This window comes from Siniperca chuatsi, linkage group LG3 (assembly GCF_020085105.1).
Source record: "Siniperca chuatsi isolate FFG_IHB_CAS linkage group LG3, ASM2008510v1, whole genome shotgun sequence".
In the NCBI taxonomy this organism is placed as follows: domain Eukaryota; kingdom Metazoa; phylum Chordata; class Actinopteri; order Centrarchiformes; family Sinipercidae; genus Siniperca; species Siniperca chuatsi.
The window spans coordinates 28523549-28767341 of NC_058044.1; the positions used below are offsets into that span (position 1 = coordinate 28523549).

Genomic DNA, 243793 nt, shown 5'->3' on the forward strand with positions numbered 1-243793 from the left:
TAGCGTTGCCTCAGGCCAGTTTGATCCAGACCTGTGCTTACTCTCTGCTCACTTCACTGATCGTTCTACCTGCTACACACACCACACACACACACACACGCACACACATACAGATACAATCTCTGTTCGATTCAAGGACTCATGAGACAAGGAATACTCTGTCTTTGATGGTTTGGTGTGTGACAAAATACAACACAGGTGGTGTACTGTACACCACCTGTATGCCTTTCCACAACTGTTTTCATGTATTTTTCTGTTATATAAAGGTTTGTGTTATTGTTATTGGTAATCCATCCCATATTTTGACTTTAATATTTTTATTCTATGGGTCTCACTTTTTAATTTCAATTTCCAATGCTGCAGTGCTCTAATCAGCTGTGCTTTTGCACATCTCTGATGTAAACTTGACATCTGGTTAGCCCTTCCGGCCTGATTATTGCTTTTTGCTGTCAAACCTGTAATTACATATTTTAAAATAAGGTCACTGCCAAACTAGGATCGTTTTTACATTCATGTTTTTACATAAAGTTGCTAGCAAAAAAATGGTGTCTCCTATATTTGAGTCATTGTCTTTTTGCTTCTATTAAAAATCAGACAAGAGAAATATAGATTGCCAGTGAATTCATTTGGGTTTAAGAGTGATTTTGTCTTCTTGACTTTGACGGTTTCTGCATCAAAGATGTCAAGAGACGCTTCCAACTCTTTTTGGCTCAGGAATTTATTTCCACCGTGGCAGCAACATGTCCTAAATGTCAGAAACTCCTGTGGGTTAAAGTGGATTTCCTAAACACTTTTAGGGCTTACTAATTCTAAGAGACACACTGTAAACGGACACGAAGAACATCCTCTGGATGTAACAGGTTCACTCTTTAACTCAGGGATTGGTACTCGCTCCACTCAAAGAGAAACGACCACAACTTTTTCAAACATAAAAATGGCATCTCATATTCAGGCTAATGTAGTATGTTACTTTTTAAACATACTATACTGATACGCATTTCAGATTTTCTACTTGAATGATGATAATATCCATCATTTGCAGCAAGCATCAGTGAAAATTATGGGAAAGTGTATTAGCATCAGTTTCATAACAGGAAGCAGCTGAAAGCTCAGCTGTTTTGGAGGTGTTTATGTGATTGTATATTTGTATTTGTCTGGAGTTTTTTTTTTTGTTTGTTGTTTTTGTTTTATTAATAAACTCCAGTCAAAATCAATATTAGTTCCATCTTTTGAAAGACAGAGGGTTGCTGAAGATTTAGTTGTCCATTCACAGGTGGAGGTAAAAGGCATTGAGGGGAAGTATATGTCTTCAGGACAAAGTGTCCCAAGGTCAGGGACAGTTTAGTCACATCTTCCCATAAGTGTTCATTAAATGGGACAAACAGCATAAGCCATGGAGAACATGTTCAGTGTGTGTGTGAGTGTGTGTGCGCATGTGACTGTGTACTTAGTGATATTGGATAAGTAGTTGGAGACGGTGACACACTTTGTCCGTTTAGCTTTGTTAACAGAACAAACATTATGTGTTTCGGTCTGCCTCAGTGTGTGTGTGTGTGTGTGTGTGTGTGTGTGTATGGGATGTGTGCTGTCATTACTAAAGTGCCATTGGCAGAAATGACGCAACACCTGCTGATGGTGACATATATGACACGGCACTCACTGGAGGATGTAGGAATATATTTTTTACAAGCTCTCTGTTATAATTTCCTGTCTGCTAGCAGGTTTCCAGGCAGTGGCAGTTCGAGCCACATTCCAACAATAACACCACTGCTGAAAAACAATATGTAAGGAATTCTTGCATATATGTGAACCATTTCAGCTGCTGGATATTTTTACACTTGTCAGGCTGATATTCATGCATAGCAAAGCTGGATTATCAACCGGGCCAAGCAGGCTGCAGCAGCAAACGCAATTGGCATGAGCGTATAAGAGCAAATTGTGATAAGTGTCATATTGTATAAATATATATATATATATATATATATATATATATATAATTGGATGTTCCTAGTCATCTGGTAGTCACACAGTGACTGTAAAGCATGAAGGAAACAGCTGATGTCAGTTAGCTAATACAAGTGCAACTGTGCTCTGCCTGAACTAATGCTGTGCTCCATATATTCAATGTGCAATAATTCAAAACAGAGAAAAGAACAGCAAATCCTCACATTTGAGAAAATGGAACCTGTGTATGTTTGGGTTGTGTTTTGTTTTTTGTCTGCTGTCACTCAAATTGTCTTTTGTTTGCTGTCAATCAACTAATAGATTAATTAACTAATTGTTTTTAGAATGGCATATAACTAAATAAAGGGAGGGCTGGAGGGGTCCCAGGGGCCCACAGCTCATTTTTGCCCCAGGGGGCCCCAAAGCAGGTTAATTAATAACATTTTGGGAAGTATATATTTAGTTTCCTTTTTGAAAATGAAAGAAGATCAATATCAATAAGGAGCTGGGCTGTAATTAGCTTAGCTTAGCATAAAGTCTGGAAGCAAGGGGAAACAGCTTGCCTGGCTCTATCCAGAGTTCAAAATTCACCTTTAAAGCTCACTAATTAACACATTGTGTTTTGTTTGTTTAATCTGTACACAAACAGAAAAATTTTAAATGACAATTTGTGGTTTTGGGGGAGTTGGGTGCTGTAACTATTTCTTTCTTTGGACAGAGTTTTCCCCTGCATCCAGTCTTTATGTTAAAGGTACCTGTGGAGTGAAGAAGAAGACTGCTAGAAAGTAAACATGGATGTAAACAATGCAGGATTTAAAATACTTAAAAAGTGTATTTGCAAATGTTTTCTAAGAAAGGAAATGTATTTGAGACGTTTGTTAGAACTCAAGGTTAGACACAATGCATTTTGGTGAGTAACACTGAACATAACTTTTGTTTGATTGCAAGAAAACTCCGCAGGGCACCTTGAAGCTAAGCTAACCTCATACCATGTCCAGCTCTGTACTGCGAATAAGCATATTTCCCAAAATGCTGAACCGTTCCTTTACAGTTTTTTTTTACAATTGCTAAGTCACATTTATTTGCAAGAGTTCACTTCTTCAAAACTTCACACAGTTATCTTTAGCAACATGCAGCTCAGCACAACAGTTAATCTCACATCCACAATGCATATCTCAGAATCAACTCATGTACCCGAACACTGACAACACTTGTCTGCCAATAGTAACACTTTGTCATTCATTATACATTGACCATAAAAATCACTAACAACAGACAGCATTACAATTCGTGTCACTAGTGTCTTTGTAAAAGTATCTTATATTTCTTTCTTTCTTTCTTTATCATAAACCAAGATTCCATTACAACAAAAATAGGGTCACTTCTTTATTGCATGGATTGTGCTACCTTACATCAATAGGCCTTTTTTTTGTATTTCCAAGTGCACAAAATGAAACAAATGTAATTCTAGTAATGCTATACAAAACTATACATATTCACTATACATACTTTCAATACAATTCAATTTTATTTATATAGCGTCAATTCATAACAGAGGTTATCTCATTGCACTTTTCCTATAGAGCAGGTCTAGACCGTACTCTTTATAATATTATTTATAGAGACCCAACAAATCCCACCATGAGCAAGCACTTGGCGACAGTGGCAAGGAAAAACTTCCTTTTAACAGGCAGAAACCTCGAGTAGAACCAGACTCAAAGGTGGGCGGCCATCCGTCGCTTCCGGTTGGGTTCCACATCCATAAGGACAAGATTTCCTCTGTGGGGTTGAGGAATGGAGAGTAAAGTGGAAGGAAAAGTGACGCCATCTTGGGATGGGCTGTAAACCTTTCTGTGACTGGGAGAGATGGTGAAACGCCACATTGTCCCGTACAATTACAAAACCTTCTGGGTTCTGCCTCATTTGCCGCCTTTCCTCATCTGGCACAAGTCTTTCACAGAAGTCCTCAAGGAATGAAAAAAAATGGGCTTAGTGTCCCAATTTTTTTTTTTTTAGTTATGTTTTGAACGTAAATGTAACAGTTGACAATAGTATGTAAATATGCAAAATGGAGTATAAATACACAGAGGTTTGGTGGTGGTTAAGTTTGAGTGAGAAAACAATTCATGAAATTTTAAAAATGTGGTCATTGAATGCATTTTGTGTAAAATCAATGAAAAGTGATCCACAGTTTAGTCCAAAGTGACTGCTGCTGTGCTGACTGTGTGAAGAGTTTTGAAAAGTGAACTCCTATAAGGAAATGAGACTTATAGGAAAACTGTAAGCAAAGTCTTGCCAGTAAACTGCATTCCTGTTCCTGTTCTTAGGGTTTTACGAGAAATGCTGCTGTAGTTTAGACACTTCAAGTATGCAAATACGATTGATGGCTTAGCCCTCATCCACCTTCATTTTGTCCTGATCTGTCATTTCACTTTTTGCTAGAAATTCGTATCAAAAAACAAAATATTTAATTTACCTGTCCCATAGAAGACATGGGCTGCGGCCTTCAGCAGGGACAGTTACTAAAATATGCAGAAACCCTGCAGACAGCTGTTAAGGACATAAAGAATCCACAGGGGCTCTGTGTGTGTGTGTGTGTGTGTGTGTGTGTGTGTGTGTGTGTGTGTGTGTGTGTGTGTGTGTGTGTGTGTGTGTCTAAGGGATGACCTGCTGGGATCGAGCAGCAGTGACACCCTGATGTATTGCAAGGCCTTGAGTGTAACTGTAAGGAGAGAACTGTGTGTGTGTGTGGGTGTGTGTGTGTGTGTGGGTGTGTGTGTGTGTGCGTGTACTTGTGTTTGCTACATAGTGAGGACTGGAACACATATCTTACCTACAGAGTGAGGACATTTTTGGAAATTGAGGACATTTTAGCAAGTCCTTACAACTTCAAAGGGCTGTCTGAAGGTTAAGACTTGGTTGGTTTTAAGGGTTAGTGTTAGGGTTGGGGTTAGGCATTTAGTTGTGATGGTTAAGGTTAGGGTAAGGGGCTAGGGAATGCATTATGTCAATGACAGTCCTCACAAGGATAGAAGTACAAGGATCTGTGTGTGTATTTGTGTGTGTGTTGGCAAGCATTGAGAGGTGCTGTTGCAGAAAAGTTGAAAATAATAAAGAAAAGTGATGGAGATGAGAACAACAGAGAAGAGTGGAATGTGTTTAGATTGGCAGTTAACATATGGCACTAAATCTTATCTGTAACCGGTAACACCTCAGATGTGTGTGTGTGTGTGTGTGTGTGTGTGTGTGTGTGTGTGTGTGTGCAGCAGACTTGCGTGGAGGTTATCAGCTGTGCAGAATTTTACTGCCTGTGTTAAAGCGCTTCCATCAGAAAAATGTTTTGATCTGCTGCCACACATGGTTAAGCATTCACCACCTGACTCTGCTTCGTTTCACACAGCGGCCTGAGGGAAACAGACAGAGAGAGGCGGCGCAAGAGAAAGTCCAAGTTGTGGAAAAAGAGGTGTTGAACTGGTCAGGCATGCCTGCCCTCTCCTCCCTGCTCGCTCTTACCTGCCCCCAGAGCTCCCTAAAGCAAATATACAGGATCACTTTTTTTCCCTTCCAGGTTTTTTCAACCTGCGTGGGCATTTGCTTTCTTTCCATTTCCCCACTGTCTGTCTTTCTCTTTCTTTTCTCGTTTTCTTCCCTCATTATCTGGCTTAATCTCTCTCTCTCTCTCTCTCTCTCTCAGTATATCCACACTCCTGCAGCAATGGGAAATCCTTCAAAATCCATAATTTACGCTTCACGGCTCCTCTCCCTCTCTCGTCTCCTACCATTTCTCCCTCTGCAGGCCTCTGTGAGTGTGTGTGTGTGTGTGTGTGTGCGCACGTGTGTGTGTGTGAGAGAGAGAGACCTGAATGTAGATGCAAACCCCTTGTGGAAAAATACTACTAAACATATGGTTCTGCACACACACAAACACACACATACATGATCTCACGCAGATTTACAAACACACATCTTATTTTCATGTGCACACCACACATTACACTCTTGTGCAAATAGTTGTTCATTTTAATGATTCTGTATGCAAAGCAGGAAAACTATTTTAATGATACTGTATGCAAATTAGAGAAAGATTTCCACTGACACATGCTGCACATGAGAAATAGTAGTATATCAAAGAGAAATCCCTGGCACACAAATTAAAATGCATGTAAAGTACGGCCAAACCCTTCTGGGCGTGCAGGTCATTTGGGATAGATTCAGTACACTAAAAAAATCAACCAAAGCTCATTCAAAGTAGAATATTTGCCAAAATGTGTTTTTCTGTAATGCAGAGTAAAGGGCTAGTTTGCTGTTTAAAGTCTTTTTATTTAATGTATGAAAAATGAATTCCCAGCTGATTGAAGGAACTGGAGTGTTATTTTAAAATAGGACCGTTTCTGACAGAATAGTTCACTTGTATGATAATAAATCTCATTGTTTACTGAATTTAGGTTCCAAAGTGTCTTAAACCTTTTACTCATGAGATATTAACGATAGGCCTTTTTCACAGCAGACATTTCGACTTGTCATAGTAGGAAAAGAACCGGCCTAAGCGATGATGAATATCAGCCTTTTCTCAGTACATACATGGCGTTCTGTAACAAAGCCTCTTTTACCTGTCTCTCTCTTAAAGGATAATTCCGCTTTATTACAATTTGGGTCTTATTTTTGTCTTATTTATTCCAAAGTGGAATAAGAACATTGTTCTGACCAAGTTAATTGCTGAGATGAGCAGCTGACAAAAATTATATCACTACAAGGTCCATTTAGTAGCTGTTCTAGAGCTTTTGATCGCATCGCATGGTCGTCATTAGCAGATGGAGTTGCCTAGTCATGAGTAAATGGTAGATATTCAAACGTCCATTTTTTTCTGAGCACTTTAATGACTTTTAATCCATGTTGGCTTAAAAACTGAGATCCATCTGCTGAGGAAGAGCATGTGATGCAGTCAAAAGCTCCAGAACAGCTATTGCGTGGTAAGATTGTTTTTTGTCAAAGACCCAAGTTGTAATAAAGTGGAATTATCCTTTAAGACAGGTTGGTCTAAAAGACAAATGTGGAAATAATCAACACTCTCTCTCTCTCTCTCTCTCTCTCTCTCTCTCTCTCTACATGTATAAAGTATATACTGTACATTCGCCCCTTTTGCATTATGCAGTATATTCGTCTCATACACTTTCTTTTCCTCAAACAACCTGAAACACACACATACACACACACACACACACACACACACAGTGATCTGTGTCATAAATCAGCAGGCTCTCTGAGAGGGCCGGAAACCCAAGGACAGCTCAGACACGTGGAGCAGACACAGCCAAGACCTCCTGGTCCCACGCCACCCTCTCTCCCTGAGTGTGTGTGTGCGTGCGCACGCAAGTGTGTCTGTCCATATTTATGGCTGCCTCTGAATGCTCATTCCCGTGTGTGCTCTCACAAGCACGTGCACGTTTATCTGTGTCGGTTACGCGTGTGCACATTTATGTGTGTGTGTGTGTGTGTGTCTAGTGAATGTGTGCTGCCAGATTGGCCTCTTCTCTCTCTCTCTCTCTCTCTCTCTCTCTCTCTCTCTCTCTCTCTCTCTCTCTCTCTCTCTTGCTGGGCTGTGTGGACTTGCACAAGGCCTCTAAGTTATGAATCTGCAGACAGCCCTCCCTCTCTGGCCCCTCAGCAACTCTTCGCTCTGCCACGGCTTTTGTACAGGCAGAGCATTCAGTCGTGTGTGTGTGTGTGTGTGTGTGTGTGTGTGCCGGTGTGTATGCATGTGTGCATTTGTTTGTGTACGTCCATATTAGTCTTTTGTGCACTTGTGTCTCTACTCAGAGGTTTATTGCTGTCATTTTCTCCACGCCCGTGCCGTTTTTATGTTCCGCAATGACACATACACACTAAACTTGCACTTAACAAGCTTTTGATCCCCAAATGAGCCTGACCCCCATTAATGGCCACCTGTTCTGGGCCTATGGGGAACGTGCTGTAGCCAAACACCGTGCTGTTTAACATGATTAACATACAACAATGTGGGGGGCGGAGGATGGAGTGCACGTCAAAAGGAAGCTATTGGTTTTTAATGATGTTTTTCAGCCTCTAACTGACTCCAAACAGCAGCACAGACTGGAGAGCATTGAAATGAAACAGCAGCAGGAGAGCGTCCTGTTGTCTTTTGTGTGTCTGGATGGGACTGTGAGTTATTTATGGGGTCTTTAACACACTGAGGGGACAGGGAGGAGGGCTGGAGAGGTGAGCGGAGCGTTGGATGGAGAGGACGGCTCAGTCAACAGAGTCGGTGCCAAAGCAGAACAGCTTTTCTCCGTCTCCCTTTATAAAATTCCTTCTCATTCTTACAGCCCGCACCACCACCCCACCACCCTCCTTTTTTTTTTCTTTCCCTTTTCCATCTCTCGCTCTTCCATACTTTCCACAGATCTGAGGGATAATTCCAATTTTTCCTCCCTCAGCCTCTGAATCAAATCTAATTTCTCTCAGGTCCACTCCTGCTAATTTGGTATTAATGCTTCAATCCTGTTTCCTTCCTCTCCACTTCTCTTATCTCTCTGCAGCCCTTTTACTCAGAATGAAATTCAAGCGTAATTTTAAAATCTCTCACTGAATCAAATCTAATTTTTCTAACCATCTCTCACACTAATGTGTATTTAAAAAGATCTAATGCTTTATTTGCTCTGGTGATCTCTCTCCGTTTCTGGTTATCCATCCCTCTCTTATCTATTTATCCCTGTTTCTCCAGCAAATGGTGAGAGCAATGCTTAAAGTGGAATTTTCAATATTATCTGATGAAAGATGGAGACTCTTGAGGAAGGGAAATTTGTAGGTCTTTGCAGAAACATTGCATTAGATGAATATGATTTTAATTGAATTTATTATTTTATTGATTATCTTAATTTCAGTTTTAGACTAAAACCTAATATATAAATATACACATACATACATACATACACATAAATACCATCATTTCTAAAAAAGACCAGTTTAAATTCAGGCTAACATCGCTGACACTAATTTGTCTTTAAACAAATTTTTTTTTTTCACTCTGTCCATTTCTTTCTTCTTCTCCCTTGTTTCCCGTCTCACTCTCTCTTTTTTGCCTCTCTCACACTTGAACCCCCCCCACCACCACCACCACCACCACCACCTTTCTACTTTCTCCCCCCATCCTCTCTCCTCACCTCCAGTGTGTAACCAAGGGTGCAAGATGTCTGGTCAGAGAAAATGTTCCCACATATCAAAAGGCTCCTGGGTTCTGAGTGGAAGCGGCCAAGAGAAGGAAAAGGTCAAGTTGAATACAGTGGGTGAGAATAGTGGGATGAGGGCAGAGCTGTGAAGAACGGTGATTAATACCAGCAGCAGAGAGGCGGCAGCGCTGAAAGGGCACTGAGAGCAGGAACTAATACTGCACTGCTTTGTCCATTATTTCCTCTTTGAAATATCCATTCATTGCACTTCTCTACTGTCTATCAATGTTTTATAATCAACTTCATCTTTGTTAGATCTATGCTTTTGATGCTGTAGCCCTGACAACCATCACAGAAATTTAAACAGGTTGTGATTTTGTATTTTGATCAATGCATTAGGTGTACATGCTTTAAATTTGTGGTTTTTAATCCGTATCATCACATACTATCAAAACATTGCAAGATGTTTCTATTGATTAGCAAAAGAAACTACTATATGTTAAAGTATACAACTGGCATTATTTAAAAATTAACTTCTTGTCGATAAATCCCAGGAAAAGACCAAAACCAAGTGTATTTGAATTTCCCTACCCTGCCTGTTCCTTCAAACTGAAGACGTGAAATTTTAACAATGGTTCACAAATATATAGTTAAAAAAAATTGAATTCTCAGTAATTTCCTAAAACAGCTGGGCACTGTAGTTTTCAGCAAACATTACTCAAACAGGAGAAAATTGTGCATTAGTTGGGGACTATTTTCAGAGGTGGATTAATACAGATTTGCTCATTACTGAGTATTTACAGCAGGACTGACTAAAAATAAACTACAGTGCCCATAATGAACATGTCACCCAGTGCAGTGGTCATTTTTAATAGTTTTTGGTATATGGTGTATCAGGGTCTGGATACACAGATAGGCAGTAGGATCAATTCATTGTGGTCTTTTAATAAGATGTATTTACAGTAAGAAAAATATACATTCTCTCCAGACTTATCCTTCAAATTTACTATTTCTTTAAGAAAAAAAAATCAATTCTAAGTATTTCACCTTTTGCACTGAAAAAAATCTTTTTTTCCTGAAAACCAGTAAAAAACTAGTTTGGCAATAACCCTTCTCCATAAAATGGCTCTCAAAATCCCTCTCAGCATGGCAGCCATTTTCATTCTTTCATTCAGATTCCTTGTGTCATTTCTCTCCTTGTTCTCTTCCTTCAGTCTCATTTCCCCACCCTAAAAAAAACAACATTAAAATTCAATCACAATAAGCAAATTTGCTCCCCCACAGGACATCATTGAGTGGCACGCAGCAGCAGTGCAAGGTACTCCAATCAATGGCCTTGTTCCCTCAACACAGGCCCGGAGCTCGTAATTTGCATGACATTGGATGTGTTAGCAGATAGCCTCTCTCTCTCTCTCTCTCTCTCTCTCTCTCTCTCTCTCATACACATCCACAAACACAATTGCATGCATATTACGATCATACACTTATTGCACTCCATAACACACAAAAGACAAGGATATCCACACAGGAACGATGCAGGCACACGTGGGCTCACACACACACATACACACACACACAAAGTGAGACAGAAAAAGTACAATAAAAACAGAAGCGGGTCGACCTTATGACACATAGATGTAAAGTTTCCACTGAACATTAATCCAACTTACTGCAGCCCTCATGTGCTCTGGTTCCTGTCTGCTGCTGCTGCTGCTGCTGCTGGTGGGCGGATAATAGACTTGCACTCGAGTGTTTGTGTTTTTATGTGTGTTGTCCATACCATCAGTTTGTCTATGAGTGCCGTGTAATTTACTGTTTGCTAAACTTCTCCCCCTAATAGCAATTGTCCAATCAACCAGCTTAGTGACCGTAACTAGGCACACAGGTCTGTCAAGTGATAAAGTGGTGTGTATGGAGCTGTAGTAAGAGCGATATTTATTATGCAAAGAGTTTGGAGGTTGGCGTATTTTTTTGCCTTTCATAAACCAAAAACACAGAGCAGAACTGTAAGGAAATGCATTCAACTGTGTGTTTATCTGCGTAAGCCTATCAGGCTAAGTAGCTTACTAATGACAGAAACAACCTAGTGTTACTTCCAAAGCAAAGGGACACAGTATCATTATTTTGCGGGGTTAAGTGCAACACACACTTACTGCGTAATGGTGCGTCATGGAGCATCGTTTCATGCGTGCCATTTAATGCTCGTAGCACACACCCGACGCGTCATTCAGACATAAGAGGTAGTCATGGCATGTGCTTATCAGGAAAGCTAATGTAATAAAATGTGTGAAAAAAGTGTGTGGGATAACAATGGGTGCAGGTGTTTTGACGTGCGTCATACGCCACCGGTGCATGCGTGTTGCCCTTTACAGGTTAAATATAAAAAGCCTGATTCGGAACAGGGACATCCACTGCGTTGGAGCCAGTCTACTATATCAGAGTTTATGGTAGGATAACATTAGCGGCTCTGTCCTGCACTTTATTGCATTTTGGGGAATTTACCCAACTCATTGCTGAGTCCACATCCTTAAAGCCTTTTCTTTTGGAAAAATAAACCATGTTGTTTGAAAATACTAACAATGAAGCATACATGTAATCTTTGTGTTAGGGTTTTTTCTATAGCATCAAAACATATCAGAAATAAATGCAACCAACTCATGCAGTTAACCATAATAGTTAGCTACAGTTGATCAAATCTGCCAGCAACAGTTGTCATTTCAAAATCAACAGTTGCCGGCTACAAATGCGAAGTTTGCCTTTAGCTACCTCTGTCTGAAATCAGGGAGCCACTGTTCCACAAGTTACTATGAATTTCGAGTGATAAATCTGCCACTGTCATCATTGTAAGCTGCATATGTGCCATGCTTGGAAAGGAAAGCTTGACAGGCATAGCAACAGTAACTAAGGGAGGTGGGGCCTAGTAAACATTAAAGATACACAACACACACACACACACACACTCCTGTCTTTCTCCTCTGTGTAGCAGGTGAAGGGCGGAGAAAGGGTTTGTGCATATGGCAGCTAAGTGGCTCAATACGCTATCGACTGGCTCACCGTGGCAACCTGCAGAATTCCTCCGCCTCCCCACGAGCCTAGCAGACTATTTGTTCCTTCCCTACCTCCCTTCCTCCCTTCCTCCCTCCTCCCTCTCTCCCATCCCCCACTCCAGCAGCTCCAGGGAGGCGGTGACGTGGGAGCTCCCTGCTCTGACAACAGAGAGAGAAAGAGGCATGGAAAGAAAGCCTTGCAGAGAGCGAGGGTGAGGGTGAGGGAGAAAAGACAGAGCTGCCGCACCACAGAGGGAGAGAGAGGGAGCAGGAGAGAAAAAAGATAAAGATCCTCCCTCTCCCAGCACTCGTTGACAATGACACTGGGAGAGTCATTTCGAAGCAATGAGCCAGAAAACGCAGAGCCGCCGCTGCCATTCATCCTCCTAAGCACGACACTCAGTCACCACCACGCCACATTCACATTCATCTCCGACAGAAAAGCACTGGCTTAATAAAATGTATGGAAGAACGCTCGTATTATAAAAACAGCCCATTGAATGCTGTGGCTCATATTCATAAAAAAGAATAGAAAAGTGTGCGAGGCAGTGGAGCTTTCTCCTGCTCGATTTATACTGAAATTGATTTAAAAGAATAATTTGTGCATTTGTAAAAATGTTTCTTGCTCATACTATGATTTAATAAAAAGATAATAAATCATATGTGGTGCATATTTGATTGATGGATCACCACATGGTGCCCAGCCTGTGTGGGCTTATAAGACACTAGACAACAAAAACCACAACCATATTGATCACAAAATCATGAAGGAGAGTATCAAACATTAAAAAAGTTGACATTTCAAATTGTTCAACTTACATGACAGAGATGTCCTGTTATGAAGAATGCAAGGTGCTCTTTCTTGGCCGCCATGCATTTTCATCAAAGAGTCAACTCAACAAAAACAACCAAAAGCAATCAGGATTCTTTAATTGTATTTTTTAAATATTGGACGCCTGAGGTTGCTGTACGTAGTGAAAAATACAAAAAGAAAGACATTATAAGTAAATCAGTTATACTCATAAACTAATCATTCAAGATATTGTATATAAAATGAACCAAAAAAATACTGCATTTACGGAAGTAAAGTGTCACATCACTTATCCTTTTCCAAGTAGGACATCTTGTAATTGCCTGAATTGAATATTCATGTCCCAGCTACCAGCCCACTTTCTCCTTCTCTCAACAAATATACAAAAATACCATTTCATTTCCCCCCAATCAGCCCCAGGTCATGTGCTGACGATGAGATGGAAAACACAGCGTGTCGTTAAGCTGCCAGCTAATCAGCGTTGGCTAGTAATCCCCCCCCCTTTCCATCATGTCTTCCAAACAGGCCCCTTCTCTCCCTCCACCACCACCACCACCGCCGCCGCTGCTGCTGCACTGCTGCTGTAGTCGGCCTGTGAGATGGATGGCACAGCCCTAATCACCCCCTGCAGTGCACAGTCAGCATGGCTGCAGGCCGCTCTTAACATTTACACCACATGATCACACACGCACACATAATAAACACAAGCCAATAAGTGAGAAAAGCTACTCTCACTCCTCTTTCTCTCTTTTCTCATCCTTCAGCACCCCCTCCCCTCCCCCTCTCCCCCCCGCCCAAGGCCCACCACACACCACCACTTCTCTCGCTGTCACCTTGGATGGATTCAGTGGGATGCGGCTGTGTCCTGAGGGCTGAGGGAGCTAGTCCTCCTCCTTCTCCTCCCCCTATTCTTCCTCCACCTCCTCACGCTGCGCCTTCCTGCCGTTATCTCCGGGCTGGCGTCTCATCAGCCTGCACAGTAGCTCTGGCTTCCAGCTGTCTCACCACCAGCTCCGACAGGGGAGAAGGCTGCCAGAGGAGCCGGGAGGGAGGCCGCTCCTATATCAGCATCCTCTCATGTGGCCAGCTTCAAGGTTCCTCTCAGGCAAGCTTTCAGTCAAGTCTACATTGAGGCACACACACACAAACACACACACACACAAATGGTTGGCATTCATTTTAAGCATGTCAGAAGTGCAGATTTTTGCAGTTTTAACTATTTTGAAGGATTTCATCGTTGTTTGATAGTATATTCTTCTTACTGCTGTGGAGGACTGGTCAAATGTAAGTCAAGTCAGTTTTATTTATATAGCCCGATATCACAAATCACAAATTTGCCTCAGGGGGTTTTACAATTTGTACAGCATACAACACCCTCTGTCCTTAGACCCTCGATTTGGATAAGGAAAAAGTCCCCCGAAAAAACCTTTTAACCGGAAAAAAATGGAAGAAACCTCAGGAAGAGCAACAGAGGAGGGATCCCTCTCCCAGGACGGAGAAGACATGCAATAGATGTCGTGTGCACAGAATAGACTGACATAGTGAAACTACACAATCATGATGACAAAATTATAAATAGATTGTAACATATATGAAGAATGGATCCAGGAGGACGTTGAGCATCTTCAGGTGTCGTCAGACAGACCTGAGCGACACGACCACCTCTCCACCAAGGACCCTGGAGGACAGACTGCACAAACACACAAGAGGCAAAACTCAAGCACACCATTCACGCAGTAAGTGTGAAAGATAAAAGTAAAAATCCTTCCTGGAGATCTCTGCTGGAACACTTCAAATCAGTGAAAGGACAAGGACCCTGGCCAAGAAACTGAACAAACTCTGTCTACTGTGAAAGAGTGTGAGATGCGGTTCAAAGCTGTATAATGGCTTCTGTAGCTCTGAGTGATCTCTGTAGTGTGAGAAAATAACCGCTGGTGATGCCAAGGGACCACAGAAGTCCAGTTTCACTGCATCTCAAGTGGTTTTGGTAATTTGGTAAATTGGAAATTGTTAGGGAATTTGCCCCACTTAAGTATGATATCAACTCCGGTGGGTCCTGCGTTGTTTACTTATTTTGTGGCCCTGTCTTATAGAGGAGCCCTGTGTCAAAGTCCTGTTTTAAGGGCTTTATGATTTTAGTTTATATTGTACTCACATGGGGCACATTCCTTAATAAAGTTTAGATAAATTAAATAACACAAACTAACACAGATTACTCCAGCATTCCAGCATAGGAGTACTGGTTGTACTGGTTTTAATGGGAACTTGGAGGCGACAGGGCACATACACATTGCACAGAGGGTGGCGGGGTCAGTAAGGGCCAAACAGGACATTTTTGCCCTGAGGCCCCCTAGCAGGTTAATCTAGCCATTATATTAGCGTGGGTGTAGACTAAAAATATTTGTGTTACAAACTGGGGGTGTGGAGTTTGAAAGACAAGGGAATTTACCAGGGAGGGGAAGTCTAAAGAAAGGTGCTCTCAAGTTGCATTTTGGGAAGTGTAGGATCCAGCATTTTCAGAGCTTGACACATATTAGGATATATCAGCCTCTGTTGCTTCCATTTTGACAGGCCACGCAACTTTAAATCACTGGAGTACCCCGTTAATCCAAACCCAACTCGTTCTCCATCTATGTCACATTACAACACTTAGAGTGGACTCTACTGTGCTCATTAAAAACTGTGTTTTCCTGCTCTGCATCCCTAAAGCTGTGGTTAAAAAAAAAACACAGCTACCATCTGTGCGACTGTCTCTAGTTTTATCCACTTTTATCCATCACATCAAACTCACCAACTCATACAAGCTAGGGTTTACCATCCTACTGCAGTGTGGTGTTACATGACGACACGTTTCCATTCAAGATGTTTTTGCAGAAGACTTTGATGATATTGTTCTTCTTCTATCTACACCCAAAACATCAGGGATCATGCAGGGCAGTTCTTTAGGTCTGCAGATGTGAAGGGCAGTGCCTGCATCTTGAGCTATTCCTATAGGCTGACCTGCCAACAGGAGATGGGTTGGCTGTATCACCTGCAGGCAAACTGTTAGATGCAGTACATTTCTTGCTGTTAAAAGTGTAGCCCAATCTTTCAACCACTAATAAATAAGTAAAACTGTAATAAATGAACCACTGTTTTTCTGGAAAATATTGTGAATTTCAGTCTCTCGTTTGAAGCAAAGTAAAGGACCAAAGGGCTTGGGTCCTGGCAGAAAGCCTGCAGAGAGGTACATATACAGTATATGCTTCTCATATTTATTCCAATGAGCTATTTATAGTAATTACAAGACAGGAAGGGTTGATGGTGGGTGTAGCAGGGGGTGGGAGTATGACGGAGTAGGTGTGTGTGGAGGATGTCAGGGAGAAGAGTCTACTGCTGTCCATCCTGAGCCAGTTATTCTTGTTCTTACAATACCTGAAACCCTTCTTCTGCTCCTCAGTGAATCCCTGATCTTGGCCAGCCAGCTCCTCTCTGAAGTGCTTCTCAGCAGATAGTCCTCCTGCTTATCACTCAGCTTGTTTTTGGAGCTCCTCTCCTTTTCTGAAGGCCTCCACTCCATGCAGCTGCTCCTCAAGGTGGCTCACCTGATTCTGAGCCTGTCCTGCAGCTTTGTGGCCTCTTTCCAACTTTTCCAGTTATGGCTTTCAGTCTACTGTTGTAGTTTCTCAAATTCTTCAATCCAAATATTTTTGGTCCGAATAGCCTGGTCCCCGTGAGAGTGAAGATTTTGCTGAAGGGTGGAGATATTTCAGAATCAGTTTTCTCAGAATCAGGCTTTCTTACACTCCTGTTAAAATAATAAAGAATTCATATCATGGATCATGAAAAGTGCTGGCCCCATTTCATTTAGCTGGGTTAGTGACAGGAAAAGAATAATCTGTTTAGAATCCTGAGAGAAAATAAGATGCACAGCATGTCGGGCAAAAAGCATCTTATTTCAGGATGACTAAATGTTTTTTTCTTTCATATTTTGTCTAAAGCTTCAACAAATGGAATTCGCCGTTTGTGCCTACAAACTATTTCGAAGTAACTGGTTGGAATATGATTATACCATTTATTTAGTTCTTACTTTACTTAGTTAAAAACTTGACCTGTAAAAAATAAAAAAAATGGCAATCAATCTCACCAGGGAAGAATGAAATAAAATACAAATCTGCAATGAAAAAATCAGAAGAAATGCTTTCCCAAAACATTTAGACTGCACGACCCTCCCCCTTTTCTGACCCCCTTAATCAAATCAGTCCACTGTCCGTTCCAGTGGCAAAGCAGCTGTGAAGGCCGTTTTAAGGCAATGTGTTTTAACAATGATGGGAGAAGGCATCAATGTAAAAAGGCTAGGCTCTCCTCCAGCGCAACATTCAAATATTTCGAGGCTGCTCGGCTTTAAATCAGTTGGCCATCTGGTTATGACATGTTACAGCTCTGTTTTGCTTGGCACTTCTCTGTGTGACTTCCTCACATGCCTTTATTTTCCCAGGATTCCTGCAAGTCAGATGAACTCCCTGCCTGTTCTACCTATGCATGTGTGTCTCTGTGTGTGTATGTCTGTCTGTATGGTGCCTGTACATGTCTGCCCCCGTCTTGACCTGTTGACCTGACCATCAAACGAAACCATGTGTCCACTCTGAAGCCCAGACTCCAGTCAGCTGCTGTCTCTGTGTCTCCTCCAGCCTCCCCACCAACGACACACATGCCGCCTGCACCGCTTCCTGCCGGACACACAATTACGCCGCTTTCCATTGGCACCACTGGCATCGAAGGTGCAGCGGACAAAGAACCAGGTGGCCAGAAGCTGCTGCACACAACTACATCTCCCAGGAGTCATTTGGTGGAATAAAAACAGGCCAGGAAGCGTCAGTTTCTGGTTTGACCTGTTGTCGTCCACTTGGCTTCTTGTTTTCATTCGCTGTGCCAGGAACAGATCTGGTAATGGAAACTGCAGCTGATTGGTTTCATAAACCAAACACTGAAGTCAATATTCACATTTATGAACTCAACATCATCCTGCACAGCTGATTGTGAGTGAGTCAGGCAGGGTAGGGGAGGCACTGTTGACTGCCGATTGACCACAAATAGTTGGAAAATTCATATATATGATAAATAGTCCCAATGTGTGTGCGCGCGTGTGTGTGTGTGTGCGCGCGTGCGTGTTGTATGAGGAAGGCTTAACCCACGTCACCATCAACACCAGATCCATTATGTTGACTTTTCTGCCGTGAGTCACCGAGCACACCAGTCACTTATCAGACAGTCATGACTGCTACCTGCCTCTGACGTTCACAAACACGCATCTTCATCAATTACACGTCTAGATAGGAGTCTGAGTCACCGTGATGCCAGGGCACATCTTTCCCCCTCTCTGTCTAAATGCACGGGAGACGCAAACAGCTCAGGTCGTGAGCAAGAGCGCTGTTGTTGACGTAAGCAGGAGGACTCTTTAGAAAGCTCGAGCAAAACCTCCCCTGAGACTCATTTCACCCATGAGTCATGTGCACCTATTAAACTTCTACGTCACTGCATTCAGACAGAAATAACTTCAGTAATATTGCGTCTTGACTCTCTAATTTCATGCTGGTGACTCATGTGTAGCTCTCGCTTTGTGCATCTCTAGAACCTTTTTGAATTACACTCAAAGGAGGAGATAATGAGTGTGACTTCATGAATCCCGACGAATTGACCGTGTCACCTCGGCAGGTTAAAAACATTTGCCACACGCCAACACACGGTGGGAAATCAGACTCTTTAGGGGCAGCGCTGGAGATTACACTTTCCTTTTATGGCCGCTACAAAGACAAATCTCTGAACAAGTGCGATGTTAGAGGTGTGTGTTCATTAAACACACCGCTGCTTTTCATAATCAGCCTAAAATACATCATGTCAATTTCAACACACGCTTGGAAGTATACACATTTGTGTTACTTTTTAAACACATAACAGCGCATAAAGATCTGGCCCAGAAGACATCCACTAAATATAAAATGCTGACAAATTGAGTGATCAAAATTGTCTCATTGTCAGACATTTCATGTTTTATTTAAAAAGTCACATGATTAAGTTTTGTGCCATCAGTCATTTTACAAAAAGACGTGTCGCTTCAAACGGTGAAAGTATCTTTAATGAGGAAATCTACGACACGTGCTGTGTTAGAAAGATTAAGAGACTTGGTGTGCCTTTTCTTTACAATTTCAAGTATCTCTTTGTTTTACAACATTATTAATCCAGTTCTCCGTTTCTCTCTCTTTACTGTTACCAAAACCAATAAAATGAGCTGTAGTTAAAGGTGCATTAAGACCTGCCGGCAGAGCAGCGGTGACTCACTTGTTTGATCTTTGTAAAAAAAAGCTGAAGCAGTGGTTGTGAGTCCCCGCTGAAAATAAACTTTACAGTGAGATGGGGTGATGACAGTTTGGGCTGCTCAGGTGTGACCATGACGAACCACAACTGGAACCTCTGCACCGTTCTAATGCTTTAACATTAAGGCCACTCCACTCGGTGTATTATCATCTTAAACTGCCAAATGTTCAGGAGCTGCTCGAGAAACACTCTCGCTCCCAGGTGAGAGTTTATCGAACAGGTTTTGAAAAGGTTTCATTAAAAGAAACATGGCAAGTCAGATTTTCCAAAGCCACAGAGGAATATGCAGTCTTTCAGCTGATGTCAAAATATGAACATTTGGAAATTTTGAAAAGGCTGGAATGATTTGGTTTACATAACAGACTCCATTATCCTTTCATTTACAGCAGGTACTCCGTCAGGATGTCTGTGGTCAGCTGCTTTCCTGCCAGAAACCTTTCAGTTGATTCAATTATATGAAAGCCTTTAGTACCAAGAAAGAGTTTCCTTTACCAACACTTAGTTGGCAGTGCTTTGAACCCACTTGTTTGCAGTAAAAACTGTCGTGTAGGGGACTATAACAGATGTTTGATAACAGAAAATCTTTTCATTTAGAATTATTAAATGCCACCTCAGTAAATTCCGTTCTTAATGAATCACAACAGTCAGAAGACTCTAAGAAGCTTCATGCTTCAGACAAAGTGAGTCTCCTCTCCAGTTCTTTCTTCTGAGGTTAAACATTCTTGCTGATTTGGAACTACATGTCTATATTTCTGCTTTCCTTATGAGGAAATATGTACTGTTATTAATCACATCCTTTCCACTGGACATTGTTTCGTGACACCTTGTCTCCCCTCCGTCCTCCTGTTTTTCCTCTGCTGTCATTCGATCTGCACTCCGGCGCTGTGACGCAGACAGAGCGTCATTATTTCCTACGTGGAAATGTCATCTTAATCAGATGTCCTCACTTACAGGGAGAGCAGTGGCGTCATCGGATCCATGGATCCAAGTATTTTTGTCCATAAACATCAGCTCTCGTGTTCACCAGCTGCTGCTCCTCCCTGTATGTGCAGCAAAAAGCCCATTTAACAGCCCTTCACTAACGCTAACGCTCTTCAGTTCCTCTTTGTGTCTTGGCTGAAACAACGTGCTTTTGTGTTTCTTTCCAGCACAACACATGTAGTGTAAACGATGCTCTGTGTCAGTATGTGATGCGTTTAACGCAGCTGTCTCAAACCCTCCTCTGACAGAGAGAGAGAGAGAAAATCAATTTCTTTTATCTTTGTGTTTCACTCCTCCTTACAGTAATGTCATCCTTATCTTCTTTCCTCCCTTCACAATGTCGCTGTTGAAAAATAATCAGAATCATTTTTCCCTTAATGACAAAACGACTTGCATGGCAATCTTGTGCTTTTGATTGGTTAGTTGGTAGAGGTGAGACACTGTAAGTCATTGTCTTATCTAACTTGTAAAAGGTGTAGAGTGACGTTTGCATATTTAAGACTGAACAAATGACTCTGCAAACAATTATGGAAGAGTTACAGAAGAAAAAGTATTGTGCTAAATAATGATTTATTTTCCAATTATACCTTCCTAACCTTAATAGTTTTGACAGAGTTTTAATGCCATGGTGTAGTCTAATGTTAAAGGGTTTACGGTTAAATTCCTCCCATTCAAACGAATCTTTAAAATAAGCTGTTTTTTTTCTCTGTATTTTCTTGAGAAATTGGCAGCAACCTTACCGCACCCATTAACTTCTAATCTTACTCACCTGAGGAGGAGATCAGGTGTAGATAAAGACGAATGCGCTCAGAATTTTTTAGTAGTGTAATCAAAATACACCAGACCTGTTTGTTCGCTTCTGTGCGTCACGTTTTGGTTTAAATAATTTCCCTGTACACGGTGCTTCATTTTACATCGACATATCATGAAGTGAATCGTGCTTTGAACAGCTGCCCAAACACCGGCTGCTTTGGAGCTGAACATCTCTGTTTGAGCTGATTTTTCGTTTATCCCGTTCTTAAAAGTGTCGTGCCTAATGCCCTGCGGACTGTGAGCGGGGTTGTGCGTGCTGCTCAGGTGAAGTTTCTGTGAGCACGGTGCCATTACTAACACACGCACGTGCTACATCACATTCCATCCTCCCCGGGAGCACGTGCCATGTTCCAAAGCTCTTAACATTTAGACAAAACTGTCGCGTGCGCGCTCTGTATGTCAACTTTTGGCACCGTAAGCCATTGTCCCACCGCTTAGATGTAATATCTGATCACCCTAAACAACATATCTGAACAGTGTGTGAAAGCATCATGTTGTGCGGTGGGGTGAGCAGCAGACAGGTGACATTACGGCCGCCTGATGAAAGCTTCCCGGCTAGTTTTTCTTGAGAGTTATATCTTCCACCAAGCCCTTAGCTTCTAATTGAGCACCGTGTTTCTTTTGCTCGTCGTTAATTTAGGAATGACGCAGCTGAATTAGCAGACCCTACGCATGGCGCTGCGCAGGGGGGCTGCTTCTGCGCGCGAGCCCCAGAGAGCGAGCCAGTGAGGAAGAATAATGGATGCGTTGACAGTCCGCGTGCTTCTGAAAGTGAGGACTTGGAGCAAATAGAAGTGTGAATGTGCAATGGTCGTTCATTTCGTGTGATATTTCACCGCCGATTTGCACTCATTGCCTTATAAGGAAAGACAGTCGTGCCCGTCTGCAATAGGCCGAGCGCCGCAGCCTGCGGAAACCCTGCACTTTAACCCTTTCACTGCTGAATTTTATTTGGTCCAACCGCATGAAACAATGCAATGAGGGCTTCATAGACAATTTAACGTTTTTATTTTGCTAGCAATACATCGAAAATGTGCCCGTGCTGTAGATATAAGTGTAATGAATAACAATTAGCAACTGGATATATGAGTCAATGGCCGTAAACAGCATAATGTGATTTGTAACCCTCTCTTTGTCCCAATATATTAGCATTTTTTAATCTTCACTAAAGTGCACTGCCATTTCCAGACGAAACTTTAGGTTTGGAGGTGTGTGTGTGTGTGTGTGTGTGTGTGTGTGTGTGTGTGTGTGTGTGTGTGTGTGTGTGTGTGTGTGTCCCTTCAACGTCAGGCCTAAGCTGGTTCATACCGTGAGTCATGTCTGCACGCTCTCCGTGCCAAGTGATAACGGAACCGGCTGGTGCCTGTCCTGTCGGGGCTCCGCAGTCAGGAATAACCCCGTTGGAGTTAAAGCCGGCGGGGTTAGAGGATGCTGACCTACATTGGCTGCCACACAACCAGGGGCTGCCTTTTAACACCGCGAAAATCCACCAGAAAATCCCCGCGACACGGTGCCATCTGAGATGTCATCTCTTTGTGTGACCTTGACTCAGAGAGGATATGGAAATCTATTCATTGTAATGCGCATAACAGCGGCCGGGCTCTGCCCGCAATTTAACTTTACACAGGCAATTATTCATGCCGCATTATCCTCCTACAGAGGGCCTCTATCCGGTACTATCGGAGATGGGAATTTGTTTTCCTATTTCACCACAATTTCCCGTAAAAGACGAGGCCTTGTCATGGTGGCGGTGATACATCAGTGTGAACAAGCTCTGGCCTTGACGTTGGCTGGGCCTGTCGTGGGTTTTGAGGTGGAAGAATTCGTTTTGTGATATCGCTTGTCTTCTCATTACAAGTCAACCCGTCAACAGTATCACGCGCCTCAGCTCACAAAGGGGCATTTTGGATAGCTCTGTGTGTGGTGCGGGCCTACCGACAGACAGATCCGCTTAGGGATGTGTTGTGACTGAAAATACATAATTACGCAAAAGGCCTTGCCAAGCTGCATCATCTGAGGTGGGGAGCAGCACATTCAGGCCGTCACGGGTTAGGATCTCTCTCTTCTTTCACAGCACCCTCTTGCAGTTAGATCCCGCTTCACAAGCAGCGGCACAGGAGGGAGATATGTTGCGTTCAGTGTCTCATCTCAGCCCGTACTTTAGAGAACCGCAGTCACACATTCGGTTGTCGCTTATTTAGGCTACTTGCTTTTGGATGGACATTAGAAAATATTCTGTATGATTATTACCTGTGTGCGGTAATCCCGTGCCATTTGAAGTAGGCCTATATGTAGGTATTCTTTTCAACCAAACCCAACAGCAGCTGATTTTTATTTTTTTCTGAGAAGCACACCCTCTCAGAAAGAGAGGGAAGACCCAGTGAAATCCGCAAAACTTCACATTCGTCCACTGTACAAGTCTGGACCCCCTATCTTGAGGAAATACTGCCTGTAACAATTGTGTTTTCTTATGGTTTTGTGCTCCAGCAGCATAGCGAAGAAGAAGTGTGCGCAGTGTGTGTTAATTGGTGCCTCAATGCGCTTTGTATCAACACAAATTTCTTATTTATGCAGATACTGTCTAAAGGCTAAATAAGGAGTTAAAATACATAGACACACCAAAAGGCTAATTTATTAGTCTACAAAGGTCAAACAACAGCTGAAATAACCTACAGTAATATAATTCACTCATGTAAACCAGTTGCTGCTAAATGTCACACCATCGTGGATCATTTTTCAGAAAAAGGATCAGACTTTTCCTACATCGTAACTGTTTACAGCTTAGTCACATGTTCATACTTCAGCGAAGTCGTGATAACACTTTTTCCGGTAGCACCTGAAAGCAGCAAGGGATCCAACCCCCGCCCCTATTACCTCCCCCTCGCCTGACGTCACGACAACGGCTATTTGCATGAAGTGTTTTCTAGCTGCAGCTTCAGCTCGCCTGCAGAACGAGTCTGTCCGAGGGGGAAAGCGAGGGAAGAGACGCAGTCAAAAATACGAGGAGGAGGAGGAGGGCTCTTGTGTTTCACATCAGAGGAGCAGCAGGGGGGAAAAAAAAAAAAAAAAGCCCCGAAAGCGAGGATAAGGTGTCGGATACCAAAAGCAGAGGAGGAAAAAACAGAAGAGACGCTTCTCTTGTATCGGAAAATGGAGCTGCCCGCCGCGGGAGAGCACGTCTTTGCGGTGGAGAGCATCGAGAAGAAGCGCAGCAGAAAGGTTTGTCACAAGAGCACTGAAGGACATTTTTACACACATGCACATGGAAAAGAGGATCATTTCTCTTTGGTTTTCCTTTTGGCTTCTTACGGACTACACGTTTTTCTTTTTTTTTTTCTCATTAAATCATTTCTAAGATGACGGCGCTATGCAAAGTGCGATTTTGCTGCGTAAAGTAACGTTAGGCTGATTCTCCCGTTTCTCTCCATTCACAGGGGAGGGTTGAGTATCTGGTCAAGTGGCGAGGATGGTCTCCGAAGTAAGTCCCATTTTAAAGCACATCAATAACACACGTAATCATAACGCAACATTCAAAACAAGTGTGTGTGCGTGCGTGAGTGAATGTGTGCATCCGTGCGAGCGTGGGCGCGCAAATGGGCGGTTGCGCGTTCTTGCTTAGGGCGCTCGACGCGTTGGCCTCGATGATGGATGTGGTTTTACAATGTATGCAGTCCCCAGTGTGCCAATTAAAGGAGGACATGTCTATAATTGAACCCTATGCTTAAGAAATGCCTCTATATCTACAGTTGAGTGGAGGCTGGGCCATTGTAACCCCACCCCCCCACCCCCCAACAGCAGTGCGTAAAAGTTACTCATGATTTATTACACGTGCATCCACAGGGAGTGCAAGTGTTGTTTACACACGTACATGTCTACAGATATGAACTATGGGAGGCTTTATAAGTCAAGCTTTGGGTTAGGGCCAGTTGAGGGTCGTTTTGGTGCAGAAATGACCTTCTGTCCTCAGCCAGTGCCTCTTAATGTCTGCCGCTGTTTGGCAGGCCAGTGTGTCCTCACTGCTCACTGTCTCCTCTCTGAATAGATACAACACGTGGGAACCAGAGGAAAATATCCTGGACCCAAGACTGCTTGATGCTTTCCAAGACAGGTAAGTTTAGAGTTGGATGAACCGGCCTCACGAGTGGTGAGGTCCCCAATATGAATCGCACAATAACGCGAACCGGTTTAAATGCACAGATTCCTACATTTCCAGTTCTTCGCGCAATACATGGATCGTCTGTCACTCATCCACTTGTTTAAAGTAGGAACTCTCTGTATGTTTGTAGTCAGGAACTATGCTGCCTGGTCACACTGTCTGGATAATCCCATGTTGATAATAAACTATCCACATAATGCGTCAGTTAAAGGTGCAGAAATTGAGCGCCTGGGGGGTTTGGATTAAGATTAACACTGGTGTCATCAGAGGGTCAGGTTAGGGTCAGTCTCAGGCCAGGGTTACCAGAGTAAACTGTGACACCTGATAGTTATTTCAGTGTCAGCATCAGGTTATCATGCTAAAGTGCTACCTGCTGTCCCACCACCCAGTCACCAGGTGCACCTGTGGTGTCTTCCACAGGGCATGGCCAGCTATTGTATTACCCAATAAACCAATTGTTATTGATTATGCAAAATGCTAAATTTACAAAAACAAAAGTTCTGCTTGGCTAATTGCTATTTTTTACCACTACTCATGTGCACCATTATTTAAGTAGATACAAACTTCAAACCCACTCCACAAATGTTTGAAGACATAAAATATGCTCTGCTTTGAAAAATAATGTGTGTCTGACATGTTTTTTCCACACAAAAAGTTCAATTACCTAGTTAGAAAGATTCAAATTACACCTACTTCTTCTCCCTCATTGAAAAATCTAGAATCTACGCATATGCAAATATTGTTCATTTCAAAAGTTTAACTACGAGACACACTGTCTCCTAGTTGACTGAAAAGTGTCAAGCGTCCACATCACCCTTGTGTAAGTTGGATATTGGACCATGATTGGCTTCTAAATCAGTTGTGATGTCACAAAATCCTGCCCGTACGTCCACGTTTTAAACTTAGGCTTAAGGTGAGCACAGAGACAGCACCCCCACCCCAGCCCCCACCCAGCAGATGCATGAAAACAGCCTTCGAGTGTCAAACTCTGCAGATACATCATTCTGTACAGTGAAGTCAAACAACCAAGTGATGTAACAATAAGCAAAACACATCTTTGGGTGGAGGGGGACTTTAAATTATGGTGCACATCTTTTCTAAACCTGCTCATAATGGAGCAGAAAGGCAAAAGGAAATGAAGATTAAAGTGAGCAGGGAACTAAATAGTAGCTTAGAAATTGTTATAAATCAGTGGTGCATGTACAATCTCAAAATTTAACTTCCTCATTTTCAAAGTAGGCTAACATGGTGAAATTAGCTGCTTGGCTAATTGCTAAATAGTCTGTTGAGTGCCTGACCAGACAGCTCCACATGAAGGACAGTGTAACTGAATTTCTTAAATGCGTGGCGTGTTAAACTGTCCCTGGCTTTTCTCCTAGTCTCCCTCCGGTTTTGCTTACAGCAACCTTTTCAGGTGCAGGTCACACGTTAAAGCAAAACGTCGACCTCACTCTGCGTCTGTTTTTGCAATTACCTCTCTCTGTAAAGAGGAGAGATTTTATTGAAACTAATTGCGTGTCTCTCCGGGGAGCCAAATCGTCTGAATGCCAGGCTATGAAAATACACTGAGTCGTCATTGTAATTAGATGTGAGGGAGGAGGGTGGGGGAGGGGACTGACATCACTCCTGTCTGCGGTATTGAGTTACTGCCTTGGAGAGACTTGCATTGAGACTAAGGAAAGTCAGAGAGGGGCTGGCCTTTATCTTCTGCTGTGGATACAGACATTGCATGGGAGTGTTATTTACTGTAGGGTGGAAGAAGCCTCATTTGAAGCCACTGTTTAGCTTTTAGTTGCAGTTAAGGAAAGGTGCAATGAGGAATTATACATGAAGAAAGGTTAGGATACTGTCAAAAGGTATATACCAAATAGGACTGCATGATATGGTAAAAAAAAAAAAAAAAATCATATTGCGATTATTGTTTTCTAATTGAGCGTGAGGAAGACGCACGTGACGTTGCGTTGCCATGCAACGGCGATTCATCTCTGTGAGATGGTTTCACTGATTGGCTGCTCTTGTCCTCTCCCACAGGGAACGTCAAGAGCAGCTGATGGGATATCGCAAGAGAGGACCCAAGCCCAAGCACCTTCTGGTTCAGGTGAGAAAATAATGTTACTTAATACTTCTCTTGACTGTCAGTAATGTAAATGATGAATTACAGCTATACTTATGATTCATTTTCATGCATAATTCCCTCTCAAATCCCAGGAAGCAATATAGAAAAACTGTTGAATTTCTGATATAAGGCTAAAAGGGCACACTCCAGGGATTTAATATTGCACTTCCATAAAGTTGAGGGACTTTTTAAAGAGATTAAAAAATGATCTGCAAAACTAAAGCAGCAGAAGGCCGAGAAATCCTGACTTTTAGTTCCTAGACTGGGTCACGCTCTGGAAATGCTGGATCCTACATTTCCCACAATGCAACTCAAAATGCTTATTCAAGCATTTTCTCAGGCTTTAAAAAGCTCATCCAGAGCCACGGAAGATGAGATAACTGATCTTCGCGTGTAAAATCAGTGGAGTGGCCCTTTAACCTCTGTGTTGGAATATGCGAGGAGATATTATCTCTGTTAAATTTTATAGGGACCAGTTCCCTGACCTAACAGTTGTAGCTAAATGACTGTGAATAGTACATTTAGTGCATCAATCACCGGTCCAAAAGGCCAGGAGAACCCCTCAGAGGAGCGTTTTTGTTCCTCTCAGGAGGGTGTTGGTGGTAACACATGGGATAAAGTCAATGACGGGACACAAAGCAGCCAATGACATTCCTCCGAGCTGAGGTCACAGCCACAGGAGACACTTTGAAATGTCACTCTGATGGCCAGGCAGGTGGCTGAAAGGGCTGCGCAAGAACTGTAGGAGGGCTGTGTGAACATGGACGAAGGCCCCTGAAATAAACTGTGTGCTCGTTGGGGCCTCAGAAGAGCCCCTTTGCACATTCCAAGCACCGTTTCTTTAGTGCAACTCATGGGCCCCAATGAACCATGGCTTTTTGTTGTAGCCTGACACAGACACATGTATAGATACTGGAGACAGTTTAGCCATTAATCAAATGCCCTTTACTTTAAAAGCTTACGGGAAAACACCAGAAATGTCCTAACTCTTCATGTAATATGGATGGAGTTATATGCTATTGTGTCTGTTCTCACAGGTTCCTTCTTTCGCCCGGAGATCCAGTATTCTGGCTGACCTTCACGAGGCGTCCCTGGACGAGGACAGCTGTCAGAAGACCAACCCCATCCAGATGCTCCGTCCCCAGAGCCAGCAGTACCAGCTGAACAGCAAGAAGCACCACCCGTACCAGCCGCTGTGCAGGGAGCGTGAGGCCGAGCAGCAGGCCAACGGCAAGAAGTTCTACTATCAGCTCAACAGCAAGAAGCACCACCACTACCAGCCGGACCTCAAGGTGCACGAGCCCATATTTGCTAAACCCCGAGAGGTAAGCGCTCCGGAGCTGGCTAACAAGGGGTACAACCTTCCCCCAGTGCTGCAGCAAAAGTGGGTCAGGGACAAGAACTCAGGCTGCCTGACCAAAGTCAAGGATATCACCATGGAGCTGAAGAAGCTTCCAGCAGACCTCAATGGCCACAAAGAGCCAGAGAAGGTAAAAGTGGATGTTTTACCACAGTCGAATGGTGTCAGCAACAGCAAGCTAAAGATCGTGAAGAACAAAAACAAGAACGGGCGGATTGTTATTGTCATGAGCAAGTACATGGAAAACGGAATGCAAGCAGCTAAGATCAAAAACGGCGATTCTGAACCTGCTGAACAGCCGCCGCGAGGAACTGACAACAGCACGGAGAACCACCTCGAGAAGATGAAACTTGTCAAAAAGCTCGGCCTCATGAATGGATTTGCAAAAACCCCCAAAGACAAACCAACTGTTCCCAGTTCTGGATTTAACGGAGACTGCCCCAAAGAAAAGGAACAGTCCCCTAAAATGGAGCCAACTGTGACGGAACAGGATAAACATGTTGAGGTCAAGGTTCAGGGGCAGCTTCCAGCAGATCAGCCTTTACAATTGACAACCAAGCCTAATCTGCTCTCCCTGCCTTTGGATAGAGGAGTTCCCTCCCCACTGGACAAAAGAGGAAGCCAAGGTGGATTTCAAGGACTAAAGCGACACTTCTCTGACACAGACAGGGAGGAGCATGGGAGTAGCAAGAGGTTTTTGAGCTCCAGGAGTATCAGCGCTCCTAACACGGTATCTTCACCCACCCAAAGCATCAGCATCGACCAAAACGGACACCAGAGTCTCGTTGGACTGCAGGACTGTGGGTATGCAGACCAAGAGGAACCTATTGACTTGAGCATTGTCAAGTTCAGGCCTAAAGCTACCCAGGCTGAAACACACACACAAGCTGAAATTGTAACACAAGCTGAAACACACACACAAACGGACGCGCATACAGAAACTCAGCCCCAGACTGAAACACAAAAAACTACAGAGGAGGAGAAAGTCGATTCATTGTCGGCTTCTAACCAGGAAAAGGGAAAAGAGGAGACGTTTCCCTCTATCCAGCCTTTCCTTGGGAATATAGTGATCACAGACATTACTACAAACTGCCTCACAGTCACGTTTAAGGAATACATAACAGTGTAACCGAACTGTGTACCAACTGTATAAATGTACATTAGATATATTTGTATGTATGCTTGAATGTACAATGTATATTTGTATACTTGAATGTACAAATGGACCCTTGATGTTGTTTTCATTTTGTATAGTTCCGATACAAAAAGATCCTTTATTGCGTTATTTGCATATTTCTTCTTATAAGCTCTACCTGTTGTTATTTCTGGAGATTTTATCACATGCAGTATCTAATTTCAGCTATTTCAAACTTAGTTTCAAAAGAAAAATGAGGTCAAATAAATAAATGTCGGAGTTTTAATTGAAGATGCACTTAATTCTTGTAAATACTCTTCACTTTTCTATGGGTGTAATTTGCTTATACACTCAACTGTCTGCATCTCAGATAATGCTCCACAAATGTCGGCTATATGGAGAATTTTGTAAGAAAGAAAAAATTATATTGAAACATGGTAAATTACACTGTGTGTGTGCGTGTGTGTGTGTGTGTGTGAACAGACTGACAGATTTAAACAAGGAAACATGCTGCTTGGACAGATTACGCCATTAGCCATGTTTAAATAAGCAGATAAAGAAAAACGAAGCGCCTTTCAGTCAGTAAGTGTGATTTGCGTTGTCGAAAGGGAAATTGGGATGTTTTTTTTTTTTCAATGAAAGATAGATTATTAATGGTTAATGTTCAATATATGCTCCTTTTTATTTGGTCTCTGTTCAAAGGTAAAGTGTTTTTTGAGTCATGCGTCTGGAGAGCTGATGCTGAGCACAAGTCACTTCCGTTAAGACAGTCGATATACAACCCTGTGACTGTATTTAGTTTGGGTTTTGCAGCCGTACATTGACTAAAAATGGCTCTTTTTTTTCACTTAAATTATATCAGTCACAAATCTGTGTTAACACTGCCAGTTGAGATGTGTAATCCAACAGATTAGTACCACCAGCTGGGTGCTCTATGGTTCAGTTTTTCATGTTTCCTGTCTCTGGCACCCTAGGCTGCACAGTTGTGTATGGGGATTGAATGGGCTTGTCTTGGTGTCATATTTTTGAGTAACTTTTGCAACAAAGCGGTAATTTAAAAAGTATGTAAAAGCACACATTCTTGTCAGAATCAGATATTTTCCCCTTGTGACATACATGCCCTTCCAGCACTCAGTGACCTGAGGTGCATTGACCTGCTCTGTGAGAACGTTAATCGGATGCACTTTTGATGTTATGTGTGCAGACTAAAAAAAAGAAAAAAAGAAATGAAGGCTTCCAATGATACATTTTGCAATAATAAAATTGTTTTCAAGTGGCATATGGACTTGTGTGCAATGTGTTTCTTTTTATACTTAGCCTCCTGTACCAGCCTCCTAAAAAGACTCCTCAGGGCTGGTGTCCTACATCACATGTGACCCCGAGAATCAAAGAGTTTAACCAGAAAGGGCGGCAGCTATAATGCTCTTAAATGGCTAACCTTACCTCAGAAGTTTCTAAATCTGTACATGGCTCTATTTCTGGCTGTGTGTGTGTGTGTGTGTGTGTGTGTGTGTGAGTGTAGGCTGCGGGCCGTGAGGATTATTACAGAGCCTGTGAGTTTATTTTCAGATGGGGCTGCCCGGACCAGCTTACTGCCTTGAAGCCTATGCGTGCTGTAGCTGCAGGTCCGGATGGTGAAAGCAATGCCTATTCATTCATTTTAAACATTCATAACGAATTCAGCTCAAAGCGACTGAAAAGGCAGTTTGCAGTTTCATCCCGGCCTATTTAAGCAACTGACGGTGTGGTCAAAATGAACGTTGCAGGTCTGGTTTTTATATGAAATGCAAGTGCAGGCCTAAAGGTGTCCAAGACAAACTTGAAAGATCTCGAGATGACTGGGGGTGTAATTGATCTTAACTGCAGTTCATTAATCAGACACCGACAAAACCGCTTTGTCTTCAGCCAACACTGCGCGTGTCTGTGGAGAGGATATCAGTCGTTTACAGCTCATCATTTTTGACCCGAGCAGCTGTTCACGTCAGATGTTTGATGAAGAAATCGCCCTGACGTGCTCAGAGAGACACAACAGGAGGCGACCGATTTATTCGCCTACAGGTGACATAACGTTGGCTTTTATTTCCATGTTTCCTGGTTCTTACGTTTCAGCCATTCATCTAATGAGGCGGGCAGTTGCTCTGAATAACTGGAGGGCGCGTTAAAGGGAAGATGTGCAGCGGAGCTCCGTCCTCTGCTCCTGGGTGCTGTCACTTGAACGCAACCCCCGCCTGTTGTCTCTTCCCGGGGGCGAATGATTGATCTCCGCCTGTTCCGACGCCGTAAACAAATGACTTGTTGTAATTCGACGGCCGAAATGATCGAGGCGGCAGCTCTCGACCGCTTCCTCGGCTGCAGCCCGCCAATAAAAGTGCTTTCTGTGCACGTTAACGTGAGCAACGGCAGAGAAAATGGCTGTCCTCTCTCTCTCTCCTCCATCCACTTTCTTTTCTCGCGCGTCTCTCTGAAACGCCTCGCAGCTGCTGCAGCCGACTAACAAGCGCGACGATGTTTCAGCTCGGAAGCCACAGCGGGAGATTCCCCGCAGGATTTAAGATGACAGGATTTCCTTTAAGCATCATACGGCTTGTTTGCTTGTAGGCTACGTGGGCAAATACCTGCAAAAAAAAAAAAAAAAAACCCTGGGCAAGTTGGTCATGTTATCCGATAAATAAAAGAAGAAGTGCAATAACACGTCTTCTTCATGATTTCCCCCTCTTCCTCCTACCTGCCAGCTCATGCAGAATGCGCGCATGCATGGCTGAGTGAGGCCTGTGGATGCTCTCTGACAGACCGGCCTTAGAAGCAACAGTGCTGTTTCCAAACTCACAGATATATTCAGGGAATCTTTTGAGGTTGTGTCAGTTCTGAGCCGGAGCCCCCCTCAGCAGGCCTGCAGCGCGGTTCACGGAAATGCAAAGTGCTCGCAGATTTCGAAATGAAGTCACACCAGTTGAATAAGGACGGAGGCTTAAATTCAACAGCTGCGACAAACGCAATCTTTTAGACATGCTTTATTTAATTATGAGCATTGCTCCAGGACAGTCTTTTTAAACTGCCGGACACTGAACACAAAATAGGCTCCACTTCTGCTGAAGAATGACAACTAAATAGCCGGAATTGTTTACATCTTGAGCCACACAACTCCTTTATTTTGTAAAAAAAAAAAAATCATTAATTTTATTTTATTTTTTTAAAAACATCACATAGGTAAGTCCACTATCAGGGCGATACAAATTATTCATATCAAATTCATCTATTTACTATAATGTCACAAGGCTTTGCAAAAACCGATCCAAAGCCGAAGCAGGGCCTCTTCCCCTCTGCATCTCCAGCCTCGTTAATAACTCGGTGAGAAGTTGCTGGAGAGGAAAACAGATGTAGCAAACAGCCGGAGCGCACAGAGTCCAGTTCGGTGCCCGAACCCGCGCCTCGCGCACCCCGCGCTGACCTCAGGCCGCGTGGAGCGAAGACACGGGTCTGTGCGGGTGATCCGCTCCTCAAACGGGGTTTTCCGCGTGGAGTTCAGTGGAGATTTGAGCGTGGCACGCGGAGGAAATAAACCAGCCAGTGCGGCGCGCGCGCCGGTATTCATTACGTGTCCACTGATGTTTGTTAACAGCAACCATTACGTGTCTGGCGCTTTTGGAACAGGTTAACAGCGAGGACGTGTGTCCTGCATGGAAATATACATATATATTTTTTTTTCTTGAGGCGGGGTTCTGGGTATAGAAGCCATTGCATGGCTGTGGCCTGTGTATGACAAGACGACCCTAACTGATACAACGACCCTGCCTCACCTTTCCATTAGTTGCTTTTCACCTATAAATGGTAAATAAATGAAAGTTAAAGTGTGGTCCGGCACGGATGGTTGCAGAGGAAGAGAAAGAAGAAGAAAAAAAGAGGAATAGCCTTTGATGTTGGTAGGCTGTTGGTTGTTTCTTATCATGTTGATGACCGCACCTTATCTGTTTTAGAGTTATCCCACCTCTCACAACAAATGGGCTTAATGGGGGCTAAAAGAAAATGCTCTAACCCCTCTCTGTCTTTCACTTTCCATGTTACTGCATTTTCCATATCACTGCCTCTGCGGTGTGGCAGGGGTTTCCCGTTCGTGCGCGCACTAGGAAGCCGCGTCTTGCCCGGATACAAGCCAACCAATGGTGTTTTAACGGTGGCAGCACTGCTGCACTGCAGGCGCGCCGAGACCAATCGCATCCAGAGTCTGAGGTGCGCCCATCTTCGCTTTCTGTCTGTGCTGGAAACTCCGACGGACGAAGGGGAGGAGGAGGAGGAGGAGGAGGAGGAGGGGGCTTCAATCAAAGGCTGCATCCTAATATCATGCCATCATGAGACAAGGGATAAAAAAAAAAGCTGCAGGCTTCCCTCAAAACATTCCGATGTAGGGTTTACCACGACGTTACAGTTTCACAGCCAATCTTTCTAAAATGTGGATATCTAACAAAAATCGAATGTTTGCTGAGATGGGTTCACATGGATCCCCCCTGCGCCCTTTCATTCTGGGCTTCAGCTCTGATTGAGGAGAATAGTCTGGTTTATCTGGCAAATAGTCCCAGTTACTGTGCACGCATGAAACTAATTAGCAAAGAATGTGACGCTCGGAGCCCCAGCCGGTGCTGCCCGTCTGCTGACCGGGATTTCGCCCCGTTAGGCCGCCGCTCTGCTGTAAACACCACATGTGGCTCCGGTGTATTCGCGTCTAAATGAAGACGTTACGTGTGCAGTCTGCAGACAGAGCGACGCGTTAATCGTTTGCACCTGGCGAACTTATAACGAAAAAAAAAAGAGTGTGATGACAAATGAATTAGATCAGTGGTCAGTGGAATAAATCATTGGCCCTTGATTATCCCACAGTGTGAACTGGCCTTTAAATGCAGGGGGGGGGGGGTGTCTCTTTGTTCTTGTCTTGAAGCCACATAAAAGCCGCTTATGACTTCATGATTCGTTAAAAGGACAGATGTCGCCGGTTCTCTGTGAAATGCACGTTAACATGTTTCATCTTCTTGACAAACGGCAGCAAAGACGATTTAAAATGATTAAGCTGTTCGATTTAGAAGCTTCGCAGTTACTTTGGTTTTAAGACCTTTAAGCCAAACCATGCAAGGATGTTGCAGTGTCTAATTCAGAAAGTCAGCTGATTCTTGCACACACAGGTGTGTGTGTGTGTGTGTGGGGCAAATAAATGTTATTCAAATAGACAGCTTTTTATTTCCATTGTATTTAAATCCGGCTTTGAGAAAGTCTCTTGCATTTTTATGCATTTAAAAATTTTTTTGCAGTGAAAATGTTATTTTCTGTCTCCGGACATTCCGCATCGACTCAAGCCGTTTTAAACCCGACCTGACCGTCGCTTTGGAAAATAAAGGCATTCTGTGGAAATGTGATCTGTTGGCCTCACCGTTGGTTGAGAAATCAGGCTGGAAAAAGTCTTGAGTCCAGAGGACCGAACAATTTAATGTTCAAAGATCAGCTATCAGCCGTCGGGTCATCGATTCGGGCTGCACGCCTTGCAGCCTGAGGCTCGGACGTTTCATTTTTCTGTTTATTTAAATAAAATCAAAATAAATAATAGTTCATGAATGGATCAATAATGAATAATGTAAAGGTTTAAGAGAAGTATACATTTCTTTTTACTCCCCTCAGACAATTAAACTATCTAGTATTGTGAATACTTTCTTATTTTATAGCCTGATTATTTTTGATTATTGACAAATAGGCCTACTCTATTGAATTCTATTGAGAATTCTATTATATTTTATAAAACTGATAGTTATGTTGCCTAGCTATTCAAATTATTATTATTATTATTAGGCTTTATTCTTATAAATTAGCCTACAATTAATTATTTGATTTATTAATACTTTTGTCTGCCTTTGTTAGGTCTTAAACTTTTTTTTTTTTTTGTCTTTATTTCTTAGCGTAAAAAGACATCGGCCTGTGGACTGCAGCCTGAGCAAAACAGTGATCCTGTACATGAGACATAGCCACGTCATTGTGACTGAGTGTTTTATTTATTTTTTTAATTTTTACATTCACATTCATAGGATTGGAACAGGCCTCTGGGATTTTTTTTTTTTTTTTTTAGTTTAAGATAAACTAATAGCCTAATATTTATATTTCTCTGGTGTTTACTGTTCTTCTTTTATGGCTCTCTCATTGCGCTGGCTGGTGCACTAAAACAATAGGCCTAATGGAAGCCTGCAGATTATTTCCGCATTTGCAGATAATTTGGGTTGAGTAATCTCTTTACGACATGAAAGCTGTTACTGGTTTAGAAATCACACAAGAGATGCGCAACCTGTTTTCATCTGCTTTTATTCAACAGATCATTCAGAGAGTGACTATTTAGAGGGAGGTGACAGGTACATTTTTGTCGGAGCCTTTGCCAGAATGCGGATAAATACTGTGAAAAGCTTTCCTGAGCGTTGCTAAATGTCTGCATACACCATCTGATCTTTTCTTGCTTAATTTGGGGTCATGACAACAGATTCGTTTTCCTAACCTTTTATAAATTAAAGTCACTAAACGTCTTGCATGACGGTCAGTGACAGAAATCCCACGGACTGTCATTTCACCCGACTCAAGTTTTTTTTTTTTTTACTCAATTAACCACCTCTGTACGACGTGGGTGACAGATATTTGATTTAAATGTATATCCCAATGCGGATATATTTTAAACTACAAAGCACCATGGGTATTGGCAACAAATTCGATACCCGTGTCTTAAAGCTCTGCCTTCAAAGTTAACCTACAAGGGCTGCTTAAATGAAAGCATTTGAATACAAATAGCCCATAATTTTGCCTGACGCAAACAGTGCAGTGACCCTCTGTCCTGAGACAGCGAGGGCAAACGAAATTAATGCGGGCAGGCGATACATTTGTAACGAGTTCACACAGACTATCACCGTTTGTGTGCTAATGGACTAATGGGACTATAATAACCTCTGCCAAGCGATTTTACTACAGCAGCTGATAGATACATTGCTGGATAGACTAAATGAAAATGAGGGATGTCTCATGCAGGCTACTGTTTCTCGCGCTGTCGCTTAAATCAAACAGCATTCTTATTTCCTGGTTTTTCTATTTGCTTGACCGCGCTGTCGCGTGTACATTACTAGACCACTTTTGATAGCACGTGCATTTTGAATGTCTCACATAACTTGCGCGAAATGATTCACTCGCCGCGCGGGGAAAAAGCCACCATCCCCCCGAAAGAATTCACACTGGCGCACGCTCCTCCCCTCACTTAGCAACCCGAGCACGTAGCAACGGCTGGACCAATGGGCGTTCTTCTGGAGGTTCCACCGACTGTGGTTCCTTAGCAACGGTGTAAAAAATTGCGCTGACGTCCTTTCTGTTCGGGAGTATTATGGTCTGTCGGGAATTCAGAGTGGCTGGGACTGGAGAAAAATATCTGCTCTGCTAACGTTAGCGTCCACCAAGCTAACGGTAGGTAGCACTGGAGTAAACATGGAGCTGTCTGCCGTCGGGGAGAGGGTGTTCGCTGCCGAGTCTATCATCAAACGGAGAATAAGAAAGGTAGGCGTGAGATGTAACGTGCCGTTTTTCTCCCAGAGCGTTGAATGTAATGCACCAACACCGCACTCTAATACTACTGTTGCCCTTCAAGCTAATGAAGTAATTTGTGTTTGTTTCTGATGGCATGCAGGGTCGGATTGAATACCTTGTGAAATGGAAGGGCTGGTCTCCCAAGTAAGTCCTGCTACATTGTGTCTCTTGCATGTGTTCAACCCGCGGTTGTTGTGTCTACTGTCTCGGCTGTGGCTGTCGTTAGCTCGCCAAAGCTAGCGAGACAGCCGGATTAAAACTGAGGTGAATAGCACGATGGAGATTTTAGCTCGCGAGCTAACGCTATGGCCATCTATATAGTGTGTATGTAAGCGCTCGCTTCCTCAATTTAACTTAATGTTTTAATTCACAGATACAGCACTTGGGAACCAGAGGAGAATATTTTGGACTCCCGCCTGTTTGCCGCTTTTGAGCAGAGGTAAGATGTCTGGGGCTGGCCTTTATGGGCAGAGCCAGTGAATGTTAACACGTCCGATAAATATATGGTGTCCTCGGTGCACTTTGCTCCCGTGACACTTAAAATGGGTGTCTGTCACTGTATTTTCCACAGGGAGCGTGAAAGGGAGCTCTATGGGCCCAAAAAGAGAGGACCAAAACCCAAGACATTTCTGCTCAAGGTAAATTTAGCAGCATATGTCAGCATTGTTTCTTAACTGTTTACTTAAAGCGCTTGCAAATTCATTTCGGCCTCGTTGTATTTCACCTAAATTCGCGAGGCTCCTTAATGATGCTACTTATGCACAGTCAAAATTGTGAATCGATTAATGGGTGTGTGTTCAGCTTGTGTTTAGCTAATGGGGAACTGCTGACAGGAATACCTTAACAAACAGCCACTCTTGTTGCCGTTGAAGCGACTTGATCAAAGTCCTTAATCTCTGAGTAAAATCCGTTTTTATTACTATTTCATAGTGTGACGCAGACAGCAAGAGGTTTCAGCTTTTCGGGACAACGAGCCGTGAAAATTGCCTAATGACCGACAGTTTATCTTGAACTAAATACCAGAATCTCCGTTGACAGGGATGTTGTTAAAAATGGGGTAGTGGAATTTCACTACTAAATATTGTGGCTTGACAGGAAACTGATGCTGTTGTAGTTGTTAACGCAGTAGCCTATTTGCAACTCCATGTCACCAATTTTTTAAATTGGTCTAGTTGAGTGTAATAGCTGTGCCCGTGTCAGGCATGGGCAGCAATTGAAACTATCAATAGGCCTTTTTCACAGAAGACATTTTGGCATGTCACAATAGGAAAAGCACAAGTGTGAATAATAGAATTAATTATGTCTGAATTCCATTTAGCTGCTTCAGTTTCATGGTCCTTATTGTGCATGCTGCCACATTGTCATGGCTGTCCTACTATGACTAGTCAAAATGCCTGCTGTGAAAAAGGCCTGTTAAGTCGACTAAGACATAAAAAAAATGTAAAAAACAGAATGGAATAGTGTCATTTATTAGTATAATTTTGAATAATGAGTTCCCTCTCATTTTCTTACCATCTAATAGGCCCAGGCCAAAGTTAAAGCCAAGTCCTATGAGTTCAGGAGCGAGGCAGTCCGAGGGATGCACATCACCTACCCAACCCCAGAGCCGGTTGTCACCTCCAGGGCCAGAGAGGGCCTGAGAGCCGTTGTTCCCACCATCTTCCCTCCCAGTACTGTCAACCGTGGAGAAAGCGTACGTGTCCGACCGCCAGAACTGAACAGCCGTGAGCACCAGCTGCCTTCCCTTCAGCAAACCAGTCCAGACGGACTCATCCACGTACCCAAAAAAAGAGGCCCGAAGCCTAAGCCCCGCTTCAAGGACAGCAGCTGCAGCCCTGCGGTATCTGAGCCCCACAAGAGGAGAGCAGAGGAGCAGGTGAGCCACAGCCCTCACAAACTGGCTAAGTTCCAGGGTGGTGAAGAGATGAGACTGGTCAAAGTGGCCCACAGACATCCAGAGAACCACGGTCACAGTCATAAACACCACCACCACCACCACCACCATCACCACGCACACATCCGGGGAATCTCCGGTGGAAGCTCCTACAAGCAGCTCTACTCAGACCGCGGCCTGCATCCACACAGAACAGACATGGACACACACAGGACTAAGGACAGCTCCAGCTACCTGGCGCCGCCACACTTCAAGCACCAGTCCAAAATGAGCGAGAGCCGGAGTCGCCCCGCTGAGCTTCCACAGATGGAAAGGCCTTACTTCTTGGACAGGCCGTCCCCGACCAGGCTCGACGACGACTTGGATGAAGTGACGTGGAGGCCCTCTCTCGGCAACGTGGAAAAGGTCCTGGTGACAGATGTGACCACCAACTTCCTGACCGTCACCATCAAAGAGAGCAGCACTTCTAAAGGCTTCTTCAAAGACAAAAGATGATTGCTTGACTGATTTCTTTATGCCACGCTTTGTTTTCTCTGACTTGTTTATAGGACATAGTGTGTTTTATTAAGCAGTTTTGTATGTAATGTATAAAAGCAAATTACATAATGTGCATATGTGTATATATTATAAAGTTGGACGTCTGTTTAATGTATCGACCAAATCAAATGAAGTCCATTTCACATCTTGCATTGGTTAAACGTGAATGAGTTACATGTTTCCTTTGCAGCAGCCGGCTACTTTCTGTACAGAGCTTGTGAATTTTACTATTTTGCAACTGTAACTAACGAGAATGTATTTTTTCACTCTTATATCTTCCAGCCTGAGCTCATGCTAGCAAATTGTGTGAGACGTGGAGAGGCTTAGATATAATATTCCATCTGTGGATGGAATATTTCTCTAATTTGAACCAATTAGACTGAATATACCCTGTTCAATTCAATAGGGTTAATATTTAAAAATGTACTCAAGCACTTTGAATTCAAAAGTATTAAGAAATAATCAGTTTGTGTTGCGGTCAAAGACCGAGTCAGTCTCGGAGTTTGTAATGTCTCTAACATTTCTAATTGTACGATAAATTAATAAATTAAACACGGACACTCTTCGAGTTTTCCCAATGTGCGTATAACTACATTTCCCATTAACATAGTAGGCCTATATTTTACATTTTCGTAGAAAACTTTCATGAAGCTTTAATGTAATAATATAATTACAGAGTTGGTGTCAAATTGCTTTTAGACGCTTTTCAATAAATCCTTGGAATCTTCTCATTTCGTTGTGTTGAACTGTGTGTCGTGTTTTATTGTCAGTTTTTTTTACAGCGCCGTCGGCCTTGGCCCGTTTAAATCAGCTTTGAAGGAAACGCCTAAACCCATTAATGAAATAATACATTTTTACCAAACCAATTAGGCCTTTAGGCCACCGTCTAAATCATTAGGGTTATTTTCTTGTTTCTTATACATGTTTTAATGGCCTTGATTTCTGTTATAGGTCATTGGGGAATCTATGAAAAAATGCGTTATTTAAAATTCCTGGCTACGAGCTAAATGGAGAGTCACTCGTGTTCTGATCACAGTGGGAGTTAAAGGATCCAGGCCTGGACGGAAACTCGTAACCTAATTTAGCCCAAAAAACAGCAGAACTACATTCGTTTCTGCTCAAAATTAGGTTAGCGAAAAACTGGGTTCTTCCTTCTGCAGGCAGAAGTCCGTCCGCCCGTGGGTTTGCTCTGAATGTTTCATTTTAATGTTCAGCTCTGCTTTTTTCTAAAAAAATGACACAAACAAAAATGCAGCTATTATTTCTCATCGGCCCCAACTGCTAGATTCTGTTCTGCTTTGTTCTATTTGTTTAATTCAGTTTCTGTGAATCTTCATAATAATTGGCAATTTTATTTATATATAATGTTTATTTCTATGGGGACAATATGTAGCAAGAACCAATGCCACACATCACATCACGCACAGCCTACGATGGGCTTTTTAAAAATAGATTTCAACGGGCCTACATATTTCAGAGTACGTTTAATAACCAGGTCTTGTGTGAATAGGCCTGTGTGGCGTGCAGCTCTTTGCAGGGGCGACACATCAGGTCTACCTGCGTGCGTCCGATGAGCTTCAAAGCCGAGCCATCTGCATCCGGCATCCCAGGACCTGCACAGGACTGCCTGTTAACACCTCAAGAAACAAACTGTTTACTGTGCTTGAACCCTTTAGATTACACACCTGATCCCGGGCTCTGGTCATCTCTAAAAGGCAATTCTATCAAAAAGTGATTCTGGCACAAACATGGGAAACATTGTTTGTTTTTTTGTTTTTGTTTTTTTGTTTTTTCGCTAAGCTGATTGCCAAGGGCTTCACTAAACGCATAACGCCATTCTATGCAAATAAGCTCCTCGTTCAGATTTGATGCTGGAAATCCCTTCTGTCACCACCTAAAACCGGGATCCATATAGGTTCTCTCCGTGAGGGAAATACATAACAAGAGTGGACTAAAAGTGAAGGTCTGCAGCCCCACCACCCCTCCTCCTCCTCCTCCTCTTACATAAGAATAATAATAATAACTACACAACCTTTGTTCCCCAGAATAGACACTCATGCATTTTGATTTATTTGTGATTGAATTTACTATTAATACATTTCACTCTGTGATGATACATGACACACAATAAAGAAAATAAATGTAGAAACTACTGATAACAGTAAACTATACAGAGAGAGAGAGAGAGAGAGAGAGAGAGCTTCCATCTTTTTATTTTTCAAGAGTTTTCATTGTTGCCATTGTCGAGTCCATGTTGTCGTGTCTGGTCTTTTACTGCGAAGAGAAAAAAAAGTAAAGAACAGTTCAAACATTGGAAAATGATCAGTCAAACATGATCTTACCAGAAGTGGTGGAAACGGACAAGACCAAACATGTGACACAGAGTGTGATGGTCTGATGAGACCAATGTGTGATTAGCAATATTTATCAGGGGGGTGTCTGAAAAGATTCATCTTAAATGCATTTACTGTACAATAAGGCATGGCCGAGTAATATTCCCAAACCTAATAATCAAAGTTTTGAAACAACCCCCAGGGCGTCACTTTGCCTTCCCAGTATCTTTTCTTTCTTTTACTGTGTAAACAGAAAGCTCAGACATTTGGAATAAGTGTTGATTGTTTTGGTGACGTTCCAATGCTAACAGCTGATGTGGCTCTATTCAAAACCACGCCAAAGTTTTGATCTTCACTGTGCTACTGTGGGCGTCTGTTAACAATGAAATACCGTTGATTTTAAACCAGTTTGAGATTGAAATGATTTTTTCAGAAGCTAACTGACTGTGTTAAAATATGACATGATGTGAGCCTGACTCGGAAACTGTCTCTGAGGTTTCCTGCTGTGCCAAACAGGCGTGATAAAATCAAAAAAAAAAAAAAAAAAACAGGAAGAGACAACAGCAGTGAGACATTACCAACACAGAAAAAGGCTAACACCGTCAGGGACTGCAGAGATTCAGCTGCAGTGTGTGAAATGTGAACAAGTGCCATTCCATTCCAAAGGGGTGGAAAGGGATTTCGCCCTGTTGGTGCCTTGCTAGTGAAATCTGAGTGAAACTAAAATGGATGATTCTGTTCACACTCATGCACAGCGGGGGTTTGGGGTTTGAAGTGAAAGTGGACGTGTGGTGACGTCATCACCATCATCATCAGACGGGGTATCCGTAGTTCCTGTCGCAGCGAGGGTAGCAGTGGGGGTTCAGCCAGTGTTCCAGGTTGGTCTCCTGGGCCCTCTGATCCAGAGCCTGCATGTGGAGCAGATGCTCCTGGGGGGGGGGGGTAAGGTGAATAAGGTGACAGATGAAAATAAAGTGAAAGAAACAACACAGGAAAGCTGATGAATACAGATCTGCGCCTGTCAGCCTCGTAGAGACGGGTTAGACGCGGCCTGCTCCGGGCCCGGGTTCAGAGGCCGTTAGCATCTGTTCACATGGGCTAATTTCTTTAGTTACTGAGGCTAGCTCCCGGTGGACCGCAGGCGGCGGAGATCATTTCCATTGGATGGAACAGGTAAAAATGGCGTGACGGCACGTGACTGCCAAGTTTCTTTCCGTGAAAACAACCAAAAAAAAAATGGCGGACATTCCTTTTATTCTCAGTGCAAAATGCAATATTTTAAGATAGTTTCGGCATTAAAATGCGTTTTTAGAACATTTCTAGATCTGTGCATTTTATTGTCCTAATATTCGTGCACTGAATGCCTATGATCCTTACGAAGATTCTTTCAGGCCAGATCGTTGCTATTGTGGTTGCTATGGACGCTGCTACGCATGTGGAGAACGCTGTGTTGTGGGCGGCCTTGGCGCGTTCGACTCCCGTTTGGGCTTCATTCCGTTTCAAATAGCTGCCGGTCGGCCGTAACCTGAGTCCAAACGCCACTGTCTCTGTGACGGAAGGGCGTTTTATATCCTGTGATTGTAAAATGTAAAGTTGCTCATTTAATTTTGTATTTCCAAGAATATGTGGCTGAGGATATTTAATATGAAATCCCCTTTCTTAAGTCTTCCTTCCAACGTTGTGTGCTTGTGTGTGTGTGTGTGTGCGTCTGACTTAGGCTACCTTCAGGGACACTTTTCAGACTGAAGACCAGTGAATTGGGGGGTGGCTTGACCAATTGGGGCCAAAACCCTTGTCCCAAATTGGGAAAAAGCTGATTTTTGGGTCAGTGGTTAAGGTTTAGGGGTTAGAGGTTAGAGTGAGGGTAAGTCTCCAGGAAATGGATGTAAGTCTATGTAATGTCCCCAAAAGTGAACTTCTGTCCTTGGCACAATCCATATTTCTTTTGTACAGTCAGTATTTAATTACAACTTTTATATCCCATTTCAAAACTATCACTATTCCATTCTGTAAATAGATTTTTTTTTAAATTTCAATTTAATTTTAATATTACTTTGTTTATTTCATTATTCATATTATTGCCTAACCTTCGTCTATTTTTATTCTTCTGTGTTGCGTTTTTTGGGAGACAACACATAACATATGTCAGCATGAAGATTCTTCATGGCTCCTGCTTTGAAATACTGACATTTGAACCTTGACCTCGGTGCATGTTTGAAGGCTTGTAATCCAGCAACAAAAGGGGCTACATACATGGGACCAACTGTTACAGAGAGCTTTGACCTCAGCCATCATGTGAGTATAGTCAACAACTGGGGGCACTGTCAGATCTGAAATATGGTTAAAATACATTTTCACCCATTTAACAATTAGATATTTAAAATCGGATTACACAAATGGGTTAATCACCCCCTTAAACTCCCCAGTGTACTCTAAATTCAGTATTATAAAAACTACAATTCCCTAGAGCCGCGCCATGCAGCTTGATACAAATCAGCACCACAGTTGTAGTTCTTCCAGTTTGCAAAGTAAGGTTGTAAATACGGTTGTAAAAAGATATATCTACTGAATATATCAAATATCTAGTACAGCCGAACTACTGGTTACACTGCATCTAGATGATCTATGTTAAGAAAAAGTAAAGATGTTGGTTTATTTAAGATATTTTAGCCAAACCAGGAGTCGAACATCCCGAGGGTTTACACCGAAAGCAGCCAATGGGAAGAGGGAAAAAAAAACCTATGGCTGATTATGACTGTAAAATCACTGTATAATAAGTAATCTATTAAGTAATTTACTTTTTTATTAATTTCTCACGTGTGCTGTGAACAACTGCCGTGACAATGGCTGAAATCGTGGCTATAACTCATCGTGGGAAAGCTGTCAATACACCTGTCTGTTCCTTTTCATTTCCCGAACTGAAATTGAGTGTATTGTAGCAGTAACCTTCATTTACACATTGAAAACATACTGAGGGCAAGCCCTCTTTCACAAATGTGTCCTTTTTACAAAAACATGGTGTGCTGATGTGGTTAGTGTTAATTGTAAGGTTATTCATAATAGCAATGCTGGTTATACCTTGAGCACTACAAGGCTTTAGAAAGTCACTGAGTCAACAACTTCTACAAAAACAGTGTTTATTGTCCAAAAAGAGCAAGTTTAAACCAAGTGTTTTGAAAAAAACAAACATGGACTTTGTTGCTGTTAGACTAATCAAGTGATCAGCAACACAGCATAAATTAAGACTGACCAGTTACAATGAAAACACGCACAGAACCTAAACTGTCTGAGTTAGATTTATTTTGGTTTGCACTGAATCAAGGAGGATGATAAATAACAAAACATACAAGCTGGCTCAAATTATTCATTAAAAATCCCGAATGAGTGCTTACAGTCCTAGCTGCTATCATTGTCATCCTCATCATCGTGATCATGATGATGATCACCATCATCATTGTATACCAGCGTCTGTATGCTTGACATGAGGAGGGCCTGAGACAGTCTGGGGTGATGTAACCATGCGTTGGTGAACCATCACAGCGCCGTGATGTAGCTTTCTTTCCAGAGGTTTGAGACTTTGGATGAGCTGTGCTGTGTCATTGATGACACAGCACAGAAAGGCATGCTGCTGATGGAGGTGGTCAGTAATAATTCTCATTTCCTGGTAAAGCATGAGCTTTTCCTCAGCTGTCGGAGTCTTCATATGGAAGGCATCAATCAGACTCCTCGAAACTTCATCTTCTTCAATCTGGAAGAGGACAAAAGAAAAGAGAGTGCTATGTCATGTTACCAGGTGGTTTCTAAAATGATTGGCAGGTAGTTGCCAGGTGGTTACTTGGGTAAGTTAACTATACTTACAGTCTCATCAAAGCAGAAGTAGACAGGTCAAGAGGGATCACATGCTTCCTGAAAATCGATGGAACCTGGTGACAAATTTATCACCTTATTTATTATATATTATATTTTCTTTTGACAAAAACAATGAAACGCTATTACACCAATTACATTGAATTTTAACAACTTTTTAACATTTTGTAATTTGTACCAGCATTACAGCAGAATGATGTATTTGTTTGACATGTAAAGTAAACCTTACTTCTATGACACAGGTTTCCAAACCAGTAGCTGATGCAGCTTTTGATATTAAGGGTGGCCCAACACGTGTCATTCCCTCCTTAAAAAAGGATTTTAAAGTTTCCCTTTGCTCCTCATGAATCTCTGTTCTCTCTTGTTGAGTAACAACAAACAAAGAAAAAGCTAGTCAGTAATAAAAAAAGACAGAGGGCCAGGAAAACTGTTAAAAATGGAGTGTAATCTGTCAGCCTGTGGCAGCAACCACATAACTGTCAGCTGACAAAACAAAGAACAATGTCGGCCTACAGGGTTAAAGCCATGGTAGCCTTCCTAGTTGACAAATAATTGCCAGCATGGCCGGCAATGTTCACAATATGATTTTATTTAAGCCTGAATGACATTCATCAGTTCTCTGTTTTATCAATCTCCCATGAGTGTTTGCGTTTGTATGGGTCATGTGGCGTACACGCTGCTGTTACCGCTTGAATTGAGCGGGGCATCCGGCATATGAGCAGGCTGAGACGCCTTTTAAATGGTGTACAGACTCCGCCTACTCGGCGCACCGCAGGTCCTCGCCGGCGTGGTAATGGTGCGGACCCACTAAATTGTGTCCTATTTAATTTTTTTAATTCTGTTTATGACTTTTCAGGTTTTGTTTTAAACCTATTTCTTTGAATGGAGCAAAAAGAAATAGAATTATTTATTTCCTCAACATTTTAATGGTGTTTTTATTATGCCACTAACACCTAACCACTATACAGTAGATGATACTAACAAAGTAAAGAAACAACATTTTGATTTTGGGACGGTTTACATTCACTTCGGGACGGTTAAAATTGTTTTTCGGGACGGTGGTGAAAAAAGTTAGTCTGGAGCTCTGATCATGTCTGTCTCTCTAGCGCCTTGCCGATGCTGCCGGCTGACCCCCACGAGTCCTGCTTCCTCTGTCTGGGTCAGCGACATCAAGCTGAGGCTGACTATCTCGTGCTCCTCCTGGGTGAGGCAGCTGCAGTTTGCCGAGTCCGTTAGCTCCCTCCACGCTAGCCCGGTGCCAGCGGCGGAGGGTGTGACAGCTCTTTCCATGCCGTGGGCTGATTACGACAAGGAGGATGAACGTCATGTCTATAAGGAGGAAGACCCCGCTTCCCTTTTCAAAGACGATGAGGCACCAGTAGCCCACCACTACCCCCTCGATGACCTGCCCTGCCTGTTCGACTCGGCCGCTGACAGGATGGTGACCCCACTGCCCCCCCAACCACCCTCCCAGGCTCCCGCCGAGGACTTAACCGCAGGCCTCCTTGCTCAGCCAGGTGGGAAACCTCGCCCTTGTGTAGTAGATCCCAAGATCCCAAGATGGCGCCAATCTTGTCCTTTGCACAGTGTGAGTGGGCGGCTCTGCTGACCACTAGGCGCCCAGCCATGGCTTATGGATCCTATTCCACCGTCGAGGGCTGGGAGTGGGGGTAGCGCTCGCTGCCGATCCCATTGCCCTGCTGCTCACGGATCATTACCCGGCGTGGGTGTGGCTCTGCGGCCCTCTCTCCACCTGGCTAGACAGGACGTTGTGAAGGGACTACACGTTACAATTCTGCTGCCAGCCCCCTCCTTTCAGCAGCATAATTCAGATCTCTTTCTCCATGCCCGCCGCGAGGGCGGCCTTGGAGGAGGTAATAGCCGCGCTCCTCTGGAAAGGAGCCCTACCGCTCGGAGGCACGGTAGGGTTTTTACTCCCCGTATTTACTGGGGTGTGAGACTCATTTTAGATCTGCATGTCCTGCACGGCTACGTTGAGGCCCTTTCGCATGCTGGCAGTCAGACAGCTTCTTGAGTGCATCCAGCCGGGCGACTGGATGACATCCATACCCTGACCGATGCGTACTTCCACATCCCCATTCTGCCGCGCCACAGGAAGTACCTGCGCTTTGGGGGCACAGGTCTATCAGTACTGCCGCCTCCCGTTTGGTTACTCTCTGGCCCCGTGCACGTTCTCCAAAAGTGTGAAGATGGCGCTGGCACAGCCACCTTCTGCCTGGACGTGGTGAGATGATCATCGATTCTCACCACGTCCAGGCAGTAGGTGGAAGCCCACTCAGCGTTGGTCATTCAGCATATCACACAGTTGGGCTTCGCCACCAAAACCTTGAATTCTCATAAATGTTTTGTTTTTGTTTTTGCTGACTTGTTGTATTGACACTCCCATTGGGCCATCCCCCTGTTAAAAATGATCGCCTAATAATCGCCTACTGCTAATTAGTAATGCTAACCACTTAGCTGCAATACAAGCTAACATTTTTGCAGTAACTTCAAGCTAGCAAATCAGTAAAGCATGTAACAATATCTAGTAAATGCAATTACAAAACGGTTATCTCATGTCAACGCGCTTTGAGAAGTCAGAAAGACTAGAAAGGCGCTATATAAGTACAGTCCATTTACGATTTACCTTACAACTATTTTCTGTATTGTTTTCACTAATTGACTAAATAATCATAGTTTAAATGCTCTCATTTTAAATCATCTTACCTGAAAATACCACGTTATCCACCAGACTTCAGGTTTAGCGGTGAGCTGGATTCCTCTTGGACTGGATCTGGAGTCTTCTTGTATTCGTATCGTGATCAAACACGTGAACAGATGATAACGGCCTTCTGAACCTACCAGTAGGTGTAGCAGGCCCCTTCTAACCCATATCTATGAGGCTGATAACCACTGATAACGTCCATTCAATCGAGTGATACATTCAAAACAGGTTTGCTAACCACATTTGTACAAATTAGTGTTTAGGAGGGAAATCACTAAGCCACAGTACTGACTTAGAACTATTTGTTCTTCTGCTTTGAATTATTTTTGCACGACACCCCAACAGTACAATAAACAGCACAACAGCGTAAAGTGAAATTACAAAGATGAGTAGCGCTAAACAGAGGGAAACATGCTTGGACTTGTACAATGATGAACGGAATCCTTCAAAGTATTACAACATGGAGAGAGACGACTTTATAGATCGGCTACTGCTGCTGCAGTTAGATTTTCCTTAGGTCAGAATAATTGGTGAAGAAATTACACAAGTACAGTGACAAAAGCTGAAGGTAGCCTACATGTCTTACTCTGCGAAATGATATTAGGTGATTCAGAATGTGATCGCAGACGGATTTGTAATATAGCTAAGCATGTATGTAATAAATAAGCTGGTTTCTTCTAATCATTTGAAGGACATTCTCAAGTTTCGGGGTGAATATTATCTATAGCAAGTCAACAAGGCTCTACTGTAAAATAGGAAGTAATGTCCAGATGACATCATTAAGTGCAAATGTACTCCTACAAAGTGCCGCCCCCAGAACGTTTTCATGAACTATTATGAAAAATATACATTCTTGATTTAAATGAATAGTACCTAATGTAAATTATCAGATAGAAGCATATATGCATACAGTACTCATTACTCAGAAGCATATTATGCATATGTGACTCACGAGGGGGGGCAAGCAATTGTATCAGGGGGGCCATGCCCCCCCCCCCTTAGCGGCGCTCCAGCTCCTACAATATGTAAAAAAACTAAATGTGCTCAGCTAAAATTCCCACCCATTCCACAATGACTGTGCTACATAAATAGACTTCTAACTGATTTCAAATTAGCATTTAAATTATAAATGATTTTGAGTTATATCTGTCATAGAACTTTTCTGCACACGATCTCTGGACTTAGCTTTTTGTGTTTATTTATTAATTAATTTTTTATTTAATTTGATTTTTGTTTTGTCACATTGCTTGACCCTCTGTTGACTTAATGTTGATTTTGACAGCTGTAACTGTTGACATGCAAAATGCAAAGTTAAAAAATGTAAAAAAGCTAATGAATGAATAATATAATTAAAAACCCACCTGCATGTGTATAAACACTTAATAAATGCTTTCTAACACACGGTATGAATGTTTGTGTGTAGTGTTACCAAGCATTCATTAACTGTTAATACAGCAGTAATGGATTCTTCATATGAGGAATTATTATTGTTGACAAAAACATTAATGAACACTTTAAATGTCTTTATAATTGCTTACAGCTACATTACAGTGTGTTATAATTTATTGTTTATTTAGTGCTTATAAATGTTAAATAGGTTCAAATAAAGTGTTACCCACAAAGATACAGAACTCAATATGATCAATAGTCAAGTCAGTCTCCACCTTGTATAATGTATCTATCCTCTTGCTCTGAATGAACCTTACCCTCATTGGCTCATCAGGGTGGCCGGGCTTCATTGGCCGTTCCTGCCTCTTGCTTCGGAGCAGCTGCTTAGCGAAGCTCTCTTTGATGATAGGGTTGGCATCTGAGGGAGAGAGAAAAATAAGAGTTTGACTGCAAAGAGATCAAATGTTTACTCTTATGTCTCGTGATACACACATCCAATTCTTCTACTGGTGCTGGGAAAGAAAAGATTCAATAAAGTTGACATATTGATCATATGTTTGTTCTAGTCTTGTAGATGTGAGTGTGCGTGTAAGCAGTTTCCTCTACTTTTAATTTCTCTTCACAAGAGACTCGGGAACTAAGACTGTCTGCTCTGAGTTTAACCTCTGCCTGAGTTATTTTGTTTTTTCTATCATATTCTATCAACACAACAGCTGTTTGCTTGCTGGCTGGGTATTGGCTCATCGGGATAACATTCCTCTCACTGAAAGCTGTGTTCAGACCCATGAATAAACCTCTCACCACTATCTGCTGCTGGTGAGCTGTGGCTGACCTGATCTGTTTAGTTAGTCCATGTGAGGTTGTTTATTCCCCAACGCAAGCCCCAAGGGAGTTGCTCAAACACACACACACACACACACACACACACACACAGACATACACACACACACCCGCCTCTTTAGAGCGAGGGCTCTCTGTCTCCCTCTCTCTAACCCAGGCCTGTATTGGGAGGGTATCTGGTGGAAGGTAACAAAGTGCCCATTCATCCTCCTCACTCCCCAGGGAGCCGGGCCCCTGCAGCACGTGACCCCAGCAGGCAGCCAGACTGGCTCTCTCTTCCTCTCCTGCCAGAGGGAGGTGCTGTGAATGAACCCAGCTCTGTCAACACAAGGCCAGAGCTGCTGCTGCTGCCCGGGCCCTCACAGCAACGTGGCAAAACACTCACATACATTCTACAGCTATCTCATTCAAAAAAAAAAACAAAAAAAAAAGATCAACTGTGAAGATTTGTGCAATTTCATTTTGTGTTCAAAGCAAGAATGCATGCTGAAATTAAATCAGTTGTACATGGAAATGCAGTGGCTGTAAAATGCAATACTGGTGCAAAAGAATAGCTGTAAAATGCAGCCAAAATAATATTGAAACACCATTTCCCTTTCTTGAACAAAAGAAAGATGCACTAAATTCATGCAAAACTATCCTAAAAGAGATCATTATTCTGATATGTCCTTATCTGACGTAACTGACCTAAATCCACTGACTTACTCACTGCTGTAAATTCACTCTGATCTCCTCAGGTAAATCCCTGAGAGTTTCCTACCTGTGTAGATGGTCAGCAGGACCAGGCAGAGCAAAATCACCACCAGCTTATTCATCTTCTTCACCTTTTTCCTGCCTGAGCCTTCTCTGCTCTGAGGTCCCAACCAGAGTCCAGAGGGGGTGAAGGGGGAAGTTCTCCTCCTCCTTTTCCTCCTTCACGTCACCCACAAATACCTGCTCATGTTACTGAGAAGATATTTAACATGAATCCCCATTAGTGATGATACGTTTATTTACATAGAAATATAATCTATAGCTCCTCATATTATACCTCTAAAGTTGCAAAATTACTGTGGAGGAACAATTAAAAGCACCTACTGTATGAAGTCTATTAAGGCAAGTAGGAGGCTGTCCACTAGATGGCGATGCAAACACAGTCATTTAGAGTTTAAGGCTGTTTTAACCACTCCAATAAATGGAGTCCTGAGCTCTTTGTGAAATGGTCTGGTATTATATGTAATGTTTCAGTGCATCTGTTTTAGCAGGGAAATGTTTATATTATCTACTTTTTGAGAATATTTTCACGTGTAAATGAAGGATGTCTATCTATCTATCTATCTATCTGATCATGTAATATTTAATATATCATGCTTTATTACATAATGTGCTACATAATATTTCTATATTAATACTGAGGAACACTAAGTATAATTACTTAACATATTATAAACTATTCTGGTGTACACTGTTACGGTAGGCTAGATGGTATCATATTACTCTTACATATACTATACTTTGCTGCTGCAAACTCACTATGTCACTTTGCTTAGAGACCGTGCTGCGCAGTTAGTTATTAGTTAATACAGCACTGGTCGTGGGTACTGTATGTATACTGCTTGCCTTGTAATTTGGAGTTTAATTGCTTTTGTATAGTTTCTATTTTTATTTCTCTTCTTGTTTTTGATTTATATACTTCTAATTATTTATGTTTTACTTTTCTCTGTTTATCTGTACTTATATCTGTCCGCATGCGGCTGAAACGCCTGAATTTCCCCTCTGGAGATCACTAAAGGCTTAACTTATCTTATCTTAAACTAGCTCTTCCTATCTTACTGACCAGGTAACTGTCAGCTGTAGATGTGGGGGTCAGTAGGGGCCCAACAGCAGATTTTTGCCCCTGGCCCCACAGTTTTAATGTGGCCATGGTTCCTGTTTGTGACGTGAACAGATTAAACAGTTCACAACAAGTTCCTTCGCATTGTCCAGTGCTGTTAGAATAAACTCTTTTCGGAACAAGGATCCTGAAGGTTTCATCTCATCTTAAAATGTCAACACATTTATTTGAATTTGAAATCACATTTATTTACTTGTTACTGTGTTTAAGCACTTACTTGCCTAAGTATCGGCCTACGCTGTTTTTATGTTTTATTTATTTATTTCAATGCTGGATTAGAGCACTACCAGTGGCGTCCGAAGAAAGACGTCATTGCGCGTCATTGTTTCCGTTTCAGCTTCTTGCTGCCCCCTGTGCGTTACGCATGCGTCTCCAGTGCCGTGTGCACTTTAATGATCATGTTGCTTTGATTCATTCCTGTGGCATATAAAGCTTTTGTTCCCTCAACGTGATTATCTAACACGCTATGAGCTCACGATGCAGCGCAAAGCGCATGCGTGCCGTGGAGCAGCAGTATGCACGGCAGGCGTTCAGAATCAGAGATGAATACGTGAGAAGTAACCGCTGTTATTTTCCGTGTTCGCTGAAACGTCATCAAGCAAACGGGAAGTAACTGAGATTTTTGGTCCAGAGTATTTTCTCTTTAGAGAGAGATGTTTTAAATTAAGTAGAAAGAAAATAACGACTTTGAGTTTTTTAAGCCTTAATTTTGTTACTACAAGTCTACAGTAGTCTATGTATTGTGGCTGTGCCTGATAACACATAAAAGCTTACTTACGAAACATTTACAATGGCCATGTTAATTAAATGCACTTGGCCACTGGTGGAAAGTAAGTACATTTAGAAAGTACTGTACTTAAGTACAATTTTGACATTTCACATTATAATTTTACATTAACAAACATTAGATAAGCTTATAGAATACAATACAGAACCCCTTAAACTCTCTAAACTCGTATGTTTTAATTTAGATAATTGTTGAGGTCCAATATTTCATAAAGATTATAGCTTTCCGATTTGTGTTGCAGAACTTTATCATCTCAAGACCCCTCAGGTTTATCTTGCGACCCTTTGGAAGGGCCCAACCCCTGGGCTGGGAACCACTGGACTAAACCACCGAACTTGTATAAAGTAGTTCAAACTAGCTCCACCAGTAAAATGCTGCTTACACACAGCTGCATCAGTATTTGCAGTCAAATCTAATAGTCATATACAATAATATATCATACACAGGGACATTTTTCTGCAGAACGAGTACCTTTATATGTTGCTGATAATACTTTTGTACTTTTACTGAAGTAGGATTTTTATTTTCGAGTATTCTGACATTGTTGTATTGCTAGCTACTTTTACTTAGGCTAAGTAAAAGTTCTGAATACTTCTTCCACCACTGACGGGGGCAATTCTGCAAAACATACTTATGATACATTTTGTTGCTAATACTTAATTTTATTTAGGTCATATTTTGAATGCAGGACTTCGTATTATTTTTATTTCGTGGTGTGGCTATATAAGGATAGGAATTCCTCTTCCCGCCACTGTTTGGACGCTGTACTGCGCATGTGTGTTTTCCCTGTTGGTGAACTGACTTATCTTGACATGTAAACACTCTCTGATGAAGCTATGGTAGCGAGGTAGCTCATTGGTCCAACGTCACATCGCAGTCTTCTTGTTTATAGCTAGTTAGACGGGGAAATGTTCCTATTTAAGATGAAATTGGTGTCAGCATCCGGCGGCTGTCCGTGAACATGAGTGTCGGAGGGAAAACGTGGCGTGCGTCCTGTCTCCACTCAGTGTTGTTTACATAGATCCTCTCTTTACTGATTTCCGCTCATTAGCATCACCCGTCGCTCGCGCCACCGTCCAGCAGCGATGTACAAGGAGGGGGACGAAGTGCATGACGACTGCGGCTCCCGGGAGGAGTGGACGCTCCTGTTCTGGACCTCTCTGGCCGTCATCGTCCCGGTCATCATCACACTGTGGTGCAGCGCCCAGCGCTCCAAGCGGAAAACGCACATGAAGGATTTCTTTCGCAAGAGCAAGCACGGCTGGCACTACACAGACCTGTTCAACAAGCCCACCTACTGCTGCGTGTGCTCCCAGCACATCCTCCAAGGGGCTTTCTGCGACTGCTGCGGCGTGTGCGCCGACGAGCAGTGCCTGCGCCGGGCCGACCGGAGCCTGTCGTGCAAGGAGATCCTGGCCCCCTCTAGCCCTGACGGAGCCATGGGGCACCGCTGGGTCCGCGGAAATGTCCCCCTCGCCAGCTACTGTGCAGTATGCAAACAGCAGTGTGGGACCCAGCCGAAGCTCTGCGACTTCAGGTAGCGTGGGTGGTGCTACAGGTGCAGCCGCATGCGTATGAGACCCACTTCAGTGTGTATACTGCACATCTGCAGCTGCGCTTGTGCGTTAGAGACGTGTTTTTGTTTTTTGTTGCTGTTTTTGCACCCATGAAGAGCTCCAAGGCACAGTCTGACAAATAGATGGTTACCTACACATTGTCATTTCATTTTAATCTGTCTTTAATTTGCTCTAATGGACTGCTGCTGCTCTCTGGGATAGCAGGGCACTAGCTGGCCTAATCTCATATTGTCAGATAAATTACTCTGCAAAATCCTAATAACTACAGCGCCAGAGGTCAGAGACAGACCAGCAGCTAGTAAAGATTCAGGGTCTTGCTCCGTTCAGCAGCATTCGCTTTTGTGTGTTTTCCTGCTTTTCTAATAGGTTTGTGTCCCTCTGTCCCTGTCTCAGGTGTGTGTGGTGTCAGGCCATAGTGCACGATGACTGCATGGACAGCCTGGCAGATGCAGACCAGTGTGACCTGGGCGAGTTCCACAGCCTCATCATCCCTCCTCACTACCTGTACCGTGTCAACAAGCTCCGCCGCAGGCACCCCGACGAGTACAGCAAGGTGCTGAACATATCACTGATGATGAGTTGTTGGGGGGCCACAGTGGACTCATACTGTGGGTTTTATGTGGTGTCCCAGAGCTGTCATTTAAGAAATGTTGGTGTTGTGTGTGTGTGTGTGTTTCTGTAGCTGGCGTCTTCCTTTGGCAGTGGCTGGACTCCAGTGTTGGTCTTGGCTAACACACGCAGTGGTAACAACATGGGGGAGGCTCTGCTGGGAGAATTTCGCACCCTTCTGAATCCTGTGCAGGTCAGTCTGGAGCTTCTCTTACTTTGTCCCAGTTCCACTAAGTCATCCTTCAACGCTCCCTTTAGTTGTCTTCTGTTTTTTTTAAAAGCCTGGGGATGAGTCAGGATTTAAATTTCTGCACAAAACATGACCTGAACCTGTCATTTCTCTCGTCTTTCCTCCAGGTGTTTGACCTGTCTGAGTTGACTCCCTCCAAAGCCCTCCAGCTGTGCACCCTGCTGCCCCCCGGCAGTGTTCGGGTGCTGGTGTGTGGGGGTGACGGCACAGTGGGCTGGGTGCTGGATGCCATCGATACTATGAAGCTGAAGGTGAGATGGGACGGTCTCTGAGCTATGAGAAGGATTTTTATTACATTTTATAATCGTTTGTTTTAAGCGCTGCAATGTGACATTGCGTCTTTCTTTATTGTGTCCACCTACGTACCACCACTTCTCTGTGCCCAGTTATTAACACACCTGCTGATCTTCTATTTTCCTGCGTCAGGGCCAAGACCAGTTTATGCCAAGGGTGACCATCCTGCCCCTGGGGACAGGAAATGACCTTTCCAACACTTTAGGCTGGGGTGCCGGGTATGCCGGAGAGATCCCTGTGGAACAGGTTCTCCGTAACATCCTTGATGCCGAGGTGGTCAAAATGGACAGGTGGGGCAGTAACAGTGTTTCACAGTATGATATCGTTTCATCAGCTTATAAATTGTTCTGTTTTATTAGTCTTACATATGTGTTTTGTATGCAGTGTTCTTCAGTCTAGAAGCTATGGAAGATCTTGATATGTCAGCAGCTTTAGAGGTTTTTTGTGATGAAATTGTTTTCTGGGAATTTGAGTTTTTTTTTTAAAGACTAGCGGGAAGTTCAAGAGTTCAAATTTGGACATTGTGGGTATTTTACAAGCTGGTTCCAGTATTTTCAGACTCTAGTATATGAAAATGTTAGCCAACAGTACATAATTAAATAAAGGATTCAGTATTTCTCCGCCAGAATTGGCTTTAAATTAGCATTGAGACCTAGGGAAATAGAATTTATAGAAAATATAATTGAACTGCTAACCGAATGAATAAAATGAAAATGTCTTTTTGCTGTTTGGTCACAGTTTTCTGAGGGGGAAGGGTTGCATTTGGGCGGTCTTGGACTTATGACCTCTGCATTTCTAACAATCGCCTTGTTAGTGTTTCTTTTGTTCCTGCTAATTACCTGCATAATGATTTTCAGATGGAAAGTGCAGGTGGCTTCAAAAGGTCTCTACTTTCGTAAACCAAAGGTGAGTTTGATCTCTAGTTTTGAATTATTTTTTATCAAGCAAGACGCGGCCTATCTATACTTGCAGACATGTTGTTATTCAGGCTTTGTGTGTTGGGGTTTGCTGTGCAACTGATGCCAGCCGGCCCACTGACACACTTAGCAGTACATCTAAAGCATATTCTGCTCGTCCTCCGCAGGTTCTGTCTATGAACAACTACTTCTCCGTGGGGCCTGATGCTCTGATGGCGCTCAGCTTCCACACGCACCGCGAGAAAACACCCTCCTTCTTCTCCAGCCGCATCATCAACAAGGTCAGGGAGTTTGAACCGCTTCATTTGAATACTTAAATCATGTGGAAATATTTACTGAATTTGAATATTAATACAAAGGCGTTTACTCTGAATATGCTGGCTGTCTGTTTCCTCTTTGTCAGAAACATCAGAGAAACCAAGTGCCAAGTATTAATGCTTCTCTTTCTGTTCCCCAGGCGGTATATTTCCTGTATGGCACCAAAGATTGTTTAGTACAGGAATGTAAGGATCTGGATAAGAGGATTGAGGTACAGTAGCCTTGTTCGAGTGATAAAGCTTCATGCTAATTCTGTCTTCACCTATGCAGTTCATGAAGAGAAACAAACAGAATTAGCCAATGTTTTCACTATTTTCACTCAAATCAGGAGGCTCTCTGCCTTTTACCAAGCTGTCGCTATAGGTGTGAGGTACTTCTTGTTTGACTTGCTTGCTTAAACATGGCTAAAAAAACCCACAGTAATAGAAATAGTACACTCTTTTTAGTTTTAGTTTAGTTTCTATTCTGTCTGGGCTTGCTTGTGAAAATGACTTCTTTTCTTTTCTTTTTCTGGTCGACGAAAATAATAATTTTTCTGGATTTTACTTTGAGTTTCTGGAACGGACATTCACTGATAAACCCTCAACCTGTATGTTTGTAATTTGTTTAATCTGTATTTTGTTGGCCATTTCTCCACAATGCCCAGGGCATATAGTAAGGGCAAATATTATCATAAAGACTGGAAAGCCTAGCTCGTGCTAAAGTTTAAAAAGTACACCTACCACTCCCCATAAAACTACAACATGTCACTTATGTGTCTTTGTTTGTGTAAGGATTAAACATATAACATGTTAATTAGCGAGCTTTAGCGGTGCAGGTAGAAGTATTTTTGAACTTTAGTGAGAGCCAGGCTAGCTATTTCCTCTCGCTTCCAGTCTTGATGCTAAGCTAAGCTAACTGAGTGCTGACTCCAACTCCATATTTACTGCACAGAAGAAGAGTGGTATCAGTCTTCTCCTCTAACTCTCAGCAAGAAAGCAAATAAGCATATTTCCCAAAATGTCAAACTATTCTTGTAATACATAAAGATGAACTGTCACTTTAACAATCAAAAATTCATTTAATGTTCTGAATACAGGCTTACCCACACCCCATCCTGCTCCCCTGAATGTTTATTATAGTTCAATCATAGTATAGTTATAGTTTTTCTTGTCCTTATTTTTCTTATTTCAACTTTAATACATTTGTGTTGTTTATAATTTGTATTGTTACTAATTAAATTTCTAGTGAAGCTTACTTCGAAAATGTACCGTTTAGTGTATTTTTCAGTTCTAGCTTTCAACTCAAAATGTCCTGCTCACTACATACCTTGGTCACTGTTTATTAGCCAAATATAAGGGATCTGTGTCCATTTACATCCAACATTGAATGACCAAGTTGAAATATTAGGGCTATGTGTGATTTCTGTGAGAATATTGCTAGGGCAGAGTAAGACAGACTGTCAATACTGTGTGTGTGTGTGTGTGTGTGTGTGTGTGTGTGTGTGTGTGTGTGTGTTCCTACCACAGCTGGAGTTGGATGGGGAGAGGGTGGCTCTGCCCAGTCTGGAGGGCATCATAGTTTGTAACATTGGCTACTGGGGTGGAGGCTGCAGACTCTGGGAGGGTATGGGGGATGAACCCTGCCCCCCCACACGGTAAGACATGCACTGGCATACGGGGCAGTTAGAGATAATTATTGCTGTGAGCATCAATTAATCGGTTGTTAGTCATCAAGTGCTCCAGGTTGCCATGGCAACTAACAGCGAGCAGCTGTGTTGTTTCCTGTCTCACCCTGCAGGCTGGATGATGGTCTGCTGGAGGTGGTGGGTGTGTTTGGTTCCTTCCACTGTGCTCAGATCCAGGTCAAGATGGCCAATCCTGTACGGCTGGGACAGGCCCACACTGTCAGGGTGAGGCAATAACACACACACACACACACACACACACACACACGCACGAACACGGTTCTGCCGCAGCGCTTCCTGTTTACCACAGTGAGTGGGTATGGACAAAGACAATGAGGGAGTCAGATTAGTTTTCACTGCCATTTGCCTCGTCAGTGAGAATCTAATCTTAACTAAGATAATTACACGCGACGCCACTCAGCTCCTGCATGTGCTCAAGTCCTTTGCTTGTTTTCACACCACCTCATTCTGTTCTTTACATGGTAATCTTAAACCCTTCAGGAAAACATCCACCATTAACCACTCTCTTAAAAACACTAGAAAACAGCGACTGGTGGTGTACGTCTATGATGTATTTCCAGGTCAAAAACAAAAAAAAGTAGCCTTACAGAGACAAGTGTTTTCAAACAGTGAAGGTTCCAGCTGCCACCTCCATTGTTTTCACTGTAAACATGATGACAGTCTCAGTGCGGCCATGACCGCCACAGGGGGCACAACAAGGAAAAATATGGAGGAACTAAATTTCCTGGTATTTGAATACCTTATATAGTCATGTACAAGGTTATCAAAACATTCCTAACCATTCCTTTAATGTTAGGATTTAAAGCGATTTAAAATCTTACCTGAGGAGAGAGATTCAGGTGGATAGCAGCAACCTGTAGCATAAAGGAAAACGATGGGTAACCTCAGATGTAGTTGTAGCCACAGCTACAGAGTTGTGACCTTCGGTCACCAAATAAACAAAAAAATATAGAACAGAAACATCAGTGAGCACGAGTATTGACAAGATACAGATATCCCCTGCTCAGTATACGGTATCCTATCCAAGTGTCGGGTGTTATCTTTCCCTCTCCAGCTGGTTCTTAAGAGCTCCAAGATGCCCATGCAGGTGGACGGGGAGCCGTGGGCCCAGGGTCCCTGCACCATCACCATCACCCATAAGACCCAGGCCCTCATGCTGTACCACAGCGGCGAGCAGACGGACGATGATGACGACGAATCCAGCGCCTCTGAGGCGGAGAGCCCCACCCCTCACGACTCGCCCAGGCCCCCGGGGCAGGCCGCCACTCATGCGTGACCCGCTCCAAACATCACGTGAACATCTTATCTCAGTCTTCTTTCTGCAGCCCAGTTTCTGTTAATCCCTCACCTGCATTTGCAATGGCACTTACTCGCCCTCCTCTAACACACTTCATCCTCAAATCACGTTGATGAGAATAGAAGTTACAATTTTCCTGTGTAATCATTTCATATCTTTTCAGAGAGCTCACAGGGGTTAGAAAGGTTAGTTTGGAATTGGGCTGGTGTGATTTGTTTTTTGGTCTTTTCTCTCCACACTCCCGGTATATTGTAAACCAGAGCTCAGGCAGTTCCCCCTCCACAGGCGGGACAGTCCGGAGGAGGTGAATGTTATGGAGAAAGATTGCGGTTTATTTGCACTGATCCCTTGTGCCATAGATATCTATAGTCGACTATACTGTATTTACAATTGAATGCATAGTGCAGCCCTGCAGGTATCAGAGCCATTTTTAACATTACCCAGTAATGTTGCCCAGGTTCAACTGACCAAACCCCCACCAAGCCATGTCTAAATCAACAGCAGGTGATGAAGTAGTAAAACAGGAAAGAACAGTACTGTCACAATGAATGTGAAGTGGAGGTTTGGCTGAAGGTACATACAAAGCTTTATTGCCCATTAGTCATTTTTTATTCCAGAAAGAGCACAAACAAACAGCTAGTAGACTCTAGTTGATGGTGTGTGAAATGTTAAACTGTACAGAATATCTGTTTTAAAGTCCCCTTTCAGGCTCCTCGTCACAACGTTGATAGTTTTTAAGTGTCTCCTGCATTTGTCACCTAAGATAAGGCTTTGAAATGTGTGTGTGTGTGTGTGTGTAGGCCAAAAGGTCTCTGAATCGCGTCGAGCAAGGGCTCTGTTACAACTGCAATGCGTTTTTAATCACTGGACATTGATGTTGGTTTGTTTACTTCGTCATTCACTGTCTTCAAGTAGCTCGCAAAACTTTTAGATTTTACTAAGATGCTAAGATACAGTCTTGAAACTATGTTTAACTTTCCTGTTAAGAGCTATAGGAAATGACTACACTTTTTTATTTTGGTTTATTTTGAAAGTACCGCCAAGTAACTTGTTCAGAGGAATAATGTTGTCTCGTGTAAAACCTTTTGTTTGTCCTCTTCTTTACGTAGTTCCTCCTGTTTACATATTTTGTGCTGCACTGTTTTGGCACTTACGCTGATAAATATTGTACACTGCTTAGGACATAGGACACACATGAAACCATAATGTTGACCTTTGATGTTGCTGCCAATAGTGATAACTGCTGATGAGATTAAGCTGTCCCATGTTGTTACTTTACCTTATTCAAGTAATCCTCGTGCATTACATCATTTGTGTTTTACCAAATAGTCACCATAAGGTGGCAGACTAAAGACAGTATTTTCTGTAGAGTTCTGTTGAGTCTTCTACTCAAATCTCTACAGTTTAATATTAATACCATCAGAGTTACTTGCATGTACTTTTCTGTGTAGTGTTCAGGTGATATGGATCTAACTGTTGAGTTTTATTGTTGCATCTTTCCTGCACTCTACATAATGTGTGCGTTTGTGTTTGACTGTCAGATAGCCTACTTGTAGGGAAATTAATTTTACCCTTTGAGGTGGTCCTGTTTAGTGCAGAATGGTTGCCTGTTGCTCACAGCCATATCAGAGAAGTCTGTAGAATGTTAGTTTGTGCTTTCTTAGGAACCCAGAGCCAACTTGCTGCTCTTAAGGCTGAACAGGGATCCGTTTTTAGCCGCGTGATGCCTATGCTTTTGGAATATGCACCTCCTTGGCAGGTAACCAAGCCTCACGGTTTCATCACCCTCTGTTTTGTTTGGTGAATGTCTTCTTGCTCAAGGACACCTGTTTAATCTTTTACCTTAACATCCATGTTTACCAGAGGTGTGTGTGTGTGTTGTGTTGCACTGAATTTGCTTAAATGTAACAGGGTTTATTGGCAGGTTTTTAGCCACGCTAGCAGCATGCCTCTAGTGAAATATCTTGATAACTGTTTGATGAATTGTGATGCAATTTGGTACAGAGAATGAATCCTAATGATTTGTTGATTCTGAGCATTTATTTAGCTTCACCAGCAGGTCACAGTTGTGCTTGTCAAACACTTGATCATTGTGTCAGAACTACTGACGGTATTTCTCTCCGCCTTAGCTGTAGTTTGATACTAATTCTAGTTAGCATGCTAACATGCTAAATATTAGCATAATACAGCCCTACTGTACGCATGACAGCACATGCTAACATGCTAGCTATCTGCTTAAATCAGAGTTGGACCTAAATACAGATGTTGTTTTGCGAAACAGCTTAAAGCTGCACTTGTTTTTATATTAACAATGGATAATGTGAAATGGGTCCCTCATCGTGTCAAACCCAGAGGCAATTATCCCCAACTCTGCAGGTCCCTTCAGATTTCCAGAATGTTCTTCTTCTGTTGAGTTTTATGGCGGTTGGCATCCACAAGTGTTCACAGTGTAAACCGCCAGTGTCCACCCAAAGTGATCCCACTCACTACATTGTCCATTCTATTACCCAGACTCAATTGTCTGAGTTGGTGCAACATCTAGATCCTCTCCAGATATGTCCACATTGTTCAAGAATCTCCTTGCAGCGTCCAGCACCATCTTAATCCTTTCCGACTTCCCCTTTTATTTCAGCAGCACAATTTATACCCATGGCAGTGAATGCCAGAAATCATTTTTTGTCCATGCAGATGTTCTGATCAGCTCCATTCCCTTTCTGCTCCTTTTCCTTTTGCACGGCCACCATTTCACTGTTTCTCTCCATTCTCTTAGCAGCTTCAGCGTATGATGTTGCCTTTTCTGCTCTGCTCTTTTACTTCCCTAATTCTTTTTGGACACTGTGCCGATCCCGTATGGTGATTTCCCTCGCAGTGCAGGCACATAACTTGCTCTTTTTCCACTTTGCACTTCTCCACATTACAGTTGTCCTTCCCACATCTCCTGACTCCTCTACATACTGCAGCAACGACCATATTCCTGACAGCAGCATCATCTGAGAGGAGCTCTGTCATCTGGCCTCACCCTGGAACACACATAATCAAGATACGCTCTTTCCGGCAACTCCCCCTCAAAAGTTAAACACACTGAATTACTGTGGTCCTTCTTCTTTACGTCTGTGTGGGAAGCAAGTCACACTGCTGTGATCTCCAAATACATGAATCTCGCCGGGCTCTGTCTCTCTGATGCTTTGATGCACAATCAATGATAACCATCCCACTTCTTGTTATCCTGACCGATCGTACATCTCCAAGCTTTCCTCCTACAACCTTTCCGACCTCATGTGGATCCTTGAAAATCCCGTCTGTTTGTGTCACAGCTAACAAGATACGTCTCCTCTTTCCTCATTGTCTGACTGGAATCACTCGAATTACTCTTACGTTTCTTTTTATCTTCAAATCCTCTTGTGTCCTCGTTGCTAATTCCGCGCTGTGATTCCTCCTCTGACCTTCCAGAGTGCTTTAGCATCTTCCAGTTCATAGTTTTGGTTTTACGGCTCGCAACTTCTGCTTGAACTTTTCGTTTAATCTCACCACTCTCATCAACCAAGTTAGCAGCAGCAGCAACAGGAAGCTGTTTTTAAGCAAAAAAAGTTCTGCTAAACCCACCGTATGCTATGTGCCCAGCACAAACAGCACACAGACATAATAGCAATTGGCTAGTTGCCAAAGACCTTGGGAGATGTTAGAAACCAAAACAGAGCTAAAGAGAATGAATAATGTACTTAACAGTTGTCAGGTTGCCAGAAACATGACTTCAAATTAATGATAATGTTGCTCCGTGTCTGCTGGATGCTTAAGTAGGCTTCTGTTTGCTAACATATTTGGCATAGCAACTTTATAAGGCCAGAATATGTCAAACGTGTGGGACGCTCAGCTTGTTGTGTAGTTATTATGCAATGTACAGCTGAGCCTATGTCCAAAAACGGCCGTTGCACTGAGGATAACACTTGATTTAAGTAACAGCATGGCCTTTTTTTCTGGCACCACCATGGAAATGTTTTGCCCCACTAGTGCTGGATTTAATATTAAAGTGGTCTCATTTTTAAACCATCCAACAAATCTGTTTCCTGGTGTGCAATGACTGTTACACGTCACAGGGTTGCTAGCATGGCTAAAGACTTTTACTTGTTTTACTGTTGGGTTGGAGGGACATGACTGTGATGTTAGTGTTTTGAATGCTCCCAATTCAAAGCATTCAGTTTTATTATTTGTTAAGTCTTGGCAGATATAGAACAGTATTTACAGTGGCTTCATAAAGTATTCAGACCCCTTCACTTTTTGCACACTATTGTGTTGTAGATTTCATTTGAAATTGATAAAATTGCCATGTTTCCCCATCAAGCTACACTCAATTACCCATAATGACAAAGTCAAAGGATGTTTTTAGAAATGTCTGCAAATGTGTTACAAATCAAAAACTGAAATCTCATCTCATTTATATAAGTATTCAGACCCTTTGCTGTGGCACTCCAGATTGTGGTCAGGTGCATCCTGTTTGCTTGAATTATCCTTGAGATGTGTCTAGAACTTGATTGGAGTCCAACTGTGGCAAAGTGAATTGATTGGACGTAGTTTAGAAAGGCACACAGCTGTGTATATAAGGTCCCACAATTCACACTGCATGTCACGACAAAAACCAAGCCATGAAGTCCAAGGAACGTCTTTAGCCCTCCGCAATAAAATTGTGGCAAGGCTCACATCAGGGCAAGGGTATAAAACCATTTCTAAAGCTTTGAGTGTTCTCAGGAGCACAGTGACCTCAAAAACTGAAATGGAAGAAGTTTGGAACCACCAGGACTCTTTTGGCCAAACTGAGTAACTGGGCAAGAAGAGCCTTGGTCAAGGAGGTGACCAAGAACCCAACGGTCACTCCAAGAGAGCTTCGGAAGTCCTCTGCAGAGATGAGAGAACCTGCCGGAAGGACGACTATCTCAGCAGCACTCAATTAGGCCTTTATGGTAGAGTGGCTAGACGGAAGCCACTTTTAGTAAAACGCATATGCCAGACAGCATTTCAAGGACTCTGAGAGCTTGAGGAAAAAAACTTAGACTTCTGGTCTAATGAGACAAAAATGTAACTATCTGGACAGAAGTCCAAGCACTATGTCTGGTGAACACCAGGCACTGCTCATCACCTGGCTAAAACCATCCCTACTGGTGGCACCGTCATGCTATAGGGGTGCTTCTCAGCGACAGGGACAGGGAGACTGCTCAGAATTGAGGGATGGATGAATGCAGCCAAATACAGAGAGGTCTTTGAAGAAAACCTGCTCAAGAGCGAACGCACCCTCAGACTAGAGCGACGGTTCACCTTTGAGCACAACAATGACCCGAAGCATACAGCCAAGACAATGCTGGAGTGGCTTCGGGACAGGTCTGTGACTGTCCTTGAGTGGCCCAGCCAAAGCCCAAACTTAAACATAGAACCATAGAACATCTGCGGAGAGACCTGAAGAAGGCATTTCACGGACGCTTCCCATCCAATCTGACGGAGCTTGACTGGATCTGCCAGGAAAAATGGGATAAATTCCCAAATCCAGGTGTGCAAAGCTTGTAGAGACTTACCCAAGAAGACTCTGCTACCCAAGGGGCAAATCTGCAAAAACTTCTAAAAACATGTTTTCACTTTGTCATTATGGGTGTAGTATGAGTATGTATGAGTGTAGACTGATGGGCAAACATTGCAATTTTATTCATTTAAAATTACATCTATAACACAAAGTGTGCAAAAAGTGAAGGGGTCTGAATACTTTCTGAAGCCACAGAGACTCAATTTGGCAAGGCCAAGGCCAAGGCCACTGTTGTGTGTGTGTCTGTGTGTGTACAAAAAATATTTCATTATTAATGAGTATATATTTGAATATGCTTACTTTTTTGCTGTCATATCTGTAAAAGTAAAGGCTGATAAGAATGTGCCGAAAACATGATAATTAATTTCATTTTGACTACGATATGGTCAAAATAAGAGGCCTCTGCTAAACGGGAATGAAAATACAAAGAAACTGTCTGCGTGAAAATAAGCTTTTATTGGTAACAATCATGGAAAACATAGCTGTTAATGAAAGAGGTTATAGGTGAAATTGTTACTGCAGGTGACAAACTGATTTTGATTGAACTGAATGTATTGAAGCGATCTTTTGAATTTTAAGACATTCCCATAAATATTTTCATATATAAACCATGTGTCTCTGTGTTTTAATTAAGTTCTATCATAAATTACTTAAATAATGGGGGGGCTGCTGTTATGATTCACATTGACATTATTATATTGGGATGTGTTAGCATTTGTTAAATTGGTAAATGATTGAGCTCAAGTTGCTTGGTGATCACTTCCAAGCAACTGCTACCACACTTGCACATAAATATGTCATCATATAAACAATCATACAGTACATATCTATAGTGACTATTATGTAAAGTAATGCTACTAAGTGCCAAAGGCTGGCTTTGTGTATGTATGTGGATACTTTTTATTTAAACACTTATAAAGCAATAGAATAGGGCCATTACCTATCATGTGATTAACAATGAGTCTCAGTGCCTCATTGTATTAGGACTGCAGATGCAAATACATATGTTGCTGCATCTACTTATTTTTTTTTGATTTCTCTGATGAAGGATGGCTTCTGGGATTGTCTTTCTTGGAGAAATCAGATCCTTTCGCACTTGGATTATTTTCTCCTGGAGCATTGGGGGGCTTTCTGTCTTGTTCTGAAGGATAATACACAAGAAGGTTTTTTAGTAGTTCGCCCATAGTGTGAGGGTTTTGCCACTTGCCATACTGATCCGATATCGTATGTGCTCAAATTTAATTGAATTCTGTCAAGCTGAAGTACAACAATGTGAACACCTGAATGTGTAGTTATTACTGAAAATGTATGTTTTCTGAAGTTGCTCTTGAAGCTACAATTACAAATGTAACTGGTCAAAAGCCTTCAGAGTTTGCCAACATCTTGGCACACAGGTAATTCAGGTAGTGCAGGTGTTTTTATTAGAACGTTCAGTACTACTTCTACTGTTGTCCTGGGAAAGGCTGCAGACAGGCAGGTGCTACACCTGTGACACATGGTAAGCAAGCTAAACTGACATGATTTCTTAATCTGAGGAAGTTGGAACATTTCCAGTAAAACAACCGCACCTCAAACTAGCCCTGAGCACACACCTGGAGCAAAAGCTCAGGTACAAACCCACAGGATTCAATTTCATAAATGCAGAGCACGGTTCCGATTCAGAACAAATAATTTGTGTGGCCAGTGGTACAACATTTTTCATCAACTAAGAAGTGAAAATTCAGAGAAGCTGTTCAGTGTTGTGTGACAGATAATTTTACAAAGTTTAATGCTGGCACCAAACAAAAACTGAAAGTAGCAAAACTGTAAACAAAGATCTTTGATTCTTAGCCACAAAGCCACTCAATTTCTTATTTGTCTTATTTTAATATGTCAATGTTGAATCCATATCTGGTTAAGATGTTATATCACTGAAGTCTGAGAAATACATACACGTAGCCTGGTAATAGTGTGCATGGCCAGCAAAAAACACATTCATGAAATAATATTTCAGTGTGTAAAAGAATATTTGATTGTTTATTTGTTAGCATCTCCATTTGCTGTGCCATAAAGCACAGCTAGTCTTCCTGGGGACCACATTTAAAAACATACATTAAACATTACAGTCAACACAAATGGTAAACATAATACATATATTAGAGAACAACATTAATATGTATGAGTAAAAACGAACACTGTATGTATGAGTATATGTGTATGTATGAATTAAAAGCTTTTAGAGTTCCCAGCAAAAACTACAAGTCCCCATATGCATAGCATCATACAAATATGATGTTCCAAGGTGTTTCCTTATTTGCTTTTTAATTTTCTGTGTTAGTCAATAACAGTGGTAAAGAATTCTGTGTTTTCATTGCTTTATATACTAATGTGCGTTTAAGGAAATTAGTGTTTGCCTTGGGGAGTGAAACCGACCTTCTGTTGCCGGTCTGGTGGAATATGTATATGACTCTAAATTGTGTTTTAATTGACTCTACTGATATGATGGAGTTTCCATGATTGAATGGAGAAGAGCAGCGATCATCCTGTCTTCAACTTTAAAGCCATTTCAGGCGTAAGTAAATGCTACTGATGTTAGTACTGCACGGACACTGGAGAGCAAGGTGTGTCGTTAATTTAGCGTTCTTTAATACGAGAGGTAAATCGTTGGTAAAAATGGAATACATAAGTGGGCCTAGGCAGCTCCCTTGAGGAACCCCACATTCCACAGACACGCTATCTGAGTAACTTCCATTAAAGAAGACTCTCTGCGATCTATTTACCAGATAGCTTTCTATCCAGGCAGCTGCAGATGGTCTAAATCCATAACGAGCTTTTCAAGAAGCTTGTGGTTAGTACCGTCAAATGCTGCCGTAAAATCTAATAGGACTGCTCCACAGATCATTTTGTTGTCCATATCTCTGTACCAGCCATCTTGTTATTTGCAGTAGTGTGCCTGTAGAGTGCCCCTTTCCATAAACAAGCTGGAAGTTTGTTATCAGATTATTTACTGAGAGGTATTCTTGTATTTGATCAAATACTGCCTTCTCAAAGATTTTACTTAGTGCTGGTAACAAGCTAATGGGACAACTAATAGGGCCACTAAATGTTTTCCTATCTTTGGGCAGTGGAATAACTTTTGATTCTTTCCAAGCCCATGAAAAGATCGATTGTTTCAGGCTGGTATTTAGTATGTGACAAATTGGGCGTGCAATATAGTCTATAGCCATTCGAATCAGTTTGTCATCTATATTATCAATCCCTGGTTGTTTGTCATTACATGTTAACTTTATGAATGTATCGCCTTTTTCCACTTTTAATTCACTGAACTCAAAATGGCAGGGTTTATCCCTCATAAAAATTTGTATGTTAAAAATGGATAAGCTATTGTGTGTCCCATGTAATAATTCTTTCCTTAGTTTATACTGTATACCTTGCTTCTGAAGTGATCATTCGTGTAATTTGCTTTCTTTGGGTTTTGTGATAAAGGTACCTCCACACTCAATAAATAGTAGGTTGTATTTCTTCCCAATATATTATTTTGTGTACTCCAGAACTGTTCCCATCATTCTTTGTTCTGCTTAACTGTAGAACATAATATTGTTTCTTTTTCTTTTGATTAAGTTTCATGACATAATTCCTGAGTTTACAGTATTTTTGTCTGTCAGTTATGCAACCACTTTTTTGTGCTGTTTCCTTTGTCCCTAAGCACACAGCTAAAATAACAAAGGAGTGGCTTCAGAACAACTCTGTAACCATTCTTGACTGGCACAGCCAGAGCCCTGACCTAAACCCAATTGAGCATCTCTGGAGAGACCTGAAAATGGCTGTCCACCAACGTTCACCATCCAACCTGATGGAACTGGAAAGGATCTGCAAGGTCTGCTACACTGTCTTTCTGAATTTGTTAATCACATTGTCATGAACAATATGACATTTTAATATTGTGTGTTTGATTGTACGTTTATGTCTTACTCACGTGCCATAAATGGAGGACCCCTATAAAAGCCTGGTGACTGGCCCTGTGCATGCTGGGATCGATTCCAGCCTCCATGTGGTCCCATATAGCGATGAACTATAGGAACTGGGTGGAAGTATGGCCTGATGGGTGGACGACCTGGACTGTGGGACATGGGCTGTCTTTCCTGCTCTGGTAGTTCTGAAACAGAGAAGGTGAAAACAGAAGACATTTTGTACACCCATAAGTGTTTTATCACATTGTAAAGAGTCGTGTGTTACAAAATGCTTGTCAAATTATTTTACAGTTTTTTTACTCCTATCAAAGCACATATGTGCTTGACTGAGATGTATGAGGGTATTTTATCAAAACTTCTGAGCTTTAGTATGCACACTACTCACACTTAGTTTTTTTCTGTCACTGTTCAAAGCTACGCAGGTACGTGTGTGAATGTTTATCATACACAAGAGCAGATATTTTATTATAGGTACATGTTGTACTGAATTTAGATTTTTTGCTACGATGATACCTTCATAGAGATGAACATACCAGATTTCAGCTGAGATCCAGTATTTCCAGTATTTGCAGGTCCTGAGACAGGAACTGCTTTTTCATCTGTGAATGGTAAATAGACTGCATTTATATAGCGCTTTACAATTTGCCACTCATTCACACACACACACACACACACACACACACATTGATGGCAGCAAGCTACAATACTACCATCAGGAGCAATTTGGGTTTCAGTGTCTTGCTCAAGGACACAGGAGGACAGGAAGAGCTCGAGATCGAACCACCAACCCTGCATTTACTGGACGACCTGTTTTACCTGCTGAGCCACAGCCCCTGAAGATCCCAGGTACTCAGAATTTCAAACAGTTAGCCCACCACCAAAGAACACAGCATCGATAAAGTCAACATTTGATTTAATTTCCAGTATTTCCCACATGACACAGACTCATGCAACAGTGTTAAGTTCTGCGACAAAAGTGGACATGATTGGCTTCATTATTCTTTCATAATACATCTGCAAATGTAAAATCCTGCACTGTAAATGTACCTGCACATTCACCTGGTTTAAGTATCGGTAGTCTGGCCTCAACAGGCTGTTTAAGGATCTCTGTCAGATTCTCCTTCAGGGCAGCAGCAAAGCCCTGTGTTGCTGTCACCTTCTTGGAGTCCAGGCTGATTCGAGGGGTGTAAAGGTCAAACTTTATAGCCTTAGGCAAGTTAAATGAAGCCTGTGAGGAACAAGGGAAAGAAAATTAATGGGATGTGTTTTTTCCCCAAGTCGTGCAAGACCTGGCTGTAATAAGTGTAGGGTCTCTTTTTAAGTATCACTGGGGGGTGCCAAAGTCAGAAATGTCCAAATTAGAGCTGTAACTAACGATTATTTTCATTATCGATTAATTATTTTCTCAATTAATCGATTTGTTAATAATTCAAAATAAAAAATTGACAAAGATATTTAATTCACTATCATATATCACAGAAAATTCTCACATTTCAGATGATGGAACCAGCAGCAAATGATTGATCAATTATATAAATAATAGGCAATTACTTTTCTGTTGATCGACTAACAGACAAATCGTTGCAGATCTAGTCAAAATTATACACATTTGCTTTCATTCGTGGCTTAAACATAGCATGCACCCAAATAACATACAGGCCAATTCCCCTGTCTCGCCTCAGCCATGCTGTCTCAAGAATGCATGAAGAGGGGCCCTTTAAAATACATACGAATATTCCAAGTGCATACAATATTGAGACCACTTTCCTCATTTTAATTGTGATGTCTCTCTCTACAGTCTATTCTGTCTCATTTCTCTTTAGGCTAAACATTAATTTCCCTCCCTTCTCCCCTCCCCTACTTTATCTTTCTGTGACAATGTTCATCCCACCTGTAGAAAGGCCAGGGTATGGGATTGACTCAGCAGACTGTCTAGATCTTCTCTGGCTTTTCTCATCTTCTCAGAATTCTCAGTTAACCTCTTTATGAGATCCTGCAGTTTCGTCTGGCCAGTCTCCAGCTCGCAGTCCACCTCATGTTGGGCCTTGAGTTCCTCTTGGGCCAACATATCCCGCATCTGCTGATACACAGCTGCCAATGCTGTCTTCTTTTTGGTTGCTGTGTCCTAGGCAAGGACCATGAGAGGAGCCATAGATGAATACGGGGAAAAGACAAACGGACATTATGTAATTGCCATCACATTTTCCTTTCTATATGAATCATTATTTAATTTGTTCCCAATTCTTGTGAAAAACAGGAAATGTAATAGGTAAAAATACCTTCAGCTTGCTCTGCGTGTCATTCATTTGCAACATAACAGTCTTTGTCTTCTCAATCTTCCCGTCCAGCAAACCCAACTTGTCTCTGAGGTCGTACTAAAAGACAGATATAGAACATAGCTTCAGTACACAGAGAATTATGTTTTTGTACAGACTCTGCTCACCACAGTCTCAATGGAAGGCCTACAGCACAATGCAAACAATGCTTTTTATATTGCATTTACACCATCTGCATTATTCCTACTCTTTAAATTGCAGCACAAGTGTCACCTTCTTAGGACTAAAATATTGCTAAAATGTATTATAACAACAGTCTAGTGTAACAGTCTTGAATGACTAAGTTTTTTACGTTTTAATGATCAAATTGTAAATTACTCGTTTCCTTGATAGCTGGATTAGGTTGGGTTAGCGAGTAGGTTGATAACCGCCTTAAAGGAACAGTTCGACTTTTTGAGAAAAACACTTATTCACGAATAAGCATACTTCTCAAAATGTCAAATTATTCGTTTCATAAAACCGATTAGGCCAGTCTGATATCCGGACTGTAGTGAGACTGGTGTTATATACTGAATACTGAGACCCACAAACCTCTTTCAGGTTCCTCTGCTCCTCAGGAGCCACGAAGGAGCAGCCTTTGTGGACTTGCTGGAGGCAGAAGCTGCAGATTGGGCGGCCATGTTGGGTGCAGAAGAGCTCCATCAGCTTGTGGTGGTCCGGGCAGATACGCTCCGAAAGGTCGCCTACAGGCTCACTCAGCTGGTGGAGACTAAAGTTTGGGTTTTCCCGGTGAGGCCGCAGGTGCTCCTCACAGAAAGAGGCCATGCAGGTGAGGCAGGTCTGGGACGCCTCTGCTTCCATACATGTATCGCAGCGTATGACATCCTCTTTCTCGGCTTTGCTCTCCTCTGCTGTCAGGCGGGCCTCGCTCTTGGTCGACCTCAAGTTGAAGGTCTCCACGACGGTGCTGAGGACCGTGTTTTTCTTCAGCTCCGGTTTGGTGGCGAAGTGGGTCCGACACTGAGGACAGCTGTAGGAGTCCTTCCAGGTGGCCAGGAGGCAGTCCTGGCAGAAGTTGTGTCCGCAGGGGATGGTCACCGGACAGTCAAAGGTACTCAGACAGATGCTGCAGGTCAGCTCATCCTCCAGACTCATGAGAGAAAACTGACTCTCGTCCACTTCGGCCATGATGAAACGTCAGGTGAGGCTACGAGGGAGAAACGAAACTCAACTTCACAAGTACCAAAACCAAGTAAAAAACGTTCCATGCCACTATTGTGTTTTTATTGAATGTCTGGTGTTAAAATACTGTTAGCAAAAAATAATAATAATTCAAACACAAACTCGATTCTTATCGCATTAAATGTAGGCTGTAAGCCACTACACGCACACAGTCTGTCTATACAATTAATAATTCATTTTAAACCCACGTACCTTTTGTGCTAGTGCAGCTAACTCCAGCTCACTGGCATAAATTCAGACAGTAACTGTGTTGTCTCTGGCTACATAACTCATGACCACTGTCAAAGCCACATCTCTCTCTCTCTCTCTCTCTCTCTCTCTCTCTCTCTCTCTCTCTCTCTCTCTCTCTCAGTGATGTGTTGGTCGCGAACGAGTCGGCTCTTTGGCTCCTTTAAGTGAACGATCGGAGCCGGCTCCCGGCTGCCTCTCCCTGAAATATTAGTGAATGCACAATTGAGCCTGTTCAGTTGCTTCATGAACCAACTCGGTTTTACGTGTGCTTTGTTTTGCTATTACAGTAAAATCTATATTGCATTGGACTCTATTTGACTCAAGTGTTTTATTGAAGAAGAATTAAACAGCGTGAATAAGTCACGAGTTATGAGGATATAGATATCTTTTATGAGTAAAGACCTGTGGATACCACTCACTCAAAGAGGCAGAAGAAACTGCAGGGTGAGGTCTGAAGGGACAGGTAGTTTAAGGGTTTGCTGAGGAGCCAAACCATAAATAGTCACTAAGAGGTCTACGGGGCAGTGACTACTGGCCAGAAGTGAGAAATTGTGCATGAATGTAAGCTGCAGCAAGAGTGTGGATGAGTAATAAATTTTGTGTGTTGAGTGAATGTGTGACAGGCCATATATGTTGAAGTTAAGTGTAAAGTGCTAGCAATTGTGTGCATGAATGGAGAAGGAATTGTATGTGTTACATCAGATGGAGTGGATCTTTGAAAAATGTTGAAACGGCAGTTTGCGCTTTGAATTAGTTCTGTCTCTGTCCTGATCATGTGCCATTTTTAGCTGCAATCTTGTGTGTGTGTAAGAGTGAGGGAAAAGAGTGAGAGAGTGAGAGAGAGAGAGAGACTGAGTGAGGGAGGGAGCACTCCATGTGATGATAGTGTGAGATAGCAAAAATATCTGAAAGAATACTTGATTGGCTCATAAATGTGCCTGCACAATATCAGAAAATTGTCTCTGATCAAATTCAAGTCACAACTTATTCAAGTCTCAACTCTGTGTAATTTATCTGTTCTCAGAGTCGACTCACTTAAACTATATTTTTTTTTAAAAAGAGTCAAAACAAGACCTACATATAAACTCCTGCTTTTCACAGCTGTTTTTATAGCTATTCTCAAACTGTGCAGGAGAATTTGTCTTAGAATTGATTCATTCTTTTGCTCCTCATTTCTCCTAAAGGGGAGATTGGGAGAAACAGATCAGAATTCAGTGATCTTCAAATGAGAGGATGATTTATTTCTGATGAGACAGAGAAAAGGCTATTGTGGGCAGCAATTTTTTCCTCTGGGTACTGTTGAATTGAAAAAAGGATAAAGCAAATTAAAGAAACAAATAGGGGAGTAGCAACAGAAAATATATGTATAGAGAAGATTGGGTGCATTTTTGTAGAAAAATACTTAAGTGACTCCAATGGAAGAGACATATAATTCATTAGAGGAAATATATGAAAGAGGAAAAACTGTGTAAATTCGGACAAATCCTTTCCAGGCAAATTTCCAAGTCCACTTTCGACAAAATTAATCAGAGCGATAAGAAAAATTGGAAACATACAAATTTGTAGTTGGAATTGGAAGATTTGCTGGCACTTGGCAAAGTGCATTGGGGAAATCTACTGGCAGACTACAAAGATTATGTCTGCCGGTATGGGGGGTGTACAGTTACAGTGGAAACTGAACTTTACACACCAGAGCATGTGACAATAACTCAGTTATTGCAGAAAGAACTCTGTAGGTCAGCTTTCCACGCACTAGGACAGCTAAAAAATCTCAGGGGTCAGGGGTCATTTTTCTCAGCCTTTGCACATATATTTTTAGGGCCCTCTAACGTCATCACTGTCCAGTGTTCAAAACTCCACAGAGTCCCCAGTCTGGATCTTGACCCAGCCCTGCCGAGACACTGTCCACCACCACCAGACCCAGCGACTCAGCCAAACCAGACGTAGTAGGGGCCGTGGGGCTGGACATGAAGGGAGAGGATGAAGGAAAAAGAGACAAGATGGTTGTTTCAACTGCAGCAGCGATCAGCATTGGGCCAGGGACTGTCCTAAGAGTCAGAAGGGCCAGGGCGGCCAGGAGGAACCAAAGGGGGACCAACGTGGTGCGGGGCTTGGGGATGGATCTGGAGCAAGACAATGGCACTAGGGACAGTAGGAACACTGACACCAACACATAACACCTGAAATTGACACACTACAATTAGTGCAAGATACTGATTTAGCATTAAAAAATAAATGTGAACTACACAATCAATGCTTGCTATGTACACACACATAGCTTTCAAAAGTATGCCCCAGGTCTCAAGCCAAGCTGTCACATTTCGACTTAGGAGCAGCAGTCAGCAATTAAGACCACTGACCAAAGCCCTCCTCCAAAATTAAGTGGGAGGATGTATGATGTTCTTTCTTGTGCGTAGCTTTAATATGAGATATCAAGGGAATCACTGTGTCAAGGCAGTCCATGTTGCCTGCACAAATGGTTAAATATGACCCCCATTCTTTGTTATATGTGTACAAGTGGCACATAATAAAAAGAGCAACCAGTCACACTCTGCTCGAGCAAGCACAGACACATACATGAGCAAGGGAGGAGACCCCAGATTCCAGTAAATATACCCCCAACAGTAGATTGTCAAGTTATGAAGTATTGCTGACAAAACCTAATCCTAATATCATCCACTGTTCTTTTGTAAACCCTGCCCAATTTATGATGACGCCTGGTGAAGGAACGACTCACGACTCACAAAAAATGCGCACTGATGATTGTCCGATCGTTCCGACCTGTGAGCAGACCCTCTGCCACAGGCTGAATTGTTTGTTGATGGTCCTTTATACACAAACCTACATAGACTAATCTTACAGGTGCAGCAGTAATCAGCTGGAACCCTTCCACAAATTAGTTTGATACTGTGTTGGCCATTTCTCTGCTTAAACTGCAGAACTCTATGCTCTAACTGAAGCCTGTGAATACGCCGCTGGAAAAAACACAACTGTATATTCTGATTCTGCTTATGCTTGTGGAACTGCACATTCCTTTGCTAGAATTTGGGCCCAAAGAGTTTTTCTTTATGCAGATGGCACACCAATTGAACATAAATCTCAATTATAGGACCTTTTGTCCACCATTCAGTGGCCTGCTAGCCTGGCTATTGTGAAATGTGCTGCTCACACACAAGGCTCTGGTTTGACCTCTAGAGGTAACAATATATGACATTGACTAAATGGCTAAAACTGCTGCAATCTCCACTGATCCCGCTATCTCTGTCATGAACATGTCTGCTGAAGCTATTGCTGTTACAGAATGTAATCTCACTTACTTGTTGACTCTACAGAAAACATCACACAGTCTAAGAAAGATACATGCTTAGCATCGGGATGTATTGCTTGCCCAGACACAGGTTAGGAACTGGCAAGGTTGTGGCTGCTGTTTAATTTTTACCTGCATTGTGCAGGCATTGGCATACGCTAAACTAAAGCATGCAGGGAAACAGGTGGCACATGGGTGGAGTGCCTACCACTGGCTTTAATGTCCATGAGATCACAAGGTGACCAATGGCGATGCCTTACAAAAGACCAGATTGGCTAGCACTAAATCTAGAGGTACTGGATTCTGAGCTGCACAAACATCTAACTGCAGCTGTGTATTTTCAGGTACATCCCCAAGAAGCAGAGGACTTAACCAAAGACCCGGTGACTCAGACTGAACAACTGGTAGAACCAGGCGAGGGAGTCTTTGTTAAGATCCACAAATGAAAGTGGAAGGAGCCCAGACGAAAAGGACCATTCCAAGTCATCCTGAGCATGCCTACAACGGTAAAGATCAGCAGAGTGACAGGCTGGATTCACCTAAACCACTGCACCAGAACATCGGACCCACCGGATAGTGAACGCTGTGCTCCCGAGGGAGGTGCCAGGCATCATGGCCTCAAACACAGACACTGAGCTCGCTCTAAAATGCTTATTGCCAAAGAGCTCCTCGAGTAGATAGGGGAGTGTCCAGCTAGGCTCTCTTTCCATCGGCACTCTGTTGTTATTTTGCTTTTTGTTTTCGGAGTAACTCTGGGCTGGGATTAAATCCCAGGTGGGGGTAGGCATGTCAGGGCTCTGGCCGCTGAAGTTTAGCCTTTAAAGTCGGTCCTTTTAATTCTTTAACATGTTGCCATATATACTAGTGATATTTATCTGATAATTATAATCTTTTGAAGAATAGTGCACTAGTTGATTTTATAGGCTTGCTCACAAATAAGTTAACGCCAGAACAGCGTTTGGCAACATGTGTTGATGATATGTGGATAAGGAAATAGAGTGTGAACCAATACTGGAGGATTTTTTTCCTCTGATATCTTTGGAGGTTTTTTCCCACTGTATTGGGCCAGGGAGCTAGGTACAATTTGGTTTTTACTCGCTCCCCGCCAAACGGAGGAGAGGTTTATCAGTTTGTACGCCTGTGATCACAGACCTCCCTCAGGATGAGAAGCCATAATTTGATGGTCATCCACAAGACTTGGGGTCACAAGACACTGAGGTAAGCTGCTCAGGCCAAGATGGACTCTGTCATCACAGGCTAGAGAAGAGATTGAGTATGTGTGACTTGAAAGTCACAAAGGGGAGATATGTGGAAAATATTTTCCTTGATATAGACACATATAGACAATCAAGTTCAATAATCATTCAGGTTGTGTTGCTCAGTGAAAGCACCGGCCTGCTTGTACTGCACCTACATTCCTGTGGAAAGGTGCCCTTTGTATGAAGAAACTCTCTGCCTCTCCCGTGCAGTGGCACTCCTAATTGCGTATACATTCTAGAACACACAGGGCAGAGTGACCTTCCCCTCCCTGTATTCCTAGTGCATGAATTAGCTCACTCTTTGGTCACAAGTAATATGTTTCCTGATTAATACATATAGTGTTGTAACAAAGCCTTTATTTTTATATATTTTAGAATGTAATATAGATTATAATAAGTGTCTGCCGTTGATGGACATACATGAGAGCTGAGAGAAGAAAATGTGTATGCTCTCTATACACTTGTAATACCAACTGCTGCGGGTATTGATGTGTTTTACCAAAGGTTGGAGAGTGCTCATTTATTGCAGCGTTATGATGTGCTATTTGACTGTTGAAGTGTTTTATTGAAGAAGAATTAAACAGTGTGTGAGAGGACCTGAACACATTTGGCCTAGCTGAAGGTTTTTTCTCCCACACTATCAGTTTAGATTATTTCTCCTTCAATTCTGAGAAATAAAGTTTTGGCGCGTTCTACTCCTATTGGGCTTCATTCCGTTTCAAATAGCTGCCGGTCGGCCGGTCGGAGTCCAAACGCCAATGTCTCTGTTACGTAAGGGCGTTTTATAGCCTATGATTGTAAAATGTGAAGTTGCTCATTTAATTTTATATTTCCAAGAATATGTGGTTGGGGATATTTAATATGAAATCACCTTTCTTAAGAAAGGGTTACATCTCTCATTGAATCCCTGCACTTGTCACGTTATTAATATCATCAAACTGGACTTTTTATTGTGCATTGCATTCAACCTCCACGGTTACATAATGTAATTATTTATGCACATGTCACATTTAAAGGCGCTATCGATAACATCCAGCCACTAGATGACGCACTCCCCCTCCCCCCTTCCATTCCATTCCAGTGGTTACCAGTTCTTGCACAACCTGCATATTTCATGGTCGAGTGGAGTGAGACTCAGACAGACTCACTCATGTCAAGATGAATCTTTTGTGATAGCGTTATGAATTCTTTTTGCAACATGTAGCTATACATTAGTTATAGATTTAGGTTTTTTTGTGCGTTGGTGTTTCATGTATCTATGGTAATCTTAGGATATGGCTAGCTAGCTTTATTCACTTAATAATTACAGGGGCCCTATATTGCGACACTTACTGTAAAAGGACATTTCAGTCATCCTTACACTATAAGACATTAGGTAAATATTTACATTTTAATCCAATCAAAGAGTACAGTACATTGTAGGGATGCTACTAAAACCCACTTTTCTTGTTGAAAACAAATCTCATAGCGGATTATAAAAAACAGCTGAGCACCAAACAGCAACAATGGCTACAGGGAGAAAGGACGACTGCATGATCATGTAAGTATTTTCAGATTTTTATATTAACTTGAGTACCGTAGCTCAAAGCAGCTGGCTACATGGCTAGCTAGCCACAAGTACCCGTTAGACTGCTATATCATGTTTATCAATATTATAAAGGAGTATGGTCTAGACCTGCTCTATAGGAAAAGTGCAATGAGATAACTTCTGTTATGAACTGGCGCTATATAAATAAAATTGAATTGAATATACAGTGGTGTGCAAAAGTGTTTGCCCCCTTCCTGATTTCTTATTTTTTTGCATGTTTGTCACACTTAAATGTTTCTGATCATCAAAAAAATATCAGTGAAAGATAACACAAGAAAACACAAAATGCAGTTTTTAAATGAACGTTGTTATTATTAAGGGAAAACAAAATCCAAACCTACATGGCCCTGTGTGAAATAGTGATTGCCCCCTAAACCTTAATAACTGGTTGGGCCACCCTTAGCAGCAACAACTGCAATCAAGCCTTTTACAGAGCTGTGTAGGAATTTTAGCCCACTCATCTTTGCAGAATTGTTGTAATTCAGCCACATTGGAGGGTTTTCGAGCATGAACTGCCTTTTTAAGGTCATGCCACAGCATCTCAATAGGATTCATGTCAGGACTTTGACTAGGCCACTCCAAAGTCTTCATTTTGTTCTTCTTCAGCCATTCAGAGGTGGACTTGCTGGTGTGCTTTGGATCATTGTCCTGCTGCAGAATCCAAGTTCGCTTCAGCTTGAGGTCACGAAGAGATGGCCAGACATTCTCCTTCAGGAGTTTTTGGTAGACAGCAGAATTCATGGTTCCATTTATCACAGCAAGTCTTCCGGGTCCTGAAGCAGCAAAACAGCCCCAGACCATCACACTACCACCACCATATTTTACTGTTGGTATGATGTTCTTTTTCGGAAATGCGGTGTTACTTTTACGCCAGATGTAATGGGACACACACCTTCCAAAAACTTTTGTCTCGTCAGTCCACAGAGTATTTTCCCAAAAGTCTTGGGGATCATCAAGATGTTTTCTGGCAAAAATGAGACAAGCCTTAATGTTCTTTTTGCTCAGCAGTGGTTTTCGTCTTGGAACTCTGCCATGCAGGCCATTTTTGCCCAGTCTCTTTCTTATGGTGGAGTCATGAACACTGACCTTAACATGGGCAAGTGAGGCCTGCAGCTCTTTGGATGTTGTTGTGGGGTCTCTGAATGGCTGAAGAAGAACAAAATGAAATCTTTGGAGTGGCCTAGTGGAGATAAGTTGAGCAAACTGTTTGCGAATGTTGGTGTTCCAGCACCAGTCTCTCCAGGGTCTTCATTATGTGGGAGGTCAGTGCCACCGGTCTGTAGTCCTTGGAGCCACTGGGTCTTCAGCACAGGAACGAGGCAAGATGTCTTCCACAGAACAGGGACCATTTGAAGGCTCAGGTTGAAGACATGGTGAAGGACTCTCTCTTCCACTCCACCCCTCCCTACCATAGACCCATTTTTGTCTTTTTTAGGGGGGGACAGGGGATATTTAGGAGGAGATAGCAGGTCAACAGTATATGCCACATAGAAGTGGTATACATCACCTGAAAGCTGGGAACCTGAAGATTCATTTGAGATGCTCAGCAGGTCAGCGCTGTGTGTCAAGTTTCTAGTCGTAATAAACATTGTGTTTTGGTTATTGTAAAAGTTTTGAGTGTATAAGGGCTTAGAACATTATGATGGAAGTATATGATGGCCATTCACATGCTCAATTATGTCTCATAAGTTGTTGCAGCAGTTTTTGGGTTGATACCATTTATATGGTGCAAAATTGAATCATTTTTGACCACTCGAAAATTGATAAAAAATGTCAAAAATCCCTCCAAAATACCACAAAAAGACACGAAGACCAAAATCCATGATGTGATTTGATATAAAAAAAGTTCAACATTTGGAGATTTCTGTAAGAATTGCATTTTTCGGTGTTTGGATGGCAAGTACTTCTGTTCTGGAAATTGCTCAGAAACCCCCTCATTGTCAATATACATAGGGATGCCATACATCCTCTGAATGCCCTAGGTCTGCAGCTTGTGGTAGTAAAGTTTCATGAGGCTGTGATTATCCTAGGGGTCACAATAGGTCATTTTTTACAGTGAGGTCAAGTTTAAAAAAATGGTCTCACCACAATGAAATGGCTAACATCATCACACATGAATACAATTGAGCTCATTGAATCTACACAAATCTCAGCTTTCCAGTCAAACCCAATTTATGCAATTCCAACACTGTTCAGGGACCCCAGTATGCAGAAATATTCAAATACACAATAGACATAGGTGTCCTAGTGGAGTTTAAGAGGTTAAAAACAAATAACTGTTCTGAGCATAAAATAAATTTACAATGTGATGATTTTATATACCATAAATTTCCAAAAGTTTTTAACCTATTTGTATATACAGTGTTTAGTTTAATTTGTGGACCTTTTGTTAAAGAACCACTACCTGCTCATTACCACTAGCCATGACTGTGGCCCATAAGATGAGAGCATAATGGACTCAGCAGGTCCTGGATGGCTCTCAGTTCGCTGTGGGCAGGTCCTGCTGCTCCTCTGACCACCTCGGAATAGGACAGTCGGCCTGGCTGGATCTGTTCCTGCTGCTGCAGCTGCTGTGGAGGTGGTGGTGGTGGTGGTGCGAAAGGTCTGGGAGGTGGTGAGGTCCTGTGTCTGGGGTTGGATTGTGCAAACTGGGTATGGCTGATGCTCTCCTGAGGTCTGTGCTGTGATGGTGGTTGTAGGTGCTGCTGCTTGGGCCTGGGTTGGTAGGCTCTCCTCAGCATGCTGTTGGCAGGTCCTGGGAGGTGCCTCTCTGTTGTTGGAGTGTTTCGGTGCTCGTTACTTCGGTTTAGTGTGACGTCTTTCACTGTCTTAGTGAAAAGTGGAACTGCTTCCTTGATGAGATGTACATGATCGTAAAGATCATGGACAACGCAAACATTTGGCCATAGTTCACAGTCTGAAGATGCTGACGTTCAATTTCTGTATTGTGTGTGGGTGGAAATCCTTCCTGGGCAACAGAGTGGACATCACTATCTTAGAGTTAGGGAAGGTACGACATGCCTTCTCAGTGACAGCTCTAAGAGACAGGGCCACTCTCTCCTGTTGTGCCCTCAGGTCATTGATACCTGTGTGGATTAGGATGTGGCTTGGGGAGCCAAGGTGAGACTATGTGTTGGGACACCAAAGTTTTGCCACCTTGTGCCTGGGGAAAATCAATGAATTTTCCATTTGAGTCAATCAGTAACACAGTATCTGCTTTTGCAGTGGGACTATCTGGTCTAATGGGACCATCTGAGCGTGTGGTGTGGCTGCTGGACTCTGGCTGCTCTGGTTGAGAGAGGGGATCATCCTGCTGGGTGTTCAGTGGGGGGCTCACTGCTGTGTGTTGACCGTCAGTCCTGGCTCAGACTCAGTGAGGGAGGCCATAGCAACCAAAGGCAGAGTTTGTTGCCAATTTCTCAAAATGGTTGTCAATGGCAACCATTACTGTCGAGCCCTGTGTGAATTTTTGTATTATATTTTGTTATAATTTTGTATCACATGACCATTGTCAATTTGATCATTTTAGTTTGAACTACTTTTTCTAAGTAGCTAACCAAACTAGATTTCTCTAGGGTAGCTTTTCTGTAGTTCAACTTCTTCCAGTGTCAAGTAATTGGTAGCTTGCAAAGCTATGCTTTCAGAGTAGCTTCCCCAACACTGAAGGCACATCTGCCAGCCAACTATAAATGAGTTTATTCAGTGGCCATAGTATTAAGTAATAATATGACTTTGCAAGCCAAAGACACACACTCACACACACACACACACACTGGCCAGGCTTTGAAAAACATGAAAAATGTGAACACATGGAATAAAGAGTAACTAGTAAAGACACTCTAAAATTAACTGGTATATGCAACATGATAGGAATATGATGTCTATAAATATAACAGGATTAAATATATAACACGTATTACACCCAGTATTCTGCAGTGCATTTTTTAATTTGCGTCTGGTGGAATGTAAACAGCAGATAGAGATAGTGATGATGGTTTTCATCTTCACATAAAACGCTCAACATTTGGGATCAGCAGAATAAAGGAATATTGACATTTTGAGAAATAAATATAGTTTGCAAGGGTCACTGAGAATAACATGCAAAGATCAGTGTCATCTCTGTGCTTCTGGACCCACATCTGAATGAGACACACAGAGATGGGGGTTGATATCAATGTTGTCATCTGTAGGTAAGAGAGCAAAAGAGGGAATTTCCCAAAATGTTGGACTGCTCCTTAAACCACTTGTGGCTTCTTAAAAAGAAAAAAAGAAGAGTGTCTGAGAGAGAAAAACATATTTTATTAATAACAATCACTGGTTTAATTTATGATTCAAATGTAATAGAAAAAATATATTTTTTAATTTTAAGACAATCACATAAATATATTCATATTTAGTCCATGCATCTCCTGTTGGGTACACTGAATAAAACCACCACAGATATGGCATCCATCCAGATGCATGTCATCCTTTTCTCTCTCTCCCCATTATTTCCTGGCTCAACGTCCACCAGTAAAAGGCAAAATGCCATAAAAAATAATCAAAAGGAAAAAAGAGAGACTGTCAGAACAGAGCCTGTATGACTTCTGTTCTCATCAGCCGAATCCATCAAAGAGTTTAGGAAGTGTCCATATGGGGCTGGGTGATACAAACGATATATTCACTTATCTCGATAAAAAAAAATTCCCATGATATGAAAATGAGAAGCTTCAATCCACTGTCTGTAGGATACACTGCTTGTGTACAATGAAAAGCCAATCACATCTACAAATCTATTTAAAGCCAATCACATGGCAATCTTCTAGGAATGGACAACCCATTTCAACAGCATTGGTTGAGTTAGCTAAACACACTGCATGCTATTGTTTTGGTATCAAAAGTTGGATGGATAAATGGAATACATGAGCACTCCTTCAGAGGAAACTTTTGAGTGTCAGTAAAGAAAGTGACATCTCAACAGTGACAAGGACTTTACATGTGGAATTTATACTGACAAGAATTTAAACTGTTTTTCTGTTTGCAGCCCAAACAGTTCTTAGTCATTTGTACAATCTGAATCTACTATTAGAGACTATTTAAGCTTAAGGGAATCTTTAAGGTCACCAGAAATTATTCATATCATGACTTAACGACTGATATGAAAAAATATCTTGATAACATTTTTGCCATATCGCCCAGCCCCATAACCTTAACGGCAAACACTGTACTGACATACTGTTAGCTGTTAGCTGGGGGGTATAACTGGTCAGCCTCTTGATGTGAAACATTTTTTTTAGCCAATGTTGGGTATATTAAATATTTTTAAACTTTTGCTGTCACAAATATTCAAGACTGGCTTTATAAATACAACTAGCATAGTATTCTTTTCCATTATTAATGACAATAATTAGAACAAAGGGCTGACTGTGTGTAGGTGTGTGCCTGCATATGCCATTTATATGCATATGCTCCTCATGCCTGCAGCTTGCACAAAGAAATGGACGAGCCACTTGAGAAAATCCAGAAAGCTGGATACACAGCTTCAGCAAAAGGGAACACAAAGGAGTGGAAGGGATATACCCGGTCTGCCACGTTATAGAACGTAGCAGTGCCCTCCTCGCAATCCAACAGCACACCTATGCGCTTTGGATTGAGATTGACCAGCACGGTCTCACTGCTATTATACCAAGCCGACAGCTTAATGTTAAACCACTCGACACACCAGGACTGGGCGTTGCGGCCCAGTCGACTGGTGGGACCTTTGCGGTCAATGCTGCTGTAAGCCAAGCCAATGCCAATGAAGTTGCTGCTGCTCAGTCGGACTTCCCAGTAGTGGCGCCCTCTAGAGAAACCCTTGGAGGCGAGCACCTGGGAGCAGACAGCGAAGCGTTCAGGGCAGTCGGGGTAGTTTGTGTGTTCATCTGAAATAGAGGCTTTAGTGAAGCCCTCACTCAGTGCGATGCGTTTGTGGGCCGTCTTTGGATCCAAAGTGAGTACCGTGCCATCTGGTAGGGACAGAAAAAAAAGACCATTTAAATAACAAAGGCGGTTGCTATTACCATATGAGGGGAAGATACCTGCTACGCTCATACACTTACATTTCAGAAGTTCGGTTCTTTTTTCAGCAGATGTTATGTTTGGGGGAATGTCCGAAGTTTCTACAACAGAAGACAAAAAAGTTATTTGTCATCAGGCTCAGGGATGACAAATGAAAGCTTAAAAAAAATTTAAAATAAGGGGAACTCCACTGATTTTACACATCAAAGTCTGTTTACAGGTCTTGGGGAGTACCACTGCATATGTGAAAAAAGTTATATGAAGCCTTTTGTGGCTCCAGAGGGAGCTACGCAAAGTCTGATAAATTACCTCAAGTGACGTCACTTGAGTCAGCGTCGGTTGGGGCTGAAGACTACAAGTTTGAAAATGAAAAAAATCCAGGGGTGTGGAGTTGGAAAAAAGTGAGTTTACCAGACCTCTGAAGCCCGCTCCTCATCTCTGCTTGAGGCTAGCAGCTCCAGGCTACATTAGCCGCAACTAGCATAACCCACCAAATATCTGACTGAACTGTCAGCAATCGAGTTGCATTGTGGGTTATGTAGGCTCCCGTTAAATTTTTTTTTTTTAAAAGATTATTTTTTGGGCTTTTTGTCTTTATTCAATAGGAACAGTTGAAGAGAGACAGGAAACGTGGGAGAGAGACAGGGGATGACATGCAGCAAAGGGCCGCGGGTGGAATTCAAACCCGGACAGGTGCAGTAAGGACTCAGCCTTGATACATGGGGCGCACACTCTACCAGGTGAGCTACCAGGCTCCCGGTTTTTACAAGGAAGAACAATGTGTGGAATAAAAAAGATGAAATATCTGGCTCTGCTACTTCGATTTTGATGTATATATTTTTTTAAACTCTCCATCATGAGTCCAACAAAGTTGCAATGTTAAATCGGTGGAGTACTCTTTTTAATGGATGGTGTCTACCTGGTTCAGCTGCAGGAGTACGGCCTCTGGGTTCGTCTTTTCCACCGAACTCCAACAGGTTTTCCATTGAACGGGCTTGACTCATATTTCCCGTATTGTCTTCTTTGGATTGAGGAGCTTATTTTTTTCTACGCTACACTGCTTTCCTGGCCACTGCTTTACCTATATGTTTTAACTTGGAAAAACTTTTCAGTCATCAGACGCGTGGATCTTAAGTGATTTTAAGCTGGCTGCAACTCGACGTGGTTTACCAGACCATCCCTTCTCACTCCCCTGACTGCTCCACTCCAACACTGGACAATGATCCCACTCTTCCATGGCTCGGCTCCATCATCACTGGCACACCGGAGCATGAGGCCGTTTCAGCTAAGCCTGAAGATCCGTGGCTCCTCATGGGTGCAAAACCCAAAGCCATGGCCATTTCTACTCCGTGCCGAGCCCCAGTGGATGCACAGTCACTCGCCGGCGGGGGTGGTGAGAAGGCTCCAGTGAGTTCGAGTCCACAACAACCGGAGCACTGGACCGTAGCCTGTAAGGACAGACATGGTGCAAAGCGCCTGCCTCCTCCACCTTCACATCGGGACCTCCCGCTGGCCAACAGGTTTGACATCCTGGATACGCAGGACTTTCCTCCACTGGAGGGACGCCCGGATCCCTCTAGTGCCACGTTTTACATTTCTGTGGTAATTTCGGATAGATCCTTAGTGCGAAACAGACACAGCCGACACAGCAATAATAATAACTTAATAAAGATCCGGGTCAGAACCCTACCTCCAGTCTCAACCTCAAATCTGAAGCAGCACAGACTTTTTAAGATGGCTCTTCTCAATGTAAGATCCCTCTCTAACAAAATGTTTATTTTAAATGATTTTATCTCTTTTCCTCATATTTGCTATTATTTATCACCCCCCTAAACCAGCTGGCTCCTTCTTGTTGGAACTCCCTGAGTTTTTATCCAGTCTTGTTTTAAATTATGTTAGAATTCTTCTTTGTGGTGATTTTAATATTCATGTTGATGACTCCTCTAATGCCCTTGCTGCTGATTTTTTAAATATCACTAACTCTTTTAACTTTCAACAACATGTGTCTGGCCAAACTCATTCCCGTGGCCACACCTTAGACCTAGTCTTTAGTCTGGACCTGAAAACTCCATCTGTGGAAATCAGGGACATGTTTGTATCCGATCACCTATGTATTGTTTTTAACTGTGAATTACAGGCTGCTAGTACATTCTTATCCCGCCCTAAGTACACACGCATCCTTAATGAGCATAGTGCCTTAAAATTCTGTACACTGTTCAATTCTCCTGGCAGTGTGTTTCCCAGTCCCTCCAACACCAACGATTTGGTTGATTATTTTAACTACCTGTGTTCTTCAACCTTAGATCTCATAGCTCCTCTGGAAAATAGACCAAACTCAAAGACTAGAAAACAGCCATGGTTAAATGACAGTATTCGAAGCTGTAAAAAGAAATGCAGAAGAGCAGAACGCAGATGGAAGAAATCAGGTCTCCAGGTCCACTTTGTGGCCATGAAAGAGTTATTACGCCTTTATAATAGGATGGTGAAGGATGCAAGAACATGTCATTTCTCTGCACTTATTTCTGCCCATCAGCACAACCCCAGATTCCTATTTAAGACTGTGGATCAGTTAGTTAACCCTGCCTCTCCTTGTGCCCCTGCTGAGTGTGATGCTGATTGTGAAAAGTTTCTTTTGCACTTTGCTGGAAAGGTGGAGTTAATAAGATCTGATATCACCCCCAATCCTGCCTTTTTAGTAGGGCTGTCAACTTTAGTCGTTTAGTCGACTAATCGGTTGATGCCGTTTTGGTCGACTGACATTCTCATTGGTCGACCAGTTTTTTTTTTTTTTTTTTTTTTACCAATAAAGAAATTTTCATTGATTTACTCCTTGATATTTATTCCTTTATTAGCAGTTATATATTACTGTATTCTAAATATAATTAGCCTATGTTTTATACCAAACTTTAAATGCTTTAATTTAGGCTATTTTATAACGGCGCCACAGTTTAGCGCACCACATGAACACTCGGGAACCGCACCTGTGGCTGGCTGCACTGCTGCTTCGTGCTCAGTACGGAATATAGGTAGTTTTGCTGTATTCATTCAGTTAGAACGCTACTTGTTTTGGGCTTTAGTCGAAAAAATGTCCAAGAAATCTAAATCTTTTGTTTGGCTGCATTTTACAAAAAAAGACGACAAGACTGTGGAGTGCAAGCTATGCGGCCTAAAGCTAACTTACCATAGCTCAACGACCAATATGACCAATCAACTAAAAGCGGTTAGCGAGATATAAATGTGTCAGACAGCTTTGGACATGACAACAGAGCAGTGGAATATGGCTGAAGACATCACAGACGTTCTTAAGCCCTTTATTACACTGACCGAGCTGTTGTCGGAGGAGGCTAACACATCCCTGTCAGCGGCCTTCCCAATGCTTGAGAATCTAAAAAAAAAGTCATCTTGCCATCACAGATAACGATAGTCCAACAAAGAAGAAGTTGAAACTTAAGCTTGCGCAGGAAATAGATAGTCGATGGAAAGTTGTGATGACAAGCTGCCTGTACATTTTAACTGCAGTACTGGACCCGCGCTTCAAACAGCTACCTTTTCTTAATGATGAGAAACGGGATGAGGCCTATTCTGAAGTCGTAAAACTAGCACAAAGGCTAAGCCTCTCGGGAGACAGCGCAGAGCAGACAGGGGATGATGAGGACCCGTTGGCAAAAAAACAGAAAACGGCAAAAGAGAAGATAGCGATGCTTCTTTGTGGACATGGTGCAGAGGATGATCCTGATGAGCCAAGCGCACAAAGATCCTCTTGCGACGAAATGAAAGATTATCTTCAGGACAGAAGTAAAGTGGACACTGCTGGGCCACTTGCGTGGTGGAAAAATAATGAGGAGAGATATCCACGACTTGCTCGGGCAGCCAAACGCCTGCTCTGCATCCCTGCAACCTCCACTCCTGCAGAGCGCATATTTTCCAAAGCAGGATTTATTGTTAACAAGTCGAGGAGCTGTCTTTTACCCAAGAATGTGGACATTTTAGTGTTTTTGGCCCACAACATAAAAAAGGTGGACTAGGCCTGCAGATCTGTAAGTAGCCTTAACGGCTTTATTATGCTGACTCAATAGATTTTGACTCAATTTATTTGTACAGTTGACGCGTTTGAAAATAGCCTATATAATGTAACAAAACGAAAATAAATCTATAGGCCTTCCTACTATACAGCCTATTATTATTAGTGTTTTTTTAGGCTATTTTGGGTTTGTTTGTGTTTGTTTTAAAACGCCTAGATCGGTTGGACAAAAGTTAACCCATAGCTTTGAAAGTAAAGAATATACAGCCTGCATAATCGAGAGCTTTTGTTAGGATTTTTCATTATTTGGCAGTTTTAGCAGTTATATTTTTTGTAGCGTGTGGTGTGGTCTGGTCAGGTGCACGATTGTGACGGTCACTATAGACCTAGGACAGAACTCCTCACTTTGCAGTTTAAAAAATAACCCAATTTTCAAAGAATTGTATTATTATAGTTTTATGTATTATTGATGTTTTTCGTTGTTGTTTTATAAATGCTCTATTATAATTGTTTAATAAATGTTCAATCAAAAAAGACATTGCGTCTTTTTTTTTTTCTTTTTTTTTTTTAGTCGACTGATCGTTGCGCAGGACAGGACTTTGGTCGACTAAGCATTTCTTTGGTTGACTACAGCCCTACTTTTTAGATGTGGATCACCCGCTCAGGGATTCTTTGAGCAATTTTTCTGCTGTTACTCTGCCTGAACTCGTGGACATCATGTCTCTTATGAGAGTGTCCTCCAGCCCTCTGGACAAAATCCCAACTAGGTTTTTATTGGAAGTTATGAATTGTATTGCGCCCCTTTTACAAATTATTTTTAACAGCTCGCTTTCTACTGGCTGCGTCCCTGATTTCTTTAAAACAGCTTGTGTCCAGCCAGTCCTAAAAAAACCTGGGCTTGATCCCACCCTCCTGGATAACTATCGCCCAATCTCCAAATTGCCTTTTATTTCGAAGATTCTCGAAAAACTTGTATCTAAGCAGCTTCTTGCTACTGTGCAAAACAATAATACCTTTAAAAAGTTCCAATCTGGCTTTCGTCAACACCACAGCACTGAGACAGCCCTTCTCAAAGTCACCAATGACCTTTTAATGAATGCAGACGCAGGTATGTGTTCAATTCTTGTGCTGTTGGACTTAAGTGCTGCTTTTGATACAATTGATCATGACATTCTTTTAGATAGACTGAGGCACTGGGTGGGCATATCTGGCACTGCACTAGACTGGTTCTCATCTTATCTGTCCAATAGGAAATTCTGTGTCAGCATTACAGTTTTTTCTGAATGCTTAAACCCTAACCCTGATTCTTATAGCACAACTTCTAAAACTATTAATACTTATTAAACCACTCAATGAGTTTGCGAAACTAAAAGCACAAACACTGCTTTGCACTCAGTTTGCAATTTTGTAACACACACTTTGCAAAACTGTAGGTACAATCCACTGCACAGCACTCTTTTTGCGGAAGTGTAAACACAACTCACTGCTTTACACTCAATTTCCAAATGATTAACACACTCCTAGCAAAACTATACACATGTATGGCTATTATTTACACTATTTTGCCAACTGTCTGGCACACTGTCACATGTGAAAACTGTTTTAGATAATTAGTTCACTTTGCAATCAGCCTAAGCAATATAAATAAGCCACGGGTAAGCTGTCCATGTGGAGTACCATGGAGGGAGCAGGAAGAGTGAGAAGAGTGAGAATTAGAGGAGGCCGAGGAAGAGGACATGGAGGTGAAGAAGTAGGAGGAAGAGGACGCGAAGGTGAAGAAGCAAGAGGGAGAGGACGACAAGGACAAGGAGGTGAAGTTAGAGGAAGAGGACAAGGAAGAGCAAGAGGAGGACGAGGAGAGGGAAGAGGAAGGGTAAGAAGAGTAAGAAATAGAATTACTGATGACATCAGAGCTACAATAGTGGCCCATGTAATCAACCATGGAATGACCCTGAGGGTAGCTGGCCAACGGGTTCAGCCTAACTTGAGCCGCTACACTGTAGCAAGCATCATAAGGACATTTCGAAATGAAAATCGGTTAGTACAGTCACTTTGCACTAAGTTTTGTAGCACTGCCATACTCTAATGCGAAACAATACCATACATGTAAAAATACTGAAATTTTTACTTTACAGAATTGCAAGACGTCCAGATGCTGGGGGCAGAGGAAGAATGTTCACTGCAGAACAAGAGACCCATATAGTCAATATGGTGATTGCAAATAATTCCATGAGGCTACGAGAAATTCAGCAGCGCATAATTGAGGATGACACCACCTTCCAAAACATACACAATGTGAGCATTTCTGTATTAAGTTGTGTACTTGCCCGCAACAGAATCCGAATGAAACAAATCTACAGAATCCCTTTTGAAAGAAACATTGAACGTGTAAAACAACTGCGATTTGACTATGTGCAGGTAAGCTATAGTATCATTGGTACTGAATCTGGAAGTGCATACTGTAGTACTGTGCATGAGCCTACTGTGCTGCATTTGTTTTGTCTTGTCCAGAGAGTGATGGAGCTAGAGGCAGATGCCATGGGTCATGAGCAGCTTTTTGTGGATGAGGCAGGTTTTAACCTCACTAAAACAAGGAGACATGGCAGGAACATTATTAGACACCGTGCCATAATCAATGTCCCAGGATAACATGGTGGTAACATAACTTTGTGTGCAGCTATTAGTCAAAATGGTGATGTTCACCATCATTCAACCCTAGGCCCATATAACACTGCACACATTATTACATTCCTGGACACGTAGAAAAGGTTTCAGTCGTAGTCATCTGGACACTGTTTTCAGAATCAAGACGTTTCGGCTCCCATCCGGAAGTCATTCTCAATTGTGAAAAAATTGGACGGGAACTGGAAATTTAAGCTAATCTGAGTTACATAAACCCTGCCCTCAGGAGGGAATCTGCCTGAGTATCTGTTAATAGCTAGTTTCACCTGAAACTGACCTAATAGTTTCAAGATGGCCCAGTGATCAGTAATCAGGCCTATTGTTCTCTGGCTGCATCTACTTCATCACTGTTAAGTGCCTGATTAGCATGTGATAGGCGTGACCAAGGTGATAATACACTCTGATAGACTTTGGGCAGATTAAATCTCAGACCACCATTTCTGTTCAAAGAGGGTTCTCTTTCTTCACAAAAATGGCTTCCTTGACACCCGTTCAAACCAACTCTTCTCTCTACTAAGAATCTTCACCTCGTTGTCTTCAAATGTGTGGTTTGTAGCTTTTAAATGCAAATGCACGGCGCTCTGTAATCCTGAGTTAGCGTGTCGTCTGTGCTGATAAAGTCTTTTGTGAAGTGGCTGTTTGGTTTCGCCTATGTACCGTTCTTTGCAGTTTTCCTCACTGCACTGAATGGAGTAGACAACATTGCTCTGTTTTTGTGTGGGTAACTTGTCCTTAGGGTGAACGAGTTTCTGTCTTAAAGTGTTGCCTGGTTTAAAGAAGACAGGAACATCATGCTGTCTAAAGATCCTTTGTAGTTTTTCAGACAGTCCAGATACATAAGGAATGGAGACACCGTTCCTTCTCGGTTCAGTTACACTTTTGTCCTGTTTTTTGGCTCTTTTAACTTTGTTGATAGCCCAAGTAGGATAACCACAGGCTGAGAGTGCATTCTGGACATGCCTTTCCTCTTTCTTCTTCCCCGCTGAGCCTGTGGGCACTTCTTTGGCTCTGTGTTGTAATGTCCGGATTACACCCAGCTTGTGCTGTAGTGGATGATGTGAGTTCCGGATTGGAGCCGAAACGTCTTGATTCTGAAAACAGTGTCCAGATGACTACGACTGAAACCTTTTCTACGATAGAACACTCCTGGACGAATGAGGGACTACACCGTCTTATTCCTGGACACCTTACATGACATGCTCACTAATGTTCAGAGACCAGAGCAGACCAGATATGTCATCATATGGGACAATGTTAGTTTCCATAGGGCTGCTTTGGTCCGCAACTGGTTTACAGATCACCCGCTCTTCACTGTACTCAACCTCCCCCCCATACTCTCCATTCTTGAATCCAATTGAAGAGTTCTTCTCTGCCTGGCGCTGGAAGGTCTATGACCGTCATCCCCATCAACGCATAGCCCTTTTACAGGCAATGGAGGAGGCATGTAGGGATATTGACCAGGCATCATGTCAGGCCTGGATACGGCATTCCAGAAGATATTTTCCCCGGTGCCTTGGACTAGAGGACATTGCATGTGATGTAGACGAAATTTTGTGGCCGGACCCAGAGAGACGACACGATGTAAACTGATTTTTTTTTTCTCAGTGAAATTACTATTTTGTGTTTTGTCTTGGAAAAAAACACTTGTTGTTTTGTTTTGATATGTGTAAATAAACACCAGTACTTGAAGTTTGGATCCCTGTATGTTTACAGAACTATGACAAAAGTATGACCTCAAACTGACATAGCTTGTGCACAGAGAAAGCAAAAGCCAGATGTGTTTTTTATTCATACCATCAGTGTGTAGTTGGCGCATTGTGTGCTTATTTATGTGATGGCTTGTGTTAACTGTTTGATACGAAAATACCATTTTTACGAAGTTTTGAAGAGTTAAGCAAGGTTTATTAGCTTTTGCAAAAGAGCTAAAATGTTTTGCTGATTTGGTGAAGGGTTTTCTTATTTATGTGTAGAGTTTTGCAAAAATAGCCAATAGTAACAAAAAATGTGCTCAAGCCATTAGAAAAAAAACTGTAATAACTTCATGTCATCCTTTTCCCATATCAAGTACGGTGTGCCTCAAGGTTCAAGTCTGGGACCAATACTGTTCTCCTTGTACATGCTTCCTTTGGGTGATGTAATCCACAGACATGGTATTTCTTTTCATTGTTATGCGGATAACACGCGGTTGTACCTCCCCGTCAAGCCCACTGACCTTAGTACGCTGAGTTCTCTGCAGGACTGCCTGTCTGACATAAAAAATTGGATGTCTATAAATTTTCTTCAGCTCAACTCAAGTAAAACTGAAATCCTTGTTATTGGGCCCCAACACATCACTAAACAAATACTGCCATCTACTGGTAACCTGTCACAACATATCAAACCTGTTGCAAGAAATCTTGGTGTCCTGTTTGATAGCAATTTATGTTTTGAGCAACATATCACTAAGCTTGTCCAATCATGTTTTTATCACTTCAGAAATATTGCAAAAATACGATCTATTTTAAATCTTAGTGATGCAGAAACTGGTATACATGCTTTTATCTCCTCACGCCTTGATTATTGTAACAGCCTGTTCACTTGTCTTAATCAAAAAACTTTGACCCGACTGCAGACTGTACAAAACTCAGCTGCTAGGCTGTTAACCGAGACCAAGAAGTACGACCACATAACACCTGTTTTAGCCTCTTTACATTGGCTCCCTGTTTGTTTTAGGATTGATTTTAAGATCTTGTTGATTACTTTTAAGGCTCTTCATGGCCAGGCCACTTAAACCTTGTAATCCCTTATGAACCTTCACGTAGTTTGAGATCTTCGGGCAGGGGTCTCCTGTCTGTTCCTGAGTCCAGGATGAAAACTAAGAGGGACAGAGCTTTTGCTATCAGGGCCCCGAGGCTCTGGAACAACTTGCCCGAAGAAATTAGGTTGTCTGAGTCAGTGTCTTCGTTTAAGTCTCGTCTCAAAACACATTTTTATCTGAAAGCATATCCTGATTTTACCTGAACTGGCTGTTTATTTTACTGTTTATTTTATTGCTTTTGTGTATTTGATGTATTTTATTTCTTTATATTTCGTCATTCACTGTGGTATTTTATTTCTCTTGTTGTGAAGCACTTTGTACTTTGTTTTGATAAGTGCTTTATAAATAAAGTTTTATTATTATTATTTTGTTTTGTTCTAAAAAAACAACAACAATAAGTTTGTTTTTTAACTGCAGAGAAGATGAAGAACTGTTAAGTGTTATGTGACAGGTAACTGCAATCAACATGCATTAACTAAAAGACTCTCAGTATAACGCAATACAATTCAACAGCACCACAACTACAGCCTCCAAAATGACCATTACGTTGAATCAACAACTCTCTCAAAAACTGAACATTATAACCTTCATGACGGTAGAATTTATTACATTAGAATGCATTAGTTTCAGCTATAGATTGTTATGATTAGTTTATTAAAAAAGTGACAGTTTCTTACTTTGAGCTCTCTTCTTTGGGCCTTTGGGTTGAGAACCTGAACCTGGATCGTGGGGACTGGGAAATAGATTCCCTGGCAGCCACTGCGGCTCTGAAATAGGAATAGGCAACATGTAAATGTATTTTATTCTTAAACTGTCAAATGTGATATATAATGCTTGTCAGGTGTTTTTTTTTTACACATATCATAAAGCATGAGTTTGACAGATGAGTTCCAGGGCTCAAAGGTGTAAATCTTGAGGCAGAAGCTGCTCTTTTACCTGAGAACATGCCAGTGTCATTTCAATAGTCTTTCAATTCACATGACTTTAAACAGTCACCCCAATACTAGGGGTGGGAATCTCTAGGCACCTCACAATTCAATTCAGTTTTGATTCAGAGGGCTACGATACAATGATAAAACAATTGTAATTGGTGTACATGCAAAAAATGTTGGGGGGGGTTTTCTGAAAACTGTAAACATTCAACAGTGGCTCATTGGCCATAATTCTTACTGTAAGAGGTAAGGCACTCAAATACTGGCATATTGTCAGTAAGAACAAATACATTTGTGGGGGGTTGTTCAATTTCCAATTATTGACTTTTCTGCATCGAGACATAATTTTTCAAGAGAGAATCGCAATGCATCTAAGAATTGATTTTTTTCCCCACCCAACGCAGCACCAATTTGAGGAATATTTTAAAGTTTTTGTTTTGATTTGATTTCTGTTTCCACCAGTTCCTACTTGAACTGAATCATCAGTTCCAAAAATGCCAGTGTTATTGTCTGCAACAAAATTGGACATGATTGGCTTAACTATACTTTCTTAATGCATCTTCGACTGTAAAGACTTGATTCATCAAATCAAATCAATTTATTGTGATGACATACTGTAAGTTTTAGTAGAAAAGTGGTACAATCACAGTGAAGATTGGTGTAGTCTACTGTATGTGTTGCTGTCAGCCCATTGTTTCATCTCAGTGTCCCAGGGTCGCATCATTGTCTTTCTGAATTTGTTAATCACACTGTCATGCACAGTGTGACAATTTAATATTGTGTGTTTGATTGTACGTTTATGTCTTACTCATGTGCTATAAATGGAGGACCCCTATAAAAGCCTGGTGACCTACCCTGTGGATGCTGGGATAGATTCCAGCCTCCATGTGGTCCCATATAGGGATTACGTACAGGAACTGCTTGGAAGTATGGCTGGATGGGTGGACGACCTGGACTGTGGGACCTGCGCGTTTTTTTCTGCTTTTGGGGCTCTGATAGTTCTGAAACAGAAAAGGTGAAAACAGAAGACATTTTGTACACCCATAAGTGTTTTATCACATTGTAAAGAGTTGTGTGTTACAAAATGCTTGTCAAATTATTTTACTTTTTTTTTTTTTACTCCTATCAAAGCACATATGTGCTTGACTGAGATGTATGAAGGCATTTTATCAAAACTTCTGAGCTTTAGTATGCACACTACTCACACTTAGTTTTTTTCGTGTGTGAATGTTTATCATAAACATGAGCAGATATTTTATTATAGGTACATGTTGTACTGTATTTAGATTTTTTGCTACGATGATACCTTCATAGAGATGAACATACCAGATTTCGGCTGAGATCCAGTATTTCCAGTATTTGCAGGTCCTGAGACAGGAACTGCTTTTTCATCTGTGAATAGTAAATAGACTGCATTTATATAGCGCTTTACAATTTGCCACTCATTCACACACACACACACACACACACACACACACACACACACACACACATTGATGGCAGCAAGCTACAATGCACACACACACATTGATGGCAGCAAGCTACAATGCTACCATCAGGAGCCATTTGGGTTTCAGTGTCTTGCTCAAGGACACAGGAGGACAGGAAGAGCTCGAGATCAAACCACCAACCCTGCATTTACTGGACGACCTGTTTTATCTGCTGAGCCACAGCCCCTGAAGATCCCAGGTACTCAGAATTTCAAACAGTTAGCCCACCACCAAAGAACACAGCATCGATAAAGTCAACATTTGATTTAATTTCCAGTATTTCTCACATGACACAAACTCACCAGATGCAACAATGCCAGTGTTAAGTTCTGTGACAAAAGTGGACATGATTGGCTTCATTATTCTTTCATAATACATCTGCAAATGTAAAATCCTGCACTGTAAATGTACCTGCACATTCACCTGGTTTAAGTATCGGTAGTCTGGCCTCAACAGGCTGTTTAAGGATCTCTGTCAGATGCTCCTTCAGGGCAGCAGCAAAGCCCTGTGTTGCTGTCACCTTCTTGGAGTCCAGGCTGATTCGAGGGGTGTAAGGGTCAAACTTTATAGCCTTAGGCAAGTTAAATGAAGCCTGTGAGGAACAAGGGAAAGAAAATTAATGGGATGTGTTTTTTCCCCAAGTCGTGCAAGACCTGGCTGTAATAAGTGTAGGGTCTCTTTTTAAGTATCACTGGGGGGTGCCAAAGTCAGAAATGTCCAAATTAGAGCTGTAACTAACGATTATTTTCATTATCGATTAATTATTTTCTCAATGAATCCATTTGTTAATAATTCAAAATTAAATATTGACAAAGATATTTAATTCACTATCATATATCACAGAAAATTCTCACATTTCAGATGATGGAACCAGCAGCAAATGATTGATCAATTATAAAAATAGTAGGCAATTACTTTTCTGTTGATCGACTAATAGTTATACACAAAATTATCCACATTTGCTTTCATTCGTGGCTTAAACATAGCATGCACCCAAATAACATACAGGCCAATTCCCCTGTCTCGCCTCAGCCATGCTGCCTCAAGAATGCATGAAGAGGGGCCCTTTAAAAAACATACGAATATTCCAAGTGCATACAATATTGAGACCACTTTCCTCATTTTAATTGTGATGTCTCTCTCTACAGTCTATTCTGTCTCATTTCTCTTTAGGCTAAACATCAATTTCCCTCCCTTCTCCCCTCCCCTACTTTATCTTTCTGTGACAATGTTCATCCCACCTGTAGAAAGGCCAGGGTATGGGATTGACTCAGCAGACTGTCTAGATCTTCTCTGGCTTTTCTCATCTTCTCAGAATTCTCAATTAACTTCTTCATGAGGTCCTGCAGTTTCGTCTGGCCAGTCTCCAGCTCGCAGTCCACCTCATGTTGGGCCTTGAGTTCCTCTTGGGCCAACATATCCCGCATCTGCTGATACACAGCTGCCAATGCTGTCTTCTTTTTGGTTGCTGTGTCCTAGGCAAGGACCATGAGAGGAGCCATAGATGAATGAGGGGAAAAGTAAATAGACAAACGGACATTATGTAATTGCCATCACATTTTCCTTTCTATATGAATCATTATTTAATTTGTTCCCAATTCTTGTGAAAAACAGGAAATGTAATAGGTAAAAATACCTTCAGCTTGCTCTGCGTGTCATTCATTTGCAACATAACAGTCTTTGTCTTCTCAATCTTCCCGTCCAGCAAACCCAACTTGTCTCTGAGGTCGTACTAAAAGACAGATATAGAACATAGCTTCAGTACACAGAGAATTATGTTTTTGTACAGACCCTGCTCACCACAGTCTCAATGGAAGGCCTACAGCACAATGCAAACAATGCTTTTTATATTGCATTTACACCATCTGCATTATTCCTACTCTTTAAATTGCAGCACAAGTGTCACCTTCTTAGGACTAAAATATTGCTAAAATGTATTATAACAACAGTCTAGTGAAGTTTTTTACGTTTTAATGATCAAATTGTAAATTACTTCCTTGATAGCTGGATTAGGTTGGGTTAGCGAGTAGGTTGATAACCGCCTTAAAGGAACAGTTCGACTTTTTGAGAAAAACACTTATTCACGAATAAGCATACTTCTCAAAATGTCAAATTATTCGTTTCATAAAACCGATTAGGCCAGTCTGATATCCGGACTGTAGTGAGACTGGTGTTATATACTGAATACTGAGACCCACAAACCTCTTTCAGGTTCCTCTGCTCCTCAGGAGCCACGAAGGGGCAGCCTTTGTGGACTTGCTGGAGGCAGAAGCTGCAGATTGGGCGGCCATGTTGGGTGCAGAAGAGCTCCATCAGCTTGTGGTGGTCCGAGCAGATACGCTCCGAAAGGTCGCCTACAGGCTCACTCAGCTGGTGGAGACTAAAGTTTGGGTTTTCCCGGTGAGGCCGCAGGTGCTCCTCACAGAAAGAGGCCATGCAGGTGAGGCAGGTCTGGGACGCCTCTGCTTCCATACATGTATCGCAGCGTATGACATCCTCTTTCTCGGCTTTGCTCTCCTCTGCTGTCAGGCGGGCCTCGCTCTTGGTCGACCTCAAGTTGAAGGTCTCCACGACGGTGCTGAGGACCGTGTTTTCTTCAGCTCCGGTTTGGTGGCGAAGTGGGTCCGACACTGAGGACAGCTGTAGGAGTCCTTCCAGGTGGCCAGGAGGCAGTCCTGACAGAAGTTGTGTCCGCAGGGGATGGTCACCGGACAGTCAAAGGTACTCAGACAGATGCTGCAGGTCAGCTCATCCTCCAGACTCATGAGAGAAAACTGACTCTCGTCCACTTCGGCCATGATGAAACGTCAGGTGAGGCTACGAGGGAGAAACGAAACTCAACTTCACAAGTACCAAAACCAAGTAAAAAACGTTCCATGCCACTATTGTGTTTTTATTGAATGTCAATGCCCCTCTGGTGTTAAAATAATGTTAGCAAAAAAAAATAAAAAATATTCAAACATAAACTTTCCTGAGTGGCAGTTTAACTATCAACTAGATTCTTATCGCATTAAATGTAAGCTGTAAGCCACTACACGCACACAGTCTGTCTATACAATTAATAATTCATTTTAAACCCACGTACCTTTTGTGCTAGTGCAGCTAACTCCAGCTCACTGGCATAAATTCAGACAGTAACTGTGTTGTCTCTGGCTACATAACTCATGACCACTGTCAAAGCCACATCTCTCTCTCTCTCTCTCTCTCTCTCTCTCTCTCTCTTAGTGATGTTCCGGCTCCCGGCTGCCTCTCCCTGAAATATTAGTGAATGCACAATTGAGCCTGCTCAGTTGCTTCATGAACCAACTCGGTTTTACGTGTACTTTGTTTTAATATTACAGTAAAATCTATATTGCATTGGACTCTATTTGACTCAAGTGTTTTATTGAAGAAGAATTAAACAGTGTGTGAGAGGACCTGGACACATTTGGCCTAGCTGAAGGTTTTTTCTCCCACATTATACAGTTTAGATTATTTCTCCTTTAATTCTGAGAAATAAAGTTTTGGCGCGTTCAACTCCTGTTTGGGCTTCATTCCATTTCAAATAGCTGCTGGTCTGCCGGTCAGAGTCCAAAAGCCAATATCTCTGTTACGTAAGGGCGTTTTATAGCCTGTGATTGTAAAATGTGAAGTTGCTCATTTAATTTTATATTTCCAAGAATATGTGGTTGGGGATATTTAATATGAAATCACCTTTCTTAAGAAAGGGTTACATCTCTCATTGAATCCCTGCACTTGTCACGTCATATATATCATCAAACTGGACTTTTTATTGTGCATTGCATTCAACCTCCACTGTTACATAATTTAATTATTTATGCACATGTCACATTTAAAGGCGCTATCGATAACATCCAGCCACTAGATGACGCACTCCCCCTCCCCCCTTCCATTCCATTCCAGTGGTTACCAGTTCTTGCACAACCTGCTGTTATGGTCAGCCACCCTGCCTTTTGTCGCTGCAGTTTCTCTTTCCCTGTGTGTCTTGTCTGTCCTCCGTTTGTCTGTGTGTATGTGCTCCGGCTTCCCTGGCTCTCACCTGCTGCCGATCACCGGCGCACCTGTCATCAATTATCATCAGTCTCTACAGCTTAAAGACTGGGCTCTTCCTCATCTCCAGTGCCAGATCGTCTCTCTGTATACCTGTACGAGCATACGTAACGGCCCCTCGTGCCTCACAGTTAAGTACTGTAGTAGCTCTGTCTTGTAATCTCGTGTTTGGTCATCTCTGATTTGCTTTTTGCCGCAGACATCCCTCTCGCCGGTGATCAGCCACGTCACCTCACGGATTTCTGCTAACCTGTTCACCCGTCTTGCTCCTGCCCTGCCAGCTAACCAACTGTCTCCCAGTTCAGTCAGTTTACCAGCAGTCTCCCAGCTGGCCAGCGAACCAACGGTGTCCTCAACCCCACCGGTGAAATCCCCAGGCCACTTGGAGCCAGCTCACCTCGCTCTACGGATCCGTGACCGGCCTCACATCACCACCCGCCGTTCTTGGTTCAGAGCAGTCCATTCCGGACTTGATTCACCGCTTCACTAAGAGCCGCAGTGGACGGCTCTGTTTTCCCCCTCCCTCAAGAAAAGACTATATTCTTGCACTTACCGTGGGTTGAATAAAGATTGACTTTTCTATTTCACTCCTTGTGTCCTGCATTTGTGGGTTCTGACTCGTACATTACGACACCTGCATATTTCATGGTCGAGTGGAGTGAGACTCAGACAGTCATGTCAAGTGATGAATCTTTTGTGATAGAGTTATGAATTCTTTTTGCAACATGTAGCTATACATTAGCTATAGATTTGGGTTACTTTGTGCGGTGGTGTTTCATGTATCTATGGTAATCTTAGGATATGGCTAGCTAGCTTTATACACTTAATAATTACAGGGGCCCTATATTGCGACACTTACTGTAAAAGGACATTTCAATCATCCTTACACTATAAGACATTAGGTAAATATTTACATTTTAATCCAATCAAAGAGTACAGTACATTGTAGGGATGCTACTAAAACCCACAGCACTCGACATTAGACAGCTACAGTAAAAGTTGATGTTAGCTAGCACGTAGTGTTGACCTAACATTAGTCGAAGTGTTTTCTTGTTGAAAACAAATCTCATAGCGGATTATAAAAAACAGCTGCGCACCAAACAGCAACAATGGCTACAGGGAGAAAGGACGACTGTATGATCATGTAAGTATTTTCAGATTTTTATATTAACTTGAGTACCGTAGCTCAAAGCAGCTGGCTACATGGCTAGCTAGCCACAAGTACCCGTTAGACTGCTATATCATGTTTATCAATATTATAAAGGAGTACGGTCTAGACCTGCTCTATAGGAAAAGTGCAATGAGATAACTTCTGTTATGAATTGGCGCTATATAAATAAAATTTAATTGAATATACAGTGGTGTGCAAAAGTGTTTGCCCCCTTCCTGATTTCTTATTCTTTTGCATGTTTGTCACACTTAAATGTTTCAGATCATCAAACAAATTTAAATATTAGTCAAAGATAACACAAGAAAACACAAAATGCAGTTTTTAAATGAAGGTTGTTATTATTAAGGGAAAACAAAATCCAGACCTACATGGCCCTGTGTGAAATAGTGATTGCCCCCTAAACCTAATAACTGGTTGGGCCACCCTTAGCAGCAACAACTGCAATCAAGCATTTGTGATAACTTGCAATGAGTCTTTTACAGCGCTGTGGAGGAATGTTGGCCCACTCATCTTTGCAGAATTGTTGTAATTCAGCCACATTGGAGGGTTTTCGAGCATGAACTGCCTTTTTAAGGTCATGCCACAGCATCTCAATAGGATTCAGGTCAGGACTTTGACTAGGCCACTCCAAAGTCTTCCTTTTGTTCTTCTTCAGCAATTCAGAGGTGGACTTGCTGGTGTGCTTTGGATCATTGTCCTGCTGCAGAACCCAAGTTCGCTTCAGCTTGAGGTCACGAACAGATGGCCGGACATTCTCCTTCAGGAGTTTTTGGTAGATAGCAGAATTCATGGTTCAATTTATCACAGCAAGTCTTCCGGGTCCTGAAGCAGCAAAACAGCCCCAGACCATCACACTACCACCACCATATTTTACTGTTGGTATGATGTTCTTTTTCGGAAATGCAGTGTTACTTTTACGCCAGATGTAATGGGACACACACCTTCCAAAAAGTTCAACTTTTGTCTCGTCAGTCCACAGAGTATTTTCCCAAAAGTCGTCTTGGAACTCTGCCATGCAGGCCATTTTTGCCCAGTCTCTTTCTTATGGTGGAGTTATGAACACTGACCTTAACATGGGCAAGTGAGGCCTGCAGTCTTTTGGATGTTGTTGTGGGGTCTCTGAATGGCTAAAGAAGAACAAAATGAAATCTTTGGAGTGACCTAGTGGAGATAAGTTAAGCAAATTGTTTGCGAATGTTTATTCAACATCTGTTGCATAATAGCCGAACCTTATATGGATTTAGATGTAAATTTGTTACAGCATTCTAGTGAGGCTGACAGACGAAGAAGAAGAACAAAATGAAGACTTTGGAGTGGCCTAGTCAAAGTCTTGAGCTGAATCCTATTGAGATGCTGTGGCATGACTTTAAAAAGACAGTTCATGCTCAAAAACCCTCCAATGTGGCTGAATTACAACAATTCTGCAAAGATGAGTGGGCCAACATTCCTCCACAGCGCTGTAAAAGACTCATTGCAAGTTATCGCAAATGCTTGATTGCAGTTGTTGCTGCTAAGGGTGGCCCAACCAGTTATTAGGTTTAGGGGCCAATCACTATTTCACACAGGGCCATGTAGGTTTGGATTTCCCTTAATAATAACAACCTTCATTTAAAAACTGCATTTTGTGTTTTCTTGTGTTATCTTTGACTAATATTTAAGTGTGACAAACATGCAAAAAAATATGAAATCAGGAAGGGGGAAAATACTTTTGCACACCTCTGTATGAGATGACACCCTCAATAAAAGTCATGTTTTGGGTCTAAACACTATAATGAACAGATTTACAGTAGTTTGGAACTTTAATTTACCTTCAACATGCCACACTAGTAATATATTGGGATCCCTTGTCCACTCCGTTCTTAAAGAAGAGCGACCGTCTTTTCATAAGCAGACCAGTCCTCCACTGGCCTGGATGGACCAGTGACTGATCAATCAAGTTGCCCTGCATAAACTTGTACTGGCCCTTGAGCCATCGCTTATGTCGGACCCTGGCCCACTTCTAAATCTCCTCTGAGACGCATCTTCATTATAACGTTACATTGTTTGAGGGAACTATAACGTTAGGTAACTGGACACAACCGTTACTAATGCTAACGTAGCTCCTCAGGGATTGAAGCAGTTGTTTTTCTAATTTTGGCAATCTAACCGGTGACAACACATTAGTTAAGGTTGTAAGGACTATGACTGTCTGTAGTTGTTGTTTATTTTGTTTAAATATGCAGAACTGTAATTTCATGGGTTATAGTTGTTCGGACTATTAAGCTAATATGTGCTAACGTCAGTGTCCGTTTTTCCCAATAACTGGTAACTATACCACGTGACACCTACATCAATATACTATTGGCTCAGAAGCCTTGTTAGAAGCAGGAACCAAACGTCAGTCCATACTCAGTGCAGATGTTCCTGTACACTATGCCAGCCACTTGGTTATGGCACTCCATGTATGCTTTCCCTGCCAGCATCTTACACCCTGCAGTTATGTGCTGGATTGTCTCAGGGGCCTCTTTGCACAGCCTACACCTTGGGTCTTGTCTGGTGTGGTAGATCTGGGCCTCTATTGCTCTGGTGCTCAGGGCCTGCTCCTGCCATTGGTAGGATTTCTTGATATCAGCCACTTCAGTTATGTTCCGGTGGTACATCCCATGTAGGGGTTTGTCCTCCCATGATGGTCCCTCCTCTTCCTCCTCTGGTCTTCCTCTGTTCCCCATTGCCTGAGACATTCCCTGAGCATGTCATCTGTTGGGGCCTTATCTTTGATGTACTCATGGATCTTGGATGTTTCATCCTGGATAGTGGCTCTCACACTCACTAGTCCACGGCCGCCTTCCTTACGGCTAGCGTACAGTCTCAGGGTGCTGGATTTGGGATGGAACCCTCCATGCATGGTGAGGAGCTTTCGCGTCTTAACGTCTGTGGTCTGTATCTCTTCCTCTGGCCACCTTATTATTCCCGCAGGGTATCTGATCACTGGCAGGGCGTAGCTGTTTATTGCCTGGGCCTTGTTCTTGCCATTGAGCTGACTTCTTAGGACTTGCCTTACTCGTTGGAGGTATTTGGCTGTTGCTTTTTTCCTTGTTACCTCTTCAAGGTTGCCATTTGCCTGTGGTATTCCAAGGTACTTGTAACCATCCTCAATGTCTGCTATTGTTCCTTCTGGGAGTGAGACCCCTTCTGTGTGGACTACCTTCCCTCTCTTTGTCACCATTCGACTGCACTTCTCGAGCCCGAATGACATCCCAATGTCAGAGCTGTAGATCCTGGTGGTGTGGATCAGTGAGTCGATGTCCCACTCGCTCTTAGCGTATAGCTTGATGTCATCCATGTAGAGGAGGTGACTGATGGTGGCCCCGTTCCTGAGTCGGTATCCATAGCCAGTCTTGTTGATTATTTGGCTGAGGGGGTTCAGACCTATGCAGAACAGCAGTGGGGGCAGAGCATCTCCTTGGTATATGCCACATTTGATGGACACTTGTGCAAGTGGCTTGCCATTGGCCTCCAGGGTGGTTTTTCACAGCCTAATTGAGTTTGCAATGAAGTCTCTTAGAGTCCTGTTGATGTTGTACATCTCCAAGCATTCAGTGATCCATGTGTGCGGCATTGAGTCATATGCTTTCTTGTAATCAATCCAGGCAGTGCACAGGTTGGTGTGTCGGGCTCTGCAGTCTTGGGTGACTGTTCTGTCAACCAGGAGTTGGTGTTTGGCTCCTCTGGTTCCTTTGCCAATACCCTTCTGTGCTTTGCTCATGTATTGATCCATGTGTCCACTTATCTTAGCCGCGATGATGCCTGACATGAAGTCTCCTAGCTGAGAGAGGTACAATGAGAAAGCAAGTACCAGATGCCCATACCTGAAGCACTCGAAACTGCCAAACAGCGGCCAGCCGCCTAAAGAGATACACGAGAGATAATGAAGCCAGAAGAATAAACCGGCTGTTCGCAACTCAACCTGCGAAAGTGTACGCTCAATGGCAGGGTAATAACAGCAGAGCAGACCCACCAAGGCTGGAAACAGAGCAGTACTGGAATGATAAGTGAGATGCCGGCTCAGACGTCGCCCGGCCAAACAAGGTCTGCGTCAGGTGTTGGGGAACCAGAGCACTGTGATGAAAAATGGGCTACTGGAACAAGACGGAGATGGGCAAGATGCGATAACAAGGCTCTGTTGGAATGCTACTACTCCAGCAACCCTAGTCAGAGGGGTTACATGCAGAGGATGTGGGATGAATGGTTACTTCGAAACCCACAATCAAGGCTTACAGCGAAGCAACTAGTAGTTCAGTGTTCCAACATCCACAAGCGGCAACTGCTATCACAACTTGAGATTGACGAGATACAACACAAATGCTACGGCAAGGGAGAGCCAGGACAACAGGTCAGAGATCAACCGAAGATTGGGAACGAAGCCCCAACAAGTACAATCATGCTGAACGAAGCAGCGACTGACCAGAAAGATAAGATCATGGCGAGAATGAATGCAAGGCAACCCTGATGCCAATTACAACGGCTAAGTGAAGTACCATCAGAAAGTCTCCTAGAAGATGTGAATGCAGCATTGAGTGCGATCCCTACCACAACCATCACTGAAACCAATGAGCTGATATACACCTCAGCAGCAGTGATCCTCGAGATGCTTGGCTATAAGAGCAACCATGGGAGCCATGAGAAATAGTACCCACCGTGGAAACGAAGGCTGGAGGCTAAAATCAAGGAGGCACGGAGAGAAGTGGGGTGCAATGAGAAAACAAGTACCCAAGAGGTACAACCAGATGCCCATACCTGAAGCACTCGAAACTTCAACTAACCAACGAGTAAGGCAAGTCCTAAGAAGTCAGCTTAATGAACAAGGCCCAGGCAATAAACAGCTTACGCCCTGCCAGTGATCAGATACCCTGCGGGAATAATAAGGTGGAAGAGATACAGACCACAGACGTTAAGACACGAAAGCTCCTCACCATGCATGGAGGGTTCCATCCCAAATCCAGCACCCTGAGACTGTACGCTAGCCGTAAGGAAGGCGGCCGTGGACTAGTGAGTGTGAGAGCCACAATCCAGGATGAAACATCCAAGATCCACGAGTACATCAAAGATAAGGCCCCAACAGATGACGTGCTCAGTGAATGTCTCAGGCAATGGGGAACAGAGGAAGAGGTGCTGGAGGAGGGACTATCATGGGAGGACAAACCCCTACATGGTATGTACCACCGGAGCATAACTAAAGTGGCTGATATCAAGAAATCCTACCAATGGCTAGAGCGGGCCAGACTGAAGGACAGCACAGAGGGACTCATCATGGCTGCACAGGAGCAGGCCCTGAGCTTCAGAGCAATAGAGGCCCAGATCTACCACACCAGACAAGACCCAAGGTGTAGGCTGTGCAAAGAGACCCCTGAGACAATCCAGCACATAACTGCAGGGTGTAAGATGCTGGCAGGGAAAGCATACATGGAGTGCCATAACCAAGTGGCTGGTATAGTGTACAGGAACATCTGCACGGAGTATGGACTAGAAACCCAGAGGTCAAAGTGGGAAACACCTCCAAAGGTGGTAGAGAATGACCGAGCCAAGATCCTGTGGGACTTCCAGATTCAGACTGACAGAATGGTAATGGCGAACCAACCAGACATCGTGGTGGTGGACAAACAGCAGAGGAAAGCCGTTGTGGTTGACGTGGCAATACCAAGTGATGGCAACATCAGGAAAAAGGAACATGAGAAACTAGAGAAATACCAAGGGCACAGAGAAGAGCTGGAGAAGGCTTGGAAGGTGAAGGCAACAGTGGAGCACTCGGGGCAGTGACCCCCAAACTGGAGGAGTGGCTACAGCAGATCCCTGGAAGAACACCAGACATCTCGGTCCAGAAAAGTGCAGTACTAGGAACAGCAAAGATACTGCGCAGAACCCTCAAGCTCCCAGGCCTCTGGTAGAGGACCCAAGCTTGAAGGATGAGAAGTTTTTATATATATAGGTATATATAATAATATATATACTGTATATATAACCAGTATAATTTTTGCTCTTTATTTGTCCATAGAAAATTGTAAAGTCAATATTTAATTTCAAGTTTTATATCCCATTTCAAAACTATTACTATTCCATTCTGTAAATAGATTTTAAAATGTCAATTTAATTTTAATATTAATTATTATTATTATTATTATTACCTTACTTTTGTCTATTATTCTTCTTCTGTGTTGCGTCTTTTGGGAGCAAATGCCAAGACACCTTCTATGTATGCTTGCACTGCATTGTTAATAACAACAACAACAACAACAACAATAATAATAATAATATAATATATTCTGATTGAATGGGTTATGTCATGCTGACATAAAATCCCAAAACCAAGAATCATAATGTAAATAGTAGCCTATGCATGCCTCAGTATTTGATGACCTGTGAATGAGAACGAGTTGGTCTTTTCAGCCATAACCCAAGCACTTCAGGCCTTCCTCCAAACATGTGTAATGCCCTAGATTGTCAGAAATATTGTACAATAATCTCATTTTGGTCACAAGTTCCACTAAATAATAAAAAACAAACAAACAAAAAGCTTCATATTATATATTGTAGCTAAATGAGGTACATTGTTGGAAAGGTCGCGGCCTGGAGAATAAAATATGTCAGTATGAAGATTGCTCCACTCCTAGTTATCCATGTAATGTCACAACAGTGATGGGGAAGGGGTAAAGTTGAATGAACTGGACTAAAAGTAATTGGCTGGGGGAGAGAGGTTGACAGATATAAAAGAGATGTGATTGGGCCAGCCCAGTGTCTAGAAAAAAAGGCTTCCTGGGCTTTGAAATTACTGATCTCTTGGTGTGGTGGAGAAAATGAGATTCTATTGGGGGAATATAAATTGCACATAAAAAAATAGTTTAACCAAATGTGATATTTCCCTTTTTTCATTATTGCTATTGAGACTGCTAGTTCTGACTAATACCATACCAACATTACCCTGGGTGACTCCATTTAGTTTTGTTGATGGGACTATAAACTCTATAGTTAGAGGGACCACCAGTGGGGCATCTCCTTTGCACCAAGTCTCCTGCAAAAAAAAAATCAACATCATTAACCTTGTCTAAGAAGTCAATGTTTCTACCTTTTAAACCAAATAAATATGAGTTTATACCCCTTGATAATCAGAATCAGAAATACTTTATTGATCCCCGAGGGGAAACTCTTTGTTACAGCTGCTCACTCTCATGTCAGTGCACACAGGAATAGAAGGAATAGAAATACTAAGCAAATCAAAATATAATACAGGTAAGATAAACTAAGTAAAAAGTGGATATAAGTATAAAAGCTAAATAAGTGTAAGTACAAAAGTGGATTTACAGGTTGATAGGTTGATAAGTATGCACGGTATAATAATACAATGTAATAATATAAGTATATAAGTAATAGTGCAATAATGAGTACTGTCAAGTTAAGTATAGCTTATTAAGATGATTATGAGATGGTGGATATTGCACAGCAGTAATAGAAGTATGAATAAATAAATATCTGTAAACAGAGTATATTGCACAGCAGTATTAAACAGAGAATATTGCACAATGATTTCAAGTATTGCAGTGATGTTAATGATCTAATATCCAGTTTATCAACTTAAGGTCATATAGACTGACACTTAGAAGGAGGAGTTTGATGGCCACAGGCAGGAATGACTTCCTGTGGCGCTCTGTGGTGCATTTTGGGGGGATGAGTCTTTCACTGAAGGTACTCCTTTGTTTGACCAGCATGTCATGGAGTGGGTGGGAGACACTATCCAAGATGGCATGTAGTTTGGCCAGCATCCTCCTCTCTGACACCAGAGACAGAGAGCCCAGCTCCACCCTCACAATGTCACTGGCCTTACGGATCAGTTTGTTGAGTCTGTTAGCATCCGCTACCCTCAGCCTGCTGCCCCAGCATGCAACAGCATACAGGATAGCACTGGCCACCACAGTCTCATAAAACATCCTCAGCATTGTCCGGCAGATGTTGAAGGACCTCAGCCTCCTCAGAAAGTAGAGGCGGCTCTGGCCCTTCCTGTAAAGAGCTTGAGTGTTCTTAGCCCAGTCCAGTTTATTGTCCATATGTACTCCCAGGTACTTGTAGTCCTCAACAATGTCCACAATGACCCCCTGGATGGAAACTGGGGTCACTGGTGCCTTGGCCCTTCGTAGATCTACAACCAGCTCCTTAGACTTAGTCGCATTGAGCTGCAGATGGTTCTGCTCACACCATGAGACAAAGTTCCCCACCACAGCCCTGTACTCAGTCTCATCGCCACCGCTGATACATCCCACCACAGCAGAGTCATCAGAAAACTTCTGAAGGTGGCAGGACTGTGTGGCAGCTGAAGTCTGTGGTGTAGATGGTGAAGAGGAAGGGAGAGAGGACAGTCCCCTGAGGGGCCTCAGTGTTGCTGACCACGCTGTCCGACACACAGTGCTGCAAACGCACATGCTGTGGTCTGCCAGTCAGGTAGTCCACAATCCAGGACACGAGGGGGGCATCCACCTGCATCGCTGCCAGCTTCTCCCCCAGCAGGGCTGGCCGGATGGTGTTGAAAGCACTGGAGAAGTCAAAAAACATGATCCTCACCATGCTTGCCGGCTTGTCCAGGTGGGTGTGGATGCGGTTCAGCAGGAAGATGATGGCGTCCTCAACTCCCAGCCGGGACTGGTAGGCGAACTGAAGGGGTCAGGGAGGGGTCTGACCATGGGCCACAGCTGTTCCAGCACCAGTCTCTCCAGGGTCTTCATTATGTGGGAGGTCCAGTGCCACCGGTCTGTAGTCCTTGGAGCCACTGGGACGCATCGTCTTCGGCACAGGAACGAGGCAAGATGTCTTCCACAGAACAGGGACCCTTTGAAGACTCAGGCTCAGGTTGAAGTCATGGTGAAGGACTCCACATAGCTGGGGGGCACAGGCTTTTAGCACCCCGGGGCAAACGCCATCGGGGCCTGCAGCCTTGTTTGAGTGGAGTCAAACAAGTGATTTCAATGCAGCTGTAACAGATTGTCATTTTAACCTCTTCCACTCCACCCCTCCCTACCATAGACCCATTTTTGTCTTTTTTAGGGGGGACAGGGGATTTTTAGGGGGAGATAGCAGGTCAACAGTATATGCCACATAGAAGTGGTATACATCACCTGAAAGCTGGGAACCTGAAGATTCATTTGAGATGCTCAGCAGGTCAGCGCTGTGTGTCAAGTTTCTAGTCGTAATAAACATTGTAAAAGTTTTGAGTGTATAAGGGCTTAGAACATTATGATGGAAGTATATGATGGCCATTCACATGCATAATTATGTCTCATAAGTTGTTGCAGCAGTTTTTGGGTTGATACCATTTATATGGTGCAAAATTGAATCATTTTTGACCACTCGAAAATTGATAAAAAATGTCAAAAATCCCTCCAAAATACCACAATAAGACACGAAGACCTTGAGGAACACCATAGAAAAATCCATGATGTGATTTGATATAAAAAAAGTTCGACATTTGGAGATTTCTGTAAGAATTGCATTTTTCGGTGTTTGGATGGCAAGTACTTCTGTTCTGGAAATTGCTCAGAAACCCCCTCATTGTCAATATACATAGGGATGCCATACATCCTCTGGATGCCCTAGGTCTGCAGCTTGTGGTAGTAAAGTTTCATGAGGCTGTGATTATCCTAGGGGTCACAATAGGTCATTTTTTACAGTGAGGTCAAGTTTAAAAAAATTGTCTCACCACAATGAAATGGCTAACATCATTCAGCTTTCCAGTCATACCCAATTTATGCAATTGCAACACTGATCAGGGACCCCTGTATGCAGAAATATTCAAATACACAATTTTTAGAATAGGCCAAAATAACACATTTATACTGCATGCAAAAAACTGCATGGTTTTTGCCCCAAACTGCATGGGATTAACATAAATTGGGCATGTCTGTAAAGGGGAGACGTGTGTACATAGAACCCATTTTCATTCAGATATCTTGAGGTGAGAGGTCAAGGGACCCCTTTGAAAATGGCCATGCCAGTTTTTCCCTCGCAAAAATTTCGCCTAAATTTGGAGCGTTGTTCAGCCCCCTTCCCGACAAGCTAGGATGACATGGTTGGTACCTATGGGTGCCTTAGGTTATCTAGTTTCATATGATACCAGTCTTCACTCTAGCTTTCACACTGAGCCCGCTACTGCCTCTGAAAGACAGAGGACATAGGTGTCCTAGTGGAGTTTAAGAGGTTAAAAAGAAATAACTGTTCTGAGCATAAAATAAATTTACAATGTGATGATTTCATAGACCATAAATTTCCAAAAGTTTTTAACCTGTTTGTACATATAGTGTTTAGTTTCATTTGTGGACCTTTTGTTAAAGAACCACTACTCTAAGAGACAGGGCCACTCTCTGTTGACTGTCAGTCCTCAGTGGCTCAGACAGTGAGGGAGGCCATAGCAACCAAAGGCAGAGTTTGTTGCCAATTTCTCAAAATGGTTGCCAACCTGGAAACCATTACTGTCAAGCCCTGTGTGACTTTTTTGTATTATATTTTGTTATAATTTTGTATCACATGACCATTGTCAATTTGATCATTTTAGTTTGAACTACTTTTTCTAAGTAGCTAACCAAACTAGATTTCTCTAGGGTAGCTTTTCTGTAGTTCAACTTCTTCCAGTGTCAAGTAATTGGTAGCTTGCAAAGCTATGCTTTCAGAGTAGCTTCCCCAACACTGAAGGCACATCTGCCAGCCAACTATAAATGAGTTTATTCAGTGGCCATAGTATTAAGTAATAATATGACTTTGCAAGCCAAAGACACACACTCACACACACACACACACACACACACTGGCCAGGCTTTGAAAAACATGAAAAATGTGAACACATGGAATAAAGAGTAACTAGTAAAGACACTCTAAAATTAACTGGTATATGCAACATGATAGGAATATGATGTCTATAAATATAACAGGATTAAATATATAACACGTATTACACCCAGTATTCTGCAGTGCATTTTTTAATTTGCGTCTGGTGGAATGTAAACAGCAGATAGAGATAGTGAAGATGGTTTTCATCTTCACATAAAACGCTCAACATTTGGGATCAGCAGAATAAAGGAATATTGACATTTTGAGAAATAAATATAGTTTGCAAGGGTCACTGAGAATAACATGCAAAGATCAGTGTCATCTCTGTGCTTCTGGACCCACATCTGAATGAGACACACAGAGATGGGGGTTGATATCAATGTTGTCATCTGTAGGTAAGAGAGCAAAAGAGGGAATTTCCCAAAATGTTGGACTGCTCCTTAAACCACTTGTGGCTTCTTAAAAAGAAAAAAAGAAGAGTGTCTGAGAGAGAAAAACATATTTTATTAATAACAATCATTGGTTTAATTTGTGATTCAAATGTAATAGAGAAATTATATTTTGAATTTTAAGACAATCACATAAATATATTCATATTTAATCCATGCATCTCCTGTTGGGTACACTGAATAAAACCACCACAGATATGGCAAAATACTAACTAGCACTTCATCATTTACCTGTCTCTCAAACACTGAGCACAGGACAACCGAACAGTGAAGCGTTACACAAAGGTTGGTTTGATGTTAACTTTTGATAGCACACAGTTTGAGTAAAATCCAATGTGACTCTTGAAAATGTTAGATACGAAGAACAATGAGCTACATTTCAGTTGAAGATCAGCAATGCACGCACAATAAAATCAACAAAATGTTTTGCAAACCACTGGAGTCTGCAGTTGATCTAAGATACATTGCAACAACAAAAACAGAAGCCATAAGCAATAAAGTCAAATGTTGCATGAAATAAACATCATTTTTCTAATGATATCCATAGACGCGCCCATTGTGTTATTTAAGCTAGGTAGTAAGAGTAAATCAGTGTCAACACAATATCAGTACCTGGACACTCATTATGGTATGGGTAAGCGCTCAATAGTTTGATGAAGCTGTGTCCCAAACCACAATTCTCCATAGTGATGATAAGCAATGGCAAATAGTGAAAACAGCAGATTTCACTATACAGGTTCAGACTTCACATGCAGCGATGCACTGTACCTTCAAATATTGGCATGTAACCTAAAAATAATGGTCCGTACCTGAAGTGCATTGGCAGAAATGCCTCCCAGAGATCTTTTCACCACAGAAGTCATTATGTCTGAACCTTTACCAGCTTATCAGTTACTCACTCTGGACAACAGTGTCTTCTTAGCTCCTTGAATGGAGTGCGGTTAGTACTTAGGCTACCTTTGTCAAAAAGTACAAAGACAACCGTGTTCAGACAACTAACTTCACTGTTAATGTACTGTATGTTGTGAGTATGCGCACTGACAAACCACTGATGTTCTCCAGTGGTGCCACATCAGGAAATGAGCCACTGTAACTAATGTCACCAGTGTGCTTCAGCCAACACATCTAACAGGCCGGGGTGAACTTTGTATCACACAACAAATAATTTACCCCTGTGAAACTATACATCTTACTACCTTCCTACCACCTTACGTAAAGCCAACAGAGCATTCTGATGGCTTGTTGGTTTAATGTGCCTACCACAGATATAAAACAGTATAGCATTTTATTTCTATGGGGCATACCATGCAAGCATGACATCCCAGGTTCAAATCTGACCAAGGACCATTGCTGCATGTCATCCTTTTCTCTCTCTCCCCATTATTTCCTGGCTCAACATCCACCAGTAAAAGGCAAAATGCCATAAAAAATAACCAAAAGGAAAAAAGAGAGACTGTCAGAACAGAGCCTGTATGACTTCTGTTCTCATCAGCCGAATCCATCAAAGAGTTTAGGAAGTGTCCATATGGGGCTGGGTGATACAAACGATATATTCACTTATCTCGATAAAAAAAATTCCCATGATATGAAAATGAGAAGCTTCAATCCACTGTCTGTAGGATACACTGCTTTTGTACAATGAAAAGCCAATGACATCTACAAATCTATTTCTAGCCAATCACATGGCAATCTTCTAGGAATGGACAACCCATTTCAACAGCATTGGTTGAGTTAGCTAAACACACTGCATGCTATTGTTTTGGTATCAAAAGTTGGATGGATAAATGGAATACATGAGCACTCCTTCAGAGGAAACTTTTGAGTGTCAGTAAAGAAAGTGACATCTCAACAGTGACAAGGACTTTACATGTGGAATTTATACTGACAAGAATTTAAACTGTTTTTCTGTTTGCAGCCCAAACAGTTCTTAGTCATTTGTACAATCTGAATCTACTATTAGAGACTATTTAAGCTTAAAGGAATCTTTAAGGTCACCAGAAATTATTCATATCATGACTTAACGACTGATATGAAAAAATATCTTGATAACATTTTTGCCATATCGCCCAGCCCCATAACCTTAACGGCTACACTCCAAAACAATCACACATTTTCCACATGCAGACTATCAAAACACTGTACTGACATACTGTATGCTGGAGAGTGAAGTGATTAATTCACTTCTTTATGCAGTCACATTCACAACCATGCTACAGTGTATAATAATCTGCAGTTAATACAAGAGACACACTAGCACACACATGCTGTACAGTAAGTGTACAGGGTGTGTTATGTGTATTCTGTTATAATCGGAGAAAAGGAGGAAGTAGATCAAATGTCTGAAAATTGAAACCAACACAAGGAAATGCCACTCCTCCCAGCTTCATCCTGTCAAGACAACTAGCTGAAGGTTTTTTTTATACTTGCTGTATACCTTTTGTATCTGTTTCAATAAAATTTATTGAGAAAAAACAGAAAAAAGTATGCTAGATCATTTATTCTGCTCATCTTTTGCCATCAAACACAGCATTCTCTATTTATTCCTTCTGCATATAAGATATATAATATAGCTTTAAAAACACATTTTTATCTTGTTTTTAAATACTTATTATGAAGTGAGTGGGATGCATAAGTGCATCATAGTCACTTAGAATGCAGTTTATAGACTTTGCAAACACAAGGTATAATGCTTTTTCTTGTGTTTTGAGAAGCCAGCTTCATTGTTGTGGTCTCATAACCACAAATTCAGCAGCTGTAAATCAGCTAGCATAGCTAACGACAACAACAGCTAAGGACATTAGTTATGACATGCCATTAACTCTTGACATCTGCTTCAGTTGGGATGCTTCAAGCTGTATGCTATATTCTCAGGCTGGGCAGAACAACCACCACCACCTCTTCCTTCATTTTCTTGGTTTAAAGCAGACCTAACAGAAGGGTACTTAGCAGTAAACACTAATAGTGGGGATAATCATTGTTTTACCTAATCCATCCCAACAGAGCAAAATGCCCTTCAGTTGTAACTCTACAGACAACACTTTAAACAAAGTCAACACAAAACTGTTAGCTGGGGGGTATAACTGGTCAGCCTCTTGATGGGAAACATTTTTTTAGCCAATGTTGGGTATATTAAATATTTTTAAACTTTTGCTGTCACAAATATTCAAGACTGGCTTTATAAATACAACTAGCATAGTATTCTTTTCCATTATTAATGACAATAATAAGAACAAAGGGCTGACTGTGTGTAGGTGTGTGCCTGCATATGCCATTTATATGCATATGCTCCTCATGCCTGCAGCTTGCACAAAGAAATGGACGAGCCACTTGAGAAAATCCAGAAAGCTGGATACACAGCTTCAGCAAAAGGAAACACAAAGGAGTGGAAGGGATATGCCCGGTCTGCCACGTTATAGAACGTAGCAGTGCCCTCCTCGCAATCCAACAGCACACCTATGCGCTTTGGATTGGGATTGACCAGCACGGTCTCACTGCTATTATACCAAGCCGACAGCTTGACGTTAAACCACTCGACACACCAGGACTGGGCGTTGCGGCCCAGTCGACTGGTGGGACCTTTGCGGTCAATGCTGCTGTAAGCCAAGCCAATGCCAATGAAGTTGCTGCTGCTCAGTCGGACTTCCCAGTAGTGGCGCCCTCTAGAGAAACCCTTGGAGGCGAGCACCTGGGAGCAGACAGCGAAGCGTTCAGGGCAGTCGGGGTAGTTTGTGTGTTCATCTGACACAGAGGCTTTAGTGAAGCCCTCACTCAGTGCGATGCGTTTGTGGGCCGTCTTTGGATCCAAAGTGAGTACCGTGCCATCTGGTAGGGACAGAAAAAAAAGACCATTTAAATAACAAAGGCGGTTGCTATTACCATATGAGGGGAAGATACCTGCTACGCTCATACACTTACATTTCAGAAGTTCGGTTCTTTTTTCAGCAGATGTTATGTTTGGGGGAATGTCCGAAGTTTCTACAACAGAAGACAAAAAAGTTATTTGTCATCAGGCTCAGGGATGACAAATGAAAGCTTAAAAAAAATTTAAAATAAGGGGAACTCCACTGATTTTACACATCAAAGTCTGTTTACAGGTCTTGGGGAGTACCACTGCATATGTGAAAAAAGTTATAGGAAGCATTTTGTGGCTCCAGAGGAAGCTACGCAAAGTCTGATAAATTACCTCAAGTGACGTCACTTGAGTCAGCGTCGGTTGGGGCTGAAGACTACAAGTTTGAAAATGAAAAAAATCCAGGGGTGTGGAGTTGGAAAGAAGTGAGTTTACCAGACCTCTGAAGCCCGCTCCTCATCTCTGCTTGAGGCTAGCAGCTCCAGGCTACATTAGCCGCTACTAGCATAACACAACCAAATATCTGACTGAACTGTCAGCAATCGAGTTGCATTGTGGGTTATGTAGGCTCCCGTTAAAATTTTTTTTAAAGATTATTTTTTGGGCTTTTTGTCTTTATTCAATAGGAACAGTTGAAGAGAGACAGGAAATGTGGGAGAGAGACAGGGGATGACATGCAGCAAAGGGCCGCGGGTGGAATTCAAACCCGGACAGGTGCAGTAAGGACTCAGCCTTGATACATGGGGCGCACACTCTACCAGGTGAGCTACCAGGCTCCCGGTTTTTACAAGGAAGAACAATGTGTGGAATAAAAAAGATGAAATATCTGGCTCTGCTACATCGATTTTGATGTAAATATTTTTTTGAACTCTCCATCATGAGTCCGACAAAGTTACAATGTTAAATCAGTGGAGTACTCTTTTTAATGGATGGTGGATGGTGTCTACCTGGTTCAGCTTCAGGAGTACGGCCTCTGGGTTCGTCTTTTCCACCAAACTCCAACAGGTTTTCCATTGAACGGGCTTGACTCATATTTCCCGTATTGTCTTCTTTGGGTTGAGGAGCTTTTTTTTCTAAAAAAACCAACAACAATAAGTTTGTTTTGTAACTGCAGAGAAGATGAAGAACTGTTAAGTGTTATGTGACAGGTAACTGCAATCAACATGCATTAACTAAAAGACTCTCAGTATAACGCAATACAATTCAACAGCACCACAACTACAGCCTCCAAAATGACCATTACGTTGAATCAACAACTCTCTCAAAAACTGAACATTATAACCTTCATGACGGTAGAATTTATTACATTAGAATGCATTAGTTTCAGCTATAGATTGTTATGATTAGTTTATTAAAAAAGTGACACTTTCTTACTTTGAGCTCTCTTCTTTGGGCCTTTGGGTTGAGAACCTGAACCTGGATTGTGGGGACTGGGAAATAGATTCCCTGGCAGCCACTGCGGCTCTGAAATAGGAATAGGCAACATGTAAATGTATTTTATTCCTAAACTGTCAAATGTGATATACAATGCTTGTCAGTTGTTGTTTTTTTTACACATATCATAAAGCATGTGTTTGACAGATGAGTTCCAGGGCTCAAAGGTGTAAATCTTGACGCAGAAGCTGCTCTTTCAGCTGAGAACATGCCAGATAGTGTCATTTCAATAGTTTTTCAATCCACATGACTTTAAACAGTCGCCCCAATACTATTTTATCCCCACCCAACGCAGCACCAATTTGAGGAATATTTTAAAGTTATTGTTTTGATTTGATTTCTGTTTCCACCAGTTCCTACTTGAACTGAATCATCAGTTCCAAAAATGCCAGTGTTATTGTCTGCAACAAAATTGGACATGATTGGCTTCACTATACTTTCTTAATGCATCTTCATGTGGTAGTCTGCCACCGTTGCCTCTTCAACCCTGTGTTCTCTGTTGTTTCCCCTTCCTGGTGTTTCCTGTGTGTCCCCTACTTGTCTGTGTGTGTGTGTGTGTGTGTGTGTGTGTGTATGTGTGTATGTCACCGGCTCCATGAATCCTCACCTGCTGCTGATCCCCGTACACTGTACAACCACTACGTCAAGGCTCTGCTAAGAAATAGTACTTTGCAAGTATATTTTGTTTCCTCGTGTTTTTGATCCTGTCTTCTGCTCTGCCCAAAGGATTATCCTGTGCTGGTAATCAGCTCCTGTTGTTCTCTGGATTCCTGTCTGCCTGTCTGCCTGCCTCTTCAGCCATCTCCACCTTGCCTGTTCTCCACTGCTACACCCCGGTCCAATATCCATGCTTGTTATAATAAAGTGTGAATCAAGTGACTAAGCTACCTTGTGGTTCTGCATTTTTGTGGGTTCGAAGATCGTACATACGACACTTCAATTGTAAAGTCTCGATTCATCAAATCAAATCAATTTATTGTGATGATATTAGTTTTCCCATGTTAGTTTTTCTTATTTATTGTTATTGATATTACATACCTCTATTACTCTCGACAGTACACGCACCTCTGCTTATTACTTATTTTGTTACATTGTATTATTATACTGTACTATCATCATCAACCGGTAAACCCACTTGGTACTTGACACTTGTTTATCTTATACTTATACCGACCTGATACTTAATTTATTTTCTGACCTGTTTTTATAGTGTATCATATTGTTTGCTAGTACTGTCTCCTGTGTGCACGTAAAGGCAAGATGCTGTAACAAAGAGTTTCCCTACGGGGATCAATAAAGTATTTCTGATTCTGATTCTGACATACTGTAAGTTTTAGTAGAAAAGTGGTACAATCACAGTGAAGATTGGTGTAGTCTACTGTATGTGTTACTGTCAGCCCATTGTTTCATCTCAGTGTCCCAGGGTCGCATCATTGTCTTTCTGAATTTGTTAATCACACTGTCATGCACAGTATGACAATTTAATATTGTGTGTTTGATTGTACGTTTATGTCTTACTCATGTGCTATAAATGGAGGACCCCTATAAAAGCCTGGTGACCTACCCTGTGGATGCTGGGATAGATTCCAGCCTCCATGTGGTCCCATATAGGGATTACGTACAGGAACTGCTTGGAAGTATGGCTGGAAGGGTGGACGACCTGGACTGTGGGACCTGGGCGTTTTTTTCTGCTTTTGGGGCTCTGATAGTTCTGAAACAGAGAAGGTGAAAACAGAGGACATTTTGTACACCCATAAGTGTTTTAACATATTGTAAAGAGTCGTGTGTTACAAAATGCTTGTCAAATTATTTTACTTTTTTTTTTTTTTACTCCTATCAAAGCACATATGTGCTTGACTGAGATGTATGAAGGTATTTTATCAAAACGTCTGAGCTTTAGTATGCACAATACTCACACTTAGTTTTTTTCTGTCACTGTTCAAAGCTACGCCATGTGCAGGTACGTGTGTGAATGTTTATCATAAACACGAGCAGATATTTTATTATAGGTACATGTTGTACTGTATTTAGATTTTTTGCTACGATGATACCTTCATAGAGATGAACATACCAGATTTCAGCTGAGATCCAGTATTTCCAGTATTTGCAGGTCCTGAGACAGGAACTGCTTTTTCATCTGTGAATGGTAAATAGACTGCATTAATATAGCGCTTTACAATTTGCCACTCATTCACACACACACACACACACACACACACACACACACACACACACACACACACACACACACACACACACACACACACACTGATGGCAGCAAGCTACAATGCTACCATCAGGAGCCATTTGGGTTTCAGTGTCTTGCTCAAGGACACAGGAGGACAGGAAGAGCTTGAGATCGAACCACCAACCCTGCATTTAGTGGACGACCTGTTTTACCTGCTGAGCCACAGCCCCTGAAGATCCCAGGTACTCAGAATTTCAAACAGTTAGCCCACCACCAAAGAACACAGCATCGATAAAGTCAACATTTGATTTAATTTCCAGTATTTCCCACATGACACAGACTCACCAGATGCAACAATGCCAGTGTTAAGTTCTGTGACAAAAGTGGACATGATTGGCTTCATTATTCTTTCATCATACATCTGCAAATGTAAAATCCTGCACTGTAAATGTGCCTGCACATTCACCTGGTTTAAGTATCGGTAGTCTGGCCTCAACAGGCTGTTTAAGGATCTCTGTCAGATGCTCCTTCAGGGCAGCAGCAAAGCCCTGTGTTGCTGTCACCTTCTTGGAGTCCAGGCTGATTCGAGGGGTGTAAGGGTCAAAGTTCGCGGCTGAGGGCAGGTCAAATGAAGCCTGTGAGGAGAGGAACACAATGTTATGTTCTTCGATGGAACAAGGTTTTATTCAAAATGGTCAAGATAAAGCTATACTATTTTTTATTGCGGGTCAAATATGAATTAAAAACTGTAATTTAAATACCATTAGAATGATGTAAGAATAAAGTTGTTAGATTGTAGCGTGATGGGTGAAACATAGCATGCATCCAAATTAACAGCAACAACATCTGGCATATTCCTATGTTTTTTTTTCAGTCATCCTGTCTCATGTACATATGAATATGTTAAAGCACGCTTATAAAAGAAATTTGGTTTGTATTTTATCATATCCCTTTAACTAGAATTAGCCTGGTGTCTTATTTCTAAAATGGTTTTAAGATAAAAATTTAATCCACAGCATGGATTAGACTAGAAATAAGGGAAGGTAATGTTGAGTTTGACACTAATGATGAATTTATTATCAAGTGCTTTCAATTAAGACAGGAGAAAAAAAGATGAGTGATGAGTTTCCTCTCTGGGGAAATGTTTACATACCATACACAATTTGGCCCATTATTGAGAGGACATGCTGTACTCTGTACTTACCATATGCTGAATTAGTTTTGATTATTTGAAAATCAGACAGTGCAGGTTCCTAAAGGACCGTGCTGGTGTTTTTGAATGTTTTAGCTTTTTAGTACAAATCACTTAAGAGCTCTGCAGCCAGAATCGAAAAGAGCACAACCACATTTGGACCACATTTCCTAATAAAGACAACAGGCTTGGGTTGAACTTAATATTAAATATATTACATTATAATGTTATACAATGTGGAGTGTGGATTTTGTCCCCCATCACATAAACTGAAGTCATTTTAGGAAGGGATCTCTTCATAGCCAGTATATACAGGAGGAATGGGCCACCAACAACACCTTTATTGCACATATGAGCATATGAACACCTTCTTAAACATCAAGTTCATGGACTTTTCAAGGACTTTCCACGACCAATTCCCTAAAATTCAAGGACCCAGCACGGCATAGTGTGAGACACGGCTCAAGGTTAATTACTGTTACAACACTGAGAATTTTTATAACGCGAATTAGCAGGCTTTACAGAAGAGAGAGGCTTGAATGTGCGAACACTTCTCAGCTGAGCTGTGTTACAGTGACGTTCAAGGCCTTGATTTTTTCCCTCAAATTCACTAACTTTCAAGGCTTTCAAGGACCCGTGGGAACCCTGTTTATCTGTGTGATAAGGGCAGACGATAGGGTTTGGCGATATGACGGTATATACTGTGTGACAGTAGAAATGTGTCCACCGGTAGAGATTTGGCAATACCGTTTCCACAGCGGGAGCTGTCCCTTAGTGTCTCTGCTGTATATTCGGGGCAGGCTATGTAACAAATCAGGATTCTCTCGTGATCTCGCGAATCCAGCTGCCTCGCAAGGTAACGCGATTTGGGCAGCAGGACTGCTTACCACGTTCTCACGTGACGTGAGAGCGACAGTTGGTGGCGGTAACGCACCTCTAAGCTGGTGTGCCAACCGCCGCAAAAGAAGCGCGTGACAAGAAAACATGGAGGAGGGAAATTGTAAATACAAAGCAGGAGGAGTTGTTTTTGTTTGTATGGAAGTTCCAAATGAAAGAAGAAAATAACTAAATGTGATGAAGTACAGTACGGTTATTTAAACCATTTCTTAATTCAATTTACAGAACAATGACTGTACTGTGATATATACAGTTAGCGTGATATAAAATGACATATACCGTGCTAGAAGATTTGGCCATATCGCCCAACCCTAGCAGGAAGGCAAAAAAAGGAACAACTGTCGTATTAAGGTCAGGCTCAACTAGGAATTTCGTGTGATGGGTCAGTTTCAAACAATAATTTCATATCAGTGCAGAGCATCAAATTACGTATACTTGCTAACCGTTTTACAAAGGATGCTGTATTGCTTTATATTTAAATGTATTTTCCCTACCATCTAGGCATCTTTTGCTTTCCTTACATTTAACTACATTATTCACTTCAGTTTCCAGATACTGTGCGGATTGACAATCACAGTTGTCTCACCTGTAGGAAGGCCAGAGTTTGGGACTGACTCAGCAGACTGTGGATATCTTCTTTAGCTTTGCTCATACTACCAATGTTCTCAGTGAACTTCTTCTTGAGAACATTGAGTTTAGTCTGACCACCCTCCAGTTCGCGGTCCACTGCATTCAGAGCATCACGCTCGTCTCGGGCCAACATATCCCGCATCTGCTGATACTCAGCTGCCAAAGCTTTCTTCCTGTTGGTCGCTGAGTCCTAGGGGAGGATCATGAGAGGATCCAGAAACAGATCAGTAGGTAACAAGACAAGGTAAATACATGGTTTAGACAAAATAACAGAAATGCCTCACAATACAAAAACTCAGTGTTATGGATTGCAAATGAACAGAAATCACTCATTAATTTCTTTCTTGTGCATGAGTTACAGACTTACCTTTAGCTGGTTCTGCATGTCCCTCATCTGAGACACAACAGTCTCATTCTTCGCAATCTTCCCGTCCAGCAAACTCAACTTGCCTCTCAGGTCGGACTAAAAACAAAACATGATACATTCAATCAATTCAGACAGAGACAAACACAGTTTACAGAGAATCATGGTCCATTTTGCACTGAGCACTGTTTTACAGAGACGGATTATTGAGTAAGTGCTAACTTTGGGCTTAATCCTGTTTTTGTAATGGAATTACCATTTGTGGAATAAGTTTTCAGATCCTTTACTCAAGTAAAAGTAGCAAAACTACTGTGTCAAAATGCTCTGATATATGTAAAAATCTATACTTAAGTATGAAACTTAAGTAAAAGTATCTAAGTATTATGAGCAATATTTACTTAAAATATCAAAAGTAAAATTCTTCTTTATGCAGAATGGCCCCATTAAGAGTATTATTAAACTGTTTGCATTGTATTTTTGGATTATTGTTATTGATTAACCACGTATATACTGTATAGTAATTGTGCATCGTATTTTATAAGCTGATCGTAGGTTTTGTATTTAAAATCTAAATGTCAAAAGTAACTATTAACTATGGCTGTCACATAAAAGTAGTGGAGTAAAAAGTACAATATTCTGAAATGTAGTAGAGTATGTCACAATGTCTGCCTCAATTGTGTGTATTCCTGCTCATTCTGCCTCTCTGTCCCTCTCTGCAGACACAGCTCCACTTTCCAGGCCCCTTCAGTGTTATTCTTTACCTGTCCCCCAGATGCCGTCACTTTCCCCCTTTCATTCCAGATCCTGCCACTCCCAATCTGCCCTGCAATCGCCTCATTCCCCTCACCAGAGCTTCCCCGCCCATCTCTCCGCCTGCATCTCATCCGCTCATCAGCCACTCACTACCAGCCCAGATGCTTTGTTCCTGTGCCAGATTAGCTACTGTGTTTGCCTGGCTCTCCAGCCTTCCATCTGCCTGTTTCTGCCTTCTGCCTCATTGGTTGGACTATGGATTTCTGCCTGCTCCTAGTTCAGTCCAGAGTCCAGTAATTGGTTAGCCTGTTTTGGACTGCCTCTCTGGTGTTGATCCTTGCCTGCCTTATGGTCCTGTAAGCCTTTGCACCTTATTTTTGTAAATAGATCATTAAACTACACCCGCTCTGCCTCCTTTCCCCCCAAAAGCACCACAGAGCGCCACAGGAAGTCATTCCTGCCTGTAGCCATCAAACTCTTTAACTCCTCCCTCTAAGTGTCAGTCTATATGACCCTACGTCACTAAACTGGACATTGATCATATCATCACTGCAATACTTGAAATAATTGTGCAACATTCTCTGTTTAATACTGCTATGCAATATACTCTTTTCAGTTTAAAATTCCCATTTATTGATATTTATTCATACTTCTGTTACTGCTGTGTAAAATCCACCGTCTCATAATCATTTTAATAAGCTACACTTAACTTGTCAGTACATGCACTATTACTTATTACATATTATTACATTATTATACCGTACATACTTATCATCAACCGATAGATCCACTTTGTACTTTACACTTATTCTAATTTATACTTATATCCACCTTGTACTTAATTTACTTGCCTGTATTATAGTGTATTATATTTTGATTTGCTTAGAACTTCTATTCCTGTGTGCACTGACTGACAGTGAGCAGCTGTAACGAAAGAGTATTTCTGATTCTGATTCATCTGCATATGGGTCCTATCCCTGTTGCCCTGCTCACACCAGCCATGAGTAGAAGAGTAAAATAATACATAAAATCTAAATGCTTAAATAAAGTACATGTATCTCAGAACTGTAATTACGAACAGCACATGAGTTTTTGTAATTAGTCACATTCCACCCTAGGAACTACTTCCTACCAAAATGAGGAATAGCAAGCATAGGCATACTTAAAAAGACACATATTTTTAAATATATTTTTTATGCTTTGAGCACCACAAACAAAATTCCGTTCATTCCTATTTTGGGGGAAATGGAGTCAGAAACTTTAAACTATCTGTATGGCTAGATACCACTTAAGGCGGATGGCTTTTTTTTTCTTAATTTGGATGAACTGGCACTTTAAACTTCTGCGAATACTGAGACCCACAAACCTCTTTCAGGTTCCTCTGCTCCTCAGGAGCCATGAAGGAGCAGCCTTTGTGGACTTGCTGGAGGCAGAAGCTGCAGATTGGGCGGCCATGTTGGGTGCAGAAGAGCTCCATCAGCTTGTGGTGGTCCGAGCAGATACGCTCCGAAAGGTCGCCTACAGGCTCACTCAGCTGGTGGATACGGAAGTTTGGGTTTTCCCGGTGAGGCCGCAGGTGCTCCTCACAGAAAGAGGCCATGCAGGTGAGGCAGGTCTGGGACGCCTCTGCTTCCATACATGTATCACAGCGTATGACATCCTCTTTCTCGGCTTTGCTCTCCTCTGCTGTCAGGCTGGCCTCGCTCTTGGTCGACCTCAAGTTGAAGGTCTCCACGACGGTGCTGAGGACCGTGTTTTTCTTCAGCTCCGGTTGGGTGGCGAAGTGGGTCCGACACTGAGGACAGCTGTAGGAGTCCTTCCAGGTGGCCAGGAGGCAGTCCTGGCAGAAGTTGTGTCCGCAGGGGATGGTCACCGGACAGTCAAAGGTACTCAGACAGATGCTGCAGGTCAGCTCATCCTCCAGACTCATGAGAGAAAACTGACTCTCGTCCACTTCGGCCATGATGAAACGTCAGACGAGGCTACGAGGGAGAAACGAAACTTAACTTGTCAAGTGCGTGAAAACGAAAGCAAGGCGAGAGCATACTAGTTTTGATTCAGCAAAATTAACTCTTAATGTCGACGGTTTCCCTCTAGTTTGGCGGGTTTTTTATAGCAAAATAGCAGCGTTAACTTAAACTGTCAGTGTAAAATGTAAACAAACGTAACAAACGCCGCCGAGTTTGACATTCAAATGTACAGTCACGTAGAAAAACATGAACAGGCATTTAACATATTTAGGCTAAATCTCCCACAATACCTTTAGTCCTCGAGTGTACAGTTAATGCGGGATAACTCACTCCAACTTGATAACGTTCTGCTTTAGCTTCACACAGCAGCCTAGCCCGGGTGTTAAATGCACAGGTCCGATAGCTAAGAGTGTAACCTAATGATTATTGGCAAAGTCTCTCTCTCTCTCTCTCTCTCTCTCTCTCTCTCGCGCTCTCGCTCTCTCTCTCCCTCTCCCCAGTGTTGCCAACTCTCGCGAGACAAATAAACAACCGCAACAAGCCCAATATTGATAATAGCTTGTTACAGCCTCAATAAATGAGCCTGCAGCATTTTAAATGAAACCACTCCGAGTTTGCAAGAACTGAATTTATTTATAACAGCTTTGGTGGTTACTCTTGTATTTTTAGGGTGATGCTGACAACTTTATTCAGTGATGATTACAATTTACATTGGCAGAATATGTGATTGTTGAATTACTCACAAATGATGTAATCTGCTTACATCTAGTCTGTACAATGCTGATTCAAATTTAAAAAGGAAAACTAAGAAGAATCATGTGCTCCCTTAACTTCTTTTATCATCTATAAAAAAGAAAAAATCAGAGTAGTCAATATTATTTGGTACAAATTAAATGTAAAAATCACCACCAATAATGGCTAGGATAATACCTTCATTCTAAAATAAAAGATGTGTTTAAATTTAATTAGAAACAACCAACCTATAAACTACTGTATGCCTTTGCCTCGATTTGCTGTATCTCATTTGACTTATCTTATAAAAATGAATTATTTTTTAAAAATAACACTAAATCCACTTTTTTGAGTTAGTAAGTTACATGTACAATCACTTTATTACATTATCTATTGATACTGGTCCCATTTTTTAGTGTTCATTTATAACAGCAGTTACTTTCCTTTTTCCAGAGAAAATCCAGTAATTATGTCCACTTGACCCCAAAAAAATCTGTGACATACCCCGCTCCGCCCGAAAACTAGAAGGCGACGTCACGACAGGTTAAAAAATAAATGTGAGCCCCAATTAGTAATTACTTTGCGATAACTTGATTAAGCCCAAATTTAGTAAAATACTGAGCACAATATGTACTACAATAATAAAGGCCATAAAACCATATTTTGATGCATGGCCCCTTTACAAGACAAGGCCTAAAGATTAGATAATAATGCAGGTGTTACCTTAAGGCTCCTATGATTTAGTTTACAGTATGTTTTAGTGGTTCAAGTAATGTTAACACATTGGCAATTAATTAAATTACCACAAACTAATTGTCACATGGTGAACCTGGTTGGTGATCCAGCCTTGATTGTATTATTGGATTAATATTACTGATGCATTATTGTGTTGCAGCATTTTAATGTTGTAGGTGGTGGATGTAGCTAATTTGAACGACTTACATCAATACTATAGATTGCTGGGCAGCTTAATTTGTTAGTGAGGCATGTTTTATAAACTGATCATAAACTGTTTTCAGGTAAAATCTTGATTTGCAAAGTAATTATAGCTGCCAAATAAATGTAGTGTAGTATAAAGTGCGATATTTCCCTCTGGAATGTAGTGGAGTAGAAGTATAAAGTGTACTTTCCTTAATTAAAGTAGCTGAGTAGATACACTTATGTTCCACCTCTGTTGCATTTACAATGATCCACTGCAGGATGCACTGAGAGAAACACTTTAGGTTGTGGTTCTTTTATTTATCAGAAAGTTTGGCAATTCAAACACATCTGTAGCTGAGATACAATAAAAGCTGAAATGCAGACAAATCCTGTAGCTTTCACATTGTCCTCAGTCGGAGTTTACCCACTTACATCCATTCCGAAAATGTTCATAAAATAAACTTACACCTGATCAGGAAACCATAATTGTGACTTCAGGCAGTGGTTCCCACATGAACTTTATATATGTATTTACACAAAATTGTGATACTGCTCTAAATCTTTTTACTGTCAGGGTTTATTTGCTGTTGACGCGTGGCTTTTCAGGATGCTGCATGTTGTTTTGGCCGCTGTTGTAAGCCTCACTGAGCTGGTGAAGGTCCCTCAGTAGGCCTGCAAACTGCTCCTCCTGTGAGCACATAGAAAACAGCCATGAATATGTTTCCATCGACTCACTCATGTATGCAGTTTAACTGCTGTATACTGTCAATGAAGAGGTTTCTACCACGATCCCTCCATAGTAAATACCTTTTAGTATTATGGAAAAGATGCATTGAATCTGAACTGATATTAAAATTAGCTCATTATCTATTAAACCACAGCTCAGGTGATTAAACATTTAAAAGTGCACCAAACACACTCAACTCACTCTCAGAATAATTAGATTTTAATTAGAATTATATCATAATTATATCGTTTCTTGTGGGTCCAAAGTGTAATCTAATTATCTATCTCATTATGTTCTCCCCATTGATAATGCCAGGGGTCATGCAGAACTGATTGTGTGCGGGGGACAAATAGTGCAAATAAACTACAAAACACACAGTGTGAAATTAAATGCTTTTCACCTTGAAGCTGCAAAAATTACTCCTTCAAACTCGATAGTTTATACCCAAGCATGCTCAGTTTTTGAAGGTTCTACAAAGTTCAGTGCAGTTTTAACTGACATGGGGTTGAATAGATAAAATGGCTATGTGAACTATTCCTTTAACAAAGTTTGATAATTGGCTTTCTCTGTCTTTCTTACCAGTTCGTTCATTCGCTCGGCTGCTGCAATGGCAACAGTTAGCTTCCTCTCATCTTCCTCCCTTTCCTCCTCAATCACACCCAGCCTGTGGCACACACAGATAGAAGAGATGCTTATATAGACAAGAACAGAACACATTAGTAACAAATGATTTGGAAACATGAAATAATTTACTGATAATTAGTAATAACAATTAAAACACAATTAAAACACAGCATAGCCTATTGCTTTCCACACCCAATGCAAATGAAGTATCACCAGCTTCATTAATCTTTATGAGACTAATTAAAGTTATAAAGTGTGGAATACAGATAATGAAGACTGAATACACATATGCATAATAAACATACAAAAAGCAGGTGAAATTAAATATATTTCCTTTGAAAACTGAATCCATTTGCTGACAAATGGAACATGCACATTTCTGTTTAACTCCACTGTCTTACCTAAAGGTGGCACTGGCGAGCTGCTCCTCGCGCACAGCCAGTAGATTCCGGAGCTCATTCACCTCTGTCTGCAGCATTGCATTCTGGTCTTGGCTTTGGATAATGAAGTCCTCCAGGCGCTTTGCCATGTCCAGCTCACGCTCCGTCACCTGCTCTATCCCCAGACGTAGCTCTGATAGCTCTTGAGCATGCTGGTATGTGAAGTGAAATATAATGTAATAAATCATACATCAAATCATACACTATACAGCCAAAATTATGTCACTTTAGTGGGTAGGAGGTTTGACATACCCTATCCAGTAAGGTGAACGGCTCATTCTCAGTCTTCATCTCACTTGACTCCCTGTTGTGGCTGACTTTGATCCAGGGAACTGGTGCAGGTTGCCGTTTGATACTGGCACTCTGAAACAGGATGAAAGATTCCTTCTGATTAACCACACAAAGTCATATTATGTCTGTGTTAACATACATGTCAAACATATGTTTATTATTGATTAAAAAAACAGGATAACCCACTATAAAAAGGTATTTATTGCAGTGGCATGAGCACATGACCTGCTGAGCTCCGGTCAAGCCAGGTTCACAGTTCCTCTTTGTACTCACAGTATTCGGTGATGAGATAAGTGGTTGGTTCGTCTCCATCTCTTGTTCAATTTCAGCTGTCGGCAGAGTTTCAGAACTTGTCTGCCTCTTCAAGGCATGTTTTGCGTGACCGGGACGTCTGTGTGGAGCACTCTGAGTTCTGGTGACTGGCTTCCTCTCTCTCATACTCCTCCGAGTCCTAATATCCCTGTTGAAAGAATGAATGTATTAATTAAGTGCCATACATCAAATGATGGTATTTGGAAAATCTGCAAGTAATTTTAGCACGTTAAACCCTCCTATATTTGTATTGTATACTGTGTATGTATATATCCTGAATTGAGGAAAGGATACCTGACTGGCCTTTCACTAGCCACAGACGTATTGCAGTAAAATATAGTGACATTTTATTTATGGTATTTCTGGTGCATATGATATTCTAATATTTAAATGTTCTTCAGAAAAACCCTTGACTACATATATGGTTTTGGATTTAAAGTGTTAATCACTCATACTGGCATCCAAGGCAAGTGTTACTGTTACTGGTCTGTCTGAAGAGGCCTTAATTACCAGTTGATAATACTTCCAACCTCTGTGTATGGTCATGAGCTCTGGGTATTGACCAAAAGAATGAGGCTATGGACACATGTGACTGGATAGGGTGAACAGCTCAGACATCCAGAATGAGTTTGGAATAGAACAGTTACTCCTTGGTATTTAGAAGGACCAATTAGGGTATCTCCCTGACACTACCTGTGGAGGTATTCTGGGCAGGTCCAACTGTGAGGAGACTCATGTGCTGACCCAGAACATGCTGGAGGGATTATATATGTCATCTGGCTTGGGAGTACTTCTGGATTTGCCAAAAAAAGATCTGGAGGACATACCTGGAGGTCTAGCATGTAAGGAAGTCTGGCCTACCTACAAGCCATACCGGTGGTAGAAATTAAATAGATGAGTGGATGGATCATTGGCACAAAAACTTAAGGAGCAGTCAGAAATTGTCCTCATGATTGACATCTAAAAAGCAATACTGGCTGAGCCAAGTAACAGACATACAACTATCATACCCATCTCGTAGGCCTTTGGAGTCCACAGGAAGCTGCTGGAGGGATGATTGGTGAGGGCTGTACTTGCCCAAGTCTTTAGGAGGAATGTACACTGGCCTGGCTTGTCCCATTTGGCTATAAGACAGACACATGTAGCAACACCATGTTCAAGTTTGTAATACATAAGTTGCTGACAAGTCACATAAGGTTTAGGTCTTAAACATACCTGCTAACTATGATCCGAGGTGCTTGAGGGCCCAGTGACTCTGTTATCTGGTTCAGAATCAAAGGCAGAGGGTGCAGCTTGTCAATTGTGTTCTGAGGAAGAAACAAGCTGCATGTTAGGTCCCATTTAGTATACTCTGTAAACATCAATAGCATGATACCTTGTATGGATGAGAAAAATGCCATTAAGGCAAGCTGTACATGCAAACATTAATCAGAATAGTCAGCTGTGACTGACTACACCTGGAGATGTCTGGCAGTTTGAAAGGAAAAGGTCTAATTGCAAACGTCCAAAACTAGCTCCATATCCACTGACATCTGGATACACATGGATCACATCAGGTGTACAGTAAATGAGGCTTTTAATCAGGCAATTGGAGACTTGTCCTGTTAGGCATGTAATGTAAGTGTATTTGTCACAAGCCATTTGGTATATGCGGTTTAGTATGTGACTTTGTTCGGTTTGGTATGAACCAAATAATTACTTGCCTTATACACTCTAATTAGGTCTACGTCTTAGCACATGCAGAATATAAACTCAATTACACCCTACATCTTGTCCACACCTGATCTTAAAGGTTTCGGTTAGGGTTGAGGCGCTAGTATACTTCTTCAGAAGTGCTTGTAGGACGGTCAAATAACTTTGGAAACTTCCTCCTCCCACACCTTTCCGACGTCTGAACTGGGGGTGGGGAACACTTTTGCCTTCCGGCACGGTCAGACTACATGTTGTACAAACTTCTTTTCTAGCATAAACAGACCAATGATCAAAGTTGCAGTATTTTCTGTGTATGTGAGTCTCCAAATTGACTCATGGACACTGGAAATTATATGGTATGCTTAACAGTCTACTGATCCAATCACACACAAGCTTAAGGTTCAAGTACTACTACCATACTGGACTCACTGGTTTTCCATCCTACCTGGTCCCTCTGATAGACAATGTCTACTAGCAGGCCATGCAGCACAGCCAAGCGCAGAGGCAGGTCCACATAACCATCGAAGGAAGTCATTGGGATTTCCGTGTCTAAATTCGACACTGTTTGTAGAAAGCCTCTCATTCCATCCCAGTGCTGCTGCAGGAATTCGTTCATAAAGAGCATGTATTCCTCCTTCTCTCCAAACCTGAATCAGAACACAAGATTTCATTTACATAAGTGTCTTTATTCTCATTTCTAGAATACTTGTATGTCAAAAGATGTTTTTCTTGTCAAAGCAGATAAGAGGCCACTCACAGGGTGAAGTTGGCCAGATTCTGAATGACTTTGGCTGTTAAGGTGAGGGTACGCAGGGTGTTTGGCTCTGGATAAGGCTGTGTCAGACCAAAAAGAGAAGGACTGAGGATAGCAGGACATAAGAAGCGAAGGAAGAGGGAAGCAGAGATGAGACGTTGGCCAATCTCCGGTCTGTCCTGGTCTTCACACAGCTCCACCCAGCTGGAGAAGATCTTGTTTAACTCTTCAGGAAAGGATCTGAAGGCAAGAAACATGTCAAGCATCAGCTCTATGAATTTGACTTTTTCATTAGTTCAATACCACTACTGGCCTGATCAGTTAATATTTGTTATTTCATGTCATTTTCTAGGATGACCTCTCTTCTCTCACCCATGGATCTCAACAATCTTTTGCACCACCTCCTCACAGGTTTCCCTCAAGTGCCTCTGGTTGTTTGACAGTTCAGACGCAGGGCATTTACGAGGGTCAACTTCACAGTTCTCCACCGAGGCGTAAAGACGGGTGATAAAGTCCCCTGGAGTGAAAAAAAAAGCACAGAGTTCAGTGAAAACAAAGCACCAACCCATACCAATTACAAGAAGCCAGCTTTTCCACAGAACTATCCTACCTAGTGTGTCAATGAGGTACTTCTGGCCAACCAGCTTCATATATTCATCTATGGCTTTAGTGGCCAGTGTGTTCTCTCTGAAGATCAGTGCCTCCTTCTCTCCAAGACGCTCCACCTCTGCACTGCCCAAATCAATGAGGAACTCCTGAAGCATACACATTCAATACACATTCAATTAAGAAAACATGTCTTATTATTACTTTTTGTAGTATTTTTAAAATCAGACTATGTTTGACTTTTTTCCCATTGTGGGATGTCAAAACTGTGATGCAGTTAGCTTATATGGATTTTCAGACTCATTCTCCACCTTGGCTTTGCCAATACTCTGCAGTACATGGACCAGAGCTCCTGCCAGCTCTTCCTTCTCCTTCACATTCAGAAGTGGCTCCAGGCTACTGCACATTTCCACATAATCCACCGTCACATACTCAGCAAACTCTTTGTATTTCTCCATGGGCAGCACTTGCAAATTCTGGAAACGGGCCTTGATGCGGAGTGAAGCCTGTGACCCGAGCAGTTCTTTGTTCCCCGCTGTGCCTGTTGCCTTGTATGGAGTGATGGGATACCACTTCTCCTGATAGGTCCTCCCTCGGATGTCAGCTAAAGGTATGGCCACGCTGCCCAGTGGGTGCAGGCTGGACTCGTCTCGGGAGTGACGCTTTTTCTTGGGGTCTTCTTCACGGAAGAGGTGCAAGGTGATTTGGGAGACGCAGGGCAGGTTGTCTAGCTCAAAGAATTCACCCCAGAATAACTGACACCCTCCAGCCGCACCTCCACTGGCCCCCAGTCCCCCTGAAGACCCAGCAGAACTGTCCCCTGCCAGGCTGGAGCGGTTGCCGACAGCTCGGCTGCTGGTGCGGGCGAACAGGGTCCCGTCCAGGTGTACCTCGCAGTAATAACACCGTTTGGGGGGCAGATCCTTGGCTTCATTTACCCACAGACTTAGAGAGTTCTCTGTGCGCTCGATGTTATCCTATGAACAATGATGCAGTTAGCTCTTTTTATTAGCATTTTGATTTTGCATAACACATTTTATTTAATTTTTTGGGAACAAATAGCTAATGGCTTACCTTATTGGGCTGGGCAGCCCGTCTCAGGTCTTCAATCCAACGGTCACGTTCGGCAGCTGAGGAGCAGCCAAAGCAGTGGGTGTTCTCAGAGTTTATCACCTATAAGTACATTGAACCCAACAGACCATGTTAGCCTTACTGGGATAGGAAGTTTCTTTTTTTGACACAATGGAGGGCACTGTATGATGCTGCTTGAGAAGCCTGAAGGAGCATCATACACAGAATGCACATGTTGAAGTGTACCTCAAAGCAGTACTTCTCCCCCAAAATGGAGCTGTGGACGGGCCTGATGACAGTGCTGGTGTCTGCACTCAGATCTAAACTCCCCACTGCACTGACTGGAATTGACACAGACTCCCGGGAACCATAGTGCCTTAGAAATAGAGTAGGAAAAAGTCAGTCAAAATGGAAATGATAAAACAGTTAAGTGTTAAATACCATGATTTATCAATGTTCTTTAACCTTTTTCTACCCATTGTAACACCCATGGGACACTAGCCCTATTGTAGAACTTTCACAGACTGTTGGTACTATAAATATACAGTATGTGCGTGATATACAGTGGTGTGAAAAAGTGTTTGCCCCCTTCCTGATTTCTTATTTTTTTGCATGTTTGTCACACTTAAATGTGGGCAAAACGCCCACGCCAGATGTAATGGGACACACACCTTCCAAAAAGTTAAACTTTTGTCTCGTCAGTCCACAGAGTATTTTCCCAAAAGTCTTTGTCTCATCAAGCTGTTTTGTGGCAAAAATGAGACGAGCCTTAAGGTTCTTTTTGCTCAGCAGTGGTTTTCGTCTTGGACCTCTGCCATGCAGGCCATTTTTGCCCATTGTCTTTCTTATGGTGGAGTCATGAACACTGACCTTAACTGAGGCAAGTGAGGCCTGCAGTTCTTTGGATGTTGTTGTGGGGTCTCTGAATGGCTGAAGAAGAACAAAATGAAGACTTTGGAGTGGCCTAGTCAAAGTCCTGACCTGAATCCTATTGAGATGCTGTGGCATGACCTTAAAAAGGCAGTTCATGCTCGAAAACCCTCCAATGTGGCTGAATTACAACAATTCTGCAAAGATGAGTGGGGCAAAATTCCTCCACAGCGCTGTAAAAAAACTCATTGCAAGTTATCGCAAACGCTTGATTACAGTTGTTGCTGCTAAGGGTGGTGCAACCAGTTATTAGGTTTAGGGGGCAGTCACTATTTCACACAGGGCCATGTAGGTTTGGATTTAGTTTCCCCTTAATAATAACAACGTTCATTTAAAAACTGCATTTTGTGTTTACTTGTGTGATCTTTGACCAATATTTAAATTTGTTTGATGATCTGAAACATTTAAGTGTGACAAACATACAAAAGAATAAGAAATCAGGAAGGGGGCAAACACTTTTTCACATCACTGTATAGAGCAGTGGTAGTAGTGGTAAATAAAAAAAAAAAACAACGGCTTGTAGAGATCATACTGATAGCCATAAAAGTTTGTACAGACATTCATGGTTCCTACAGGTTGTAGCCTACTGACTTTGGTGATCCCTGAGTTTTCCTCAAGTAGCACTGTGATGTTAAGATTTTATTTTTTTGTGACCTGTCTTGGCAACTATTGAATAGATTGCCGTAAAATTTGGTACAGATATCCAGGATGTCCAGAGGATGAAGCCTATGGACTTTTCTGATACCCTGACTTATTCTCTAGCACCACCAGCAAGTCAAATTATTCACTTATCCAGTGAAATATCTCAACATCCACTACAATATCATTTATCCAACAACTATTGGATGGATCCCCATGAATTTTGGTACAGACATTCATGTCCCCTTCAGGGTGAATTGTAATAACTTTGGTGATCTCTTAACTTTACATTGACATTTAGTGTCATCAGTTCAAAATTTCAATTTGTCCATTACTTTGGCTTATGACCAAATACTGTTCTTAAAAAACTGATGACATTCCCATCATCCTCAGTTGTACTTTGCGTTTTGTGCATAGTTGTGCAAATGTTAGCATGCTAACATGCTAAATTAAGATAGTGAACATGGTAATGATACCTGCTAGACATCAGCATGTTGTCTTTGTGAGCATGTTAGCATGCTGATGTTACCATTTAGATCAGCCTCACAGAGACGCTAGTGTGGCTGTACACTTTTGTTATACATAGACCAGGTTTTGGACAGTGCAGGAGGAGTACTTATGGGCTGCACTGTCTTTGCCTTCGCAAACATTACAGTGAACTTTACCTGCTTCCTTTGTTTAGTCCCAAAGGGTTTAGTTGGGTGTTACTATTCCTCTTGGCCCTGTTCTCGAGACGTCGCTTGATCAGTGCCTAAGGGTGAAGAAGGCATGCATGGTGTATGAGAAACAATTATGTATTACATCAACAGGATTGTTATCTCTGGTGTGTACAATACTCACCCTCACACCGCCATCTTGGTTCTTTGGTCGAGGGCCCCCTTGCAGGCCCACATGGTCAGGGCTACATTCTAAGTATCAGGAAGAAATGAACACTTTGATATTGACAATGAACCGAAAATGTCATTTTTATGTAAATGTTTTTCAGTATTCTAACACGCTTGTTAGTGTTAAGCAATTATATACATAGAAATATAGTTTCTTTCCGTTTACGGTTTGTGGTCAATACTTTGTATATTTCGATTATATTTTTATGAGTAATTTGCTTCCAGGCATCACATATCCACACCAAATTTTTGATTTTCACTCCCTGAGTGCAAACCCTTCTCTCAAAACTGCCAGTCAAAATTCAGTCTCGTCACTGCGCCAAGACCACCAGCAGCACTTATTTCTGCACTTCCACTGAAGAAAGACTAAATTCTCAATACCTCAGTCAAGGCTGTAATATTAGCAAATACTTTCAGATTAAGCCATACAGGATGTGGTTTTCAGCTGGAACTGCAGCTATTTAAGTTTACTAATTGTGTATACTTTGTTAGCAGACATTCTTATTATTGAAATCCATTTAAAGGTTTGCAGAGGATGAAATTAGAAAATCACATTCTGCCATGATTCGCCCTGATGTCTCTTCAGTGTCCCTTTTTTTAAGATATCTTTAAAGTCAAAGATGCAAATGTAGAAGACTTTTTTTCTCTTTTGCTTACCCAAAGCCCCACCACAAACAATCCAGCGTCTAAATCCCATCATTTAGTCCAGAGGTGTGCCACAGTCTTGTTACTTCGATCTCTGACCCTTTAACTTTCCCCTCCTCTCTTCATTTTCATATGTTGATAATGACTCCGAGCCAAACAGCCAAAATCAATACAGGATCAGCCACTTCCACAGTGAAGTCTCACAGCTTCTTCTAAGCAAAACTGCAGACTTGAATGGAAGCAGATACTGACTTCTGCCCTCTCCCTCTCTACGATCTTTCATAGGACTGCTAGAACGCCCAGGCATGATGCTATCTTCACCAAAAAAAACAAAGAGGAAGCAATTTGACAGTCACTCGCACGCATTAACATTCAGCTATTTCCTCTGTTACTGTCTGCAGAATCATACTTGGTTTTGCTGTGATGTCAGTAGCTGTTATTCTGGTCATTCTTGCCCAAATTCCTGATAGTTTTGCTTAGTGTTAACTGCATTTTAAAATACATGAATTTGTTTATTTACATATATATATCATGTATGTGGGTGGGTGGGTGGGTGATGTATTAACCTGTGTCCATATCTACAAGGTTCTGCATGCTGAGATTGGACAGGTTGCTGCTGACACGGTTTCGGGTCCACATTGTTGGCTTGGGAAAAAAAACACACACACACACACATATTTTATCACTCTATCCAAATAAAACAACTGAAGACTTTAAAAGATTGTTGTTCTTTTTAGTGGAAGTGTAGTGCTTTCCCCTCCCAGTTGTTTTTAATTTTTCATGTTTCATGTTTGCACTGTGTCTGCAGGTGTAATAGACTTTTGGTTAACCATTGGGAGTTGGTGAGTGGTGTGTACGTGTGTGCTGGTACCTCTTCCTCTGGAGAAATGAGAATTTGTCCATCTTCAAGGATACAGTTGCTAATGTCCCATAATGGGACCTCCTGAGGCGGCGCCCATTGTAGTCTTGGGAGTTCAGTGGGTCCAGCTGGTGTTGGTTCAGCCACATCTGTGCGCACACAAACAGTGATATCCATCACCACACAGCTTACAGAGAATTGGCAATGTTGCAAGCAGTCTGTCCACACCATACACACATTCTAGACACATTCAGCAAAATAAATAACAAATATAATTTCTCTCACTCTGGAGAACCAACTATATAGTTAAATGAAATATGAATATTGCAGGAACATAATTGCAGGCACATGCTGGTTTGTTTTTTAGTTTTGGTAATTATGGTCTGATGAGACTTATCTCCCACAGCACTTGTCCACTTCCTTTTGTGGAGTTGCCGGGGGCTGCTGATGTTATCGCTTTCTTTGAATGACACACCAACCAGGATGAGCTGCGCATATCCTGTGGTTTCTCTGTAGTTTTTTCTTGATGTACACATCCTTCAACATGTATTTGCATGGTACTTTAGGTTTCAATTTTCTCCTTTTTAATAAGCTTAATTGGCATGATTTTTTAAAAACGTGTTTTGTACAATAATGTGTAGATTGAAAATAACTAACTGTTAAGTAACTGCAAGTAGCAATTAAATGAGAGCTATGATCAATGTAGAGTGTTTTTTTTGTGTAGGAGTTTTTCTTGTGTATAGGAGAGATGTAGGATGGATAGATGAAAAAATATTGCAACAATAAAATATCTATTATTCTAAAAGGAAAGAAAGAGATGATGGCACAAAGTGACATTTTATATAATGAATGAGACTTTCTCCTTATCTATCAATTTTTATAATCCAGATAAAGTCTCTTGTACAGTTGGATGATCGTTGCTCAGTCTGTGTGTTGCCAATGTTTCTGTGGTCAGGTAGTTCACCAAAATATACTGTTAGCTCATGCCCAAATATGTACTTAGTTTTTGTTGTGAACTTTGGCTAGGTCCAATTCTCTGAAGTTGTCTTGAAGTTGGCTTCTGATGTCACTAGATGAAAGGTCAACCAGCCTCAGTACTAAGGTAGGATAATTTGCTTAAACATGACATTATGGGTATTTAAAAGTAAAGAATATTGACCAAATTCAGCCCTGAATTATTGTCTTTTTCTTTCTATGCTCTTGAACTTTCTGCGCCATTTTTGTAACAAAAAGCCACACAATTCTTCAAAATAAGACGGTGTAGTCACTCATTCGTCCAGGAGTGTTCTGATGACTACGACTGAAACCTTTTCTACAAAAAGCCACACACCATGTGCCATACAGTGCAACTGGTTCAAGAACTAATTAAATTTTTTCAGCCATTTCCTCAGAATCCAAATTTTTTGCTTAAGCTTTGAGTTCCCTCTCAGCAGAACAGACGTTTCCTGTGGGAGTGGTTTTGTAAATCTAGGTAAGAGTAGGTCCTGGTTTGTTGTTGTTCAGTTATAGCTACATTAAACCTCCAGAGGCAGTTTTGACCTTTTTTACAAAGTGATGGTTTTGGTCTTTGTCATGTTCACTGTGACACATGATTTCTGTGTCTGAAAAACGTGAGACCAGCTGTTGTTGAGACTGTACTACTAATGTTCATTTACATACATTTGAAATGGGTGGGGCTGGGATTATAGCCTTGCTAAGGCCTCCACTCTTGTGTCACATATTTAAACAGAACTGTGTTTAACACTGATTTTGACATCCAATTTGTCATTCTTGTGTACTGTGTATGTACTTTTTATGTACTTAAAACAGAACTTACTACTATGCCACTCTTTATCAGTTTAGAAAACCACTGACGCAGATCCTTCTGTATAGTCTCAGGTTCAGATTTGTCGTCGGGTGTGCTCACACCTGCACTTCAGCTTACGGGGAAAACTCAAACTAAATAAACTTTGATATTTAATTGAGCATTGTCTGCTGCTAAAAGTTGTTTAAGATGCCATCACAAATACAGAGTTGTTTTTTTTTTAGCTCTAATTCAATGATAGGGTGATGTCTATCGCACCAGTGATGTCTGGTGCTTATTAAATTTTTTTTTCTAAGTCCTTTAGCTTTTCTGAGATTTGCTATGTTGCTTGGAAATAAAAAATATATAGATCTTTTCAAAATAGGTTTTCCATGTATCTCCGGTTTGAACGTACACATCACTGTAGCTTTTATTGGTAGATAAATAAGCTCCAGTTTCCCAGAATTTAACCCCAAGAGTTAATTCATTTCAATTAATTGCAACTAGTTATGTTGTTGTTTTGACTTTCATACCTTTCTGTCTTTAGGTTCCTCCTCAAGGTTATTTTAAATTTGTCAGCTTTTCTCTTAGGTTGTGTTTTTATTGCTGAGTTTGTCTAATATGGCACTAGATGCTGAACTTCTCTTAACAGTAATACAGCCACATTTATCACGTGTCATTGTGAAGAAAGTCACACATACCCCTCCTACTGTAGTGTTTAACTGAATGATCCTACATACAGTAAAAGGAAATCATGGTTAAACCACATGGGGTAACCATTTTGCTACATGAAAACAAAATGTTGTGGAGTGCATTTTGTTTGTGGGGATTCACATTTTACCATAATTTTACCATGATGTGTTTAACATATCAAGATGAATCATTCCAACAACTGTGCTTATCGCTAACATGAAATTGGAGAGTAATATAGTTTGAGTATATGTCTACTTTCAGATTACACAGCATTACCTGGCAGTAGGTTCAGGGTGCTGCTCCGACTCTGCAGCTTGGGCCTCTTGAGCTTCTGGGACACAGTCCTCAGGTACTTTTTTATGAGTGCTCCTCCGCCTGCTCTCTGTGAAGGGTCTGTGGAGGAGACCCCTGAGGCCTCTGCCGACGATGAAGCTGGCTGAGCTGAGCTGGCAGAGCTGGAGGAAGGAGACAGGGCTGCAAACAGTGACCCGGGAGGCTCGGACAGGGCCCTTCTGAACGGGTTCTTTCTGGTTCCTCCAGTGCCTTTATCCGGCTTGGCTCCCTCTCCACCTTTCCCACTGGATGAATTTTTGTCTCCAGGGTCCTCGCTCAGGGCCTTGCGCCAGTTTTGCATCTTGCTCCATTTGTTGGTGGAGGCCTTCTGAATCTTATCGACTGTAGATGTGGAAGAAGCTGCCCCTCCTTCTCCTTCTTCTTTCACCTCATTGGGCGTTCCCTTGGAGCCGGTATGCCACTTGTATGTGTTGAGGGGGTCGGTGGTCTCAGATGTTTGTCCTTGAGGCTCCACAGGAGATTCCTTTTCCTTCTCTGGTGATCCCTGCTCCTTCGGTGGTTGATGAGCTGCAGGCTCTAAATGCTTCTCCTCAGTGCCCATTTCAGATTTTTAGGGTGTGTGATGCAAGTTTTGTCCCTCCTCAAGAATTCATCAAACTAAATTCAAACACCTTCATGGGAGACCTCGTCGGCTTCCCTTCTGATTTACTACTATCTTGGAGATTGTTGTAAGTGCTAAGGATGACAAAGTAGTCGTTCCCTCACTGCTTCTATCTCACTGCTTCTCTCGTTTCCTGTCTTGCAAAACGTCATCCTGCAGCAAACTGCTCTGACTGTGGTTGCTCTACGGTCTGCTTGCTTCCTCATGAAATGGCACAGAGAAGTTCACCTATTTACAGAAATCAATTTTTTTTTCTTCTCTTACAGCAATGCACTTAATACTTCCCTTCTTCCTCACTTCCTGTTCTTCTTTAATGTCTAATGTTTTCCTCCAAATCAAACACTCTGATGTCCTCTGCAACACATGACCCAGGATGTCCAGGAAGAAATCAGCCTCACAGAAATGTACACGCATGCTTTTTTGTGATTTGATGTAGGCCTGCTGTAGGTAGCTATCAGCTCCAGCTTCACTTTAAAGGAAACCTGTTTGTCCGTCAGTTCTTGAGTCATTTAGTCTCTCACAGTATGAGTGTGAGAAATGTGGTTTTACATTTTGAGTTCATTTAAATGATGGCGTTTGAAGGACAAGGATACAACTAACTGACAAATGAAAACTATCAAGATACCTGATGATTAAATTAATCTAATAATGGAATGGTTCAAATACACAAACTGTGATTTATGTTCTTATGTTTAGAAGTATACTTGTACTAATTTTAATGACATAAATAACCAAGGGCAGCATCTCTCCTGTCTAGCAAAAATGAATATCTTGAATGATATTGAATGTAAAGGTATAGAACACAAATACTACCTGTGGCTATTGTCAATACCATGATCAATCTAGCAGTCTATAAGTAAAGGAGGGACAGGATCCGCTTGCTATCAGCTACCTGTGGGTGTGTGGACTGTTGACTGTTAAAATCAGTTTCCTGTTGAAGCGAGGCTGCACTTCCTGCTGAGATCAGTTTGTCAGACTCTGAAAACCACTTCCTGCACTCATGCTGCTCTCTGCTCGTACACACCTGCAGGATATTTCTGTGTCCCAGTGCGGCGAGGTGTCACCACTAATGTCTGTGTTTTTTATGTTATGTTTTCAAATTCCAATCAACTGCAGTTGACATGGCAATAAATTATTGAATCTAAATATAAGTGGACAGCAAGGTACTGATGCCACTGCAGCACTCCTTTTACTGTATCTAAATGCAGAAACAGAACTGTTAACTACAGTTAACTACTCATTTTAAAACTGCTTTTCGTGTCTTATCTGGTTCGTTGCTTCAACGTAAGCTTCAAATGATTGTCTAAGAACCACTCTGCAAACATTCATACATGCATAAATGTATTATTCTTTTTTACAGAATCAGTTGTATGAGGTTACTGGAAGTGTTACATTTTTGTCTCGTTTTATCGAGACCCTCTGGTGGCAGTTTTTTGGTATTGACAATGGTATTGAAATGATTTTGAAAACGTGCATTGACTGTTGACTGCTGCAACGGTTAGTTTATCAACAGCAAATTAATTAGATAATTTGATAATCAAATAATCATTTTAGTCATTTCTGAAGCAAAAAAAAAGCCAAACGTTTGCTGGTTCCTGCTTCTTAAATGTGTTATGTTTTTCTTTGTCATACACGATGATAAACTGATTTTTGGACTGTTGACATTTGAAGACGGCACCTTGAGCTGTGTGGATTAAACAGGGCATTCTTCAGTATTTTCTGACATTTTATAGACACAATGATTAATGGACTGATCAAGAAAACAATCAGCAGATTAATCAATAAGGAAAATAATCATTAGTTGCAGCCCTAATGGACTGCAGATATAGCTTTTATCATATCACCACCAACAGCAACATTTTGCTGTATAGTCTAATTAAAGAAATTTTTATTTTTTTGTTTATTAATTCATGTTTCTCTTGCATAGATTGGAGATAAAATATTGTCTTGATATTTAACTTCATCTGTCTTCCTTTCCTTTAACATTTGCTAATTAGCCCTGAACATTTGTTTTGCAGGTATTTAGTCATTAACCAGAATATTAGATGAATTTTGACCTGATGATCGCACTAGATGAACAGTTAAGGGATCACCAAAGTTATTACAATTCGTCCTGAGGGGAATGTCTGTACCAAATTCCATGTCAATCCATCCAATAGTTGTAAAGACATTTCACTCAAAACCACAAATGTCAACCTGCGCATGCTACTAGTCTGAGAACCATGAATGTCTCTTCCAGATTTTATGCCAATTCATCTTACAAATGTGGATATTTCACTAGATATGTAGAAAATTTGACCTGCTGGTGGCACTAGATGGAAAGTCAGGGGATCGCCAAAGTCAGAAGGATTCGGCCTCTGGGACATCATCAATGTCTGTGCAACATTTCATGGCACTCCTTAATAGTTGTTAGGACATTTCAGTCTGAGCCAAAGTGGTGGACCAACCAACACTGTCATCCATGTAGCCACGCCGCTAGCATGGCTAAAAACATAAATTGGTTCATAAGACTGAATGATAAAGAGCCACCTGTACATTTATCCATGCCACTGCTGTAGGATAACATAAGTTCAATCAGGAAATACAGCAAAAGTTTGCATGAATGCAGAAGCTTTATTTGATTCAAATCTTTGGCATTGACCCCGTCAGTTAGATATATCTATAGGGATGGAGTCCTATAAATAGCAGCCAATTGGAGAACCCCTAGGGAGCTGTAGTTTCATTACACAGAATAATATCAGCTCCAGTTTGTTCTGACAGTGAAGAAGGTGAGGCTTCTCAGTTGTAAGGAAAAGTAGAATAGATTTTGTTTTGGCTAATAGAAACTGCAGCTGGGTAGAATGTGATCTTGTTCTACTTTTGCTGTGGAGAGAAATTTTAAATTTAAATGAAAAGAGCATGTTTTTGCTGAAACAGCTTATGGAATAAAATCCCTTTTATGCCTCCTGAACTGCAATTTGTTGTAACCGCAGCCATTGCCCAGTAGAGGACACTGCATCCACATCCATTTTAAACTTTCTCAAGTAATACACTTTCTTTTTCCATATAAACGTACAATATTTTGTGTTGTCTGCTCTTAAGTGTCAGTAAGAACACATGCTCTTGATCAAACTCGGTACAGCTAATCAGACAAAATATACAAGCATCTGCGTACAGTTTTTGTTCTCTAACTGATTCCTATTAAGGAATATACATTTATCCATCTGTGTTTGTAATGAGTATAAGTATCTATACTTTTCAGGCCCCCACCGTAGGCCTTGAACACATATTTCATATATTTCTAACACCCAAGCAAACTGAGGACAAGACTTCCTGGAGGAGAGATGGCAGAGGGACAGCTTACACATGCTTCACTTGATGACATATAAAGATCATTTCCCTGGCTTTTTGCCTTTATCGGACTGACAGAGCGCAGGGAATAAAGGAAAGGAGAATGATGATGTGAGGAAAGAATCCCAAGCCAAGGGATGTCACAGTAACACAGTGTTTGCCTTCATCCCACTGAGCCCGCTGTGTGATGACCCCACTTAATGATGTATATGGTCTGTTTTCACTCACTAATGGTGAAATTCACCCACGCTGAACAACAAACAGCATGATGACCTTTTCCAATGACCTTGACTCAGTCTGAGCCAAAGCTGTGATATTTACTGGCGCTTCCTGTTTTCACGGTAAGGGCATGAATGGTGTATTACTTTGTTGTAACGGATTCTCCATAAACTCCATCAACTCTGAGAACTAAACAGAAGCTTATTGGCCCAAAGCCAAGTCCAGGCATATGTGTGAGCTACAACAACACAGGAAGGAAACACTCAGGTGTGAAACACACAAGCCTGTTGGACATGCAAGTCTAAGTAGACTGCATTTGATTGTTAATGGGCGAACCACTTAGATGGGTTTGCGTTTTTCACTTCATTTCAGTGTTTTTTTTATTTTTTTTATTTTGTGACATCATACCATGGGATACTTTTCACAATCAACTCCTTGTTTTTTTTGTTTTTTACAACAGATGTCTTGGGTTTCAGGTGTGTAAATAAGCTTGTTCCTATATAGGCTCAAGCACTCGTTTCCAAAGCCCGCTTTACGTGGCAGCGATCAGATTCCACCACCAGGGGCCTGTTGGGCTACTACGAAGAAAGCTCACTAGCCCACTAACACACGCAATAAGCGGGCCCAGGACGCTGCTCATCGGCTCCAATCCAACCCAGGCGTTCCCAACCGCGATGGGCGGCACAGTTTACCAAAGAAAAGCAAACTATAATATTAGACAAATATAATATTAGACAAATAATAAGCACACAATCCAGCCGAAAGCAACTCAGCTGCAGCTGCCAAACGTGTGTTTGCTCAGATGTATTCTTATGGCGTGTATGATCATTTTAGCCTCATTCTGGAGCAAATAAACGATAAATATAAACATATAATTTAGTAGGCTTACTCTCATATCTTATAAGTACAACAAGCACTTAAGGCTGCAGTGCTTCAGCCAGTCTCTGTTGTAGGATGATGTCGGTAAAGCACAAGGGTTTAGTCTCTGAACACTAAGTTAGTTACCATGGCGATCTGCGCCGGAGCCACCGTCGCAGGACTGCAAGCCCAGAGTTAAACCTGAACTCATGGCTTCCACTGTCTCCATTCACTTGGGAGGTTTGGCATCTTGCCAACCAAGGTCACACATTTCTGAGGGTAGATGAAACCAAAGGCACACCACCTTCGATCATTTTGAACAGCTAAAAGAAAGCGAGTGGTGGGTCGTTGGTGTCACGCATTGCTTTCTGTTATCTTATCAGTGAAGCTTCTAATCGATAGCTATACAAATAAGGTTGTGGCATTTGCATAAACAATAACATGGCTCATTTTGTAGGACTTTTACACACATTTTACACACGAAGGTCAGACGGCATGTTTCCTAACAGAAAGCCTGAGTCACAAGGTGTGGAGATTGTAAGATGGGCATTTATACGGCAGTCTGACAAAAGATGCACATCGGTTGTATTATGGGAAGTGTCTGATGCTTCTATTTGGACCATCCTTTTAAACAAAAATGTGTCTCTTGCGAGTCTCACAACTTTATGTGTGCAATTCTAAATCGCTGGCGTGGCCCTTCAAGCACGCAGGTCGACTGCAAGTGTCACCCACCCACCGTTCACCCTCAAACCTGTGCAGTTTATGTATACGTATCTGTTTTGGTAAAACAGTGGCAGTAAAGATGTAGGCTATAGATGCATCTGTGGTCTTACCGCACAAATCATTAATCACACTGCACTGGAGACAAACTGTATGGCAGTCTGTTGACCGCTGGTTGCAAAAAAAAAAAAAACTGCAAATAAGCTGCGCACATGACTGCAGCGCAATTCATGGCAAATTCTTTGAAACAAAACAATAATGTCGTGACGTGACTCAAACTGTGCGGCCTGGTTATAGGCTTTGCTCGTGGATGACTGTCATCTGGCGTTTGCTCTTCGCTTGAACAGATGTGGTCAGGCAGTGGATTTTTCTGAGCGCGGCGCTGCACTGCCCCGAGAGATGGAAAAAAACTGAGTTTAGAAAACGGGGAGGAGCGACGGCATCACATGCATGGCTGAGAGAGGAGGAGGATTTCTGTTCTCCTGTACGGACACTTCATCAATTTAGGCGTCATTTAACAGTGGGCTGTTTAGGATATTTAGTTTAACGCTCTTCCTCCGTCCGTTAGAGTCGCGCTGTGAGGAGGACTTGTCCCCCCCCCAGTTAGCTTGTTTGCTACTTACTCCGGCTGCATGGCCAGCTAGCACAATAAAGCTAACTACCGTTAGCTTCTGTTTTCAGTTCACCGCCCTGACCCGGCGAAGTGAAGAGACGAGGAGGGTAATGGCAAGAGTTTACTCGGATAGCCCTTTCAGAAGAAACAACGACTAACCAGACCAAACCAGCCCAGATTTCTTTAGTTCTTTGATTCACCGGTAAGCACCAGTTATAGTATTTATGTCAAGTTGCGATTTGTAAAGTTAGTGCTAGCTTGCGGGCTAGTCTCAATTAGCTAACGTTAGTACTGTTGTGTAAGCTAACGTTAACAAGTCGGCGTGGCAAATGTAAACCACTGTGAAGGTAGTTGTGTTAAAATAACAGTTCCTGTTATTAAATTTAATTTTGAACTGCAAACATAACATTTGGAGATTAAGACATTATTTTTCCCAGACGTGGTTCGGTTAAACGTTACACGGACATCAAAGCAATTGACAGAAGACCGAAACAAGTGACAATATTAAAAACACAAAGAGTTAACGTTAGCTTACTGAGCCAATATGAGATCATGAGAAAAAACTGTATACAAAAACAGAAGTTATACGTAAACGTTTGGAATGATAATTGGATTGGCAACTGCTATTAAAGTATCCTATCCGTTAGACATGATTAGTTATTCAGAGAGACAAACTGCTGAATGGTGTGTTTTGAAAGTGTGTCACCTGAAGTCTCTTAATTAACACGTACGTTTTGTTTTGACGTGTCTTTGAAGTTGCTGACAGATCCTGAATCATGACGGTAACTATGTACTGCAGTAGCAATCGTTAGATATGTGTTGTTTAGAGAGGAATACTGTGGCGACCTGTTTGTATTCCCGTCTGTTCTAGCCTGGTTATTATTAGTCTGCCTGCCCTGATCCCTCTAAGTAGTGCTGGGACGTTAGCTCACACCCCTCCTTGCAGCCATGATCCCATCACTGCATAGCAGGAGTTACAGACATGTATCAGCATGCTGACCAAACAGAACATTAAAGCTAGAGTGCAGGACTTTTACATATAAATGCCTCTCTGTTACATTCAAGCCCAAACGAGTTCACACAATTCTGATTTAAGCCTATCGCCGCCAGGTAAATCTCTCTGAATTTGGCAGTATACCGGAGTTTTTTTAAATCTGGTGTCTGTGGCGACATTCCTGCGCTGGCGCACCGGTGATGCATTTTACGCCAACCAGCAATGATTGGTTTGCCAGAGCAGAAGCGTTTTAAAAAGAGCCATGTAGAGAGCTCAGCGATCTGCCATTTAAAAAGAAAAAAGGAGAGCCTGTTTATTATTGAGAATTGTTTATTATGATCATATAATTTGTGTTAATATGCTTTATTTGGCAATGCTGTATTGTATGCAGTCATGCCAATAAAGCCACTTGAATTGAAATTGATCGGAGATGATGCAAGTCGCTCTTCACATGGCTCTGGAGCAACCATAGCAACAGAGTAGGCTGCTGCAACTAGGAGTAAAATCTACAAAGTGTCCAAGAGAAGTTTCTGTTGCTCCAGATAAAAAAAGAAACTCAGAGGAAGGATTACTGTCAAAAAAAAAAGAAAGCGATCTACGATGAGGACAAACACGGATAACCATTGGTGTAGCTTTAGCTTTTCCTTGTTGGAGAGCACTGAGAGAAGGGACTGAGGGCAGATCAAGCGGCAACCTCCTGGGCTGAAAAATTAAGCCAACAGAAAGAAGTGCCAAAAACCGCAGTTCCTCGAATGGCCACTTGAGGCTGGCTCCAAAAGCAAGTCAAGCCCTGTTTTATACAGTCTATGGTCAATTCCCATAGAGTTAAATGCTCAACTTTACAGCAGAAATAAACATGTTTACAGCCTGGTAGAAAAAACAATTTTTATATAACTGACCCATTTAAATAACTGACCCATTTAAATTATATTAAGGCTTAAAGTTATGCATAATTAAGGACGTGGCCGCTTTGAGTGACAGGTGGGTGCCCTCTCAGGTGGCTTGCCACTTGGTGGTTTCATCAACCAGGCTTCAATCTGCCCGCCTCAGCCCCACCTCCTTTGCCCATTTTTGGATTAGCCAGAGTCAGGGATTGCCAAGATGGCGACGGCCAGAGCCACCCACTTTGAGCTTCACAACGGCTCTTTAGCCGTAACTTATGGGTGATGTCACAGACATAACGTCCATTTTTTTTAATACAGTCTATGGGGCAGGCACATACGTCAAGTTACTGCTCTTGGACAGGTTGGTAAAATATTTGGAGTAAGCTATGTAGATATTACATTTACTCTACCTAAATAATGGATTATTGTCTTGGAACTTGAACACGAGCCTGGGGCGAGTTCACTGTAGGCATACATCATAAGCACGCGTCGACAATGTTTGTGTAATTACTGTCACGGCGAGAAGGGGGAGACAAAAGTTCCACACTCCAGCTTTAAGTTCAAGCTACACTTTGCACTACTTTTAAATTTCCTGGAGTAAGGAGAATCTTTGTCTTTAAACCACATTCCGTTTGGTTTTCATTAAAACATACAGATGGGTGACAAATTAAAGGAAAAACCTGAAGAGAAACATAACTAATGCAGATGCTTCCACGCAGGTGCACTGCATGTTACAATCAAGCAGTTAACATCCAATCATGCCCTGTGACATGTATAGAAATTCTGAGCAGGCCCAGTTGATTCAGATTTTCTATCAAGATGGCAAGAGGAAAAAAGATCCAAGTGACTTTGAAAGAGGGTTCATTGTTGGGGCACAGATGGCAGGAGCTTCAGTCACAAAGACTGCTCAACTGGTTAGTGTTTCAGTAAAGCAGTTACTAAAGTGACGTATGCATTTAGATCTATGGGAAAGACATCAGTAAATAGGGTCGGAAATTGTGGTCGACAGCGCGCATTTGATGACCGTGATGCTCGTGCATTAGTGTATGTGTAAGGAAAAACAAAAGAGCAACTCTTCCTCAGGTGCCTGAGAATATCAATGCAGGACGTGATCAGACTGTCAGAACAGTCCGTCGACAGTTACATAGAGAGGGATATTATAGTAGGGTTGCAGTGCATAAACCCCTCATTACAAAGATGAATGCACATTTGAGAGTTCAGTGGTGCAAAAACCATAGGCGCTAGTCTACAGAGATGTGGGGGAAAAGCGATATGGTCAGATGAGTCATCTTTCACCATATTCTCGACAAGTGGGCGAGTGCATGTGTGACGTACACAGAGAGAATGGTACAGGCCTGAATGCTTGACCTCTACAGTGAGGGGATCCGGTGGCTCTGTTATGCTGTGGAGGGCATTTTGCTGGCATGGTTTGGGTCCACTTGTCTCCTCAGAGGCAAGAGTCACTGCAAATCAATACAACATTGTTCTGAGTGATCACCTTTATCCTATGATAAAACATTTTTATCCTGATGAGAGTTGTCTCTTCCAGGATGACAATGCCCCCATCCATCTTTTGGAAGCATGGTGTTCATCCCCCCATTAGTTCCAGAGATTTGTAGAATCAATGCCAAGGTGCATTGAAGCTATTCTGGCAGCACGTAGTGGCCCAACACCTTACTTAGACGCTAAGGTTTTTCCTTTAATTTGTCACTTGTCTGTATGTGCATTTGTCTTTTAACTATTAATGTTCAAGTGACTAAGATTCCTTTTATTCATATGTTTTTACTCTCAGGCTCTCTCATCCTGTTCTCTGGCCTCTGCTCCAATGCTCCAGCATGTGGAATGTGCTGTTTACATTGTAAAGAATGAGCAGCACCTGTCTTTTTTTTTTCATCATTACGTGCAGTGTTGTTGTGTGTAGCTGTGACCTGAGCTTCTGCAGAGACAGTAGATGGACTTAGTTATATCCCCAGTAGTTTGTAGTGAAAAACCATTACTGTACGTCTCTGTTTGATAAATGAGCGGGAAATGCTGCATCCATTGATCAGCGAGATCTTCGGTCACGGCTCAGGAGAGTTTCCTTCTGCAGCCCATCACTAAACGCAGCTTTTTAGTTCGTAGGGCTGCTTGCCAACACACAAAGGTGGGCGCAAACACAAAAGCACCTGGCATCATTCAAGCAGTCAGCCAAAACACACCTTTACTTAATTACACACAGTCTCTCTGCCAAATGCAGCTATAATGCTGTCATTTTGGCACTCAGTTATTGTGATCATGCCACAACTGAATGAAATGCAGCCCTACATCTCAGCTTTTCTTTCTTTCACAAATGCCTGTGATCATAACTTTATTCTTTCTTTTCTGATTGGTTTATTCTTATTTCTGTTCAGGTTGTTGGTGTTACTATAATCCCCACCATGGTGCAGAAGTACCAGTCACCTGTGCGGGTGTACAAGCATCCCTTTGAGCTGGTGATGGAGGTAAGTGTCTTTACCTGGATTCACAGTCAACCCTATGTCCACATGAATATTGCATGCCATAAATGAAGACTTATGTAATGCTGGCAGGTGAGCGCTTCAGAGGTCACCCTCTGGAAGGTAGTCACTGAATGTTGCTGAAGGCAAACTGCAGTGCATGCAGTTTACTTCATGTTCCACATCACCATTCTAATGTCCACGGCTAGTGGACTAGCTGTCAATGTTGTGCTAGTGATTTGCAGGACCTGCAGCAACATTACTGCAGTGACAGCATAAACTTATAGAAATATTCCTAGTAGAAATGTGAAAAACAAGGCAACCATCACAGCTTATGTCTCTGATTAAAGAAACAGACATGGAGCTTTTTGAGTTGGTTGCAGTGTGAACACACTCGCAGCAGCCTAAAACAGGCCAGTGATTAACTAGCTAGAATGATAACTGTGTAAATTAAGAGGTTATACCCCCCGAGACACACACCACACACATGGGCTACTGAAATGACCTACTCCATCTAGCTTCCTGTCATCTCAAGGTTTAAGATCTGTTCATTGTTCACTGAAGTGTGGAACCATTGTGCTGTACTTCTGCACACTCAGCATCTGAACACGGCTGTGCTGTTATGTCAAACAGAGGTTCCACTTGGTGGTGGTAGTCCATTTGCAGTGTTAAAAATTCAGCACCTTGCATGGCTTTTAGCGACTGCCTTATTGCATGTTTTCGTTCACTTTAGAGCATGAGTGCCTGTGTTGAGTGTAGAGAGAGACTGTACATTTGCATGTCCTTCTCCTTTCTTTTTGCTTTTTTTTTTTTTTTTTTTAATGGCCAGCGCTCCTTGTGCCATCTATACTTTTACTCCCTACATTTTGGAGCTTTTGTAAATTCCCCTTTTCTGCATATACTTGGCCATGCAAAGGTGGTATTCACCGGCAACATGCTCCAGCAGCCAGCAAATGGAAAACACTAACTGATTGAGTCCGTGTTGTGTAGTGTCTCTTCCTACTGTAGTTTCATGTCAGCACTGGGTCTGGAAGACAATGACTGAATAGATTTTCTATATATTTTCAAACTTCTGTATCGTTGAGATCTAGTCTTTTTAAATACTGTGTAAAAGAAAAGAATAACAAGCTAGCGTACTACGCTAAGGACTATAATCATGCACTGGATGGATTGTGGGTAGATGGTTTACTCTTTAATGTTTTGACCTCAGCTGCTGTTTGCAGGGATGCACTAACACCACATTACTGACAGAGTCCTGGCCTGATTATACAACCATCGATTCCGGCCAAACAGTCTAACTAGTCAAAGATGCTTTATTGCTGTGCTGATAATTTCAGTGATGTATGGCTATTTCTGCTTTATTAATTTAAATGACCTTTGATCGCCAGGAAGTTAGTTGGCTATTTACTTCCTTTCAACAGCCTGTCGTGTTTTTAGCACGCCAGGTTCCAGACAGGTGCTGTTTTCTTTAAATGGAAATCAGCTTTCTACACTGTCAGGAAAGAGGATGCAGGAAGACTAAATCTCCTTAGCACAGGCTGGATTGAGCACTGGGCAAACAGATGGCTATAAATAGAGGGCTGGTACCTACACCTGGGTCTACACATGCAGTCGAAGGGGAAATAGCGATAATAGCAAAGCAGACTTGCATGATTTGTAAGCTGGAGATGACCCACCTCATGGGCTTTTTGTAGATGGGACAGGCTTACTTTTGGAAAACTAATGGAGTGGCCCAGGGTGTCTTTTAAACTAGGGCAGCAACGGATAAGATGGATGTTGAAAGTTGGATACAGAGTTGTGTTGTATAACATAATGGTTAAGACACAAGCAATGTGGTCTGAATCTATAGTGCATTTCTGAGTTAATAAGTGGTTAAAATATACATTTCAGTCAGTTTGAAGCTGAGTTTGGTATTTGGATTCTTTCCCCTTCTTGTGACTTTTCTCTGCAGCGAGTATTTTTGCAGACACTGCAGAGCAGACTTAATGGTGCGTCGCAACACTTGCTTGCTCTTTTTTTATTTATTTTTTTTATTGAAAACCCAGTGAAATTTCCTCACTTCCTCTATAGCAGGTCTTTCGCCATTGTAGCATAGAAGTGCAACAACATCCTGTTTGTGTGTGTGTGTGTCTCTCAACTTCTTTATGTCAAGACTACTTTCACTTTTCAATGTTTATAAGGTGTACATATTGTGCAGGGGAGGCCTAGGCAATATGCAGAGTAGTTCCAAATAATATGCACATTACTATATTGGGCCATAGCTTAATTCAGCTTTGTTATTCCCCCCTCCAGTTCCTCTGTTGGAGGCTTCTGAAATATTTGCCAGTAATGGCTTCTCTCTTTTGTCTGTTGGGGGGGGATTATATTTGACATTTTGCTTTGAGGAATTTGGTGTTCTCTCTCCACTTGACTCTGTTGTTTGGATTCTGTCAGTTCTTTGAAATACCCATTTACTCTTCTGAGGGTAAAAGCCAAGGCACTACATTCCTCCGTTAAAACCTTTTTTAAATGGATTCTTTTAGTGTAGATGAATTATTGCCTCTCTTCACTTGGCGGAGCCACTCGGCCCACTAACAGGTGCTATCAAAGTAATTCAACTCTTCCTCTGGCTAACACTGCTGTGGCTTGAATGTACTGATGCATAAGTCAAGCTTGGATCTCAGATACCCCTCAGCTGTTTTTGTTCTGCAGCGGTTACTGTACCCTGCTTTGAACATGGTATTTTCAGTATTCCCAGTGTTGAGAGCTTTTTGACAGATTTGACACTCTCCTCACAACTTGGCAGTTGAAAGTCCAATCTGATGGTTTTACAGTCTGTATTTTTAACTGCAACAATTATGACAAAAATGACATTTGACCGATCTGGCATTGACTTTAATGGCAATCAAGTTTATTCTTTAGAATAAAGTTACCCATGTGTACCACAGTCTGGACATTATTAAATAAGAAAATAAATTGAAACTCTCAGCACCCTTGTATCATTGCATAATGTTGCTTGACTTTGATTTTGGCTTGTCGGTATTGTGAAGTGCTTTGAGATTGCAACAGTGATTACAGGGCTATACATATACACTTGATAGCACTAGATGTGACACTTTCAAATGATAGTGGTGCATTACAGAAGAATCTAAGTGATTGCATGTCACTCAAGAGGCCAGCTCCTGAAAGTTCTGACTAGATTAGAATGGCGCCAGAGTGAAGCGCACACCACAGCACCATCAGTATGTACCCTAATAGGAAACTGTGAACTTACTTTGTAGATAAAGTTAACTCAGTCAACAACAGTCTCATCCGTCGAGAGCTGTGCACATTGGTGGCTGTGCACCAACAACAGCTGACTGGGTTTGTTTGAGTTGCCCAAAAGCACACAACCACCCAATGTGTATTAGTATTGACCTTGATAGCCTTCTTATCGCTCCACAAAGTTGGCCTGTTTGTCTTTGTTCTTATTTTTATTTATTTTTTTGTTGTTGAGGGATTTGGAGTATCACTGAAGTAAGGAAGTACAGCAGCAGTTTATTTAAAAAAAAATAAATAAAATAAAAAAAAATTACCCTCAGCTACAGCGGTCCCTTGAGCCTGCTGCTGCATCTCAATAACAGGAAATGTAGTCGATGTTGTTACTGCTATTATCGCAGCAGTCCAGTCTCAAAGCCTCTAGTCTATCCTTGGGGAGTCACATAGGAATGTCGAAAGCACAACACAATACCCCTCTCGCTGTTGTTTCAGGCCTGAAGGGACAGTTGCTTCTGGAACACATCCACAGATGAAGAATGACTTCAGTAGCCACAAGAGGAATAAAAAAAACTGGCTGACCCTGGAATAGTAAATAACTACTAACTTGATGCTGTCTGTTACAGTTGAGCTTCAAAGAAAATAACTATCCCTAAAGTCCTTCAACTCCCAGATTAGTACGCATACTGCAGAGAGAGGGTATTAAGTGAGTCAAAGCCTATCGTAGCCTAACCTGCTCCATGGAAACGTATGGATCTGTAGCTAATCCACGAGGACAAAGCTCTTTGGGCCCGCCCCTGTCCCAGTAGCGTTTCTACAGGGGAAAGAACAGGATGTGCCATACTAGTGTAATGCCTGCTGGACTTGTTGGCACCATCAACGGCAGGGGACATTTCCTTCTTAGTGACTAAATCCTCTTTATCAGCGGCAGCAATACAAACAAGTACATATGCTTTAGATATCGTAGAAAAGGTTTCAGTCGTAGTCATCTGGACACTGTTTTCAGAATCAAGACGTTTCGGCTCCCATCCGGAAGTCATTCTCAATTGTGAAAAAATTTTTCACGATAGAACACTCCTGGACGAATGAAGGACTACACTGTCTTATGCTTTAGATACACTGTCTTATGCTTTAGATACTAAATGTTTTCATGGCATCAGACTGTGTTTCAAAAGCAAACTGGATTGTTTTGAAATAGATGTCATTGGTTAGTAAACCCTTGCAATGTAGAAAAACAGACTCAAAAGCATTACAGACATACGGTTTAGTAACTAGAGAACACAAAATAAAAGGTATTGGTAAAATGATGAGGAAACAGAGCAGGAATAAATATAATTTACAGAAATGCCACAAGAAGACAAAAGGGAAATAGAATGAAAGGGAGAGGCAGTGTGACCCAAACTGTGTTAGCCGCTGTGTTAGCTAAGTTCTCCCTACCAACACAGTAGCCTCTGCACAACAACTGTGCGACTTCAGATTCTCTGAATTTCAGTGTTTCCCTTTTCATGGGGCCCACACGCGCTGGTCAACGCAGTTGAAAGCAAAGTGTGAAAGAATGCACTACACACACCTCTTCGTCAGACAGACTGGAACCTGTTGTTTGCTCTAGAATAAGTTGTTACCAAAGGCTCATTAGTGAGGCCCTCAATGTATTCCTACTGATAGTTGGTAGGGGACCTCATCTTGACGTTGTTGTGTTACTGTGTTTGCTGCATCACCAACTTTGTATCATGTCATGAAAAACATAATTACCAGTTCTGCATTTGATTCCTGTCCCTATTGTGCCTTAAGCATTTTAGTTTTGTTTCTCTTCCTTTCTAGTCTCTCTCAAAAACTGGTTCATGTAACATCTTTTGTCAGCCAGGCATGTGAGAGCACCTTCACGCTAGATCATGGCTGACTACAGGAAATGTTTAAAAGTCAATCTGAGCTTCCATCATGCAAAACAGAAATAACATTTTATTCAAGGAAGTAAATGCGTCCAGTAGATGTGTATACGTGTCTATTTTGCCTGGTGGTTGGTTAGATAACGATACCAAAACCCAGCTGTTGTAAGACAGCTGAGCTCGCATTTTTCATGCTACAGAGAGTAAAGAATTGAAGAAAAGAGTTATTGATACCTTGTCCGAGGTTTCTGCCTGTTTTTAAAAAGAAGTTTTTTTTTCTTGCCACTGTCGCCAAGTGCTTGCTCATGGTGGGATTTGTTGGGCCTCTGTAAATAATAGGAAAAGTACAATGAGATAACTTCTGTTATGAATTGACGCTATATAGATTAAATTTAATTGAAACTGATATGAAATGTTTCATGTTACCAGGTTTGGCTTTCTGCAAAGAGATAATTTTTTCTGCTGCACTTGGGGACTCAGATCCTGTACAGTTGGCTAATTTAGTCTTCTTTTGCACCATGAACTACTTTGAGCTCCTTGTGCCTCCTATAACTGTCTATATGTGCATCATGCCCAGCACGTTTTCCAAGTGTCGGATCGCCAACACATTGTTTGTGCCCGTTTGCTGTCGAGCCAATGTTTCTAAACTTGGCTCATCCTGCTGCCCCCCTTCTCTCTGTCTAGCCTGGCTAAGCGCAGAGTGACACTGCCAGGGTGACATCCCGTCCCACCATGTTCTGACCCACTTATGGCCAGGTCTGGTTAAGGCGTTTGCAGCCCAATTCTCTAACGCCAAAGCATCCCGGGCGTTATTCTGTCGTTTTAATCCGCCTGTGAGCTGGTGGCTTGTCTGTCGCTCATATCACATAATGGTTTCACGTCTAGAGGCGTGTACTTATACAAGCAAAGATTCACCTTCATGTCACCCTTGCCTGAACGGAGAAATTGGGTCATTTCAACAGTTCACACCATCTTTTCTGGCATGGAACGTGGTCCATTGGAAAAAGAGAGCAGAGAGAAATAGAATGAAACCTGATTACACTTCATTCATACTAGATTCAGTCAGAGCTCCTCAAGGGAGGTTTAATATCAAGAGGGTAATTTAGTATTCCTGCTCCAGTCAAATGTGTACTGATTTAGCTGTTTATGTACACTTTTCTCATTAGCTTTTCTCAGCATTGCACCTGTCTGTTCTGATTCAGAGAATTTCCATCCACTCTTCTGAATGAATCTGTCAGAGCCTTGCCTGCAGTGTGTAATTCACTTACTCAGCTAGATGCTGTTTGCCAAAAACAGTGAAGAGTTATGGCCTGCCACAGGGAGAGGAGCTTATCGCCCGGCGTGCTGCTTCAAACAGCATCAGTAAAGGACTGTACCAGCACCACGTGACTCGGGGAGCCTATGAGAAAATTCTGGAGCTGACTTCATTCACAGATCACCAGGACACTCATTCACCCTGTTTCCTGCTGCAAGGTCGAGATGCTGGCCAAACAGCTCCCCTCCCCCACTCTGCTTCGCTTTGCTAGACACCGATGAATATTTACGCACATACTCTTACACAATGACCCTTTAGCGTATTTCACACTGCAATCATGCTACAGTGTAGCAATGGATAGTGACTCAGATCTCAGCAGCAAGCATACACATACATATCCATGTATGTGTATGCTTGCTGCCATGTTTTTCTAATTCCTTTTTTTTTTTTAGTGCAATTAAAGGCAACCATTTTTTATTTTTTTTAAATCCAGAAATAGTGTTTTCCCACAAACCGAAAGGTAATGCTACCTTTTGTGAGACTGGACTACTCTGCAGTCAGATTTTTGATATGAGATTGGTAGACCACATACAGCTGTATTATCCTTCCCTATATACTGTATCTGTTTCTTTTCCCTTCAAATTTGTATGTGTTCTCCCAATCAGTTAATCTCTAAAGAGCAGTGTTCAGAAATCACCAGTTGTCTGTATGGTCACTGCTATTATCTCAACATTTCCTGGAAAAAAGACGATGCTCAGGAATCTCTAGTAGTATTTACTGAAACCATCGCAGTTAATAAAATAATTGAATGTTTCAATAGGGGTGACAGAACAGGCAGAGAATATGCTTAGGCAGCACCTTTCTCTCCCTTACTGTAAAGCAGCATATCAATAATGCTGCGGTTTCCTGCAACTCGTTGCTTATGAGGAATTCTCAGACTTACATGCAGTGGTTTGGTGTAGAGAACAGTCAGAGTGATGAGTAGGGCTGTACAGTTATGGACAGAGTTGATCATCTTGAGTGTTTAAAGAGATAATGTGTTCACTTTACGACCTATGTACTGGGTTTTGAAAATTTTTTGAAAATAGACATTGATTATTGAAAGTACTTGAATTTATATATTTTGTGCAAGAATAGAAATGTAGGTTCTTTTGATTTTTTTTTTTTTTAAAGTAACGTCACTGTAATACAGCACAGCTGAGAAGTGTTCACACATTCAATCCTCTCTCTTTTTAGTTGTTGTCTGTGAGCTTCTATAAAGCCTGCTAGTTCTCATTATAGAAATTCTCAGTGTTGTAACAGTAATTAACATTGATCCGTGTCTCAAACTGTGCTGTGTTGGGTCCTTGAATTTGAGGGAATTGTCTGGAATGTACTCAAAGTCTTAAGAAGGGGTGGGAACCATGTATGTAACAATTTGTTTATGTCTTTACCTTTTTCTTGCCTTCACACTAAATATTTGTGACTGTACATGAAAGGTGGCATCAGATATTGCTAGACAATTTATGCTTTCTAGTCTTCGATCATGAAAATCGATTGAGGACGCACATTGTATTTACTGGCGGATCTTGACCTCTCCAATATGGCGACTGCACAGATGCATAGCAGCGACATACAGCAGGCTCCCTTCCAGTCAAAATGGCAGCGAAGCCAAAGAAAACAGGGATTTATTCATCTCGTATAGTGTCTAACTTTAGTGGATCATAACATATCAGGTATGGAATTAATCTGCAGATGCTCCGGTTCAAGTTGGATGCTCCGGTTCTATGGATGTCAGTTTTTGAGCCACGACAAAGGCCAAAATGTGGCCTGCACCAGACTAGGTAAGCATTGTTTTTAGCCTAGCAGTTGTTGATCACTTGGCCAGTCGCTATAAGGATCATTTTCCAGCCATGCTGGATTATATTTACAATTTGCTGGCATATTTAGTTTTCGGTAACAGGCTCATCAAAGCGAGGAAGAAAGAAGAGGGAGAGCTGGGGACGAGTCAGAATTTTTTTTCTGATTCTGCGCAATCTAATTATAATGACTTGATTTTAACAAAACTTTGGTCAAAATACAAGACAACGTTATGTGGTTCATTTTAATTTCAAAGACTTTTTAAGCACTTAAAAAAGGGGGCTATTTTCAAGGTATTCCAGTACTTGATTTTTTTTTTATACTGCTAAAACAAAAAAACGATCGGTATCGGCCGATATGACTCATAGACAATCTGAAATCGGTCTCGCCGGCAAACAACGTGATCGGGGCATCCTTAGTTGACACATGTCATAAAAACGTTTGAAACTAGAATTCAGTAAGACCGTACCTTGACAGATGTTGACTTTTTATTCTTATTTTTGTTTGTTCTGTAAATCTCTGTAACTTGCTAGGGGTGTAAATTAAGAAAATATTTTTTTATTGGTATTTTGAGAAATGTAAACATTTAATGGTGGCTCATTGGCCATAATTCTTACTGTAAGAGTTAAGGCACTCAAATACTGGCATATTGTCAATAAGAAAAGCGGGGCTTAAGCACTTTGACCATATGCTTTTAGTTTGGTATTCTCTACGACGTACAGTAGGTCTATGTGCGAGTGTGGTCGCATATACGCAGCGATAAACACTTCATAGCATACATTTCAGATTATTGACTTTTCTGCATCGAGACATCTTTCAAGAGAGGATCGTCATGCATCTAAGAATCGATTCCACCCCCACCCCTAGCCCTCAGACATTGCTCCGTTTCATCATTTGGGAGCATCAGTGTCTCAGCACTTCCTGTATGTTTTTTAATGAGCTGACAGAGTTAAAGCTTACTATGAGTTATGTCTCAGTAAGCCTTACTTCAGCAAAAATGTATATAGTTCCGCATTTCTTGTTCTTACTGTGATGACTTTTTGATAGCCCACAGATGGCCATCCTGCTGCTTTCTATTCTCCATTGCACACATCTATCCAGTCATGCACGCATAACGTAGCAGTGCAGTTTAGCATATTGCATGGCCCACCAAATATGTAAGACCTTACATTTATATAAGGTCTGTGTACTCGGCAGATTGTCCCCCTTTTCTCTCTCCAAGTTGGTAGTTCCAGGCAGTTCTGCCATTACAATGCACACTGTAGCAGTGAGATCACTGGAAGGAGAGAAGTGGGTGGTATGGCATGCAGAGACCAAAGGCTCTATTGTTGCATCTGTTCAATCACGAGCTTGTTCTTTCTCTTACCCCACATCCAGTCTACACCTAAGCTCAGATGCTGTTGGGCCTGATGGGTGGAGAAACGTTTCATATTGCCTGTCTTTAGGTAGTGCTATGATTACCCTTGATTTGCCTTGACGAACCTTTTCCATCACACTCGCCTACATTTTAATTTCTCTTTAGATGTGACAGCAGCTCAAAACATTTAAGTTTAAGTATAGCAAACACTATGGTTAAGCACTCGACAAATAGATTAGCATTCGTACTGTATCAACACCAAAGGCTGTGTCCACAGCAGCCCTGTAGCGTTGCAGTATAAAGCTGTTTAACTGGTTGGCCTAGCTATGGAGAACCGGGACATGGAGGCTCTTGATACATTACATTCCCAAGAGTGGTTTCACCTACTTAGGCTCACATGAGCGGCTCCCTATTCAAATGCTCCTTCTGTACACATTCATTCAAAAGAGGCAGTCTTGCTGAAAAGCCTAATGGACCAAACTGAGGTCCTGGCATGGATAATTAACACAGCTGTGAATGTTTATGATAAATTGATGGTCAATTAATCACTGTTAAGTATTGATTGATCAAAAATGTATGAGGTGACAATGAACAAAGTGGCATCTAATTTATGTCATCAAGTAAAGCCTGTAAAATGGAACAATTTTGTTTAGTCATTTGTTGAACAATGAGGTGGAGCAGGAGCATACGTTTTAGTGAAAGCATTTTCTTTAAAGTATGATTTAAATATATTACTTTGCTGTGCAGCAGAAATGGCCCATGTCATTTGTTTGAATGAAGCATTAAAAGCTTTCAAATTTGCATCCCTACTCAGCATATATACGCAGGTCTAAGAGCTCTGCCATTCAAAATAAAATCTTTAACCAAGCTTGGTTTTAAGTGTCAAATTGAATTTTAGAGATTTATCTCATGCGCTGAACCTGAGTGTACAAAAGTAAAAAAACACCAACATTACAGTCTGCAATGGTTTTGGTGTTAAGATTGGTTTACCCAGACGTTTCTGGAGAAACTATAGTAATGAAAGTAAATGAAATGTCAGGAAAGGAAATAAAATCCAATCACAGAGCTTGTAGGAAAGATTTTCTCTCCTTGTTCTCACTATTACAAGGATGAGACCTTTTCCTTCTTCACCAGTCATCACCAGTACCCTGATAAACCAGTATAGGCTGTCTTACTTGTAGGGCTGGACCCAATTATTCAACTATTTGGATATTTGTTCGTTGGGTAGGCATTCGATTTTTGATTTGGATATTCGCACTTATATATTCACACTTATATATCCACTATCTGTGTAATACTAGAGAATCTCTCTCTCTGTCTGTCTGTAGAACATGTGTGATTCCCACCACCACCCCGAAAATTTTCAAACTGCCTGCTCAGTAACTTTCCTCCTGCTCTCCCCCATCCTTGTCGATGACCTAGTTTGGAGTTTATAGTTTTGCTCTCTGAAATGAAAGCTGGTAGGAATTTTCCTCTCCATATGGCATTCTCTATACTTTATTCTCTATTACCTATTCACCTTAAATTATGTAAAAAAAGAAAAAAAGATTTAAAAAATGCCAGCAAAGTGTATGCTTGTATGATTTTCAATACTGTCAAAAATACAGATGTCCTCTTTCTATTAAACTGATACGGAGATGCTGGGTTGAGCGATATGTTCAAATTTTCCAGCCGGCCACCATCAACCCTACAACCGGCGATTGTGCATATATTCACGCAGGGGTGTGTGCGCCGCTGAGAGTCTGTCGCTGAGCAGTGCCTCTCACGGAGGCAGACCATTAAATTAGCAAAATAAAATGACAAAAATCGCCAAAATAAACCAACAGATTGCCGTTATATTCGTCCAATCGCCCAACCCTAGTGGCTGCGATTTGTTTCTGACTTCTCTGATCCAAACGTTGCCATAACCCCAAAACTTTGTATGTCCAAATTTATTGAAAAAAGATAGATTAAAAACCTGTGACTTTTGGAAATGATTACATCTAACAAAATATTCTGCTTCAATCCATATCTGTTGGCGTTTAGCCTTTCAAAAACATTTTCACTGCCGTCAAAAAAACGTTTTGCTCTCCTGCTTGCTGCACACAAAGGGAGGCACGTACCTGTATTAATGACAGCAGCAGTCTAACAGCACCATAACTGACGAGCTATATTCATTAAAGAAAGTTGATTTAATAAAAAGACTAACTCATTTAATCCAATCAATCACTATTAAAATTGAGGATTTTGTTTGAGGACTTAACTTTTTTTTTTTTTTTTTTTTTTTAGGATAATGGCATCATAAAATTTGACGACAGACATTCGAAGCTTCGAAGTTTAAAAAAAAAATTACATTTGGTACAGCCATAATTAGGCTAATTGCATTAGACACAGCATTGTAAGCATTTATGACAGTGTCATAAATGCTTCAATGACTTCTATGATCCGCAGCTCAGCTTTTAAATTATTATTATTATTATTTTTTTTTTACACTAATACAGTCATATACTGTATACCCCTAGGCCCAGGCCTAGTCAGGACCATTAGTTTCAGAAGTGGGTCGTGTGTCTGTGGCGACATCTCATTTGGCAGCACCGACATCCTGCAGGTGCCCAGTGATAGTCAGGAGTGGATCACTAATCTGTAGGCCTAATAGTCAAATGTTCTTGTGACCCCAATTGTCCACCAGACAGCATCCTAACATCCTTTTTTGCAAGCAACAGCGATTAATTATTGGCACTCCCAACAAAAATACAAATATGTGACTGGGCCAGTGTGTGATCGCCATCCTTGTAATGATGTTCCCGACAGTTCAGGGCCTAGGATTGCCTGAGGTTGTGGGTGGGAACTCGTAATGATTTTTGCCACCAAATATTGGCTAAATGATGGCACACCCCTGCCAGCAGCACTCGCTCAAAGCCAGATTTGTTTGTATCTGATGTCAAGGGTGGTATGTATTTGTTATCCAATATATATTGGGTCTTCTAAGAGGAAACATCGAAGAGCAGCTTCAGAGAAAGCCTAAAGTGTGGCAGAACTCCCGATAATATAGCCTTTTTGTTGGTTGTCTGACAGTGGGCCTCAGTTATCAGTGTGACTGCATGTGTGACACACTGAAAGATACTAAAATGTTACATGGGAAATGTAGATAGGAGGAACTTGCTGACACATGCCGGTATCCCTTCTGTGTACTATATAAGTATGCTACTGGTTTATAACTGAGACCAAATGTGATCCAGACTTGTTTGTTTGTCTTAACACCAACAAAAGGCATAGTTTGTTCTGTATTCAGACTTTTGAATGATTGAACCTCCTAATAGAACATGTCAGAACAAGTGTTTTCTTACCCAACTCTGCAGTTAGTCACTCTTCTTCTTGTGAATTTCCTCTGAACACTTGAATGAATGTAGCCAGATTGACTGCTGCGTCTCAGCTTTTCTGTGCTTGGTTTGGCGGTATTTTCTGACAAAATCTCTAAATTGTCCTCATAAAGTAACTTAAAGTACTCTTAAAAGTACCCCCTACCAAAATGTTCCCACTTTCCCAGCCGACAGAAAAGCCAGCTGATTAAAAATAGCAGAGGCTGACCTCTGGGTGGCTGTTGTCTCTGTTACACAACCATTTTCATAGGTTCCAGAGATGCGACACTGCTACCGAGGAAGTTGGAAGTGTTCTCCGGTCAGAGGGTTGTTCCCAGGAGACCTACGGGTCAAGGATTTTCATTTTACCACACTCCTCATCTAGTCAGTCCTCACTTTGAGGATTGACTAGATGAGCAAATTACATTATCGCAGATGCACCACACCCAGGTAGTGGAACTAAAGGTGTTTTAAAGCCTTCTGTAGTCTTGCAGCGACAGGACAGAGTAGCCTATTTTGTTTTTGGCTGTGTAACTGAAGTTCATGTGAAGACTGTATAAGACTTGATATATCAGAACATTTACCATCAAGTCAGTTCATGTCTTCTGCAATTTGCAGCTCCCTCTTGTTCTTGTGAACAGCTGTGGATGGATAGAAACATTGCAACAGCTTTGCCTTTGGCTAAGGGTGTTTCTTACTTTTCATCCAATCCAGTAGAACTATTTTGTGGTATCATATTGCAATACATTGGTGGACTCACAGCACCTCCCTTCTCTAACATGTTATCTGTCATGCCCCCTCAGTGTGCAGTGACAGAATGCTTAATGTATATACAGTAAATGCAGAGTTATGAATAAATTCTATTGTATGTCTTGCACTTCTTCTTTGCCATAAATGTCAGTTCCTTTACCTTGTATGCCTGTATATATTGTTACAGTGTTGTGTTGTCGCTATTAATGACCCAGCATCATTGTTACCAGCAAGTGTTTCTGCACATTCACTATAGTTGGCGAATGAAGTGATACTGCTACTTGATACTAGAGGTTCTCAGCCATTTTGGCTCTCAACCCTTAAAAGCAAAACCAGGTCAACTTCTGACACACCTAGTGCAAACACATATCTGCTCGATGTTTTTGTGGTTGTTTGGTATGAATAACAAAAATGCATGGGAATGAATTACAATTCAATTTGAAAATATTTCTTGCCTTTTTCTGATGGTCTGTAGATATGTGTCTCAGCATAGTTAGTTCTGTGAAAAAATGCTTAAGCACTGCGCCCCAAGTCTTATAATGGTAGGGAAAACCCTGCTGTTTATTCTGGCATCATGTTGACTAAAATGTTGGTGACATGTAAACAAACAAACACTCTTGAAAACACAACGGGAAATATCGAGTTCAGCAAAAGTGATCGAGGTCATGTCCATTTATCATAAGATAAGTTGGTAACGTAATTATCGTGACAGGCCTAATCACACTCAAACTTTTAACAATCTGATTTCGAAAAAAACACGGCATGTCCTAGAGAGTTCTTTTTCCTGTGTTTGTTTGGATTGTGCTCGCAGCTATATTTAAGTTTTTGTTTTTATGCCATAAATTTAAGCCAGATAATGGCTGGGCTGCCTGCCAGCACTCTTGTTGTCTCGCTTGGTAGTACGCTATATATGTATACATGCACCATGCAGCCGTTTGTAGTCTTAAAATGTATTATGTATCCCCTGGATTTCCTGAATCTCTCTTCCTGAGCAAAACAGGTCTTGTTTTCCATACCCATGCCCTTATTCACTTTGCCTTTTGTCCAAAGGGAAAATGTTTTCTGCGTATGCAGGAAGGAATTAAGTAACCATGTATTGTTTTTGTTTTTTCTGTCATGCATCCCTTGAAAGCACATAAAATCTCCAGCCAAATTCCAGGAACCATTACTCATGGCTTGGCCAGTTGAGGTGTGTCTGAACATATCCTGTCACCATGGAGACTGGAGGACGATGTTCTTGCAGTTTTTCTTACACATGCACAGTTGTTTCAGCTAGCCTGAAAACTTGGATATGTTTTCTTTTTCTTTTTTTTTTTTAACTGTCTCAGTGTGTTAAAGCGTTCCAGGAAATAGTTGAGGCAAAGGACAAATGAATATTTACTGTGGTGGTGTTTGGTTACCATGTCTGTTTGGGTTGATGTGTCATCAATGCCTGCTCCTTATCCCGAAGACTGACTGCAGGGCAGGGGAATGTTTTTTATTAAACTGCTGCTTTGGCTGCTTTTGGCCTGTTTGGATGTTAGATGGCGTGAATAGAGCATTACAGATGTCAAGTACACAGTTCATTGTTGGCAATGTTATGTAATGTTGAATCTATTATCTATAATCAAATTCAATAGATTAATCAGCAGGTTCTAGGACTGTATCCTACCTAAGCTATCAGCACAATTTCTCTCTGTGATAGTGGGGAAGATGAGACAATAATGAAAAGATGTCTTAAGGGAACACACTTAAAGAGTTTGTGTTACACACTTCCACACTGTTTGCCAACATTAAATTGTAGGTCAATATAGACTTGAGTAACCTAGATAAATGCCAAATGACCTGAATATTGACAGGGTGTTATTTTACTCACGTTTAGCTATGTGTTGTGAGTCAGGCCTTGAGAACACTCCATAACATGACGTGTGACTGAAGGAGGGTTTTATAGATCATCAAATGAGATGAATGCAGACTAGATCCTGTTAGAGGTGAGTTGACACATCCTGGATAAACTGTAGTGTCGAGGCTTGTTGACTAAAACAAGTTCTTATGTAAACTGTGCAGGAAGTGCTTTCAAAAGTTTGCATTTACCATGTAGATGAAATAGTCAAAGAGCCAAGAAATTTGAGACACGACCTCAGGGCTCGACATTAAGCTTTTTCTGCCACTTGCCCCAGACTTGCTTGTCCAAAATGGAAAATGTAGGCCTATTTAAAAAATAGTTTCAGCTGAGATGTGTGCAGGTGGCGAGTTCAGTACGTTTTGTTTATGTTAATAAACAAAATAAACTCTCAAAATGTCAAAGGAAATATTCTTACACTGTTATATGCTCTCCTCAAAGCCACCAGACTCCATCTACAGAAACAGTAATTTTACCTCACTGATCATTGTAAAACACACTTGATTCAAACTCGACAGAAACAAAATAAAACTCACCACTCACTTTGTTAAGACGGAGATATACTTGCTTTTAACTACGCATACGCATGATGGCTGCCTCGCGTATCCTTCATCCGTTTGGAGCGTCAGTTGTGCACGTCCTTAGAAATTAACGCGACTCATCTGCAAGATGCATATATGCACACTTTTTTTTTTTAACTGAAAATTGAACTGATAAGCGTTACACGGACAACTCTGGCTCTACGCGCTGATGCCTCTCTCCGCTGTTGCTGGTCTTTTTGTACTACTGCGTTAGCTCGCTGAACGAGTCTGTCGCTGAGCAGTGGCTCTCACTTGTTCTACGGAGGCAGACCCTTAAATTAGCAAAGAAAAAAGACAAAAATCCCCCCTAGTGTTTACGCCACTAGCACAGGCACTTTGGACCGCCGGGAGGAGGAGGTTTAATAAAGCTAATACAGCTTTATTTAAGATTTAAAGCTAATAGGACCGCTAGATGCACGGCTAATAATGGGAGTCCTTGTTACACGCTAGCTGCTGAGGCAGAGCAGCCGGAGGACATCAGAGGGAAAACCAGAAAATATTTTCCCCATAAAATATGATCCAGTTTCACCAAAATCAGTGAAGAAAATTTAAAAGTTGCTGTTTCTGTACAGTAATCGGTATGGCCGGTCCCCAGAATCACTCCGCTCCGGCGGCGTCTATCGATTTTCCAACCTTATTCTTGTCTCATTTGTGGTCTGATAAACAGTAAATTCATCACATGCAGGTTAAAAACAAAAACGCATTTGGTCTTTACAAACAGAAATGATTTTACGTGTTTATTTGCATATAGAACAGGGAAGTGAGATCCGATTCCAAGTGGTCACTCGAGACGCATGTGGGGACGCATTCCAATGCCAGGTGTGAACTGATGTAATTGGAGCAAATCACCCAAGACGCATGTTAATGCCAGGTGTAAACAGGACCAGAGATCGAAGCGACAAGATTAGAACAGAGTAGTGTGTTTACTTATAATTTTTTAAATTATAGCAATGTACTGTCATTATTAGTATCATATTTAGTACAAAAGTCAGTCAGATGATCAGATGTGACCTGATTGGGTCTCTGTGCATTTTGAAAAATCAACAGCAGAGCCTAGCAGCAGGTCCTTTTTAAATTCCCTTTTTGAGGAATAACCTGGTATCATGGCCTTCCTGTTTTTAAACACTGAAACTGTCGGGCTGTTTTTAAGCGAACAAGGGGCAGCTAAAAGTTGTGCTGTTTGTTTTAATTTTGTCTTTTATCATGAAGCAGAACAAGGCTTTTTTTTTTTTTTTTTTGTTCCTCTTAGTGGTTTACTGCTTCATGTAAAGTAAACCCTATGTTTTTGTACAGTAAGTAAGCCTATAATTTGAGTGAAAAGTAGTGGTGTTTTTGACGGCACATGGCATTTGTGGTTGAGTTTGTTCTTGACGTATGGTTGTTTTTAATGGGTGAAACTGATGTTTACAGTCAGTGCTGTTGTGCTGATGGCAGTACAAAGCCTGTGTCCAGTGTTCCAGAGCATCAGGGCAGAAAAACAGAGCTCAGCATTCACTCAGTCGATGGACAGTGGGCCGCTGAGTGGCTTAGTGGCCCTGGCAGCAGTATGCTAGAGCTGCTGAACCCTACTGACTGCCCACTCAGACACAGAACAATGGCTGCTGGTGCTGATCAACATACTAACCAGTCTAAACCTACTCTTGTGATTGTTTCCTTAAATAATCGAACTAGCCTTAAAGATGAAAAATGTATATTGACAGTGATATGCAAATAGACCAATCGTTACAAGTGGCTCTGGTTAAAATCTAACTTTCTGTTCAGCTTTGTTGAATTTTAAGATCACAGTAATTTCTGTTCTCATGGTTTTCACAGGAACTCAAAGACACATGGGTTGTCTTATGCTCCATAGAACACAGCTCCTTTATCAGTGATACTCAGCTGACAGTAACTGGGCCGACCCCAAACGTCTTGTGAGCAGCACTCGCTCTTTCAGTTGATCTCGCACAGTCTGTCCCTGCCCTTGACTTTCAGGCATAATGTATGTTTCCAGTCTACGTCCCTGTTGATGAAGTGGTAGATTTGCAACTCATAGGATTGCACTGCCACATTCCCCACATCTTGGTAGTTTCCCTTGTCTTTCTTAATGTCTGTTTTTGCTTCCTTGGTCCCTTTTTTAAAAAAAAATCTCCATCATTCAGCCTTTTGTTAATTTACTCATAGATAAATGCATTCATTCATATGCTGGAGATTTAAGTTTCAGGATGGAGTTTCACAAGCTGTCAGAAATGTGGAAATGACATAAGAGTCTCACCAGCTCGGTGTTGTGACTAACGCTGCCCATCTCCAGCACACACTATCATGAAAATCAGTTTACTGTTGTCTTACCAGTCTAGTCAGGTGTTTAGACTTGCCAGTTCTGCAGCCAATCAGATAAAGAAAAGGAAGAAATGGGTGCTGCTGCTGCACGTTGTGCCATCCAAGGTTGCATAACAGCTGGCTGGCCTCTACACAAGAGCTGAGTTTGCCAGTGTTTTGCATTTATGAGAACACATAATTTGGAGACATGGTGTTGCCCTTGGGCTCGGCGGCTTTATTTTGAATTGAGCCATTTTTTTTGTAAAGCAATTAAAGTGCTTTAGTTAAATCTGGGCTATTCTCTGCTGTGGCTTAGCTGGCGCGAGAAGTTTGGAATGGTGCAAAGTTGAAGGAGCTTTTGTTTGGACTCTCACTTGTTTGCTGCATAGAGCTATTCTCTGCCCACCAATTCAGATTCTTCAGTCCCTCTTATCACAATACTTGCATTCTTAAAGAATATGTGACCCTTTTCTAATGAATTTTATATAAGCTGGCATTACATGACCCCATTGTAGCTGTGTGGTATTCTTTCAGCGGAATTTATCCTGAGTCTTTCAATCATATTTATTGAAATAAACCTCAGCATAGCCTTTCTAAATAAAATATTTCCCAAATGCTGGAAATGTCAGAACCCTACACAAAAATACCATGTTTAGGAAGCGGTTTAAAACTCCCTGCAAAAACTCTTTAAATTCCAATTTGAAAGTGTAGTTTTAACACCAAAATAGGACATGAGCAGCCATATGATTTTTTTTAATTTTTTTTGGGTTTGTTTTTTTGCCTTCAGATTTTTTTATTGTCTGCCCTCTGCACAGCATGTAGAGAGATGATACTGGAGCTATTGAAGCCTCTATTCTTTTCCTCGTACTTCATTCGCTAGAATGAAACTTGAAACCTGAAAGATATCTACCAAGATTGACCAAACCAACGTGCTAGCTGACAATTCTGGTCCCCCTTCCTCTTTCAGGCCTATGAGCGCCGGTTCCCCACCTGCCACCTTATCCCCATGTTTGTGGCAAGTGACGTGGTGGAAGAGGAGACCAGCGAGGACGGTTCCACCCACAGGGTTGAGCGCCGCTGTGCCCTGGATGTTGACGCCCCGCGCCTGCTCAAAAGGGTATGTTGCACATCAGATAATTTTTCATTGTCAAGTTTGTGTTTTCTTATATAAACAATATAATAATAATAATAATAATAATAATAATAATAATAATAATATAATAATATAACAATATAATAATTTTCTATAGTTCTATGTACAGTTTAATTTTGGTGTATGTAAGTTTAGTGTCTTGAGTTGTTGTATGTGTTGTTTTGCAGATTGCAGGTGTGGACTATGTCTACTTCATCCAGAAAAACACGCTGAACCGTAAAGAGAGAACACTTCACATCGAGTCCCATAATGAGACCTTCTCCAACAGGGTCATCATCCATGAGACCTGCTGCTATTCGGTCAGTAGAATACACACCCCTGTGCTGTTTAGTGCAGGCTGTTATCCAAAAGCAGCTTATAACACACAATTGTGTATATTTGTAGTACAGGTGGTCCCAGAGGGAAAATCAAACCCTGACCCTGGCAGTTTTTATAACATGCTCAACCCATTGAGTTATACAGCACCACACATTTTATATTCTCACAGACAAATGAGAACGCACACACTCTGTAAAGCTGCTGAATGGCAAGCTGCCGCCAGCACACCCATGTTAATGTTTGTGCCTCCTCTAATCTCCCCCTGATACCCTGCAGAGAAAGCCATGTTTAGACTAGCCCTAAGCATGTTGCTAGCTATCTCAGCCCATCGCTCTGTGTGAATCATTCAGTCCACTCACATTCTGGCCAAACGTTCTCAAGTACTGATCTGAAACCAGCATGACTTCCCTTTTCTTTCTGGCCCACCTCTGTGCGCTGCATGCTTAACTCTGACTTCAGATCTGCCTATTCATGAATGGATGTGCGCTGAGTTAATGAGGTCAAGCACATCGTATTAGCCTCCAAGGCTCTTTTAGGTCCAAGGCTACAGAGGTTTTTAGTGTGTGCTTTAGCACACTGTGCTAACAGTAACCGGGATAGACAGCTCAATTAGACAGAGCTAATGGACTAGGGTAAAGTTGAAATATTTTGGTAGCCAAGGGTAATGAAGCTACCAGCACACTGCCTTCAGAAAGCATTAAACACTCAACTTTTTTCCAGTTTTAATGATGTTGTAGCCTGAATCGGAATGGATTTAGATTATTTGTTAAAATATTAAGGATGTCCTGTTCAAGTTTTTTGGCCTCAATCCTGAGCGAGTGCTTTTAATATTGGGTATCAGCAGATATGGAGTCCGATACTTTAATATTTACCTAAAATGTTGATTAAATATGTATCTGACATATGTATCTGATACTGACCAGCTGATTCTGATGATTTTCTTCAGTTTTGTCTAAATGAGACTCTCATAACCTTTACACCACACACCAGAAACATGTGTGTCCTTGTATGTTTGCCTGCTGTCCTTTTTTTAGCTCCAAACTGTTCATTTGTAAAGGGCTGGCTAATTTTATATGGACAGACTGACACACACACTCCCACTCACAGTGCACAGTGTGAAAATTGCTCTCTGCGCACGTCATCTAGTGAAGCTGGGTGTGTGGTTACCATAGTAACCTGGTCATCTTGTTTCTGCATGTGTAGACATTATATTATACGGTACATGTTTATTTGTGTTGGTACAGGTTCACCCGGAAAATGAGGACTGGACGTGTTTTGAGCAGACCGCCAGCCTGGACATCAAGTCCTTCTTTGGCTTTGAGAGCACTGTGGAAAAGATTGCCATGAAGCAGTATGCCAGCAGTATCAAAAAGGTGTGTGTGTGTCTCTATTATATGAAGTTTGGTGTCACGAGGTTTCTGGAGCATGAGTCAGTCAGTCTGTCTCATGCTGTAAATGCATACATAATCTTATATAATCTCTTGGAGTGGAAAGGGGTCTTCTACTGTGGACCTAGTGAGTCATCTGCCTTCATTTAGGATGGATGTGGGCAATGTTGAATGCAATCCTTTTATTTTCTCCCTCTGTTCCCATTACCTGACACTTGAGTTGGAAATACTAAATGAATATGCAGAGCTTTAGTCTTTCTTGGTTTGAATATAGTACATATGAAGATAGAGGATCATCAGTGTTGTTGGTCTGCATTCCAGATTCCTCTCTTAAATCTCATTTCCTTCAATTCACAACCTCTTCTGCTATTTTTCCATAAATCTTTTCTTCACTTGTCTTCCTCACAGGGAAAAGAAATCATAGAGTTCTACCTGAAGGAGCTCGAAGATGAAGGGATCACCCATGTGCCGCGCTGGACTCCCTCCTCCCTTCCCCTGCCTCTCCCTAGGCCAATCAGTCTCTCCACCAGCCCACTTGTTCTTCCCGAACTTGAGGTCACGCCTGCCGTTTCTATCCCGCTGCCCACCGACACCAAGGACAGCACCTCTCAGGACGCCAAGCAGGACAGCAGCACCCTTCAGGCAGACAGCCTAACAGAGATCCTGGCTGGTACACCTGAAGGTCTGTTCCTACAGACGATTGATAAATAAGAGCTCACTTTTTGTATATTTAATTTATAATAGTGAAAATCTTTGTACTAACACTAAAGTAGCACTGTTAGAAATACAGAGTAGAAAAAGGATGAGTCTTACAGCAAAAGCAATGAAAGCAAGGCCTCATCAATTATGGAGGGCATGCACATTTGAAAGCAAAATGAGAAAATAATTCATGAATTGACACAGAAATGACAACACATTATGGGGTTTTGGTTTCATTAAAGATGTATACCACATAATAATTTACACTAAAGTTAATCGACCTTGTCTTTGACTGAATTATGTTTATTGGAGGTCTTATGCTTTTGTGTTACAGATAAGTTGGATGCAGACTATATCAAACGTTACCTAGGCGACCTGACCCCCCTGCAGGAGAGCTGCCTGATCAGACTTCGCAAATGGCTGCAGGAGACGCACAAGGGAAAGGTAGTGTTCTGTTGTGCAGTTTTTGTAATAAAGGAGTCAAACAGAATAGCAATTTTTAGAAGACTTACTCTCCACCTCCAAATTTAAACATTATTACGGACATCTGCTGAGGTTAGGTTGTAGTAGATTTTGAATCATATTTTAGTCTGACAGCTACGAGCTACTTTTTTCATGCTAATATGGCTAACTGACCTGCCGTTTTGCTGCAAAACCAATGTTCTATTTAAATTAACCAATTGACAGTGACATTGGCAGTGTTGTGAAAGTTATGAAAGATCTTGTTCTTTTTTTATATTTTCATGAATTTGTTCACAAATCAAATACAGCTAAACGTTCTCCCCTTACTATCCAGATCCCTAAGGACGAGCATATACTGCGTTTCTTGCGTGCCAGGGACTTCAACATGGACAAGGCGCGGGAGATCCTTTGCCAGTCACTGACCTGGAGGAAGCAGCACCAGGTGGACTACCTGCTGGAGACCTGGAGCTCACCACAGGTCCTCCAGGACTACTACACCGGTGGTTGGCACCACCATGACAGAGGTACGCCCTGACAGAGGGAACCAGTGTGTGCATTCCATTTAAGGAAAAACAAAAAATGCTCACATCTACAGCCATACACAAAGACAGTTGAACATTTAAACATGCTACAATCTCACGTGTGCATGCATACGCAAACACAAGTTACTCTTAGGATTTATGTAGGCCGTGTCAGAGCCGGCTATACTTACTCTGTTGACTAGAGGAAGATCTCAGTTCTCCTGTTTCTTACAGACTCAAGTTACACACACCACATGAACTAAAGTCATTCTTAGCAACCCACAGCCTTCGGTCATGCAAGTGAATTAAACATGAGGCTAGTTTGTCAGCACTATTTGGTTACCCAAATAGCTTACACACTCACACAAACAGTCAAATTCTTCATTTTGGTGCATGCTGTGAATTCCTTGTTTAGAACAGAGGATGACCGTTGACAATATAAATCAAATCTTAATCTTCTCGTTTCAATCTTTCCACAAGTATTTGTATGGGATCAACAGGGACAAAACATGAAAGCATTTCTCAGTGTACAGTCACTTATTGTCTTACACAACAGAAGAACAGACTATGCAGACCTTTCCATGTAACATGAAGCCTTGTAGAATGTAAATAGTGTGGTAGATCATGTAAATATTCGTTTTATTTCTCTAGATGGTCGTCCTTTGTACATCCTGAGGTTGGGCCAGATGGACACCAAAGGGCTGGTCCGTGCTCTCGGAGAGGAGTCTCTGCTCAGACATGTATGTAACACAAGTCGCAACACACTTCAAGCTTGCGTGTATCAGTATAGGTTGAGTAGGTATGTAGGTCAGACAGCTGGTTGGTTTACAGGTTAGGGAATTAATCTATACTGGCATGTCTTGACAAGTGTATTAACATCAGGATGTATACAGGACAGTACATGTATAAATAGTCTGCTTATTTATAATGTTGCACTCACTGTAAGTCGCTCGGGTTACAGGTGTGAGAGCCAAATGCTTGAAATGTAAGATTGCAATAGACCACTGAGTTCATGTTATGTCATTTTAGGTGCTGTCTATTAATGAGGAGGGTCTGAGACGCTGTGAGGAGAACACCAAGGTGTTTGGTCGACCCATCAGGTAAACTGTCAGTACAGATCAATGTAGAGCTGAATTAGTGATGGGCATTTTTCACTATTTTCTGACATTTACTTAAATGCAGTGACATGTAGAGTGGCATACTATTGAGGCTGTGCTAAAATGGCTAGAATGCAATAAAGAATACTAATTAGAATAAGAGTAAAAATTAGCAAATTCACAGAACACAGTGTGCTAGAATCCAAGAATATACAGAGGTCAGAGTTCACCATCCTGATGCCCTGACACTTAATCAACAACGATTCATCAAAACAATAATCTACTTAATAATCGATTTCTGAAAATAATCGTCAGTTGCAGGCCTAGATCAATGCTAAGTTCTCAGTAAAAGCATAGTCAAATCTTTAAATGTGGTCGTAGTTTAATAGTAACGCAGGATTAAGTGGAAAACATGATATTTGATGATGGGGTTTTTTTGACTACCAAGCAGCATACAAGCTAGTTGATTGAGTTCAGCACACAGGTGCACACACAGCATGTCCAGAGGAGCATTATGTCACCCAAAATGGAAAGAATGCAAGAAGCTCTTCTGAGTCACGGATGCAGATGGCGATGGAGAGAGGGAGGAAACAGAGATGCTGTCTGACATCTGTCAGTCCTCTCAAACAGGAGGAGGTGGCGGGGATAAGAGCCATGCAGGAAGGCATGTGAACTATGAATGGCTGTCACGTCACAGCCCTCAGCCAGAGCAGATACAGGGAAAGGGAAGATGTGGAGGGGGGAAGAGGGGGGTCCAGCAGGCGTTGCCTTCACCACTTAAGCTTCACTTTAGGTTGACAGGTGCTAAGTGCCAGAAAGAGGCTGTAGCCCAGTTGTGAGTGTATGTTTGTGGCCTGCATTTATCCACACTAATCCTCTCTTCCTCCTCTGTAGCTGTTGGACGTGTCTGGTAGATCTGGAGGGGCTGAACATGCGTCACCTGTGGCGACCAGGAGTCAAGGCGCTGCTGAGGATCATTGAGGTCGTGGAGGCCAACTACCCTGAGACTCTGGGACGGCTGCTTATCTTGAGAGCTCCCAGAGTTTTCCCTGTCCTCTGGACACTGGTGAGAACCAGGAAGGGGATACTAGCTCCAACAATCAGGCATAGTCTTCTCACAGCACCAGTTTATATAGATTTGAAAGGTGTTTCTAGTGTGTGGTCCACCCTCATTTTCAGCACTATGGCCTTAAACATAACCATGGAATAGACTGAGAACGTTCCTGTTAACAATCACAAGCTCTTGTTGCTGTAAATTCATACATTTTTGCTACGGAATAACTAGGATGCAACCAATTATGTACATCTGCCTCTGTCCTTAGGTGAGTCCGTTCATTGATGAAAACACCCGCAAGAAGTTCCTCATCTATGCAGGCAATGACTATCAGGGTCCTGGAGGGCTGGTAGACTACATAGACAAGGAGATCATCCCTGACTTTCTGGGAGGAGAGTGTATGGTCAGTGTCTGAAGATTTAAGCTCTTACATTATCATTTGAGAATATGACTTCATTCATTCAGATGAATTCTGAATATGAACTTTATCGGATATGACACCACCCACATTGAGATCTCTTTTACTGACCCAGTTCTGTGTGTGTTTGTCTATGCGCATGCGTGCACATGCATGCTTTTTCTCTACAGTGTGAGGTACCAGAAGGCGGCCTGGTTCCCAAGTCGATGTACCGCACAGCTGAGGAGCTCGAGAATGAAGATGTTCGCCTGTGGACTGAGACAATCTACCAAAGCGCCAGCGTCTTCAAGGGAGCTCCACACGAGGTGAGGCTTAATATAGAGCACCAAAGTGAGAAGAAAAGATGGAAAGCCTGTGGTGATGTTTTGAATGAATATGTAGGGCAGGACAACAGAGAGCTGCATGATATCTCTGATGGAAGTTTTGTTGAAAGTTGTGCCATCTAGTGGTTGTATGTGGTACATGACTTCTTTGTGGTTTTTGAATTCAGATGTGGAAGAAATGTGGCATGGCTTTGAAACATAATCTCTCTGCAGGGACATACAGTTAATGATGTTACATAATTTATACCAAAGGGAGAGATGCATTTTCATCCATAATCACCTCTCTGGAAACAATTTAACAGGAAACAGTTACTGAGCTCATAACCAAACAGATGTTCAAAATGCTCTCTCACTGCTCTTTGTTACTGTTGGGTTCTTTATTTTGCAACATAAAATCAATACAAGAATATGAGTTTCAATTCCTTAAGTACACCACTGTTATGAATGACTGTAATAAAATGTGCAAGGATCACAGCCATAGTGCTCTGGCATTATTCCTGTAACCAAGAAAGTATTAAAGAGCTAAAGAGAGAGAGAGAAAATGTTTCTCTTTACTTTGATTTACTTCTTGTGTTTCTCTCCTGAAACATTTCTGACCAATCTTCCCATGTCTGTCTTCCCTCCCTCCTCTCTTCCCCAACCAGCTTCTGATTGAGATCATCGACGCCTCCTCAGTCATCACCTGGGACTTTGACATGTGCAAAGGTGACGTGGTTTTCAACATATACCACTCCAAGCGGGCCCCCCAGCCTCCGCGTAAAGACCCCCTGGGAACCCACGGCATCACCTCCCCGGGAGGTAACAATGTCCAGCTTATTGACAAGTCATGGACGCTGGGGCAAGATTACAGCATGGTGGAGTCCCCGCTCACCTGCAAGGAGGGCGAGAGCGTGCAGGTGAGGTTCCAGGATCATGAACTGATGCATAATGGTCCCAACACTTGTTTGTTTAAAATATTTTATGGGTTGTTTTTGCTTGTCAGTCTTTGATGTTGTCTCTAACTATCAATCTGTCCTCTCCTCAGGGCTCCCATATTACCCGGTGGCCAGGTTTCTATATCCTTCAGTGGAAGTTCCACAACATGCCAGCCTGCTCGGCCACCAACCTGCCCCGAGTGGACGACGTGCTGGCCACCCTGCAGGTCTCCTCGCACAAGTGCAAAGTCATGTACTACACTGAGGTGTTGGGCTCTGAGGACTTCAGGTTAGTAACTCTGAGTGTGTGTGTGAGTGAAAGACAAAGACATACATTTATGTCCATGCTATAGTGTATGTATGTGTCCATATTTTTGCTGTTTTACCATGATGTTGTGATAGTTTTAATTTCAAACATCATTCCTGTATGATTGCTCATTTTTCACTCCTGTCTTCTTCCAGTTTTCCCCATCTACAACCTACCACATAGTGCCACGTATGACATTTGATATTTGGATTATTTAAGTCTGTAATGTTGCTAAAATGAAACTATGAAAAGCCTTGAAAGCATCATGAGTTTTCTAGGCCTAGAGTTTTGAAATGAAGATCCTTCCCTCCCTCTGAGACTCATTTTTAATCCATCTTTTTCTGTCCAATCCGCTCCTGTTCTATCACTCACAACCCCCTCCTCCTCCTCCTGCTCCTGCTCTGTCTTCTTCCTGTGAAGAATGGCTTGCTGTGATGTGCAGAGTCTGTAAGTGGCTCAGTGTTTGCCCCTTTTCCTTTAGCACTAGCTCATTGTCATTGCTGCTAATTTGAACGGCCCCCTCCATGGCAGTCAAGCTTCTAATGCAGCAAAGAGATGCTTGTTTGCATCTGTTCTTGCTTATGGCTTTTGTTAGCGTTGGCTAACAGGATGTTGTTGCTTTGTTCACACTGAAGAAATAATCCGTGCACTGAGACTACAGTCTGACTATCCACTTGCTGGCTTCAGTCACCCTGCTTGCATGACTAACAATGTTCAGCACACTGGCGCTCAACTGCTGTATATTGAAGTGTGCATCCACACAACATACACCAACATGTGCACTTGTATACCTACTTACAGAGACATTTCCTTGCATTTCTACTTGTTTTTCTGCACTCATCCATTTGAACTACCAGCTTACTGAATCTCACTTTGCTTTCAGTGCACCTGCTGTTTCATTTTTCATTGGCTTATAAAAGACTTGAGATCACCATCTAACTCATTCTAGTAGTGATTAACAGGATGTCTTAATAATAGTTGACACATCTGGTTCAGATAGAAATTTTATAAATGTTCAAAGCACCAACCTGAACTAAGAATCTGGAATTTAGGTAACCCTTTCTTTTGCCATGTCTGTAATGTTACCTGCACAGAAACCTATAGACACATGCCAAGCATTCATAATGCAATATGACAGTGGTTCCCTACTTTTTTTTTGCTTGTGACCCCTTACAATGAAGCTATATCTACTTGTGACCCCTCATCACTGGATATTGCATTAGTGTGGACAGTTCAACCCATTTTTCTTCTTTTTTTAAATCCCTTAATAGGTAAAAGTATCCAGTATTTCCCAATAGAAAAGCAAACAGTTGAGAAAAGTCAGAAAAATATATTGCTGTTAAATAAAACTCTTATAACTAATAACTAATACTACTACTGAAACTATTAGTCGATATATACGCCATAATTGATTAATCATTTATTAAGCAAAAATGCCAAACATTTTCCCGTTCCAGCTTCTCAAATGTAATGGTTTGCTGGTGTTTGTTTTATATAATTTCAGATTTTGTGTTTTTTTTAGAATTTTGTACTGTTAGTCACATGACAAATTTGTCATATTGGAAACTTTCACTGTTTCGTACAAACATTTTATAGACAAAAAAATAAATTTATTGATCAAAAATTAAAAAAAAAAAGCATCGGAAGAGTCATTAGTTGCAGCCCCAAATAATACTTTACAAGGTCATGTATCACAGCTCATAATCACGTTACCCATTCAGGCCTCTATGCTTACATTTATTTTTAGGGACACTAGTGCTAATAACATCAATGCATCTCTTTTAACATTTAACATTAAACATACAGTGTGCATAAGACGCAGGGGCAAACTGACTTTACTAGGATATTAGTTAAGAATTTTGAAAGATAAGATGTACTTGGGACCTAACAAAGAACAGGACCTTTTCAAACACCATAGAGTTAAGCTTTTGAAATTAGGGTTAGGGTTTTAGCATTCCATCCAATCTGAATCCGGTATCAAATCTGCTTATTTAATCTGAATCCTTCCAAAGTTCGTAGTGAACCCATTTATGTTTAGTGTTCAAATTGGAAAAACATGAAAGTACTAAAATTATAAATAACTAAAACTCAAAAGATGCAGTTGAAATCTGTAGGTTAGAAGACAGTTTTGAGTGGCAGCCTAATTACTGTTTACAACCTGCAGCTCCAACCTGAAAATGAGATAAGATGCAGCTTAATTCATCCTGAAAGAAGGCTTGCGACAAAGATGCTCAGTATACATAATAAAATAAAGATTATACATAGCAGCAGATGATGTGCAGTGCTGATTAAATATGTATTTACACATTGTAAAAGCAGCCTACTGACCTTGGCACACTTCATTTTCCAAAAGATACTCACTCTATTGGAGTTGTTGGATCTACAAAAACACTCAGTCCACACGTGATTGTACCTTGGTGTTACAGAGTGATGCTTCCTTTACCTCATAAACAATCTTTGGCTTACCACAGATGCAGTGTTTGCAGAGAGCACACAAACCTGACGACAACAACAAAGTTTAATTTTGGCCAGTCATCAAGTTAGTCATGGAATTAACGTTAGTTAGCGACAGCTGACATATGACCTGAAGTTTTCCATTTCACGAAAGCGAAGATCAGCGCCAGCCGATAATGAGAAGCTGCTACCTGAATGTTTTGTACACTGAGCTTTGATAATAAGAGTGTCAGAACTCAGTCATTTGCAGCGGTGTGCCCAAATAGTTTTTCACATTTGCACACTGTAATATGCGAAACTGTAGAGCCCTGCCATTTTGCTTTAAAGATAAGGCCTTATGAACATCGTAGTGCTTTCTCTAAATGTAATGAATGAAGAGTTTGGTCATAGCTTCTCAAACTGCCCTCACATAAAACGTAATGCCCTTTTCAGAATCAGAAATACTTTATTGATCCCCGAAGGGAAACTCTTTAGTGCTCTTTTTAATGCAAAAAGGGGAGTTATTGTGAGAAACTGTCCTACATGACCTTCTGAAGTATTATGATTTATATTTGTATGTCCTTTAATGCTTGATACAATCATCCTAATACATTTTCATGTGTTGTCATGCATTCTGTAGGTACAGTATATATGATACATTATAGACATGGGCTTCATAGAAGTATTGCCAAAATTGACACAATGTCTTTATATTGACTCTTTGATCCAAACAAACACCAAGCAGCCTACATACTACATTGGTAAAAACACGTCAAGACTCTTTACTTTTTCATGTAAAATTAATGTAAACAAGACACAAAAAAAGAACAAAATGCTTCATGCTTTGCCACAGGCAGCTAAGCCTTCAAACATACAAGGAAGCCATAACACCAAAGGCTTTTTTTGGTTTGCATGTGACAGAGTGGATCTACATGTGCCCTGAAAAACACCCTGAACTTCAGCAAGAACCCTTATCCCCCTAGTATTTTTGAAAATACTTAATCAGAACAAGCAAAGAATGTTTTGATATCCTCTCAAACATCAACCTTTTCTACCTGATACACTGTTGTTTGTTGCGGCCTTTGGCAAAGCCTGAGTGTTGTGTGCCACACAGAGTGAATTAATCTCCCTCCTGTAGGTTTGATCTGGCTGCATGGTTCTGCATCATGAGCACAAGTCGTGCACACAGAATGCATTCAGTTAGTCACTGGCAGACTGCGGTTGCTCAGGTGTTGCATACATGTGAAGTTAGCTGAAGAGTGTGAGGTTTGTGTCCGCTCACATGTTCTCTGTCTCTTACCTCAGGGGTTCAATGACCAGCCTGGAATCAAGCCACAGCGGTTTCTCTCAGCTCAGCGCTGCCACCACCTCCTCCAGTCAATCACAGTCCAGCTCGATGATCTCCAGGTAGAAACTGGAAGCTGAGGACTTCAGTCCCCACAATCCCCCCTCCACTGCCCTTACCATCAACACCAAAGCTAACTCTCCTCCTGCCCTTCCTCGTCGTCTTTGTACTCTGTTCCTATTGCACAGCCAGTCTCTATGGAACTGAAGCATGCTTGCACAAACAGAAGACAAAGAAAAAAAAAAAAAAATCTGAGGCAAAAAGAAAAAAATAGACTGTGTACAAATTAAAGGGCTGATTTTTGCACAAAGGTCATATATTTTTTGTGTCTGGCATTTCTGCTGGGCAGCAGTTTGAATCAGAGCAGAATGTTTGTTTGCGTCGTGTCCCGTGCAGGGTGGAAAGGTTAACGTTCGAGAGATGAATCGCGGTGCATTTGTGGCACTGGAAGCTGAAAAAAGCAATATTCTCATCCTGGGAGCTACGGGACCGGATGAAGACACTGGAGGCACTGTTACATATATGCATTTACATCTACATACACAGTACTGAGACGACGCATACCTCATTCAAGTGCGTTCGCTGAAAAACTGGATGTGCTACAAACACCACCACAAACACACACATGGGTGTTTGACGACATGCAAAAATTTACAGTGTTTGCCATATTACCAGAGGGGTTTCTTCAATCTGGTGAATTGTTTATAGGTCAAGTGTGGGTGGGCGGGGTAAACTCTTAAATAGACCTGGGTCGAATATCAGCTGCAAATAATTAGTTTTTCAAACTGCATGGAGCTACGGACTGGGTGGAGCTTACTGAATCATGACAATGCAGATGGTGTCAGCAAAGTTGCCAGTTGACGGGAAAATAACATTCGGATATTTTCCCGTGGCGGTGTGTGATCTTTCTGTCATTCACTTTGTTGTCTTATGTGGGAAACCCCACCCGTCCGTCTCACGAGGGCTTTATCACACCTTTTAAAAGCATTTGAATATTTGACCTGGGTCTGAGTCTTAGCGAAGTAATCCGCTAGAAGCAATAACACGAGTTTGACTTTCTACTGTGTGAAATATTTCTATTTATCATTAAGATGTATGTGGAGGATCATGGGAGCTGATTGCAGATGACGTTTTTGTTGTAAGCTGTGTGCAGACAGACATACAGGCAAACTGAGCCAGTAAACAGCTAAATTCTGTGGCAACAACATTATCATTTCTGGTCTCTGTTACCATTCTGTCAGGAGAGAAACAAAAATAACTCGCCAGATTTTCTCCTGGACATGTTTTCTTTTCTTTGGAATGACCACAGTTGGTTTGCTTCCTGTCCAGCGTCTACACGATTGAAGAACTGGAGTCAAAATCAAGTCACGAAGGAGATGCCTTGTAACTGATTTGTGAATGTGCTACTGATTGGCTAGTGCTCGCTAACCAATGAAATGCCTGAATTTGGAGGGTTGTGTTGTAATTGGGCAGCCAACTGCCATCATTCTCTACTTATTTTCCAGAGTGATGTCGATTTCGGCGTGCATTAGGGATGAATGTTACTTTGCGCCAGTTGACAACATATTGATACTGTACATGTACTAGTGTTGTTTTGGAGTTTGTTACTGTTTTTTGGAGATGAGTACTTGATGGGGTGAAGCAGTGTGGTGTGTTACTGCGTGCTCACGTGGTGATTAGGTTTACAGATCTATTATTAAAACAATTAAGATATAGCTGTTTTAAGAGTCATGTGTCAATAAATACCATTTTAGCCTTCGTAAGCATCACTTTAGAAACGTACCTGCTTTTTTCAAGGTCACTGCTGTAATAGATGAGCGATTGTGAATTGAATGAACATTTCTAAATGCAATACATCCATGCAACAGTTTTTTTAAAAATACAGTTTATTTGGTTGATAAGCATTGATGACTTTGCATAGATCTGACCCCCCTGTAGAGGGCAGAAATGATCGCCAAGAGTAATTGCATGCTGTTGCCATGGTTACAGCGGACAGCAAAAAGAGAGAAACCCGGATAAGACCGAGGCTTTCTCCTTACTCCTGAAAATACTGGCCCTGCCTGTTGTTGTTTTTAATACATGAAACTGCTTGTTTTTAACTATTAATGAAAGGTGAAGGGTTAACTTGTGGTAACTGTCATTAACTGCAATAAGATGAAATGTTTTACTGAGAAAAAGGACCTCAGATTGTGGGCTATTGAGTGTGTATGATGGTGTTAAAGAGTGAATGTTAGAAACAGTGGGGATAAATTATATGCCTGTAAAATGTGTGTAAACACTCCCTCTGCCCCTCACGGTAGGTGTGTTTCTCTACTCGGCCTCTTCTCACTTTCTGAAGCATGCCTACAACCACACAACTAACTTTCCTTCCCCTGGTTATTCCTTCAGGAGGTTTCCATTTAATGGTTCGACTAATGATGAAACAAGTAACATCAGTCCCAGACCTAACTACTCTTATACTTCCTTTTTTCTCTCTTTCCTCTTACTCTTCGTCACTTGTACACTCCAGTTTTGCTGTTTTGCTTTCAAACACTTTTCATTGTGTATATCTTAGAAAGCAGAGTGGACCTTGATTGAAGCCATAGGCATAAAGAAGTGTACTCAGATCAGATGTTTTAGTTTCCTTTACATTTAAATTCAGTGTTAGTAATACCAGAAAAATTCCATGGTCTGCCGTCTCCTGCCTCTCTAACTTTAACTCTTAGTGTGTACACTTTTCATCAAGATCTCATTGACAAATGAGGGCTATAACTGTTTGTCTTGTCTGTTCATCACATTTGTCTGTCTCTCTGCTTCCTTTTCTGACATCGTTGCATATCTTCTCTTTACCTTGATGTGAGGAATTATGTAAAAAGTATATGTTTGAATTAATGAGAATATGGCGCCTTTTACTTTTTTTTGAAAACATTAAACTTGAATTATGGGGAAATACATGCACTTGTGTCACATTCATTTCTGTTTTACGTGTGTCTTTGCTGCTTTTGCTTATGTGATGAATGAAGGGATATGAACCCACATAGTTAACTTTTAATTAACCGAGACTATGAATTTGATAGAAGAATTTTTGTATCTGTTTAATTGTCCACATTGTGTAGAGATTTAAATAGCTGAACATTGTGTTAATGTCTCTCTACATTTTGTAATCACTATGCTGCTGCATTCACTTTTTAATGACTTGTTAATGAATGAGAATCATAAAAATGGGTTTCGAGTTTGCTGCATCACTGACTTCGATAATGATCAAAAAAGATAATCTGTCCCCACTGACCTGATTCTCCTCATTGCAAATTGCTGTTTTTCAGTCTGAATTGTCTTCCATCAGTACTGCCAGTTCTGCTGTGGGTGAGGTCAAGTCAGTGTTACTGTATGTAGGGGGAAAAGCAGTGCTGTTAAGGTGTAGATCAAAAGATAGAGAAGGATCAAAAGTAACACCAAGATTCTTGGGTGTGAAGAAATACTGTTATCTGATTAAATTGATGTCTGTGGTTGCGGTGCCAGTGACCCACCATCTCAGTTTTTTCAGAATTTAGGCAGGAAGTTATGCAACATCCATTTTCTTCACAGCAGTCAGGTTCTAATTTCCTCATACAGGTGTGATTATCTGCCTTTACAGGCACATATGGCTGAGTATCACGTGCGTGGCAGTAGAAATGAATTCCATGACTTCATATAACTTGGCCAAGAGGTGAAATAAAAAGAAGAGAGACCTGAGTTACACTATATTTCATAGGACTATATTTCATTTTTCACCATTTTAGCCATCATTTGATAGTGTAAAGATAAGCAGGAAATGAGGTGAAAGAGAGGGGTATGACATGTCCTGGGCTGGAGTTGAACTGAGGACATTGTGGTTATGTGGTATGCACCTTGGCCATTAGGCAGAAACATCACATTGTCCTATCTGTTCCTGTCTATGTCTTACCTTTAGAAACAGAGTAATTCTGGGTCTGTGTACTTTTGTGGTCACTGTGTCATCTATACATCTATAACTGTCACTTTGTTCTTTTTATCACATATCAGTCCACTTTTTGGAGTCTTAGTGGGACTTTCTCTCCTCCTTAAAATTGCTGTCATCACTGGACATGTTGGTATCAGACCAGTCAGTCTCATTTCTCTCAACCTCTGTTCTCTTCATGATGTGAAGCTGTGACAGGCTTGTCCCAGATCTAGTGAGTAACAGAAGCTATTTTAGTTGTCCTGTCCTGGTGTTATCACAGTCAATTTCAGCTGCCCAGTCCATTAAACAGAGAATACAACACACATATGTAGCTTGATATGACAAGAAAAAAATCTTATAACTAATAAGATGTAATAACTAATAACTAAAGTAATGACTTTAGTTATTTTAAGTTGTTGTATTTTAAAAATACAGAGCTTTTTTAACAGGGGTGCATCGAGCTGCAGTGTCAGTACAACAAAATGTTGCATGAAGTGACATTTTTCTATCAGTGTAACGAGCCCTTTAGGCCACTAGATGGCAGGATTTACCCACACAACACCACACTGTAGCGCCAGACGCAGGCTCCGCCCTCGCAGTGACGTCAGAACACGGAAGCAAAACGGGGACAACACTGTCGCTGCTGTTCACGTTGCTTCTGTCAGTTGATTTTCCTTATTAAAAGTCCTTCTGCAGCTGAGTGTGTCCAGGCCGGTACAGATGTTCGCTCCTCCTGCAGAAGATTTGGTCAAGCAGTGGGAGAGGTCAGAGTGCTGTTCTTACATAACTCAACTATATACAGTACACTACATACAGTACAATTGATATTGCTGGGACTTATCTCCACAGTGTAGCTATCACTGCTAACCTGAAGTAGGAGCTTGGTAAAAACAAATGAAGTGCTCCATAATGTGCTGACAGATGTTGCTACACTTGTCTGTGTCCCTGTGTTGTTCCAACTCTGCCAGCAGCTCTGGACTTGTGCCACCAGTCCTCAGCTGCCATCGATTTGTGAGTTTGTAATGACAAGGCCAGTGATGACACCGTGATTCTATATAATGTCCTTATGCTGCCTTACATCTCCAGCTCAGATGTCTGTGTGCCTGTGTGTGTGTGTGTGTGTGTGTGTGCATGCAAGTGTGTTGTGGAGCTGTAAAAGTCCATCTGAGGACAGTGTGTGTTGACATGCAAAGCTTGGGTTGAAGCGCAGGCCACAGGTTGTCTCAACCCAGATATAACTACTGTAAACCTGTTACACCCAACTTGTGTAGTATTGTAGAATGTAAACTAAAAGGTGTTTCTCAGCTACTCATAATTGAAAATACTGTTGTTTTTAATGACTTTTACTTTTTTAAATATTACTAATGTAAACAAAGCTTCAGTACTATAAAACATTGAAAACTTTGTGAAGTCCATATAATGAAATACATGTCAGTCACCATGAGAGTGATTGCAGTTGCCAATCTTGTGTTTAGTTTTAGTTTGTTTTGGTGGGGGCAACCCCTTTGTTTACATTTGGATTACAGATTGCACATTTTGAATAGGTGTTTTGTTCTGGCATGAAGTATTCCTCGTGTCAGTTTTTGTCCCTGTTTGTGTCCTGTGATTGCACTGTTAGACTCCGTAATCTGTCGTCTGTGCAGTGAGCAGGCTCGTCTCAGACAGCAGGTGGTGGATGAGGACACCGAGGACTGGCAGAGGAGTCCAGACTTCTCGGGCCTGGAGAGAGTCGGAGGAGTGGACCTCTCCTTCATCAAAGGGGACGACGTCAACGCCTGCGCCCATCTCGTGGTACTCAGCTACCCCGACCTGGAGGTGAGCTATCCCCTCACCACACCCAGTGATTACAGATGACTTAAGGAATCTATGAGCTTTGTCGACCTCTAGTGGTGACAGGTGGGAACAGCAGCAGTATTGACATTTGTTAAGTCTGGGCACAGTCCCCCGCCACTTACATAACAGGAGCACGCATTTGTCAGAAATCTTCACAATAGAGACAAGAAAGAAGATCACAGAATATAATCAACACATATAGTGGAAATATTACAATACATCATGATGTAAAATACTGTCAATATATTATGTATAAGTTGTTTCCTGCTGCGACTTCATCACTTTAAATTCACTGCTTGTTTTTGACTCCTGAAAGCTGGCTGCATGAGGAAGACTGTGGACACACTTCAGCAAATTACTCATGCTTTCACCAAGGCTGTGTGGTTAGTTTTTGCAGCTAATGAAGTGATTTTTTTCTCTTTCTGACTATGACCCTCTAATCATGAACCAAAACAGATACTATTTAATTTGTGTTTGCTTATAGCTTTATGAATATCCTGCATATATGACTCCTAAAACTATTGGTTTTTGATGTCCTGTGTCTATTTCCACTTGCTGTTTGATAGGATATTATCAGGGGATTTTTAGAAAGCAATGTCCAGCAGTACTCTCAAGTACCAGGGAGCAGCTATTTTTGTTTTTTTTCAGAGCTGTTGCTTCCTCCTGTTTTCTTTTCAGGTTGTTACTTCAGGTCCATATCAACTTCATTACTTGAATTGGCATACAACCTTAAACTCTGGCATATTGCTTGTTCTGTATAGAGTCAGTTACTCTTTTTCTGTTCTTATAACTAGATAGTACTGGGACCAGATTGACTAGATGCATAGAAAACAACAGTAATAATAATAAAACTTTATTTATAGAGCACTTATCAAAACAAAGTACAAAGTGCTTCACAACAAGAGAAATAAAATACCACTGTGAATGATGAAATATAAAGAAATAAAATACACAAAAGCAATAAAATAAACAGACAGCTCAGGTAAAATCAGGATATGGTTTCTGATAAAAATGTGTTTTGAGAAGAGACTTAAACGAAGACACTGACTCAGACAACCTAATTTCTTCGGCCAAGTTGTTCCAGAGCCTTGGGGCCCTGATGGCAAAAGCTCTGTCCCCCTTAGTTTTCATCCTGGACTCAGGAACAGACAGAAGACCCCTGCCTGAAGATCTCAAACTACGTGAAGGTTCATAAGGGATTATAAGGTCTAAGGGGCCAGGCCATGAAGAGCCTTAAAAGTAATCAACAAGATCTTAAAATCAATCCTAAAACCAACAGGGAGCCAATGTAAAAAGGCTAAGCAGGTGTGATGTGGTCGTACCTCTTGGTCCTCGTTAACAGCCAAGCAGCTGAGTTCTGTACAGTCTGCAGTTGTGTCAAAGTTTTTTGATTAAGACAAGTGAACAGGCTGTTACAATAATCGAGGCGTGAGGAGATAAAAGCATGCACAACAGTTTCTGCATCACTAAGATTTAAAATAGATCGTATTTTTGAAATGTTTCTGAGGTGATAAAAACATGATTGGACAAGCTTAGTGATATGTTGCTCAAAACATAAATTGCTATCAAACAGGACACCAAGATTTCTTGCAACAGGCTTGATATGTTGTGACAGGTTACCAGTAGATGGCAGTATTTGTTTAGTGATGTGTTGGGGCCCAATAACAAGGATTTCTGTATTATTTGAGTTGAGCTGAAGAAAATTTATCGACATCCAATTTTTTATGTCAGACAGGCAGTCCTGCAGAGAACTCAGTGTACTAAGGTCAGTGGGCTTGACAGGGAGGTACAACTTAGTGTCATCCGCATAACAATGAAAATAAATACCATGTCTGCAGATGACATCACCCAAGGGAAGCATGTATAAGGAGAACAGTATTGGTCCCAGAATTGAACCTTGAGGCACACCGTACTTGATATGGGAAAAGGATGACATGAAGTTATTAATGCTGATACAGAATTTCCTATTGGACAGATAAGATGAGAACCAGTCTAGTGCAGTGCCAGATATGCCCACCCAGTGCCTCAGTCTATTTAAAAGAATGCCATGATCAATTGTATCAAAGGCAGCACTTAAGTCCAGCAGCACAAGATTTGAGCACATGCCTGTGTCTGCATTCATTAAAAGGTCATTAGTGACTTTGAGATGGGCTGTTTCAGTGCTGTGGTGCTGACGAAAGCCACAATGGAACTTTTCAAAGGTATTATTGTTTTCCACAGCAGCAGGAAGTTGCTTAGATGCAAGTTTTTCGAGAATCTTAGAAATAAAAGGCTGAAAATTGCTCAAAGAATCCCTGAGCAGGTGATCCACATCTAAAAAGGCAGGATTGGGGGTGATATCAGATCTTATTAACTCCACCTTTCCAGCAAAGTGCAAAAGAAACATTTCCCAACAGCATCACATTCAGCAAGGGCACAAGGAGAGGCTGGGGTAACTAACTGATCCACAGTCTTAAATAGGAATCTGAGGTTGTAAATAAGTGCAGATAAATTACATGTACTTGCATCCTTCACCATCCTATTATAAAGGAGTAATAACTCTTTCATAACCACAAAGTGGACCTGGGGACCTGATTTCTTCCATCTGCATTTTGCTCTTCTGCATTTCCTTTTACAGCTTCGAATACTATTATTTAACCATGGCTTTTTTCTAGTCTTTGAGTTTGGTCACATTGCCAGAAGAATTTAACAGTGTACAGAATTTTGAGGCACTATGATCATTAAGGATGCGTGTGTACTTAGGGCGGGATAAGAATGTACTAGCAGCCTGTAATTCACAGTTACATAGGTGATCAGATACAAACATGCCCCTGATTTCCACAGATGGAGTTTTCAGGCCCAAAGTAAAGACTAGGTCTAAGGTGTGGCCACGGGAATGAGTTTGGCCAGACACATATTGTTGAAAGTTAAAAGAGTTAGTGATATTTAAAAAATCAGCAGCAAGGGCATTAGAGGAGTCATCAACATGAATATTAAAATCACCACAAAGAAGAATTCTATCATAATTTAAAACAAGACTGGATACAAACTCAGGGAGTTCCAACAAGAAGGAGCCAGCTGGTTTAGGGGCGATAAATAATAGCAAATATGACCGGGGGGGGCCAAGTTTAAACATGAGCACTTCAAAGGAGGAAAAATCATTGCAAGCTATGAGGTTACACTTTAAATGCTTCCTATAGACAGTAACAAGGCCCCCACCTCGACCACAAACCCTAGGGCGGCTAAAGCAGTCATAATGTGGAGGGCACAATTCAGCCAGCTGACTGTGATCACCAGGATGTAGCCAGGATTCTGTTAAGAACTTGAAATCTAAATCAGGAGAAGAGATACAATCATTTTAAATTAAACGTTTTGTTAGAGAGGGATCTTACACTGAGAAGAGCCATCTTAAAATGTCTGTGCTGGTTCAGATTTGAGGTTGGGACTGGAGATAGGGTTCTGGCCCAGATCTTTATTAAGTTATTATTATTGCTGTGTCGGCTGTGTCTGTTTCGTATTAAGGACCTATGCGAAATTACCACAGGAATTTTAAAAGTAGCGCTAGAGGGATCCGGGCTCCAAATAGCAACACTATGATCAGTCCACAAGGGGGGGTTAGTGACAGCAGAGGGTGCGTGGCTGTTTTTGGTGGGCAGAGAAGAGAAAAAAGAACAGCGAGGGGAAACAGGTGATGTAAATAGTCACGTGAGGAGGACAGTAAATGTACATGTGCTGTCGTTCTTTTAAACGAGAAGCTGAAAATGGAACACTTCACTTTCTTATTTGCAGAACTGGATTGGCCAGATGTACCATACATTACATATTTACAGTGCAGTATAAACAAATAAATACATACTTGACCTGCACGTATTCATGACATTTTACTAGAGGCAAACTGTAAGATGACTGGAAGAAAATCCAACATGAAAGTTAATTCCTGACTTTGGAAACAAAAGTTTGACAAACAAATATCTTAACTCAGGGTCCACTCACTCAATAAGAGTTAAGATTTTTTTGTTAAACAAGTGTTCAAATGACCGAAAAATACAAGAATCACTTAATTTTTGTATTTTTGGGTCATTTGCGCATTAGCTTATAATAACTTGTATTTTAACCCATATTTAAACCTGCATACATTGTTGTTTTTTGTCCACTTGGGGGCAGCAGAACAAGGCTGAACTTCCAACAACATCCAAACTCAAAGGAGCCTTTGAATGTTATTGATTCTGGCCTTCTAATCACTAAACTTGTGCCTCCTCGCGTAAGTGTGATGAATTTGAATATTCTTTACCAAAAAAGTGGTGGATGTTAAATCTCATCCAGCTAAATTTTTCAAGTCAACCTAAGCACTAAAAGCAGACTTGCCAAGCATAAAGAGCAATATTAATACACAGGAGAGCCGAGGTTTAATATACAATGCAGCTCAAGATCGAGTCTTGTTAAACCGGCTGTTGTTTAAGTGACCTTGGCAGTCCCAATTTTCACTTCATTTATTCACTTCATTTCTTTCCTGCTATTTATCTGTGCATTAACATGGGCTGCTGGCACCTTCTCATTATATAACCATTATAATTAATGACATTTGTCACTGTACGTTGTTGATACATGGACCCAATGAGGCTAATGAAATGTTGTTCAGAAATGCTGTCCAATAATGGGATTATGTTCCCTGCTTGCTTTCAATTTACTCTAACACTGCCACCTAAGGCCATTTGTGACACAAAGTAATACTGGTAACATGATGCACAGTGTGCCCACTGCTGTAGAGTTTAACAGAAAAAAGGCAAAATAATTAGCATTTAAATAAACTAGTCCCAAACAGGAGCTCAACACACTTTTTAAACTGTAAATTTGAATGAATATCCTTTCATTATGAACAACCCTAGTTGTTGAAATTCTTTGCAATTATACTTTCCCACATAACAATCAGCGATGTTTTATCACCAGAGGGGGATAAAGGTCACAGCAGTCAAAAATACGACATTGACATATCCTGAAATGACATTTCTGATTCAGAAAACATCCTTGTGGCGAGGTGTCACGGGCTTGATTCCGTGCATAAACAAGAGCTTTTGTGTGTTTTATTTGTAGCCACCGCTGTAGTATCTGATGTTACAGCGCGATGCCCCTTGGCACATCCTCACGTTGTGTGTGAGCAGAAAAAGATTTTCAGACTGGTCGAAGAGTTGTAACAGCTTGAGCACCAGAGCGCCATGGCGTCTGGCCTCCTGAACCCGGCCGACGCACATAAGTTTACCTGTGGTGGTGTTGTGTTAAGGTAGAGAGGTAGAGACGTACACGAATACTGTCAGTGTGTACTAACTGGAAAAAACATTAATGTGAATTTCAGGACAGCTTTATGATAAATTGGGTTTCTTATGTAGAAAAAAGCTATCTGTTTACTCTTGTCAACATCTAAATGAACTTGTACAAAATGCATGTACCTTCACATACTGACTCACAGTACTGCTGTCATGTTACAGGGACTTGAGTCAGACTCCAGGCATCAATTTTAGACTTTACTTGCAATTTAGACTTTTACTCCAATGACTCAGAACTTCACTTGGATTTTTGACTTGAAGTGTGCAACTGATCAACTCTTCATTTTCCTGACAACAGATATAGTTTGAACCAATCTGACAGCAGCCAATCACATTGTGCAAGTAGGAGGGCATGTCGCGTTTGGCACTGCAGACAAGCAGACAAACAGATAATACCTGAGATTACCACGTTTGGATATTAAGACTATAATATGGTCGAAAAACAGACAGCAACAAGGTTCAGCTCAGAAATTACAAATGATTGGAATTGTGTCACAGGAATAACATACAACGGCATACGTGATCATTTTGCTTTTAAATGTTCTAAAGTTTATTTGAAAGTAATAAATACACATTTCGGAAAGCATATATAATTTCTCTTAATTTACCACACTAACTGAAACTGAACCAGATTTGCCATTCTAAATTTCTAAATAAAGTTATTGTTTAAATATTTCAAATGGCCATAAATTTGTTGATGGGCACATAATGACTTCTTTAGGATTCGAAGCGCTTGCACTTGACTCGCGGCTTCATAGCGAAGACTTGGGACTTATTTGTGATTTGCAAAACAATGACTTTGTCTTATATCTGAATATAGTTCAGAAGTTGACTTGTACTAGGAATAGTACGACATTTTGATTATATTTACAACCTTACATGGATTATGTTGATATTTGCTCTCTTTAAACTGGTTTCAGTTAGAAGACTTTACCTCGCAAAACCACCGGACCGTCCTATCAGTTTAACAGTCTGATTATAAGCTTAAAAAATTGCAGTAGGATTTTTGTTTTAGTACTTTATATAAATCACCCACCATGGTTTAGTGTCTTTGAATTCAACCCTCATCTATTAAAGTCTAACTGAACTCACAATAGCCCCAAAGCCCGAAGCCTCTGATGGGTGAGCCTGCAAACTGATGTTAGCAGTGCAAACTGATGTTAGCAGTGCAAACTGATGTTAGCAGTGCAAACTGATGTTAGCAGTGCAAACTGATGTTAGCAGTGCAAACTGATGTTAGCAGTGCAAACTGATGTTAGCAGTGCAAACTGATGTTAGCAGTGGAATTTGTTTCCCAGTGGATTGTTTGTTTAGTAGCTCATTCAGCATGCAAAGGTGCAACACAAGACGTAACCTTAATTTAACAGTGTCCACTTCTGAACACAGCAGCTAACTTGAGTAGAATAACTCGTCTGATGTTCAGAATATGTTCACATCCCTAAATCAACAATCAGTAACAGATGTTTCATTTTGGGCCAGATGGGGGATGTTAGTGATTAGCTTGCACAGTTTGTGTGTGTGTCTGTGGACTCACCATTACATTTACACCGGGGTGGACGCATTTGTCCAAAGCACCTGAACCCTGAGCTCCGTTCAGGACTACAGATGTATGTATCCAGACCCAGGGCTGTCATTAAGTGTGAATCACAATGAGTGAGCAGGTAGGGGATCAGTGTTGGCCAGAAAAAAAAGGTCATAAAATATTAACCAGTGTTTCTGTCCCATCCCCTTTTACCAGATGCTGTATGAGGACAGTCAGATGGTGACCCTGACAGCCCCCTACATCGCTGGCTTCCTGGCCTTCAGAGAAACCCCCTTCCTCCTGGAGGCTCTGCAGCGGCTGGAGAGGAACCAGCCTCAACTTCTACCTCAGGTCAGCTTCTGCACACACACACACATTAATGGGGTCAAATTCAATAGTTCATAAGAAATGATGTCTTCAACCTGTTTAAGGACTTCTTGTCATAATTGTAGTTTCACATGTGGTTCATCAATTGGGATAACAAATGACCGGTGTGATATAGTGATATAGAGTACCTCTAATGACTTCAGGCACTTGGTATAACTGTAAAAATATAACTGTAAACATTTTGAAGTGTTAGAAGTGACTTGGGTCCTCTGTATCACACTTGTCACGGGGAGCGTGTTGAACCTTAATTTTTGATTCTTTCGTTTTGCTAGCATTAAACCAGCGTCTGAAAGTCTGCTTCCACAATAGCAGTGACAGGAATGCTCATTACACATGTAATTTGGATTCACATTTGGCTTAACTTCAAATAGTTCAACGTTTTGGGAAGTGCGCTTATTAGCCTTCTTTCCGAGAGTGAGATTAGAAGATCAATACCGCTCTCATGTCTCGGAGCACAGAGCTGGAGTGAGCAAGTGGTTAGCCTAGCCTAGCATAAAGACTGCCCGGCAGGCAGGGGGAGCTAGCCTGGCTCCAAAGTAAAATAAATATGCCTCTTAAGCTCACTAATTTACACTTTATATATCAGTTGTTTAATATGTACACAAACAGAAACATAAAAACGAAATGATTTGTGCTTACCAACTTTATCTGGCAACCTTCGCTATAGCCGGAGAAGCTGCACAGAAGTACTGGGCAAAGGGATAAACTAATAAAGGAAAATGACTAAACAATGTTTAGTGTTTAATGTTTGTTTTTTGTAAGGGTTACATGAACAAGATACAAATTACTTAGTCAGCTTTAGTAGTGTTGTTAGGCATATTTCATCCACTTTGGACAGAGCTAAGTTAGCAGTTACCCCTTGCCTCTAGTCTTTATGCTAAGCTATTTCCCACATTGTTGAACTATTAAGCGCGCCACCAAGACAGTGGCCATAATAAGACATCTCAGTCTGAGCTTGTCAGGCTCTGTTTTCAGACCTGCTCACCTTAAATCGGTTTAGTTGTACTTCGTTAGCCTCGGGTGGACCCAGGCTCAGTTGTGCTTTGATCATAATGCCAAAGCCAGCATGCTAACATGCTTACACATTACAATCAGTATTAGTATTAGTTATACCATTCTAACATACCAACTGTAAGCATGCTAACATTACATGCTAACTTTAGCATTTTGGCTATGTTAGCAATGCAAGCCTTAATCTTAAAGTACAGATGAGGCTGGGCATTTTAGTCATTCATTTTTGAGGAATCCGGGATGAACTGAAGAGATGAGTGAGTGGAAATTTTGGACTTGAGTTGAAATGAGTTATAGACTACTGACATACCTCACAAGATGGACAACTTACTGACATTATTGGGCTTGTTTAAATGGTGTAAACCTTAGCTTCCTTCATTAACCACACTAAATGAAATGCAGTATCTGTGGAAAAGCTCTCCCTCTCTCACTGTTTTCTCAAAAAGTCGCCTCTAATTCATCCTCACCCACTCACTTCTGTTTGTCGCAGCCCACACACCTCCCTCGCCTTCTCCCACTCTGTCTCTCTGTCACCATGCACGCAGGTGTGCAGAAACACACACATACACACTTTCACCCACCACACACACACACACACACAGTTTTACTTCCACTGACATTTAGCCCTGGATAGATGCAGTCACTGCTCCCTTTATCTGCAACATTTGAAGTGAGTTATTCCCGATGACTTACGATTCAGTGCTGAAATATGCCTGTAGAGTCACCTTTGGCTTCAAGAATTCATCGGTGTGGGGGAGCTGGAAGAGTTAGAATATCAGTTTGAGGATCTTGTCTATTACTAACTTCAACTTTTGAAACTCAGGATAAAGACACCCTGCTATCTCATACTCTAAGTCTAACATTGTATCAGACAGTGGTAGCAGTTGGGGTCACAGATAAGCTGAAATAATTGGGCATTATTTACTTATAATATCAGGAAAGGCCCAGGTGGAACTAATAACATTAAGGATGCTTCTGCTTCACTGAAATGTCTGAGCAGCCATGATTAACATTATTTATTATACCTCTGATTTTCCTACATGTCAAATGCTGTACAACCTTGGAAAAGTGTTTCCGTGAAAAAATGCTGAACAGCTGTTTTAAAAATGAACAGTTAACAGCTTTAGCTTTGTTCTGTACGAAATTAAGTATTTAAATTAGTAAACCATTTTCAGTTGTGTATGTATGTATGTACCTCTCAACAGGTGGTGTTTGTGGATGGGAATGGTCTCTTCCACTACAGAGGTAAGTCAACCTGGTCTATACTGACCCAGGGAATGTTTTCACGCTATTGGTGGGTTCTTTTTGATTTACAGCAGGATGCATTAAGTGACAGACCTAAAACTGCAATAGACCTAAACATTTTTACATTTCATGGTGAGAAAAGCACAGGTGTAATTAATAACATTAATAACAACTGCGTTCCATTTAGATGTTATGCTGCATTCACACAATGTCGGCAGAATGTCAAGGAAAAGGAACAGGAAAAACACCCCTAATTCATGTGTTCATGGATTCTTCCACGGTGGTTGATGCAGATGCAAACAAACAGTGTATAGTGGTAATATTGGATTTTATTTAGATGTAAATGCCAGCGGTGGTGCACTTGCAGCCATTCGGCCAACAGTTTGTTGACATGTCAGTAGTTCATTTCACCAAAGAAGAGATATCGTCAGTGTCAGAAATCCCCTTTATCTCCAACTCGGAGTCTGATCGTGAATGGTTTTTCCCACTCAGCTCCTCGTAATTACGATTTAAACAATGTGACGTGAATGCGTAATGGCATAGTAGGACACTTGGAACTGAGCTATCATTAAAAGAATATTTACACCTGTGCGTTTTCTGCTGTGAGAAAGGTCTATTGCTATCAGATCCCCAGAGCCATTTATGGCAGAAGTTGGGTTCGCATTGTGTTAACAACCCTACGTTTTTGAATAAATAACTGCAAAGTGATGTAGATAGCAGTCATGCAGGAGGGAATAGTTCAATATTTTGGGAAATATGTTTATTTGCATTTTTCTGAGAGTGAGATGAGAAGATTGATATAAATTGTGTGTCTGTGTGTTAATTATGGAGCTGGAGTCAGGACTTGGTTGACCTAGCTTAGCATAAAGATATAGAAAAGACTGCCAACAGGTAACTCCCCCTGAAACCACAAATTGCACAATTTTTACATTGATGTTTATGTATGGATTAAACAAACAAGATACAATGTGTTAATTAGCCACTTTTAGAGGTTTTGGTAGGTGGATTTTTTAACATTGGACAGAAATAGGCTAGCTGTCTCCCCTTGCTTCCAGTCTCTGTGCTAAGCTAGGCTAACACTCTCGACTCCAGCTCTGTACTTAATGCACAGACATAAGATTGATGTCAGTTTCATCATCTCACTCTTGGTAAGTTTCTCCAAATGTTATTTAAACTATTCCTTTGAGCAATTTAATAAGACAGAGAGGGAGTAAGAGACGAAGTAATGCACGCCTTACCTTAAATGTATCTGCCCACAGGAGACACCTGACAAACATTTTCAGAGTGAACGTACAGTAATGTGATCTCATTAAATCAGATAATTAGTTTCAGATCCACTTGAGCTTATAGAAAAACACTTAAGAGTTCAAGGTGAGCCCAGCAAACTGTGTAGGTCAGTTGGATACATTTTGCAAGCTGTCTTGTATCTCTCTTAAAAAAAAAGGCTCAACACTATAAAATATTAATTTATTGTTTCACACCAAGTCAATACTATTGTATCAAGAGCAGGTCAAGTTGCTCTGAGCTTTGTTTCGGTCTAGATTTGACATTGTCGCTGTTTGGACCCTGCAGAGTTCGGCCTGGCGTGTCACCTCGGAGTGCTGTCAGGGCTGCCGTGTGTGGGCGTGGCCAAGAACCTGCTGCAGGTGCAGGGCGTGTACAAGAGTGAAGCGCACCAGTCACAGGTGAGACTCTTCGATTTTTAGACTAGCTTTTATCCCGACCTGAACTCACAGGTTTTTTCCACACTTGACAAAGCTGAACATCTGTTTTCTTTCCCCTTCTGTGCTGTAGAGCTTTGTCACTCTGTGGCTCGGCTTCCAGACCACATCACTGCAAAGAAAGATGATGAAAAGCTGATGTGCTACGTCATATGTTGTCGTCTTTCTTGCCACGCACAAATGTTGTTTCTCTAAAAGAGCTGCCAACCTTGACAAGAGTCAATAGATGAATTATTTAAGTTATCAAAGTGTAACCACTTTTTTCTGTTGTGCTTATTGCGCACTGCATTCTAAAAAAAGCAAAGAAATGTCAGAGAGGGACGAAGCAAAGGACGGAATCCTCAATTACTTTTAAATGTGCGTGTGTGTGTGTGTGTGTGTGTGTGTGCGTGTGTGTGTGCGTGTGAGCTCACACTTACACATATATTTGTACGTGCATGTGTGTGTGTTAGTGTGTATGCTGTTTTGACAGTGTGACTTTTATTGCAACCCAAGGCCTCCTTGTGTAGCTAATGCTAATGCGGCTTTTTGAATACAAATCAAGATGGAACAAATACCTACTGGTCAAAGTATACCTGTGGGACAGAAAAAAACTGGATTTCATTAATATGCAAATGTTCACTTTGTTTCAGTCTAGAGCCTCGGTGACCTGTTGAGGAAAGAATAAAAACAAGTTAAAGTTTCATCTGCCTGATGAACAGGCGTCTGGCTAGATAAAATAAGAGGATAAGCAGAGTAAATAGAATTTTTTTTCTGATTTAGCAGGATCTGGAGGTAAAGAGAGATTCTGGCATCTGCTGCTTTGAGCTTCGTTATGAGAAGCTGAAGTTTAGACTGTCACACTGTCCATTTCTGCTAAGGATTTCTATTAAAAATATTTTCATTTTCTGATTAGATTTGTACATTCGCATGACTTTTACATGTGGACTGCAGATACATTTACACACACTATGTTGTTAATGCATCTGTCATCCCTCTGGAAAATGGTTTAAAGTCGGATCTTCAGTGTTTGGGGAGCTGACAGAATAAAGAAACTCCTCATAGAAAGGGCTACAATCCTGTTTTTGTTTTTTTGTGCTCTGAGGTGACAGTGAGAATAACTGACCTCAGTGCGTTCCCTGAGGAAAATATCAGTATGTAATTCTTTGTAGATCATGCCGATCTGTAGAAGAGTAGTGATGGGCATTTCCTGTAATGCTGATGACAAGCGCTCCTCAAAAGTTTCAAAGGGAAGCGGCATGGATGGCACTAGCAGCCATCCGATCCACTGCTAACTCAATTAGCAGGCATAAGACTCTCTGCTTATAACCCCAATGGTCTTTATGTAGTAGTGTAACATGCTGATTCAATTCTCTGTAGGAGTGTATCCATCTCCCTCAATTAGTGCTAGTGGCTTTGGCGTCAGAAAATGTTGGTTTGTCTCTGCCGTGGGGAGGAATCTGATCTCTTTGTTTACACAGAACATGGTCACCTCCGAGGATGCAGTCTCACATATCTACTGATGCTATCTCTGTGCCAAAATCCTAGTGGCTTGGACATGTTCATTATAAGTAACAGGTACCGTCGACATTACACGCCCATGCTGCATCTTTGGTCTCAAGCTATTAGCTTTGGATTATTCGCTGTGCATGAAATTTTAGTATTCCCTTCCCGTCCATATTGATGTAATTGTCCCTCTCTGGGGCTCCGTGTAATTTGTCCACAGGCACGCACAGCATTGGGACGCCAACACCAGCTTTGGCGTTTGAGTGCTTGGTGGGAAATTAGCTGTGAAGTAATCCGTGAAGCACAAGCCATATCAGGTTCCATACCAAATTTCAGAAAATTAGCCGTCGAGAAACAAGATTTGCCATTACCGGATCTACACCCACACCGCCGCATACCACTGACAAGCAATATGCTGCCATACTCAATTAAATGTCAGAAAGAGTTTCCAAAAACCAATATGCAGTCTGAGAAGTGTCTCTGAAGGTTAGAGAGAGAACTTTCTCTCAGTTGCTGTAATTAAATGTGCAAGCCTCGAGAGTAAAGGTGTGTGTGTTATGTCAGACGCAGGTGCAAAGATCCTTGATGGTATTAATGTAGCAAAAGCTAACATTTTCAAGCAAAAGTATTGTGTGCATCTATAGTGCACATACACATTTGTGGCACGATGACCTAGTGGTTAGAGAGATTATTCTGTATTTAAAATGCTACAGATAAATTCATCATTCAGCATCTCATTTGTCTTAACAAATTATTTAGGCTCATATTCAACCTTCAAGACTCTTCTTAAAAAAAATTGTATTTTAGGAAATATGCTAATATGGTTTCTTTCTGAGAGTGAGATGAGACGATATATATCATTCTCATGACTGTGCGTTAAGTGCGGAGCTGGAGTCAGGACGTGTTTAGCCTAGCTTTAGCATAAAGACTAAGGAAAGACCTCAAATTGTCATTTTTTCATTTCTGGCTGTGTACGGATTAAACAAGCATGCTTTGCTACAACATGCTAATTTGTGAGTTTTAGATTTGTTGATTGGCTTTGGACAGAGCCAGACGAGCTGTTTCTCCCTGTTTCCTGTCTTTATGCTAAGCTAAGCTAACCACATCTTGATTCTAGCTCTGTATTTCTGCCAGCGATGGAAGCTTTGCAGTCATTTTGCCACCATTTTGTTGACACTTCTGTAGTTCTTTTCACCAAGCGGGAGATTTTGACTTTGACTCGGAATTCCAACTTGCAGACTGACACAAACGATTTTTCAGACTCGGTTGCTTTTAATTACAGTCCAAACAATGACATGAATACGGCATTAACGACAGGCGTGAGAGTGGTATTGATCTTTTCATCTCAGTCTCGGAAGAAAAAGAGTAACTGTATTTCCCAAAAAGTTGAAGTATTCCTTTAAATCAAGAAACAATTCAGCTGTAGTTTGAGAAAAGTTTGTTCCAGTGCAGGAAGATGACACTTGAGTCTTGAAACAATTCGGATGAAAAATAATATTTTTTTTTCAAAATAAATAATGGACCAGATGATTTGCTAAGATGATGTAAGATGTAATAAATGTAATGTGTCTGTGCTTGCAGCGGAGGGGAGTGCAGTGTGTTTTTATCTGCACCGGGTCTGAGACAAAACAAAAAGGATGAAAGAGGAGAAATTTTTTTTTTCTTCCTCTTTGTCCCTGGTACACTTTGTGAAAATGATGTCCTTGTTGAAGTTCCTTGCTGCTCAGCGTCCTTCAGATCTAACGTCCTCTGTATTTGTCTTTCCCTCCTATCTTTCTCCCTCTATTTATCTCTTCACCTCCAGTGTATCTCTCCTACCTCTCCTCCCTTTCACCCTCTCACTTTCTTTTCTCCCATCTCATCTCTTTTTCTGTTCTCTCTCTGTCTCTCTTTATCTCTCTCTCTCTCTCACTGATAGCCTGGCTGTAACTCAAACTAGTGTGTTATTGATGACTTGCTCTGTCTTTCTGACTTCTGCTGTTCTAGCTTCAGTCCTGCGCTTGCTTCATAGGAGCCAAACCTCTCTCTCTATCACATACACAAACACACACACACACACTGTTGGCCTCATCCCATCCGGGATCGGAGGCCCTGTGCGGCCCCTGCTGTCTCCCTGCTGGCTGCTTGCTGTAATCAATCATAGTAGAGCAGACACCCCATCCATCATGGAGGCTAAGCTCCCTTCATTGCTCTGGCCCATAACCCACAGCACACCTGTCAGCAGCGGCCCACATCACTACATCTGACTTTGCACCGTCTCTTTGACTGCGAGACCAAAACTTTAGTTCCAATAGAAAAAATGAAGGTCTTTTTAAAACCTTGAGTTCATCATCCACTAATCATACAAAGTATTCAGGTTTAGTCTAATTTTGTAGCCAGTCAGTGTCATCAAGTGTGATTTGACTGATTTATTGTTGGGTTATTTTTTCTTTGTATGCCTGATCTAACACTAGACTAAAAGGGGGCCAGTATGGACTCTAAGGTCGAGATTGCACCGGGCATGATTTTCTCAGCCTCGAGGAGTGTTACAATACCCCGAGAGGGTCAAGTCTCTGTTGTTGTTGTTTTTTAAGGTTTATGAGTTAATTAGCTTGATAGCATTTCAGTGGCAGCTATAAAAAGAGCTGGTTACATGCTAACAAAAGGCCATACAGTGCTTTCCTATCTTCTACATCAGATGTTCCTTAAAACATACATTTTAATAATAATAATAATACAAATGATTTTGGATAATCTACTCTATTCTAATAATCTAATTTCTTATATATAGGTCCTGGCAGTCAAAGAACGTTACCACAAATGTGCCTGTTCAAAATACTAAAACAACATTTTTTAAACATCTTTCATTTTTAATTACAAATGAAGTACAGATTATCCGATGATACACGGACCGAACTACTACATTTCGAATGATTAAAAAGAATTTTATCTTAAGTGTGAGTAGGATTTTTTTATGAACAGTTATTCACATCACGAGTAATTTTGAACAGGCAAGTTTGCGGTAACCTCCGTTGACTGACAGGACCACTTTTGCACTTTTGGGCACTCACGGCCCACTCATGGGTCCCGGCCCAGTGGTTGAGAAAGTATGCCTTAACTTGTCCTTAGGGATGTCCCTATCAAGTTTTTTTGACCGCGATCCCGGCATTGAGTATAATATTGAGACATTGAGTTTCTGCCGATACCGAGTCAGAGCCGATAAAAGATCTTTGGCCAAGTATAGACGCACAAACCCGACAACAGTCAAGTTTCATTTTGGCGTGCCATCAAATCAGTCACAGAATTAACGTTAATTAGCGTGAAAGCGACGGCCATTCTGTGACCTCCGTAAAGTGTGACCATCGGGGGCGCTGTTGCATGGATGTTACTTTTTACAAGTGTTTGTTGTTATTAATATTATCCAGTCTTTAAAATGGGTTCGGGCAAGGCTTAGTCTCTGAGAATATTTAGATGCTGTGTATTTTTGTTCCAGGTACAGGGTCACATTTTCTGACGGTCTGTTTCAGAAACTGTGGCCTTCATTCTGCTGTTCTACTACTGTAGAGCTGTTCTTTGCTACAGAGAAAGAGTTGGAGTCGGAGCTTAGCGAATCCGTGTAACATTGTTTTGTCAATCCGGGTGTCGGAACTCAGAGTCACTCGCATTTTTATTTGCTTGTGAGTGGAATGCTGCACTGTAGGGAGAACATACTGCAACACTAGCAGGCTGAGGTGGACAACACGTGGGTTGTCCAACTGATTTCTATCCCTCTACTGATTTTAATGTAAAGCTATGGGTTTGGGTTCAATAATAATACATATGTTTTTGGTAAAAGAAAAAGGACAAAATCTCTGCATTAGTCATACGCAGCGCTTTTGGAATACATTCAACAGTTGTGTTGCATTATAAAACTTTATATTTTGAGCTCTGTCAGGTGACAGAAAAGCCTTAACAACATTTTTCATGTACAAAACCAAAGCGTTAACAAACCCCCTTGTGTATGAATTATTATCGATCATCATGAATTTAAGTTACTTTGTTCATCCCTATCAAATTATACAGCAGGCACTTGCACTGATTGTGCTAATCTCTGAAATCACCGGCCATAGTGTTTGGCCAGAGAGAAAAACTGCTGATTCTCAGCATGATGCCTCTGACCTACCCGGTAGTAACTTTCTTCAAAATAAAATGGTTAACCCGGTCCACAGTAGAGGATGTCAGTACATGACATTTTGCGTGGTAGAAAAAAAGCACCGTTTTCTTATAGTGTCCTAAAGCCTCGCCTTGATAAAACACACAGAGCTGTTTTTGCATTGTAATGCAATGTGTAGCATTGTAGCAGAGTCGCATTAACACCATTGCCTGGTGCAACATTTTATCAGGTTGTCAACATTTTTACTTTATTCTTGTTTTCAGTAGGAATATTTCCTGATGTATTTTTAAGAAAACATGTCAATATGAAGATAGTAAATATTCTTGGTATAAGTTTTGAAGCATACCATAGCTCCGAATATATGGACATGAAAGTCACACAGAGGTCGAGCCTCCACAGCAGGTTAATAGTTTTTCAGTTCGCTGCTATTTGTATTGGCATGCTGTAAATCTTTTTTTACTTTGATTTTTGTTTCTTTGCCTCCGCAGATAGCTGCTCTGCAGAAAGGAGGAGACAGCTTCCCACTCACCGCCGCCTCAGGCAAAGTGCTCGGAAAGGTGCAGCAAAATACAGACGCACAAAAAATAGAAACAAATACTTTTAACAGAGGTTGTGGTTTTGTTTTGTTGCTGCTGACTTCAAAGACCAACCACCCTGCTAAAAGTCAAACTCAACAAAATGTGCATGACGATCACAATCACAGAGAGAGAGAAATGTGGGAAAGTTGCTAGAGACAATTTTCTCTTTGCGTCCAGGCATTGCGAAGCTCCGACAAGAGCTCCAAGCCGGTGTATGTGTCCGTTGGCCACAAGATCAGTGTGGACACAGCTGTACGCCTCACACACTCCTGCTGCCGGTACCGGGTCCCAGAGCCCATCAGACAGGTACACACACACACTGTCAATCAACGGTGAGTTCACCAATTAGGACTGTGCGACAGAGCGGCTACAGGGTAGCAAGAAGCAAAAGATTCAGTGATCAGATCAAACGAAAGTTGAACTCCTCAGCTGTGAGGCAGAGCTGTGTTAGAGAGCGGGCAGTGCTCATCACTTGAGTAAGAGCTCCTGCTGTGAAGCGGGGAGGTGTGAGCACCATGCTGTGGCCCTGTTCAGCAGCAGGGCCTGGGAGACTTGTAAAAATACAGGGAACAATGTATGCAGCCAAATTAGAGATGCTGTGATTTCTTTTTTTTTTTTTTTTTTGAGGACTTTTTTGAAATTCTAGTCACAATGCAAAAAACCATGCAAACAGTTTCAGACAATAATACAATGGTAATGATGAGGGACTGGTGCTACAACGCTACAGTGTGACAGTAAAGATTCTTTAGCTCCAAGGCAGGCAAACTCGGAGCATATTGCCCATGCTGTTGCTGTCGCTATTATCCTAAAAATGTGTCAACATTGGGTAGGTGTGTTAACAGCACTGGTTAGAATTGATTGCTGGTCACATTTGGTTGGTTATTTTGTGCATGATGATGTCAGCTATTGGTATCAGCCAAATATGAAATCTCCAGTTATTCATTATATTATATAATATTGGTCACTATGTTCTGGCCATTGTTATTTAGGCCCATCTCTAAGCCAAACTTTTTAACTTTTAACTTTGAAACGACTGCAGACTGTACAAAACTCAGCTGCTCGGCTGTTAACCAGGACCAAGAGGTTCGATCATTATCATGCTTAGCCTCTTTACACTGGCTCCCTGTTGTATTTAGGATTGATTTTAAGATCTTATTGATTACTTTTAAGGCTCTTCATGGCCTGGCCCCAGACTATATTTTAGACCTTTTAATCCCTTAAGAACCTTCACGTAGTTTGAGATCTTCGGGCAGGGGTCTTCTGTCTGTTCCTGAGTCCAGGATGAAAACTAAGGGGGACAGAGCTTTTGCCATCAGGGCCCTGAGGCTCTGGAACAACTTGCCCGTAAAAATTAGGTTGTCTGAGTCAGTGTCTTCTTTTAAGTCTCTTTTCAAAATGCATTTTTATCTGAAAACATATCCTGATTTTACCTGAGCTGTCTGTTTATTTTATTGCTTTTGTGTATTTTATGTGTTTTATTTCTTTATATTTCATCATTCACTGTGGTATTTTATTTCTCTTGTTGTAAAGCACTTTGTTTTGATAAGTGCTCTATAAATAAAGTTTTATTATTATTATTTATTATAAACATTAGAGAAGACACTGTGCTGCAGGATAACAGAGGCCTTGTTCTGGTGGGATGATTCATGTTTCAGCAGGACAGTGACAGTAAGCAAGCAGCCAATACCTGCTAAACAACAAGATGAAAGTCCTTGATATTTTCAAATCTAAGATGTGACAAATTAAAGAAAAACCTGAATAAATGATGAGTATGAAAATTATACAAATAAGATGCTGTGGCCTTCACAGTCACCCGACTCAACTGAACACCCATGGGAGATTTTGGAGTTTCAGAGACTTGGAGAATCTACAAGGAGCATTTAAGTTGTTATGGAGGCTCGTGGTGGCCTTACACATTACTACAGCACTTTATGAATCCTACTGAAAATCTGTGGAATCATTTGGAAATCATGTGGCTTTCCACAGGTTCAAATGGGTGTCTGTAAAATACTGATTCCTGGTGTAGTGACATGTCCCTTGAATTCAGGCTGCAACAACACAAACTGTGGTGGTGGTAAGTCAAGGAGACGGATTAATGTAACACAGCACAGACACAGACACATACAGGTGTTCTCTTTATGCAGCACACTGTCCAGGTGAACATCCTCTGTTGCACCCGACAAGTGTAACATCGCCTACAGTATAGTGGAATGTATTCTGTCATCACCTCTTCTTGATCGCCTCCAATCTAAATCATGGACCACTTTACATTAGAAAGACATTTTTTGGTCTGTAACTTCATGTCAAACCATTCTTTCTTTGGCAAGGTACGGACGGCTCTATAATGGCGCAACGTTTGATAGCTCTAGTTTTTCCATGTTTTTGGGTTCCCTAATACACGACTTACACTAGTATGTTATGTTTTTGTCTACATCGACAACCAGACTTCAAACTCCGCACTGAATGAAGCAAATCAGGTAGCTTCATAAAGCAATTTGGTTAATGTCAGTTATGCTAATGACAAAATTTCACAAATATGCACCTATACTCGTGAACAGGTGTCAGGCATCATGTTGAAACAAGCAATTAAAAGAGCACTCCAACAACTTAGCATTGCACTGCTATAACATTTTCAGACTCACGACGGAGCAGAAGCAGAGATTTCGTCTTTTTTATTCCACACATTCTTCTTTCTTGTCAAAACACCTGGTGCCTACATTACCCACGATGCAACTCCACCGCCAACAGTTTGGTCGGAGATTTGGGTGTGTTATGCTAGATACGGGTAGCCTCAAGCAGAGATGAGGAGCGCTACAGTCTGGTAAGCTCACTTCTTTCTAACTCCACTTTTTTTCATTTTCGAACTTGTAGTCTTCTTGCTTCGTGTTGCTTGCATGGCTGCATGTACCGAATAGTGGGTGTTGTTGCTGTATTATTGTACTAATGTTTTTCTGTTGCTCTGCATGGCTTATGTCTTGAGAATGCTTATTTTGTTGCTGTTGCTGTCTTTGTGGCGTCTTGTTGTCTTCTGTCTGTACATTTAAACCATCACTTCATTGGTTTCAGAACATCTCGCCAAAGGACTGCAGCTGAAAATCAGCCAGCGGGCTAACACTGGCACAGTGTGCGTTGTCTTTATATATAAATAAATAAGTCAAATCAAATCAAATGAACCGACACTGACTCAAGTGACATGATTTCAGGTCATCTATCAGACTTCGTTCAGCTCCCTCTGGAGCCACAAAAAGGCTTTATATAACGTTTTCACATACTGTATGTAGTAGTACTTCCTGAGAACTGTAAACAGACGTGTAAAAGTGGTGGAGTTCCCCTTTTAAGAGAGTTTGCTGAATCCAACTCGGAACACTTGAGGCACGCCTCGCAGAAAAAAGTAAGAGAAGTTTAGGATGAGAATACATCAGTATTCTTGCATCAGGCCTGATGTGCTTTTGATTATTTTGTTGATTTCTTTCTTTTTGTTTCTGTTCATCAGCGACTGCAAGCTGCAGGAGTTTAAGACAAGAATAAACTGAACAGGATAATTAAATATTACAGAAAATAGTACAGGAAATTAGCGGCAGTTTTTCCGGTGTCATGAGTAGTGTCAAATGAGTAATAGTTTAAACAGCATTTTGAATTTTCTTTTTAAAAAACGTTCATAAAAGGTTTAGTCTCAAAATCATAACCATCAAAAGTCATTTTGGGGAAGAAGAAAAAAAAAAACCTAACTTGACCTGAACTGATCCCTCCTCCTGCCTCAGGCCATTTTTCTTCCTGCCACTAGGCTGTGCTGTGCATCTGCTGTTCAGTGTGCTTTTATTTCCACTGCACAGAAAACACACATGCGCACACACACACACACACCCACACACCCACACAAACACACACACACACATCTCAAAATCAGTTTTTCGCCAGGGGAGCTGCAGTAGCAGTGGCTAACTCATCCCCTTCTGTGTGTGTGTTTATTTCATCAAAGTGTGAGTGTGATGTGTTTAGCTGGTGGGAGGAGGAGGAGGAGGAGGAGGAGGAAGAGGTGGCTGGGACTGAATGTGGACATCAGAGAGAACCAGGGACACTCTCACCTTCCTTTGTCCAATCACTGGCATCTCTGTCTTTCTCTTTCTCTCTGTCCAACTTTCCCTTTCCCTCCCTGACTTCTACATTCCCATTTTTTCTCTCCATCTCCTACTTTTGCCCTGTGTTCTCTCCTTCTGTCTCGCCCACAGATATTTTCTATTCTCTTTATTGCTGACATCACAGAAAAAAAAACCCTCACAGATCCAGTTCTGGTGAGTGTCATGTTCGGAGTTGAACTCTGTGTTTACGTCGCTCTTTCGTGGGCAGAGCAAGATTCGTGTCCCTCAGGCCTGTGAAACCTCAGGCACAACTTGTGGAGAAAAAAAATCCAAAAATCTGTCAATCTGACAGGAAGACTGTCTGAATTACGTCACCGTTGTCTTTTTGAAGTTCGAAGACAGCTGCAGTATTCTGCCCTTCTGTCCCGACACTCATTATGGCAGACTGAGGGCAAACAGGTGTACACACACGTGCAGACCTACGAACAAAAGTAGAAAGCTTGCTAAATGTCGCCAGGGTCTCTGTGGCAGACAGTGTGTTGTGGTTTGTGTCTGGTTTTGGTTCACACAGAGGAGCGGTGGGGTTTGTCAGGTAAGGGCACACAGTTCATGTTTATGTATTCAGGAGAGAAACATTGCGAGTGCTTAATGGCATCAGCTGTGCACTGGGGGAGCAGGATGTGTAGCAGATCTGGCATTCATGTGGACAAGCAGAGGTAGAAGAAAAACCAACATAAAGTGTCTTAGTAAGCTGTTGATCCACAACGAGCCTCCAGAACAGCAACAACAGCGCTCCTTGTCATCGATTCTACAAGTTTCTGAACTTTACTGAAGGAATGGACGCCATTCTTCCTACAGATATGCCCTCATTTGGTGTTTTGTTGATGGTGGTGGAGAGCGCTGTCTAACACGTCGGTCCAAAATCTCCCACAGGCGTTCAGTTGGGTTGAGATCTGGTGAGTGTGACGGCCACAGCACATGTTTCACTTCATTTTCATCAAACCATTCAGTGAGCCCTTGTCCTCTTTATGGAAATATATGCATTCATTATGTTTCTCCACTCATATATTAATTTTTCTCCTTGAATCTGTCACCTCTCTGTATGTGAAAGAAACTGAGGTTTTCTGTGTATTAAATCTAAGCCAAGAAACACGCACAACCTATTTAATATTAAAGCAAAGCGATGCGTTCTCTAATTAGTTCCTGGGGCTGCATTAACAATTATTTATTGTTTTTCAGTTTTCCTAATAGATCAATCATTGTTTTGATCAAGGGTGCACTCCATACAGGTCAGGTCAGTCATGGGGAGTACTACTCCGCTTTGTCAAGTCTCAGAAAATAACCCTGATGATGTCATCACCTCGCTTGGAGACTATAAATGTATAACACAAGGCCTGCATTATAAACTGTGGGCATGGATAAACTTCCGCATGAAAGACGTGGGCATTTGCTCGGCAGGGAGGGTCTAATGAAAATATACTGTACTGGTTGCATTTTGCCAAGGTTTTTAAAGGCTGACACCCTGGGACACTACTTCAAGCATTTTAATTGCCTCCATGAGCTGTGTATCACAGCCACTGCTGCAGCTGCTACTGTTGTGCGGGTTGGTAAACGGGCCAAATCAGCAGCCAAACTGCAATAACTGACTTTTAAGTGAAAGCCTCACAGTTTGAAAGCCCCTGCATTTTGGAAAGTGTAGCGTCCAGGGTTTAGTCTATGAAATGTCCAAAATACCGTCAAGTGCCCGTTACATGTTACTATATCAAAATCCAGTTCTTTTTAGAAAGTGTAGTTTCTTTTGTTGGACTAGCAGTCCAAAACCCAATGGTATTTCATTTACTATTAAATCAGTTTACAATGTGTATTCAGTTTTCAATAGGTAATGATTATTACAATTAGTTCAAAGTTCGCACCAGAAGGTTTTACTTACAGGGGTGTTGAATGAAAAAAACAAAACTACTAATTTTATTAATGAGGTGTTGTCCTCAGACCTTCTTAAGGTAATTCATATATATAGATATATAAAAACTTCGTCCTTCACCCTCCGCGGGTGGTCTCATCCTTTCGAGCTTGGGTCCTCTACCAGAGGCCTGGGAGCTTGAGGTCGCCTTCACCTTCCAGGTCTTCTCCAGCTCTTCTCTGAGCCCTTGGTATTTCTCTAGTTTCTCATGTTCCTTTCTCCTGATGTTGCCATCACTTGGTATTGCCACGTCAACCACAACGGCTTTCCTCTGTTGTTTGTCCACCACCACAATGTCTGGTTGGCTCGCCATTACCATTCTGTCAGTCTGAATCTGGAAGTCCAACAGGATCATGGCTAATGCAATATATACAGTATATATATACATATGTATATATATATATATATATATATATATATATATATGTATATATATATATATATATATATATATATATATATATATATATATATTTATTTATTTATTTATTTATTTATACATACATACATACATATATATATGCATATATATGTATGTGCTGTTTGTCAGAATTTTATCTGATGAAGACGAAGCGTTGCTAATAAAGTGTACAAGTGTAAAGAGTACAAGTGATCGACAGTGTGCAGAATTCTTTTGTTCTATTCATATTAGATCATTGATAACATGGAAGAAATCCTCATATTTGCAAAATGTAAGAAAAAGAAAGTGAAAATGACAAATGATAAACGTGTTAATCCATTACTAACATTTTTCTTATTGATTAGTTTTCTGTTGATCAGCTATTCATTTAACTGACTAATTGTTTTAGCACTACTTCTTCCAGAGAAGATATTAATATTCTGCCATGGAGGACATTTGTTAAATTTTGTTGAAAATGAGCAAAAGCCAATGAGATATTGAGTGTCTGTGGTATTACTTCAAGTTTTAATACTCAGTAATCAGGACTTGCAGAGGTAAAGCGATCTACTGTTTCTTCACAGCGTCACATCAGCTGATGTTCATTTTTTCAAACACTAAGTACAATTTAACCTTTTACTTTTTCCCTTCTTCTTCATCCCTCTCCACACAATCTAATAAAATCCTCTCACTTTACATCATGGCTGAAATAAACCCCTCCTTCCAGAGCATGAGAGTTATTCAGAGAGAGACAGATGAAAGGGAAAGATGACATCATGGTTGGATTCTGCAGTGAAGGCTCATGTGTGAAAGCACTGCAGCAGAATCTCATAAATCACAGTGGAAAGCTAAAACACACACATATATACACACACAGACACACGCGCCAGCTCCGACTAATTTACGCCCCTTCTCGGTCGTGCTCCCTCACACCATTAGATTCTCACACTTCTTTGGTATCCCACGCTTCACCTGATAAAATCTAAGAAAACATGTGATGGGAAGTAGAAGAAGAGCAGACACCTTCCTTCAGACAAGCAGAGGTCAGAGAGAGGAAGCAGATGTTGCATTAGTGGCCAATCCAATCCTGTAGAAGCACATTGTGGGTTGTGGTTCATTGTCTCGTAGAAACTCTCAAAACTCGATAGTATCTCATAGCTATCTAGTGTTTTTACTGGCACCACCTGAGTCGGGACTGACTCTTGTGTTGATGTATTAATGCTGATTAGCAGAGTTGACTTCAAACTTGAAGCAGTGTACCTGCAGCAAGCAACCTCATAGTTGCAGATTCAACTACAAGCCTCAAAATGACAGAAGCTGCAGGGAAATGGGTGAAATCGGGCTCATGTTGCAGTAGTAAACAACTGAGAATGCATGTAGTGTTTAAATGGTAAATGGATTGTGCTTGTAAAGCGCCTTTTTAGTCTTCCGACCACTCAAAGCACTTTACGCTACATGTCATTCACACACACTCACACAGCGAAGGCTTATCCAAGAGTACAAACATTAATGTTCAGTTTGTACCCTCTTTTTTTTATCTTACCTTTAATTTATTTTGGTACTGTTGTTGGCTGAGCATGGTTATGTTTAGGTTCTACTGTCAGCCACTGAGCAGCTCATTTTACAGGTCTGTGCTCTCCTAATAATTCCCTAGGAAGCCTCCTGGGAAGAACTGTAGTTTGGCACCAACCTCAGGTAAAATAGAGTCGGGGTTCAGTTGGTACACTTCCAATAAATTCATTTCAATTAATTGTTAGGGTAGCGTTACGTAGAGTCTTTTAGTCAGTACACAGCAGACAATTCGACATAATTGAAGAATAAAGTTTCCAATAATAAATGAATGATGAATAACTTTTGAACAAAATTTCTCTGAATCAAAGTATCATAAGAGTTCCTTCTGTACTGTAGGCATAGATGCTGGAGAAACTATCCACTCAGAGGATGACAAAACGTTCCTTTAATTTAGTTTTCTTGTTCTTTGTTTAGAGTGGAGTTTACACAGCCATTTTGATAATCGATTCATCTTTTAAACCTTTTTTCATCAAAAATGCCAAATATTCGCTGGAACTTCTTCGCTCTCTCGTTTTATTTCATTTTAAACTGAATATCTTTGGGTTTTGGACCATTGCGTGGACAAAACAAGACATTTGAAGACGTCACCTTGAGCTATGAGAAACTGTGATTTTCTGACATTTTACAGATTCATTGATTAATCAAGAAAATAATCGTCAGATTTTATTGATAATGAAATGTTTTTATAGTGCTCTATTCACATGTGATGAAAATGAGACTCCATGATTTGTGATGAATATTGACAGTGTGATGTTTAATTGTGGTCCTCTGATTGGATAATTTACCCAGCATCTATGTATATATAATAAACTGTTGTAATACCTGTTTAAGGTCATGTAGACCGAAACTTCAGAAGTAAATATACCAGGAGCAGCAATATTTTTCAGTTCTTTTAAAGAAATTCCTCTGGAAGTCAACAACTGCTTTTAAAGTCACAACTAACTAGACTACAACAGCAGTCTCCGACCTTTCTTTACTTTCCCTTTTAGTTTGTACCAAATTACATACTTTATCCAGGAAGCTCTCAAGAAATGATTAGGAAGCAACAGACTCGTGAAATAAAGCATTTCCAAGAGAGTAACGCTTTCACTTTTCCCTCCTACCCTCTGAAACATGCAACCCTGCAGTCAGAAGCTCACCACAGTCAGACCTCTCACACAGTCCATCTGCAGACGCACAAAGCCTGTACACACACACACACACACACACACACACACATCTCCTGCTCCTTCCTTCCTTTGCTTTGGCAGTCAGTTAAAAGCTCTAATGGACAGCAGTAGAACTGAAACCTAATTCTCTCTAAGCTAATGTTCCCTGACAAACATACTGGTACTCTGTCAGTCCTGCCCACTTGGAATTAGCAGGCCTGTCTGTTGGCTCTCTAGGAAACTGGTAGAAGAAATAATAAAAAAGAATGGTAATGGATTGTAGATTAAAGCCCTATAAATCTACCAGCTTCAGGGGCCTCCTACTTTCTGAGGGGCAAAACAGAATGTCCTGTACATTCTCATTACAACTAGAACAAGTATTACATTGCCAAGAAGTCAATGGCAAGAAAATAGTTATTTTTGTCCAAAATTATGAGGTGTTAAAAAAAGTTGACTTTATATTTAGTCTTCAATATTGACACACCAACTCCAACTTCAAGCTGTTGTCTGTTGGCAGTGGTTTTTGGACCAGTTCTAATTGCATGTACATTTTTTTGTATCCTGCAAAAGGCTCAAACGAGATGAACTCATATGTGGTCATGTGTGTTTTTGTCTATTATAATGCCAGCTGCTGTTTAGCATAAGCTAGATTGGTCTGATTACTTTTGATGTGTCCTTCCAGCATTTTTTAGTAATGTCTCAAACTGGGCTCTCCACATCAGAAAGGAGATCTTGAAATGATTCTACAGCTTTAGTAGCAGCTCATAGAATTCCCTCTGAATTCCCTTCTTCACTTCCTCTAATTACTAATAAATCAAAAAAGTAACACGTTTTTCCTCTTACATGATTGATGGATTGATTGATTTGTTTATTTGAGCACCTTATGGTGCCCAGCCTGTATGGGCTTACAAGACACTGGACAACAACCACAACCAGGATGGCCACATGACCAGTCACATCATACAGTTCCACAACTTCAAAAAGAAAGAGAAAAACATGTCAAAACATTCACTTTCCATAACAAATAAGGTCTAATTATGATGGATATAGTGTTTCTATGCATTTTCTATTAATCTTGCTATGGCAACAATCTCCTCATTAAAGAGCCAACTCAACATATTACCTTCAGTCAACCAAAACAAATCAGGGTTCCTCAACTGCATTTTTTCATACAAATGATTTCTCAAGTCGCTGTACATGGGCCAATGGAACACAAAATGAAATTCATCCTCAACAACGGCAAGATCACAAAAACACATAAATGCTGCTCTTCAGGAATACCTTTATATCTGTCAGTGGCAAGGTACCAGTTCTTAACTGAGCACACAGGGACCTCTGCCCTCTCTGTAAATTGAATTGTATATTAGTGTAGTAATCCTCTTTGATGTGAACATAGTTTCTGAGCTTTGGCTTATTCCAAATCTCCTCCTTCCAGTGTTCGTTATAGATCTTTAGTAGTTTTTCTTTGACTACATTTATGTTACACTGCAAATTATTGCTGAAAATAAAATGTATGTCAGAAAGAGAAAATATTGCAGAAACCTGTCTTGACCAAGGATAACTGTGTGCACTGTCCCAGGTAAAAATCTTTTTGGTTAGTTTGGGTTTTTTTTCTCAAAAGTAAAACAGTCATGTTGCTTAGTAATGCTGTCTAATAAGCAACTGATTAAAGAGAATCTTAAAATACAAAAGGGCCAAGGGCCACCATGACGCCCCTGGAAAACATCCCACGTAACCACAACACACAAACACATACACACACACATTTCCATCCAAAACTTGTAGAATGAAGAGCAAATTCAACGTGGTGTTGCCAAACGTGGGGCCACAGTGGTTGCTGTTTAGCAAAAATTAGTCTCTGCATTTCATTTCATAGTCTGAATTTTTGCTTGTAATTAAGAGATCGGACTCAGTGTGCAAAGTGTTTTTGCACGACAGATTTTTAAAGAACGCATCCAGAAAATTCAAACTTGTTTAAAATTTTCAAGAGGCTTTGTCATTTCAATGGACAGATGAACCCTCTCGGATGAAACATCATCGAGACTAAAATAGCTAATCTTGTTGCCTTGTCACAACCATACATACAACAATCTGGATGACTGATAAGCTTCATAGACAAGTCCGACGCTGGTTCTCACCAGGTTTGTTTACATTGCTGTGTCGTGTGGTCTTGGGCTACATGTGTTCTACATCAGTCATTACCTCCAGGGTGAAATCCATTACTCCCAGTCCCCCCCCTCCTCCACACACACTGATGGGAAGACATCCACTGATAATGGGACTCGGAGGAGCTGCCTGAGACGTACAGTAGCAGCCCATTTCCAGACCTCTCCTCTCTGTCTGAGTGCTTTGCACTGAGCGGAAGTCACTAATTATTTTCCCTCTCCTTCTACAGCAGTCACCTGTACACTGTTGGCTCTCTGTGCTATCCAGTGTGCCTTTCACGGCGTAAAATTAGTTCATATGAGACTGTAAAAAGTCACTGTGTAGTTTCCATGCCCTCCCCCCCCCCTCATGCCGGGCAGGAAGACAGGAAATGTAAAAGCTCCACAGCTGCCCTCCCAGATTGCAAAAATAGATGGAATTTCAATGTGAGTGATAGGCAATGGGGAGCCTGCATGCATAGAATAAAAGAGATTGAGGAATACATTTTGTGTGTGAGTATATAGGGAAAAGGGAGGCATGCAGTGTGTTTGTGTGTGTGTGTTTCAGAGAGAGGTATTGCTGATGTGTGTTTTGTGTGCAGATACTGAAGACTGAGATGTGTTTGTGTGTAGAAGAAGGATTTTTCGTTTTATTGTTTTTTTTTCTTTGTTTTAGCACTTCAGTCTGCAGATGCAATAATTCACCCCAGCAGGCCATAACAAAATGTATGTTTTTGTGTGTGTGTGTGTGGGGGGTCTTATGTTACCACAACCAGCCTGCGTGTGTCTAGTGTGTGTGGTTGATGAGTCACCACTTTTTCAACTTTATCTCACCTCCTTGTTCTCCCCGCCTTTGTTCGTCCTCACTGTACTGTTTTTCTCTTCTGTCGCCGCCGTCTCTCATCCATCCATCCATCTCCACCCCCACCCCCCGCTGCTCCGTCTTCACTCTCTGAATAATTCAGGCCTGCAGAGCTAGTGTATTTTTGGTTGTTGTCACCTCTGCAGTAACACAAACACAGCCCATACAAGCGAGCACGCACACATACTGTACACGCTTACATGCAGCCGTGCCAACGTGCACACACACACACTCCGATTCACACAAACGAGGCTACCAATAGCAACAAAAAAAGTCCCAGACTCTGTGAGACCACTGAGACTCGCTAACTACGAAGAATTATCCTTACAGGGATTTCACATCATCACTGTGCTCCACACTGTCTCTGCTCTGCTGTCCCAGCAATGAATAATAATATGTCTCACTTTTCTGTGTCTTCCAGAGCTGCACAAAGTTTGACTGTAAAGTAGTGTGTGAGGAAAGACATAACTCAGAAAACTAGAAACTTCTGGTGCTTGTTTTTGGTTATTAAGCAAAAATGAAGACAGCAGCATATTTACATGCTAGTTAAAGGCCAGTTTTAAATCACTAAATTGAAACACTAAGAAACATTTCAGGACATAAAACCCCCAGGCTCCACTACATTCAGTGGGCATCAGACATCAACAAATGCTTCTTTTAAAGCTGCATTAATTGACTTTTCTGCCACTTGGGGGCAACAGAACAATCTGAAAACACAACACTGACATCACCTTACAAAGTTGGTGAATGTGTTAGCAAACAGTTGCTTATTTACACATTCAAAAGACATAAAACAATATTAACATTCATTTGGAGTCGTTTGGAGTTTCTGGCCATCATGATGAAATATAAGTCCAATATTCACTCTCCTTTTAGCTCTGTTTTGGTCACCACAACTCTTGAGAAAATAGTTTGGATTTAGTTTACTAAATGTCCCACTATGATCGCCAGCTAGTTGCTAACCTTGTCTGCTATTTGGTGCTGTGCAGGTAGCATACAGTGGGTTTATCAGAGCTTTTTTGCAGAAAACAACGGTTCGCTGCAGCCGGAAACAAGACTGAAGAGTGCAGAGTTTGTGGGCAGGAAAAACCAAAACAATGAGCTAAAAGATGCTAAAACAAATCAGGTGATAATTCTCTGTGGGCTACAAGCAACACCTTTCACATTACACATACTCATTTAATATTGATTAGTGCAGCTTTAAAAATGAATAAAATATGTTCAGAAAGTAACTTAAATTAAAATTGTCTGGCTTAATCTAGGATGGTGCATTTATTTAATGAGGAAGTTGATACTGGTTGTCTTCTGCTGTGTAGAGTCATAAAAATAATGAAATTATAATTTATACACTGCATGGCTCAATGAAAAAGGTCTCTAAAAAAGGAAATTTGTAGAAAAAAATTTACGAGTTTCTTGCCAAAGTTTGCTGCTGTATTGTAGTGCGATTATCTGTTGTAATTTGTCAAGCAACAAGACTAAAAGTCTACAGTCATGCTAGCAGCACTAGACTTTTAGCTAAATGCTAACTTTTGCATGACAAAATGTTCACAATGACAACGTTAACATGTTAATTTTTAGCCGGTATCATGTTTACCATGTTCACCATCTTAGTTAGTGTGTTAGCAGGCTAACACTTTTTTTAATTAGCACTAAACACAGAGTACCGCTGAGCCTGATGGGAATGACATTAGTTTTGCAGGTATTTGGTCATAAACCAAAGGATTGGTCAAATTGAAATTTTGACCTGCTGGAAGCACTAGCAGAAAGGTCAGGAGGTCTCCAAAGTAATTAGGATTCATCGTTTTTGGACCAAATTTCATGGCAGTTCATGCAATATATATGGAAATATTTCACTCTGGACCAGGGTGGTGGACCGACTGCTTGACTGACCAATATTGCCCTAGACTCTCAAATGTCAGGATTTACTGCTTTTCTGTGTACATTTCTGTGTAAATTGAACATCTTTGAGTTTTGGACTATTGGTCAGACAAAACAAGCAATTTGAATCACCTTGGGCTCTGGGAAACTGTAATAATAATAATAGGTATTTTTCATTGTGTTTTTTTTCACATTTTGTTTAACATACATTTATAGACAACTGATTAAAAAAAAATCAACAGATTAACCAATATTGAAAATAATTGCTAGTTCCAGCCACACTGATAGCAATGGTACACAAACGTTTCCCCATTTGTCATGATTCTCTGTACAGCAGCTAGAACGTCACATTGACTTGACACTGATGGCAACACAACACAATGTCTTTAGTGGTATTTGAAGGGAACAGACAAGTCTTAGAGGCAAAAGAGAGAGAAAGAGAAGCCTACACAGCCATTAAACAGTCACGTCGGACAAATAACAGGGCAAAAGATCCGTGAAGATTGACACCGGTGCACCGCCGGTGCCAGCTGTACCTGTCAACTTGTAGAACTTTTCTAAACGTGCAGAAAGGATGTGACTGATTTAAACCGGAGCTCCCCTTCGGGCCTCGAGGCTGTCTAAATGTTAATATATGGCTGTCTGACATTCTGGTGCTACAGCCACTGGACTCTGGACCTCCACAGAGAGATTGGAGGAAGGTTGGAGAGAGTTGAAAGAGCAGCCCTGGGGTGGATATGAGAGAGAGAGGTGTAGATGAGAGGCGAAATAGAGGGTTGAGGTGGGAGGAGAGAGAGGGAAACAGAGATCTGGAGGAAAAAGTTGAATGATTAGAGTGATAAAAAGGATTTGATGTGAAAAAAATAAGTGAGGTAAGGTGGATTCCTGGGAGAAGGAGAATTATAAAAATGATTTTGAAGAGGAAGGAGTGATATAGAAAGGAAGAAGGGGTAGAGCTGACTGGCATAGCTGTAGGGCTTAAGGGGCTTTGGGGGTGGTTGGAGGATAAAGATCTGCCCCAGGCCACTGGACCAAAGCCAGGACTCAAACACCATTGTATGTGTGTGTGTGGCCTGAATGTACCAAAAGCCCCTGCAGAGAGCCAGCAGTGCACATCTGTTCACCTGTGCATTCCCACCTTGCCAGGGACTGTGGCCAGAGGAAACCAGTTGTGAACTCATCAGACTTCAGTCGAGGGTTTTCTTTGCTCTGCAGCAACACAGCTGTCACATTCTTTTCAATTTACCACAGTTCTTTCCCTCCATTTTCTCTTTGTCAGGTACACACAGAGTGATAATTTATGGTGCTCCAAACCAGAGTGGTACATTTTCTTTATTGCATTTTTTACAAGGTTTGTTTAGGTTCAGACTGCCTAATTACAAGCCAACTAGGCTGTGAAAATACATTTTGCAGGAGCTAAGAAGTAGCTGGCTTGTTGGACAGATTTTTGTCAGCTTGCCAGGCTAGAGGATTCGGTGAAAAGTTTAAATATTTGGGTTTTAAGTTTTGGGTTTCTTTCTAGCAGCTGCCTCAGTGATGTTCCCTTTTGCTTTTAAGGAATAGTTCGATATTTTTGGAAATGGGCTTATATTGCTTTCTTGCCAAGAGTTGGACGAGAAGATGGATACCACTCTCATAAATATGAAGCTGGAACCAGCAGCCTGTTAGCTTAGCATAGCATAAAGACTGGAAACAGGGGGGAAACAACTAACAACAGATAACAAAATCCAACTACCAGCACTTCTAAAGCTCATTAATTAACTCCCCAAGCTAACCGGCTGCTGGCTGTAGCTTAATATTTAGCAGACAGATTTAACAACTGTATCGATCTTCTCATCTACTGTAACTCTCGGCAAGAAAACCAAAAAACGGTGGGCTCTTATACGACAAAACATATCTGACAATGATAATCAAGCAGAACCTTTATGCAAATAAAACTGCCCAGTCTTAAACACTTATTTTACTGTAACATTAAGCTATCAGCGTTGAGCTGTTTAAAACAACTTTATGAGTACCAATATGCTAAAATCAATATATCTACAGGTGAAGTCAGACATTGTGATATTGTGGGGAACAAAAATATATATACTGTAATAGGATGGATTAGGATAATAACTAAAAAAAAAGACTAAGAGAAAAAAGAAGAGAATTGTACAAAGGGGAGAGGTGAAGGGGACAAAAGGAATTTATATTGGAGATGAAGGAGTAGGAGCCTTTCAACTTTGTTTTTTGGGGGGGCTTCTTTAATTTATAGTGCAGCTGAAGATAGATAGGGAAGTGGAAGGGAGGGAGAGAGAGAGAGAGGGCACAACATGCAGCAAAAGGCCGCAGGCTGGATTCGAACCCGGGCTGCTGCAGTAAGGACTCAGCACAGGGCGTGAGCTACCAGGTGAGTTACCAGGGCGCCCTGGTGCCTTTGAGCTTTAAACTAACACATACGTAGTGAACACATACTAGGTTTGGAGGATGTTGTTGTCAGGTATTAGCAATATTTTGACATATATTGTGTAATTATATTAATAAAAGGTTACACTACTGTACACATGACCCAGTAAAGTATAGTTCTATTGCTTTAACTTCATTTATGGAATCATAACATTTTCTAGTTAAGATTATTGAAATTCTTCAAATTTTGAAACTCTTCCAGGGTTCCCTTGATAAGAGGTTTTATGCAACAGTAAGTATTTCCGTGAAAAGGGATGCAAATGTTGATTCAAGTCCAATAAACTTGGATATAGTCATTGCCATTTACCATGCCAAATGTCATTCAGACCAGTGTAAGTACTTGTCATAGCCACAACTTACTTACCTGTGACTAACAGGGGCAGCCAAGACTAAAGCTAATTGGCTAACATGTTTATTGCTGGCTGATACAGTGTTATACCACACTGAGTTTTTATTAAAAAATGTTGGTGGACACATTTCAGTAGGAATATATTATTGAAAATGACATTTTTGTCTTTTTACTTCAGTGACATTGAGCAGCGTCCTCTTCATTATCTGATATTTATCCATCCAGACATTCTGAACAGAGTTGGGGGAAGTATTTTACTGGGAGACAGACCCACACATTAAATAAGACTATGTAGCTTTTGCTGAACAGTAGCCACTGTGGCTACATGTGACAGTTATAAGATAATGATACATTTTAAAACATAATGTAACATAACATAGCACAAGAAGAGAAAATCAAGTCAAGTCAGTGAAATGACTCACTAATGTCTGTTACATAGCAATATCGAGCTTAACTTTGCTAACATTAGCTAGCATTAGCTTCCATAAGCTACTGGTCATACCAGACCAGTATCCCTGAGTGTATTTAAGTGAGCAAGGGTAGCTCATGAATTCAACTTTTGTTTGTAAAATAAAGGACGAGTTATTTCTTCATTTAAAAGTTACGTAGTCTCACTTTAAAGAATTTGAGAACAAGCTAGCAAAGCTATCAAAAAGTAGCCCACTAATGCCTTCAGCTGTCTCCGTCTGTCATCTGACCCTCACCTTGCAGGTCGTAGTGGTCAGTTGAAAGTCTCCTCTCTCACTCTCCTGTTGATTCACTGTACCAGAAGTGGATAAATTGCATGGCGGAGCTTTAGACTTACAAGAGTCATGATGTTAGCATGCTGAAATCTGCAAATTAGCACTAAACAACTGAGGATGGTGTTAGAAGAAAAGTCAGGGAGCGCTGAGGTTATTACAACTCATCCTGAGGGGAACATGAATGTCAATACGAAAAGTCATGGCAATCCATCAGAAAGTTGTTGAGACCAAAGTGGAGGACCAACCAGCCGACAGACCGAAATTGTTGCTAGCATGGCTAAAAGCTGATCCAATGATCATAAATACTATAGTGACAAAGTGGGTGTTGTATCCCTGAAGCAAGGAGTGACAGATGAGACAGATGGCCCAGTGTTACTGTTGTTGTATCTGGTCTGTCTCTGCGTGTGTCCACATGCAAGCCCAGCTCAAGCAGCTATGGGGCCCTAAGCAGAATTCTTCTTTATGGCAATATGATATGATAATATAAATAAGCAGTCTCAAACCTGCTGTTCTGTTCCATTCTGTTTTTGGGTTTCTGACATTTCTCCGGCAGTAGCTTCTGCCTGGATCTGCCTCTCAACTCAGAGTATTTTTACCAAATAGGCAGTGAGAAGCAATCTCTGCAGGGACAGAAAAGAGTACAGCAGGTTCGCTTATTTTCCACTGCAGGTTTAACACTGTTTGCCACCCTAATTCTGATCACCACAGGCACTTTATATGTATAAGTCTGAACAAACAATGTGTATGATTCAACATTTCCAGGCAGTGAAGAGGCTTTGTGTGTGTGTGTGTGTGTGTGTTTCTCTCCCATAACACACACACCTATCACACTAGCATGGAGAAGTGTGCACAGATTATCCCTCTTATTTTAGTCAAGTTCACATTCAATGACATGCTGTTTCACAGTATGGCACCAGTATACAAAAAGATCTTTTGGCTACAGCATTTACTCAAGGCACTATACATGAACACACCCTGGTGGTTTGCCATGTTGAGTATGGACCATTGTTATCTGTGAACACAAATATTCAGGAGCATGCCTATTGATGATATTGTACATATGCAGCTTCCTGAGCTATATAAGCAGCACTTAAACACTTCATCATTTATGGACTATGGGACTGGGAATATGTCAGACACTAAGGATATTAGTGGGGTGCCCCAAGGCTCCATGTTAGGGCCTCTCTTATTCCTTACAGTATATAGTGTATATTGTATGTCAGCTGCAGTGAAATGCAAGCTTTTGTTGTATGCAGATGATTCTGCATTACTGGTTTCTGGGAAAGGTATCAGTAAAATTGAGATCACTCTTAGTAAGGAATTAGGATGTGTAAGAGAGTGGCTCATAGATGATAAGCCTTCAATACATTTGGGTCAAACTGAGTCAATCCTATTTGGAACAAAGAGGATGTTGTCAAGGACAAACAGGTTAAAAACTGTGTGTAATTCATCACTACCAACACTCGAGTTCAAGGAGATGCATTCAGTAAATACAGAATGTAATTTTTCCTGTAACTTGTTCCTAAATGTAGCTGTCAAACCACTGTACCAAGCAGAACAGGGATAATAAAAATTACACTGTATTAATGATGACACAAAAGGTTTCTTAATTATAATAGTACACTTTATTTGTATAGCACTTTTCAAAACACAGTTGCAAAGTGGGGGAGAGCTGGTACATAAGTAACGCTTTTCAGATAAACGTAATTTTAAAATATAACGTTACAGACAGAAACAAATTTTCATTGTGATCAACAACTCACATGTGTGCTCTATGTGTTACTTTCGTACCACGTTACTTTCTTACCGGCTCTCCACTGCTTAATAGAATTGTCAAAATGCCCTGTACTGTGAAACAGGAACTTCAGTTTACTAGCACTGTTAGATAATATTTTAGTAACAACAGATTCACAAGAGAGTGACTGGTTCAGTATTAGTCCTAAATATGTAACAGATGTCTGAGATACAATATCAGTTCACAATTACTTTGAGACCCACGTGGTTCATTTGCACACGCCACTGCATACGGATTATATATACAGACATATGAATAACCAGGTGATAACTTATGTTCCATGCATATCCCGAATATGATCAAAGCTGGGGTAAGACTCATAAATAATAGAATTTATCAGTTAAACAAAGGATATAATGATAAAAGATGTAGTGATCTACACTCTGAAATTAAAGTCGAACTCCTGTGTGTAATACCTTACTGCAACAACACTGGCATTCTCCAAGGATAGGATACATAATATTATAGGACAATATACAAATTATTATGGGAAACTATCAAAAGAAAGCTGTTATGCAGGTTATATTTTCTTAATGCAGAACTATTAAGCTATCACACATCCAAGTTGTTTCATAAATTTTAAGGGAGGCCTAATGCAGGCTAAATGTGCTCTGAAAGCTGTATAATTTCACTAGAAACCATCAAAATATTGGATTATGAAATCTGGCCAGCACATTTATAAGTCAGGTACTGATAATACCTGCACTTCAGGACAGAAATGACATGGAGAAGTAAAAAGACACACAAATTATCAGAAACCTGGATAATGTTAGAATCATACAGGGATATTAATAACCGGTTGCTTATGTTCCATATAATATCCCAAATATGATTAAAATCAGGATGAGTACTATATGACACAGGCCCAAAGTTGAGTGGAGTTGAATAAAGTTTAATTAAACTTAAATATAATTAAATGATTTGGCATTAAAAAGATCAGTCCCCTCAGGAGCAGCAGTGGATGCCTGGCCTAGGGCACCAAAATGTCTATAAACAGCCGCAGCTGCCAGATCATGTATATAAGGAAAAGAGGCCCTATGGAGCCTTGGGCCTCTCCACTAATATCCCTTAGTTCTGACATAGTCCCTGACTGATGATACAAAACACAGCTGTGGCGTCAGCTGATTGAATCATAAGCACCAAATGAACAGGTGAAGGGTTGATTTGTGAACCATTTTTTTGTGAGTGGGCTCCCTGATTGAAGCTACCTTTTGACACATGGTCCACTTTCACAACTATCGTGTCATGTTGCCTTTAACGAATTTCATATCTTCATAGCATGAGTTTGTTATGAACCATCGTTTGGAGAGACTAACCCGCAGCAACCCTTTCGAAAGAAATGGTGCATTTTTGTCATTTGTGGAGCCACAGAGGAGATCATAAAAAGAGTTGGGGCCCGAGGAGGGGCGCCGTAATATCCTAATGATGTTTAGAAGGCAGTGCTGCCTCAGAAACATTTGTACAAATAACCGACTGTGTCACAGTGATTTATGTTGTTTATCAGATTTGGCAGCAAACAGAAGAGCTCAGTTTGTTTTGTGTAGCATCAAGGCACTTAATTTTCATTTCAAACTTCAGAATAACATGTTCAGTGTATGAGGGCGTTCCCGCTCACCTCTGATCGCAGCTGAGCTACTGAAAACAGTTTGTGACAACTTGTTAAATGCAGAATCTCTCCCTCTCTTTTTCTTTCTTTTTTTTTCTCTCTCACTTTCTTCCTGTGGCTGCCTCCATCCTCACCCTCCTTCCCCTCTTCCACAGGCTGACTGTCGCTCCAGAGAATACCTTCGCATACACTTCCCAGCTTCAGATACATGAATCAAAGAATGAGGTAAGTGACAAAACACATCATACACGTGTGGGTTCTCGCACTCCTATGTACACACTCACACATACACACAAATACCTTGTATGTGTGGTACCTTCGCACACAGTGCGAGAGGAGTAATTTATACAGTCTTAAAATAGGCTCAAAAGCCACAGTGACTCACAAAGGAATTTCCCCAAATCCTAAAATATAGCCAAGTTTGTTGGTTGAAAGCCTAATCATTCTCATCTAATTTGCTGTTTAAATTAAGCAAATTTATTTTCGAGGAGGATAAACACTCTGATATCCTCAGAAAACTGATGATTGTTTCAGAATTTGCCAGAAAATAATTTTTCTTTTCATTTCTTCTTTCTGCCTTATTTGCCTGAGCACAGTAGGGACAGAGGAAGGATAAAACAAGAGAATAGTTTAAATCAAACCTGTGAAATTAAACTCATACATTACAAACACTGTGATGTCTACGTAGCACAGGTCCTGATCTCTGTAAGGACATTTTTTTTTTGCTTTATCCCCTATTAGCAGGGAGGTCAGAGGCCGCTAACAGAGCGGCTGTCCTGCAGCTTGTTGGGATTCAGTTTTTTGCGTAAAGATGGCAGCATGAACCCAGGCTTCCTGTTTCAGTGGCTGTACACACCTCCATCCTGCTGCAGCAGAGGGGGAAGTTTAAGAGTTTAAGAGCCTTTGACAGGTTCTCTGCATTTTCTGGGTGTGGACGGGGCAGAGGTGAGCCAAGGACGCCTGGGGTTAAGCAGAGACACACAGGCAGAAAGAGAGGAGGAACGATGTGGAGAGAAAAAGCCTTTGATGCTGTGATTCTCATCTGAACAGGCAGCGCCGCTCAGCTCGACCCTATCTTCCTCATTACCGATCAAAGCCGCAGACCGTTAGCATACTCAGATGCTTCGAAAACTCAGTCATCCTTCGCTCACACTCTATAACCCAAGTGTTTTCAAACGTGCACAGAATTGAACATCGAACCGGACCGAAGTGCAGCTGCTCGTGTGAGCTCAATGTCACAGGTTTGTTCACAGTTGCTCACACGCAGGCACACGAGGGTGTGTGCACTCTCGCATCCCTCAGCGTGCCCCACTGGGAAACATAATGGGATGTGCGCGTTCATCCGCTCAGAAGCTCCCTGACGCGGTGAATCCTCCGAGCGCACTCTGCTCTTTGATCAGACTCTCTACAAAGAGACTGAGACAGGGAGAGAGGCTTTGTGCTGAGTAGGCAGGGCTGTAGCAGGTTCCTCTAGGCCTCAACCCAGCTTTACCCTCTTACTCACTCAACAGGCTGCAGGCACATTCGAGCAGACGCACCTGCACCTTTGCAGCCAGAGTTTGTGAGCTACAGTATACAAATCAGGCATGTGATCGCTTAATTTACGGTAAAGCAGGACAATAATTTGTATCTGTGCATCATTTTCACATTTCAAGACAGTTGGCTGAACATTTGGCAGGCACATGACTCATTAGGTAGCTTTGATTGTCTGTTGGCAGGATATCTCAAAAACTAATTAAGATATTTCACTGAAATTCAGTGGAAAGTAAGATCGTGAGCCAAAGAGGATCTCAGTAGTTTGACCAACATGTGGTCATTTACAAAGCGCTTAATGTTTTGACTTGTAACTCCTGAACCCTGAGGAGTAGAAGCAAAATTGTTATTTTAAGGGGTCTCAAACTCAAATTACGTGGGGGCCACGAGCCAGGTTGTTCTCTCCTTGTTGTCCACCTCTTTTCAAACTGTACATATGTGCTCCAAGTCAACAGTCCTTTTAGGTTTAGAAAGAGACAATTTAGTGTCAGGTATCAGGTGCCAGATGCACTATGGTCATTCAGACTGCTTTTGGTCATAGATAGTGTCATGCGGTTGTGTTGCAGAGTTTGCTAAATGTGGAATAAAAAGCAAATGTTTATGCTCAGATTTTGCAGCCTTACTAGAAAATCAAATGATTATCCCGCTGTTGTGGGATAAATCTTTCAATAGAAATTCCACAACTCCCCTACAAATTTCATCCAATCTTCACCAAATTCAGTACATAAAATATTTGGATGAGCCAGAAAAACACTGGAAAAATACTGTTTTACTGCTCTATAACTGAATGCCAGATTGTCGTTTGTAAACTGCTATAACTCTTGAACATGTGCGATTGCAACCAAATTTAGGTTCAAATATACAGTGACTACTCCAAGTGATCCTACAGAATCTGGCTGCATTTCACCCAGAGGTGGTGCAAGAGCATGGTCAACAACATGGTCAATTTAAATCAGCGTAACTCAGTGATCACGAGTATGACTTTGAAAATTGCATTATTCATCCTAGTATAAATGTTGTTATAAATGCTATACATGCTAGTATTACTCATGTCAGAAGCACGGGAAGAAGGGGAAAACCTCTAAGATGTTTACTCATGTTGCTAACCTTGTTGTCACACCAGATACATTGAAATTAATCCTAAATTAGCCATTTTTAGCATAATAGCGTAATATATTTGTAGTGGTTTGTTAACAAGTGAAACCAGATTTTTTTTAGCTGAATAGATTATATTAGTGTTAATATATTTTCTTTAGATGTAGCTGCCACCAGTTTGTTGACACTTGGGACTGTAGTTATTTTCACCACATGACATCTCTCAGTTGTTAGAAATTTCTGATATTTTAGAATCGGGTTTTCAACAGGAGGATGACGTGAATGGTTTTCCCACTCGGTCGCTCATAACTGGGGTCTGTGAGATATGACGTGAATACAACAAAATCCCTGGACAGGATTTGGGTATTTTTCAGAAATCATAGCTGCCATGAACCAGTCAGCGTCTTCGTCTGTCACTGTGTGTATACTGACGCAGATCCGTATCCACTTGCAGATGAAACATTTCTAAACATTTTGTATTACTGAAATGTAGAGGATTGTGTGGCCTTTGTCGGGAGGATGGCCGTTCTCATCATCCTCCTTGGTATGTGCTCTCTGAGTGCTTTTGAGTTTTGAGTTTTTGTGATTGTTAGGTGTTTTAGGGATGTTCAGGTTAACTAGCACCCAAAGGAACAAAGCATGTTACAGCAACAGTAAAAAGTACATGTGTACGTGCAGGCTTTAAGACCTGCAAACTCGCCGTAGAGTTTGTTTCTTTATTGTAAATCATTAGAACTTTTTGGATCTTCCTCATGGGCCCAGGCAACCAGGCAATGTTGCATTAACTTGTTTTCAGACAAGTTGTGAGCACAGGTAACTAGCTCTTTCTGATATAAGGCACTTCTTGTCAAGACAGAGTAAGAAGGTTGAAAATCAGTCTTTACTGTACTGTAGCTCCGAGCTCTACAGTAACCGAACTCATTCTGTGTTCACCTACAGATTGTCTCGGGGAGCAAGCGGCTCGACAGCGGACTGCGGTCTCTGTCCCTGGGTGGCAGAGGAAGAGAAATAGAGTTTCTGTCTCTGTCAAAGAGAGAGGAGAGAGACATGAAAGACGGAGCAGCAGGAGAGGAGATGAAGAGATCCGAAACAGAGGAGGGAAACAACAGGGGTGCAGAGGGAGGGAGGGAAAGAGCAAGAGTACAGAAAAATCAATGCCTGTGCAAGAGAGAAAAAGAAAGGAGTCAAGGCAAGAGGATAAAAACTTAGCAGTGGTTAGAGTGATATGCTGGTTGTTTCTGGATTTAACGTCTTCTGCTGCTACTGATTGCTTTTATTGCTGAACGGCAATGTGATTTTACTGATAAATAAACTATAGAAAAACAATACTTCAACTGGTCTGATTTCCTCTACAAAGCAGATTGCTTCTACCTCTCCACTTCTCTCCCTCTGTTTTGCTGTTTCCATCATATGATCTCTCCATTTAAACAAAGCGCCAAGTAATTTTTAAAAAAAGGACAAAATCCATATTTACAGAGGCCATCATGCATTTCTCTTCTGATGCAGTCACTGCCTTTCTCCTTTGACCTCCCATCCCAACTTGTGTCACACAGAGTTGGTCCTGTAAAATTACTGAGCCACCAGAAGATTTTCTTTGATTACTTTGATCTTGTTATACTATATTGTATAGTTAGTCACTTGTATTGGAATTATTGTGACTATGGAAGCCTACAAATTAAAATGCCATAAAGAAATAGCAACAGGAGGAAACTGGAATTGCACAGGCAAACCAACAATCGTCAGTTCTTATTCTACCAGAGATATTATTTCAGAGTGAACAAACAGTAGGGTAAATATTTTTGACAGTCTTAAGCTTATGTTGGTTAAACGACAAAAGAGAAGATCTTTTTTGCAGTTTACTAGATTTTTCAACTTGCAACAGAAAAAAACCCCAGGAAAAACCTCTTCAGGAAAATGTCTTGGTAGACGGTCCACAGGCGCAGGAGGGCGCACCAGTTTACTGTAATTCTCCTGTTAGAAAAAATGGTTTTTCCCCCCACACCCTGTTAAAGTAATAACATGCAACATGTTGGCAGCAGAATGTAGAGAAGAATGTATGTTTATTTCAACAAGGTTCTACTAGAACAGAAGTCAATATACAGTAAAAACAAAAAGTTTCATATTACAAAGTACAAAAAAAAAATGGATTTAACTTAATACCACAATGCAAATGCAGCATTATGCTTTTGCCTTATATTTGATTGTGTTCCTTTTGTTTAACCAGTGATGTTTTCTGCTGTGAGAGCGATGTTAGTTGAATGTGACAGGTGGTGCATTTGCTCTATTATAAAAAAAAAACTATTTGTAGAACGCAACCAAAAACAATGACTATAATTATTGCTTTTATTATGTGTGAGTTATATTTAGGGTTTGTTGTCTCAGATTATAATACCATTGTCACATAGTCCCGAACTATCAATAAATCAGAGACTCTTCAGTTTCAGCTGTGGAGATTGCTTCAGTCAACTTCATGCTGTTATATAAACTTTACTGCCCTTTTCAGAAACATTTCTAAAATGTCATGGAAAATGTTGTGGCCCAAGGTTGGACCGATGAGCTCTGTTGGGAGCAGACGCTCTCATTAAAAAGTTAGGCTGGTACAAGGACTTGGCTTGTTGGCTGGAGGTACTCAGCTGAGTAGTGAGTGGAGGACTGAGCTGCAGAGGAAGTGAATGTTACATCACCCTCCTCTGCCCCGTTCTTTCTTCCCAGAAACACCAGTTCCACCGCATGTCACTGTCACTGTGTGCCTGGCATTTTTTAAACACCATCACCCCATCTTACCTCACTTTAGGGTAATTCAGATTAACCTGATAAGGTTGATTTATCAAAGAATTGGGCCACCATGGATGGAGGTGTGTGTGCATGTGTTTTTGTCTTAGGTCACATCATGTTGGACAGTGTCAGGAGAGACTTTTTAGTTAGTCTGTTATAGTTAAATAGTAAATATAAGTCGTCCCAGTATCTCAGAATTTCATCATGTTTATGTGAGTGTGTCGCTCAAGTGTGTCCTGAAGGACTGTAGCCTCTGGCTCTGTGTAATTAGGCGCTCGGCCCAGACTGACCCAGACTGTGGAGCAAACAGTTCTGACACCAACTCTGCTACTAAGGGACAGTAAATAAAACATGTTCAGGTGACTCAGGGGCGCAAAGCTTTAATGATATTTTTTTTCTCCGTCGATCTCTAGCTTTCTGTCTCTCTGTATTCCACTCTCATTCTTTTTTCTCTCTCTCTCACACACACACACACACGCACACACACAGTGAATTCTGAAAATCAAAGTTAATGTAGAGAGTTAAAGAATAGGTTCACAATTTTTCAAGTCTGTCTTTAAACAATAGTCAGGGGCCCATATGAAGTTTGAAATAGTGGCTAACATGTTAGTCAAAACAAGGCCGTACTATGTTAAATATGTGTGTGATGTTAAGCTTGTTGTGTTCTGCCCCAAGCGACCAAAAACACTGACTGATGCTGCATTAAAAGCCATGTTTTAAAGAGTGCAATTTAGCCGTTGAAGATTGTCTTGTGGAAGTTCATTTTTGTTGTCAATCCATACTTTTGGCCAATAGAAGTGCCAGGTTAAAAACAAATACATGAAGAGTCCATTAATTCTAGCAATATCCAATCAACGTGTTTATATGCTGCATTAGCAGACTACAAAACTACAGTCAAGCAGCCCGGCATGTAGTTAGACTAGCCCTTTCCTTTTCCTCAAAGACCCCTGAATCCTTGCATCAAATACATTTTCTCACATCCTATTTGAGTGCCAAAGTGCAAAGAAATTTAAATGTAACTGCATCATAGCTGTTTGCTGTGCTGTTTCTTCCACAATTTGTCTTCTCGTTCTCCTTCTCTCTGTTTGTATGTGCATGAACATAAAACAGAAAATCCCTGTTCAATTTGATATCGAAATCAAATCTGGAGTGATGTCGTTTTTCTCCGCTTACGAATCCCCCCCAGGCGTTTCCTCTATTGTTCTCTTGTTTCCTTTTCTTATTTGTCCTTGTTTTACCATCCCCACTTATTGTTCCCTCGTTTGTTCCAGTTTCACTGGCTCAGCTTCATAAAAATGTGTTTTTTCTTTCTATATATTCAGCCCTCCCTGATGTGTTCTGTGTGACTCCTCCCTTATCTGGCACTAAGATGAAATCATTGGCACATTCTGCTTTTTGTTGAGATATTAACAGATGGAGACATTAGTCATTTTGAACTAGTGAAGGACAGCTTTCAGCCACACGGTTGTTTTTTGAATTTATTTTTATTAATTGACTCTCCGGCATTTTGGGTTGCATGGCATCCATGTTTTCTGTCTTTTTTTGCTGCTTTTTATCACTTGACCTTCGCCTTGAAGCATCTTTCCCTCCATGTGTACCTCCCAGTGGAGAGAGCTGCAGTGTGCCTGAGGCAGCTGCAGGCATCAAGCGGGGCCCACATAGTACAGTAACAGTGTGTATGTGTGTGTACAGCTTCTGTGTGTATTTGTGTGTTTATGCATCGAAGTGGGGGAAGAGGGGATAGGATGATAGGGAAGGAGATAAATTGCGAAAAGGTCAGAAAGTGTAAGGTCGGCTAGGGGGATTGTGTGTGTGTGTGTGTGTGTGTGTGTGTGTGTGTGTGTGTGCATCCTGATTTACGGGGTTGACAGCACAGATGATAGGGAGGAAGATTAATCAAGAGATGGTTTGAAAGTTAAAGGGTGGGTGGGAGCGTGAGGGAGCGATGACATGGCATCGTTGGACTGTGAAAGAGTTTCTCTCCCTTTTTATTCCCCGTTTCTATCGGCATTCTGTCATAATGTTTCCACGCCAACAGAGATACAAACTGCATAGAAAGGAGAAATAAGGGAGTGCACATTGCACATTTGCAGAGCAAACTCTTAAAGACTCCCTGGGATGAGAAGAGGAGGAGGAGGAGGAGGAGGGTGATGGGGATGATGTGGAGGGAGTTTCTGAGGGAGAAAAGCGGATGCTTGATGTGGAAGCCTCCAGATAGAGGAAAGACCCTTCCCTCTCCCCTCTCCTCTCCCCTCTCCCCTCCCCTCTCCCCTCTCCCCTCTCTTTCTCTCTTTCTCTGTCCTCCCTACTGTCTGTCTGATGCAGCGGAGGAGAAACCGCATGCATTTCATCATGCCCTGCCTCACACAGAAAAACCCTCAGCGTTGCGTTTTGTGCCGCCTCGCCTTCCTCTGCCAGAACGCCGCCATGCGCCACTCAAGTGTTGATAAATTGCCACCACCTGCCTCATTTTTCACCACCACCGCCTCGTCGTCAAAACACTTACGCACTGACACAAAAACCCTGTGCACTCCTCAGTGATAACAAGAACAATTGCTGAGCCCCAGGAATGAAAGATGGGAAGACAGAGGGAAAGGAAAATGGGGGGAGGGGGCAGATGATGCAAACAAGCGGCAGCAAACATTGCTTCATTTAGTTTTTGACAGACAGGTCGAGAAACAGTTTGCCAGTGACAAAATCACTGTGCGCTGAAGAATAGTTTAGCTCAGTTTTATTGTAGTTGAGTAAAGTTAAAACAAATATCAGCACTGTTGAAATGTACATATTTTCAATTTACTGGCTGTTCTGACTCCAGCTCAGACACTCAGAGGATTTCAGTAAACTGGAGTCATGCTGAGACACAGGTATGAAAAAAGTGGAAAGCAGGATTGTTTTTTGTTTTTTTTAAGTTTGAAAATCCCTTTAGCTGCTCAACAGCAGGACTTCAAACAGTGTCTGTGTTTCCCACAAACAGCTCGTCGTAACAGTGCTGTCATTTCCAGAAGCCGTGTGACTGTAAATCACACCCTGAAGCAGTTGTGTCTGAGGTGTTGAGTCATGCTATAGATTCATGCAGCATACTGCTGCGTTCAGAAGACACCTCTATAGCAGGAAAAAGCTCTGGAGGTGAGCAAAGGTGTAGAAAGACACATAGAGGAGTTAATCAATAGAATGTTCACTTGTCTGTTTCTCTGTGCTCCCATCATGCTTTGACCTTTTCCTGTGACTTTTTTTCTGCTGGCAAATGATGTCAGTGAGAGGTAGTCATGCTCCTCATGGAGTTTTATACTCCCCACTACAAGAATAGCTTTAGAGCCAACCCCATCTTCTACAGAGTGTGTTTATTTAGACCTGAATTTAAAAAAAAACAGAAATTCGGAAAGAAAAACTATTGCAATGCAATCCAATATTGCGAAAAAGTTTTTATGCCTGGCTGTTGGCGTTTTAGAAAAGAGCAGATGTGATTAAGGACGGCCATAAAAGATATTTGAAATACACCTTGACGTTACGGTACCTGCTTCTGCTGTACTGCTGTACTGTAGACAAAGCATTCGTGTAATGCTGCCACTCACCGTTACATGCCTCCACTCTTCCAGAGAGCACAAGAAATTAAGAATCCAGCCCAAACAGGGGCCCTTGTTGCATGTCACCTCTGTCTATAACCATAGCAACAAAATGACAAAATCATCACACACACAGAAAAAGACGTCGTCAGGGTTAACTTTAGCTGGACTTGAGGAAACCTGTGTTTCCAGAAAGTGTATTTGAATGAAGCTTTCATCCACTTATGACATTCAAGGCACTTTCTGTAAGGTTGAATCCCAACAGAAGCACTGTGTGTGTTTTCTGTGTTTTGTTTTTCTGTTCACTCTAAAACTGACAAAACGTGTCCCCGCAGCGTTGTACCGTATCTCCACCGACGTCAGCAGCGTCTTGTTCTGTTGTGGCATCCTGACGTGTGTGATTGATAGATGACCGGGCCGCCGCCGCCGCCTGGCACTTAAGTTATAACGACAGGTGAGTTGCTGAAGTGGCAGACAAATGGCCTTGTTTATCTCCAATAGAAGCCCTGTCACAAAGCACACCCACTCAAACCAACATCACGCATACACACCTGTGTGTCCTTCCCCTGCGCTCTCTCATGCGTACACAAGCCATCCAGGTGTCTTGCCATCCGCTTCACCACAAGCTCAAACTTCTCACATGCCCTCGCTATAAACCAGAAAATCAATGGGGCCTTCTTGTTTCCCTGAGGCTTCTAAAGACAAATCAATTGAGGCCGATCTATTGTAATAAGGACGCGTCAGCCTTGGATGAGGCAGAGGAGATGCTGCAAACATGGGTTATTAGATTTTCTGGCGAAGGAAAGAGAGGCTCAGCAGACAGGGCCAGGGCTTTTGTTTTCATTGAGTGGCTGTTATGTGAAGTCCACCCCTGCTTAGTGACTCCATAGTTGTTGCCAGCGGGCCGCCGCGCTCCCGCTTGTAAGGTGCTTTAGTCAGCAGCGATGCTTGGCCTCGTCAGGAGTGGGATTAACACTCTTAGAAGTCTTTCTCACTGACTGGAGGCTTTAGACATTAATGAGATTCCCACCTCAGCTTTGTTATGTAACGGTGAACTGTGTGTTAAACTATTCAAGAGATTACCAGAATGTTAAATTCATTTTTTGTAGGAATTCCTTGCATGTACTGTATAACAAAAAAATATACAATGACAGTCCGTTGGTCCAGCAGTTAGTTGAGTCTAAATCCTCAACAGAGCAGGATGTCCCCACGGCCAGATTAACCTGCTGGGGGCCCTGGGACAAAAAAGAGTGGCCGGGCCCCAGGGCAGTTGCCCACTTTGTCTGATTGGTAATCCAGCCTTGAATACACAAATTGTGATTAAATCTGGTATAATTATGGTTGCCACCTTCACTGTGATTTTGGTTACCTACAGGCCTTACCTCAAGTACCACCCTCAGGAAAACTATATAATTTCTTAATAATAACTACTTGTAAGGTTCAATAGAAAAATTGTCAGTATGATGTTAGTTTCATCAAAATGAATGTATTGTGGTGTGTAATGAACACTGAAGTCCAAAGGGACTGTTAGACAAGTCTAGAGTTTTTGTTGATACAGTATACTCTGGCATTTAGTTGCCTGGGAAAATCCTTCCCTCCCTCCCTCAAACTGCTTTCTTAGTCCAGTGTGAACTTTTCAAAACATTCAGACAACATTTTCCATTACGATGGCACAGGAGTTTTCAAAGCCCTGTTTTGCTGCTACATGAAAAGTAATCCGCTTTTCTTTTAAACTCGCAGGCTCATTCACGTCAATGCTGTTCTGAGATCTCTCGGAATAATACCTGGAAAAATGATTTTCTTTGTTGTTTAACTTCGTGCATACATTTGTGTGAGTGTGTTTGTGTCTTTGTGCAATTGATCAGAGTTGGCTGATGCTGATGAATACTAATAATCCCTCAGAGAGTATTAGACATCTGCCTAGAGCACTTCAGCGCACCTCAGCACAGTGAACTGAGCCAAGCATCACTCACCGAATAAAGATCTGTTTGTCTATTCGTATTTCTGTCTGTCTAGTAGAGGTTCTGCCAACTAGTCCAGTACTAAAATCACTAGTCGGCACTGTGGGCAGTGGTCCCTACTTTAATTTAAGATAATATCAACCAGATTTACAGTAGGCTAGTTAATGTGGAACAATGTAGTTAATGTAAAACATAAATGCCTGTATACATTTACATAGTTTTCGCTACATGTATTACAATCCCCTGTGTACTGTATAATGTTGCCATATTTATCAGTATTTATAAGCACATTGTCACTGCAGGAGCCCAAATGTTGTCTTGTTCTTCACTATCAATTTGCTATGGTAAGCTAAAGATAAAGAGTAGGAAATGCCACTGACAATGCAAAGTTAGGTTAGCTAAAAGTTTATCTCAAAGATAGATTTTGACATTTTTACTGGAGTTAAACAAACTCTGTTGGAGCTATGTTGATTAGCCTATTATGCTACTAGTTCTCAAAACCTTGGAACTAGTAAAAATTGTAGTTGTGAAACACACACTGTCTAGCTAGCTGTCCGTCTAGGTATTTTTCTAACTGTCCATTTAGCTATTTGTCTTTCTATCTGTCCACACAGAAAGCTAGGCAAACAAAGACAGACAGGCAGCTAAGCTAGAAGACTATCTAACTAACTGTCTTTCTTCCTAGATATCTAGGTATTCTTCTAGCTGTAGCTGTTCTGCTGTCATTACCACTCTCACATGTGCGCTTATTCGCTCACATTTGGCACCGTTCCCCAGAGACACTCTCTGCATGAATGTGTTTGCGTCCACAGGTATGTGGGGGTTTTTTTTTTGCCAATATTCCTTCACACTCACTCGTTTCGGTGGGAAAAACCAGCAGCTCCTACGCACGCACAAACACCTCCCCCTCACTCACACACATCATTACTCACTATAAAGAACCCTTGGCCTCTGGGCTTTTTCACCACAGCCCACTGTAATGTCGTCTTCCAGGCCATTCATAAGCCGTAATGTGCGTGGTGGTACGGAATAGATCAACATGAGTGGTGGTGGCTGTGGTGTATCGCCTACAAGTTTCCCGAAGATACTACACATCCAATTCCGTGCATCACACCCGCTACAGCTCATTTGCATCCGAGTAATGTGGTGTTTTACTACAGGCGAGGCAAGAGTGTGATTTGTTGGCGAGATGAGCAGTGAATCAATGATAAATATTTGACTTCAAACCCAAATGTCAAACAAATGTACATGCAAACATCTGCTATGTTCACAAATTTATGAATAACACCCAGGCATAATGCTGCATAGTTATAGAACATATAGTACATACTGTACGCAGTGGTAAATCTTGGCTGTTGAAAAGGCAGCGGTGCAGATTGTTAGGTGCACAGATTGTATTATTCGTTATGCCAATTCTCTTCACTGACAGGGTGTAACAGAGGGACCTTTCATCTCTTCCCCTCTTCCTCATCCTTCCCTTCAGTGTCAGGGCTCAGCTGCCTTATAAAGCTTGTGCTTTAATGTCAGACAGGCAGTTTCAAACATCCTGTCTTTCTCTTTGTACATGTCTTCTGTCTTTCTCACTTCCCCTCCCTCCTCTGCCTTTCTCCCTTTCTGGACATCCTTTTACTGTTTCTTCATTTTCCTCTCTCCCTCCACTTTTGTCCACTTCTTCTCTCATCAGACCTTGCTCTTTTTTTGTTCACTTGCCTTCACCTCCCTCTTTCTCATTTCTCTGCCATCTCTCTAACTCTACCTCCCCTCCATCACCTTCTCTCAGCTGTACACAGCTGTCAGACATGGCAGTGAATCGTATCGCACTGACCCAATCAGAATTCAGTATGAGAGGGCATCTCTTCAAAGCTGTTGTCGGCTATTGGTAAGCAGCTGCTTTGGAGCAGAAACCGGGGAGAGACAAACAGACAGACAGACAGACAGACAACAGGGACTCAACTTCTCACTGTTCACTGATTCTCTGCTAAGAATCCCTGATTAGTCAGGATGTTGTTGGTGTTTTTAAAGGAACAGTGGAAGTTCAGTCAAATGAGACAGACTAGGTCTGAAGTTAGCAGATGTCATTAAAGAAATGTCTCTGATGAAGGTTAGTTTAATGGGCAGTGGGAGATGATGAGAGCAGGGCAATACTCAGCAAAGATTCACATCAAGGTTTAAACAAATGAAGACACATTGAGTGTATATGGTATGAGCCTTCAGGATCCTTTGAATTATGAAATAAAATGTGTTGTAGTACAACTCCCCAGTGTCTGTCAACCACCACAATAACAGACTGCTCCTTTTCACTTCCACTGGTGGTAGAGAGGGCAATATTAGATTTTTTCAAATAATTTCTCTTGGGGAAGGAGCCAGTGGGCTTCAGCAGGCAAGCTGTTGATGTTAACACTGCCAAAAACAGTTTTTGGTCTCTGCTGCTTACTTTGGATTTGATGTGTTTGTATGACATATTGTACAATCTCTTAAATGACAGACTTTCCCACTGTGTAATGTATGCATTATTACCACTGCTACATCCTCTGTGTCACGGACACGCCAGGCTCCACAACCTCACAACCACAGCGTACCCCCTCACCAGAATTCTAATCAGACACCTGTTGCCAATCACACACCTGATCCTCATCTGCATCGCCTCAGCTTCAGTACATAAACACCCCACTCACCTCAGTCAGCGTCCGGTCTCGTTTCTACAAGGACAATTCTCTCTGCCCTACCAGACAATGCTTCGGACTCCAGCCTTGAACCGTGTGTTTCTCCTCTCCTTCGGTTCCTGTCTCCAGCTCCGTCTTCTCCTGACTCCAGTGTGTGTTTCCTACTCCTGATCTCCTACTCAGCTAAACAAAGGACTGTATCAGTACCCATCATCACCCATTCTACTCACTGCTTGTTTGATTAGTGTACAATAAAACCATCTGTGTCTCCACCTCGGTGTCTACTGTATTCTGTCCGTAACACTCTCCTGCTATTGCTCTTTTTTACTACTACTACTATCTGTCAATTACTAATGCCACTACACTTTGCTAGTGGCCTATTATTACACCTATTAATATTAATACTACCATTGAGCAAATGTAATTGTTTACAAAATAAGCCCATTATGGAAAACACAGACTAGAACATGGCAATAAATACTAAATAGAAACAATAATAGTGACAAAATCATTGTTTTGACACAAATTCATAAGTATAAAATGGACATTAAAAGCAACAGCATAATGCTTTCAAATATAAAAAAAGGTTATTTTTGAAAAATCCCAGAAAGGTTATGGATTAAATGTATGACTGTAAGTATTCCAATAAAATGGAGCCTTAAAACAAATGCTTTTTGTTTTTACATGTTTCGGTGGAGACTAAGGGAACAGAGAGGCAGACTTGGACAAAGTGTCTTAATAAATACACTGAGGTGTATGGCTGTGAAAACTGGTACACTACCACTACTACTGCTGTTGCTGCTGCTGCTACTACAGCTACCTCCATTATTGCCACTATTACAAATACTACTAAATACTGCCACCTCTAATACAACTGCTTCTGCTATTGTTACTGCTACAGCTGCTACTATTGCATCTGCTACAATTCTTCTAGCACTACTGCTACTCCTTATACAGTTTATACTGCTGCTGCAATATTTAGATCCTTAATTTAAGTAAAAGTAGCAGTACCACAATGTCAAATAGTCCATGACAGGTTTAAGTCTTATCACCAGGCTGGAAAGCAATGTTTCACTGCCCTCTCTGGTTGAAAGTTTCTAGCATGTTCACCTCTGACCACTGCACCAAGATTGATGTCATGGCGTAGTGACACACCCTGGGGTACACCTGTACATCACTGCAGCAAGGTGAGAATTTAAACTGCTGGAGGTCAACAATATATATATATATTTATATCAGTGAGGGTAGACTAAATACAGCACGCAATACAGTTCAACAGCACCACAAACTGCATCCCCCAAAATGGCCGTTCAGTGGAATCAACACATCTCTAAAGCCATTTCAACAAACATTATAACCTTCATGAAGATAAGATTTACTGCAGGATTGTTGTATTAGTCTGCACCTGGGTGTATAAGCAGCATTTTAATGTTTACTTTATATACTGTTGGATAGTAAAAATACACATATACATATTTTATAAGCAGATCATATGTTTTGATGTAAAATCTTAATCTGCAAAGTAACTAGTAACTATAGCTAAATGTACTGTAGTAGAAGTATGAAATAGCATAAAATGTAAATGCTCTGGTAAAGCACATGCACCTTATGCGGTGGTGTAGTTGTACTTCATTACTTGAGTAAATCCACTTACATCTACTGCTACCACTAGTATTTCTGCTACTATAAGTGTCAGTCATGAATTGGCAAAAGTGTCACCTCCTAT

At 41.5% G+C, this 243793-nt stretch overlaps 10 protein-coding genes and 3 long non-coding RNA genes across 24 annotated transcripts; 6 read left to right on the top strand and 7 right to left on the bottom strand.

The window, feature by feature from the left end:
• Window positions 1-19083: 19083 nt before the first annotated feature.
• On the bottom strand, window positions 19084-22318 carry LOC122872506. Its single transcript, XR_006377174.1, has 2 exons — window positions 21091-22318; window positions 19084-20664 (listed from the first exon to the last, which is right to left on the bottom strand). It is a non-coding gene; the product is annotated as an uncharacterized LOC122872506 (long non-coding RNA).
• A 208-nt stretch (window positions 22319-22526) lies between these two features.
• LOC122872490 (E3 SUMO-protein ligase CBX4-like) lies at window positions 22527-31180 on the top strand. The gene is made up of 5 exons (XM_044188730.1): window positions 22527-24353; window positions 24569-24612; window positions 25177-25242; window positions 27322-27388; window positions 28444-31180. The coding sequence occupies exons 1-5, from the start codon at window positions 24285-24287 to the stop codon at window positions 29893-29895; spliced, it is 1698 nt and encodes a 565-aa protein (XP_044044665.1). The 5' UTR covers window positions 22527-24284; the 3' UTR covers window positions 29896-31180.
• A 6082-nt stretch (window positions 31181-37262) lies between these two features.
• Window positions 37263-40650, top strand: cbx8b (chromobox homolog 8b). The gene is made up of 5 exons (XM_044188731.1): window positions 37263-37458; window positions 37589-37632; window positions 37862-37927; window positions 38060-38126; window positions 39011-40650. The coding sequence occupies exons 1-5, from the start codon at window positions 37390-37392 to the stop codon at window positions 39875-39877; spliced, it is 1113 nt and encodes a 370-aa protein (XP_044044666.1). The 5' UTR covers window positions 37263-37389; the 3' UTR covers window positions 39878-40650.
• A 1316-nt stretch (window positions 40651-41966) lies between these two features.
• lg3h17orf67 (linkage group 3 C17orf67 homolog) lies at window positions 41967-52063 on the bottom strand. Its single transcript, XM_044188743.1, has 4 exons — window positions 51834-52063; window positions 50551-50651; window positions 43057-43181; window positions 41967-42193 (listed from the first exon to the last, which is right to left on the bottom strand). Exons 1-3 carry the CDS (start codon window positions 51886-51888, stop codon window positions 43065-43067), a joined length of 273 nt encoding a protein of 90 aa, XP_044044678.1. The 5' UTR covers window positions 51889-52063; the 3' UTR covers window positions 41967-42193; window positions 43057-43064.
• Window positions 43190-50544, bottom strand: LOC122872680. Its single transcript, XR_006377247.1, has 3 exons — window positions 48847-50544; window positions 46111-46175; window positions 43190-46000 (listed from the first exon to the last, which is right to left on the bottom strand). It is a non-coding gene; the product is annotated as an uncharacterized LOC122872680 (long non-coding RNA).
• Window positions 52064-54193: 2130 nt separating the features above from the next.
• On the top strand, window positions 54194-66856 carry dgke (diacylglycerol kinase, epsilon). Its single transcript, XM_044188739.1, has 11 exons — window positions 54194-55270; window positions 55704-55863; window positions 55993-56112; window positions 56277-56420; window positions 56596-56753; window positions 57321-57369; window positions 57548-57661; window positions 57838-57909; window positions 59207-59334; window positions 59478-59589; window positions 60440-66856. Exons 1-11 carry the CDS (start codon window positions 54819-54821, stop codon window positions 60659-60661), a joined length of 1731 nt encoding a protein of 576 aa, XP_044044674.1. The 5' UTR covers window positions 54194-54818; the 3' UTR covers window positions 60662-66856.
• On the bottom strand, window positions 66686-74944 carry LOC122872643 (E3 ubiquitin/ISG15 ligase TRIM25-like). Of its 2 annotated transcripts, none has more exons than XM_044188740.1 (8): window positions 73909-74944; window positions 73066-73681; window positions 72478-72573; window positions 72090-72323; window positions 71246-71426; window positions 70732-70797; window positions 70204-70383; window positions 66686-67389 (listed from the first exon to the last, which is right to left on the bottom strand). In XM_044188740.1, the coding sequence occupies exons 2-8, from the start codon at window positions 73660-73662 to the stop codon at window positions 67265-67267; spliced, it is 1479 nt and encodes a 492-aa protein (XP_044044675.1). In that variant the 5' UTR covers window positions 73663-73681; window positions 73909-74944; the 3' UTR covers window positions 66686-67264. The 2 variants fall into 2 exon arrangements, with proteins under 2 accessions (XP_044044675.1, XP_044044676.1); XM_044188741.1 differs by having other exon boundaries at window positions 71258-71426; window positions 73909-74826.
• Window positions 74945-84380: 9436 nt separating this feature from the next.
• On the bottom strand, window positions 84381-101298 carry LOC122872611 (E3 ubiquitin/ISG15 ligase TRIM25-like). Its single transcript, XM_044188738.1, is given in 12 exon segments — window positions 84381-86085; window positions 86179-86238; window positions 96315-96404; window positions 97424-97570; window positions 97896-97961; window positions 98362-98388; window positions 98471-98651; window positions 99301-99534; window positions 99696-99791; window positions 100262-100653; window positions 100656-100876; window positions 101145-101298. Coding segments are annotated over 11 exon segments (2028 nt in total). The 5' UTR covers window positions 100858-100876; window positions 101145-101298; the 3' UTR covers window positions 84381-85552.
• On the bottom strand, window positions 84381-128336 carry LOC122872559 (E3 ubiquitin/ISG15 ligase TRIM25-like). 5 transcript variants are annotated; one of them, XR_006377218.1, is made up of 13 exons: window positions 128140-128335; window positions 127246-127861; window positions 125130-125225; window positions 124719-124952; window positions 122510-122678; window positions 122389-122415; window positions 121927-121992; window positions 121420-121566; window positions 119796-119885; window positions 119369-119494; window positions 118487-118546; window positions 116651-118393; window positions 84381-85288 (listed from the first exon to the last, which is right to left on the bottom strand). XR_006377218.1 is itself a non-coding variant. In XM_044188734.1 (12 exons), exons 2-12 carry the CDS (start codon window positions 127840-127842, stop codon window positions 117861-117863), a joined length of 2145 nt encoding a protein of 714 aa, XP_044044669.1. In that variant the 5' UTR covers window positions 127843-127861; window positions 128140-128335; the 3' UTR covers window positions 114607-117860. The 5 variants fall into 5 exon arrangements, 4 of the variants coding, with proteins under 4 accessions (XP_044044669.1, XP_044044672.1, XP_044044670.1 ...); XM_044188734.1 differs by lacking the exon at window positions 84381-85288 and having other exon boundaries at window positions 114607-118393; XM_044188737.1 differs by lacking the exons at window positions 84381-85288; window positions 119369-119494 and having other exon boundaries at window positions 114607-118393; window positions 128140-128336.
• On the top strand, window positions 100784-102895 carry LOC122872688. The gene is made up of 3 exons (XR_006377248.1): window positions 100784-100921; window positions 101285-102204; window positions 102309-102895. It is a non-coding gene; the product is annotated as an uncharacterized LOC122872688 (long non-coding RNA).
• A 1463-nt stretch (window positions 128337-129799) lies between the features above and the next one.
• rasal3 (RAS protein activator like 3) lies at window positions 129800-144331 on the bottom strand. Of its 2 annotated transcripts, XM_044188732.1 has the most exons (19): window positions 142729-144331; window positions 139989-140125; window positions 139684-139762; window positions 138429-138496; window positions 138254-138339; window positions 136266-136395; window positions 136023-136121; window positions 135260-135925; window positions 134953-135097; window positions 134715-134859; window positions 134346-134582; window positions 134034-134235; window positions 133112-133203; window positions 132907-133020; window positions 131858-132044; window positions 131546-131656; window positions 131255-131445; window positions 130809-130893; window positions 129800-130190 (listed from the first exon to the last, which is right to left on the bottom strand). In XM_044188732.1, exons 1-19 carry the CDS (start codon window positions 143345-143347, stop codon window positions 130080-130082), a joined length of 3504 nt encoding a protein of 1167 aa, XP_044044667.1. In that variant the 5' UTR covers window positions 143348-144331; the 3' UTR covers window positions 129800-130079. The 2 variants fall into 2 exon arrangements, with proteins under 2 accessions (XP_044044667.1, XP_044044668.1); XM_044188733.1 differs by lacking the exons at window positions 139684-139762; window positions 139989-140125; window positions 142729-144331 and adding an exon at window positions 139130-139411.
• Window positions 144332-148830: 4499 nt separating this feature from the next.
• On the top strand, window positions 148831-187281 carry si:dkey-237i9.1 (SEC14-like protein 1). Of its 3 annotated transcripts, XM_044188744.1 has the most exons (18): window positions 148831-149349; window positions 149904-149929; window positions 153416-153505; window positions 172884-173033; window positions 173237-173368; window positions 174632-174760; window positions 175184-175457; window positions 175809-175918; window positions 176271-176460; window positions 177109-177197; window positions 177487-177557; window positions 178449-178620; window positions 178877-179011; window positions 179197-179331; window positions 179994-180245; window positions 180374-180552; window positions 180991-181017; window positions 184309-187281. In XM_044188744.1, the coding sequence occupies exons 2-18, from the start codon at window positions 149924-149926 to the stop codon at window positions 184412-184414; spliced, it is 2247 nt and encodes a 748-aa protein (XP_044044679.1). In that variant the 5' UTR covers window positions 148831-149349; window positions 149904-149923; the 3' UTR covers window positions 184415-187281. The 3 variants fall into 3 exon arrangements, with proteins under 3 accessions (XP_044044679.1, XP_044044686.1, XP_044044685.1); XM_044188751.1 differs by lacking the exon at window positions 149904-149929 and having other exon boundaries at window positions 148832-149349; XM_044188750.1 differs by lacking the exon at window positions 180991-181017 and having other exon boundaries at window positions 148835-149349.
• Window positions 187282-188873: 1592 nt separating this feature from the next.
• Window positions 188874-242339, top strand: LOC122872722 (endonuclease V-like). Of its 4 annotated transcripts, none has more exons than XM_044188768.1 (9): window positions 188879-189049; window positions 189929-190100; window positions 197157-197291; window positions 199544-199583; window positions 201156-201268; window positions 207410-207478; window positions 207677-207805; window positions 228633-228702; window positions 242134-242339. In XM_044188768.1, exons 1-8 carry the CDS (start codon window positions 189006-189008, stop codon window positions 228687-228689), a joined length of 759 nt encoding a protein of 252 aa, XP_044044703.1. In that variant the 5' UTR covers window positions 188879-189005; the 3' UTR covers window positions 228690-228702; window positions 242134-242339. The 4 variants fall into 4 exon arrangements, with proteins under 4 accessions (XP_044044712.1, XP_044044692.1, XP_044044703.1 ...); XM_044188761.1 differs by lacking the exon at window positions 242134-242339 and adding an exon at window positions 232045-232181; XM_044188777.1 differs by lacking the exons at window positions 199544-199583; window positions 207410-207478; window positions 207677-207805 and having other exon boundaries at window positions 188874-189049.
• The last annotated feature ends 1454 nt before the right edge of the window (window positions 242340-243793 follow it).

Coding starts and splice junctions, on each gene's coding strand:
- LOC122872643 (XM_044188740.1), bottom strand. CDS start 73,662: ATGGCCGAAGTGGACGAGAGTCAGTTTTCTCTCATGAGTCTGGAGGAT. Junction 72,324..72,477: donor ACACGCAGAGCAAGCTGAAG/GTATTTTTACCT, acceptor GTCCTTGCCTAG/GACACAGCAACCAAAAAGAA. Junction 67,390..70,203: donor GGGTCCTCCATTTATGGCAC/GTGAGTAAGACA, acceptor ATTATCCTTCAG/AACAAGACAGAAAGCCCCCC.
- LOC122872559 (XM_044188734.1), bottom strand. CDS start 127,842: ATGGCCGAAGTGGACGAGAGTCAGTTTTCTCTCATGAGTCTGGAGGAT. Junction 125,226..127,245: donor AGCAGAGGAACCTGAAAGAG/GTTTGTGGGTCT, acceptor TTTTGTTTTTAG/TCCGACCTGAGAGGCAAGTT. Junction 122,679..124,718: donor AAACTCTGGCCTTCCTACAG/GTGAGACAACTG, acceptor CTCTCCTCACAG/GCTTCATTTGACCTGCCCTC.
- LOC122872722 (XM_044188757.1), top strand. CDS start 189,006: ATGTTCGCTCCTCCTGCAGAAGATTTGGTCAAGCAGTGGGAGAG. Junction 189,050..189,928: donor TTGGTCAAGCAGTGGGAGAG/GTCAGAGTGCTG, acceptor TCGTCTGTGCAG/TGAGCAGGCTCGTCTCAGAC. Junction 197,292..201,155: donor AGCCTCAACTTCTACCTCAG/GTCAGCTTCTGC, acceptor TGGACCCTGCAG/AGTTCGGCCTGGCGTGTCAC.
- LOC122872490 (XM_044188730.1), top strand. CDS start 24,285: ATGGAGCTGCCCGCCGCGGGAGAGCACGTCTTTGCGGTGGAGAGCATC. Junction 24,354..24,568: donor AGAAGAAGCGCAGCAGAAAG/GTTTGTCACAAG, acceptor CTCCATTCACAG/GGGAGGGTTGAGTATCTGGT. Junction 25,243..27,321: donor CTTGATGCTTTCCAAGACAG/GTAAGTTTAGAG, acceptor CCTCTCCCACAG/GGAACGTCAAGAGCAGCTGA.
- cbx8b (XM_044188731.1), top strand. CDS start 37,390: ATGGAGCTGTCTGCCGTCGGGGAGAGGGTGTTCGCTGCCGAGTCTATC. Junction 37,633..37,861: donor TGGAAGGGCTGGTCTCCCAA/GTAAGTCCTGCT, acceptor TTTAATTCACAG/ATACAGCACTTGGGAACCAG. Junction 38,127..39,010: donor CCAAGACATTTCTGCTCAAG/GTAAATTTAGCA, acceptor ACCATCTAATAG/GCCCAGGCCAAAGTTAAAGC.
- dgke (XM_044188739.1), top strand. CDS start 54,819: ATGTACAAGGAGGGGGACGAAGTGCATGACGACTGCGGCTCCCGGGAG. Junction 56,754..57,320: donor GAGGTGGTCAAAATGGACAG/GTGGGGCAGTAA, acceptor AATGATTTTCAG/ATGGAAAGTGCAGGTGGCTT. Junction 57,910..59,206: donor ATCTGGATAAGAGGATTGAG/GTACAGTAGCCT, acceptor TTCCTACCACAG/CTGGAGTTGGATGGGGAGAG.
- rasal3 (XM_044188732.1), bottom strand. CDS start 143,347: ATGGGCACTGAGGAGAAGCATTTAGAGCCTGCAGCTCATCAACCACCG. Junction 134,860..134,952: donor GTACCTCATTGACACACTAG/GTAGGATAGTTC, acceptor TTTTCACTCCAG/GGGACTTTATCACCCGTCTT. Junction 130,191..130,808: donor CCGAGCGAATGAACGAACTG/GTAAGAAAGACA, acceptor ATGTGCTCACAG/GAGGAGCAGTTTGCAGGCCT.
- si:dkey-237i9.1 (XM_044188744.1), top strand. Junction 173,034..173,236: donor CCCCGCGCCTGCTCAAAAGG/GTATGTTGCACA, acceptor GTTGTTTTGCAG/ATTGCAGGTGTGGACTATGT. Junction 180,246..180,373: donor AGGAGGGCGAGAGCGTGCAG/GTGAGGTTCCAG, acceptor TCCTCTCCTCAG/GGCTCCCATATTACCCGGTG.
- lg3h17orf67 (XM_044188743.1), bottom strand. CDS start 51,888: ATGAATAAGCTGGTGGTGATTTTGCTCTGCCTGGTCCTGCTGACCATC. Junction 50,652..51,833: donor CCTGCTGACCATCTACACAG/GTAGGAAACTCT, acceptor TCTCTCCCTCAG/ATGCCAACCCTATCATCAAA. Junction 43,182..50,550: donor ACCCTGATGAGCCAATGAGG/GTAAGGTTCATT, acceptor CCCCCCCCCCAG/GAGCATCTGCTCCACATGCA.